Source organism: Aethalodelphis obliquidens, unplaced genomic scaffold (genome assembly GCF_003676395.1).
Source record: "Aethalodelphis obliquidens isolate GAN/ISIS:26980383/991018 unplaced genomic scaffold, ASM367639v1 scaffold137, whole genome shotgun sequence".
Taxonomy (NCBI): Eukaryota; Metazoa; Chordata; class Mammalia; order Artiodactyla; family Delphinidae; genus Aethalodelphis; species Aethalodelphis obliquidens.
In genome coordinates this window covers 409,890-698,247 of record NW_020838081.1, presented here as the reverse complement: position 1 = coordinate 698,247, position 288,358 = coordinate 409,890, and the positions used below count along the sequence as shown (strand labels likewise).

The 288,358-nt window shown below is 42.4% G+C and overlaps 3 protein-coding genes and 2 non-coding genes across 38 annotated transcripts in view; 4 read left to right on the top strand and 1 right to left on the bottom strand.

The window, feature by feature from the left end:
• ADGRG2 (adhesion G protein-coupled receptor G2) overlaps positions 1-8,030 on the top strand; it is a 183,372-nt gene extending 175,342 nt beyond the window's left edge. For all 20 annotated transcript variants that reach the window (XM_027099715.1, XM_027099697.1, XM_027099695.1 and 17 more), the window contains 3 exons: positions 1,700-1,801; positions 2,799-2,951; positions 6,270-8,030. In XM_027099715.1, coding sequence (XP_026955516.1) covers positions 1,700-1,801; positions 2,799-2,951; positions 6,270-6,454 — 440 coding nt within the window. In that variant the 3' untranslated portion in view covers positions 6,455-8,030. The remainder of the gene's footprint in view (positions 1-1,699; positions 1,802-2,798; positions 2,952-6,269) is intronic.
• Positions 8,031-12,500: 4,470 nt separating this feature from the next.
• On the top strand, positions 12,501-94,416 carry PHKA2 (phosphorylase kinase regulatory subunit alpha 2). 15 transcript variants are annotated; one of them, XR_003431294.1, is made up of 34 exons: positions 12,502-13,213; positions 41,917-42,075; positions 45,300-45,347; positions 46,279-46,447; positions 48,871-48,953; positions 51,243-51,323; positions 52,443-52,541; positions 54,330-54,476; positions 55,965-56,018; positions 56,643-56,765; positions 60,594-60,689; positions 64,374-64,481; positions 66,525-66,603; positions 69,518-69,652; positions 70,331-70,440; positions 71,597-71,741; positions 71,997-72,075; positions 75,076-75,245; positions 76,015-76,188; positions 80,069-80,157; positions 81,126-81,259; positions 81,495-81,518; positions 81,668-81,824; positions 82,987-83,066; positions 83,161-83,338; positions 83,439-83,568; positions 84,154-84,255; positions 86,795-86,913; positions 87,666-87,695; positions 88,915-88,968; positions 90,746-90,916; positions 92,438-92,491; positions 92,837-92,939; positions 93,146-93,235. XR_003431294.1 is itself a non-coding variant. In XM_027099726.1 (34 exons), exons 1-33 carry the CDS (start codon positions 13,136-13,138, stop codon positions 92,896-92,898), a joined length of 3,546 nt encoding a protein of 1,181 aa, XP_026955527.1. In that variant the 5' UTR covers positions 12,502-13,135; the 3' UTR covers positions 92,899-92,939; positions 93,146-93,235. The 15 variants fall into 15 exon arrangements, 13 of the variants coding, with proteins under 13 accessions (XP_026955527.1, XP_026955528.1, XP_026955526.1 ...); XM_027099726.1 differs by having other exon boundaries at positions 92,438-92,516; XM_027099718.1 differs by lacking the exon at positions 92,837-92,939 and adding an exon at positions 93,802-94,416 and having other exon boundaries at positions 12,504-13,213; positions 76,015-76,173; positions 93,146-93,346.
• Positions 94,417-129,786: 35,370 nt separating this feature from the next.
• PPEF1 (protein phosphatase with EF-hand domain 1) lies at positions 129,787-278,558 on the bottom strand. The gene is made up of 21 exons (XM_027099716.1): positions 278,106-278,558; positions 277,806-277,912; positions 276,861-276,913; positions 275,685-275,724; positions 253,300-253,400; positions 245,662-245,815; positions 215,523-215,650; positions 206,687-206,747; positions 196,691-196,851; positions 187,896-188,010; positions 183,604-183,650; positions 171,944-172,110; positions 169,353-169,389; positions 168,016-168,165; positions 163,439-163,585; positions 155,441-155,626; positions 153,941-154,083; positions 141,755-141,861; positions 133,526-133,689; positions 131,801-131,885; positions 129,787-130,896 (listed from the first exon to the last, which is right to left on the bottom strand). The coding sequence occupies exons 6-21, from the start codon at positions 245,708-245,710 to the stop codon at positions 130,688-130,690; spliced, it is 1,956 nt and encodes a 651-aa protein (XP_026955517.1). The 5' UTR covers positions 245,711-245,815; positions 253,300-253,400; positions 275,685-275,724; positions 276,861-276,913; positions 277,806-277,912; positions 278,106-278,558; the 3' UTR covers positions 129,787-130,687.
• On the top strand, positions 261,464-261,570 carry LOC113616421 (U6 spliceosomal RNA). The gene has a single exon (XR_003431296.1). It is a non-coding gene; the product is annotated as a U6 spliceosomal RNA (small nuclear RNA).
• A 528-nt stretch (positions 278,559-279,086) lies between the features above and the next one.
• On the top strand, positions 279,087-279,159 carry TRNAV-UAC (transfer RNA valine (anticodon UAC)). Its single transcript has one exon. It is a non-coding gene; the product is annotated as a tRNA-Val (tRNA).
• Positions 279,160-288,358: the final 9,199 nt, after the last annotated feature.

The following is a 288,358-nucleotide window of genomic DNA, read 5'->3' as shown; positions in this document are numbered from 1 at the left end:
CCCTAGAATGACTTCTCATTAGAATATGAGTGGACAGAAAGAATGTGTTGTTTCATTTATAAAAGGGAACTAAAGCCTAATTCACAGGGCTTTGGGGTTGATAAAAGGAGAGATGTATACAGGTTCTGATTTGGGCCTTGGGTACCCCCATTTTGATGTCTCCCCTAATGCAACCAAGTGTAGCTGCCCAGGGTGGCAGGTGGACAAAGGTGTGCAGTACTCGAGATATCAGTCTTCAGGCTGGGCACGTGTACCCTACTAGAGGCAAACCTGATATTTTAACATGAAGGTTTTAAAGTAGATAGATTGGGGGCTGGGGGGAGGGAGAACTCAATTCGCCCATTCATTCTGCTAATATTTGTTCGCGTTCAAAGCCTTGGGGAGTGGTAGCGAGGGGGCTGTGTGGGGAGCCCTGCGCCTGCATGCAGTGGGGGGTGGAGGCAGAGCCTGAGGGCCTTTTCCCGTCTGTAGTGTTGTGGCCAGGACACCACTGGAGAATTTCCTTGAGCCTGTCACAGGGAGGCTGGAAGGTAGACAAGGCTATGGCCGCAGTGCCCCAGGCTTCGGGAGGCTGGAAGGTAGACAAGGCTATGGCCGCAGTGCCCCAGGCTTCGCAGGAAGGCCCAGGGAAGGGATATGGCTGTGGACTGGAGAGAAGGAGGGAGGGGTGTGAGACAAAGGAGGAGATGGCATTTGACAGAACTTGGAAATCAATTACGCATATGGAGGGACGGGGAGGTAGGAGCTGTGGACTGAAATTAAAAAAGCACAGGGACTTCCCTGGTGGCCCGGTGGTTAAGACTCTGCACTCCCGATGCAGGGGCCCTGGGTTCAATCCCTGGTCAGGGAACTAGATCCCACCTGCCGCAACTAAGCCCTGGTACAGCCAAATAAATAAATATTAAAAAAAAAAAAAAAAAGCACAATGTGAGAGCTGGGAGTTTCAATTTTCTTTGGGGGAATAGAGTCCGGGAGAGAGCCGCTCAGAAAGCTCTGAAGAACTGCTCCGAAGAGGTAAGGGGGGAGATCAGCATATGTGTGAGTTTGGAGAAGGGGTATGTACAGTCAAGCACACATCTCGGCAGAAGGTTACTGCTTGTCACAAGGCACAGATATCTTAGTTAATGCTTTTAGTGCTTTTCTAAGTGTGGGAAGATGCAAGAAACTGGGTTCCTAAAATTTTCTCCTGAAAATACCTAACCATCCGAAGGCCTTTTCTACCAGTTTTCCCCGAGCACAGAGCGCCTCATGCCTGATCTCCATCCTGAAACCCTTTTAGGGTGTGTTGAATGTCAGTGACTGCAGTGGCTTATGACTCGATCCTTGTAGAGCTGGATGGCCAGCAACATTCTTTAGTTGGCAGAGCCTAGGTCTGAGCTGGCATCCTGGGTAGATGGCTCGTAATTCCAAAGATAGGGAAGGCCAATGACAGGATGTGAGAGGTGAGACAGTGAGTTTAAGTTTGGACATATGGAGTGATATTCTTTTTACAAGTATTTTTTTAATCTTACAAAGAGAGTCCTCCCAGGGTGCCTTTCGAGATTAAACTTTCCCAGGACTTCAGGCTTTATTTTCAATCTGCAAAATTTCATTTTGCCTATGGCTGCCAAAGGTTTTATCTTTTGTGCAGAGTAAGCTCATGACATTCAAGTCTTAGTTTGGAATTCATTGTGTTATGTTTTTCCCCCCCTCCCCATAGGATTTTTCATATTCATCTTTTACTGTGTAGCAAAAGAGAACGTCAGAAAGCAGTGGAGACGGTATCTGTGTTGTGGAAAGTTACGACTGGCTGAAAATTCTGGTACATATTTACCTTACTTTTTCTCCTTCCCTTAAAGCTTGAGGAAAAGATTGTATAAGCTAAGATCCAAAGCAATTAATGCCAAAGGAATATCGGGTCTGGAAATCAATGAATGGAGCCTGCTCAACACAAAATATCCATTGTGAACATTAGGGGAAAAAACCTAGTGAATTAAAAACCAATTACTCACATCTGGGAACTTAGTGAGCAATAGAATTAGTGGCCTGGCTGCTTCCTGAATGAAGCAACAGTGAAATTTTTAGAATTCATTTCCTTTCGAGTGCATGCTTTCCATTTGTCCAAAGAAATTTTTAATATTTACCTCCCTAACTTTTTAAGTCTTGACTCAACCTTTTTTCCACAGGTCCTGGTTGTCAGTGACTTCATTTATTTGTTATTGGGCCAGACTTTATATATAAGCCTTAGCATACATTTGGTTATTTTGAAGTTATTTTCAGCTATGCCCTCCTGGGTTATAGAGCAAATAGCTCATTTTTAAGAAAATAAGAAAAACGAAGTACTCTTTGAAAATCTAAATTCCTTTTGCATAAATATTACCCATGAATACAGACTTTGCAGTATTGCAAAGATCTGGTTGCACAAGATTGGAAAATGGCAGTACCTAGAGTTCCATCATTTGCCTGGATTGAAGAGCCATTAGTCATCACAGCAGGTCGATTTGTGTTCTTGTGAAGACAGTCCTTGGCTCTGAAATATTACCTAATTCAGAGGATATTTATAGACACAATCAAATTAGCTTGGCCTTTAGTTCCCAGAGAACATAGGTTACTTTCAACCAGGCAGTCATTTAAAGGACGAATGTATACAGTCTTAAATGAAAATACATTTTATCACACCAACCTGTGAAATGTGGGATTCTCTGTAAGATCTGGAAGCGAGAGATCAGTTGCTTAGAACGAGTTATGCTGTGACCTGTCTCCTGCATCTGAGTTTCAACATTCTGCCCTGTTTTTCTGTAATGCTTACCCTACTGTAGACTGGAGTAAAACTGCTACTAATGGTTTAAAGAAGCAGACTGTAAACCAAGGAGTCTCGAGCTCTTCAAATTCCTTACAGTCAAACAGTAACTCCACCCAGTCCACCACGCTGCTAGTGAATAATGATTGCTCAGGACTCACGAGCGGAAATGGTACGTTATGTCTCAATATAGTATTTCTCAAGCTAGTGTTTGTTGTATTAAAGCACTTTTATCCTTTAATGGCATTTTTGCTAAGCAAAGTGTATAATTACATGTATGACTAGTGGATCAAAATGTGGTTCTCTTATAAAAGAGAAAGTTTATTAATCCAAGTTCATTCGTTTTAGAGCAGTTTTTTTTTTTAAGATTTAGGGGTTGTTTTTTTTTAAAGATTTAAGTTTTCACGATGGGAATTGATGACGACCTAAAAGTTTTAATGTGGCAAATCCTGACTTAAGTATTGCCCAAAGACTTCAGTCCTATGCTGTTTCTGTGCAAGCAGTACCTAAAATACTCAGTAAGACTATATCAGTTTTTCAGTATATCTATAATTATACACATCTTCAACACTTTTAAACCTTCCTATTTTTTGCTTGTCATGTTTGTTCATTCTTTTCCACAGCGTGGCTGCCTTGTGACAGTGCCCAAATCCCCATGAATATATAAAATACTGGAAGATGAATTGTGACCTGTATTGGTGACTATATATGTCTCCAATATACATACAGATCATTGCTGCTGTGCCTCCTTTACTCATTAATTGTGACATTTCTAGCTAGAACTTCCATTACGTTTTCTTTCTTTCATAAGACTGGGCAGTTCATTACTCATAAAAACTTATCTGTTTCTCTCTTCTTTGGCTTCTTAATATGTCTTTTGCATTTTTATAAAAACTTAAATTCTGCTGGTATACTTTCTCCTTTCCTGGAGAATTTGCCTTTACTTATCATTTTAGAATATTAGTTATTTGCTTGACAAATTCAGATAAATTTGTGAGAAGGTTCATATACTTACCAGATAATTTTCTAGCCTCCCAAAGATGGGAGGTCCTACTGGTTTGTATAGACTTTTAAGATACAAGAGGAGGGACTTCCCTGGTGGCGCAGTGGTTAAGAATTCACCTGCCAATGCCGGGGACACGGGTTCGAGCCCTGGTCCGGGAAGATCCCACATGCCGCGGAGCAACTAAGCCCGTGTGCCACAACTACTGAGCCTGTGCTCTAGAGCCCACGGGCATCGCAATGAAGAGCAGCCCCTGCTCGCCACAACTAGAGAAAGCCCACGTGCAGCAATGGAGACCCAACGCAGCCAAAGATTAATTAATTAATTTAAAAAATTGTTTTTAAATAAATAAAATACAAGAGGAGGTCTCTAAAATCAAGGTTTCTCAACCTCGGCACAGTTAACATTTGGGGCTAGATAACTCTCTGTTGTGGGGCCTGTTCTGTGCATTTGAGAGTGTCTAGCAGCACCCCTGGTCTCCACCCACCAGGTACCAGTAGCAGCCAGCCGCTCACCGCCCCCCCCAGCTGTGACAACTAAAAATGTCTTCCAGTATTGTGGAATGTTCCCTGGGGAATAAGATCGCCCCGCCCCCCAGTTGCTGAGAACCATTGCCTTATCAGATGAGAAACAGTTGCCATGGGGCCTTAGCTCTTTATTGTAGATACCAGAGGGAGAGCTGGGCTCGGTGCCAAGTTGCTATAGCGGGAGTGACTCAGTGCAGGTAAACAGAGTAGAGGCAGTGGCAGTCAAGGCTGATTCATAAGTTAGTGGGAGAAACCGAGTTCAAAGTAGAGAAATCAGAGGTGTGAGCTGAGTCATCAAGATCCCTCAGAATCACAACGTATCAGTCAAACCTACTGGTTTGGATAGAAGTGTTTGGGGCTCTTAAAGCCATATTTTTCCATATTCTAGAAAGAACTCAGAGACGAAGCCTCACTTGCCTAGCCTGCCAATATGTTGCCATCCTTCGGGGAATCAGATTGAATGGAGGCAGCACATTTTGCACAACTGTTTGACGTGGCCGACTTCGCACAGCTATTTTCCATGGCTGACAGTGAGGGTGGGGTACATTTTAGGTCAACAAAATGGCCACGTGTTTAATACCACATAACCTGCACATCAGGATCTGGGATGGATGACAGAAAAAGAAGCTGGAAGTTTAACGGTTTGTTTATTATACCAGGTCAAATTGTTCCTGCACAAGAATGTCCTCGAACCAAAATGCCTAAATCAGAAGAGCAGCCTCGGACAGTCACTTGCCCATCGCTATGCCCAGAGATGGAGCTGTGTTAGCCACATCCGTCACCTAGTGTGTGTGAATACTACCTATTTCAGTTATGCCTTGGAGGCTTGGCTACTAGCAGCCGTGTCACTCAGTACACAGGGCCACAAGCTCACAGTTTGGAAGAGACATCACATGTTGACTCTTTCTCTTCTGAGCCATGTAACCTTAAGCAAAGCACTTACTTTCTGACACCTTAGTTCCATCGTCTGTGAAATGGGGATAATAATAGCACTCATCCCGTAGGGTAGTAAATGAGATAATTCTTATAAAGTTCTCAGCACTGTCATTATTAGTATAATTATGGCAGGAACTAACAGTTGGGCTTATTATTCAGCTTTCTACATTGTCTTCAAATGGTGTAACGGTCAAAAAGATGGTGCCAAGGAGCTAGAGGATCTCAGCAGCTGTGCCCACCCCACCCCCGCCCACACACACACACACACACACACACACACACACACACACACAATTCAGGGCCTGCCTGGGATTGGGGAGGCCCACCTGCTCCCTGGCGTGGACTCTGAGGTTGGACTCTGTTGTTTCCTCCTGGGAATCAGTCTTATCCCGATTTAGTCAGAGGGGCTGGTTTAGTGTATGAGAGATGATTTCTTTTCTTGCCAGGACTGTTGTCACTCTGGGTTTCTCTGGTACAAAGTTTTACTTTATAGGAATCTTAGGGAACTGAGAACCTTGTGAGGGATCTCTGCTAACCTTTGGGAGAGACCAGAATATTACCTTAAGTTAAATTATACATACGCTACTACTTGAAGGCAATATATGTTCAACCAGAGTTAGGAAATGGGCCTTTTAAAATCAAAAACATTGCTTTGCTTCATATTTTGACCGTTTCATTTAAAAAAAGCTGCCATAGAGAGCTGGTTTCTGAATCATTCTCCAATTTGTTTTGCTTACTTTGAGTGGTCTTAGGAAAGGAATGAAAAGTAAATAAAATATGACAATATATCAGACATTTTTTTTTAAAAAGACATGCTCTACATGTGCATACTTAAGAATAAAGTGACGTTTGTTTATTTTGAAAATGCTTGCTATAGGAGCAGTTCCACGTGTAGATGTATTTCTGATGTATCTGTGGGGAGGAAGGTGATCTCCGCGTCCTACTCTTCCGCCATCTTCTCCTGTCCCCTGAAAATGCTTTCTGTGGATACTTTATGACGCTGATTTTGTTTTTCCTCATACAGCGAATGCTTCTACCGAGAAGAATGGTTTTTCTTTCAGTCTTCAGAATGGAGACGTGTGCCTCCATGATTTCACTGGAAAACAGCACATGTTTAATGAGAAAGAAGATTCCTGCAATGGTAAAAACCGTATCGCTCTAAGAAGGACTTCAAAGCGGGGAAGCTTACACTTTATTGAGCAAATGTGATTCCTTTTCCTAAAATCAAAGCATGTTGCTTGACAGTGTGAAAATGTCCAATCTTATTTTTTACACAATGTGAGTTGTATGAAAATCAACTAATTTTATACTCAGCAACTTCTGGAGGAGCATAAGCTAATTGAGCGCAATGGTTGCTATTGGAAGAGGAAACCAAGACTTTATACCATGGTTCTTAGACATTTGTGATTTGGTTTCTCATCCTTCATTTTAAAAGAAGACTGGTTTTAAACAACACACTAAGAATAAGACTCATTTCTAAAAAATCAAAGTAGTTCATTTCCAGCCCCAGTTAAAGATGCTAAGTTATCTTTGATAACATATGAAGCCACTGTTGGCTTCAGCCTGTTGGTGAGTTTCGTCGTGCATGCCTTTGTTGTAAATAAGATAAATTCTAGTGACCCACATGTCAAAAATCTTACTTCTCCATTTTTGGTATTTATTTTCTACTGTGTAAATTTCTTTCTTTGTAGAATCACGGTTGTGCTGTTGTGTCTAATGTGATAATTCAGAAAATCCTTGCTGATTCAGTGACCTCTAAAGCTCCTTTTGGAGATTATATGGGATGTGAAATACAGGAACTTCACTGAAATCAAGAAATAATGACGCCAGCCAGACTGGAAAAATGTAAGCAGGTAGTGCCACAATTAGCTCATATAGTGCCTTGGAGTGAGTTAGAAAAAGGTGCCCCCACTGGGCAGACACAGCCCCATGGGCTCGTGATTTGGCAAACAGAATGAGGGCCATATTTTCGCCCCACTCACCCTCTCGGATGCACCGTTGTTCAGGGTGGCACCTGTACAACCGTACATAGCATCCGATACTGACACCCGTCTCCTGACCTCTTCCCTAATCATCAGATTACGGAAGCTGCACCAAGGTGTTTAGCTGAATACCTTGGTCACCGAGAGGGAAGGAACTGTAATCTAGACCATGTGGTAGAAAAATCATGATGTGGAAGCGATACATACACTGCCACTTCTCAAATCCCCAGAGCCTTTCAGAAAAGGGGAGTAGAGTAGGATTACCTTTTAAAAGAGATGTACATTAAAAAAAAATCATATTGCTGTTCTTTAAAAAGCAACTGCATGGTACTTTGTTGATTGCTATGACTGGTACACTCTGGCCCAGCCAGAGCTTTAATTATTTTTTTTTAAAGAATTGTCTTGATGAGTGTATAGTGACAAGGGGGAGCAGCTATTGGGAACAGTGAACTATCCTGCAATGCTATTGTTTCCATATGTATCAAACCCTGATTGGTCCTAGTCATAGCGAGTCTATCTTGCTTCCTACCTACAACTGCTTGAGCAGTGCCTCAAGTATGTCCTTACTAGGAACATTTCAAAAACCTTTAGTTAGGTCTTTCGCCAAGGTTCCCTTGCATATATTTCAAGTGAATGTTGTATCCCAGACTAACCACAGTAATAACGTAATACACTTCTGTGAGTGCTGATTTGTCTTTGCAATATTTCTTCTCCGATTTATTTAATTGTCTTGTATTTATACGTTAAAATTGACAAAAATGTTAAAATTGCCAAAATAAATTTGCAGTTAAGCCCTTTAAGTTCGAGAACTTTCACAAAAGGAAAACATTTGTGATCTCTTTCCCTGGTGGTGGAGCTTGGAAGCGGTAGGACCACCCTGAGGAAGGCAACTCGACAGTAGCATCCTTTGGCAGGCGGCAGGCACGCTGTGACCGTGAAGTCGGAGCAAGGATTGTCCTGCCTCCCGCGATTGCTTTCTGAGGTCTCTTTTTCATTTTCCTCTTGCTCTTTCAAGATTATCTCTTTAACACACGTTGACATTGGCTCACACAAGCCCCAGATTTGGATCCCCTCCGAGTGTCTGCTTCCTCAGCATCAAACAGTAGGATTTCAAGAAGGTGAGGATCGGAACTGGGGTTTCTGGGGAGCTGATTAGCATATAGGAGCCACAAATGGGGAAAGCTGGCCTCAACTCCACAAGAGGTGTCTGAGCAATCTCTCCTTCCACGATGCTCAGTTGCCTCAAAGATGTTGAGTACTAATTTGATGAGAGAGGTGGTGAGATACTCTAGATTTGGGGGTGAGATATCAGAAACCAAATCTCCCAAAGCAGATTATGTAAACAAAGTGTACACAAAAGGATACACAATGTCTGACAACCTTTAGGTCCTGCCCCCCACCCCTTATTTTTCCTATTGTGTTTTGTGTCTGGCTACAGTCCTTAAGCCAAATTCTCGTCTGTATTTTTACTTCAGACAGATAAGGGGCAGGACAGAGAGAATGTTCCTGAGAAGCACCCTCCTTTGGCTTTCAAATTGGTCCCACAATCTGAGACTCTACTGAAGGAGACAAAGGTGGTGGCAATATGAGGAGGCAAGGAGTATCACAACAGTGGCCAGTAGTTGAAGGAGTATTTTCTCAGAACATTCGAGAATTTTTTTTGTTTCGTTTTGTTTTTCCCCCAAAACACTGCATTCATTAATCCCACAAAGTAACTCTGTTAACTTCAATGAACAGCATCATGATTGTTCTCAGTAAAAAGGGTGAAATGTCTTCATTGGAGATACTGGGTTGTGTCTAACGAGGTCACCTAGGAGGCAGGTTAGTTTGTTGAAGGTCATTTCCACAAAGAGCTAATTTACTGAACAAGCAATTTATCAAATGGACTAGTGCGTTGTCACTTTGTCTCCATAAGAGCATTTTAAGGACTATTGAGTTTTTCTCTGCTTCAGCTCCTCGCTACTGCGGTTGGAGTCTGAAGGACGGACAGGAGAAAGATAAGACTGAGTGGACATAAGAACATCATCTTGAACGGGAAGAATTCTTAGCAGTATATTCTTTTTTCTTTTCACCTTAGTCTCTAGGTACAGCATCAAAAAGTTGGGGTGGGGCTTCCCTGGTGGCGCAGTGGTTGAGAGTCCGCCTGCCGATGCAGGGGACACAGGTTCGCGCCCCGGTCTGGGAAGATCCCACATGCCGCTGAGCGGCTGGGCCCGTGAGCCATGGCCGCTGAGGCTGCGCGTCTGGAGCCTGTGCTCCGCAACGGGAGAGGCCACAACAGCGAGAGGCCCACGTACTGCAAAAAAAAAAAAAGTTGGGGTGGACAAAAATTGAATACATTCTTCCAGAATGTGTTCTTTTAAATATATTTATAGGACTTCCCTGGTGGCGCAGTGGTTGAGAATCCGCCTGTCAATGCAGGGGACACGGGTTCGAGCCCTGGTCCGGGAAGATCCCACATGCCGCGGAGCAACTAAGCCTGTGCGCCACAACTCCCGAGCCTACGCTCCAGAGCCCGCGAGCCACAATTACTGAAGCCCAAGTGCCTAGAGCCCGTGCTCTGCAACAAGAGAAGCCACCACAATGAGAAGCCCGTGCACTGCAATGAAGAGTAGCCCCCGCTTACCACAACTAGAGAAAGCCTGAGCGCGGCGACGAAGACCCAATGCAGTCCAAAATAAATAAATAAATAAAAATAAAATATTTATAGATATATACCTCGCTGTGAAGAAATCTTATGCTCCCTGGCGTTTCTCTCTTTACCTCTCAGTCTCAAACTAGCTGCAGGAAGCTGGAGCAGAGATATATTCAGCATTCTTTAAAATATTGTGATAAAAAACAAAATGATCTCCAGTCAACTAAAATTAAATTGTCATAGAAATTATTTGGCAAATTGGCTATTTTCAGCAAATTAATTCAGAACGGACCCTCTCTTCTGTGTCAAAGATGGCGTGCTTTTCTTTAGAGTCAAAGACCTGAACCCTCCAAGAGAAACATTTGTTGGTTTCCACCTTGGATGGTGACATGTGGCTCCCTGGGAACTTCCTTGGCAGAAGCCCCCCATGGCAGGACAAGGGGCAGACCCTCTGGTTGGGGTCAGAGAAGTTATACATGGTGCTACCTAAGGGTCTAGTTTCAGACTTTCATCTTTATAAAGATCATGAATCAGCTTCAGAAACAACAGCATACCCCATCACATTCCATATCTGATTCTTAACAAACACTTGAGAAATGACTCGGAGATGGGTTTCTATTGGGACACAACCAGAGAACGTTTTCATGGATATAGGGACCAAGATATGGAGGTTTTATATCTCAGGGACATAGAAATCTAAGATATGAGTCTGATTTTCATATAGCAGAGCTTGTAGTCCAGAAAGAATCACTGAAATTTGCTTGGAGATTTAAAAGCTAAAAATGTAATAGCCTTCCTTCTTTTTGGTTTTATTCCTGAATTTCAAACTTATTGAAAAATACAGCTTATATGATAATATACATTAAAGCATAGACCAAAGCCTAAGAATGTAGGCTGGCTATGCACCAAAAGAGGTATATGTGTGTAGCAGAATTTACAAAGAGACCAAGAGACTGAAAATGTTTCTATCCTGGATGGAAATGTCAGGTAATATGTAAAGGTCATCAGTTATTTTCCCCTATGGCTACAAAATGGACCCTTGAAGAAGAACTCACTGTGAACAAAGGCAGTAATGAAAGGAAGCAATAATCCCAGCTTTTAGTTACAGTATATGTGAGAGTTCTGTAAGAGTACATATTCACATTCCAAGAGATTTAATGGTGATAACTTAATGTCTAGTTTTATTTACCCCTAGACCATAGCAAATTTTGCATGGAGGCGCATCACGTGGATTGCTGCATTATTTAAGAGCCAATAGTAAGAAAAAGTGAGATAATGGGTTTGGTGCTTTAGTCGAGTGACACAGATTCATGTTATGGAATTTTGAAAATGAACTTGGTTAAGGATGATACATAGGGGACCCAGCTGAACATGACTTATTTTCTTTCATTCATTCATTCATTCAGTACCAATTGAGCTACAACTACATGCTCAACACTGTACCAGGTAAGGTAGGAGATACCAAAACTGTTTCAATGAGTAACTTACAATCCAGTTAGAAAAACATGCCTCACGTGAAAACAATATGAGCAGTACCTTGTTGTCAAATGATGATGGAACCAGCTGTGATTCATGAAGTACTTTCCTATGAGCCAAGCATGGTGCTGACTGCTTTATATTCACCCTCTTGTTCAAAGCCACCCTAGGAGGTAGGTGCTATTATTATCCCCATTTTACAGATGAGAACATTGAATATCAAACAGCTAAAACATCCCAAAGCTCGCACCACTTGTAAATGGCAGAACTGGAATTTGAACTCAATTTGAACTGACTCCAAGACCTAAGTTCTTACTAAAGAAATTGTTATGGGAATTCAGAGAATGGGGAGGGCTAATAGAGAAGAGCCGAGCAGGCCCTTAAACCAAAGACAAGCTTCAGATAGGCAAGGAGGAGGAGGCCTACTGGGTCAAGCATACAGTAGATGCATGGAGACTAGCAAAGGGCTTGAGTTAAGGATATTAGCTGAGCTGTCCTCTGGAATTAATATGGGACCAGATTTTGGTGGAAAATGAATAGTGGGCAGAAGATTGTAAACACTGTGGGTAATGATAGGCCACCAGAAACTGTAATGTCGAGTTTCAAGTTGCAGGTCTGGAGATGGACTGCAGGCCAGGCTCGGTGAGCTTCTGCCAGGTGACTAGTGGCGAGGCCGCAGGCGCGGGGGGCAGCTGGGGGACCCTGCTCTGCCCCAGTCGCCCCCTCTCCTCTTCCCCCCTGGGCCCCACTACTCTACTTCCGCTCGTGGGCGCAGACGCGCCACGGGCAGAGCTACTATTATGGTCCGCGGAGGGGCGCCCAGGCAGCCGCAGTGGGCGGACCTATTTCTCCCACCTCTGGCGAGGTTGGCAACCCATTCCGGGGCCCTCCCCACGGCCGCTTAGGAAGGCAGCCTTATCCCCCGCCCGGAGTCAGTCCTTTATCTCCGCAGCTGCGAGCTTTCTGCTCCGCGACGGCGGATCTAGGGGCGGTGCTAGAGGGCGGGGCCAGGGATGGGGTTGTAAGCTCATCTCAGGGCTGGGCGGGGCCGCCAGCGACAGAGCGTGTTAGGCGTGTTCTGGGCCTCAGGCCCGGCTCCACGGATTCGGCTCCGCGCCGGGGGCGGGTCCGGGGGCGGGCCCGGGGCGTCCAGATGCCCGCGACGGAAGGACCTATTTCCACAGCCTCCGCTGAGGTCGACGGCCGGCAGGGAGATAAGGGGCTGATAGAGGCAAACGTTCCCGCCCGGAGCCGAGTTCCCCGCTGCTCTCGGGGGCCACCTCGTTTTTCTTCCCCCACTGGCCGCGACTCGGAGGGTTCCGTTCCGCGGCGGGGGCGCGGCCGGGGACTGGGCTGTGAGTCTGCTGCGGCAGGCGGGTCGTGTAGAGTTCGCGGCCGGCCCCGAGGCCGTCTCACGACAGCCCGAAGACAAAAAAGGCTCGGCGGGGGCATCGTCGCCCCACGCCCGGAACCCAGTTCCCCACTTCTCCCGCGGGGCCGCGAGAGACTCGCGAGCGTCGGAAGCGCTACGGACCTGGTCAAGGCGGGGCAGCCGTAGCGCCAGCCCCTTTCTCCTCCTCCGCGCCTTTCAGCAGTAAGAAACTCTAGTTGGCTTGCTTTCCAATCGTAGTTTGGTTCTATCGTTTAAAAAAGTCCCTACCTCGTAACGCCGGGCTCCATCTCGAGAACTGACCGAGGCTGTGAGTGCTTGGGAACCGGGCCCGCTCGGCGGCCGCAGCCCAGGCGTCCCACCGCCTTGTAGCAGGTCGGACGCCGAGGCCCCGGAGCAACGCGGAGATGAGGAGCAGGAGCAATTCCGGGGTCCGCTTAGACGGATACGCGCGGCTGGTGCAGCAGACAATCCTGTGTTACCAGGTAAGGAGGAACCACCCCGAACTGCCATCTCGAGGCACTTATTCTCCTACCCAGCCCCCTCTCGTGTGCTGAGACTTTGCAGTTAAGAGGAAATTTCCTCTTTAAATCCGGTCCTTGCTGGCCGATGGTTACTCCCCACCCCGTCCACTTTACGAGCCAGGGGACCTAAGGGCTGTGCGGCTACACTGCACAGGATTCTTTGACCGCTGTTTGGGATCGAAGATAGAAGGAGCCCCCTGGGTGCCCTGGGTACAAAACGCGTCTTTCTGCATTGACTCTGCTGCTTTTGGATGGAAGGAGGTGTGTGTAGTTTGGACAGAGCACACTGAATGAGGATGGTGAGCTCTGGACTGCGAGGACAGTAGACGGGAGTGAAGAAACTCCTGAGGTGTGCATCCCACTCCGGGGTGTGTGGCGACTGCTGCTATTCTGCCCTTGAATTATCTTGTTAGAGACCCACCTGCGAGGGTCTTAGGGCTTACTCTGGTTGCCATTTTACAGATGAGAAAACTGCAGGCCAGAAAGGTTACTGCAGGTAGCAGGGTTAGACCCAGTGCAGGTCTTCTCCCAAGTTGGAGGGGATCTTCGAAGCTGCCCATGTAGTCTGAGGTATGGAATGTCTCCTGTTTTGTATTACCCGGCTAAAGTTATATCTGGGCCCATCATGTAAGACCACTGGACTATTTTTATTCCTAGTGAAGACAACAGCTATGTTGCTTGCCCTCCATCAACGGCAATTATTTATAGGAGCTCCATGTCAGAGAAGGAAGTGGCCTTCCAGGGTAGAGGCCTGGCCTTCAAGTTGGGAGCCGTGGTCACTCCCAAGCCACTGACCCTTTTCCCTATAGCCAATTTCACAGCCTTGTTTCTTCATTCAGGAGATATTTATTGTGTCCCTATTATGTGCAAGGCACTCTGTCAGGTGCTGGGCCTACAAAGAAGAATAAATACTTGTAGTGCAGTCAGATTTATGCGTAGGGAATAGGTCCAGAGTCCCTTGTCCGAAACTCCTGGGGTCAGATGTGGTTTGCAAGTCAGCAGTGTTTGGACTTTAGGAAGGTAATATACATATGTATTCTCTAGTAACTGCAGTGAAGTCTAGGCAGCACGCTTAATCAAACACATTATTATTTTCCACATTGGAATATGAAGATTCACACTGAGTAGGAAAAGTAAAGACTGAAAGTAGTTTCACGTCAGGTCACCTTTTGCTACCAAACGAGCTTGCTGCAAAATTATGAAAACACTTTAAATTTTCAGAGCATATTGCCTTTTGAGATTGCACATGAAGGACTGTGGTTCTTATTTTGGGAGCTTAGCCCAGTTTGGGGAGCAGGGAGGAGTCCTGGAAGAGACGATGTTCAAGCTAAGAACTGAAGAAGAAGTAGGCAGGCAAGTGGGGGTGATTTTTTTTTTTTTTTTTTGCCTTCCTCTTTGGAATATATTATAATTACTTCTACAAAGTGTTTTAAAAATCCAAGTTGAAAATCCTGGCCCTTCATTACTGTGATGGAAGGGGCTTTAAGGAGAACTGATCAAGCTTGGTTCTTGTGTCACACCTGGGTTTGAATCTCTAGCTCGTCCTTCAACTACAGGTGTAACCGTTTCCCAGCCTCTCTGAGACTATGCCCTTATCTGTAAAATGAGGATATAAACACCTGTGATTACTGCCCAGTATGTTGCCTGCCCCCCGCCCCAGTAGGCAGTTAGCAAATAGTTGAGTGCTGTTGATGGTGTTACGATTTTGATATAGGCCACACATATCCAGGCCACAAGTCCTCGCCTCACCACCCTGGCCCAGGATGCTCTTTTTCCTGAAGGCCTTGATACAGCTACTAATTGCTTTCTGGTCTTTGAACATAATTATGTCTCCTCATGGATTCTGTGAGATCCTTAAGCACAGAGACCTCATCAGTTTCATTCCTTTTGCATCAAGCAGTGCTCCAGGCACATGAAAAGTACCCTTAAGTCCTTGTTGATAAAATATGTTCTGCAGACTCTGAGCCATCCTAATGACCCAGCTATTGATCCAAGCTTACCTTCCCTCAGGAGCAAAAGAACTGTCTTCCCATTAAAGCAAATCTGCAGCATTGGACTTTCCTCTCCAACATTTTAATGATTAAAAAAAAAGTTGCCTGAGCCTTTAGTTGTATTTATTTTGGGGGTAGTTCGTGAGAAGCCCTCATGTTTGCCCTGTTTTTCCCTTCCTGACTGCATAGTCAAGCTTTTCTGGTTAACCAGAACACTCCAAGTACGGTTCTGTTGGAAAATCCCGTGAGTCTGCACATGCAGAATCACTCCTTCCCACTTTCCTCCACCTCGCACCCATCCCGCCGCAACAGCTAGTTTTCACAGTTGTAGAGCCCTAACCCATTTAGGGCCTGGTCATCTTTTCTGAGTGATCTTAGGCAGGTCACCTGTCCACTGTGTAAGAATGAACGAGCAATTTTATGTTATGCATATTTTACCACAATAAAAAATGAATGAGCTGGACTCGAATGAGTGGTTTCTAAAGTTTTTACTGTATTTCCCATCCCCTGTAGATAGGTGCAGATGTTTATGAGGCAGTTTTCATTGTCAACTGGTACAAGGCTGACCTCTTTCTGATTTGTTCGGTTTTTTTTTAAAGTATAGTTGATTTACCATATTAGTTTCAGGTGTATAACTTGGTGATTCAATAGTTTTATAGGTTATATTCCATTGAAAGTTATTATAAAATAAGGGCTATATTTCCCCATGCTGTACAAAATATCCTTGTAGCTTCTTGATTTTATACATAGTAGTTTGTACCTCTTAGTCCCCTCCCCCTATCTTGTCCCTCCCCCCTTCCCTCTCCCCACTGGTAATCACTAATTTGTTCTCCATATCTGTGAGTCTGTTTCTGTTTTGTTATATTTGTTTGTTTGCTTTATTTTTTAGATTCCACATATAGGTGATAAAACACAGTATTTGTCTTTCTCTGTCTGACTTATTTCACTAAGCCTAATACCCTCTAGGTCCATCCATGTTGTTGCAAATGGCAGAATGTCATTCTTTTTTATGGTCGAGTAGTATTCCATTGTATATATACACCACATCTTCTTTATCCATTTATCTGTTGATGGACATTTAGGTTGCTTCCATATCTTGGCTATTGTAAGTAATGCTGCTATGAACATTGGGGTGCATGTATCTTTTCAAATTAGTGTTTTTGTTTTCTTTGGATATATACCCAGGAGTGGAATTGCTGGATCATATGGTAGTTCTGATTTTAGTTTTTTGAGGTCCATACTCTTTTCTGTAGTGGCCGCACCAATTTACATTCCAACCAGCAGTGTGCTAGGGTTCCCTTTTCTCCACATCCTCACCAACATGTTATTTGTGGTCTTTTTGGTGATGGCCGTTCTGACAGGTGTGAGGTGGTATCTCATTGTGGTTTTGATTTGCATTTCTCTGATGATTAGTGATGTTGAGCTTTTTAAGTTGACATCAACTTACATTGATTTCACTTGTTAGAAATCAGTGTTAAATATACCAAACTCGTAATTATTCTTTTGTTAGAGGCAATACTTTGTTCAGATCAGCTAGCATATCAACTAATTCCTTTTCCTGTGTCTGTGAAAGAGAATTTTTTCCATTAGTCATTTGCCAAATGTACTTACTGCTAAATAATAAAGATTGACAAAACCAAAAGCCAGTTTTTTAAAAAGAGTGATAAAAAGGCAATCACAATAGATGTAAAATTTTAAATTAACCAGATAATGGAAATTAATTTTTTAAAAATTTTAAAGATATATGTGATTTATAAGAGACAAACCTAAAACAGAGGATACTGAAAGTTTGAAAGTAATTAGTGAGACAAGATATACTAGGCAAATGCTAACCAAAAATAAGTTGGAGTAATTATATTGATACTAACATCAGACAGATAAGCTTTTGAAATTTAAAAGAATTCTATTAGGGATTAAGAAATGTTATTACTAGATGATAAAAGGATAATTCACCAAAAAAAATAGAGCAGTTTTAAACCCACAGAATACTAACAACATAGCTTCAAAATGTATAAAGAAAAACTTGACTTAATTGTTAACAAATCCATAACCATAGTGGGAGTTTTTAAATACCCTTCTCTCAGATACTAATAAAGCAGAGAAATAATTAGGACATAGAAAATTTGAACACTTCCGTAAGAAACAAACTTGATCAAGTAATACATACGTAGAATTCTGTGCCCAACCAGTAGAAAATACTTATTTGTTTCAACCTTGCAAAGTATATTTTTCAAAAATTGATGACAAATTAGGGTATAAAGGAAACCTCAAAAAATACTGAAGAGTCAACTTTATGCATACCACATTTTTTGACCAAAATGCAAGAAAATTAGCAATAAACAATGACTGCTAACGCCCCCCCCCACCAAATATGTTTGGAATCCTACTAAGCCCACTTCTAAATATATTTAAACAGATAATGGATATGTACGTCATGAATATATACACACACATACATATATATGTACACATATGATGTCATGGATCTAAGAAGAAATTATAATGGAAATTATAAAATATTTAGAACTGAATAAAAACAAAGGCATTCCAAATACCAATTTATGGAATATAGCTAAAGTGGGATGTGAAGAGAAGTTTATATCCTGAAATGTATAAGAAAAGAAGAAAGATTTACAAATTAATGAACTCAAGTTGAGAAGAGGACAACAGAGTATACCCAAGGAAATAGATGAAAGGAAATAATAAAGACAAGACCAACAATTAATGTAATATAAAACAAATAATAAAGATTGACAAAATCAGAAGCTAGTTTTTTAAAAAGACTAATAAAAAGGCAAACTTCTGTCAGGGTTGATGGGGGGATGGGAAAAGGGACAAATAGACAATATTAGGAGAAAATGGAAAAATACTATGAACAATTTTGGGCAGTAAATTTGAAAACGTAAATGACAGTTTTCTAGATAAATGTTACCAGTGTTAAAGCAAGAAAAATTTACATCCTGATTAGACTATAGCCATTAAAGGAAATTGAATGAGTGAAAAACTTCCTAGTCCAAGATGAGTTTATAGACTAGGACCAAGGAACATCTAGAGGTTTATTTATTCATTCATCTTTGAAGGCTAAGGAATTTGGTTTTTATTCTGAGTGGGAAGGGAAGCTGTGAGGGGGCTTTGAGCAGATGAGTGGCATCATCTGAATGATGTTTGAAAAGAATCACTCCACCGGCTGCATGGAATATAAGGTGTCAAGATGCACAACAGGGCGACCAGTTAGGAAGCTTCTGCAATTGGAGCATGATGGCTCAGGCAAGGGTGGTTGTAGTGGAGACAGATAGGAATGGTTGAGTTTGGGGAAAATTTCATAGGTAGAGACAAGTTTTACTGGTGGAGTGAGTATATGATGTATGGAAAAAAGTCAAGAATGACTCCAAGATTTTTGGCTTGAGTAACTGGTAGGATGGAATTGCCTTTTACTGAGATGGGGAAGATTGTGGAGGAGCAAGTTTCTGGGGGAAGATAAGGAGTTTTATTAATTTCGAGGTGACCGTTAGACATCCAAGTGGAAATGGTAAATAGGCAGTTGAATATATGAGTCTAGAAGTCAGGGGAGAGGTTAGGACTGGAGATGAAAATCTTGGAGCTGTTGGTACACGTATATGTAATGAAAGATAATGAGACTGGATGAGATCACAGGAGTGAGTTAAACAGAGAAGAGATGACATTTAAAGAGGAGCTTTCCAAAAATGGAGAGCTCCGGAAGATGAGGAGGGAACACCAAGGGAGACTGAGAAGCAGCAGATGAGGAAGGGGGAAAACCAGCCAAGGGTGGTTGTCGTCCTAGAAGCCAAGTGAGGAAAGTGATTCAAGGAGGAGTATCAGATGGGGGAAAGACTAATAATGGGTCAAAGACAAGTAGCAACAAGACTGAGAAGTGACCATTAGATTTAGCGGTGTGGAAGTTGTTGGTGATCTTGTCATGCAGTTTATGTGAGTATTAGAGGCAGAAATTGGTTGAGGGGAGCTCGAGAAGGGAAGAACAAGAGCTAAAGATCGCGTTGAAACGATTCTTTTGAAGATTCTGCTGTAAAGGAGAGCAGTGGTTGGGTGGAGATGTGAGCTTGAGAGGGGTTTATTTGAGAAATTATATATCTGGTAGAAATGATCCAGTAGATAGGGAAAAACTGATAATGCAAGAGTGAGAGTGGGAATTACTGGAGCAGAGATAGTTTATCCATCAAAACAAGAGGGAAGGCAGGGTACGCGGGCTCAGTGTTCTCTTTTGATTGCTTCTGCTTTCTCAGTGAAACACAAGGCACCGTCATTAGCCGAGAGTGAAGTTGGAGAGGAGTTATCAGAGGTTTGAGGAGAGGGGAGAAGGTTTGAAATTGTCCTTTAGGAGAAGAAGGGAATGGATGGTCCAGGGATTTCTAGCATGATTGTTGGACAGCATTAAGGGTCCTTAATTTCAAGCAAGTTCAACCAGTATGGCTGTGTTTTTTTTTCCAGCTGCGCAGGTGCACCCCCAGCGGTAGGCAAAGAGTCACATTTAACCAGAGCTCGGGTTTTTGCGTGGTGACTACAATGGAGTGAGAGAGGGGCAAGAGATTAACAGATAACCCCTATCTTAAATAAACTGTTTCAGATAAAAGATAAAGAGGGATAACTACCAACTCCTTTTATGTGGCCAATATCCCAAGATACCATAGTCAAACAAGACGTAATGAGAAATATTATTTATGGAGGAAATTCACTTATAAATATTGATGCAAAAATATAAAGTAAATTATTAATAAAATGAAGCCAGCAATGTATTAAAAATACAGCATAATCAAGTAAAGTTTATGTCAGTAACACCAGGAAATTTTCTTTAAGAAAATCTATTAATATAACTTACCATATTAATAAAGGAAAAAAAGCCTTCAACTTTATCTGTAACATTTTATTTCTTTTTTAAAAAAGGAAGGAATTTGTACCGTTCCTTCATGGTGGAATGCTTTCATTTGTTGGATCTGAGTGATGGGTATTGGTTATATTGTTCTCTCTGCTTTCCTGTATGTTCGAGATTTTATTAAGTTGTAAAAATTAAGGCCGTATTAATAAACATAGTCTAGGAGTAACCCAGGAGTCAGCTTGGATTTCTTCTTTTCCCTCATGCCCCACCAAAAAGTGAGAGAATGTCCTAATGAATTAGATCACCAAAATCTCTCTGCGCTCCACCCACTTCTGTCCCTGTCCACTGCCCCCACCCGAGTCCAGGCCACCATCATCTCATGCCTGGACTGCCCCTCTAGCCTCCTGATTAGTTCCTTGCTTCCACTCTTGGCCCCTCATCCCCAGCAGTAAGCAACCTTACATCAGGCACCAGACTACACTGCTCTCCTGCCTACAACTTGCCATGGCTTTCGTCACTCCTAGAATAAAATGCAGAGTTCTATCAAACTTTGCAGTCCAGCTGCAGCCTAGCTCACCAGCTTCTCACGCACCATCAGTGGTGTGCTGGTAAATGCTTAACAGCTGGCTCAGCTGACTTGAAAACGTGACTTTGTCAAGAGCCATACCAGGAGGGAGAAAATGAGAGAAAACCACCCCCAATCTCTCATGCCCAACAGCAAACTCTTGATCTTTCCCAACAAATCTGGGTACCACCACCCATTTGGAGCCCCAAGTCAGCAACCCAGGAGTCTTTTTGGTCCCTTCTTTCTTCCTTTCCCACCTGTATCTATTCCATCACCAAGCTTTGCTGATTCTATCTCCTGAACGTCTCTCGAATCCATCTGCTGCTTCTCCTCTGCTCTACCGTCACCGCCCTCCTTGTCTAAGCTGCCAGCCTTGCTAGTCTCTACCCCGGTACTAGCTTCCCAGCCTGTTTTCTCTCTGCAGCTACTCTCAGTCCCCTCCCGGTATTTCTCCTGACTGCAGCCAAAGTGGTCTTTTCCAAAGCAGGTATGCTCTCCTGCTGCACCCTCACTCTGGGTAACATCTTAACCTCTCTTCCACCCCGGCTCCACCGGGGGAGCCCTCCCTCCCCTCCCTCCTTGATGCCCTCACAGCATGACACACATCCCCTTTGCTGCACGCAACCGAGTTGGAATTTTACATCTATTTGTGTGACTTAAAATGAATGAATTCCCACTAGGCTATAAAGTCCGCTGCACAGGACCAAGGATTTCTTTTTAATTACCATTTTGTCCTTAGCACTTAGTGTCTGGCAGTTGTAGAGATTTTAAAAACAGTTGTTGATTGAATGAATAAATGAATGAATTAAAATGCTTAAACCACATAGTCTCTGTGCTGTAGTATGTGCAGTTAACAAATGACCACCGCTCTTGTTATTATTATTCATCAGACCTCTACCATACAACCATCATTTGGGGATTCTTAGAACCTAATTGTATGTCCATAAAAAGAGACTGGGCCAGAGTTGCTGCAACCTATCCGTTGTCCTTAGTTCAGTTTAATCTAGCAGGAATTTATTTAATAGTCAAGATGGGAATGAGAACAGTTGTGGGCCAGGGCATACACAAGCATTCCCAGCAGCCCTGAGTCCAAAAAGGGCAGAAATGACATTTTTCGTCCGTAGTCAGAAAGGGACTGTCTGACAGATGGTTGTCTGGTCTGTGTGTCGAAGATTCGAGAAAGAGAGCACTTGATAGATAACCTAGTATCAACCCCAGCCCTGCCTTCTGCCATCTCCCACTTCAGTTCTTTTTAGGTGCAGCCAGGAGGGGGGCTTTTGCTGTGCTCTTTTCAGGACAGCCTTTAAATATTTTAGTGCCAGATAAAAACATTAGAGTAATTCAATGAAAAAAGTCCTTGAATCTTCCATTTACAAATAAAGGACCATAATAGACCCGTACGAGGGAAATCTCTCCCAAGTTTCGCAGGGATCTAAAAGGTCATGTAGATCACCTAATCTCCTTTTACAGTTGAAGAATACCAGCCAAGGGAGTTGAGGGGACCTTTTTCAAGGTCATCCGTTTGGTGAGCTGACAGCCCCGTGATAAGTGCTCCGTCTTGTTGGAAACAGGCCAAAGACTAGAGATAAATACTTTAGACATACCAGATTGCTGTGAAATAAAGTTATTCACTAATAGAGTGAAGTAAATATCACATCTGCCTCATAATAGGTAGGGAGAACATAATGTTCATAAAATACATTTAGAGAAGTGTTCCTTAATCAAATGGGTTACAGACCCATTTGAGAATTTGATGATGGGTGAATATCTTATCTTCTCCTGGGAAAAATGCTCACATAAAAGTTCCAGGAGTCTAAGGATCTCCAGCTCCCTGCCCCCACAAAGCCCATCTATGGACTCCCGGAGAGCCCAGAGGCAGAGTGACAGGTGTGATGCCACCATGCTCTGAACCCGAACCTGATGGAATAAAAGTCATTGAAAATATCAAATGGTGACATTTGCAATTTTCCTGTTCAGGTGAAAGGTTACTAGTGTGGCACCCAGTAATCCCTTGATACCTGGGACTTCAGGCGTGGCCAGGAGGATTCTGACAGCCCTACTGAGTTTGAATGTGTTCTATAAGTTTCCACAACACCAGGCTAAGGACTGATACCTCAAGCTAAGGAATTGGCAAGAGAGTCAAAGAATTAAAATCTCCTAAAAGAGTGGTAAAGTCATTTGCACATTTGATTGTAGCTGAGGGGCCCAGAATGGTTTCTGTGAAGTTTGAAAGTTTTAAGATGAGCACTGGGATCTGGAACGAAGCTAGAACAAAGCTAAAATGAAGTGGATGCCTGCAGCGCTTGGCCTCCGACCCAGTTTGTTTCCCTGTAAGCCATCACTCAGTCGTATGAGATGATACAGATGCGTCGGCCCAGGGCAGCTTGCAGCCTGTGCTTTATTTGTGAACCCAGAGGGGGAAATCTAATCGGCAGCAATTTAGAAAAAGACATCATTTGCAAGTGAAAATTGCACACCTGTGATCTCCTTAGGTAAAGCATGAGGCTGTTGCATGTTAGAGCTTAAATTTTCAACAGTATTCTCTGAAAGCTTGAGGTTTACATATCAAATTATGCAAAACCTATCTTTTTTTTTTTTTTTTTTTTTTTTTTTGCGGTGCGCGGGCCTCTCACTGTTGTGGCCTCTCCCATTGCGGAGCACAGGCTCCGGACGCGCAGGCTCAGTGGCCATGGCTCACGGGCCCAGCCGCTCCGCGGCACGTGGGATCTTCCCGGACCGGGGCATGAACCCGTGTCCCCTGCATCGGCAGGCGGACTCTCAACCACTGCACCACCAGGGAAGCCCGAAACCTATCTTTTAAACTAATGGAAAAGGGGCTTCCCTGGTGGCACAGTGGTTAAGAATCCGCCTGCCAGTGCACGGGACATGGGTTCGAGCCCCGGTCCGGGAAGATCCACATGCCGCGGAGCAGCTAAGCCCGTGAGCCACAAATACTGAGCCTGCGCTCTAGAGCCCGCGATCCGCAACTACTGAAGCCCGTGTGCCTACAGCCTGTGCTCTGCAACAAGAGAAGCCACCGCAGTGAGAAGCCCGCACATCGCAACAAAGAGTAGACCCCGCTCGCCGCAACTAGAGAAAGCCCGCGTGCAGCAATGAAGACCCAACGCAGCTAAAAATAAGTAAATAAAATAAATCTATTAAAAAGTAAATAATAAATAAATAATGGAAAAAAGAAGGGTTACTCACACAACCAGTAGTCTCAATTACAGATGCAGTCATTTTAAAACCAATGCTGCTGTCATTCCCACTTTAAAAAACCTCTCCCAAGTCCAAGGCATTGCCCTTCCCCATCTCCTTTAACATTTCAAACAGTTGCTAGAACAAAATTCCCATACAACAAATGAATTTAACCAGTTTTCGGAGTTTTTGTAATAGAAATTCTCACATTCTATTTTTTGCTTTACCAGCACAGGGGCGGTAGGGAACAGGGGGCTGGGGGAGTAATCATGTATTTTCAACATTTATCTTAGTTTCTTTTGGGCATTGCATTTGAATAATTGAACAGTATATTCCTCCCTTGGAACTGAGCAAGTTGGTGGGATGCACTAAGCGATTTTAATCCAAAGGAAAGAGGTCTAAGGGTAGGAGTTAGCCAGAGGCCTCTGACCTCTGTCCCTTGGAGCATAGGAAAAGGAGCTTCAGGAAGGCTTCATGGAGAAGGGAGCATGTGAAGGAGAGGCGTTTGCTGGAGAGCATTACAGGCGGGGAGAAGAGTGTGTGCACAGGCCCAGAAGTGCGAGAGCAGAGCATGTGCAGGAAATACTAATTGGGGTTTTCTGGGGAGCTAAGGAGGGAGCGACGGGTGATGAGGCGGGATGTGAGAGGAAGAGCCAGCACATGATGAGCCTTGTATGGCTACCCAAGGGACTTCGGTTCTATCTTGTAGGGTCGGAGAATTCTGAGCAGGGCAGTGAAGGCTTGAGATTCTAGGTCTTTCAGTGACCTCCCTTTGTGGAGGATGGATTGGAAGGAAAGCAGTACTAGAGGTAGAGAGATCAGTAAGGAGCTATTCCGATTTTCTTTTGGGACGGAGGGAGGGGAAGAAGGAATCTATCCTCTCTGTGCCGTTTTTGGTGGGTAGATGACAGCATCCATCTGTGTGCCCTCCAGGTAGAAACTGAACTGCAAAATGTTAAATTAAGTAGTTTGGTGCTACCATCTAGCTTATGTATTTTACCTTAATATTGCCTCAATCTTAGATTTCTTTAATAGCATCAAATGTTTTTACGGTATCTAGTTCACTGTGGCCAGTTAATAGGCATTTGTAGTTGTATCTGTCAGGATTCTTTCAGATGTAACTGACACAAACCCACCTCAAATGGCCTTTAAGCACAAAAGAGAATTTATTGCTCAAATAACTGAAAATCCCAAGCGACTGGGCTAGGTTCAGGCATGGCTGGATTTAGGAGCTCAAATGACCAAGTATATCTCTTTGTATTACTTGGCCCTGTTTGACTCAGAGTGGGCTTTATTCTCTGGCAGGCTCATCTCAGGTGGTGGCAGAAGTGGTCCCTTGGCAGCTCCAGGTTATAGTCTTTCAGATTGGTGCCCTCTGTAGAAAGCAAGCTTTTCCTATAGTGCCCCTAGAGAAAGTCCTGACTGTGCATGGCTCTCAGTTGGTCCAGCTTGGGTCGTGTGCACATCCCTGAACTGTGCCTAGATTGGCCAGGCTGGGTCACACGTCCTTCCCTGCAGCTGGGGTTGTGGCCAGGGGTCAGGCAGTTATGGGATCAACCCTGCCTCCCCTCCCCAGAACCACTACTGAATCAGAGCAGGGGAAATTATAGGCCATTACCAGAAAAGGGGGGAACAGTTACTGGATAGGCAGAGGCAACAGTGGTTTCCATTAGAATGGGGATGAAGTAAAGGGCCCGAGGGGTCCCGACCCATGGTCTCCAGTCTGCTTCGAACCCTCCTTTTTATACAAAAGGAAACCAAGGGCCAGAGAAGTTAAGTAATTCGCTCAAGATCACATAGCTGATAAGTGGCAGAGCAGATTTGAACCCAGGTGTATCTTACACAGTGTGGGGGCTGTGGCCTTAAACACTGCATTATGTTCCATGCCTCCCTTGAGGAACGGCCTTCAGGGACCTTCTGCACAAATAATACCAGAGACTGAGCTCACATTACCTACAACCCTGTCCATTCTATTTGGAAAATTCTAAATATTAGGAAGCTCTTACGTTGAGTTGAAATCTGACTTGAGTTGAATAGCCAAAAAAATCAAATCCCTCTTTCAGAGGACAACCTTTCAGCAATTTGAAGATGCTAACTTGCTCTCCCTTAAACCTTCTCTAAACACCCTATTCTCCCTTCATGAGCTGTGGCTCTCAGCCTCTTCATAGCCCTGACCAACCTCTGGGTATGTTCCAGGTAGGGAATATCCCTTTTCAAACATGGTGTTTGGCAGTGACAGTATGCCAGGTGTGCTCTGCCAGGCTGGCAGTTCAGTGAGACGCTCATTTCCCTTGTTCTGAAAACTCTACTTCCATTAACATAGCCTTGATTTTTTGGTATCCACTCACATGCTGTTCGTAGGTCGTTCGTTGTTAAAACTTGCAGGCAGTGTTGTATAGTTGAAATTTCTTGTACCTAAATACTGGGGCAAGATGTGGCTGGGTCAAAGGGTAGCTGCTGGGATGGGGGAGTGGGGGGGTGATTTGGAAAAAAGAGAAGAGGTTCTGTTTAAAGAGTTGTTGGGGCCCTGGGAGTGGGAGTGTATGTGTAAAGGGAGCTGAGTCATCTCAAATGTGTGGGAATGATTGCTACTAAAATTAGTTAAGCAGACATTTATTGAACACGTAAGCCCAATAAATAAATTCTTGTTGAATTGTATCTAGTTTTGTTTCCACCTGTTTTCTAAGTCCTTAAGTGTTCTGCTGTTCTGGGTCAGCATCCACTTTGCAGCCCTTACCTGCCCCTCCTCTCACATGCACACGCCTTCTTAGGAGCAGTGGATGCCACCTTTTCAACATCGCTGCTCTCTTCTGTTGTTAATCCTCCCCATCCCCTGATTGCTCTCAGTATCATCTTGGTATTGCCACCAACCAAGAAGATTGTATAAGTGTTGTTTCTTGAGCGTATATGACGAAGACCTGAGCTTTTATTATCTTTATTTTTCAGGTTGATAATTTTAACATTGAATATATGTTTTTAAACTACATACCCACCACCCTAGGGAGCCATGTACACTGTCTTCTTCGGTCATCTTGTACCACTGTACCGTTACCCTCAGTGAAATTCACTGCCCTAACTTCTGCCTCCTTAAACTTCACCTCTGTCCTTTGAGTTTACTATTCTCCGTTTCACCCATCTCATCTCTGAATCTAGGGATAAGCCATTTCCTATGCTTGAAGCAGCTCCCCTGTTTTACCCACTTTTCTACTTATAAAGCAAAAATGAGGATTTACCACCTGTTTGAATCATTCCCAAGATTCATGCTTCTTCAGAGTTTCCTAAAGAAAGACTACAGTTCTATGAATTTTAAAACATGTATAGAGTCACGTAACCACCACCATAATCAAAATACAAAGCAGTTCCTTCGACTAAAAAATCTCCCTCCTGCTACCTCTTTATAGTCACACATTCCACCCAACCCTAATCTCTAGAAACCGCTGATTTGTTCTGTGTCACTATAGTTTTGTCTTTTCAAGATTGTCATGTAAGTGGAATCATATGGTATGTAACCTTTGAGAGTGGCTTCTTTCACTTAGTATAATGCCCCCGAGATTCATCCAAGCTGTCGTGTGTATCAGTAGTTTGTTCTTTTTCATTGCCGAGTAGTATTCATTATATGGACATATCACAGTGTGTTTATCCATTCACCCGTTGAAGGAAATTTGAGTTATTTACAGTTTCTGGCAGTTATGGATCGAGCTGCTTTAAACATGCATGTAGAGGTTTGCATTTCTCTAGGGTAAATACTTAGGAGCAGGTTTGCTGGGTCATAGGGTAAGTGTCTGTTTAACTTCATTAGAAATCGCCAAACTCTTTTCTAGAATGGCAGCACTATTTTGCATTCCCACCAACAGTGTATGAGGATTCAAGTGGCTCTATGCCCCTGTTAACGCTTAGTATTGACATTAGTTTTTCTATACTTTAAATTTTCATTTATTTACTTATTTATTGAAGTATACTTGATTTACAATGTTGTGTTTCTGGTGTACAGCAAAGTGACTCAGTTATATATATACATATTCTTTTTCATATTCTTTTCCATTATGGTTTATTACAGGATATTGAATATAGTTCCCTGTGCTATACAGTAGGACCTTGTTGTTTATCTATTATATATATAGTAGTTTGTATCTGCTCATTCCAAACTCCTAATTTATCCCTCCCCACCTCCTTTTCCCTCTGGTAACCATAAGTTTATTTTCTATGTCTGTGAGTCTGTTTCTCTTTTGTAAATAAGTTCATTTGTATCATATTTTAGATTCCACATGCAAGTGATATATGGTATTTGTCTTTCTCTTCTGACTTACTTAGTATGATAATCTCTAAGTCCATCCATGTTGCTGCATATGGCATTATTTCATTATTTTTTATGGGAGAGTAGTATTCCATTGTCTGTGTATACACACACACACACACACACACACACACACACACACACACAAACACACACACATATATATATCACCCATCTTCTTTATCCATTCATCTGTTGATGGACATTTAGGTTGCTTCCATGTCTTGGCTATTGTAAGTAGTGCTGCTGTGAACATTGGGGTGAATGTATCTTTTCAAATTACAGTTTTCTCCAGATATCTGCCCAGGAGTGGGATTGCTGGATCACACGGTAGCTGTCTTTCTAGTTTTTTAAGGAACCTCCATACTGTTTTCCATAGTGGCTGTACCAGTTTACATTCCCACCAACAGTGTAGGACGGTTCCCTTTTCTCCGTACCCTCTCTGGCATTTGTTATTTGTAGACTTTGATGATGGCCATTCTGACTGGTATGAGGTGATACCTCATTGTAGTTTTGATTTTTTTTTAATTAATTTATTTTTGGCTGTGTTGGGTCTTCATTGCTGTGCTCAGGCGTTCTCTAGCTGCACTGAGTAGGAGCTACTCTTCGTGACAGTGTGTGAGCTTCTTGTTGCAGTGGGTTCTCTTGTTGCGAGCACAGGCTCTAGGAACGCAGGCTTCAGTAGTTGTGGCTCGTGGGCTGTAGAGCGCAGGCTCAGTTGTTGTGGCACACGGGCTTAGTTGCTCTGCGTCATGTGGGGTCTTCCCAGACCAGGGCTCAAACCTGTGTCCCCTGCATTGGCAGGCGGATTCTTAACCACTGTGCCACCAGGGAAGTCCCTAGTTTTGATTTTAATAATTAGCAATGTTGAGTATCTTTTCATGTGTCTGTTGGCTATCTGTATGTCTTCTTTGGAGAAATGCCTCTTTAGGTCTTCTGCCCATTTTTTGATTGGGTTGTTTGTTTTTTTGTTATTGAGTTGTATGAGCTGTTTGTATATTTTAGAAATTAAGCCCTTGTCAGTTGCATCATTTGCAAATATTTTCTCCCATTCCGTAGGTTGTCTTTTCATTTTGTTTATGGTTTCCTTTGCTGTGCAAAAGCTTGTAAGTTTGATTTGGTTCCATTTGTTATATTTGCTTTTATTTCTCTTGTCTTGGGAGACTGATCTAAGAAAACATTCTTACATTTATGTCAGAGAATGTTTTGCCTGTGTTCTTTTCTAGGATTTTTATGGTGTCATGTTTTATATTTAAGTCTTTAAGCCATTTTGAGTTTATTTTTGTGTATGGTGTGAGGGAGTGTTCTAACTTCATTGATTTATATGTGACTGTCCAGCTTGCCCAGCACCACTCGCTGACGAGATTGTCTTTTCTCCATTGTATATTCTTCCCTCCTTTGCTGAAGATTAATTGATCATAGGTGTGTGGATTTATTTCTGGGCTCTCTATTCTGTTTCATTGATCCATATGTCTGTTTTTGTGCCAAGTACCATGTTGTTTTGATTACTGTAGCTTTGTAGTATAGTCTGAAATCAGGGTGGGTTATACCTCCAGCTTTGTTCTTTTTCCTCAGGCTTATTTTGGCAATTCTAGGTCTTTTGTAGTTCCACATAAATTTTAGGATTATTTGTTCTAGTTCTGTGAAAAAGGTCATGGATAATTTGATAGTGATCGCATTTAATCTGTAGATTGCTTTGGGGAGTATGGCCATTTTAACAATATTCTTCCAATCCAGGAGCATGGGATATCTTTCCATTTCTTTGAATCATCTGTAATTTCCTTAATCAATGTTTTATAGTTCTCAGCACATAAGTCTTTCACCTCCTTGGTCAGGTTTATTCCTAGATATTTTTTATTTTTATTATTATTTTGCGGTACGCGGGCCTCTCACTGCTGTGGCCTCTCCCGCTGCGGAGCACAGGCTCCGGATGCGCAGGCTCAGCGGCCATGGCCCACAGGCCCAGCCGCTCCACGGCATGTGGGATCCTCCTGGACCAGGGCACGAACCTGCGTCTTCTGCATCAGCAGGCGGACTCTAAACCACTGCGCCACCAGGGAAGCCCCCTAGATATTTTTTTTATGTGATTTTAAAAGGGGTTGTTTTTTACTTTGCCTTTCTGATATTTCATTGTTTGTGTAAAGAAATGCAAAAGATTTCTGTTTGTTAATCTTGTATCCTGCTACCTTGCTGAATTCGTTTATTAGTTCTACTAGTTTTTGTGTGGAGTCTTAAGGGTTTTCTGTATATAGTATCATGTTATCTGCATATAATGACAGTTTTACCTCTTCCCTTCCAATTTGGATACCTTTTATTTCTTTTTCTTGTCTGACTGCTGTGGCTAGGACTTCCAATACTATGTTGAAGAGAAGTGAGAGTGGGCATCCTTCTCTTGTTCCAGATTTTAGTGGGAAGGCTTTCAGGTTTTCACCATTGAGTCTTATGTTGGCTGTGGATTTGTCATAAATAGCTTTTATTATGTTGAGATATGTTCCCTCTATACCCACTTCGGTAAGAGTTTTTAACATGAATAGATGTTGAATTTTATCAAATGCTTTTTTTGCATCTGTTGAAATGATCATGTGGTTTGGCACTATTTTTTTATTTTAGCCATTTCAATAGGTAGGTAGTGCTATCTCACAGTGGTTTTAATTTGCATTTCCTTAATAGCTAATGATGTTGGCCTTTTAAAAAAATTTTTATTTATCTATTTTTGGCTGCGTTGGGTCTTCATTGCTGCACACGGGCTTTCTCTGTGGCGAGCAGGGGCTGCTCTTCATTGCAGTGCACGTGCTTCTTGTTGCAGTGGCTTCTCTTGTTGTGGAGCACGGGCTCTAGGCACGCGGGCTTCAGTAGTTGTGGTTCACAGGCCCTAGAGTGCGGGCTCAGTAGTTGTGGCGCACTGGCTTAGTTGCTCCATGGCATGTGGGATCTTCCTGGACTAGGGCTCGAACTCGTGTCCCCTGCATTGGCAGACAGATTCTTAACCAATGTGCCAACAGGGAAGCCCTTTTCAAGTTTTTTTTCAACCAATTTTTAAATAAGTTGTTTTCTTACTGTTGAGTTTTGAGAGTTCTTTCCATATGCTGGATACAATTCCCTTGTTGAACATGTGACTTGCAAATAGTTTCTCCCAGTCTATAGCTTGTCTTTTTATCTCTTAAGTGTCTTTCACAGAGAAAAAGGTTTTAATTTTGATAAAGTCCAGTTTATCGATTTTTCTTCTATGGATGGTGCTTTTGGTGTCATGGCTAATTTTGCCTAATTTTAAGTCATGAAGATTTTTCTTCTATGTTTTCTTTCTTTTTAAAATTATTTTATTTATCTATATTTGGCTGCCTTGGGTCGTCGTTGCTGTGTGCAGGCTTTCTCTAGTTGTGGCGAGCGGGGGCTGCTCATTGTTGTGATGTGCGGGCTTCTCATTGCGGTGGCTTCTCTTTGTTGCAGAGCACAGGCTCTAGGCACGTGGCCTGCAGTAGTTGTGGCACGTGGGCTCAGTAGTTGTGGCTCGCGGGCCCTAGAGCACGGGCTCAGTAGTTGTGCCGCATGGGCTTAGTTGCTCTGTGGCATGTGGGATCTTCCCAGACCAGGGCTCAAACCTGTATCCCCTGCGTTGGCAGGCAGATTCTTAACAACTGCGCCACCAGGGAAGTCCCATCTTCTATGTTTTCTTACAGAAGTTTTATAGGTTTACATTTTACATTTAGATCTCTGATCCATTTTGAGTTAACGTTGTGTAAGATGTGGGATTTAGATTCAGATTCATTTTCTTGCATATGGATGTTCATTTGTTCCAATACCATTTATTAAAAAGACTGTTCTTTCTCCCTTTGTGTTTAGACCTTTGTCAAAGGTCAATTTGTCATATGTGTGTGGATCTACTTCTGGTCTCTATTCTTTTCTAGGCCCTATGTCTGTATCCCTTTTCCTCTTGTTAGGTGCACACACATTTAGGATTATTATATCTTCATAGGAACTGACCCTTTCATTATTATGTAACATCTCTCTGTATCCCTGGTCGTTTTCTTTGCTGTGAAGTCTACTTTGTCTGATGTTAATATCTCAATTCGTTTCCCCTCTTCTCCCTATGCTGAAGAGTAGGATTTCAGTTTATTACTTTAACAATTTTTTTATAAGCCCCAAAGCAAAAGGCAAGTAATTCATCACCATTTTAATCTCTGAGCACTTTAGATTCAGTAATGATTCGGCTGTGGAGGCGGCAGGTGGGGGTGTTTCCCAGCCCATCACAGCTAGCAGGTGACGTCACCATGACAGCATAGTTGTTCACAATTATTCATATAATAATTGTTCACATAGAGGGCAGACAGCAGAAGCAAGAAGAACTACAATTCTGCAGCCTGTGGAAGGAAAACCACATTCACGGAAAGAGAGACAAAATGAAAAGGCAGAGGACTTTGTACCAGATGAGGGAACAAGATAAACCCCAGAAAAACAACTAAATGAAGTGGTGATAGGCAACCTTCCAGAAAAAGAATTCAGAATAATGATAGTGAAGATGACCCAGGACCTTGGAAAAAGAATGGAGGCAAAGATGGAGAAGATGCAAGAAATGTTTAACAGAGACCTAGAAGAATTAAAGAACAAACACCTGGAAGAATTAAAGAACAAACAAACAGAGATGAACAGTACAGTAACTGAAATGAAAAATACACTAGAAGGAATCAATACCAGAATAACTGAGGCAGAAGAACGGATAAGTGACCTGGAAGACAAAATGGTGGAGTTCACTGCTGCGGAACAGAATAAAGAAAAAAGAATGAAAAGAAATGAAGACAGCCTAAGAGACATCTGGGACAACATTAAATGCAACAACATTCGCATTAAAGGGGTCCCAGAAGGAGAAGAGACAGAGGAAGGACCCGAGAAAATATTTGAAGAGATTGCAGTCAAAAACTTCCCTAATATGGGAAAGGAAATAGCCACCCAAGTCCAGGAAGCACAGAGAGTCCCAGGCAGGATAAACCCAAGGGAAACACACCAAGACATATAGTAATCAAATAGACAAAAATTAAAGACAAAGAAAAATCATTGAAATCATAAGGGGAACACGACATAACATATAAGGGAACTCCTATAAGGTTAACAGCTGATTTCTCAGCAGAAACTCTACAAGCCAGAAGGGAGTAGCATTATATATTTAAAGTGATGAAAGGGAAGAACCTACAACCAAGATTACTCTACCCGGCAAGGACCTCATTCAGATTCGACAGAGAAATCAAAAGCTTTACGGACAAGCAAAAGCGAAGAGAATTCAGCACCACCAAACAAGCTCTACAACAAATGCTAAAGGAACTTCACTAAGTGGGAAACACAAGAGAATAATAGGGCCTACAAAAAGAAACCCATAACAATTAAGAAAATGGTTATAGGAACATACATATCGATAATTACCTTAAACGTGAATGGATTAAATGCTCCAACCAAAAGACACATGCTCGCTGAATGGATACAAAAACAATATATATATTATATATATATATAGTGTATATATATATATATAAAATATATATATATACATATATATGTATATACGTATATACAATATATATATGGTATATATATATTGTATATACATATATGTGTATATATATATATACCATATATATGTTGTCTACAAGAGACCCACTTCAGACCTAGGGACACACACAGACTGAAAGTGAGGGGATGGAAACAGATATTCCATGCAAATGGAAATCAAAAGAAAGCTGGAGTAGCTATACTCATATCAGACAAAATAGACTTTAAAATAAAGAATGCTACAAGAGACAAGGAAGGACACTACATCATGATCAAGGGATCAATCCAAGAAGAAGATATAACAATTATATATGCACCCAACATAGGAGCACCTCAATACATAAGGCAACTGCTAACACCTGTAAAACAGGAAATCGACAGTAACACAATAATGGTGGGGGACTTTAACACCTCACTTACACCAATGGACAGATCATCCAGACAGAAAATTAATAAGGAAACAGAAGCTTTTAATGACACAAGAGACCAGATAGATTTAATTGATATTTATAGGACATTCCATCCCAAAACAGCACGTTACACTTTCTTCTCAAGTGTGCACAGAACATTCTCCAGGATAGATCACATCTTGGGTCACAAATCAAGCCTCAGTAAATTTAAGAAAATTGAAATCATATCAAGTACCTTTTCTGACCACAATGCTATGAGATTAGAAATCAATTACAAGGAAAAAAGCATAAATAACACAAACACATGGAGGCTAAACAATACATTACTAAACAAGCAAGAGATCACTGAAGAAATCAGAGGAAATCAAAAAATACCTACAGACAGATTACAACGAAAACACGACGATCCAAAACCTATGGCATGCAGCAAAAGCAGTTCTACGAGGGAAGTTTATAGCAATACCAGCCTACCTCAAGAAACAAGAAAAGTCTCAAATAAACAATCTAACCTTCCACCTAAAGGAACTAGAGAAAGAAGAAGAAACAAAACCCAAAATTAGTAGAAGGAAAGATATCATAAAGATCAGAGCAGAAATAAATGAAATAGAAACAAAGGAAACAATAGCAAGGATCAATAAAACTAAAACCTGGTTCTTTGAGAAGATAAACAAAATTGATAAACCTTTAGCCAGACTCATCAAGACAAAGAAGGAGAGGACTCAACTCAATAAAATTAGAAAAGAAAAAGGAGAAGTTGCAGCGGACACCACAGAAACACAAAGCATCATAAGAGACTACTACAAGCAACTCTATGCCAATAAAACGGACAACCTGGAAGAAATGGACAAATTCTTAGAAAGGTATAACCTTCCAAGGCTGAACCAGGAAGAAATAGAAAATATGAACAGACCAATCACAAGTAATGAAATTGAAACTGTGATTAAAAATCTTCCAACAAACAAAAGTCCAGGCCCAGATGGCTTCACAGGTGAATTCTATCAAACATTTAGAGAAGAGCTAACACCTGTCCTTCTCAAACTCTTCCAAAAAATTGCGAAGGAAGGAACACTCCCAGACTCCTTCTATGAGGCCACCGTCACCCTGATACCAAAACGAGACAAAGATACAACAAAAAAAGGAAATTATACACCAATATCACTGATGATTGTAGATGCAAAAATCCTCAACAAAATACTAGCAAACAGAATCCAACAACACATTAAAAGGATCATACACCATGGTCAAGTGGGATTTATCCCAGGGATACACAGATTCTTCAGTATATGCAAATCAATACATGTGATACACCATATTAACAAATTTATGAATAAAAACCATATGACCATCTCAATACATGCAGAAAAAGCTTTTGAAAAAATTCAACACCCATGTATGATAGAAACTCTCCAGAAAGTGGACATAGATAGAAACTACCTCAACATAAAAAGGGCATATACAACAAACGCACAGCAAACATCATTCTCAATGGTGAAAAACTGAAAGCATTTCCTCTAAGATCAGGAAGAAGACAAGGATGTCCACTCTCGCCACTCTTATTTAACATAGTTTTGGAAGTCCTAGCCATGGCAATCAGAGAAGAAAAAGAAATAAAAGGAATACAAATTGGAAAAGAAGAAGTAAAACTGTCACTGTTTGCAGATGACATGACACTATACATAGAGAATCCTAAAACTACCACCAGAAAACTACTAGAGCTAATCAATGAATTTGGTAAAGTTGCAGAATACAAAATTTATTTATTTATTTATTATTATTTTTAAAAATTTATTTTTGGCCGCATTGGGTCTTCATTGCTGCACGTGGGCTTTCTCTAGCTGTGGCAAGAGGGGGCTACTCTTCATTGCGGTGTGTGGGCTTCTCATTATGGTGGCTTCTCTTGTTGTGGAGCATGGGCTCTAGGCACGCGGGCTTCAGTAGTTGTGGCTTGTGGGCTTTAGGGCACAGGCTCAGTAGTTGTAGTGCACGGGCTTAGCTGCTCCGTGGCATGTGGGATCTTACCAGACCAGGGTTCGAATCTGTGTCCCCTGCATTGGCAGGCGGATTCTTAACCACTGCGCCACCAGGGAAGCCCTGCAGGATACAAAGTTAATGCACAGAAATCTCTTGCATTCCTATACACTAACAACGAAAGATCAGAAAGAGAAATTAAGGAAACAGTCCCATTCACCATTGCAACAAAAAGAATAAAATACCTAGGAATACACCTACTTAAGGAGGTAAAAGACCTGTACACAGAAAATTGTAAGACACTGATGAAAGAAATCAAAGATGACACAAACAGATGGAGAACTATACCATGTTCTCGGATTGGAAGAATCAATATTGTGAAAATGACTATACTATCCAAAGCAGTCTACAGATTCAATGCAATCCCTATCAAATTACCAGTGGCATTTTTTACAGAACTAGAACAAAAAAGTTTTAAAATTTGTATGGAGACACAAAAGATCCTGAATAGCCAAAGCAGTCTTGAGGGAAAAAAACGGAGCTGGAGGAATCAGACTCCACGACTTCACACTGTACTACAAAGCTACAGTAATCAAGACAGGATGGGACTGGCACAAAAACAGAAATATAGATCAATGCAACAGGATAGAAAGCCCAGAGATAAACCCACGCACCTATGGTCAACTCATCTACGACAAAGGAGGCAAGGATACACAATGGAGAAAAGACTGTCTCTTCAACAAGTGGTGCTGGGAAAACTGGACAGCTACATGTAAAAGAATGAAATTAGAACACTCTCTAACACCATACACAAAAAATAGACTCAAAGTAGATTAGAGACCTAAATGTAAGACCAGACACTTTAAAAGTCTTAGTTGAAAACATAGTAAGAACACTCTGTGACATAAATCATAGCAAGATCTTTTTTGATCCACCTCCTAGAGTAATGGAAATAAAAACAAAAATTAACAAATGGGACCTAATGAAACTTAAAAGCTTTTGAAAAGAAACCTACAAACGACAAAAAGACAACCCTCAGAATGGGAGAAAATATTTGCAAACAAGTCAACAGACAAAGGATTAATCTCCAAAATATATAAACAGCTCATGCAGCTCAATATTAAAAAAACAAACAACCCAATCAAGAAATGGGCAGAAGGCCTAAATAGACATTTCTCCAAAGAAGACATACAGATGGCCAAGAAGCACGTGAAAAGCTGCTCAACATCACTAATTATTAGAGAAATGCCAATCAAAACTACAATGAGGTATCACCTCACACCAGTCAGAATGGCCATCATCAGAAAATCTACAAACGACAAATGCTGGAGAGGGTGTGGAGAAAGGGAACCCTCTTGCACTGTTGGTGGGAATGTAAATTGATACAGCCACTCTGGAGAACAGTATGGAGGTTCCTTAAAGAACTAAAAATAGAATTACCATATGATCCAACAGTCCCACTACTGGGCATGTACCCAGAGAAAACCATAATTCAAAAAGATACATGCACCGCACTGTTCATTGCAGCACTGTTTACAGTAGCCAGGTCATGGAAGCAACCTAAGTGTCCATGTACAGGTGAATGGGTAAAGAAGATGTGGCACATATGTACAGTGGAATATTACTCAGCCATAAAAAGAAACAAAATTGAGTTATTTGTAGTGAGGTGGATGGACCTAGAGTCTGTCATACAGAGTGAAGTCAGTCAGAAAGAAAAACAAATACCGTATGCTATCACATATATATGAAATCAAAAAAATGGTTATGAAGAACCTAGGGGCAGGACAAGAATAAAGATGCAGACGTAGCAAACGGACTTGAGGACACGGGGAGGGGGAAGGGTAAGCTGGGATGAAGTGAGAGAGTGGCATGGACATATATACACTACCAAATGTAGAATAGATAGCTAGTGGGAAGCAGCTGCATAGCACAGGGAGATCAGCTCGGTGCTTGGTGACCACCTAGAGGGGTGGGATAGGGAAGGTCGGAGGGAGGGAGACGCAAAGGAGAGGAGATATGGGGATGTATGTATATGTGTAGCTGATTCATTTTGTTATACAGCAGAAACTAACACACCATTGTAAAGCAATTATACTCCAATAAAGATGTTAAAAAAAAGTACATATATACAATGGAATATTACTCAGCCATAAAATGGAATGAAATTAGGTCATTTGTAGAGAAATGGATGGATCTAGAGACTGGCATACAGAGTGAAGTAAGTCAGAAAGAGAAAAACAAATATTGTATATTAACGCATATATGTGGAACCTAGAAAAATGGTACAGATGAACCCGTTTGCAGGGCAGAAATAGAGACACAGATGTAGAGAAAAAATGTATGGACACCAAGGGGGGAAAATGGCGGGGGTGGTGGTGGTGGTGGGATGAATTGGGAGATTGGCATTGACACGGATACACTAATATGTATAAAATAAACTGTATAAAAAAGTAAATAAAATAAAATTCAGCAATTCAAAAATAAAAAGTATTACTGAAGTGTCTAAGGCAGGTACAGATTTTGTGATGTTGGTCAGCTTTTAATATTCATAACTTGTGATTTCTTTCCTTGGTTTAAATAAATATAATTTTCCTACCTGAAAAGTAATAGTAATAATAATTATTCACATAATGGTTGTTCACAGTTATTTGCTTCTCACTCCTGGGAGAGGCTTCCACATCCTTACCCTGTGGAACTTAGGAATGGCCATGTGACTTGCTTTCAACAATGAGACGTGAGAGGAAGTGATATGTGTCAGTTCTAACCAGCAGCTGTAAGAGGCAGCTCATCGTTCACTGTCTGTCTTCTCCTCTGCCATGAGATGGGCAGTGTTGTGGGCATAAGGCTGTCCCAGTAGCCTGGTTCCTAGATGGAAGGTAACACAGAGCAGAACCACAGCTGAAAAGGGATGGACACAAGACATGGGCGAGAAATATAAGCCACCAAGATTTTAGTGTTGTTATGACAGTATAGGGGCCAAGCCCTGGGCCCAGTCCATTCTAAGCCTTAGGGTCCTACCCTTTTTTCCCATAAACAGGAGCCAGGAAAGGCACTTCCCCTAAATTAGAAATGAACAAATGTTGGAGAGGGGCTGACAAATGACTGGATTTAAAAGAGAAACTGCCCAGCTGTTGGCCCCTTGCCCTTGATGAAGCACGGTTTATGTTAGGCTCATCTGTTCTGGACCTCTTCTTCTACAGTTTAAGGATGTCATTGTCAGTTCCCCTACAGCAGGAGTGCTGAGTCCCAGTGCAGGTCTGTGCTACCTCCTCTAATACTGCATTGGGACACTACCGTTGACTCTTTGTAGCTCTCCTCGTAGCTGCCCCCTCCTCTTCCTATAAGGGCGCTAATCCCCTTCATGAGAGCTCTGCCCACATGACCTGATTATCTCCCAAAGGCCCCACTTTCAAATACTGTCACATTGGGAATTAGATTTCAACGTATGAATTTTGGGGAGACACAGGCTTTCAGTTCATAATAGTAGGTATTCCTTTTGCTGAGTGCAGCAGCACTCTAATTTAACATGGCTTGTGTATGCAGTTTTGAATATGGGAATCCCCTGAAACACCCAGACTGCTTCTCTGTAGTGGAATGAGGCTGAGACAGTTTAGCTCTGGGTGGGGATGAACTAATCCACTTATAGTTAAACCCAAACTAAAGAACCAAAGAGGTGACTTTCAGTTAACAGTGACATTTCATAATCCAAACCACACTTGGCGCTGTGTAAGCAGTCACTGCTGTGTCATTGGAAGGCTGTTTGTCTCAGTGGACTCACGGTTGATGGGTACGCCAGGAAGGGGCTGAGTTCTTTCTGTGCACCTCCTGATGGTTTCCTGCCCTGAGTTTATCCAACAGGACCCAGAACAGATAAAGATGCTTATGCTATACCTTGTTGGTGCATAGTGATTTTTTAAAAAAGAACTCCAATAGTCCACTATTGGAATGACTCACACCGTCCCTCAGCCATTCCTAGACTTCACTTCTGGTTGACTTTAATATCATTGATCTGTAGTTGTTGGCTGTAGAACAGTGTCAATACACTGAATGCTGCTGCCCCTGAAGGCCCATCAGTTGCGTTTTAGATGTTTTTGAAGAGGGCATAGATTAAAGAGGAAGTTAAATATTTAATTCCTTAGGTGGGATCATCTGAAACTATGCCAATATTTTTTTTACCCAGTAACCTTGGCAGTATCACTTTGAAAGTACCCAGCAGCGTTTTTTAATGAGCCCTCTTGTAAATAATTTGGTACCCTTTTGAATAATAATTTAAGCTGGCAGGGTTCTGATTGCTATGATGTATTTTATTAGATACATATTTCTTTGCATAATTTCAGGAAAGTCAACAGAGGCTTTATCTTTATGTGACTCTTTTCCTATCTTATCCATTTTATTTCTAGGCACAGAGTTTATTAAGACTAGATTCTTAAAAAAGTAATAGCTTTATTGAGATATAATTTACTCACCATACAATTCATCTAGCATGTACAATTTAATGGGTTTTAGCATATTCACAGAGTTGTACATCATAACCACAGTCAAGTTTAGAACGTTTTCATCACCCCCAGAAAGGAAAAAACCTGTTAGCAGTCACTCACTCACTCACTCACTCACTCCCTCCCCATTTCCTCCCATCCCACTCCTACCCACAGCCCTAGACAACTACTAATCTACTTTCTATCTCTATAGATTTCCTATTCTGGACATTCTGTACAATTGGAATCATACAGTATGTAGACTTTTGTGACTGACTTCTTAGTGTAATGTTTTCAAGGTTCATCCATGCTGTAGCATGTATTAGTACTTCATTCCTTTTTATTGCTGAATAATATTTCATTGTTCGTATGGATCACATTTTGTTTATCCATTTATCAGTTGATGGACACTTGGGTTGTTTCCTCTTTTGGGCTACTATGAATAATGCTGTGATGAACATTTGTGTACACTTTTTGTGAAGGTCTGGCTTTTTAGTGACTCAGCTGCCCTTTTAAATACTGGTGATACCATAGCTACATAGGAACCCTGATGGCCACCCCCTTTTAAAAATAATTAATTAATTAATTTTTGGCTGCGTTGGGTCTTTGTTGCTTTGCTTGGGCTTTTCTCTAGTTGCGGCGAGCGGGGGCTACTCTTCGTTGCGGTGTGCAGGCTTCTCATTGCGGTGGCTTCTCTTGTTGTGGAGCACGGGCTCTAGGCGCGCAGCCTCAGTAGTTGTGGCTCGCGGGCTCTAGAGCGCATGCTCAGTATTTGTGGCGCACGGGCTTAGTTGCTCCGCAGCACGTGGGATCCTCCCGGACCAGGGATCGAACCCATGCCCCCTGCACTGGCAGGCGGATTCCCAACCACTGTGCCACCAGGGAAGCCCCTGATGGCCCCTTGCTCGGCACCTCCTTTTTAAGGTCGGTGGCTTCCCCGGTCACACAGAGCTAGAGTGGTAGAGTGGGGCCTCTTGCTCCCATGTTCAGTGCTTTACTAAATGGTGTGGAAACACAAAGGGAGAGGAAGATCTAATTGTGTAATGCACATTTGTAAAAGCCTTGAAGGCTTTTTCTGTTTGCTGTTTCTTCTGTTCGTTACTTACAACAGTATGGTCTGGTCTGAAAGCCAAAGAACAAGTACTCACAAGTTAGAAGATCCCTCAGAGATTTTTTTAGTCTAATATCCTCATTATACAGATGAGAAAACCAAAGCCTAGAAAAAGTGATGTCATTTCTCACCCAAGATCACACTGTTGGTGGCAGGGTCTCTTCACTTCTCATCCCGGCCCTCGTGCCCCGATTAGGGTGAGCGTTCATTGCCCAGGAGCTAGGTGAAAGGCCGTGCTGAATCGTTTTGTCTTCTCTGATAGAATCCCGTCACGGGGCTGCTGTCAGCCAGTCACGAGCAGAAGGACGCCTGGGTGCGGGATAACATCTACAGCATCCTGGCTGTGTGGGGCCTGGGCATGGCCTACCGCAAGAATGCTGACCGCGATGAGGACAAAGCCAAGGCCTACGAGTTGGAGCAGGTAAGGCTGACTGGCAGCCGTGGCTTGGCCGCTCAGCACCTTTTCCTTGAACTGAAAAGCCTACAAGGAGGTAGCTGTGTGTGCAAAACAGTCTGGTACAGGCTTCTCCTCCATTTCTGCTATAGTATATTTTGGGGAGGCACTTTGGTGGTCTCAGCCTCTCATGTGTCTCTCCTTTTGCGATTTTTCCCTCCATAAAAAAACAACAAAAAATCGCACTGAATAGACATCCAAATTTCTAACTAGCTACATTTCTCTCACACGTGCTCTGTCAATTTTATACATACTTATATACAAGATGTCATTGTAAACTAATATGATAGTTTTTAAAGAGTCAGCACACCAGAACTACACATTCCAAAGTGTATACTCTTTGGAGTAATCATGTTGAAAGGATATTTATCCAAACATTATTGCCACTGCTTAAAACATGTTTGGAATTTCCTTTAAAAATGCCTTTCAGTTTGAGTCATTCTAAAGCAGTCTTTTTAATTTATAGTCACCCTTTAATTTTGAACCACATTGGTGGTGTCCAATTTTTGTGCCTGTGTTACCATACAGCACAATGAGGACCTTTTATTGTTTTCCAAAATTAGGAACCAGCATACCCACCAAAGCGAAGACTTGCCCATCACTAAGTATGTAAGAAAATAATCTGCCCCTGAGCACAGGAAGTATTTTCAGAGTGTTTTGAGTAATAGCATTGAAGTAAGGAGCATTGATGTATAGAAGTATAGAGCTCTTGGCATGAGAGCGTTTGGGATTTGTCTTTGATTCATCATTTCTCATTGGCTGGCACAGCCAGTGGATTGTCAGGTCCAGGGAGAGTTCTTACGGCCCAACTGGTGATTGTTTATAGCAACCAAAGTGGGCATGAGTGGCGGCAGCCTTGACAGCAGTAGGGAAGCTAAGAGAGGAAGCCTGTCTGTGTGAGCAAGGAAAGGACAGTCTGGATTTGACTAGGCATGCTGAGTATGAGGTAATGAAATCACCCAGTCTTGGAGGTAAGGCAAGAATGGGTAGTATTGAAAATGCACATAGGGACTTCCCTGGTGGCGCAGTGGTTAGGAATCCTCCTGCCAATGCAGGGGACACGGATTTGAGCCCTAGTCTGGGAAGAACCCACATGCCGCAGAGCAACTAAGCCCGTGTGCCACAACTACTGAGCCTGTGCGCTAGGGCCCGTGAGCCACAACTACTGAGCCTGCGTGCCACAACTACTGCAGCCCACGTGCCTAGAGCCTGTGCTCCGCAACAAGAGAAGCCACTGCATTGAGAAGCCTGCACATCACGACAATGAGTAGCCCCCGCTTGCCACAACTAGAGAAAGCCCACACACAGCAACGAAGACCCAATGCAGCCAACAAATAAAATAATTAATTTATTAATTAATTAATTTTAAAAAAGAAAATGCATACAGCAAGCACTGAATGCTCCTCTAAGAACTTGGCTATTACATAAGTGAATCATTCATTTAACAGTGTAATAATTTGACATTCATGTCCTCCAAACTTCCTATCCTCCTCTGACACAAAATCCAAGTAAACCCATGCCTGTCTATTCACACTCACATGCATGCGTGCGCATACACACACACACACACATACACACACACACACACACACACACACACACACACTACCTCTCCTCTAAGCAATTTCTGATCTGGGTTAGAGTAGACTAGATTTGCCTATCTGTGACTGACAATAGAGAGGCACAAATAGGCCACATTGTTTGATTTGTTGAGTGTGGTTAATAACTAAAGAAGACATCTCCCTTGATTATGGAAAATAACACAGGATCTTCCAATGATCCTCAACAGGGACACTATTGCATTTGGGGCTTAGGCAGTACAGTTGTTATTGTGTGAGACTGTCCCATGAGTTGCAGGACATATAGTGTCCTTAGTCCTTACTCACTAAATGGCTGTAGCTCCCACCCCCATCATGGTGACAATAAAAATGCCTCCACCCCACATTTCCAGATGCTCCCCCATCCCCAGGGATGGTAATGTCACCACCAGTTGGGAACCACTGTGCTTCTTCACAATGGAAAATAACTTTTCTTTATTTGAGGGGAAGTCGATTGGCAAATGTTTACACTGCACACCATAGGAAATGTTAATTATAACTGTTAATTATATCTTTTAATTATGAGGTAATATTTTCTGCATCAAAAGAGTTTATGACATAAAGTGAGATTATACTCTAGACTCCTAGGATTTTAGAGATGGAAGAATCTGAAGGGTGATCCATTTCAGACTTTGGCAATTAACTTTCGTGGCCCTTCACTATGCCTTCCCCTGCAAACCATGTGCATTCTGTAAGAGAGGAGACGCTGAAGGCCCTGGGTGGGAACTTCTTTCAGCCAGGCTACTTTGACCTAAAAATATCCCATTCTCCAGCCACTTGTGAAGTAGTTATATAGAGTTTTTAATAGGACATATTAAGACCAGTCTTTCAGTGGGCCTGAATTGTGGAGCAAGTGGGAGGCAACACAATGTATTGACTAGGAGCTCAAACTCTGGAGTCAGAGGACCTGGGCCCTGTCCTTGCTCCCCATCCTGCCAGCGGAGAGACTTGAGCAATGTTGCTTCATCAGCCTCAGGTTCCTCATCTATAAAGTGGGGAAATAATAACACCCACCTCATAAGGGTGTTGCAAGAATTAGTGGGAATCCAGGTAAAGTGTTTTGTACAATACCAGGACAGAACGTCTGATTATCATAGTGATATTGATATTATCTATAATAATAATACATATTATTAAGAAACGTTGGCGGCTACTTGCATTTTGTAAGAACTTTACTCGGTGGTCCAGTAATGGTGTCACAAATGGCTATTTTGGCAAAGCATCATTATTTTGGGGCAGGCATGGTGGTGGACTTAATTCATCCTTAGTATAACAAAAATAAATTACTAAGAATTGTGATATAAAGCTCCAGGGTACTAGGCTTATAAAAATTGTCTTGCTAAAAGCAGGAGTCACTGGATTTCAGTGCCAGGAGGTACCATCTGGTCCAGCTCCTTTATCTGAGATAAGTCACTTTGTCAAGAATTTCTTTGTGATGCAGTGGATAGAAATAACCCAAACAATCAGAATGCATGTATATGCCTTCTCGGGAAAGGCTCCAGGCAGCACTGGCTTACCAGCCATGTGGTCAGGAGGTTGTTTTCATGGAGCAGGGAAGCTGGCCTTATTACTGATTCCATTTTATGTCCGTAGAACGTGGTGAAACTGATGCGGGGTCTTCTCCAGTGCATGATGAGACAGGTAAGTGGAAAACGACAGATGTATTTTTGGGTCATCTGAGTGCGCACTTCATATTCATGGTGACAACTAACACTCTTAAAGTGTTCTGAACTTTTCTTCTCAAGATGAAGAGAAATTGAAAATATTTTGCTTACTTTCTCCTTTTAAAATTATCTTCAATAATTTTATTATGCTATAGAACCAGAGTCAAAGAATACTTTCTCAGAATCTCTTTTCAAGAGTTAACTTGTGTAAAAGGAGAATGTGCCCTTTTTTTTTTTTAACAGGGAAGAAAACGTTGTTTTTAAAAGCCACTCCTAGAAAGCCATGTACTGTTGTTTATTCTGTTGAGTTTATAAAAGGGTTTCTTTTGAGTTGAAATGCTTGAGTTTTTAAAACTTGACATTGATATTATTGATATTTTCAGTGAGGGGTAAATAAAACAATTTGTTGAGCATGTACTGTATACAGAACATCATACTAGGATCTACACAGATCCCAAGATAAATATGATACAGTCCCGACCCTTAATCGGCACGTGCCTCATTAGTCTTCAAAGACGACATTGCTCTTTCCCTTTCAACATAAGGAAACAAGATTGGAAATTTAAAGAGGAAGAGGAGGTTCCTCTCCCTCCCCTCCTCCCTCCCTCTCATTGAGTTCCTACTGTGTGTCACAGCTCATGCTGGAGATATCAGACAAGGAAACCCTGCGGCTTGACCCCTCAGCCCTGCAGAACTTGTTAAAATGGCGCTGGGTTCAGACATTTCTGGTGATGGGCAGGAAGAGTCCCCCGCACAGCCTCTCTGTGTGGTGCTCACTAGTGAACATCCATCCCCTGCCTTCCATCCCACTGGCTCCCAGAGGTAACAGATAAAAGGTCTAGATCCAAGAGATTGACCTTTGCCAGCCATGAACCCCTTAGCTGCGAGCAGCCGACTTGCTTTCTCAGGTGAATAAAGTGGAGAGGTTCAAGCACACTCAGAGTACCAAGGACAGCCTGCATGCCAAGTACGACACCGCCACCTGCAGCACCGTCGTGGGCGACGACCAGTGGGGCCACCTCCAGGTGGATGCCACCTCCCTCTTTCTCCTGTTTCTGGCCCAGATGACTGCCTCCGGTGAGCCAGGGCTGATTGACCTCATTGTACTGGGAGTGACCATCCAGAAGGGGGCGGGGAGGGGCAGGCATTGATCAGTATTCAAAATAAGCTATTTCTGTAAAGAAAAAGCATGCTTCTTTTTGCGTTGCATTATGTGCGCTACTCTGTGGCTCTGTTGACAGTCAGCCTCCTGAACCCTTGCAGAACGAGGGCTGTTGCACCAGCTCTGTCAGCATCTCACTGGTTGATCCCAAAGCTTCCTTGCTGTCTCTGTCGCCTAATTATTGGACCAACCTAGATCAGATCTACGTTCAGCAGTTCAAATATCTGCAGACGGTGTCATGCTCCGTTTTAGAGTTTTCTTCTCCCGGAGTAGCAGGCCCTTCAGCTCTTCCTCTCACTACCCTGTCACCCTCTTTAGACACACCCTCGTTTATCCAAATTATAAACAAACAAAATAATTTCTAGAAGTCAGCAGTTTGCCCAGAGTTGTCTTTCAGTCCATAGCACCCATGCTGTGAGTGGGCCAAAAACTCCTGGGTGGTGAGCATCGTTCTCGTTGAAGCCCAAGCTGTTGGCTTTCATGGAGGCCTGGACACCAGGCCTCCCGAGCTCCAAGCTGCTGCCCCGCTCTGTGTACCAAATAGCCTCAAGTTAGGTCACTTAGCTGCTGTGTCTCAGAGTTCTTATCTCCAGTCCCCTAAATTCACGCTCCTGAGTTAGAGGCTTCCCATTTATTTCAGGCTGCAAATGTGAAACTCTAAAAGTAGGAGAAGTCAGTAAATAATACTGTTATGGCTTCGTGAATAAACCAGGCACTTTAAAAAATATGTTTTGGTTATGAAAGTTAACGTGAGCTCACTGTAGATATTTTGGAAAATATAATGAAATACATAGAAAAAAATCTCACTGCCAACTTTCATTCGAATGTGTCTCCTCCAAGTTTTTTTTCCTATGCATTTTAAAAACATATTTAAGGTCATACTATATGCATAAATATAGTCTTTTTATTACATAGCATTATAACTTAACCATTTGCCCCTTGATATTACAAGCTGTTTATAAACATAATTTTAATGACTTTATCAGTGGATATTCCATAATTAGTTTGACTATTCCTTTATTCTTTTTTTTTTTGCTATTATAACTATGTTGCAGTACCAACTTTGACCCCCATCTCTATTTGCTTCCTTCCCTTAGTTAGATATCATTCAAAGGCTACTCATACTTATTGCTAAATTGTTTTCAGAGCAGTTTACTAGTTAAACTTCCCCCAGTGATGTTAAGGGTGCATATCTTACCATACCCATACCAGCTTCAAGAATTCATACTTTAAAAATACATGTTGGGGGCTTCCCTGGTGGCGCAGTGGTTAAGGATCCGCCTGCTGATGCAGGGGACACGGGTTCGAGCCCTGGTCCGGGAAGATCCCACATGCCGCAGAGCAACTAAGCCCGTGCGCCACAACTACTGAGCCTGCTCTCTAGGGCCCGCGAGCCACAGCAGCTGAGCCCATGTACCTAGAGCCCATGCTCCGCAGCAAGAGAAGCCACCGCAACGAGAAGCCCGTGCACCGCAACAAAGGGTAGCCCCCGCTCACTGCAACTAGAGAAAGCCCACATGCAGCAACAAAGATCCAGCTCAGCCATAAATAAATAAATTAATTAATTTTAAAAAATAAAAATACATGTTGGAACTCTGCTCAGTATTCTGTAATAACCTAAATGGGAAAAGAATTTGAAAAAGAATAGATAGGTGTATATGTATAACTGAATCACTTTGCTGTATACCTGAAACTAACACAACATTGTTAATCAACTATACTCCAATATAAAATAAAAATTTAAAAAATCCAACAGGAGAACCAAAAAAAAAAATAAAACATGTATTTGTCATAACCAGTTATACATTCAAAGACCCAAGCCAAAAACCAGCTCTCCTGGCCACTGCCTGCTTTAACACGTTGATGCAGCCGCCTGGGCAGATGCATGAGGTGAAAAGCCATCTCCTGTAGTTGAGGGCTCCACTTTCCCCATCTGCCATTGGGGAAAAGTACCCGCCCTTTGGCTCACTCAAAGATAAGACAGTGGTTGCTCTGGGCTAAAATGCTTGCTTTGTGGAATCTTCTCTGCACAAATGCAACACATACCCGAAAGCCCCACATCTTCTCTTTCGATCCTTTCTACTCCTAGGCACACACACAAAAGTGGAGCCATTCTTTCCTTCCTCCCTTCCCTCCCCCCATCCTTCCTTCCTTCCTTCCGAGATTAGACATTAACTGTTACAGTTTACTTCATACTTAATTTTTGATGCCCTAGTAAGAAAAATGAAAATGAGGGTAAAAGGATTTATTTCCTAGTGTAATATTTGTAATTTGTAATTGGCAGCTCTCTCTTCACAACGTAATTCCGTTAACTCCATTGTTTGTTTTTCTTTACTAGGCTTACGTATTATTTTCACTCTTGACGAGGTGGCCTTCATACAGAATCTTGTTTTTTATATAGAAGCTGCATATAAAGTCGCTGTAAGTGTCAAACCCAGTGTTTTTTTTTTTCAGGTGTCCCAGTGTCAAAAATAATAAAAATCATACAGCTCTTTGAGGGCCAGGCTGTTTGGGGCTGACCAGAAGTTAGCAAGATTAGAGCTATAAGATTACGTCACCTCTGCACACAAAGTGCACGTTTCTGTCCAGGAGCTCAGTTGGGGAGCTTCTGTTTTTGGAATGTGCCATATGCTCTCTTTGAATCCATCACGCTTATTTTAAATAAGACTCTAAAATGTCCTGTGGCACGTCCACAGGCCAGCCTGAATCAGGATGAAGGGCAACACCGCAGGAGCTGCGGTGCCGTGGGGATCACCCCAGGCAGCCCACAGGTAGGAGGCTGGAGCCAGATGTGTGCCCTGGGCCAGGTGTGTGCGGGTGTAAATATGTAGAAACTCAGTTTCTCCAGGCTTTTGTCTGCTACAGAGAGGGGAGCCTGACACTTGTAGAGAACAGCTAAACTGCAAAGCTGAGCATAAGAGCAGTAAGGAAGGGGTAGAGTTTGTTTTTTTCCTAAAAAGCCATTAAAGCAAGGATCAGCAAACTTTTTCTGTAAAGGGCCAGAGAGTAAATTTTTTCAGCTCTGCAGTCTCTGTTGCTGCTACTCAACTCTGCCATTGTACCACAAAAGCAGCCATAGGCAACTCGTGAACTCGTGAACGTGGCTGTGTCCCAAATAGACTTTATTTACAAAAAACAGGTGGCAAACTGTTTTGGTCCAAGGGCCGTAGTTTGCTGACCCCAGGTCTAAAGTGGCGATTCTCAACCACGGGCAGTCTTCCCCTCCCAGGGGACATTTGGCAGTGTCTGGAGACGTTTTTGGCTGTCACTCTGGGGAGAGTGCTACTGACATCCAGTGGGTAGAGGCCAGCGATTCTGCTGAACATACTAAGTGCACAGGACAGCTCCACACGGCAGAGAATGATCAAGTTCCAAATGTCAGTGGTGCTGAGGTTGACAAACCCTGGTCTAAAGAAACTTGGGAAGTCTTTGTGGCAAGGGCGGGACTTTAGCTGGACCTTGGTGGATGAGTAGGGTTTGGATTGGCAGAAGGGAGGGAAAAGGGTGTGGGAGTAGCAGGAACAATAACAGGCAGGAACAGGCTGTGAGCATGGGAACAGCTTGGGGAAAGGGGTGCAGAGTGAAGGAGTATTCTTAGGGTGAAAGCTGAGTACTTAAGAATAGTAGAAAGTAAAGTCAGCTTGTGGACGTGCAGGAGGTGGGGCTGGATAATAGAGGTATGGCCATGCAGAGAGAGAGATTTGAACGTGATCCACTAGGGAATAAACAGGTCGTCATTTTAGACTCTTCTGCTGGAGAGTGAGCTGATCAAAGCAGTTTTGAAGGATGAGTCAGTCCCTTGGCTCCAAGGTTGGAGTGAGGACGGGTTGGAGCGGAAAGGCCCAGCTGTGAGGAGTCCTGAAGGGAAGGGGTCCTGGGGCTCAGCAACAAGGCCTGCTTGGCAGGGAAGAGTCTGAAGTCACTCTCGTGTGTCTAAGTCTAAAATTTCTCACTTTGAAAATGTTCATCTTTCTCTGTAATAATAAATGCCAGAATTTTGGCATTGGTCCTGTTCTTCTTGGGTTGCAGCCTTTCAGTAGTGCATATAGCATTATTTCAAAACGGTATCCAGTGCTTGGGTTTCTTCAGTGAAAATATCAACTATAAAAGTTAGGTATGCATGTATCAAGTCCTCTATGTGGACGGGCTGTTCTAAGCCAGTTCCTATTAATTTGTTTCAAAATACCAGGAAAGTCCAGTATTCTGAGCCTCAGTTTTGACTTTGGCTTCTGTTAGTTGCTGAGCACTTTTTTCCCAAGAGGTAATGTTAAAGGCAGGTATTAAATTATTTTAAGTGGTTTGGTTGGCTTCACCTAGTTATAACCCATTTGTTAAAGTTTCTTTATTCCATCTTACAATTTAATACAAGTTCAAACATATTAGATAAGTAAAGGGCAGCCTTTTATTTTAAGATAAAATGTTCTGGTCTCTACAAATCAAGAGTTTCTTACAAATTACTAACTTTAGAAATAAGAAAATTGAGAGTGTCTTTGTATGCATTTTTGTTCCACTTGAGTATTTACTTCCAAAAGTCTACCCAGAGGTCAAATGAACTGAAATCGAGAAAGAACACAGCTCGAATATGTAAAGCCATGAATTTAGTAGCCTTCGAGAAGAGATATTCATGTTTCTTCATGCCTGCAGTGACGTGAACGAATCATTTTTCCATAGCACTTTTCATATACCTCTTTTTCCCTTTTTCTCCCGCAGGATTATGGAATGTGGGAACGTGGAGATAAGACCAATCAGGGCATTCCAGAACTGAATGCAAGCTCTGTAGGAATGGCCAAGGTGACAGTCTCGTCCTGTTTGTTCTTCCTTCTGTGCGTCTGTAACTGCTTTGGTTTGGTTCTCATCGTTAGGGGTTTGGATTTGATCTGATAAGCATATTTTTCAAAAGTCAGCAAGTATGGAATTCAAGTGGCACATGTACCCCAGCCAACTGAAATTATAGGTAAAAAAATGTAGGTTTCTTACACCGAAATCTGCGTGTACCTGAAAATAAGTGCATTCCCTCCTTACTATCCATTGTTATCACCCACACATCTAAGCTCTTGCTGTTGTCGAAGAAGCTGGATGTGTGACGTCCAGTCTTCTTTTCTGGGTCATAAAGGGGCTGAAGAATATGACCACTTTGTAGGACAGGGCTCACAAGTTTAAAAGTCTACAGGGTCAGGTCAGGCGAGTAATATAAACAAGTGAAGCCGGCCAGATAGAAAAATATCAGGGGGTACTGAGGACGCTGCAAACTTTCTCTGTAGGTATTCTAATTCAAAAATCATTTAAAAACTTCCTCAGGCCAAACAAGACATGCCTGTAGGGCAGATTCAGCCCACTGGCCACCAGTTGACATGTCTTGCCCTAGACATTTAGCACGCCTCCTCCCTCCCCTCTGCCTCAAGACTGAAGCATAATTTTAGACAGAATAAAGACTCCAGAACTAGAATTCTTAAAGCAACAATAAATTTGCTCTGTTAAGGTCAACTGACAGAAAACATACTTAATACTAAAAAAAGTTAATATTTTTGAGTGCCAAATATGCTAATGTTAGAAGTCAACCGCTAAAATAGGTGAAAGAAAAGCCGCCCATGAATTTAGCCCTCCACCCCTTACACACACAAAGCTGTGTTGTTAATGTTTCATTATTGGGTAGAATAGTAATTTCATTTTGGGAAATGGTTTTCTGTTTTCTCTTTCTTGTTCCTGCAGTGAGCAGCAAAACACAGGAAAGCTCTTATCCACTGAAAATAAGGATAGAACACGAGTATAAGACACTTTAGTGGATTTTAAAGATTTGTTTTACCACGTTTGGGAAAACATATATGCTAGATTGCTTAATGAAAAAGGGGTGCCAGATGTGGGAGTGTATGTGTACTAGCAAGAAAAAGTAATTCATACCTGTGCTTGTAGGCAGCCCTAGAGGCAATTGACGAACTGGACCTTTTTGGAGCCCATGGAGGTCGCAAGTCCGTGATCCACGTTCTGCCCGATGAGGTCGAACACTGCCAGGTAATGGCTCAAGGCTCTCACGTTCCAGAGAGTAGGGAAGGAGACTCATGAAGTGGAAGACTTGGGCTCCAGTTCAGATCCTCACCTTCCTAGCTTGATGGGACTTGGCTTCTTTGAGTTTCAGTTCCCTCATCCATAAAATGGGCATACTGGGACCTTCTCCTCCTGCTGCACAAGGTGGTCACAAGGATCAAGAGTAAATCAACTTAGTTTGTCAGAGTACTTTGTAAACCAGAAAGTACTGTGCAAACATAAGACACAGTGATGATGTTGTATATGGAGTCAATAATCAAGGCAGCCTTGTTTCGTTGGAGGCAAAATCGGTTTTATGTTTTTTGAGCATGTAGGTGGTTTTCTCTCAGGTTTATTTCATGAGGTCCCCAAATTGGATGACTAGCAGGCAGGAGTTCACTTGGGGAGGGAGTGGGAATGGGCAGAATGGATGGTGGAGGAGAGATGATATGGGAGAAATGGCAAATTAGTAAAATCTCCCTGAAATACCCGTCAGAGAAAGGTGTGATTTGATGCAGATTAGGGGACTCCATTTAGCAGACAGTAGGTCACCAGTTGCTGACACATCAGCAAACTCTTATTTAGTGAGGGCTTACCGCATGCCAGGTACTGTGCTAGGGCTGTGGGAGTGAGATATATAAAAACCTGTAAGCAGAGCGCTTCCGGTGGGAGTGTGTGTTTCAGGCAGAGAGCCGAGGGAGAGTGACTAGTTAAAGAACTGGGCTTGGGGGTCATTTGGCTATAGAAAATGAAGCTTTGTTCTGAAGCTGAAGGGCTCCCCCCCATATTTAACTCCTTCTAGCTCTTTCCATTTCCCTCCATGATATAGTCCTTAATGGGGAGTCTGCTATTTCTTTGGGTGTGGTTTAATAAAGTCAAGCTGGTATGCATCTTAATAGATGTGTAGTCCCTAGTAGAGATTGCATGAGCTCTGTAGCCAGCTGGACCTGGGTTAGAATCCTAGCTCTGTCGCAGACTGGCTGCATGCATTTAGGCATGAGTCTCTGTGTCTCAGAGTCCTCACGTGTGAATTGGACATAGTTCTCGAATTCCTTCATATAGAAGATTTAATAAGCTTATGTTTGCAGGGGTCTAGTCCCATGTCTATACATGTTAGATCTCAGTGTTAGCTCTCTTCCCTTCCCAAACTTTTCTTTATAATTTCACCTTCCTTTAGTTTACAGTACCTAATCCAACCACCTTATAATTGAGGCCATATTATAGTGCCACTAAGTAACCCATTCTTTCTAGGACTAAACTAATTCTGTTTTGACTAAACCATTTTGCCTGTTCATGTGGTCTTTTGAATTTGACTCCTTTAAGTAGTTCCTGGGTCACCCAGTCCAACTGGTCACATTCCACAGAAGCCAGACATTTCTTTGGCCTGGTCCCATATGTGTGTTCTTCTCTGTCTCTTATCTTCACAGCCAGGACACGCTAGCCTACTGACAAGGTAGTCCTTAGTCCCTTCCCTGCATGTCCTAAAGGCCCAGCGAAGTCAACAGAAGGCACGAAAGGAAGGGGGACAAACAGTTCTCAGCATGGGCTCCAGGCGTACTACTGCTCTCCCCAGACCCCTTTTCTCCTGCAAGGAGCAGGAAGCATTGGCTGGGTAGGCGAGGTCGCCCAGCAGGGGCCATGTTGGTAGGAAAAAGCTCTGCTCAAAATTGGCAAACTCATTCAAATGTTCCCTTGGGGTAAAGTCGTCGTTTCTAGATATTGTATGTAACTATTAGTGCTTCCGAGGTTAAAGCCACCTGTTTGTTTTTCGTTCAGTCTATTCTGTTCTCCATGCTGCCAAGAGCATCGACATCTAAAGAGATTGATGCTGGACTTCTTTCCATTATTTCTTTCCCGGCCTTTGCAGTGGAAGATGTGAACCTTGTGAATGTGACCAAAAATGAAATTATTTCCAAGCTCCAGGTAAGTATTGGTCACACTGGTGCCCTTCTGCCCTGTGTTAAGTGCCCCTTTCAGACAGTGACGTGGAGCAGCTCACCCAGGCCTCGGTTCTCCATGAGATCAGTTGCTCAGTATCTAAGTCGACTCATGATTGAGGTTTCCAAAGCTGAGTCTGGATAAGTCTTGGAGTGATCAGTGCCTTGGTTCTCTTTCTAAGTAGCAGAGCTTCAATTCAAGCTGGCACCTTTAAACCCCAATTCGTATCACTCCCGTACTTCTAAGGCAGAGCTTCTTAACCCTTTAGAGATCCCAGACAGACTCTTTTAAGAATCTCTTGAAAGGTAAAGTCCCCGCCAGAAAAAAATGTACATGTCCCAATATCCTGAAACTTTACACACAATTTCTGGGGACTTGGAGATCCCAAAGTTAAATTGAGGTTAAAAAAAATCCCCGCTCCAGGGTGAAATGCAGCAACTATGACACATGACACCAAACTGAGAAGGTTACGCAGTACTCCAGCCAACTGAAGTTACCAGTAAAATGATTGAAGAATGTAAGTTCCCTAAACTGAAATCTGCATTTGATGATCCTACTTAGATTCGGTGAAAAATGCTTTTAGCCTTTGGAAACAAAGGGGTAAAGGGTCTCCAACCATATCCCCCAAAGAAGGCACTGTCTCAGTTAGGGGCCAGTGGAGAAAACAGAACCTCTTTAATTTGTGGAGGTAGGCAGGGAATTAATGTAGGGAATGAAGCGTTTCAAGGGGAGCAGTTCAAGACCGGGCCTCCCAGGATGCCCCAAACACTACAGGGCTGGCCACTAGGAGCGTGCCTGCCTCCATGGCCAGTGCTAGAGCAGTGCCACTTACTTAAGAAATTGGGCAGTGGACACCCAAAACTGCGATCCAGGGATTAGGGAGGCAGATTCAGAGAGCACTGCCACTGTCCTTCTTTCCTGACCCCCAAGAAGCTGGAGAGGAACACTGGAGCCTGCAGCAGGAAAACCAGCAGCGATGGCCCGAAGCCACAGGGAGCCCTGCCACCTCCCTCACCTACTTCTTGCCAGGTGCAGGCTTCTTTGCATCCGGAGCCTAACTGCGAGGAGTCTGGAATGTCCTGTGGCTTTCCAGTCTTTCCAGTAGAAGCAGTCCAGTCAATCCACGTATCTGCCTTGGTGGCTTCTCCAAGCAGTAAGGGCCCCTTTGCATCTTTGCACGATACAGCAAATCAGAATGAAAGGATGGTCATTCAGTGAACTACCGGTAATTAATCTCTCAGCCCTGACTGCCACTCTAATGGAAGGTTTTGGCATTCCCTTCCAAGCACTGATCAAACCTGAATTTACTTTGCTTATTACTTAAAAATAAGTTTTTGTACTGATAGCAAAGAGCATTTGGTACCCATTTTGTTACTAAAAGATTCATGGGAAAGGGGGTGAAGGGCTGACTTGAATCAAAGAGGCAAAGAAATTCTGTTTCATCAAATGCATCTTTTTTCTTTATCTTCTTAGGGGCGTTATGGATGCTGTCGCTTCCTTCGAGATGGTTATAAAACCCCAAGAGAGGTTGTATTTAAAGATTGTTTCTTCTGATTCCTTAACTGCTTCATATCTAAGTTGCCACTGTGGTGTTCTCCCTCTGTTGATTATAAAATTTACATGTTGGAATATAAAACTTACATGTTGGAATATTGGAAGCAAGTCTTAATTTTGGAGTCAGCAAGCTGGAGTTAGGCAATAGAATAGTAAGATCATCTGGAGGACAGCAAGCTGGTGGTTTAAAACCAGCTTTTAGACAAGGACAAACAGTTCTGTGGCTCACACGTGTTTTTAAAAGGCTACCTGTGGCCTCCTTGGGTTCCTTTGCCATAGTGACTGATATAATGATATCAATAAAACAGATAGTCTGCCCGGCACTGTGAGAGGCAAATTGCTATTTATTTGTTATAGAGATATAGTAAGCTTTAAATAATAAACTACCCAGGAGTGTCGTGTACATTTGATTTACTTTTCTGAAATGTTACCATGGAAAACTGCCAAAAATAGCATCTCCCCATTATAGCAGAATCCTAATTATGCCAGCCTCAAAGCTGCATTGAATCAGAAAGCAGGGGACACCCATTGAGGTACAATGGTATTATGTATGTAATCTGACATTACCTTTTAGAGGGTTTACCTGTTTGGTTCCAGGACCCAAACCGATTGCATTATGACCCTGCTGAACTCAAGCTCTTTGAAAACATTGAATGTGAATGGCCTGTGTTCTGGACTTATTTCATAATAGATGGGGTCTTCAACGGTGATGCTGTTCAGGTGAGAAAATGCTGGGTGTTGTGTTGGTAATCAGCATTTTCATTCCACTGGTGTGCTGATTATTATTAGAACATAGGGTTATGCAGGAATTCAGGGCACTGTGTCAGTTATCTGTCACTGCTTAACAAACTTTCCTAAAACTTAGTGAATTAAAACAACAGCTATTTTGTTTGCTTATTATTCTGCAATTTGGGCAAGGCTCAGCAGGGACAGGTTTTCTCTGCTTCACCTAGTGTCACCTGGGATGGGTCAGTGGGGCTGGAGGATCTATATCCGAGATGGCCTCCCTCACATGGTTGGCAGCTTGTTGGCCCAGACCTTGGTTCTCCACGTAGCTAGCTTGAGCTTCTTACAGTATTGCAGTCTCTGGACAGTTAAGCTTTTTACATGGTGGTCATCTTCTCCCAGAATGCGAAAGCAGAAGCCGCCAAGCTTTCTTAAGGTTTAGGCCTGGAACTGGCAAAGTGTCACATCTGTTGCATTCTGTTGTTTAAGGGCTGTTGTTGCCAAACCAGGTTTGTTTTGCCAGAGAGCAGCAAGCAAGCCAAAACGCTGAGATGCCGAGGTTTGCAGCAAACAGAGGGTTTATTCGCAAGGCAGCCATGCAAGGAGAAAGTCTCAGGTCTACCTGAGCGAAGGCAAGGGGCTCGGTGTATTTATGGGATAAAGAATAAAGCAGCAGGGCGGTCTGAGGCTGGGGAAAGGTGATTGGGAAAAGGTGCAGTAATTGTCATTCTGCCCAAGTGTAACTAGGCTACAGGGTTCTGCATGTTCCAAAATGGAGGTGCTTAGCATGCTCTGAGGGTGGAGTTTTCAGCCCTCTGATGCCGAAAGGTCAGGGGACACTTGGGCATGCCCAATTGGAGGGTCAGTGGTCCTAACCAGTCTTAACCAGCTCAGTTGGAACCAGACACAGCTGACTCCAAGTTCCTAGACAACAACTCGGGCAAACATCTTATTATTCAGGCAAAGTGCTGCTTGGAGGACTTGCAAGTCTTAAAAGGACTTTGATTAGTGAAGGCAGGTTACAGGTAAAATGGATTTGACTAATGATTACGCTTGGTTTCAGTCCCCCCTATCTTTTTTTTTTTTTTTTTTTTTTGCGGTACGCGGGCCTTTCACTGTCGTGGCCTCTCCCGTTGCGGAGCACAGGCTCCGGACGCGCAGGCCCAGCGGCCGTGGCTCACGGGCCCAGCCGCTCCGCGGCGTGTGGGATCTTTCCGGACCGGGGCACGAACCCGCGTCCCCTGCATCGGCAGGCGGACTCTCAACCACTGCGCCACCAGGGAAGCCCCCCCCCATCTTTTGATCATTCCTCCATCTTAAGGGAAGAAGAGAGATTACCACTCTGGATACTTCCTGCCGATAAGGGGCATAGACCCACCTAGGGCTTGTGAAATGAAACTGTTTAGCCCTCATTTGAAAATATTCGCTTGTTCCCAGTTTCAAGTTAACATTTTGATCCCAATAAACAAATACCACCTATGTGCCAGCTGTCAAGGCATCCATAGGCCCAAGATGGGTAAACCATAGACAGAGATGTAGCCTGAGGGGGCACATAGAATGCCACACATTGTTAAAACTTAGGCTCTTATTTTTAGGGATTTTATATAGGATAAGGCAGGGATAAAGTGTCTTACCTTTTTCCATATTGGAGTGTCTTGATCATTATCAGTTTGGCTGAAACAATTAGATATTAAATATGGAAGGGACACAGGCTGGGAAAAGTAAGTATGGTTTCTATAATATCCTGGCCATGTAGAACCTTGACAAGGGTAGATGCCAGGGTCATTTTTTTTTTTTTTAATCTGAGGACACAAGGAGAGGACCAAATTTCGACTTAGGATAAAACAGGTGACAGGAAATTCTCTGTTGATTAGCCTAACCCAATATGTTACATCTGAGGGCCTTTTATCGTAAGTCATTCAAGGGGAGGGCCCTCCATAAAGGCTGGAGGACTAGGAGGCGGGGGTCGTCGGGGGCCACCAAACAGTCTTCCACACACAGGTTTTGTTGTTGCTGCTGTTCTTTTCAGACCAGCAGTGCTTTTGCCATCCTTAAGGGTACTCTTAGCTAATGTCTCCCAGCCTCGCTTCCTGCTGTTTCTCCACACCATTGCCAGTGATCTTATTAAGAAAGAGACTATGCTACTGCTTTGCTTAGAAGCTTTGAATGGCTTCCTGACTGCTTTTGGGATGAGGTACAAGCTCTTCACACGTTTTGTAGGATCCCATAAGATCGGGCCCTCGTTTTCACCAGTGTACCCCCAATTTCTTGTTAACTTATTTCCTTTCTTGAGTTCTGTAATCCAAGCACATGGAAACTTTTTCAGTCCTTTGAGCAGGCCATGCTGTCTCTCCCCTTCTCTCAAATGCCCTTTCAACCCCCAACTTCCCCTCCCTCCTTCACGTGATTCGTTTTAAGTGTCTCTTCTTTCAGAAAGCCTAAAAGCTGGGTCAGGTGCCCCTTTTATATGCCCCACGGTTCTTATAACAGCTTGGCACCTGTAACAGTATTTCCCACTTAGTTGTCAAAGGACCCTGGTAGAGGTGGTCTCTCTCCAGTTCACTGGTGTATGCCCCACGCCTAGTACATAGTAAGTACTCAGTGAATATTTGTTAATGCAGCATTCATTTGTTCAGACAGATTTCTTTAGCATTTGCTGCCGTGCATACTTTGGTGAGCAGAACAGACCTGTCCTCATGAAGTTTACGGGGCTGACAAACTCAAACACTGCTGTTTTTTTAATCTGTTCAGATCTCATGTTCTGGGGTAGGATATGCAATCTAAGATTCGTTTTAGTTTTTGAAAGCTGCTTCTATTGAGGAATGCAGAGGTGTTTCAGAAGCGGCAGTAAATTTCAAATATTAATGTTCCCTCTTTGTTGATTCTCACTCTTATGCTTCAGTGATTATCTCGGTTCTTAACGTTTTCTGTCTTTTTATCCCAAGACTGAAAGATCTCAAAAAGATTGAGTTGGAATTTCAATTATGAACAAGCTTGAAAATTATCAGAAACAACAACAACAACAAAAAAGCTAAGGAGACAGAAAAGCCTGTTTAGTACCTTATTTTGTAGGTCTCACAGAATTTACTTCTCTTAGCCCCCTGTGCTGTCTCTTCCAGTTGCTGCCCAGTCACATTTTAAAGTGATGCACCCTGTCGTGCTTTGCTGTCCATAAATTTCAAACGAAGAGAAAATGAGATCTGGAAGGCATTTGACTGGGCTCTCCAAAGATGAAATGTGTCAAATAGCTGGGTGGCTGTTAAGGGTTTTTTTCTCTCTATTTCCCTTTTCATGTGTAGGGTTTTATTGGTGCCTTTTTAATTTAATAGAAATGTTTACATCAACAGCTTTTACTGAGTAGCACATCCTAAAAATTGGGGTACATGGATCATAGTACCTACACTTCCTTTTCTTCACATCTTATTCGTTCAGCAAATATTTCGTGAGCAATAAATGTTTGAACGGAGGGCTTCTTCAGTGGAAAACTACCAACAGGTGGAAATGAATGCACTGCTTAAGATCTGGCCTCCACTCCATAAAGCTTATAGTCTAGCTGGTGAGACAAAGTTTAAATATGTGAGAAGTTAAGAGTGAAGTATTTAAATCACGAATTAAAGACAACACATAAAAGGCTAGTCGCATTTAGTTCCTCCTAACATTTGCTGTCAGCAAGAGTCCAGGTTCCTCCTGCAGTCCTTGAGCTGAAGGTATTTGTGCATTTCTTAGCCTTGTGTCCTACTTCTGATCTGTTTGTTGCCAAGAGAGCTGTTTTTCTGTGTTGCACTGCTGTTTCCTACCGTGGGGGATGGGGCTATTTTCCAGGTCCAAGAATACCGAGAGGCCCTGGAGGGAATATTAATCAGAGGCAAGAACGGGATCCACCTGATGCCTGAACTCTACGCCGTGCCGCCTAACAAGGTAAGCAGGTGCTGCTTATCTAATACAGAGTGAGATGGTGCTTGGCATTTGGGTATTTTTCATTCCCCCTTCAGACCTAACCCTTTTTCTCCAGGAGAAGTGGTTTCTAAAGCCTTCAGTAGTGCTCCTGTTTATCACAGGAGTTACGGCTTTGGAGCCATGCTTGACCTGGCTGGTGCCCAAGGGAGGCGTTAGTTGAGGACCTTCAGAGGATACTTGTCCTTCTCCGAGCCCAAGGCCACACAGGCCCTAAAAAGCACAAAACACTATTAGGCACCATGTTCTCACACATTTCCACGGAAGAAGAAACCAGACAGAATCTCCCTGGGAGAGGGGGAGGTGCACAGGCATACCTGGCTTTACTGCAACTTCGCAGATAACTGCGGTTTTTTTTTAAACAAATTGAAGTTTGTGGCAACCTTTAATTGAGTTCTTCCAATAGCATTTGCTCACTTCGTGTCTCTGTCACGTTTTGGTAATTCTTACAACGTTTCAGACTTTTTCATTATTACTATATTTGTTATGCTGACGTGTGATCAGTAATCTTTAATGTTACTACTGCTGAACTTGATGAAGGTTCAGATGATGGTTAGTATTTTTTAGCAACAAAATATGTTTAAATTAAGATACATACAGTTCTTTTAGACAAAATGCTATTTCACACTTAGTAGATTACAGTATAGTGTGAACATAACTTTTATATGCAATGGGAAACCAAAAAATTTGCGTGACTCCCTTTATATTCATTTTATTGCAGTGGTCTGGACCCAAGGTGTGCCTGTGTAGGGTAGCTGAGAATCTCTTCCTTTGAGTCAAGCAGTTCCTGAGCTAGAGCTTGAGTAATCACTTAGAAACCATTCTATATCATGAAGAGGGAAACTGGCCAGTTCCAAGAAGATGCCCAAAGATCGTTTTTTCTATCCACTTTGCTAGCTTGGGTCATGATGGACCTATATATCTTAATGGGAAGATTTCCCCATACATATCTCATGTTTAGCAGAAAAGAATTCTCGATTCAAGGCTATTTCTCTTTTGAATGTTCCTGTTGCTTCAAAGCTTCATTATTGCACTTTGGGGAGGAAGAGACTTCAGAGAGCAGTGTCCTTCCCCTGGTTGACAGGGCCTGCACTAGAGCGTAACCCTGCTGTCACACAGCAGCTTGGGTCTACGAGTTTGTGGTTGAATCAGGCCCATGAGCACATGGTCAGGGGACTGGCAAAGGCCTTTGAAATTATCTGCCTCAGTTCAGAGAGGCAGAGCTCAGACAGCACTGGGCTCTGCCTGGAACCAGACCCCAGGTTCAGGGCCTCCTCACAACCCCACGCTGCCTCCTAATGGGTGGTGCATTTCCAGGGGATGGACAGTCCCTCACTGTAGAGATCAGGCCATGGAGCCTGCAGGGGCTGTTTTCTTTCTAACTGTTAGAAACCTAGGTTTCCTGCAAATGTATTCATTTTACTATGTGTGATGTGTATGTGGTGGTGGTGGGGGGGGCTGACAGTGGGGGCTGGGTACTTCCTAGCAACTGCGTGTTCAGGTTGCCCCTTTTCCAGTATTGAGGCACTTGACAAAACAAAGTTGGTAATGGGCCGTAATTTGGAACCTGAAAGCATAGCAAGGGAAAATAAATAGCTTCAGGGGTATTTTGCCTATTTTATGATAGAGAATAACCATCTATCCATGTTCTACTAAAAGGCATATTTCCTGACTGTAGTAACTGCTAGGTGTTATAAGCTCTCCTTTTCTTCCTGGTGAACAGTTCTGGCTACGTGTTGTAAAGGGTTACTCTGCAACTTTTCTCTTCTGATCTCTACACTGACCTTTGGGCTTGTACTTGTCATTTCAGTATCCTCCTTTATCTAGTGTGTTTACACATCAGCTAGGCACCGATTTTGAACATTCTTTTATTTTGAGCACAGTTTGTATCTGTGCCGGTTCTGGATGACAGCTGGGAAGGTTCACCCGTCACATCTTAGTAACATGCAGAGACCACCACAGACAGGGCTGCCCCGACCCATATGGCACCTTTGTGCAAATTAGAAAAAGAGCCTCACCCTTGGAGTGGCCACAGCTCTGGGCCAAGGCGCCATCCAGCCTGACTTTCAGCGTCACTCACTTCCTCAGGTGGACAGGCTTTTGCAGGGCGCCACCACCCACGGGGCCTCCATTGGACAGCTCGAGACTAACGCAAGCGTACCCAGCAGACTTGCTTGGAGCAGCTGCTCCGGGCTGGGCAGCAGGCTAGGTACTGGGGTACAGAGGGGTCATGACGCTGGCTCTGCCTCTGCGAACTTGCAGGCTAGGGGGGTCGCAGGAGCGAATCCATGGGATGGAGGGCAGACAGAGGACCGCCGGCGGCAAAGGCTTGGTGCATTGGAGGACCTGCAAGCAGATTGGAAGGACTGAGGTGGAGAGGGGGAGACACATACCTCCACGGGGAGGCAGGAGCCAGCAATGGGTGGGAGGAGGGCAGAGCCAAGCTGTCTTTTGACCCAGATATCTTGTCTACCTTCTGTTCTTTGCATCGACTATTTCCCATTCCAGATCTATGTAATCTTTCTTAACAGTACTTACATTTCAAAAAGTTTTAATGTACAATCTGACTGTAAAAGTAATTCTGCATACTGCAAAACATACAAGATTCTATAGAAAGAAAATATTTCTCCCGAATCTTACTTCCCAAATATAACCACAGTGATGTTTTGGAGAATCTCCCTCCACGTATTATCCTATTTGATTATTTGATTACTGGTAACATTTAATTCTGTTCCGTTTATGAGCTTAAGTTTTTCTCAGTTTACTACAGAAAAATTTTTTAAATTTACTGCATGTATTAACAACATCACTGATTAATTCACAAGCAGAGAATGGCTCGTCTCATGATGTGATTTTCCCCTTTGGAGAAAGATGTGTTTCCTATTTCCTTCAATTGGCTTATGTTTTCTGGAGAAGAAAGTGGTCACTAACATTCCCCCAACCAACGAACGTTGTAATGACCCAAAACCCAAAGGTCAGCATGGAGTTTACAACAGAAAATTGCAGCCTTTTACAACACGTAGCCAGCACTGTCCATCAGAAAGAGAACTGTAGCTTATTTTGATGAGTCAAAAGCCCCCAATGGATTCAGCTTTTTGAGTCCCTGATGGAAAATTAGTGATCTAATAATACAGTTGTTTTTCCTCAATAAATAGCGCCACCTTCTGGTAATTTTCTTGCATCTGCACACTGAGTTTATGAACCCCTGAGGAGAGCAAGATAGAAACCTGACTCAGCATCCAGGACTACACTGCCATGGCTGTTGGCTGATGTTTTAGATCATTGTACCCATAATGCAACCAAATATAAGTATGAGCTGTGACATTTCTTGTTGCCCAGAGCTGTGCTCAAAGACAGCAGGCCCAGTTTCCAGTGCCTATCTCTCAGCCTTTTGCCATCAGTGTGCTTGCGGGAAGAGCACTGGCTGGAACCAGGCCTGGGTTTGAGTTCCACCTCTGCTGCTTTTAGCCACGTGGCCCCCCGCGCAAGGGCCTCAGCCTCCATGGCCTCCTTATCCCAGCTCTCGCATAGAATTGGTTTGGAGGATCAAATGAGTGGCATTTTGTAAATCCTCCGTGCGCTCCCCATGTAGTGACGTTGGCCATTTTCTCCTCTGACATTCTGACTTCGGGTTTTCCTCTCTGCCAGGTAGATGAAGAGTATAAGAATCCTCACACGGTGGACAGAGTTCCTCTGGGGAAGCTGCCCCATCTGTGGGGTCAGTCCTTGTACATCCTCAGCTCCCTGTTGGCAGAGGTAAGGGACTTGGGGGCTTCACAGACTGGAAACCATCTGATTGGAAGTTCAGGGGACCCTGGAAGAACACAGGGGCTCTCTGCTCCATGTGGCTATGAATATCTTTGGCATCTTTTTTTTTTTAAGATTACATTCTTTTTAAATTTTTTTTAAGATTTTTTTTAATGTGGACCATTTTTAAAGTCTTTATTGAATTTGTTACAATATTGCTTCTGTTTTTTTGTTTTTTGTTTTTATGTTTTGGTTTTTTGGCCGCGAGGCATGTGGGATCTTAGCTCCCCGACCAGGGATGGAACCCACACCCCCTGCACTGGAAGGTGAAGTCCCAACCACTGGACCGCCAGGGAAGTCACCCGTCTTTGGCATCTTCATGGCTTTCAGGTCAACTGGTTGGGGTTGACTCTGAGGCTTGAGACCTAGGCTTGTGTCCGTATTTATAATAAACCGTTTTGGGCTTAGCTGCAAGCCAAGCACTCTCTGTCCCTCCCCCAGCGCCCCTTCCCACCAGCATTCCTGGTCTGTGGCTAGAACCTGGTTGAGTTGATGGTCGGTAGGAGGGCCGGAAACTTCTCAGCCAGGATCAGCACATGTATGAAAGATGCAGGGTTTGGGGGACTACTCCACACGGTCTTAGGTGCAGGAAGCAGGAGGACTCTGACGCTCCAGTGCTCTCTCCAGGAAGGGGCAGCGGGCTGGTTCTTCTGTAGTGGATTTTGTGTCGGCCGCTCCCTCAGCCAGTAGCACCGCCACACAGAAGGTCTGCTGCCTCTGACTCATTCCTCCTTGTTAAGCATTTTCTTGCCTCCAGGTTTAAGTTTTTAAAATACAAATGCTTTTGTGCCAGCTAAAAATGAATCCCCCTCCCCAGTCCTAAGTGTGAGTGATTTTTATCGGATGGCTCATCTTTCCTGGGAGGATCCTGCCCAGCTGAGTGCTTTGGACCCCTGGGGAGGGGTGGGGGCGGTGGGGGGCGGGGGAGCCAGGGGAGCAATGGGTTGGATGTCACTGGAGTTCCTGGTGGGTGAAAGGAAGACCCAAGTGAAGCTATCACAGTGCAAGTGGCCCTTAGGTGCTGAGATGGAGCAGTTGCTTCATGGATATGATCATCTCCGCAGTTTCATGGACATGTTCTTGCGGGTGGAGACTGTGTCTTATACTTTTGTCTTTATGAGTAGGGAAGCACATATATCTCCTTTGGAAAGCCAGCCCTGCCTCTGACTAGCTCTTTAACCTCGGGCAGGTCTCTTAATCTCCCTGGGCCTCGGTTTCCTTATCTTTATTATTATTTTTTTTTAATGTTGTACAGCTTTATTTAAATATAGGTTTTTTTTTTCACGTTTCCTCATCTTTAAAGTAAAGAGTTTGGGCTTTATCATCTCTGCAATATGGTGCAGCTCTGATTTCTGTATCAGTGACATGGGAAACAAACTTGCTTTTGTTTCCTCCTCCCAATGTAAAGGCCCTCATCTAGGCCCAGCATTAGGTCCAACTTCTCCTCAGAACTCCCAGAACACCTTGATCCCTTCTCTTAAGGTTCCCATCATTTATAGAAAATATGAGGAGATCCACATTCAAAAAGCACTCTGCCAGCAGGCAGGGGAGTTTTGTGTTTCAGGACAGTCAACTCTGGGCCAAGTCCTTACCCTAAGGACATTGCCTCGGTTTCCCCACCTGTAAGATGTGCGAATGGTAGTGCCTCCCTGTTAGGAGGCCTGTGTGACAGTGCATGTACAGGGCTCAGCACGGTACCTGGCGCGGGGTAAGGGCTCAGGAAGCATGAGTTACCCTCGTTCTTTTCACTCACACAAGTTTGGCGTCTCTGACTAGCCCTGGAGAGCTGGGTGCCAAAAACGCAATACATTGATCAGTGCCATCTAAATGGTATACTGTAGTTCAGAGAAAATAAGCATTTGCCTTGAAAAATGATAAAGGAATAAAACACTGAAGATTTTGAGCCCCCAAATATTTTATTTTCAAACTTAGGTTTAAGGTGAAATTTCAGTTAATCAGTATTTCATAGTGTTAATGCTCCTCTTTTCCTAGGGATTCCTTGCCACTGGTGAAATTGATCCCTTAAATAGAAGATTTTCCACTTCCGTCAAACCTGATGTCGTAGTACAAGGTTTGTGAGCATGTTTACTATTCATATTTAACTTTGTAAAACCAATGTTATTTTTAAAGCGAAGTGTTCTATGTAATTTTTAAAAATCTGCATGTGTATATATTTTAGCATGTATTAGTTCTGTGAAATGTGTTCTGTAACTCAGCTGCTTCCAATCACAGTTACTTTCTACAAAGCAGTTGTTTCTTGAATCTAAACCTTGATTGCAACTGGGGCACAAGTGATTCATTGAGCATCATTTTTCATAACTGCTCTTCTTTAAAAAGTAGAACGTGACCTTGTTGAAAACTCAAAACCCAAATGAGGGTTCACTCGTTCCTCCCTTGGAGGTCTGACTTCTTTCCAGAGCTGCAGGCCCATGTTTTCACCTCCCTCCACCCATCTCCCCTCCTCTCCAGCCGGCACCTCTTCCGCAGAAGTGCAAGGCCAGCCTGGGCTACTGCTGCGGCACTGGCTCTGACTAGCCATGTGACTTCACCTCTGTGTGCCTCGGGCTCTCCTGACCGGTGCTCTCTCACAGGGTGGTCTTGAGAGGAATTGAGATCCACAGGGAAAGCCCTCAGTGCAGGGCCAGGCCTAGAATGCTCCCTGCTGGCTGATTCCTCTCCCTACTTCCCCTCCTAGGAAGGACTCCCCAGGAGCTCACAAACCTCATAGAGTGACTTATATACCAGCTAAGTATCATAGCGTGTCGTGACTACGCCTTGTGTCCTCTAGAGGACACTGTACATTTCTTAAGGACGAGGGCCTTATCATTTTTGTAGCTTCTATGTTGATTGATACACACGCATTCAATACATTAAAAACAATTATTGAGCAAATGAAGGGCAACCCTCTCTGTGGCCACGGATGCATTTGGCTATGCCTGTCCGTGATACAGCAGAGGTCGTGCAGGTCATCACCCAGTCGATACTGTGCCCCAGGCCCACCGAGAGACGCACCCAACCATCACAACATTCCGATCAGGTAGAAAGTGTGACGATCATGATTATCATCCCCCTCTTACACATGAGGCTAAGGGGTTAACTTACTCAGGGACCCACGGCTGACAGCTGGAGGTGCAAACCCAGCTCTGACCTCCAGGTGGCGTGATCCAGCCTGACCCCACAGTCTCTGCCCGTCACCAGAGCACATGCTGCTAAGTGATCCCTTAAGTCCACAAGGCCGCTCTTCCAGTTGCGGGCTGGGGTGCATCGATGGATCCTGAGCACCACTTTTTTTTTTTTTTTTTAAATGCAATAGAAGAAAACAGAGTAGAAAATATCAGAGGCTGTGGTCTGGAGGAAGGAGAAGTGCAGTTTCAGAAACTTCTCTGCGTGCATCTCTCTCAGATCACCAGGCTCACAGGTCTTGGTCAAGCCACTCGTCTGAAAGAGTCACCTCTACAGAGTGACCGCCTTGTGGCTCTGATACGTGGAGATCTCTGCACGGTGTTGTAATCTTCCAAGGAGACGGGTGTTAAGGGAAGCTGCTCGCCCAGTCCTGCATGGCTGATGTTCCCATGCTGGGGCCTGGGGGGTTAGCTTCCAGTCCCTGCTCAGCTACAGCTGGCCAGTCGAGCAGCAAGGCTTCCCCTCAGGGCCTTGCTGTGAAGCTCAGATGAGATCATGAATATTAAAATACTTTGAAACAGCATCATGTGCTATGTAAATATAAGGAGGTGACATTCAGGTCTCAGTGGCATTTATATGTATCATACGTTCAGCTGCCACCAGCCTGAGGGTACAGTGGTTGGGCTCAGGGAGCTACCTTAACAGTAACCGAGTCTTTCCTCTGGCCTGAGCACCGCCCCGAGCCCCTGCAGCTCCTGCCAGGCTCAGCTGCAGGTGGACACAGCACCAGCCGCTCTCTCTGTGGCCAGAACTCCCTTTCTCCAGTTCCCTCCCCAGGACTCCTTCCTTTTGCCAAAGCACTGTCCCTTCTCTTTTTTTTTTTTTTTTTTTTTTTGCGGTACGCGGGCCTCTCACTGTTGTGGCTTCTCCGCAACGGGAGCAGAGGCTCCGGACGCGCAGGCTCAGCGGCCATGGCTCACGGGCCCAGCCGCTCCGCGGCATGTGGGATCTTCCCGGACCGGGGCACGAACCCGCGTCCCCTGCATTGGCAGGCGAACTCTCAACCGCTGCGCCACCAGGGAAGCCCTGTCCCTTCTCTTAAAAGCCAGCAGTACTGGTACAGCAGGTATGGGGGGGTCTGAGCCCACCTCCGGCCCCCACATCCCAGGCATCCCAGAGCCTTGCCTGCTAGAGAGCCAGATGCCCAGCCTCATTCACTGGAGATGGGGCTCAGGCCGGCCCACTGGGTGCGTGGCCCAGCTCTGGGGTGGCTCTTCCCTACTAGCGGGGGGCCCTGTGCTGTGTTTCCCAGTGGGCCAGGCTGCCCCACTACCACCAGCCCACTGGTAGGCCCACTTTTCCTTCTCTCCAGAGCATAAAATCTCCTCCTCCCTCCCCCTTGGTCAGAGCATCCCCTGCTGCACACACCACTATATTGCTCTTCTGTCTTTGAGAGCAGAGGCACGGACTTCTTCTGGTATCCCCTTTGCAAAGCTGTTTCCACTCCTGACCCCATGTGAAAAGAACACAAGACAGGTTTCGAATAAATGCAGACCCACAGGGAAGCAAGACGTCATTTGAGATGGGTAATTCAGCTTGGGACCTGTTGAAGACCACTTCTAGAAGTCCCAGACTGCCTTGCACATTGAAGGCACTCGATAAATATGCACTGTGGGTGTTGAGGGGAGGCAAGGCCAGAGCGAACCAGGAAGAGCGACAGGACAAGCGCTCTCCCTTTCAAAAGCACCCAGCACGTGGAGAGCATGCTGTCACAGGCCAGAGAGGAGAGGAGACAGCAGCACACATCCGTGTGAGGGGACGAGGGCCGCCGTCTCATGCAGGTGCTATGTTCTTGTTCACAGTGACTGTTCTGGCAGAAAACAAGCACATTAAGGAGTTGCTGAGGAAACATGGGGTGAGCTTGCAGAGTATTGCCGACATTCATCCAATCCGAGTCCAGCCAGGCCGGATTCTTAGTCACATATATGCCAAGCTTGGTAGGTTTGGGGAAATAGCAGGGCATTTTTGGCGAGGGGGCATCTCGGTTCTAGGTTTGGGGTCTGGGGGAGACTGTGATATGTGTAAATTCAAAGGAATTGGGCAAAGCACTAAAGTAGGTGGTTTGACAGCTTCCACGTGAAGAGGAATGGCCACCAAGCACGTTCCTCTCATGCCTGTTCAGGAGATGTCACCACACGTAGCAGTGTGATTCATCAGCTCTGTTGTAAAAGAAGGAGCCACCTTTGAAATTTCACAATTGGAACAGTCATTTGTGTCTTGGTGATGTTTCTAAATTTTATCTGTGGTCTAAGAAAATGCCCATTTACCCATTAAAATGGGAGATGGGTTCTCTTTACTTTTTCTAAAATCTGACTTTGTTTAGGATCATGGTTCAATACTAAATAAATAAAAAGTGAACATTAATAAAGTCCTTTTAATAATTTTATTCCATATAGATGTGGCACCGGGTGCTGTTCTTCTATATGCATGAAAAGAAGGGGGTGGGATTTGTTTTTAATTCATCCTTGTCCCAAAGAAGGATAACAGTATTAGAAAAACCAAACCTCAAAGTGAGTTGTTTAACATATAAATAAGCCCAGTCTTAGCCAGAATCACGTGGATTAGATGTCACTGTATTTGCTCTAGCTCGAATTGCTCTTTTATTTTCTAAATAGGACGGAATAAGAATATGAAATTGAGTGGGCGACCATATCGGCACATCGGAGTCCTTGGAACATCTAAATTATATGTGATTAGGAACCAAATCTTTACTTTCACACCCCAGGTGAGAAGAGCAGGCCAGTAACAAACCAACAAGCATGTTTATTAAGCTGTCTTTTCTGTCTGGGGAGGTACTTTGAATGTGCGTGCATGTATTCAAACAGAGACATAAGATGACACCCAGTACCTAATACAATTCTTTACTCGTGGTAGGTGCTCAATAAATGCGGCTTGAATCGAATTGAGCGTGCCCTCACTTCCAGTATGAAATTCATACCACTTTACAAATTCGCTAGTGACATGCCACTTGACTCGCAGCCCTTGTGCCCTAATTGCAATAGTCCTTAACCCTTGCTTGGGCTGTTAGCAGGTCCTCTGTCAGCAGAATCCCACATGGGAAGTCTGATTTCTTAGGTCCCAACCCCCTTGACAGGATCCTGAATATACAGATTATGGAACCTTTCTTCAGAGTTTTTGTTTCCAAAGGAAACTAGTCCTGTGGAATGCAAACGAAGCGTTTTTCATCCATTTGGGCAGCTAGAAAGGCCAACTGAGGGATCACTTTGTCAACATGGGGCATAGCCGCCCAGCTGTCTGGGGACGTAGTTGGACTGTAGGGTCATGGGTCAGTAGCCTCAAGTTGCTCTTTTTCACCCAGCCTGTGCTGCTTGCTTAAATCTTGTGAGTTATTTCCCTTCGTAACAAATTTTAGACCAGAACTGAGCGTGCACTGGTCCAGAGGCCAGGACGACAGTGATTTTCATCAACATCAGGCAACAGTGCCTTTAGTTCACATTAACCAGGCCATGAATCAGGTAAACACAGTCTCCACGTCTCACCTGCTCTCAGTGGCCCCACTAGGAAAACATCACCGAGCCCAGCAGCCCTGGACAGTGTAGGAATTGAGGAGTTATTGATTTACCTTCAGGGACAGCGGTATTGGGGCAGGTCCTTAAATCCCCATCCAAGGAGCTGTAAATAGATCTCGTTGTGCAAGTTTCCCTTCTGCGCTAGCACTAACGTAGCTCTGGCTCCTGGGCAGGCGACAGATCGATTTGTCTGATCGCGAGGAGAGCCCCATCATGGGGGCGGATTACAGCCAGGGTTGAGCCTCTTCTCTGGAAACAAAATGCAAGGATTAGTGCTGCCGTGAATGACAGCTGGGGTTATGTCGAGGGAGATGAAGGACAGCCTTGAACCTGGCCTCTTCTGACTTGCAGTTCACTGACCAGCATCACTTCTACCTGGCCCTGGACAATGAGATGATTGTGGAGATGCTGAGGATCGAGCTAGCCTACCTGTGCACCTGCTGGCGGATGACGGGCAGACCCACGCTCACCTTCCCCATCACCCATACCATGCTCAGTAACTCCATGAACTTGATCTGCTTGACTCATGTCCCACTGGTGGTTTGGACCCTTTTCAAAATGTTTAAAATGCGTCCCATGGACAGAGCTAAGTACTGAAGGGGGTTCTTAGCAGTTAGATTTCTTAGGTCGGGAATCTTCGGCGCCATACATATTTTAATTAGATTTTGTTGATGAAAACGTTTCAGTGCATAACGAAACAAAGTATTCCCAGATTAAGTAAACTAATTGATCTTTTTTTTTTTTTTTTAAGCAAACGATGGCTCAGATATTCATTCTGCTGTTCTTTCTACAATTCGAAAACTAGAGGATGGATATTTTGGAGGAGCTAGGTAATTTGTGATTTTTTTAAAAAGCAAAAGTAGCGTTGACCTTTCTTAAAGTCTTTTGCTGCCCTTCGCCCATTTTTCGTATCTTGCCGAACATAGAAGCGTGGAGCTTTAGAGTAAAAAGGGAGTTAAAACATCTAATCCAGTCACCCATGTGAAACTGGAATCATCTCTAAGCATCAGTTGGTGGGTGTTTGTGAAGCTTTTATGGACGCCAGGAGGCCTGGGGCCTAGAGAGATGAACATATCAAGTCTCTCCGAAGTGGCACTCTCGGAATGCATGTATGGGATGCTGTGTCTGTTTCTACTCAAAGGCTAGAAAACACCCAGGGCCTAGGATCTGGCCGGTGCTCAATAATCAAATCACTCCTGGAATTGACTTGAGTGTGCTAACGCCGTAAGAATAATTCACAGAACTTTACAAATTCCTTCGTGGCCCTCAGAGCAGAGCACCTGAATGGGCCTCCCTAGACCACTGTCCCCTCATCCTCCGTGGAACGACGCCCATTCCGATTTGCAGGCCCACAGTCCAACCGGTGCTCCCAGCTATTACAGTGAAGCACCTTGAGGGATAGGGGGCTCACCTCCCATGGAAACCCCTTTTTTTTTTGTACCCCATGACTGTCACAAGGCAGAAGATTTCTCAGTAGCATCTATGCCCTGATCTCTGTGAATCTCCTGGAATATGCCAGAAGGGCCCCAGGATAACCTCACCACGCAGCTGGTCCGAGTAATGTGTGGCCTTTGCCGAGCTTGGGGAGGCTGCCGTTTGGGTCCTGATGGAGTGCCAGTTGCTAAAAGTGTTTGGGAGTTGAAGTCAGCCCTTCTTGTCACATCCTCCCACACCAGGGACCCTGCTGCCACAGTAATTTTTTTAAATTATAAAATACACATAAAAATTGCCATCTTAACCGTTTTCAAGTGTACAGTTCGGTTGCGTTAAGTATATTCACGTAGTTTGCAACCAATCTCTAGAACTCTTTTCATCTTGTAAAACTGAAACTCCCCCCACCCCTGCCCCTGGCAACTACAGTCTGCTTTCTGTCTCCAGGTGTCTCGTCTCAGTGGACTTATCCAGTATTTGTTTTTTTGTGTGACTGGCTTATTTCACTTAGGCTGATGTCCTCAGGGTTGAGTCACTGGATTTCTAAGCACTGGGTTTGGCACCTCTGCTCACCAAGCTCGCTGCGGGTTTTGCTGTAGACTCGAAGTGGCCCTCGCTCCAAGCTTCTCCTGGCCTCTCTCATGAGTGTCAGCGAGGCCATCCCCAGCATTCTGCTATCTAGCTCCCAGGGCTGGCGCCATAACTGCAGTTGGCATCTGCTTTCGTACATTTCATATCCAGCTTGGATAAGTTACCACCTGGCATATGGCGTCATAACCGAGAGACAATACTATACGCCCATAATTAACTGTTTTCCAAAATGAATTCTTTAACTGAAATCTAATCATTGTCAAAAGGATACCGTGTGCAGTTAGTTGAGCACTTGCAGTGTGTTCTTTGTGGCTTTGCACCTGTTGTCTCATGTTGTCTTCACTTTGTCGTGCAGGCTGTATTCCTATTTTATGGGCAAGGATCTGTAGGCTCAGAGAGCCAGGGGCACAAGATGAGTAGGTGCAGAAGCTCTGTGTGAATCCAGAAACGGGGCTGTAACCACCATACTGAGCTGGATGAGGGCTTACAGGAATCAGGAGGGCCTCCTGGTTACAGAGTATGGCAAACAATCCAGAGAACCATGGAAAGAAACAGGAATGCCTAGGCTCCATCAGCTGCCCTTCCTACTTAGTTCTTCATAATTAACGCTGAATGTCATTTTGTCTCTTTTTTAGGTCTGAGGGTATTTAAAAAACTGAACTCGCTCTACATGCCAGACTCCACCCTCTGCACCCACCTGGGGTCGCTTGCCGTCAGAGGGTTTAGCCTTTCCGCCTTTGACCTGATTCCTTTCAACTTCATCAGAGAGGAACTGGTCCCTGGCTCCACCTCATCTCCTACTGTTTCCAACCGCAGGGCAAAACAATCCTTAGAACTGACCCCAGGGCTCTAGGGGGAAAGTTTTACTTGATTTAAGGGAAGGCTTTTCTCTCCCTCAGGCAATGTCTCTTGACAGTGTACTTGCCGGCGGAAGCTCAGGCACCTGTGAGTTCATCTGAGCTGCGTGCTTCTGTTTACTCTCCTCAAACTAAGCCATTTAAACACGTCATAATCTGATGCTGGTAGCTCTGAGGCATCCTACACTTTTCTGCCTCCAGATCTAACACTTTAAGAAGCACATAGTGCCCGCTTTCTTTCTGTACAGTGGACATCCCACTTGCCCCCCGAACCTGGGGGTGAATCAGGTTCAGGGAGCAAGAACTCGGAGGCTGCTGCCTTTGTAGCAGAATCCCATACTGCCAAACCCAGCTCCCAGTTTTCGGTGGAACTTTTCCCAGCCTGATAATAGGGCCCCTCTGGGCCACTGTCTCTATCCGGGGATGGCCCGGCCATCACATTCTTTCTAGAGAGAACTTTGGCTCTGAGACGTGCCTCTCCCAACATTTCCCCTCCCCCTCCCCCGGGCCTTGTGTGGCTGAGTGATAGGGACTCATAAAAGGTAGCACGAGGGCACCCAAAGAATCGTTGCTTGTGGTTTTGTCCTGGTCCAGTTGTTTTAGGGCGAAAAATACCCGAGGGTTGGTTCTGTTTAAAAGTGGTTCGCTCAATATGTTTTGTAAAACTTTGGTTGGTTCAATAAAATAGATTTCTATTTGTGTTGGGTTTGGGGATAGGAAATCAGCATGATGCATTTTGGCTTTCAATATGCTGTGTGCTTCTACTTCATACTTGCTATTGAATTTTCATTTTCATTTCTTGGCTGACTGCTTGTATGGGGCAGTCTGCAGAGTGACGTGCTTACTGATTCTGGCAGAAGTGCCACCTGGTTATTGAAAAGTGTCTCGATGATTCATAGTGGAAGTTTGTCCACATCCACCTATATCTCTAACATAGTGTTTCCTTGGCAGAGTAAAATTAGGGAGCCTTTCGGAATTTCTCACCACCTCTTTCTACACGTATCTGACCTTCCTGGATCCAGACTGTGATGAGAAGTTGTTTGACGATACCAGTGAAGGGAGCTTCAGTCCTGATAGTGATTCAGATTTGGGAGGATATTTCGAAGACAACTATAATCAAGGTACGGCTTGGAATGCCTTTGCAGGTGTCCCTGAATTTATTTAAACCTTGGCATTGTGATAAAATTGCCCTAAAACTCAAGCACAGAAAATGATTTGTAATTAACATGACAAAAGAGTCTTTGGAAACTTTCACGTATTAAAATGCCACTTTAATAAACCTAAACTGTGAAAGTGGGGCTTTTTTAAACCTAGAGGGACAAAGAGTTTCAGGAATGTGGACTTTTCACGAAATATAAAGAAAGAAACACACTGCTTGAATTTTCAAAGAAATGGTAGAATGATCTTGGTTTGACTGGATATAAGTGATGAAGTCCTTTGTGTATAACATTTCTCAAACTGAGGAAGGTTTTGGGTTGGAGTGACCTGTTTTTCACTTTTAGATAGTACTTGGGATTGCGGCTGGGGATTCCATAATGCTTAGCTCACTCATGACAAATTAAAACCAAAAGATCAGATGTTGGCTGCTGGCCCTCTCATTGTCTACATATTCAGCTCATCTTGGGATGATGTGATGTAAACACTATTTGGACCTGTATTTTCTTTTTCTAGGATGAAGTTTTTCCAAACAATAACTCTATGAATACATGCATTATCTATGTAAATCTCTTTACTTTCCAGGGGTAGAGTGGAGGTCAAATATCTATATCAAAATGTTGTCTTTCACTAAATCTACTCAGCACTTCATGCTACACGTAATCACTATTATGCATTTAGGTTATTTCTGCAGCTTGTTTTCACTGGCTCTTTTTCTTACCTGTGTAATTATAGAAAGCCAGGATGAACTTGACCAGTATATCAACCACCTCCTGCAAAGCACATCCTCGAAGTGCTATCTGCCACCTCTTTGTAAGAAGACAGAGGACAGCCATGTTTTCAGTGCCATCTACTCCACTCGGGATATACTTTCCGTGATGGCAAAAGCAAAGGGTTTGGAAATTCCATGTACATTATTAACTCTTTTCTGCCTGTTAAAATAACTTCTTTTATCAAAGTAATGCATGAGCATAATGTAAAAGTCGAAGAATCCTAAACGACAACAAAATGCAGCTGTTTCCTGCCTCACCTCTCCCCTCCTCACTGCCCCCAGTCCTTCTACTTAGAGGCAACCACTTTCAACTCTTAGTTGTTTCTCCTGGTATTTACATATTTCTAAATAATGTGTCTGTAGTGCTGTCTTTGATGCATCGATTTTATTCAGTATCTGTTGACTTTTTCTTGTGCAGGTGAGGAATTCAGCTGTGTTAAATCACCACTCCTCTGCTTCACTTCCCCTAACCTATCCATGCAGTTGTATTAAGGTTTAGTTAAATCAGTACTCACTATTTCTGTCATTGTATGTATGCAAATATTATTCCCAACTCAGTATAATAATATACTACATTATCATTTTTCCTCTTCGTTTTTTCTAAAGTTAACAGTTGCCCTATCTTTTAGTTTGCTTCGCTTCCTTTCTACACCTTCCAATGGCCTCGCAATACAAATTTCCACAAGGTGAATCATGTATGAATCTCACGGTTCCACTGCTTTTCTTAGAGTCCAAAAGTTTCCTCCCATCTGGCTGATTGCACTCTAAGCCTCTTGCATACCTGGCATCCTGGGTCTTTTCTTTACGATAATCCTTGGAATCTCCTTTGCTTGTCTCTGCAGTTGGGTTCCCTGTTTCTTGATTCTGGCATGTTCCCCTTTCTCAATTTATTCCTTTGGTGGAATACATTCTAGAACAGTTTCAGTAGGTTTTAAGAAATGGTGCAATGGAAGAGGGCACAGTAATGACAGCCCTTAACTTGCTTGTTTCTGGAGTTCACTGCCCCTTTTGGCCTGGCCACCCTCCACGTCCAGGATGTAGATCTTATCCTGGGATGTTCCTTCATCATCATCTGGGAGACTTCCTTGTCTCCTTTGTTAGCTCTCCTGTTTTCTGTATCTCAACTTTTCCTCTTTCTTAGCTTACTATCTTATTTTGGTGGAGGACATCCAGTAGTTTCCTAGGAAACAGTTCATGGTGGGTAAAATTGTTGAGACCTTTCAAGTCTGAAAATATCTACAAATTCTCCGTTTGAGAGTTAGGCTGGGTATAGCATTCTAGATTGAAAATAAATTTTCCTTAAGAATTTTGAAAGCATCTCTTCATTGTCTTCTAGCTATCAGTGTTGCTTCTGAGAAATCGGAACCCATCCTGATTTCTTTTTTTTTTTTTTTTGCGGTACACGGGCCTCTCACTGTTGTGGCCTCTCCCGTTGCGGAGCACAGGCTCCGGACGCGCAGGCTCAGCGGCCATGGCTCACAGGCCCAGCCACTCCGCGGCATGTGGGATCTTCCCGGACCGGGGCACGAACCCGTGTTCCCCTGCATCGGCAGGCGGACTCTCAACCACTGTGCCACCAGGGAAGCCCCATTCTGATTTTTGATCCTTGAAATATAAACTGTTATTCTCTTTCCAAGTTTGTAGGATTTTCTCTCAGGTTCTGAAATTTCAATGATGTGCTTTGTTCTGGGTGTATTTTCATCCACTGTGTTGGCTACTCAGTGGGCCTTCTCTATCTTGAAATTTATGGTTTTCAGTCCTGTAAAGTTTTTCTGAAAAATTCCTTGACTCATTTCCTTCCCTACATTTTCTCTGTCCTCTCTTTCTGGTACTTTATGATTCCAGTGTTGACCTCCTGAAGAAGTCTTTATCGTTTCTCTCCTGTCTTCCATTTCTCTGTCTTTTGATCTGTTCTGAGGGCAATTGCTTCAACTTTTTGTTCCACCTGCTCAGTTGAGTTTTTCCACTTTTGCTGTCATGTTTTAAATCTTTGTTCTCTGAATTGTATCTGTTCTTGTTTCATGAATGCAATATAATTCTTATTACTCTAAGAATTAATGGCAGGGCTTTTTGTTTTTGTTTTTACATTTTCTTCTCCCTAAATGGTTTCCATTTCCCCCAAGTCAATTGTTCCTGTTTGTATTGGTTTCTGTCTTCCAGAGTAGAGTCTTTCCTCCAGTGCTGGGTGTTCCTTGGTTAACTGCTCATGCATATAAGAATCTCCAAGCCTGTACCTGTAAATGGGGCCTGTTGGGTTTATGGGTGAAGGCAGGGCAGATTTCCCAGAGATGTTCTGCGATCTCCTTTGCAATCTCCTTTCTAACCTGTAAGGGTCTGATTGCCTCGAGCTATACAGTCATTTATTCCCCCAAGGAATGTACCCACACCTTCAGACATGTGGGTCAGCATCCCCTCCAGAGACACACATACCACCCCTTTTTTACCCTCTTCGGAGAGACCTTCTAGCCTTCTATCAGGGTGAGCAAGGCAGTTGCCAAGCTGTGTGGAGTTGCACAAGGCATCTAGGGAGCTCACTGCCTCTCACACACCTTCTTCTCCATCTTCCTTCTTATGGTTACCCTCTCTGGACGCCCAAGGTCTAGAGGTCCATGGAGCAGCAAGCTCCTTAGACTTCTGAGGATTCTCTGTTAGAAATCTGACTGGTTCTTGGTTTTCCCCACTGCAGTCTTGGGTTTGGTTGCCTTGTGTCCACTAAATGTTTTCATCCTTCAGCTTTCCCACTTCCAAAATGTTACTATTGTCTTCTCTCCTGCTTCCCTATTCTTTAGGATTTGCCTTTTTAAGAATTATTATTTTTTGTAGTGTTAGTGGGGGTTTAAGAGAAACTAAAACTTATGTTTAATCCACTAGTGTTACCTGAAGGTCTATGAATGCCTTCTATTTATTTATTTTAAAATTTATTTATTTTTAATTTTTGGCTGTGTTGGGTCTTTGTTGCTGTGTACGTGCTTTCTCTAGTTGCGGCAAGCAGGGGCTACTCTTCATTGCGGTGCGTGGGCTTCTCATTGTGGTGGCTTCTCTTGTTGCAGAGCATGGGCTCTAGGCACGTGGGCTTCAGTAGTTGCAGCACGCAGGCTCAGTAGTTGTGGCTCGTGGGCCGTAGAGCGCAGGCTCAGTAGTTGTGGTGCACGGGCTTAGCTGCTCCGCGGCATGTGGGATCTTCCCGGAACAGGGCTTGAACCCATGTCCCCTGCATTGGCAGGTGGATTCTTAACCACTGTGCCACCAGGGAAGCCCTATAAATGCCTTTTAAATATACCTCATCTTTACCTGGAAAGCTTCCTATTTTCCCAAGGTGATATGACATACCCTGGCAGACAGAGATGGCTTAATGAATAAATACTGATAACATCTAAAGGTGGTTAAAAGGGGAATTCCCTGATGGTCCAGTGGTTAGGACTCGGTGCTTTCACTGCTGGGGCCCAGGTTCAGTCCCTGGTCAGGGAACTAATAAGATCCTGCAAGCTGCACAGCGCAGCCCCAAAAATTAATTAATTAATTAGGTGGTTAAAAAAACAGAAGCGCTAACACCCAGCAGTGGCAAAGTGAAACACACAGTGGACAGGAAGCTGGTACACCTCGATTATGAGAAGGCCAGTGACCTTGGGCAAATGACAAGGTCATTGGACAAACCTTGGACAAACCCTCTCTGGTTCTCAGTTTCCACATTTGAAAGAAAAAGAAGCTGGACTCAATCATTTCTAAGTCTCCTTCCAGTCCTAGATGCTATGTAGTTTTCCCTGAATTCTAAGAGAGAAAAGTGGAATTCAGCTCCTTAAAGCAAGATCTGTGTGTGTCCTGCTCATTTCTTATTTCCAGAGTTAGCACATGATGTGGCCACATGAAAAATTCTTTTTGAAATCAGTGAAACTAAGTAAGTAATCATTTCTTACTTGGTTTGTACTGAATAGGGAGTAGCCACCGTACCTCTTAAAAGAAGTATTTTATCCTTCCTCCTGCTCCGAAGAGCTTTCTCTTTATTCGTTTGTTTTCTAGTTGTTCCCATGGCTTTGCCGACTAAAGTCCTAAGTGCCCACCGTAAATCGCTGAATCTTGTTGACTGTCCTCAGCCACTCCTAAAAAAGGTAAAGTATTTAGAATCACTTTTTCAAAAAGTGTGATGTTCTTTGGTGCTGGTGTAGCCCCAAGAACTCTTTTAAATGGTTGAACTCAAAGGAGCCCATTTCTTGGTATCCAGAACTTTCAGGATTAGAAGTTCTGGGTTCTGGTTTGTGTCAGTATGCACACTGAATTTGATGCAAACCTTTATATTTTGCGTGTAGGAGATGGCCACTGACATTCTGCCTACTCATCAGAATCTGTGTCACATTAGAGGAAATGAGCTAGCTCGCTACCAGCCCCGTCCTAGCTGTGCCAGCCAGCCAAAGCCGGGCTACTTGTGGAGCAGGGCACAAAACCAGAAAAAGATTCCTCTGCAGAATAAAATCCCAGGGTGTTCCCCACTAGTTCCCATAATTTGTTATTTTATCCAAAGTTCCCTTTGATTTTATCAGAAAGATTCAGCGTCTGTTGGAGACTATTTTAACCTAACCACAATTTTAGGTTGTTTAAAACTCACATATTTTTTGTGTGTGTTTTGCCTTCAAAAAACATTTTATTGAAGTTTAACATATATAGAGAAAAGTATATAAAATATAAGTATAGAGCTCAATGAATTATCACTGAGCCAACAGACCCGTGTGCGTAACAAGCGCCCTTTGTGTCCCTCCCGGTCGCTTCCTCCCCCTCCACTCGAAAGGTAACTGCTGGCATGAATTCTAACACCAGGGGTTGGTTTTGCCTGTTTTTGACCTTTACATAAATAAAATTTACACATATTTTAACCTGTTCAGTTCAGTCCCCTGCAAACATCCACTAACACAATGATTCACCGATCAGAAATATAAACAAAAAGCCCCAAAAGATACAATGAAAACCTGTAGCATAGCACAGCAGCAGAGTTCCAAGACCGGGTTGGTGTGTCACTTCCTGGTCTTCTGGAAGTTGGCATGCTCAGCCCCCCTCCCCTGCTTTCTGGCTTTTGTATGGACAGGCCCCGGAAGATGACTTCCAGTTTCCCAGAGATGACCACGGCAACATAGACTGTGAGAAGCTGGCTGAGCAGCTGAAAGACTGTTCAAACCTACAGGACCAAGCGGACATTCTGTACATTCTGTATGTAATAAAGTAAGTGGGTGGTCTTCACTAGGTTGAGCTTTCTCTCTTCTCCTTGCTCTTTGTCCTAGGCTTCTTGGCCTTCCAACAAGCCACATCATGGTCATAGTCACCCAAGCTACCCAGACTCACCGTGAACAGACTCCCATCCCCTTCTCTACCTACTAGTGTTGCCCTCCCAAGATGAGAAGGCTGGGTGAGGCCAGGATCTCATCATTTCCTGATGTTAGGCTTCTGTTTCAAATAGACAGAAGACGACGCAGCCCTCTCGGTGAGACTCAAAGGCACTGGGAAGCCCCCAGGCACTTGGCAGAATGCGTGGTGATTCATTCCCCTCCCTGCCAAGTGAGCTCTATTGTAAGAGAATCTGGCCTTGAAACGTTCTGGGCCATACTTCTGGGGTTTTCCATGTCTTGACAGGGGTCCCAGCTGGGACACAAATCTCTCTGGACAGCACGGGGTCACTGTTCACAACCTCCTCAGTGAGCTCTATGGAAAAGCCGGCTTGAACCAGGAGTGGGGTCTGATCCGCTACATCTCTGGCCTACTCAAGAAGAAAGTGGAAGTCCTGGCTGAGGTCAGAACCACCATGCACGTGAAGGGTGTCTGTTTGTCTTCTCTAGCCCGGTGCCGTCTTCCTATTAGGAAAGCTGGAGGCAAGCACCTTCATTTGTAAAGGAAACACGTTGTTTATTATACAGACAGAGCTGGGCCTTCTGTCCTGACCTCCCACTGCTCTTGGAAGACAGGCAGAGGAAATGAAATTCAAGTTGATTAGTTTTGTTACTCCTTAGCTGCAGAAAAGGGTTTACCAAGAAATGAAATGAAAATGCTCTGTGGCCCGGCACCCTCTTAAACAGAGCTCTCTTATTTCTGCACATCTGCCATACAATCATCATCAGTATTTTAACCCCAAGGCCCTGCAAAATCCAGAACTGCTTTCTATGACATTCAGGTTCTTTTTTTTCCCCATTCATTCATTCATTTATTTATTTTATGGCTGCATTGGGTCTTCATTGCTGCACATGGGCTCTCTCCAGTTGCGGCGAGCGGGGGCTACTCTTCATTGTGGTGCGCGGGCTTCTCATTGCGGTGGCTTCTCTTGTTGCAGAGCATGGGCTCTAGGCACGCAGGCTTCAGTAGTTATGGCGCGTGGGCTCAGTAGGTGTGGCTCACGAGCTCTAGAGCGCAGGCTCAGTAGTTGTGGCGCATGGGCTTAGTTGCTCCGTGGCATGTGGGATCTTCCCGGCCCAGGGCTCGAACCCGTGTCCCCTGCATTGGCAGGCGGATTCTTAACCACTGCGCCACTAGGGAAGTCCCCAAGTTCACTGTTTTAGTAAGGTGATGGTATTTATTATATGTGAATAATGGGGAAACTGGCAACTTAGGACTATAATATGGTCATTAACTCTTAACATCAGTATTTTAGGACTCATAGCAACTCATCCTCCTTATGGAATATCAGGGAATCCAGTGTGTTTGCTACAGGGGGTGAGCATAAAATACCCACTAATAGGCCCTGCAGAGCCAGGCCTGGGACCACATTTTGGGGACAAAAAGATCACGGGGACCCAACTCTGGCTGGGTTGCTCAGTCTGGGGTCTGTGTATGAATTTTCAAATAAATAGCAGCATGGGTCATAAAGTTTGTAAAGGTAAATTTATGATCTTATTGGCAGTGATCCTTCCCCACCGGCTTTGCTAATCTTCCTCCCCCTCCCCCTTTTCCTAAATGTGTAGGCCTGCACGGACCTGCTGTCACACCAGAAGCAGCTCACGGTGGGCCTGCCGCCAGAACCCCGGGAGAAGACCATCTCTGCGTAAGTTTTCAACCTGGGGCCTCAGGTTTGGGGGCGGTACCTGGGGGGAAAACATCAGTGCTGTCCACCATTCAGGAAGAGAGTCTTTTTATAGACACTGTCACTCGAGCACTTCCAGCAGGAAAATGAGGATATTCCATAGAGGACTAGGAGGCATCTTTCGTGGTGTTTGTGTCCTGATGCTCCTTCCTAGGCCTCTTCCCCCCGAGGAGCTCACAGAACTCATCTACGAAGCCAGCGGGCAGGACATCAGCATCGCCGTGCTCACACAGGTCAGCTGGCCACGGAGGGGCAGGGCTGTCTCGGGGCAGCAGGGGCTTCTCCGCCACCAGCCAGTCTCTGAAGCCCTGTCTCCACGTCTGTCTGTGTCAGGAGATTGTGGTTTACCTGGCGATGTATGTCAGGGCACAGCCCAGCCTCTTCGTGGAGATGCTCAGACTCCGGATTGGACTCATCATTCAGGTGATGGCCACGGAGCTGGCGCGGAGCCTGAACTGTTCAGGTGCGATTCTCACGCGCGGCTCCAACAGCTCCTGCACCCACCCGCCCCTGGGGAGCCCTGCTCAAGTATTCTGGAACCAGGGCTTCTGAGCCTTTGGGTGGGCTCACGGCTTCACCAGATTCTCTCGTTTAGATGTAACTTCCGCCAAACCAACCAGCACAGGGTGTTGAATTTCATAGGTTAGGGAAAATGAGGTACTAGAATCTTCTGCTCTGCTCCTGACATCTGAGTTCCTCACTGTTTCTCCTTGTGGTAAGATGTCACCCCCCATTTCATAAAACCTCTGCTGGGAGAAATCCTACCAATTTAAATATGTAAATCAACTGCAAGGTGCATTCCAACATTGGGGGTTATTACAGTGAGAAAAATTATGCGTCTGAGTTAAGAAAATATACAACTTAAATAGCAGCATTTAGAATCACCAAGGATCGGTACCTTTCAGTCCTGAAGCAGTAGAGAGGTGATCCTGAGCAGGGAGACCTCCCACAGTACCCTTTGTCTCCACCACCACCCCACGCCCACGCCACTCTACCTTCCCCTGCCACCAGGCCTGTGTCGGGACACTTACACGATGTTTGTTTTTAGGAGAAGAAGCTTCTGAAAGTTTGATGAACCTCAGCCCTTTCGATATGAAAAATCTCCTACACCATATTTTAAGTGGAAAGGAGTTTGGTGTTGAAAGAAGCGGTAAGTAAATGCCCATCTTACTGAGGGGAGGGGGTCAGAGAGGGCTGGACTGACGTGTCCAGCGTGGCCTGGAACTGCTTCATTTCTATACAGATCAACACCAGTAATCGCGATTCGGGACATAATGTTTGGGTAGCAGGTTCCTACTTCACTGAGATGGACAGAGTTCTAGGTTTAAGGTTGTGACTTGTAGGGCTTTGTGACCCCTCGTCGGCTGGCTGGGAGAGCTGCGGTCCCATGTGGGCGTGGTGCACACCCTGGCCTGCGGCCTCCCTCCTTCTGCAGTTGGTCCAGGCACTGTCACTTGTGCACAGGGGTTAGGAGCAGGTGAGGTGACCAAGGTGTCAGCATGCAAGGGCTGTCTTTTCCCAGCACCTGAGGGCCCCACCTTTAGTGTGGGTTGGTTTTCAGTTAGACCCCCATCACCCTTCATGGGCCCAGATAAAAGCCCTCTGCAGCCTCACAGCACCTTCTTGCTGAGTGAGTTTGCCTCGTCCCCTTCTTGCTCTCTCTCACTTTTTATCTGTACCGGAACCCTGTTTACAGTGCTAGGAAATATAATCGCCCAAGTCCTGGTGGAATTCTGTTCTCAAATGCTCCCTAATTATAATTGAAGCAATTATCATTTACCCTCCTCATAATAAGGTGAAATGATTTGCAGACACATTTGTGAATTTGTTTCATCAAGCCAAAGAAATGCAGTGTGGGCTGTCATTCTTTTTATTTAATAAGGACATTGGGTACTTCGGATCTTTTCTTTAGAGTGGGCACCAGCAGGCAACCAAACTGGCATCGTGCGATCAGGTGTGTTTTGGTGGGTTTTCTCCTTTCCTGAGGAATGGTCAAGATCCTTTTCCAAAAGTAATTTTCAGTTCTTTCAAATGCACAGTCCTTGAAATGTAAATATGTAAGATTAATATTTAATGTGTTCTGCTCATCAAAATAATATATGTGGTTTGACACAGATAATTACTAAAAATTGTTATTAAACAGAGTAATGTCACTTGAAACCATAAATATGTCTAATTGCAAGCAAGGCCAGAAGAGGTCCTGTCTTTTTGCGTACAGCATCATTTGTTAATTGTCCTTTGTAATTGTTCAATTTTTATAAATCAGGAAACTCAAATAGTCTTAGAATTTTTATTACATCCTGAGATGTCGGAGATGAGTATTTTCAGCTAATGCCCACTCTATACAGGCCCCACTGTAGCTTCCCAGACCCCTTTGGGTTCCGTTTTCCACTCTCCCAGTGTCCCTCCTCCCTCTCTGGCTAATCGTCGTGTCTCCTTTGTGGGTCCTCCCTCTGTGCTGTCCTTTGGCTCCTTATTTGTCTCTACTCCTCTGGGCAGTGCCCTACTCCCATGGCTTCGGGGGTGGGGTGGGTGGGAAGGCAGGGCACGCAGAGGATGCTGCCCGAGGAAATGACCTTAGAGTCGGGCCTTCAGAAGGAGAGGACGCACCTGGCAGAGGGGAGCAGGCAGGCCAGGAGGGAGCCGCCTGTGCAATGCCCAGTGCTGAGTGGCTGGCCTGGAGGGGACAGCTAAGAGCGGCGGGTGGGCTCAAGTCGGTAGGGCTTTGTGTGCCCCTGTGAGGCTTTAACCTGAAGAAGGATTCGAGGTGGACAGTGACATGGTCACACGTGCCTTTAAGAATGATCGTTGTGAGCACACCGTGGAGAACCGGTTAGTGGGGGCAGGGCGGGCAGCAGAGTGGAGCCAGGTGACGGATCCTCCCTGCCCCTTCTGTGTGTCTTCGCCACCTCCAGCCTTTGGTCGGCTTGTTCTCCCAGGACTTCCCTCTCCGGCCCCAAGGCTGGACCTTAATTAGGTGGTCTCAGTTTTCTGCAAGGAAGGGGGTGCATTTGGAGAAGTAAAAAATTATTTTAAAAAACATATCCAAATCATTGAAGGGTTTCCTGGCCACTCAGTGTTTTCTGCATGCTGCTTAAGTGATGTTCACTCTGTCACTCATCCACACAAACACATATTGAGCCTGTGCTGTGTAGCAGGCGCTGCCCCAGGTGCTGGAAACAGAGCGCTGGCCAGGGCAGACACGGCCACCTCTAATGGAGTGCATGGTCGAGTGGGAGAGAGAGACGCGGATAAAAATAAGCACATGCGGGCTTCCCTGGTGGCGCAGTGGTTAAGAATCCACCTGCCAATGCAGGGGACACGGGTTCGAGCCCTGGCCCGGGAAGATCCCACATGCCGCAGAGAAACTAAGCCCGTGCGCCACAACTACTGAGCCTGCGCTCTAGACCCCGTGAGCCACAGCTTCTGAAGGCTGCGCGCCTAGAGCCCGTGCTCTGCAACAAGAGAAGCCACTGCAATGAGAAGCCTGTGCACCGCAACGAAGAGTAGAGTAGCCCCCGCTCACCACAACCAGAGAAAAGCCCACGCGCAACAACAAAGACCCACCGCAGCCAAAAACAAAATAAATAAAATAAAATAATTAATTAAAAAAATAAGCACATGCATGCATTCCTCTCAGGGTGGACAAAATATCGTTTCTAAGAACGATGTGTGTGTTTCCTCTCCAGTGCGGCCTATCCATTCCTCCACATCCAGCCCTGCCATCTCCATCCATGAGGTGGGACATACTGGAGTCACCAAAACCGAGAGGAGTGGCATCAACAGGCTGAGGAGTGAGATGAAACAGGTAAGAAGAGCTCTCGGTGCCAGGAAAGAAGTGGTTTTCCTATCTGGGCTCAAGTCAGAAAGTGATAGAAACCCAAGGCATGCAGGGTACAGCCTGCTTTGTAAAGGACGTGCCATCCCTTCTGTCCTGGAATCTGAACACACCCTGTGCCCAGACATCCCAGAGCCACTCACGTGCACCCACCACATGCTCATCCTTAACGTTAAGGTGTTATGCGAGCATTCTGGAAAATACCCTTCCCCTTGTTTGCCTGTTGCCCGAGAACTAGTCATTCAAATGGATCACAGCCATTTAAAAAGTAGAGTCGCGCAAAAGGTAACTGAATCATCTCTCCATCAAATGTGTCCTTCAGGTGAAACAGAGACACCTTTATTTTCCACCATCCACAGGTGTCTCTTTTGTGCTCACCTTTATTTAATTCACAGTAAGTTCCTTCTCAACTGATCCCACAGGACCGCAAGTCAACAGCCTTTCAGTCCTAATGTGCCGGTTACTGTGGTAGGACTTGACAGTGATCTACAGTAGGAAATAGTTTCTTTCCTTCTGACTGTGACCTGCAGTGAGAGACACACTCGGATTTTCTTCTCCATTTCAAATGATGACTCAGTAGATTGAGTCTGTGAGGCACTGAGGGTCACACCCTGCAGCTGGAGCAACACTTCCTTGGACAATCTAGAGGGTGATAGAAGTAGTAAGGCATCCTTGATTTGAAACTGGTTTTTGTTTATCTTCTGATGTATTTTTACTTTCAGATGACTAGGCGATTTAGTGCTGATGAACAGGTGAAACATCTTTGTCTTGTTTCCTCCTTTACTGTGCTTCATGTTCTTTCTGGCTTGAATGGGGAAAGCAAGGCTGTGAGTACAGAGAGTCTGAGTGGGTGGAGAACGGTTCTGCCCGTCCAACATGCTTGGGTGGAGGGGACTCTGCAGGCTGTGGGAGGCAGCCCTGGGGACAGGCAGAGCACTGGACTTGAAAGCAGGAGAAATGACCTTGCCCTGCGCCTTTAAACAAATCCATGTATCAAACTTGGATTTTACAGGAGGCTATGTGAAAGGGATGGTCCCGGGTTCTGCCTCCGCAGGAGTTTCTGTTCAAAAAAAGGGAAGAAATAGGGACAAATAGATTGTGGTCATTGATTATAGCAGTAGAAAGAATACTGCTACTTCCTGTCCCTAGATTGCCTGGGGGAATTTAACCCTGGAAGGAAAAGAAAATGTAAGGACACTGTTCTTTTATGTCACCCTTGTGACATACTTCCTTTGCCTCCTCCATCCAGAAGATCAGAGCCCCTTTCCTAATGATTTAATGTCTCTGTGAGAGAGCTCAGAGGAGTCACATACTGACACGCGGATTCTCTGTGTTGTCCCAGGGAAAAACGTCCATGCTGTCTCATTCGAATTTATGCTCTTTCCAAGTAAGGAACAGATTTTCCAAACATCTTCCTTTGCCCACCACTAGGTGGCACTGTCCCTCTTGTTACCTACATCCCGATGGCCGCTGACTGTGGCTGAATATGGGTGGTTCCTTCCGTCTCCATTTAGTGCCGTCCTTACATATTACGGGGACAAAATGATCACCTTTTTTCTTTGCTGGGTTTAGATTCCGTTAGCCAGCACAAGTTTTGTATCTGGCCACTTATATCAAAGAAGTATATTATCCTCTTTCCAAAATTAACATAAAAGATTAGCATTTCATGGCTGGGAGTTTGGAAAATAAGTCGTGTGCTAACCTGATGGGGCACCCTCCACACCTGACTAGATATGGGAACACTCCGCACTCAGAGAAGGCATCTCCCGGGACCTCTATTGCGCGAGCCCAGAGCTCTGCCCGCTGCTCTGCAGGCCATCTGCCTGGGGGGGTGAGTGAGAACTTGTGGCCACCCGCATCCTCTGCCTCTTCCTTCCTTGGCTGTTTCTGAGGCTGTTCTATGTTCCTTCTCTCTGCGTGCATCCTTTGGTGTCATTGCACATGACTGAGTGGACTCTCTTTGTTTTGTAGCTCTTTTCTGTGAGCCAGGCCCCATCCGGCAGCGCACACTCCTCCAAGTCTGTGGTAAACAGTGTGTCCCAGCCATTGTCCCCTTCGCCACCTCCTTCTCGTTTATGGTGTCTGAATCCTCTCGTTGCCCTTCTCGTGCTCCCACCACCTCCCTCACTTCCGAAGATGTGAACAGGTTTAAGTGTTTCCACTTGACTATGATTATGAGTAGAGGCTAGAAAGAAAGCCGAGAACCTGTGGAACTGAGCTCTGTTTTTCCATCTTGAGCTCTCTGCTTATGCTCCTCGGTGGGGTATGACTGAGGAGCACTTTTCTCACCAATTCCCAGGAGCTTCTGGAACTTTCGAGGCAGTGGTTATGTGCCTTTCCGTTGAGTCACGGGAGTGAACCACTGCCAGCACGTGCTGATTGGCACTTTGTACGCAGAATGCCCCCCCGCTTGGCTTGAGGCCGCAGCTGAGATGGAAGGCTAGGAAGTGTTCTCATTGCAGAGGCGAGTCTGAATCCTCCTTGCGAAACTAGAGGCAGAAAACCAGCTGAGTCATTGATGAGCGTGGCTGTAATTACTTTTATTTGTATCTAATTGTTGCCGTATTTAAATGGCAGTAATGAGCCCAATGGAATAACCCAGCCTAACAGCCTTTTCAAAATAACATCCGATGAAGTCTCAATGCGCTCCAAGAAGACCCCTGCCCTGCTGGCCTGCTTGACATTGGGATTGCATTTTAAACCTTTAAATTTGACGTTGCACACTGAGAAACGAAAGTGCCAGGTAGTCCAGAACAGAGATAATGTGTAAGGATGAAGGTTATCCCTTCCCCGACCCAGAGGCCAAGGGGTGAGAATCCATCCACGGGAAGAAAGCAGGTGTGAGCTTTGCCGCAGGGAGGCCACCGCTGAGGGAACCGCTTTCAGGCCTGGTCTCAGGCCCCACTGGGAGCCTCTCAGAGCTGCCTCCGCAGTCGTGGGCGGGCCTGTGGCTCCCGAGGCAGAAGCAAAACTGCTGGCCCTGCCCCAGCGCTTCCCTCGTGGAGGCCGGAATAAATCCAGCCTCGGGGAGGAGGTGGGAAGGAGGTGATACCCCTCCTGCCTCAGCAAAGGCTCCTGGCTCGGAGGTGGTCATCGCCCCAAATTAGGATAAAGTGCCGTGCTGAGAACAGGCAAAGTAGGAAGCGATTGAAAAGGAAGGTGGAAATACCATAGCCCCTGAGGCCCCGCCACAAACGTGGGTTCCAGCCTTCCCTCCTTCCAGGGCTCCAGAGCCTTGCCCTGCGCTGTGTTGTGTTCTCGTGGCAGCTGCACTGCAGGGGAGTGACCACCGCTCTCCGCGGCACCACAGGAGGAAAGTGGTCACTGTGGCGTTGGTCTCGGTGGGCTGCGGCGCCCGAGGAGTCACCTCCTCCAGGTCCGAGACCTCCCCAAGCCCTCCAGCAGCAGTGCCTGCCGACCCCACGGCCGGGCGTGCTCCCAGGGTTTCCCGCATCTGCACTCGGGGTGCGCACCTGTGCCCCACTGCTCAGATGAGGCTGAGCGTGCTCGCGGCAAGTCAGAGACTGGAGCAGCCGATGTGGAGTCGGGATTCGCAGCCCCCCCAGAGCCCACCCCCTGACCTGCTCGGCCTCTCCGCTGGGTCAGGGGCTTCTTATGCTGTACTTCCTCTTGGGGGCTGGGAAGAGTGCACGGAAGGAGCTTAGTAAACGAACCGGGGCAGGAAGGAGTGAATCCAGCTGGTGGTGTTGACTGGTTTACGGAGCCGCCCTCTCGGTGACCAGCACTGCCAGGGGGTGCCGGCTGTGAGGCTTCTGAAGGCCGCACCTTTTCTGTCTTGCAGAGGTCCAGCACCCCATCCTCACCCACGGGCACGTCATCGTCAGACTCAGGTGGGCATCACATCGGCTGGGGGGAGCAGCAGGGCCAGTGGCTGCGCAGGAGAAGGCTGGACGGGGCCATCAACAGAGTCCCCGTGGGATTTTACCAGAAGGTGTGGCAGATCCTTCAGAAGGTGAGCTTGGCCACTGTGCTGCATTCCATAGGCACTGGTGCTGAGGCGTGCTGGCACCTACAGGTAGCAGGCGGCTGCAGAACAGGCGCATAAGCCCCAACCTTAGGTAGCTCACGGCCTAGAGCAGGGTTTCTCCCCCCTCGGCACCATTGACATTCGGGGCTGGGTAATTCTCACTTCCGGGGCTGCCCTGTGCATTGTGGGATGTTAAGCGACATCCCTGGTCTCTACCCGCTAGATGCTGGTAGCACCCCCCCCCCCAGTGTGACAACCAAAATGTCCCCAGACATTGCCGAGTGTCCTCCGGGAGGCAAATTGCCACTGGTTGAGAAACACTGGCTGGAAACCCAACAAGATAGATAAGGTGGCAGCCCAGGTTGTGGGGGGCCACCTTTGACGTAATTTAGGAACGCAGAAAAGTCGGAAGGTAGGCAAGAACCAGAGAAGGCAGGGAAAGCTCTGGATGAAACGCCGTAACCCGGCTGACCCAGAACAGCCGCAGGAGCCACGCCCCTTGGTCCCTGCCCCCGCCTCCTGTCTCGCTCCCTCATCAGCCTCAGAGCGTCCCGGTGTCTCCCTGGGCCCCACCAGAGGGACTGTCTGCCTCCATTAGAAGCTTCTGTGCAAACCAAGAACCACAGGCAGGACCGAGTTTTTCCCTAAACTACTTTTGTTAGCTCATTTCACAGTAGAAGAGGCGAGGAGAGAAGAGGCATCCCTAAGACCCCGTACTGCAGCCCCTTTCGGCTGCGTTATGTCCCCTGTGAGGTCCTCCTCGTGGAGCTGGGCATGGAGAGGTCAGAGGGGTCCCTGTCCTCACAGCTGAACTCCGGTCCCCACGTGGGGGCAGGGCCCGAAGAGGCCTCTTGTCAGGAGGAAGGAGCGTTTGCTGCCGCTGCATCCTCAGCCCACCTGGGACGGAGGCGGTGCAGCTGCTGTCTCCAGGGCACAGGGAGTCAGGAGGCAGCCTGTGAGCCCAGAACTGTTCCTGGGGCCGGGCTTCCACCGGCTTCATACCAAGATGCTTTTATTATGAAAAAGCAGCATTTTGTATTGAGCCAGCGCTGGTTATTTATATACACGGGTGTGCGTGTGCGTGCATGTGCTCTAGTCTTTTGTGATTGGTGCTTATTATAGAAATCTCAAAAATAGATGCCTGCAAAGGCATAGAAGTATCACTTCGCCAGCAGGAAACATGCACATCTCCCTTTATCTGGCACCAAAGGGGGCCTCTCAGCCGCCAGGGCCGGGTTGCCAAGTGAAACTCGGAGCTCCCACAGAGGAGGACCCGGCAGCTCCCTGGGGCGTTGTTCGGGTGAGATCTGAACGATGCCTGCTGGTTCCATCGAAAAACACAGCCTGTGGGCAGTGAGAACAAGCCCTCTAAAAATAACTCCGACAGTCTGGCGTGTGCCAGTCCTCGTGCTGGCTTCCAGGGCAGAGCGACTTGAGCGTGTGCGCGCCGTTTTTAATCACGTTCTGGAATCTGACTGAAATGTGAAATGCGTGTTCTGCCTCCAGTGTCACGGTCTGTCCATCGACGGTTATGTGCTCCCATCCTCGACGACGCGAGAGGTAGGATGGGAAAAACCCAAACGCCGTGAGTTTTCACTAAGTGCTTTATTTCTTGGACTCTGACCACTCGCCCTTCTTTCAAGCTTGTTACATACAGGGCATTTGTAGATCCGATCTTTCTAGACACTTAACCCTCAAGTTTTGCAAAGTTTTTTTCCCCACATTTGTTGCATCATCTTTTCTCTTTCCCCTCAGAAAGAGTATGTCTGGACTGTCGACATCTTTAGATTTGTTTCTGAAAACTCTCTTAAGAGAAGAGCAAAGTTGCTCGCCATGCTTATGGGACCCACGGCAGGGAACAGTCGTCTTCCCTGGTTTCATTCTTTTAAAAAATTGACCTTTTAGTTTTTACACCACCCAAGGCACCATGCTGTGCACCACAAGGAATAATGAAGAAAGAGAAATAAGAAACGGCCCTGCCCCTGGAAGTCGCAGTCCAGCGGGATAGGTGACTAATGCTAGGACCAGGCTGACTGATGCCCAGGGCAGAGCTCTCAGCTTCCTGCCCCAGAGGATTCCTGTGGGCAGAAGTAGCAAAGTGGCCGGAGAGGAGGCAGCGTTTACGCTGAGCCACTGGGTGCTGTGGGCAGCGTGGGTGACAGGACTGTGTCTGTGCTCGCTTCACTCGTGACCCCCTGCTGGTCCCTTTGGCAGATGACCCCACAGGAGATCAAGTTTGCTGTCCACGTTGAGTCGGTGCTGAACCGAGTGCCGCAGCCTGAGTACCGGCAGCTGCTGGTGGAGGCCATCATGGTGCTGACGCTGCTCTCGGACACGGAGATGAACAGCATTGGGGGCATCATCCATGTGGACCAGATCGTGCACACGGCCAACCAGCTGTTCCTGCAGGACCAGGTGGGTGTGCCCAGAGCCAAGGTGGGGACGCGGCAGTGCAGCCGGCTTGGCTGGCATTTATCTCTGTCGAGGCTGGAGATCCTGTGACCAACAGGAAATATTCTTGAACAAAGATAATGTCATCACAGATGGTGGGAAAATGTCAACCATTTGGTTTGAAAATGGCACAGTGGCCACTGGGAGATCTAAAGACCTTTGGAGATGGACAGGCCCATTTCAGCATAGGTTCTAGTGCCAGCACCAGCCTCGCGACATGTCTGGCCCCAAGTAAACCAGCCACTTAGCCTGCACCAAAGTCGAGCTAGAAGAAGCCGTCCTCCCATCCTAGAATCAGTGATGTGCTGCCAACTCGGGCGGGTGGGGACACGGTGCCCAGAGCAGAGGCCATCTGTCCCCCCGTTGGGCCGGTAGCGCCAGCTCTGCTCACGTGTTGCCTCTGCCCTTTCCTGCTGCAGATGTCGATCGGTGCCACGGACACGCTGGAGAAGGACCAAGCCACGGGCATTTGCCACTTCTTTTACGACAGTGCTCCCAGCGGGGCTTACGGGACAATGACCTACCTAACGAAGGCGGTGGCTTCTCACCTGCAGGAATTGCTGCCCAATTCAGGCTGCCACATGCAGTAGGGCCTCGGCGCTCTGAGCCCAAGATCCCCTGTGCTGTCACAAAAGCATTTCCCATCAGCAGCCCTGGCAGGGAGGAGGTGGCAGTAACACACCTGAAAGCAGTATACGTCCAAGCCGCAGAATCCTGTGCCCGCCCCCGAGGAGCGCCCTGGGATCATCTTCTTACATTCATTTTGCTGGGAAGTTTGTCACAGCATCTGGTCTCCTGGAGTCTGAGGAGGTATCGGAAGTTGGTCTCCTCTTGTGAGTGCAGAGTGAAGTGAGAAGGCAGCTTAAACTGGCTTTCGCAGAGTTGCCGAACAGGCTCAGTGAGCTGGTGATACATCTTCCAGATGAAAAGATCCTTCCAGCAGCTGCGGACCTTGACCAGGGGCACATCTTAACGGTACAGTCTGTCTGTGGGTCAAAATGTGTAGCAAATAGAACAACTCATTGTGCAGAGGTTTGGTTGTCTCGTGCCTTGCTTTCCTCCTTGGCTTGTTGCTGTCTTACTGGCAGCTACCTTTGCGTGACGGTTCTCCTTCACCAACATTTAGAAAATTGCTCCCACTTGACTTTGGCTCATGGTCTTCAAGGATTTTATCTTGGCCACCTGTGAGTTAGGGATTTCTCCTGCCTTATGAAAATATCCCACATCATCTTCCAGAATCTAACCAAAAAGAAGCAAGGCAGAGGAGAAGCCAGCCCTTCTTCTAGCTGGGCCAACTGTTGTTTTGGGGCTGGCATGGGCAGGGAGTCCCTCTGGAAGGCCTGTGCCCCCGCCCCCTCGTGGGGTGGCGGCCGGCAGGGAGCGGCACGCCCACCGTGTTCTGGGGGAGCCACGTGCTGAGTCTGCAGCACCAGACGCCACAGAAGTGCGTGCCGTGCTCCCTCTTCAATGCTTCCCTCTGCGGCAGGGCCAGGCTGGGGCCTCAAGCCTTTCTCACAGCAGCACTTTTGCCTTAAGGCTCTCAGGTGGGGTGTAGCTGGAGGCCTTGCTTGCAGAGGCGTGAGGACAAATCCTGATGGGGCAAGGCCTCGCCAGTCTTTCCTTGCCAAGGTCCTGATGGATGGAGTTTCTCTCCAGGTGTCTTACGGGGATGGGGGGGTGGGCATGACACACAACAGGGAAAACCGTTTCTGTGGATAATGGACTCTGAAGGACAGTCACCTGGTGGCCTCGTGGTGCGCTCTGGCTGGTTGAGGGTGACGGCTTAGATTGGTGATGACTCTGCCTCTGAAATGGAAACTTGGCCATTGGATCTTTGCGTGGAAGTTTGCGTGAAGGTGGAGAAAGCCGATGCTCAGGCTGCTTTGAGAGGACAGCAAGGTGCCCAGTGCCCCCCAGAGTCAGGATGCGGCACTGACCAGTATTCTTGAAGCAGAGGAAAGGCAGGGAGGGTTCCTGCTAAAGAGCCTCGCTTCAGTCCAAGCCAAACACTTTGTAGTTGCCCCTGGGGGAGAGAGTCTGGAACACGAGTCTTGGCTCACTTACCCGCTCGGTGGTGCACAGGCGCTGTCTACACGGGACATCAGTGCCTTGGCTTCATATTTGTTTGAAACCATAATATTTTCCTTGCTGAGGTACAGAGTAGTTACATAAAGAAAAGTGCCCAGGGGCTTCCCTGGTGGCGCAGTGGTTGAGAGTCCGCCTGCCGATGCAGGGGACACGGGTTTGTGCCCCGGTCCGGGAAGATCCCACGTGCCGCGGAGCGGCTGGGCCCGTGAGCCATGGCCGCTGAGCCTGCGGGTCCGGAGCCGGTGCTCCGCAACGGGAGAGGCCACAGCAGTGAGAGGCCCGTGTACCGCTAAAGAAAAAAAAAAGAACAGTGCCCAAAATCTCTCTCAATTTCTGCTCCAGTGGACTCCCACATCCCCTCCCCTTCCTATTACTGTCGGTATGTCAAACCTTTCTCCTCAGATTACTAGATGGTTCCTTCTGTCATTCATCGGCACGTGTGAGATGCTCTGTCTGTGACTCGGTGCTCAAGGCCCTCAGCCTGCGCAGGAAAGCCAGTGTGAACAGATGACCAGGCTTTAGCGTGGTGGGGGGGGTGTGAGGGAGCTGGACGAGGGCTGGGCTGGGAAGGTAGGGACGGCCCAGAGCCCTGCCATCAGCATGGCAGATCCCGGAGACAGTGTGGGTGGCCTGGCGCCGTGCCCCGAGCCCCCCGCAGTGCCCGGAGCCTTCCTGTTTGTGCCCCGTCTTCCCTTGGAAGCCAGTTTGCTCTCATTTGCCTCGGCGGGTCCAGGGGGGTCACAGCCACCCACGTTTCATAGTCGCGTTTTCATGGCCTTTATTTCTGGTGTCTTTAAGACATGCTTGACATAAACAAGACTCATGTCATTCACCAGATAGACTCCCTGGTGGATCATTTCAAACACAGATAATGTAAGAAAGGTACAAGCCGCTAAAGGCCCGGTTGCTTCTTGGGCAAAGGCTCGAGAAGAGTTACAGCCCTCCAGAATGAGCCAGGTGCTAATTTAGAACGATCACCTGCCTGTGGATGACGCGCAAAGTCGCAGATGCTGTGTTTGGGCTCAACAACCGAGACGCGGGCGGCCAGGAGAGCCATAATAAGCAATTCAACCGAGCCTTCGATTCACTCTTTTGAAACCTCTTTGAAATGAAATCCTGAAATAGTACCACATTTCCACAGGCACCAAGCTGTCAGCTTCAAAGAAGAACAGCCTTCTGAGGCTTGATCCCTTTCACGAGCAGCTGAGGCCCACACCACCAAGAAGAGGAACAGATGTTCGAGGGGGATGGGAGAGGCGTGTCCTGCCACCATCCTGGCCTCTGTGGATGGGCCCGGGTTTCCATACCAGGAGCCCCTGGCACCTTGGGGCTGGGCAGCAACGAAGACCCCACAGAGCCAAAAATAATAAATAAATACATGCATACATTTTATAGGAAAAAAGAAGAACTTGAATGTTATAGAAAGCAGTTCTGGATTTTGCAGGGCCTTGGGGTTAAAATACTGATGATGATTGTATGGCAGATGTGCAGAAATAAGAGAGCTCTGTTTAAGAGGGTGCCGGGCCACAGAGCATTTTCATTTCATTTCTTGGTAAACCCTTTTCTGCAGCTAAGGAGTAACAAAACTCATCAACTTGAATTCCAGTCACAGGAAGCCAGATATGCCCAGTAGCAACCCAGGCTGGGCTGGGGGAGCCGGGAGGCTGTCCGGTCAAGCCAGCATCTCCCCAGTGGACATCAGTCCGGAGGTCAGAGCCTCTGCAACTCCCCTGAGGTGCGGCGAATAAAAGGAGAGATCGTTACGCAATAGCTGCCTGGATAGAGAGGATATAAATGCTCCTTATGTAAAAAAAGAAAGAAAAAAGACCAGAAGATCAGGAGGCAAGAGAAACAAGTTCATCAGTTGATGGATGCCATTTATTTCTGGACAAGAAGACAGGTGGCTCGGCCTCCCTTGATGTAAATTACAGCAGAGTATCTCTCAGTTCTGTTGACTTGCGCGGGAGTCTGGCAAATCGCTTTTGTCTTCCCTGCTTCCTTGTCAAAAGGTACAAAAGCCTCCCACCCCCTCCCTTGGCGCCATCATCTTTCAAGGTGACTCTTATGCTTTTGAAGTCCCTGCCATCTGTTCTGTACAGCTCTGCACTTCGCATGTTCCCAGAATGCCTTCTGTTCTCCCGGACTTGGCCACTGATAACTCTGCTTGTGAGGGGAAGGTAAAGACACACTGCCACCTTCTTAGAGCCCAGTGTGCCCTTGTTCCCTCAAAGCCATTTAGGAGAAGCCGTATCCTTAAGTTACCAAGAGAACTCTCTGAGGAACAAGACCCCTGAAACCGCAAGAGAGACTAATTCTCAAACCCAATGCACACAGTGTTTGATAGTTTGGGAGAGGGAAAAATTCCATCAGAAAACAACTGTGTATGTTTTTAAGGAACATATGTGCAATTTTGGCAAAAATGCCTTCTTAGAAGGACTGGCATCATCGTAACCATTGAACTCTGAAGTCACGTGATTCCTCCCTCTGTCTTGTTGCAGTATGTCAGCTATTCTGAAAAATGAATTGCTCAAGAAGGCACTTACTGGGGGCCTATTACAGTATTACCCAGGCGTCACTCTGCCCACAGAATACGGACCAGCGTGGCGGGATGAAGAAACGCCTGTCGTTTGAGAACACCTCTAAGGAGGCACGTTGTCCAGCGTCCCATGGAAGCATTCCTAGCACCGCTCCACCAGGACAGCCATGCGTCGGCCCTCAATCCTGAGTGTTTTTGACCTGTCTCAGCGGGGTGGCCGCCAGATGCCTCCAGCTGGTGGGCTAAGGGTGTGGCCCCGAGCTACTTCTGAAATGGGCACGGGGCAATGGTTACGCCTTCCAGTTTTCCTTTTTGAAAGACCTTTCCAGATACAAGCCCAGGATAGACTTGCCAAGGAGAATTCATAGTCACTGGCTCTATTCTCTCACGGCCTCTGTGTCACCCTTCACCACTGTGTTAGTTGCAAATTACAGACAGCAACTCTAGCTGGGTAGGAAACACGTTTCTTAAAGGATATTGGATAAGTCACATGATCACTAGACTTGGTGACTCCCCAGCCAAGAACAAGGCCCCAGGTCACCGGGCTCCCGCCCTGGAGCTTACACCACAGATGCCCCCAACGCTGACCAATGTCACGAGGACCACCGCCTCCTCTCTTTCAGAAACTATTTTAAATGTAGAGGCTGCCACCTGTCAACAGAGTAGGTTTCATACAGTCACTAGCCGTCAAGTCAGACTCCGGCAGGTGTGTTCCATCAGCTGGGGCGGGGCTGTCAGCTGAGAGGGAAGTTGGAAAAGCCAGCATCTGAGACTTCCTCCTCCTCGAGTGGCGGCGGGGCCAGCTTCATAACATGGGGGACCACCCCCCCAGACCCAGGAAGGGCGTTCCGATGCTGAGCATCTAAAACTAAGCGTCCACTACAGCCAGGACCCTTGGCTTGTATTCCTCTGTCCAGAGACGCAGGACATGTGCTCTCCTGGGGTCTGCCCTTTGGCGAGGCTTGGTCAGTGGGAGTGAAGAGGGTGTGCACAGCAGGCGGCCAGTGCCCCCTCTGGGCTCAAGCTGGACCAATCACAGCTTCTCTCTGCCTGTAGAAATGTTTCTAAGTCATAGGGGCTGGGTCGCTGCTGCTACCCGGACTGCACATCAGACCACCTCCTGCCACTCAGCTTCCAAGGAGCTGTTGCAAAGCTACCGGCATACCAGCCCAGCCCTGGTAGCCTTTTCCTGGACCCTCTGAGTGACAGCCCATCTGGGACAAGACGCAAATGATTGTCTCATCTTTCCTTCTAAGTCTTTAGCCAGCTGGGGGATTTAAAAATAAAGAGTTGGAACTGATTCGAAGTGTAAGCCTGTGTCCTGACAGTGTGAATAAATTCCCCCAGCTGTCACCGAGGTTCCATCCCTGAATTCTCACAAGCGTCCGAGCCACTGTCTCCTGAGCTCCAGAGAGCCCAGCCGCGGAGGCGAGTCGGCCTCTGGCGCTCCCCTCCCTCCCTCCCTCCCTCCGTGGCAGCTCCCCCGAAGTGCTCTCCCCCTCATTAACCACAGAGCTCCATCTGGAGTGAAAAACGGCCCAGCAGGCGCCGAGGCGGTCTCTGTGCCGGAGATGAAGCCGGGCTTGGCGGCCCCGGCGGTGCAGAGCACTGGAGCCTGAGTTGACCTTGCAGCCCGAGTCTCCAGAAAGGTCTCTGGGCTTTTCATCCCCTAAAGCAGCGAGCTGACATGTGCTACGGTGATCACACACACACACACGCTTCTGTCCCCAGGTCCCCTGAGACCAGAGATGGCTTTTGTGCCGTCAGCACACATTTCTGCGGCTGGCGCTGTGCTCAGCAGGCTGGGACACAGCAGCGCACGCCTACTAAAGGCAAGGGACAAAATAAGCAGGTCAACCGTGGGAGGGGGATCAAATCAAGAGCCCAGAGCAAAGGGTCCACTCCGAGCACGGGGCCAGTGGGGAATCTGCAGAGTAAACTCACCAGCCCTCCACCAGGACCACTCTGTTTTCTCGACAGTGACGACACAGGAAGAAGAAAGGGCAGCCCCAAACCCTCCCCTGGGTGCGATGGGCCTCCCTCCCCGAGCAGGTCACGGATGAGTAAGATACCCACCTGCAAAACATTCTGGGTGACGGGGCAGGAGCTTCTCAAGAATGTACTGGACCTCGGCCTATAGCTGTCCGAACCCAGCGCGGGGGAGGGGGGTGGGGGGTGGGGTGCAGGGGAGGGCACGGGGCCAAGCCCATCTCCCTGTCTCCATGTAACTCGGCCAAGAGGGCTGAGAAGCCAACCCCCAAGTCCTCCTTCCTCTCCTGGCCCAGATCGTAAACGAATGAGCAATTAGATACATAATGTGTTGGGATGACAAGAGGCTGGACAAGATTAAAGCAGACAAAGAGGGCAGGGAGGCCTGGGGGCAGCAGGGACTGTCATATGGGATGAGTAGACAAGACTCCTGATAAGGCAGGATTTGATCAGAGACCTGGAGGAAGTGAGGGCCTGAACTTAGGGGAAACTAGGGGAAAATGCGCCAGATCGAGGGAACAACCAGTGCAAAGGCCCCGAGGCAGGAATGCACCTAACATGTCTTTGGAACAGGAAGGAGGCCAGAGGGTGCAGACTGCTACCATCAAGGGGAGGAGTGTAGACCTTGGCTTTTGTCCCAAATCACTGGGGGGTTTGGGACAGAGGAATGCCAACCCTTCCAGAGATCGGCTCCACAGGGACGCAGGGGCAGAGGAGAGAAGGGTTCATTTCGCAGCAGGTTTGGAGAGACTGTGTCTCTGGGAGGGTGAGACGAAAGGGGCAAGTGCCCAAGGTGATTTAACTTCCTTCCACCCCACTTGAGAAGCAGACAAGCTCCTCCTGGAGCTGGAAAATGGAGGTGATCGAATGACTGAATGACAGAGGAAAACTATTCCTGTTCCCTTCCTCAACCCTCCTCTCCCTCTCAGGCCTAAAACCCCGTGTCGTCCTTAGATCATTTTCAAGCAAACATACACACGCGTGCGCCCAGCCATCGGCCGGCCACCGCCTGCCACACTTCCTGTGCCGGGGCTACAAGTCCTGTGCAGAGCAAGGGGCCGCAAAGGGAACAGTGGCTGCACTTGGTCCCCAGGGCTCCGCCCAGGCTTGCAGTCTCCTGCTGTCCCCACCCCTGAAGAAGTTTCTCCCCGTCCCCAACCCAGGGGACATCAGACCTCTTCTCTGCCATCCACAAGAGCCCAGCTGCCTTTCAAGTCGGGCCTCAGAAAGCACGAGGAAGAATGGGGTGGCTGAGGCCTTCTAGGCTCTAAAGGCTTCACATTCTGCAAGCCATTCAAAGGCTGCTTCCTCTGCACTTTAAATAGCTGCGCTGTGCTGAGTTTTAAATTTGACACATTTCTTTTTCTGAAGCTAAAAAAGGCACAATGGAGAAAGCAAGCAAGCAAGAAATGTAGTGAGTCATCGGGAGGAAGAGAGCTGCTCCCGCTTGGAGGCCGTGGTCAGGGGAATGGTGGTGGGAATAGGTGAGGCCAACAGGATTGGCTCTGAGTCCTCTCGGGAATAGGCGAGACTCTGGCGGGTCTTAACAGCTGGTAAGCCCCAGGTATGTTGGAAAGATAGAGGAAGGCGGCAGACATTTAAACTGAACATCTGGTCGAGTAGCACATCCCTCAGACATTGGAAAAGAACACACTTTCACCCCCGTACATTTGCTTAGTTAGATGACCATTCTTAGCACCAGGATTTTACAGATGGGGAAACGGAGGCTCAAAAGGCTTGTGAATTTCATAAATTCTCCTGCGTTAGATCAGGACTAAAGCCTGTGTTTCAAGACTCCATGTTTACCTAGATCTGGGCAAAGAATATTGCATTTCATTTACAAATTTACCTCAGAAGACAGCCTCTCATTTTCTTGGATTACACAAGACTTGGACGGCAGATACGGAGACAGCTATTGCAGGGGATGCATTCCAGCCTACTTAAGAACCAGACGCGCCGTACAGGCAGGCGCCAGGCCTCGGGTGGGCACAGAGCTCGGGGCTAGACTAACAGTGCTCCGAGCGTGGCCCTCAGCCGGCCCCTAGGTGGCCCTTAGCTCCCCAGCTAAAGCCGGGAGGCCATGTCCTGCTCCACTTTCTCTAAGGGTCCATTTCAATTTAGAAGAAATGTGGTTAGTGCTTTGGAAACTGCAAAGCTCTTAACCAGAGTGTCTGTTTTAATGTGGGCCCTGCCACCCTAGAGACCTTGACCAGATGGTGAGCCTCTGACAAAATTGGAAGCAAGGCAGAGGCAGCGGCTGCCTTAAGGCATCGAACCTGGCTTTGACCGCTTCCGGGGCCCCCAGCCCTTTCTCCCTCAGGCACTCTGGGGTCAGCCGGGCAAGCAGTCAGATCCCCACATTGCTGCTGGGAGCTGGGCACCCTTGGATTGTACATAGTCTCTAGGTGCCTCAGTTTTCTCCTCTGTGAGATGGGATGGGGATTATATAAACCGTCCTCACTGGAGGTTCCAGAGATTAACAGGATACTGTGTGTAATAATCATCATAATAATGTATATATACTAATGTCACGATAACGCGTGTAAGCCACTGGCACGTGGCAAAGGCTAAGTAGACAGCGGCTGTAGTCACCTTCCCCCACGGCACCGCCCACCTAGGTCTGCAGACTCCAATCCCCATGGGAGGCAGCCCAGGTGCTTTTGAATGTGGGCTGTGGATCTAGACAGGCTGCTTTTTAGCTGCATACCCGTGGACAGCAAGTCCTTCCTCTGAGCCGCGTTTCCTCGTTTGTCAAGAGGGGATAATCAGAACTCTCCATTTAAGGATTTGGAGGACGATTAAAAATTAGATAATGGGAGTAAAAAATTGTTTAAAAGAAGGTCCATCAGTACTGCAACCTGGCAAAGCTTGGGTTAAGCCCAATTCAGGTGCTAGTTACACTCTAGAGAGGCCAAGGTCACTGCCCTCTTCTCTGCCCTGAGCAGGGCTCTCTGCTGTGGACCAAGGACAAAGCAGGGCAGACAGAGGCAGGGGATGGCACTTTGGGGAGAAGGAGCAAAGAGTTTCAAAGCCCTATCTTCATCTTCAACCTCTGAATTCCTTCTTCCTCTTGGAACTTGTCACCAAGGGCCTGGCGTGACAAGAGAGGGCTGGAGCCTCCTCCCTTCCTTGGGAGAAGTATTGCTGCTCTCGGAGAAGAGAGCATCTGGGATGGGCGCAGGCCAGGCAGCAGCTGAGGGGCAGAGCCAGGGAGCCAGCAGGACATGGCGTTGCTTTGCTGAGACCACAAGAGCTGCCTTGCTTGGGAATGGTTCAGAGCACCGCCCCTGAGCTGGTGCCTGCCTGCCTGGGGTCCAACTCCGCTGTGAAGTGGGGCCTGTGATAGCACCTCCATCTCATATGATTGTTACAAGGATTAAATGTATTCATTCTTAAGGTGCTTGGATATCACTTGGTACCACAGTAAGTGCTAAGTAAATGTTTGTTTGAATTTTTTTGAAAAAATTAGATAGAATAAAACTCCTGGAACCTAGCAAACATTCAATGAATTCCTGTTTAAAAACAGCCCCCAAATGCCTTCTCTCCCCGACTGTCCTCACTCCAGCCAGTCTTCTGTTTCCTCTGAGAGACTCATGTTGCTGAAGTATTAGAGGAAAGAAACCTTGATGGTCATTGGCCATTCCCAGCCTTTTCAGGGGTGTTTGCCTTTCATAAGTCATGTTTTAGCCTCAGTGAAAGCAATAACTTGTGGAATCTCAGCCTCTGAGCTAGACAGTATGATGGGGAGCTAAAGGGGAAAGGAGATGGGACAGTAAAAGGCCCTCAACCCCCTCCCGTCATGTTTTTTGCTTAAGTATGGGATGGCACTGCCCGAGGCCATGGCGGGGGGGCACACGTGCTCTGAAGACCTGTCTCTTCCCAGAACTCTAAGAGGCAGGATGATACTAGTGGATAGATTCTTCAGTCATCTCTCAGGATACTTTCAGCTGTACATCACAGGCTACCCAGCTATCAGCGGCTTAAGCAATAAACATAATCATCATCTCATTTAACAAGGAGTCTGGAGCCAGGAGGTTGCAGGGTTGGTTCAGTGGCTCAGTAATGTCATGAATGATCCATACACTTCCCATCTTCCTTCTCTATCATCCTCAGAATGTGTTGTTTCCTTCTCTCATGGTTGCAAGACAGCTGCCACAGCACCAAGCATCACACACTTAAAAGACAACCAGAAAGGGAGGGACTCTTCTTGAGTCTCTCTCTCTCCCTCTTTCTCCCTCAACCCATTCCAGGCAGGGAAATCTTCCCCAGAAACACTCTAATAGATTTTCCCATAATTCTGATTGGCCAGAACTGAGTCACATGCCTGTTTTAGACTAATCATTGGCAAAGACAATAAGGATTAACAGGAGAGCTTTAGAGCTACCATAGTTTTGAATATACAACTATTTGTGGCCCTGGGGGAAGGAGCCACCTTCTGAGACATCACCTGTCAAATACCTGACACAAAGTTGGGGTCCTATTAACAAGGAAGGGGAGGGATGGCTGCTGGATGGGCAACCTGGAGCTTATCCTGAACACTTAACCCCCTGGGTCATTGTCTTGGCCTCTTTCATGTTTCTTGAAATTTCCTGTGCCTTGTCCAGGGCCCTTTGCAGCTGTAGGAAAGGTGTTGCTCACTAAATACTTCGGGCGCTTCTACTTGTTGCCATAACTGTAACCACCTCCCCCTGCCTTCCGACCTTCCTACATGGTGGATTAAAGCAGAGAAACATAGACAAGATGAGACAAGCCACAATGTAGGTGAAGGTGTTAGAAAAAAGCTACAAGAGAATCATGATTAAATGTTCCAGACTCACCAGTTAAAAGACAAATGTCAGCAAATTAGGTTAATATGGAGAGATATGTACTGCTTATAAGCATACAGACATGAAAGGTTGAAAGGAAAAGGATGAAAGAGGACATGTCAGGCAAATGTTAACCAAAAGAGAGCTGGTATCACTGTGTTCATGTCAGGTAAAATAGACTTCAGGACAGAAAGCAGTATTAAGGATGAAAAAGGTGACTATGTGATGATAAAAAAGCAAATTCACCAAGAAGAGATTTCCATTTTAAACATATATGTACCCAACAAAATAACTCCAAAATATATGAAGGAACCATTGATAGAACTACAAGAAGAAACCAATGAATCCATCTTCCTAGTGAGAGATTTCAACATATATCTTGACTACTAACAAGTTAGGCAGAACAAAATATCATCAAGGACGTAGAAGACCTGAATGACACAATTAACCTTGATCGAATGGACAGATAGACAAGTCAACGCAACATTTTGAGAATACACTCTGGGTTCTCCATGCACACGTGTAACAGTAAAATTTTGATTATATACTAAGCCATAAAGAAAAAAATTTTTTTACAAAGAGCAAAGCTGGAGGAATCACACTCCCTGACTTAAGACTATACTCAAAACTACAGTCATCAAAACAGTATGATACTGGCACAAAAACGGACACATAGGTCAATGGAACAGAATAGAAAGCCCAGAAATAAACCTATACACCTATAGTCGATTAATCTAGGACAAAGGAGGCAAGAATATACAGTGCAGAAAAGACAGTCTCTTCAAAAAGTGGTGTTGGGAAAACTGGACAGCATCATGTAAAAGAAAGAAATTCGAACATTTTCTCACACCATGTACAAAAATGCACTCAAAGTGTATTAAAGACCTAAATGTAAGACCAGAAACCATAAAACTCCTAGAAGAAAACAGAGAACACTCTGACATAAATTGTTTCAGTATCTTTTTGGATCTGTCTCCTAAGGCAAAAGAAACAAAAGCAAAAACAAATAAATGGGACATAATTAAACTTAAAAGCTTTTGCACAGCAAGTGAAACCATCAACAAAATAAGACAACCTACTGAATGAGAGAAAACATTTGCAAATGATATGACCAGTAAGAGGTTAATATCCAAAATATATAAACAGCTCATACAACTGAATATCAGAAAAACAACCCAATCAAAAAATGGGCAGAAGGTCTGAATAGACATTTTTCCAAGGAAGACATACAGGTGCCAAAAGGCACATGAAAAGATGCTCAGCATCCCTCATCATCAGAGAAATAGAAATCAAAACCACAATGAGATATCACTTCACACCTGTGAGAATGGCCATCATCAAAAAGAACACAAATACAGGGAACTCTACTCAATACTCTGTAATAACCTATATGGGAAAAGAATCTGAAAAAGAATAGATATATGTATATGTATAACTGAATCACTTTGCCATATACCTGAAACTAACACAACATCGTAAATCAACTATACTCCAATATAAAATTAAAAATTAAAAAAAACCACACAAATAACAAATGTTGGTGAGGATATGGAGAAAAGGGACCCCTGGTACACTGTTGATGGACAGGTTAAGTTGGTGCAGCCACTGTGGAAAACAGTATAGATGTTCCTCAAAATAACTAAAAATAGAACCACCCTATGATCCTGGTCATGTGGTCCCCACCCCATCCCATGCCCCATCCCACTCCTAGGTATATATCCAAAGAAAATGAAACATTAATTCAAAAAGATACATGTACCCCAACGTTCACAGAAGCATTATTTACAATTGCCAAGATATGGAAGCAACCTAAGTGTCCGTCAACAGATGAATGGATAAGAAGGTGTGGTATATGTATACACAATGGAATACTTCTCAGCCACAAAAAGAATGAAATTCTGCCGTTTGCAACAACATGGATGGACATAGAGAGCATTATGCTCAGTGAAATAAGTCAGACAGAGACAAATACTCTGTTATCACTTATATATGGAATCTAAAAAATAAAATGTATATTAAAAAAAAACCAAACAGACTCACAACTATAGAGAAGAAATTAGTGGTTACTAGTGGGGAGAGGGAAGGGGGAGGGACAGATGGGGTAAGGAATTAAGAGGCACCAACTACTACATATAAAAATAAATAAGGGCTTCCCTGGTGGCGCAGTGGTTGAGAGTCCGCCTGCCAATGCAGGGGGCGCGGGTTCGTGCCCCGGTCCGGGAAGATCCCACATGCCGCGGAGCGGCTGCGCCTGTGAGCCATGGCCGCTGAGCCTGCGCGTCCGGAGCCTGTGCACCGCGACGGGAGAGGCCACAGCGGTGAGAGGCCCGCGTACCGCACAAAAAAAATAAAAAAATAAAAAAATAAAATAAATAAGCTACAGGGATATACTGTACAGCACAGGAAATATAGCCAATATTTTATAATAACTATAAATGGACTATATTCTATAAAAGTATTGAATCACTATGTTGCACACCTGAAACTAATATTGTAAATCAAGTATACTTCAATAAAGAAAGAAATAAGCAGACCACAATCCTTGACCTTTAAAAATGTAAATAACCCCGAGACATTTACAAATGTTTTAAAAATTGCTAAGTAACTCACAGGCTAAAGAGGAATTCACATGAAACTTTTTAAAATCTCCAGAGGTGAATGAAAATGAAACTGGTGCATATCAAATCTTGTGACATACAGAAAAAACAATGCTTTGAGCGAAATTTATAACCTTCAATACTTGTATTAGAAAAGTTGACAACCTCAAGATTGATGAGCTAGGTTTCCACTTTAAGAAATTAGAGAAGGAACAACAAAGATAATAAAATAAGCACAGATCATTGAAATAGAAAACAATGATACAAAAGAGATCAACAAAGCCTAAGGTGACCTTTTTAGGAAAAGTAACAAAATAGGTAAACCTTCATCAAGTTTGCTCAAGAAAACAGAAGAAACAAAAAGTATTATGAATGAAAAGGGGGACATGACTACAGAAGAACTAGATGTTAATAAAAAGATAATAAAAGAATACTAGCAAATTCAACAATATGGCAGCAATTTTCAAAGTGAGACAAGAAGTGTCAGTGATGCTTGTGGCACACTATTCATGACAGCAAATGCCTGCAAGGGCTTCACCTGTCTGCGGGCGGGAATATCTTCACCTGGCCAGATTTTCTGAGGGATTCAGAAAGAATGAAGCACTGTGAGATGCAACAACATGGATGAATCTTAGCAATATAGCAGGATGATCAAAAAGATTACAAACAGCATAACACCCTTCTTATAAAATTAAACACACACACACATCCTAGGAACATATACAGATGCATATGAAACCACAGAAAAGCAAGGGAGAGAAGAACAAGGCACACAGCCTTCTTTAACAAGGTTCTGTTGGCTGGTGAGACAGGCATGAGATGGGGTAAGGACCATGTGACCAGGCTGAAGTTAGTGTCAGGGTTCTGACTTTTGTTTGGGGTAGTGGGTTTGCATGTGCTTATTGTTAAAAGTAGCAAGCTAAGGATTTCCCTGGTGGCGCAGTGGTTAAGAATGCGCCTGCCAATGCAGGGGACACGGGTTCGAGCCCTCGTCCGGGAAGATCCCACATGCCGTGGAGTACTAAGCCCGTGCGCCACAACTACTGAGCCTGCGTGCCACAACTACTGAATCCTGCGTGCCTAGAGCCCGTGCTCCACAACAAGAGAAGCCACCACAATGAGAGGCCCACACACCGCAACAAAGAGTAGCCCCCGCTCGCCGCAACTAGAGAAAGCCGTGCACAGCAATGAAGACCCAAGGCAGCCAAAAATAAATAAATTTATTTAAAAAATTAAAATAGCGAGCTAAATAACTAAATAAATAGGAGCAGGCCATGCTGGACCAGTGATGAAGAGTAGGTTGAGTGGAGAAGAGAAAGAGGCAGAAAAGCTATTCAGTTGGCAATCGTCATCATTATTCTTCCCCACAATCTAGGGGACAGACAGAGCTAACACAGCTGAGCGGGGGTCTTCGCCTGGGCCACTGCTGTGGGTCTGCTTCTTAGCTTCCCCCAGCTCAGCCCCGGCAGCTGACACCTCTCGTGCCATGTGGAGGAGACAGGGAGACAGGGAAAGTGAGCCGCTGTAGGGTGGAACTTAGAACAGCTGAGGTCAGCTCTTCATTCTGACAGGAACCAGCAACCGTTGAGGATTATGTCTTGACCCTCCCTGATACAAAACTAACCAAAGAGGAGAGGATTGCTGAGATGGCACGGTTAGCCTGAAGGCAAAAGGACCAGGTGATAGGCCACAGAGACCTTGGAAACATCATTCAGGTGTCTCTCAAACTCAAGGGCCACTGGCTGCTGCAGGTGCCTGAGGGTGGCGGGTTATGACCTCCTAGAGAGGGTCTCCATCAACCTAGGGCAATTCAGGGGAAAGTAGTGCAGCTGTGAGTACTTAGTGATGGAGGGGGAGGGCTGCACCGCTGAGTGGGATGTGGGCGGCCACTGCAGCTTGCCTCTGCCTCGTGTGCCAGGCGCTCGGCTGCATTCTCTTTCACCTGTGCCATCGTGGCCGCACTTACTCTCATTCTGCAGGAGAAACAGAAGCTCCAAATACTCAAGTCATTTTTTCCCCCAGCGTTTCAGAGCCCCTTCTGCTCCTGGCAGAAGGACAGACGGGCAGAAGTTGTGTGACTTCAAAGGCCAGGTAGGGTTGCTAAAGTCAGCAAATAAAAGCACAGAATGGCCAGTTAAATTTGAACTCCATGTAAACAGAGTCAATTTTTAGTTCACGCATGTCCCGGCTAATATCTGGGACATGCTTATACTAAAAAACTGTTTGTCATCTGGAATTCAAATTTAACTGGGTGCCCTGTATTTTGTCTGGCAACCCTGAAGCCCGCGGTATCAGGCCGCCCTCTGCCACCATTGGTGACTCAAGAAACAGAGGCCAGGTGGTGTGAATTACGCAGAATGCCAGGCAGTGGAGGCAAATGCACCATGTGCAGCTGAAATGCACACTAATGCTTTCCCGCTTTGCAGGGGAGGGGAGCTACTGGTTTTGTCTGCGATCAAGGATGTAACTGTGGGCTCATCCCCACATGTGTGAAGCGATCCCCTTCCAACGCAGAAGCTCCGGCGCCTGCACGAGCCAGCCGGGAGGCAGCCTCGGTTTCCCTCCACCTCGGCGCGAGGGAGCCCTGACTAAATGCTGTTTCTCCCCCTCCATCCATCACTCCAGACACTCCCGCTCCGATGCTCGTGCATCGCAACTCCAGCCTCTGCACAAAGGGGAAGCCCGAGACGCAGACACCGCACAAAGCTTTGCGGGCTTGGTGGAGGAGGCGCCCTCCTTGCCCACGTCCCCTAGAGAGCCGCCCGCCGCGCCTGATGTAACCAATGGCACCCGCGGCAAACCATTTCCAGTGCCCTCTGCCACTCCCCCCCAGAGGCATTTCAGCTTGTGGAGCACCACGGTAGGGAGGGATGGGGTGTGCTCCGGAGGCTCACCGAGGCAGCCGCGAAGCAAGGCTAAAATTAAATCAGACTGAACATATTGTTCGCGGAAACCTTAGCAGAGCATGAGTCATGGTGGTGAAGTGCATCACACAGCCTCAGAATTCCCATTTTTATTAGGTTTATTTGGGGTCTTTATGCTTTGGCTCAGGATCCCTTGCTCCTCTTCCCTCCCCTGCCCCGCACTGATTCTCCCTCTTTGGGGGAAAGCCTCAAGCCTATGGTGGCTAAGGGTCCAGCTGGGCAGCCAGGAAGCAGAGCAGGGTGGGCGCCTGGCGGGTACCAAGGGAATCAGCTCACCAGCTCCAGAGGTGGATGCCCCGGGGCCACCAGGAAAGAAAAGGTGGGGAAATCTGGCCATTTCGACGAATGCTAGCATCTCAATTTTTTTTTTTTTTAAGTGAAATTCGGTGAGAGGCAAGAGGTTGAAACTCCAGGTTAAAATGAACTTGCCAGGTTCTTGTGCAGTTTTTGGTTAACTCAGCCTCCAGACAGCGCAGCCCAGTGAGCACACACACGCTCACTGCCTCACAGCCGTCTCCACAGACCACTTACCAGCTGCATGACCCGGGGCAACTGGCTTCATCCCTCTGTGTCCATGAAATAGGAGTGATGATAATAATATTTACCTCTAGGGTGGCTGCGACGATTACTGAGTTAATATGCGTGAAGTACTTAGCACTTGGCTCAGAGGAAATGCTAACGTGTGAGCTTTCATCACCATCACCGCCACCACGCCCCCCAGCAGCGGACCCTCGGTGGCACTGCCGGGCGCTGGGGGGGCAGGGCCACACGTGCTTTACACACAGCCACAGGCCAGAGACCTGGCAGAGGCAGGATTCACAGGCTGTGGGAGCCACAGGGCCTTCCCCTGCAACCTGTCCGGTCAAGTTGGTTGCAGGTGGGGAAATGCATGTCACGCACGTTAGCAACCCAGTGCGGCAGAGTCATCTTCTGACTCCCCATCCAGTGCTCTTCCATGTGTTCCCTGAGGGGCCCTGCTGCACTGACACAACTGGAGAGGGAAGCAGGTTTCACACCTTGGGAGACTTGCAGTGCAGGCAGGTGAAGAGGGACCACCTGCCACTTTGAGCCACACCAGGCTGTGTAGGCAGAGTCCCCACAACCACGAGGCAACCACCCTCACCACTCAGCACACGTTCAGGCTACAGCAAGTTCCAACATTGTCACCTCATTTGGACCCTCACACCAAACGCAGGGGGCTAGTGGCGGGGGGAGCGGGTGCCCCGCTCTGACTGTGGATTCCCTGGGAGCTTTTGAATGAAGAGTTATTTCATCTACTCAGACCCAACATGTAAGTGGCCTCAGGGATCCCCAACTTTTTCCAATGGGGGTCTTTTTACTATCACCCCATGTTCCCTATGCTTTGAAAGATTTTATCTACCATGCTGCAAGTAATAAGTTAATTTTTTCTTCTGTAATTTATTAATTGGAGACCAACATAATGGCCAAATGAAGTTTCTGTGCAAGGGATAAATGCTGTGCCCAAGATGAGGAGCTGGGATTCCTGCCAAAAGCAAAGAAACGTGACATTTTTATTGGCCCAAGATGACTTATCAGAGCTCCATGAACAGTCTCTGGAAGGCTTTATAAAATGACAACATCTCATGGACTCCTGTTAAGATGACTGCCCTCCCAAGAGGTCCAGACACCCCAGGAGGAGAGCCGTGTGCTCTGATGCCAGCATGGCAGTCTAAGCCCCCCAGGATAATGGCTGGGTAAGGACCCAAGGAGGCAGCAGTGTGGAAGAGGAAGGGACCTAATTGCTGATGCTGGGAACAGGGCCTCGAGCCTATGCCCAAGGCAGAGACTACCCACTCTGATAACTTGGGGCCCTCTTCCCTTGGTGACAGCCCCCAAAGCCACAGGGGCCCCCAGAATGGCACCTTTCTAGACCTCTAGACACAGAGCCCAAAGCTCTGCCCCTGTCCTAAGATGCTCAGAGTCTAAGGGAGTGCCTCTCTAGTGGTAAAAGACTCATTCTAGAAGGGCAGGAAATCCAGGGCCTTCCTAAGGGTCCTCCTGCAGTACACAGCCAACAGGCCTGCAGTTCTAGCCATACCAAGCCTGTGGAGCCACGCTTCCCACCTGAGATGCTCAGTTCCCGCTCATTAGACATGAACATACCTCACAGATGTACCCCAAGAGAGAGGGACAGACCCTGACCCTAAGCTGACTTGAGCATGAGCCATGTTTATTTAGTTACAAATTCTTGGCTTTGTTCTAAATCTCTGGTATTGTGGAAAGACCACTTGGACTAGAGTCAAAGGGACATCATTTTGATTTTCAATTCCATGAATTTATCTCTGCTCCTTTGTCACTTCAAACTCTGTGAAAGGCTTAAAAATAAAACAAAACCTATACAACTTTAGGTTCCATTAGAAGTCGATTTACTCATAGTAGGTATCAATAAGAAGGAAAATGTTTGTTTGTTTGCTTGTTTTTGCGGTACACGGGCCTCTCACTGTTGTGAGAGGCAGGCAGACTCTCAACCACTGCGCCACCAGGGAAGCCCAATAAGGGGGAAAATGTAATGAATGGCAACTTAAACTAGAAAAAATGAATAAAACAACAATTTAATAAATAAACACAGAGCAAGATGAGTAAAGTTAAATTGAGTCTATCGGTCAATTCAGCAAAGTTGATTAAACTGAATTCACCCAATAAAATACAAAGACTGTCAAAGTTAAAAATAAAAATCCAGGGGCTTCCCTGGTGGCACAGTGGTTGGGGGTCTGCCTGCCGATGCAGGGGACACGGGTTCGTGCCCCGGTCCGGGAGGATCCCACATGCCGTGGAGCGGCTGGGCCCGTGAGCCATGGCCACTGAGCCTGCATGTCCGGAGCCTGTGCTCCGCAACGGGAGAGGCCACAAGAGTGAGAGGCCCACGTACCGCAAAAAATAATAATAATAATAAAAATTTTAAAAAAAATCCAGGTGTATGCTGCTTAGAGGAAAAACAAACTGACAAAGACCGAAAATAAGATGCCAAAAAGATATCAGAAAAAATGCCAACAAGAAGAAAGCAGGCTTTCCACCGTCCTTTTACCTCCCTGCTCACCAGCCCCATGCACTTAAAAAGAAGGTCATTGGAGCACACAGTGGAAAAGTGCCTATCTACAACCCAAGGACCCAAGGCTGCGCCGTGCACTTGAGGGATCTCAGTTCCCCAACCAAGGACTCAATCTGGGTCACAGGACTGAAAGCCCGGAATCCTAACCACTAGGCCACCAGGGAACTCCCACTTAATTTCTTGTCTTGAAAGCTCTTAAATTTTAGTAACAATTTCCATGAGTAAGAGAGTAATAAATCACGAGATTGGTTCAAGATGGCAGAGTAGACGGACATGCTCTCACTCCCTCTTGAGAGAACACCAGAATCACAACTAACTGCTGAACAATCATCGACAGGAAGACACTAGAACTCACTGAAAAAGATACCCCACATCCAAAGACAAAGGAGAAGCCACAATGAGATAGTATGAGGGGTGCTATCACAATAAGATCAAATCCCATAACTGCTGGGTGGGTGACTCACAAACTGGAGAACATTTATACCACAGAAGTCCACCCACTGGAGTGAAGGTTCTGAGCCCCACGTCAGACTTCACAATCAGCAGCTCTGGCAATGGGAGGAGGAATTCCTAGAGAATCAGACTTGGAAGGCTAGCGGGATTTGATTGCAGGACTTCGACAGGACTGGGGGAAACAGAAACCCCATTCTTGGAAGGCACACACAAAGTAGTGTGCGCATCGGGACCCAAGGGAAGGAGCAGTGACCCCATAGGAGACTGAACCAGACCTACCTGCTAGTGTTGGAGGGTCTCCTGCAGAGGTGTGGGGTGGCTGTGTCTCACCCTGAGAACAAGGACACTGGCAGCAGGAGTCCTGGGAAGTACTCCTTGGCGTGAGCCCTCCAAGAGTCCGCCCTTAGCCCCACCAAAGAGCCGGGGTAGGCTCCAGTGTTGGGTCGCCTCAGGCCAAACAACCAACAGGGAGGGAAACCAGCACCATCCATCAGCAGACAGGCGGATTAAAGTTTTACTGAGCTCTGCCCACCAAAGCAACAGCCAGCTCTACCCATCACCAGTCCCTCCCACCAGGAAACCTGCACAAGCCTCTTAGATAGCCTCACCCACCAGAGGGCAGACAGCAGAAGCAAGAAGAACTACAATCCTGCAGCCTGTGGAACAAAAACCATGTTCACAGAAAGATAGACAAGATGAAAAGGCAGAGGGCTATGTACCAGATGAAGCAACAAGACAAAACCCCAGAAAAACAACTAAATGAAGTGGAGATAGGCAACCTTCCAGAAAAAGAATTCAGAATAATGATAGTGAAGATGATCCAGGACCTCGGGAAAAAAATGGAGGCAAAGAGTGAGAAGATGCAAGAAATGTTTAACAAAGACCTAGAAGTATTACAGAACAAACAAACAGAGATGAACGATACAATAACTGAAATGAAAACTACACTAGAAGGAATCAATAGCAGAATAACTGAGGCAGAAGAACGGATAAGTGACTTGGAAGACAGAATGGTGGAATTCACTGCTGAGGAACAGAATAAAGAAAACAGAATGAAAAGAAATGAGGACAGCCTAAGAGACATCTGGGACAACATTAAATGCAACAACATTTGCATTATAGGGGTCCCAGAAGGCGAAGAGAGAGAGAGAAAGGACCAGAAAAAATATTTGAAGAGATTATAGTCAAAAACTTCCCTAACATGGGAAAGGAAATAGCCACCCAAGTCCAGGAAGCGCAGAGAGTCCCATACAGGATAAACCCAAGGAGAAACACGCCGAGACACATAGTAATCAAACTGGCAAAAATTAAAGACAAAGAAAAATGACTGAAAGCAGCAAGGGAAAAACAACAAATAACATACAAGGGAACTCCCATAAGGTTAACAGCTGATCTCTCAGCAGAAACTCTACAAGCCAGAAGGGAGTGGCATGATATACATAAAGTGATGAAAGGGAAGAACCTACAACCAAGATTACTCTACCCAGCAAGGATCTCATTCAGATTTCATGGAGAAATCAAAAGCTTTACAGACAAGCAAAAGCAAGGAGAATTCAGCACCACCAAACCAGCTCTACAACAAATGCTAAAGGAACTTCACTAAGTGGGAAACACAAGAGAAGAAACGGACCTACAAAAACAAACCCCAAACAATTAAGAAAATGGTCATAGGAACACACATATCCATAATTACCTTAAATGTGAATGGATTAAATGCTCCAACCAAAGGACACAGGCTTGCTGAATGGATACAAAAACAAGACCCATATATATGCTGTCTACAAGAGACCCACTTAAGACCTAGGGACACATTCAGACTGAAAGTGAGGGGATGGAAAAAGATATTCCATGCAAATGGAAATCAAAAGAAAGCTGGAGTAGCAATACTCATATCAGATAAAATAGACTTTAAAATAAAGAATGTTACAAGAGACAAGGAAGGACACTATGTAATGATCAAGGGATCAATCCAAGAAAAAGATATAACAATTATAAATATGTATGCGTCCAACATAGGAGCACCTCAATGCATAAGGCAAATGCTAACAGCTGTAAAAGAGGAAATCGACAGTAACACAGTAATAGTGGGGGACTTTAACACCTCACACCAATGGACAGATCAACCAAACAGAAAATTAATAAGGAAACACAAGCTTTAAATGACACAATAGACCAGATGGATTTAATTGATATATATAGGACATTCCATCCAAAAAGAGCAGATTACACTTTCTTCTCAAGTGCGCATGGAACATTCTCCAGGATAGATCACATCTTGAGTCACAAATCAAGCCTCAATAAATTTAAGAAAACTGACATCATATCAAGCATCTTTTCTGACCACAACGTTATGAGATTAGAAATGAATTACCAGGAAAAAACCATAAGAAACACAAACACATGGAGGCTAAAAACAATACGTTACTAAATAATCAAGAGATCACTGAAGAAATCAAAGAGGAAATCAAAAAATACCTAGAGACAAATGACAATGAAAACACGACAATCCAAAACCTATGGGATGCAGCAAAAGCAGTGCTAAGAGGGAAGTTTATAGCTATACAAGCCTACCTCAAGAAACAAGAAAAATCTCAAATAAACAATCTAACCGTACACCTATAGGAACTAGAGAAAGAAGAACAAAACAAACTTAGCAGAAGGAAAGAAATCACAAAGATTAGAGCAGAAATAAATGAAATAGAAACAAAGGAAACAAAAGCAAAGATCAGTAAAACTAAAAGCTGGTTCTTTGAGAAGATAAGCAAAATTGATAAACCATTGGCCAGACTCATCAAGAAAAAGAGGGAGAGGACTCAAATCAATAAAATTACAAATGAAAAAGGAGAAGTTACAACAGACACCACAGAAATACAAAGCACCCTAAGAGACTACTACAAGCAACTCTATGCCAATAAAATGGACAACCTGAAAGAAATGGACAAATTCTTAGAAAGGTATAACCTTCCAAGACTGAACCAGGAAGAAATACAAAATATGACCAGACCAATCACAAGTAATGAAATTGAAACTGTGATTAAAGATCTTCCAAAAAACAGAAGTCCAGGCCCAGAGCGCTTCACATGTGAATCCTATCAAACACTTAGAGAAGCGCTAACACCCATCCTTCTCAAACTCATCCAAAACTGCAGAGGAAGGAACACTCCCAAACTCATTCTATGAGGCCACCCTCACCCTGATACCCAAACCAGACAAAGATACTAAAAAAAAAGAAAATTACAGACCAATATCACTGATGAATATAGATGCAAAAATCCTCAACAAAATACTAGCAAACAGAATCCAACAACACATTAAAAGGATCATACACCATGATCAAGTGGGATTTATCCCAGGGATGCAAGGATTCTTCAATATACGCAAATCAATCAAAGTGATATACCATATTAACAAATTGAAGAATAAAAACCATATGATCATCTCAACAGACGGAGAAAAAGCTTCTGACAAAATTCAACACCCGTTTATGATAAAAACTCTCCAGAAGGTGGGTATAGAGGAAACCTGCCTCAATATAATAGAGGCCATATACGACAAACCCACAGCAAACATCATTCTCAATGGTGAAAAACAGAGCATTTCCTCAATTGGAAAAGAAGAAGTAAAACTGTCACTGTCTGCAGATGACATGATACTATACATAGAGAATCCTAAAAATGCCACCAGAAAACTACTAGAGCTAATCAATGAATTTGGTAAAGTTGCAGGATACAAAATTAATGCACAGAAATCTCTTACATTCCTATACCCTAATGATGAAAAATCTGAAAGAGAAATTAAGCAAACACTCCCATTTACCATTGCAACAAAAAGAATAAAATACCGAGGAATAAACCTGCCTAGGGAGACAAAAGACCTATATGCAGAAAACTATAAGACACTGATGAAAGAAATTAAAGATGATACCAACAGATGGAGAGATATACCATGTTCTTATATTGGAAGAATCAATATTGTGAAAATGACTACACTACCCAAAGCAATCTACAGATTGAATGCAATCCCTATCAAATTACCAATGGCATTTTCTCCAGGAGTAGAACAAAAAATCTTAAAATTTGTATGGAGACACAAAAGACCCAGAGTAGCCAAAGCAGAGTTGAGGGAAAAAAAACAGAGCTGGAGGAATCAGACTCCCTGACTTCAGACTATATGACAAAGCTACAGTAATCAAGACAATATGGTACTGGGACAAAATCAGAAATATAGATCACTGGAACAGGATAGAAAGCCCAGAGATACATACATGCCCATACATCTATGGTTAACTAATCTATGACAAAGGAGGCAAGGATATACAATGGAGAAAAGTCTCTTCAATAAGTGGTGCTGGGAAAACTGGACAGTTATATGTAAAAGGATGAAATTAGAACACTCCCTAACACTATACACAAAAATAAACTCAAAATGGATTTGAGACCTAAATGTAAGACTGGATACTATAAAACTCTTAGAGGAAAACAAAGCAAGAACACTCTTTGACATAAATCACAGCAAGATCTTTTTTGATCCACCTCCTAGAGTAATGGAAATAAAAACAAAAATAAACAAATGGGACCTAATGAAACTTAAAAGCTTTTGCAAAGCAAAGGAAACTAGAAACACGACGAAAAGACAACCCTCAGAATGGGAGAAAATACTTGCAAACAAATAAATGGACAAAGGATTAATCTCCAAAATATATAAACAGCTCATGCAGCTCAAAATTAAAGAAACAAACAACGCAATACGAAAATGGGCAGAAGACCTAAATAGACATTTCTCCAAAGAGGATGGCCAAAAAGCACATGAAAAGCTGCTCAGCATCACTAGTTATTAGAAAAATGGAAATCAAAACTACAATGAGGTATCACCTCACACCAGTTAGAATGGGCATCATCAGAAAATCTACAAACAACAAATGCTGGAGAGGGTGTGGAGAAAAGGGAACCCTCTTGCACTGTTGGTGGGAAGGTAAATTGATACAGCCACTATGGAGAACAGTATGGAGGTTGCTTAAACAACTAAAAATAGAATTACCATATGACCCAGCAATCCCACTACTGGGCATATACCCAGAGAAAACCATAATTCAAAAAGACACATGCACCCCAATGTTCATTGTGGCACTATTTACAATAGCCAAGACATGGAAGAAACCTTAATGCCCACTGACAGACGAATGGATAAAGAAGATGTGGTACATATATACAGTGGAATATTACTCAGCCATAAAAAGGAACGAAATTGAGTCATTTGTAGAGACGTGGATGAATCAAGAGACTGTCATACAGAGTGAAGTAAGTCAGAAAGAGAAAAACAAATATTGCATATTAACACATATACACAGAACCTAGAAAAATGGTACAGATGAACTGGTTTGCAGGGCAGAAATAGAGACACAGATGTAAAGAACAAATGTGTGGACACCAAGGGGGGAAAGTGGCGGGGGGGTGGTGGTGGTGGGATGAATTGGGAGATTGGGATTGACATGGATACACTGATGTGTATAAAATGGATGACTAATAAGAACCCGCTGTATAAAAAAAATAAAATAAAATTCAAAAAAAAAGAAGAAAGGAGGATGAGAATGCCCCCATGCAGCAACAAAGACCCAACCCAGACAAAAAAGAAAGAAAAAAAAAGGAGAAGAAAACAGGAATACCAGAGGTAAGGAGAAAATTAAGGCTCAAACACTAAACAGGATCAAAAAGGAACACTGTGTATGATAAAAATACACAATTAAGAACATATCATCTTTAGGGCTTCCCTGGTCGCACAGTGGTTAAGAATCCACCTGCCAATGCAGGGGACATGGGTGCGAGCCCTGGTCTGGGAAAATCCCACATGCCACGGAGCAACTAAGACCATGCACCACACCTACTGAGCCTGTGCTCTACAGCCCACGAGCCACAACTACTGAGCCTGCATGCCACTGAAGCCCATGCACCTAGAGCCAGTGCTCCGCAACAAGAGAAGCCACCGCAACGAGAAGCCCACACACTGCAACGAGCCCCTGCTCACCACAACTAGAGAAAGCCCACGTGCAGCAACAAACACCCAACGCAGCCAAAAATAAAAAAAAATTTTTTAAAGAACATATTGTCTTTATAAACTTATGTGCATTAAATAACATAGATGCTAAAATCACAAGGCAAAGAAACCAAACTACATAAATGCAAATAGAATAAAAATGCAGTGTTAGTGGGATGCTTCAATTCACCTCTTTCAGAACTATATACATCTAATAAGGAAAAAGTTAGTAGAAGCATAGATGAAATGATTGCTGCAACTACTAAACTGGGGTAACAAATACATAGAGAGCCTGGCATTCTTCAAATGGAAAAATACATTTTGTTTGTATGTACATGAAACATTTACAGAAATAGGTCAGGGACATGGCGATGAAGAAAATCTTACTAAATCTGTAAGAAATAATGAAAGAGTGACATTTAAAACTATGAACTATTTTAAATGTGGAAAGAAACATTCCACTAGAAACCCCTTAAAGAGGAAATTAAAAGGGGAATTACTGCCTAGAAACTAATGAAAAAGGGAACATTTCATACTGAAACTTACAGGACACAGTGAAAGCAGGGCTTAGAGGAAAATTTATTGCCTTAAATATCTTCATTGTTTTATTTAAAATTATTTATTTATTTATTTTTGGCTGCATTAGCTCTTCGTTGCTGTGCACTGGCTTTTTTCTAGTTGTAGCGAGCAGGGGCTGCTCTTCCTTGCGGTGCGCGGGCTCCTCACTGCAGTGGCTTCTCTTGTTGCGGAGCACGGGCTCTAGGCACGCGGGCTTCAGTAGCTGCAGCACGCAGGCTCAGTAGTTGTGGCTCACAGGCTGTAGAGCACAGGCTCAGTAGTTGTGGCACGTGGGCTTAGTTGCTCTACAGCATGTGGGATCTTCCTGGACCAAGGCTCGAATTCCTGTCCCCTGCATTGGCAGGTGGATTCTTAACCACTGCACTACCAGGGAAGCCCCTTCATTTTTTAAAATGTCTAGAAATGAAAGACCTATACGAATCTTAAAAAAATTAGAAAAAGAACAGCAAAATAATGAACAGAAATTAGAAGAGAATATTAGTACAAGTAAAAGCTCTAACAGTGAACAAATACCCCTCCCCCAAAATAGTTCAAAGGAAAAATAAATGCAAAAGCTGGAACTTACAAAAGACAAGCAATAGTGTCTTGCAAGCCCCCTTGCAAGGCAGATCAAGGGAAAAAGAAAGCAGCAGAAGTTCACAAGAGGAGGAATAAGAAAGATAACAAAAACACAGATTTAGTAGAAATTAAAAGAACTATAAGAAACAGTATCTTTCTATTTTATTAATTTTTAATAAATATTTTTTATTTTAATAACTTTATTTTTTCTTTCTTTCTTTCTTTCTCCCTTTTATTCTGAGCCGTGTGGATGACAGGCTCTTGGTGCTCCAGCCGGGCGTCAGGCCTGTGCCTCTGAGGTGGGAGAGTCGAGTTCAGGACACTGGTCCACCAGAGACTTCCCAGCTGCACGCAATATCAAACAGCGAAAATCTCCCAGAGGTCTCCATCCCAATGCCAAGACCCAGCTCCACTAAACGACCAGCAAGCTACAGTGCTGGACACCGTATGCCAAACAACTAGCAAGACAGGAACACAACCCCACCCATTAGCAGAGACGCTACCGAAAATCATAAGGTCAGAGACACCCCAAAACACACCACCGGACGTGGTCCCGCCCACCAAAAACACAAGATCCAGCCTCACCCACCAGAACACAGGCACTAGTCCCCTCCACCAGGAAGCCTACACAACCCACTGAACCAACCTTAGCCACTGGGGACAGACACCAAAAACAACGGGAACTACGAGAGTGGTAGTGTGGACATATATACAGTACCAAATGTAAAACAGATAGCTAGTGGGAAGCAGCCACATAGCACAGGGAGAGCAGCTCAGTGCTTTGTGTCCACCTAGAGGGGTGGGATAAGGAGGGTGGGAGGGAGACGCAAGAGGGAAGAGATATGGGGATATATGTATATGTACAGCTGATTCACTTTGTTATATTTATAAAGCAGAAACTAACAACAACAACAAAAAGATGGTCAGCCATGGAACACAAGTGTCTAGGGGTCCAGACTTCAGAATATGAAAAACCATGTTATGTCTTGCCCATAGCATATTATAACAAAATGGGACCTAGTGGTTTTTTAACTTATCAGCTTCTTTATTTATAAGCTGGGGATGATAAAAACGCCCATGTTATGACATTAGAAACCTTACGAGTCATTGACATAAAAAATACAGTAAGTCATAAAAACAAAAAACAACAGCAACAAGTAAATGTGAACAATATACAGGAAATGGATGATTCCTTCGCAAAACTGAAGCCACCAAAATAGACCAACCTATCAAGATCATTTGCCGTGGACGAGACTGAAAAGGAGAGTAGCTGTCCACCATGAAAAAGGCACCAAGACCACCTAAGCCCACAGCTGAATTTTATCTAACCTTTTGTGGACTAATGAGTCTGATGCTCTTTGCACCTGCTTCTCTCAAACTGAATGTGTACACAAGTGATGTGGGGCTCTTGTCAAAATGCCGATTTGGATCCATCAGGTCTGAGATGGGCCCAAGACTCTGCATTTCTAACCAGTTCCCAGGGGAGGCGGATGCTGTTGGTTCATGGACCCCACTTTGAGTAGCAAGGATTTAACTATTTCAGGCAGTAGGAAGAAAGATATAAGGTTCTCCAGTTCCCCACAAGGCCAGCATAACTTATATACCAAAACCAGACAAAGCTCATTTCAACAATAACAAATTCTCAACCTCAATTTCATTTATAAATATAGAGGCAAAGACTAAAAAAATAGTAGGAAATAGACTCAGATATGAAATTAAAAATTAGAAAGTGCTTCAATATGAAGAAACCTAGCAATATGAGTCTTTTTTTAAATTAAATTTTTTTTAAAATTTATTTTTGGCTGCATTGGGTCTTTGTTGCTGCTCGCGGGCTTTCTCTAGTTGCCGCGAGTGGGAGCTACTCTTTGTTGCGGTGCCCAGGCTTCTCGTCGCAGAGCACGAGCTTTAGGAGCACGGGCTTCAGTAGTTATGGCTTGCGGGCTCTAGAGCGCAGGCTCAGTAGTTGTGGCACACGGGCTTAGTTGCTCCGTGGCATGTGGGATCTTCCCGGACCAGGGCTTGAACCCATGTCCCCTGCATTGGCAGGCAGATTCCTAACCATTGCGCCACCAGGGAAGCCCACAATATGAGTCTTTATATCAAAAAACTAAGAGAAAATATAAGCATATTAATAGATGCTAAAATCAGCCATTCCTAATTAAAACTTTAAGGAAAATAGGAATAGATGGAAACTAAGGATATTCATCAAAAACCAACAAAAATTATTTTAAATGTCAAAACACTAAAAATATTTAATTAAAATCATGGAGGAGACAGGGATGCACACTAACACCATTATTATTTAACACTGCTTTAAGGCCGTAGTAGTTCTCAACCCCGCATGCCTATAAGAATCATCTGGAAAGCTTTCCAAAATATATACCAATTCAATCTCTGACCATAGGGGCCTGGCACTAGAAATTTTTTTAAAAGTTTTCTGGCTGATGTTAATGCAACCTGGGGTAAGAACCACTGTCTTAGAGATGTCATCAAATGCAACATGTAAAGAAAATAAGACAGGTATAATCTTTGGGAAAGAAGTGGAGGGTTGCCAGACAAAATACGGAACACCCAGTTAAATTTGAATTTCAAATGAACAATGAATACATTTTTAGGATAAGTATGTCCCATGCAATATATATTTCCAGACAGTCTTATTCTAAAAATTTATTGTTTATCTGAAATTCATATCTAACTGGGCATTCTGTATTTTTGTTTCCTATCTCTGGTAGCCTTGAAAGAAGATATATAAATTAGATCTGTCTGCTCATACTATAACTGCCTACCCTGAAAACCCAAGAAACACTATTAAAAAACTTTTAAAATTAATAACAATATTTGGTAAGAAGGCTGGATATCAGATATATTACAATAGAATTTTTTACTCTAACAATAACTACCTAGAAATGCAAATGGGGTTAAGTTTTTCATTTATAATAGTGGCCCAAAATGATAAAATATTTAGGAAGAAATTTAATATGAGAAACATAGACCCATAAAAGGAAACTTAAAATATTCTATTAAAAGAGAAAACAGGGACTTCCCCGATGGCCCAGTGGTTAAGACTCTGCCTTCCACTGCAGGGGGCACGGGTTCGATCCCTGGTCAGGGATGCCTCATGGTGTAGCCGGGAAAAAAAAAAACTATTAAAAAAAAAAAGCAGGATGGCTGAATAAAGGGTGATCCTTCATAGCACTAAATTATAATAGCCATTAAAAAGAATTAATGGACAAAAACATTCCTGGCAGCACTGTCCATAATAACCCCAAAGCCTATCAGTAGAATGGATAAATTCTGGTATATTCACACAATAGGATATTATACAGTAACCAGAATGAACAAACTATAACTACATACATTACGAATGTCACAAATATATCATTAAAAAGGAGTATGGGGCTTCCCTGGTGGCGCAGTGGTTGAGAGTCCGCCTGCCAATGCAGGGGACACGGGTTTGTGTCCCGGTCCGGGAGGATCCCACATGCCGCGGAGCGGCTGGGCCCGTGAGCCATGGCCGCTGAGCCTGCGCGTCCGGAGCCTGTGCTCCGCAACGGGAGAGGCCACAACAGTGAGAAGCCCACGTACCGCAAAAAAAAAAAAAAAAAAAAAAAAAAAAAGGAATAAGTACTGAATGGTTTCCATTTGTATAAAGCATAAAACAGGCTTAAAAGAAAATCTATGCTGTTACAAGTCAGGATGATGGTTACCGCCAGGTTGGGGTAGAGGGGGGTGTATGGAAGGAGGCATGAGGGGGATTCTGGGACACTGGTAATGTTGTTTCTTGATCTGGGTGCTGGTTACATAGGTGTATTCATTGTGGAAATTCACCAAGCAGTACACTCATGATTTGTACATTAAAAAAAAGAAAAAGAATTACAGTTTACAGGGATCTCAACTAGGTATTGTTGGTTGAGAAAAGCAGAATGCAGAAAATTATGTATACTAAAATACCATTTTTATAGAGCATATAACAATAAACCACCTTGATTATGTAGTACTGTATATGTAAATATATGTGTATATGAGGACATATTTAGCTCTATATAGGTCTATATGGGACAGATAAAAATATGGAAGAGGCCATATAGGAAGTTAACATGACTTCCCTAGGTGAGGGCCATGCTTATGTTGGGGGAGGAAAGGTAGAAGAAAAAAAAGTGTGCCCCTGGCTTTTAAAGATTGTATAATATGGTCCCATTTATGTTAAAAGAAACAGTAAAGAAGAAAATTATTTAGAAATAAGTTCTAACAAAGTTTAAAAATTGAGACCCAGTAAATGACACATGTTGCATAATTCAAGCCCCATGTCATATTATGAACACTGTCCAGGTAAAAATACGAAGTCTCAAGATTATGAACAAACAGCAGTGGATACAAAAAGTCTATTTCTCAGCTTTTAGCAATATGGTGGACTCAGACAACCTGAACATTCTTTTACTATAATCACCTGTAAGTACTGAGTAAAATGTAACATAATTACATTTAAATGTACAGCTAAGGTCACGAAAAATAAAAGCAAATCCCCAGGTGCCAAAAACAAAGAGGGAAGTGAAAAAGCACAGGGGTAAGTGCTTGAGCTACTAGCGGGTATTTGTCTCTAGAACCTATAGGGGTTTGGTGTTAATTCCCACACAGGGGTAGCAAATGAAGCTTCGGGCTTTGGGAGGTAGGGAATTGGAACTGAGAACTTTATATAAAGCCAAGACCCTCAGAAGACTATTCTGTTTATGAAAGGATTTAAAAACAAGACAGACCACAGGACACAGGGCTTTGGGTGGGAGAAAAAAAAGAAAAGCTCTCCGAGAATTCAAAACCACAGGACCTCAATTCACATCACTTTTACTCTACCCACATAGTGCAGAAACTGCAGACGAAAAAGTAATGCAAGATTTATTCCTCAAGCAGTGATACTCCTGACACACGAAGCAGAAGCAAACAAAAAACTTCTCTGAAGAGATGCTCCCACAACCCAAATACCACGGGATTTTCACAGAAAAAAATATAAGCCCTGCTAATAATGAGTTCACAATAAAAAATGTCAAAGCCCCTGAGTGAACAGTCCAACCTGTTCAAGTCTGCACATACAAGAAACATCCATTTCTACCCCCAGGAGCTCCAAATACAGAGAGAGAAACAGAAAGAGATTATAAAAGAAATACACAGGGCTTCCCTGGTGGCGCAGTGGTTGAGAGTCCGCCTGCCGATGCAGGGGACACGGGTTCGTGCCCCGGTCCGGGAGGATCCCGCATGCCGCGGAGCGGCTGGGCCCGTGAGCCGTGGCCGCTGAGCCTGCGCTCCGCAGCGGGAGAGGCCACAGCAGTGAGAGGCCCGCGTACCGCAAAAAAAAAAAAAAAAAAGAAATACACATAAAATGACTGAAGACTAGAAAGGAAGCAATCAGATCTTATGAATAGAACTAAACCCTATGAAATTACGAACTTTTAGGGAATATACGGAACTTTTAGAGAATATAATTGATTCTCATTATTTGCAGTAGTTATGTTCTATATAATCGCTATATAATGAATTAGTGAATACTGAAGCATCGCTCCTTTGTGAAATACAGGGTTTGGTCCTTGCGAGCCTATGGTCACAACATTTCAATCGGCTGATCAATAACATAACCTTGTTTTATGTGTGCTTCTGTTTAAAGACAACTCATTTAATATATATTGTTGATTCATTAACACTGAACTCACAGCAGCACTGTAACTCAGGCCTGAGTGAACCTTACCTAATACACATATTTTCTTCTTAAGGCACCTCACAGCCTTCTTGCATTTAGGAACACTAGATAGTACTTCAGCACTACACATGGGGCTATTTTAGACACCGAGATCGCCAACAAAAAAGCATAAAAATGCAAAAAACAAGGCACTAAATACACCTCAAAAAGGTCACTTGTTTACAGTATGAGAGCAGACACAAGAAGGCAGAACGTCGCCTTGTCCCACCACAGCTGGGAATGTGTACAACTCAAAATAAACTCACTCCTTTGCACATGACCACCGTAAATATTCATTTTGGGTTACACATAAATTTTAGAGAGTAGGTGAATTTGCAAATACAAAATCCACAAATAAGGATCCACTGTATCTTTACGGTATTTCCAGAGTTGGAAAGGATATTTTTGTTTTTAGACAAGATGCAAAAAGCACAAATTATAAAGGAAAAGACTGATAAATTGAAATAAAATAAATTGAAATTTAAAACTTAGTTGAAAACATATGTCAGAAAGGAAGTGAAAAATCAAGTCACAGAGGGATAAGATACCTGCTTCCCGGGAGATCAGCTCGGTGCTTTGGTGCTTTGTGACCGCCTGGAGGGGTGGGATAGGGAGGGAGACCCAAGAGGGAAGAGATATGGGAACATATGTATATGTATAACTGATTCACTTTGTTATAAAGCAGAAACTAACACACCATTGTAAAGCAATTATACCCCAATAAAGATGTTTAAAAAAAAAAAGATATCTGCTTCCCAAATCAAGAACAGAGAATTCGTACCAAGAAGCGTTTTAAAGTTCCTAGACATCAGTAAGAAAAAGACAAATAGCTATTAGAAAAATGAGCAAAGGATAAGAATAAGCATTTTCTTAGAAAACAGACTGACCAACAAACTAATGAAAAGATGCTCAATCTCATTTGCAATTAAGAAATATAAATTAAAAATGGTATTTCACAACTCTATACATATAAATTTTTAAAATATATACATATACGTATATATACATACTTTGTAAAACTGAAGTGTGGTTAAGTACAACTCGTGTCAGGCATAAGTTTACAACATTAAATGATAATCTTTAGTAAAATCAAAGGACATTTTTAGGTAAAATTTCCAACAAAGGCATATAATTAATTGCAGGGATTAGAAACCCAAGGGAGAAAATGAGAGTTGCAGGAGGAAGCCCGAGAATAAATAACCAAATGACATTCAGGAAGCAACAAAAAAAGACTCATCTGGTTGTGCCAGAGATTGGACGTTTCTTAAAACAACTATTCCGGGATGAGCAGTGGATTTTCACGTGAGATAACGCAGCAGAAGCTCTGCACACATCAGCTTATACACATTCAGAGCACACGTTTTTTAAGATTCTGTTTTTCCAGAACCACTCTCAGTACCAAATTCTGTATCAATCAGGGTTCAACCAGAGGCCAAGCCAGTAGGAGATATATATACGTGTGCGTGTGTGTGTGCGTGTGTGTGTATCAACAGTTGAAGTGGCTTGTGCAAATGTGGGAGCTGGCTAAGCAGGCTCCGTAAGGCTGCTGACACCATACCTGATTCCGGAGCTCGAAGTCCACAGGGCAGGCAGTCGGGGAAGATCCGGAGCAGGCTCAAACCCACAGGCACAAGCTGGCACCCCACAAGAACGGACTAAAGCCTGAGGCCTTGGCGACCTGAAAAAGCCAGGGCCCTTCATCATGGCGGTCAGCACGCACACTGGACCCGAGAAAGCTCATCATGGCGCTAAACACACACACCTGGCCGGAGAATCGCATCATGGCGCTAAACACACACACCTGGCCCGAGAATCGCATCATGGCGCTAAACACACACACCTGGCCCGGGCGGCCATCACGGAGCTAAACACACACAGTGGTCCCGGGAATCGGAGCAGCTAACAGGGGAGCCAGGGGACTGTAGAGCAATTGCAGGCCTAGCTGCTGCTTCACACCCACAAGGTGAATCGGCAGCTCAGCAAGAGCGTGTGGGAGCTACACGATGGTTGCCGCTTCTCTTTGCCTTCCAACTCTCTCAGGAATCTCCACTGTGGCCCACCTTAACCAGAAACATACAAGAAGGGGAATTCTGAGAAATGTAGTTCAGCCTAGCCAAACCGACACATTCTTTAATGGTTATGTGTCTCTTTAGCCCCTCCTATTGTTCTTGAGTTAGCATTAGTAAATTATATTTTTCCCCAGGAAAATTATGCACAATGACCAGAAAATGTAGCATCTTTGTTAACTGATTGCTTAGTATTTGAGATATGTTTTGTGGTCTAATACATGATCAGTTTTTATAAATGTTCCATAAGCGCTTGGAAATGTGTATTCTCTGAAACTGATGCAGAGTATACATATACATGCATGATCAGGTGGATTAACTGGGTTGTCCAATTTTCTATACACAAGTTTTTTATTTACGTGCTCAATTACTGACAGAGGTATATTAAAAATCTCCCTCTATCAATTTCTCCTATTAGTTATGTCAACTTTTGCACTATCAATTGTAAAGCTCTAATTTTTTAGATGCATATCAGTTTATAAACTATTACATCTTCCTGGTGAATCATTCCTTTTAGCATTCAGTAATGACCTTTTTATACCTAATGATATTATTCTTTGCCTTAAAGTCTATACTGTCCAAAGTTAATATTGCTATGATTTTAATTAAGCTCTCTTTTTTCCTAACCTTGGGGTTTCTTTTTTAATTTTATTTATTTTTGGCTGTGTTGGGTCTTCATTGCTGCAGACAGGCTTTCTCTAGTTGTGGTGAGCAGGGGCTACTCTCTGTTGCAGTGCACGGGCTTCTCATTGTGGCGGCTTCTCTTGTGGAGCATGGGCTCTAGGCGCGCAGGCTTCAGTAGTTGCAGCACACAGGCTTCAGTAGTTGTGGCGCACAGGCTCAGTAGTTGTGGCTAGCGGGCTCTAGAGCACAGGCTCAGTAGTTGTGGCACACGGGCTTATGTGCTCCGTGGCACGTGGGATCTTCTTGGACCAGGGATCGAACCTGTGTCCCCTGCACTGGCAGGCAGATTCTTAACCACTGAGCCACCAGGGAAGTCCCCCCTGCCCCTGGGGTTTCTTTTACTTACTTGCCAGCTCAGCTATGCATTTTTAAAAGATATTTGTTATATGTGATCCATTATTTCTGGTGTGTGTAGCAGGATATCTAACCTGGCATATTCATAGATCTTAAAGTTCTCAAACTTCAAGAAGAAAATGAAACATATACTCACCTTCAAACAGAAATCTCTTATTATGTTTGATAGGCCATCAGAATGGCAGAATAAATTGCACAACGTATGCATCACCAAGGCCCCATCTTACCAGTGAAGGTGTCAAACCATATTAACTATAGGGCTCAGTCTGAATGTACTCACTTTCTATCTCCAACAGACAAGAAAAAAATACGCTTTTTCAAACAATACACTCCCACAGCTTCCCCCGCAGATTCTGATATGGCCCCCATCCCTGAAGGTGGTTCCCTCACAGCTGAAAATCACTGGTATATGATATCTCCAAAGAAGATTACAGTTTAAAGATGGAAATATTTTTAATAGTTTGGTATTCCTCCTCCCATCCCTCAACCACTCACAGATGTTGAACTTTCCTCTGGTATTCTATGGGTTCTTTTCAATATGTTTACAAACTGCTCAGGTCTCCTGGTTAGGTGGCATCCAAGAGACCAACACTAGGCTCAAATCCAGTTACTACCTGGCAGTGTGTGAGTCCCGCCACTGGAGCCAAATCCTATCAGCTGACATTTAACCTAGTCTTACCAATAGCAGTTTACTAGGGACTTCCAATACCCACATTATACATCTGCTCATGGTGTGAATTGGGGTCTACTTTTCTCTACTACTCACTATGAACTTCAAGGGTCGTGGCAAAGATTGTGTCAGTGATTTGGGCCAACTGTTTACAAGGAGAGAAAGCCCTAATTCTTGTTAAGCAACCTTGGTGTCTGATTTACTCAACTTGTCAAATTTATGCACTACATAGAAAGCCTTTAAAAACTCATTAAAATCAATGCTTCCATCTTTGTTTAAGTCCATCCTTTCGGTGAGCTCATCTAACTGGGAATCATCAACACAGACACGGTAGTGACTTTTGAAAAGTTTCCATATGCTACGAAATTCTTCCATGGAGATCAGGCCTAAAAGAATATAGGAGAAGGTCATGAGTGTTCATTTTAAGACCCACCTTAGAGAGGGGTGGGGAAAGCCATACTGACTGAATAGTCCCAATTAGCAGCTCACTAACATGCCTGACCATCGAGACACTGAAGGAAATGGAAAAGTAAGATTGTAAATATAAGAAACAATATGTCACTTTCAACTACCAAGTGATCCTGAGATTATTCTTCTAAAGCTGGAATGAGTGAACAGTGAAGGAATGGGGCGGGGGAGATTGTAGATGTGGTACTATATGTAGGATAGAAATTACAAGATCTAAAACCTAAGGGAGAGGGACATGGAAGGAGGGCAGAGGAGAGCTACATCAAAGCAGAGGGAGAATTAACCCTGGGACTCAAAAAGAGGATTGCAGACAGTGGCTCTGCCATTTTCTATAGGCAGTAATTTACTTTTGTGTTTTGATTATTGGTTTTTTGGTATTCAATGGTCTCTGCAGTTGGGGATTATCTGATGATTTTTTTTTAAGTTTGAAAATAAATAACTGCACATCAAAGCTAAGCAGAAAATGAGTTCTTAGTCCCCCAAACAGAATCAGAACTCTAGGAATGATTTTTATTGCCAGGAATAAGTACAATTTTTAAATGGACAGTGAATTATCTTTTCATCTGTGCTGGTGATTTATAAAAGGAGCTATTCTTGTCTGACTAATGGATATATAAGCCTATACTATATGGACTCGAATAGAGAGTCTGTGGCCAAACTAAAAAACACAATAATATTAAACATGAGTTTGTCCCTACCCCCCACCCCTGAGTTAAATCAAGTTTGGATGAAGAATGCAATAGATGAAAACAGAATTCTGGTTTAAAAAAACAGACTAGCCTTTGCTTTCTATTGCTACTGAACCAATCAAAGTGAACCTACCTGAGTGATTAGAGTCAATGACATTAAAGATGATTTGCAGGTCAGATCGGTATCTGTACACTGTTTCAATCAGAGTAGACTGAACCTAAAATAAAGACTGTCTAAGTGTTAAGACATATAGAATTTATAACAGGTTAATTTTAGTAAAAGTAACAAACACACAACATGGTCACCAATTCGAAGTATGTGATTTAGATAGAAATTTGAGAAGGCAGGCCTTCCTTGGAGGCCCAACCCTCTTAAATCAGATAAAAGACCATGCTCTTGCGTTCTGTAGCGCCTGCAGTCTCTGTTCCTTAGGGGACGGGCCAAAGCGAATCTGTGTGCCAGGCTCTGCACTGACAGCTTCTATGGATTATTTAATTCAGTCCTCAATGTAGTGGAATAACTGAGGACATGGAAAAGAGACGTGACCCATGAGCCCCCCCCGCCAGCAAACCGGGGGCATGCGAATAAGCCAGAACTGCAAACAGTCCTGGATGCTTTGAGCCCCCCCCACCCTACCCCCCGGCAAACCGGGGGCCTGCGAAGAAGCATTGAGTGCTTTGGGCACTGATCCATGAGGTGTCCTCAGTCTAATCAGAGTGGTGGGAACACAAGGAAACGTCCTTGTGCTACTTCAGTATAATCAGAATAATGGGAACACAAGGAAATGTCCTTGTGCTGCTTTTGCGCTCAAGGCCGAAGCACGGCATGTCTTCAAGAAAGCCCATTGTTGCTTGTATAATCAATAAAAGCATATGTTTCTGCTTTGGCATTTCTGGAATGTTAAGAAAACAAGTCTTGAAATGAAAACATAGATAATGCTTAAATAAAAGCTACCACCTGAGCGAGCGGCAGCCCTCTACTGCTGTGCCTTGGCACAATTCATCCCGTGTGATGAGCTTACTTTCGGCCCTGTCATAAGAAAACTGCAACACCTCAACAATAGCCCCAAGGAACAGAACTATTATTATGCCCATTTTACAGGCTGGAAGACAGAGAGGTAAAGTAAGTTTCCCAAGGTTCACATAGCTGGTAAGTGGGATTTGAATCTTGGCCTAAAGCCAAGGCCTAGGAGCTTAGCCACCATGGTAAAATGTCTCTCAAGTGAAGCCAAAAGCCTCCTTTCTCTGGATATTTTAGTTTCCCACGTGCAGTTTTACTTCCCTTTTCCTGCTCAACTTCTCAACTCTCCTGCAAACAATCACCCCAGTTCTAGTTCCCATCAACTCACTTTCAGCCCAATATTATAACTAATTGCTGATGAGTTGTTAACTAATAAGTACTGGGGGTCTGACAACTCTCCCTGGGGTATTCCCATTTTAATAAGAAATTCTAAATTTTAAAATTCTTTAAGGTATAAGATGTCATATCAGTAAGTCTATACTTACTGACAGTTAATAGGAGTATGTTGAGTATTTTAAAGAGTATTATATGAAAGAATAGATGTCATATATGCCCTTCTGGTGGACAGCACTTAAGAGAAGAATCACATATGTGACAGATTTGCTTGCAGAAGCCTTTTCTTCTTTTTTCTTTTTGCCTATCCTTAGAACACACAAACTTCCTGAACAGATCACAATGTATCTGGAAGATCCCCCTTAGGTCTTTCCTAAGAGTGCCACGCCCACCCATTAGACGATTCCACTCCCAACTTTTCAAAGAACTAAGGAACTCTTAAAAGTCGTGCAAAGGCTGTTTTGACGCCAGCCAGGTTTTAGCCGGGGGCTGTGTTTCACTTACCTCTTTCACAGGTTTCTGAATGTGGATATCCTGGAAGCTGGACATGTAGTCAATATTTCCATCTTTGTCTGTGGTTACCAGATGTGAACTCAGGGATCTCCATGGCAAGTTCAGCCCCAAAATGTTCTCCATGGAAAAAGCCCACTGGCCCACAGAAAGTTTTCCTAACGACAACAGCAACAAAGCCCATATAATTGGTTGAGAATTTGATAAAAAATGCAACCTCATCAATGGAGCAAGCAGACAGCCTTGGTTTTGAGGCCTGGGTGCCTCTGCTCCCCTTTATGATCTGTCCTACCAGACCCCCCGACTCTGAGGGAAGAATAACCTTTGGGGTGCTGCAAATCTTTCCTTTACTGTTATGGGTAAGCAATCAGAATTTGGGTATACTATATTTTTTCCCTTTTTTTTTTTTTTTTTTTGTGGTACGCGGGCCTCTTACTGCTGTGGCCTCTCTCGTTGCGGAGCACAGCCTCCGGACGCGTAGGCTCAGCGGCCATGGCTCATGGGCCCAGCCGCTCCGCGGCATGTGGGATCTTCCCGGACTGGGTCACGAACCCGTGTCCCCTGCATCGGCAGGCGGACCCTCAACCACTGCGCCACCAGGGAAGCCCTGCTTTTCTTATTAACAAAGTAAGGTATGTTTATAATAGAAGATTTGAAAACACAAAAGGATATAAAGGATAAAAGATTACTTTTATTTTTAACATTTGGGCATATTGTTCATGTCTCATTTTCCCAGGTAATATCCTTTCATCCCCTAAAATTATATGTAGTTTTTTGAAATATAAATACCTTTATTTTTTCTGATTATTAAAGATATGTTCTTCCATGTATATAAACATGTATATATAAATGTATATATATTTTACCTTTCTTAAAGCCAAATATACTTTATACCATGTTTTACATACGTGTATTACATATGGCAACACACACACATAACAAACATATATATTCTAGCCTGATTTTTCACTTACAATAAATCATGGACATGCATCTACGTTAATAAACATAGATCTACATCATTCTTTTAACGGCTGTGAAACTATTCCATTATTTTCTTAGGATCATTCCTAGAAGTGGAATTGCTGGATCAAAGGGTATGTACATTTTTAAGCCTTTTGATATATATCGCCAAACTGCTGTCAAGAAAGAGTAGCCAGGGGGCTTCCCTGGTGGCGCAGTGGTTAAGAATCCGCCTGCCAATGCAGGGGACACGGGTTTGAGCCCTGGTCCGGGAAGATCCCACATGCGGTGGAGCAACTAAGCCCGTGCGCCACAACTACTGAGCCTGCACTCGAGTCCGCATGCCACAACTACTGAGCCCGCGTGCCACAACTACTGAAGCCCGCACACCTAGACCCCGTGCTCCGCAACAAGAGAAGCCACCACAGTGAGAAGCCCGTGCACCACAATGAAGAGTAGCCCCCACTTGAGGCAACTAAAGAAAGCCCACGTGCAGCAACGAAGACCTAATGCAGCCATAAATAAACAAAGAAACAAACAAATAAATAAATTTATTAAAAAGCAAAAAAGAGAAAGGAAGAGTAGCCAGGGACTTCCCTGGTGGTGCAGTGATTAAGAATCCGCCTGCCAATGCAGGGGACAGGGGTTCGAGCCCTGGTCCAGGAAGATCCCACATGCCGTGGAGCAACTAAGCACGTGTGCCACAACTACTGAGGCTGCACGCCACAACTACTGAAGCCCACGCACTTAAAACCCATGCTCCACAACTTCTGCACAGCAAAAAACCAACACCAAAATGAAAAGGCAACCTACAGAATGGGAAAAACTTTTGCAAACCATATATCTGAAGAATGGTTAGTTTTCAAAATATATAAAGAATGCCTACAACTCAATAGCAAAAAAATTTTTTTAATAAAAAATATTCAGGGACTTCCCTGGTGGCACAGTGGTTAAGAATCTGCCTGCCAATGCAGGGGACATGGGTTCGATCCCTAGTCCAGGAGGATCCCACATGCCGCGGAGCAACTAAGCCCATGCGCCACAACTACTGAGCCTGCGCTCCAAAGCCCACGAGCCACAACTACTGAAGCCCGTGCACCTAGTCCGCACGCTCCACAACAAGAGAAGCCACCACAATGGGAAGCCCACGCACTGCAAGGAAGAGTAGCCCCTGCTTGCCACAACTAGAGAAAGCCTGCATGCAGCAACGAAGACCCAACACAGCCAAAAATAAATTAATTTTTAAAAAAAAGAGTAGCCATTTTACATTCCCACCAAGACGACTCCCCAAACACTTACCTGCTAAGGACATAATTCTTTTTTTTTTTTAATTGAAGTTTAACGCATACAGAAAAGTTCACAAAACAAATACAGAACTCAGTGAATTATCACAAAGGAGTTTCTTATGCAACCACCACCAAGGACAAGAAATACAACATTGCCAATATCCAAAAGCCCCCTCTGTGGACCCTCATAATTACTATCACCTCCCACTTTCCCAAGGAGAGTCACTATATTGATTTCTAACACTATAATTTACTTTTTGCCTTTTTTGATCTATATATAAACAGAATCATAAAGTAAATATTTTGGGAGGAATCTTACTTCCTTTGCTCAACACTAAGTTCATGAGATTCAGCCATGTTCCATTTAGTTGTAGTGTCTTCATTTTCATTGATGTATAGTATTCCACATATTCAAAATTTATATACCCATTCTATTGTTGGTGGACACTGGATTATCTACAGTTTGGTGCTATTACAAACAGTGCTGCTAAGAACATTCTGTACATGTCCCTTTGGTGCATTAAACCTATAGCTCAATTTGGGGAGAATTTATATCTTGACAACTTTGGCCCTTGAACACAGTAATACCCACCCATGTATTTCAGTTCTTTTTTATTTCTTTTAATAATATTTTAGAAATCTCACACATCAATCATTTGGTTTCCTTCTCGGTACTTGATTATCTATTGTGAATGGTATCTTTTAAGATTTTCATTATCTAAAAGTTAATGGCTGCCTATACCAGTTATCAATTTACTTCCACCCACTTAAAAATCTACCTTTCTTCGCCGTGTTTTGTGATATTGGAGCTGAACCCTGTAAATATTTCTCCTTTGGCACCTGGCATAATGCTAGGCTTTGTCAGCAGAGGGTGCAGGAAGAATGCTCTAAGACACAGCAGAAGAAACGGCTCTGGTGTACTTTGCTTCTTGCTTCTACAGCATAGCATGGCTGCTAGGTGTGTGGGAAATGCAGTGGCACCCACTCTCTAGTGAACTTCATGGACACCGCAGTGGGTGGTTCCCTTGCCAGCAGTGTGTGGGAGACACAGTGGTGCATAGCCCAAAGAGAGTTTTGATGGCACCACAGTGGGTGGCTCCATTCTCTTCCTAGCCCACTAGCTACAGGCCAACTCTGACCTGAGACACCTCAGTGAACTTTCACCCCATCCAGCAGGCCAGAGTGACACCCTCTCCAATGAGGTCTGAATCTTAGCCTTGGTTGGAAGTAGGGGCCTCTTCCAAGTTTGTTCCTTCCTTGGATACTCTCTCTCAGCCTTAGAGACAGTAGTTGTTCCCTACACTTTCTGTTCTTGCATTCTTTAGAGTTCTCTTTTATTCCTACTAGTAATTAATCACCTTTTACTAGTTTATAATTCTTTATATTTTTTCCTTGTTCAAATTACTGATGTGGTTTCTTTCTCCTGAATAGACTCTGACTGATACACTAGTATATGGAAGTGCAATCAATTTCTGTTTATTGACCTTGAGGTTCTACAACTTGCTAAATTCACTTATTAATTCTAACAGTTTTTCTGTGGATTTATTTGGCATGTTGTCTATGCACAGTGACATTTTATTTCTTCTTTCTAAGCCTTATCATTTTATTTAACTTGCCTTATTGTACTGGCTAGCATCCCTAGTACAAAGTTGAACAGAGTCTTGAGAGGGGGCCTCTTATTGGTTTCCTACTGCTGCTCTAACAAATTACCATAGAGTTAGTGGCTTAAAATAACACATATTTATTCTCTTACAGTTCTGGAGGTTAGAAGTACAAAATCAGTTTCACTGGGTCAAAGTCAAGTGTCAGCAGGGCTGGTTCCTTCTGGAGGCTCTGAAGGGAGAATCTCTTTCCTTGCCTTTTTCAGCTTCTAATGGCTGCCTATATTCCTTGGCTTGGGGCACCTTCCTCCATTTTCAAAAGGCATTATTTCAATATCTGCTTCCATCATCACATCACATTCTCCTCTGATTCTGACTCTTCCTATGTCCCTCTTATAAAGACCATTGTGATTACACCAGACCCACCTAGATAATGCAGGATAATCTCCTCAGGTCAAGATCTTTAACTTAATCACATCTGCAAAGTCCCTTTTGCCAAATAAGGTAACAGTCACAGATTCTGGGGATTAGAATGTGGATATATTATGGGAAGGGACATTATTCAGCCTGCTACAGCATCCTTCCCTCATTCCCAAACTTTGAAGGAAAGGTTTCAATATGTCTCCATTAAGTATGGTATTTTCTATAGGCTTTGGTAGATATCCTTGATGAGATTAAGGAAGTTTACTTCCATCTTTAGTTTTCTAAATGTTTTCTAAACCCATGAAACCAGGGCGAAATACATGAAACAATTTTTTTCTTGAGAGAATTATATTACCTCTCTAAGTTTTGTTAAGTGGTGAATTACACTGATTGATTTTCAAATGCTAAAACAACCTAGAATTCCTAGTGTTCCTAGAATAAACTAAACTCTGTTCTGATACACTAACCTTTTGCTATTATTTCATTATTTCTTCCAGGATTTTTTTCATCTAAATGTATGAGTGATATTAGCTTTTAATTTTCCTTTTCCATAATGTTCTTGTTAGGTTTTGGTATCAAGGTTATGCTGACCTCCTAAAATCATCTTGAAAGTGTTCCCTTGAGAATTCCCTGGTGGTCCAGTGGTCAGGACTCCGTGCTTTCACTGCCAAGGGCACGGGTTTGATCCCTGGTCTGGGAACCCTCAAACCATGTGGCACAGCCAAAAAAAAAAAGAAAGTGTTCCCTCTATTTCTATTGTCTGGAAGAGTTTCTGTAACACTGGTTTCATTTCTTTCTTAAAATATTAAATATGCATACTGTAATGGCTAATGAAGCTATATGAGCTCAGAGCTTTCTATGTGGAAAGTTTCAAAATTTCAGATCCAATTTCTTTAATAGTTATAGGATTGTTCAGATTTTCTATTTCTTTTTGTGTCAGTTTTTATAAGTGTATGTGTACATATATATTTTAAGAATGTGTCCATTTAATCTAAAGTTTCCATTTATTAGCACAAGAATTTCCATAATATATCTTATGATCTTTTTAATATCTGTAAAGTCTGTAGTAATGTCCCCCCTTTCAATTCTGGCATCAGTTATTTGGTCTCTCTTTCTTTCTCTCCTTATGAGGGTTATATCAACATTTTCTTCAAAGAACCACTTTTTGTTACTTTGTTGATCACAGTTTCATCTTTTAAAATATATACATTGAAGGATATCAATGCCTCTCTAATTTGCATCCCATAAGTTCTGATATGTTGTATTTTCATTACTCAATTTCAGCATTCTAACTTCCACTGTGATTTCTTCTTTGATCCAAGGGTTATTTAGAAGTGTATTTCTCATTTCCAAGCCCAAGGGGATTTTCTAGCTACCTTATGTAATTGAGTTGTAGCTCAATTCACTATGTCGGAGAATTTATTCTATATGTTTCCAATACAAAATTTGTTGAGATTTACTTTATGTTCCATTTAATGGTCAATTTTTGTAAATGTTCCATTTGTGCTTGACAGCAATGTATATTCTGCAATGTTGGATGCAGAGTTCTATATATTAAATATGTCTTTTAGGGAACGTTAGCTAATCTTTTTGTCTGTTTATACTTTCGGTTCCTGTGAGAGAGGAGTGTTAAAATCTCCCACTATGATGGTAGGTTTTTCTACTTCTACTTGTTCGGTGCATTTTTGTTTTACATATATTTGAAGGAGGCTATATTAATAGGTGCATACACATTTAGAATGGATTTAGTTGGGAAACTGAATATTTTATCATAAAGTGTCCCTTTATTTTTCTAGTAATGTATATCTCCTTGAAGTCTACTTTGTCTGATATTAATACAGCTGTTCCCACTTTGTTTTTGTTAGTGTTTTCATGTTGTATCTTTTCGTAAATTTTATTTTCAATGTTTTGTACAGATTTTCCCTGACGTAAAATGCAGTTACATCCCAATAAACCTATCATAAGTTTAAGATATTGTGAGTAAAAAATGCATTTAATATTTACATCTAACCTACTGAACAGCATAGCTTAGCCTAGCCTACCTTAAATGTGCTCAGAACACTTACATTAGCCTATAGTTGGGCAAAATCATCTAACACAAAACCTATTTTATAGTAAAGTGTCGAATATCTCATGTAATTTATTGAATACTGTACTGAAAGTGAAAAACAGAATGGCTGTATGGGTATGGAATGGTTCTAAGTGTATTGGTTGTTTACCCTTGTGATCTTGTGGCTGACTGGGAGCTGTGGCTCAATGCTACTACCCAGCATCATGAGAGAGCATTGTACCACATATTGCTAGCCTGGGAAAAGATCAAAATTCGAAGTATGGTTTCTACTCAATGCATATGGCTTTCACACCATTTTAAAGTTGAAAAATTGTAAGTTGGACCACCATAAATTGGGGACCACCTATATATATGACTCTACTGTCTACTGGCTTCTGTTGCAACTGTTGAGAAGTCTGATGTCACTCTAATTGTTGTCTCTGTAGCACCGTGTGTTTCCTCTGCTTGCTTTTAAGATTTCCTCTTCACTGTTGGTGCTGTGCAGTTTCACCACAAGTGTGTGTAGGCGTGAATTTAATTTTATTTACCCTATTTGAGAATCACTGTTCCTCTTTATCTGTGAATTTGAGTCTTTCAACAGTATTGGAAAAGTCTCAGCCGTCATCATGTCAAATATATTCTCTCTTACATTCTCTCCTCCTGGGACCCTGATTAGATGTATGTTACACATTTGATTCTTAATCTTTCTAATTCTTTTTTTTTTTTGCGGTACACGGCCTCTCACTGCTGTGGCCCCTCCCGCTGCGGAGCACAGGCTCCGGACGCGCAGGCCCAGTGGCCATGGCCCATGGGCCCAGCCGCTCTGCGGCACGTGGGATCCTCACGGACCGGGGCACAAACCCGTGTCCCCTGCATCGGCAGGCGGACTCTCAACCACTGCGCCACCAGGGAAGCCCTCTAATTCTTTTTTAAGCAATGTCTAATCTTCTGTTAAACCCACTTACTATGTTTTCTTAATGAGTTTTTATATCTATATAAAATAAAAATGGTTCTTCTTTAAATCATTTTCAAATGCGTATTTGTGATTCCATCTTTCATTTCTTTAAACATTTTCTTTGTCAGTAATTTTTTATTTTGTATTTGATAATTCCAATATATGATGTCCTTGGGAAACTAATCTGTTGCTTATTGTTTCTGCTGACTCTCCCTCGTGGTAGCTTGTCCCCTTGTTTGTTTGGTGATCTTCGGTTGTGACCTCACATTAGTTGATCTTAATCTCTGGATATACTAGTGGCCCACATTAGGGACACTTCCCATGAAGATGGATTTGCATTTGCTTGCCAGGAGTTGGGGGCACTACAGACCTAGGACTACTTTAGTCACTTTGAGGATCTAGGCTTAATGTTGTCAGTCTCAAATTCAGCTTATCCATCTTTCTACTATCCTATGGTTTAGTCTCAGGATTGACTGCTACACCAATATTAGTATTTGCCCCCAGGACAACGTAGCCTTTTGTGCTTGCTTGCTGCTCCATGTTCCAACATGTGGTTTTAAAAATCCTTTAATGGGGAGAGGAAATGCAGCCTAGAGATTTATCTTAATTACTGTGAGGCTGGTAAATGCATTAAACTAATGTATCCTCTAGAATCTAGCTGTTTCTAAACAGGAGGACCTTCCAGAGTGTCTAGTCAAACATACTACCAGAAGAGGAGTCTAATTCTGGGTTGTTGTTGTTTTTTTTAAGTTGAAAGAAGCTTACTGAAAAGGAGGAATATGCTTTTGTCCAAGCATATAATGGATTATATTTCATTTTTATCTCTATCATTCCTTGCTGGTAAAAGTAGAAAACTGAAATCTTAAGGAAACAATGAAAATGAAAACTAATTTGTATGTAACCTGGTATGTTAAGAAATGGTAAGCATTACGTAATTTTTTTTACCTGATTTACTGCTGTCTTGAAGTTGGAAAACACGAATGAGGTCAGTTTTTTGTGAAATCATTCTCTCTTTTAACATCCTGATGGCTCTACTTTCAACAGCATTCATCCTATGTTAAGAAAATAATTATTAGGTGAAAGTTACATAAGTCATCCTGTTCTGTTTCATTTTAATATGATTTGTTGCCACTCATCAGTTTCTACATTAAATGAACTGTCTAACTTAACAAATAGCATATTACTAGGTGGTGAATGTGTTTATATGTATGTGTGTGTGAAATTTTAAAAGGATTATCACCGGTATTTTCTTTTTGATTTCAAAGATTCACATGAGGGCTTCCCTGGTGGCGCAGTGGTTGAGAGTCCGCCTGCCGATGCAGGGGATACGGGTTCGTGCCCCGGTCCGGGAAGATCCCACATGCCGCAGAGCGGCTGTGCCCGTGAGCCATGGCCGCTGAGCCTGCGCGTCCGGAGCCTGTGCTCCGCAATGGGAGAGGCCGCAACAGTGAGAGGCCCGCATACCGCAAAAAAAAAAAAAACCAAAAATAAAACAAAGATTCACATGAACAATTAGTGTACGAGAATATCCAAGACAAGAAGGAAAACAAAGAGGGACTTGCTATAGCAGATGTTGAAATTTACCTTAAAGTTACTTAAACAAAACAGCAGGTATTGACACAAGAGAAGACAGATACATACATGAATAGAATAGAATTTTCATAAATATAGTGAACTATAATATATATGGGAACAATATATATGACAAAGGAGGTATTAAAATTCAGTAGAAAAGGACGATTTTTAAAAATAGTGCTAGCACAATTAATGTCTGGATGTTAAACTTCTACCTCAGACCATTTACAAAAATCAATTCAAAATAAAGGAGGAACAGAGGAACAAAGTAGTCATGAGTCACCCCCAAAAAGCAAAATGGCAGATGTAAATCCAACCATATCAATAATAACATCGTATTTGAATGGATTAAATAAATAAAAAAGCAGAGATTATGAGACTGAATTTAAAAAATAAGATCCAACTATATGTTGTCTACAGGAGACACACTTTAGTTTCAAAGATACAAAGAGTTTGAAAGGAAAAAGTATACCATGCAAACAGCAATCAGAAGAGAGTTAGAGTGGCCATACTAATAGGAGACAAAATAGACTTTAAGACAAAAGCTATTACTAGAGAAAAAGAGGGATATTTTATAATGATAAAAGAACCAATCAGTCAAGAAGATGAAATAATTATAAAACATATATGAAACTAACAACAGAGCCCAAAGCTACATGAAACAAAAACTGACAGAATTGAGGGGGCAAATAGACAATTCAATAATAACAGTTGGGGACTTCAGTACTCTACTTTCAATAACAGATAGAACAACTGGGCAGAAAATCAAAAAGGATATAAAAGACTTGAACAGCACTATAAACCAATTGGATCTAACAGATTTTTATAAAACACTTCACCCAACATCAGCAGAATATATATTCTTCTAAAGCGTATATGGAATATTCTCCACAATAAGACCCCATGTTAGGCCATAACATAAGTCTCAATAGATTTAAAATTATTAAAACCATACAAAGTATCTTTCCTGACTACAAATAAATAAATAAATTAGAGATTAATAACAAAGAAATTGGGAAAATCACCATGTAAGGAAATTAAGCAATACAATCCTAAATAACCAATGGGTCAAAGAAGAAATCACAACAGAAATAGAAAATACTTTAAGATGAATGAAACTGTAAATACAACATGCAAAAACATATGAGATGCAATTAAAGAACTGCTTAGAGGAAAATATATATCCATAAATACCTATATTAAAAAAGAAAGATATCAAATCAATAGCATAATGTCTATCTTCAAAAGCTAGAAAAAAAAAGATTCAACTAAAATCCAAAGCAAATACATGGATGGAAATAATTAAAAAAAGAGGAGAAATACATGAAATAGAGAAATAAAAAACAATAGAGAAAATCAACAAAACCAAAAATTGGTTCCTCGAAAAGATCAATAAAATTGACAAACTTTTAGCTAGACTGGCTAAGGAAAAAAAAAAGACCCAAATTTCTAAAATCAAATGATTTTAGAAAGAGGGGTCATCACATTTGACCTTATAGAAATAAAAAGTATAAGGGAATACTATGAACAATTGTACACCAACAAATAAGATAACGGACAAATTCCTATAAAGATACAAATTACCAAAACTGGCTAGGAAGAAATAGAAAACTGAACATACCTGGAACAAGGAACAAGACTGAATAAGTAATCAAACAACTTCTCACAAAAAAAAGCTCAGGGCCAGATGGCTTCACTGGTGAATTCTACCAAACATTTAAAGAATTAATACCAATCATTCACAAACTCTTCCAAAAAATAGAAAAGGTGGGAATACTACCCATCTTATTATATAAAGCCAGTATTACCATGATACCAAAACCAAAGATCACAAGAAAACTACAGACCAATAACTCTTATGAATATAGATGGAAAATACTAGCAAACTGCATCTAGCAATATATAAAAAGGACCATATACCATTAATAAGTGGGATGTATCCCAAGAATGCAAGGTTTGTTTAACATCTCAAATTAATCAATGTAACACATCATATTAATAGAATAAAGGACAAAATCCACATGATCATCTCAATACATTCAGAAAAAGTATTTGACAAAATCCAACACTCTTCATGATAAAAACAGTCAACAAACTAGGCATGGAAGGGAACATCCTCAACCTGATAAGGGGCATCTACAAAAAACACATAGCTAATATACATAATGCTGAAAGAGTGAATATGTCCCTCTTAAGATCAGGAAGAAGACAAGGGTATCTGCTCTCACCACTTCTATTCAATATTGGTTTGGAGGTTCTAGCCAGGCAGTTAAGCAAGAAAAGAAAGTAAAAGGCATCCAGATTGGAAAGGAAGAAGTAAAACTATCCGCATTCACAGATAATATGATCTTGTATATAGAAAATCCCATAGATTCCACTAAAAACTATTAGAACTTTGTACAGCAACTATACTTCAATAAAAAAGATAAATTAAAAAAACTATTAGAACTAATAAAGAAGTTCATTAAGATTGCACAACATACAAAAATCAACTGTATTTCTATACATTATAAATGAATAATCCAAAAATGTAATTAAGAAAACAATCCCAGCTCTCACTCCCTCTTGTGAGAACACCAGAATCACAACTAGCTGCTGAACAATCATAGACAGGAAGACACTGGAACTCACCAAAAAAGATACCCCGCATCCAAAGACAAAGGAGAAGCCACAAAGAGACAGTAGGAGGGGCGCAATCACGGTAAAATCAAATCCCATAACTGCCGGGTGGGTGATTCGCAGACTGGAGAACACTTATATCACAGAAGTCCACCCACTGGAGTGAAGGTTCTGAGACCCACGTCAGGCTTCCCAACCTGGGGGTCAGGCAACGGAAGGAGGAATTCCTAGAGAACCAGACTTTGAGGCCTAGTGGGATGTGACTGCAGGACTTTGACAGGACTGGGGGAAACAGAGACCCCATTCTTGGAGGGCACATACTAAGTAGTCTGTGCATCGGGACCCAGGGGAAGGAGCAGTGACCCCAGGGGAGACTGAACCAGACCTACCTGCTAGTGTTGGAGGGTCTCCTGCAGAGGCAGGGGGGTGGCTGTGGCTCACCGTGGGGACAAGGACACTGGCAGCAGAAGTTCTGGGAGGGACTCCTTGGCGTGAGCCCTCCCAGAGTCCGCCATTAGCCCCACCAAAGAGCCCAGGTAGACTCCAGTGTTGGGGTGCCTCAGGCCAAACAACCAACAGGGAGGGAACCCAGCCCCACCCATCAGCAGTCAGGTGGATTAAAGTTTTACTGAGCTCTGCCCACCAGAGCAACAGTCAGCTCTACCCACCACCAGTCCCTCCCATCAGGAAGCTTGCACAGCCTCTTAGATAGCCTCACCCACCAGAGGGCAGACAGCAGAAGCAAGAAGAACTACAGTCCTGCAGCCTGTGAAACAAAAACCACATTCACGGAAAGACAGACAAGATGAAAAGGCAGAGGGCTATGTACCACATGAAGGAACAAGATAAAACCCCAGAAAAACAACTAAATGAAGTGGAGATAGGCAACCTTCCAGAAAAAGAACTCAGAATAATGATAGTGAAGATGATCCAGGACCTCGGAAAAAGAATGGAGGCAAAGATTGAGAAGATGCAAGAAATGTTTAACAAAGACCTAGAAGAATTCAAGAACAAACAAACAGAGATGAACAATACAATAACTGAAATGAAAACTACACTTGAAGGAATCAATAGCAGAATAACTGAGGCAGAAGAACGGATAAGTGACCTGGAAGACAGAATGGTGGAGTTCACTGCTGCGGAACAGACTAAAGAAAAAGAACGAAAAGAAATGAAGACAGCCTAAGAGACCTCTGGGACAACAGTAAAGGCAACAACATTCGCATTATAGGGGTCCCAGAAGGCAAAGAGAGAGAGAAAGGACCACAGAAAATTGTTGAAGAGATTATAGTCGAAAACTTCCCTAACATGGGAAAGGAAATAGCCACCCAAGTCCAGGAAGCACAGCAAGTCCCATACAGGATAAACTCAAGGAGAAACACACCGAGACACATAGTAATCAAATTGGCAAAAATTAAAGAGAAAGAAAAATGATTGAAAGCAGCAAGGGAAAAATGACAAATAACATACAAGGGAACTCCCATAAGGTTAACAGCTGATTTCTCAGCAGAAACTCTACAAGCCAGAAGAGAGTGGCATGATATACTTAAAGTGATGAAAGGGAAGAACCTACAACCAAGATTACTCTACCGGGCAAGGACCTCATTCAGATTTGATGGAGAAATCAAAAGCTTTACAGACAAGCAAAAGCGAAGAGAATTCAGCACCACCAAACCGGCTCTACAACAAATGCTAAAGGAACTTCTCTAAGTGGGAAACACAAGAGAAGAAAAGGACCTACAAAAACAAACCCCAAACAATTAAGAAAATGGTCATAGGAACATACATATCCATAATTACCTTAAACGAGAGTGGATTAAATGCTCCAACCAAAAGACACAGGCTTGCTGAATGGATACAAAAACAAGACCCATATATATGCTGTCTACAAGAGACCCACTTCAGACCTAGGGACACATACAGACTGAAAGTGAGGGGATGGAAAAAGATATTCCATGCAAATGGAAATCAAAAGAAAGCTGGAGTAGCAACACTCATATCAGATAAAATAGACTAACATAAAGAATGTTACAAGAGACAAGGAAGGACACTACATCATGATAAAGGGACCAATCCAAGAAGAAGATATAACAATTATAAATATATATGCACCCAACATAGGAGCACCTCAATACATAAGGCAAATGCTAACAGCTGTAAAAGAGGAAATCAACAGTAACACAATAATAGTGGAGGACTTTAACACCTCACTTACACCAGTGGAAAGACCATCCAAACAGAAAATAAATAAGGAAACACAAGCTCTAAATGACACCGTAGGCCAGATAGATTTAACTGATATTTATTTATAGGACATTCCATCCAAAAACAGCAGATAACACTTTCTTCTCCAGTGCACATGGAACATTCTCCATGATAGATCACACGTCGGGTCACAAATCAAGCCTCAGTAAATTTAAGAAAATTGAAATCATATCAAGCATCTTTTCTGACCACAACACTATGAGACTAGAAATCAATTACAGGGAAAAAAAGTAAAAAACAAAAACACATGGAGGCTAAAAAATACGTTACTAAATAACCAAGAGATCACTGAAGAAATCAAAGAGGAAGTCAGAAAATACCTAGAGACAAATGACAATGAAAACATGACAATGCAAAACCTATGGGATGCAGCAAAACCAGTGCTAAGAGGGAAGTTTATAGATATACAAGCCTACCTCCAGAAACAAGAAAAATCTCAAATAAACAATCTAACCTTACACCTAAAGGAACTAGAGAAAGAAGAACAAACAAAATCAAAGTTAGCAGAAGGAAAGAAATAAAGATCAGACCAGAAATAAATGAAATAGAAACAAAGAAAACAGTAGCAAGCATCAATAAAACTAAAAGCTGGTTCTTTGAGAAGATAAGCAAAATTGATAAACTATTAGCAAGACTCAACAAGAAAAAGAGGGAGAGGGCTCAAATCAATAAAATTAGAAATGAAAAAGGAGAAGCTACAACAGACACCACAGAAATACAAAGCATCCTAAGAGACTACTACAAGCAACTCTATGCCAAAAAAATGGACAACCTGGAAGAAATGGACAAATTCTTAGAAAGGTATAACCTTCCAAGACTGAACCAGGAAGATATACAAAATATGAACAGACCAATCACAAGTAATGAAACTGATTAAAGATCTTCCAAAAAACAAAAGTCCAGGCCCAGATGGCTTCACAGGTGAATCCTATCAAACATTTAGAGAAGCGCTAACACCCATCCTTCTCAAACTCATCCAAAACTGCAGAGGAAGGAACACTCCCAAACTCATTCTATGAGGCCACCATCACCCTGATACCAAAACCAGACAAAGATACTACAAAAAAGGAAAATTACAGACCAATATCACTGATGAATATAGATGCAAAAATTCTCAACAAAATACTAGCAAACAGAATCCAACAACTCATTAAAAGGATCATACACCATGATCAAGTGGCATTTATCCCAGGGATGCAAGGATTCTTCAATATACGCAAATCAATCAAAGTGATATACCATATTAACAAACTGAAGAATAAAAACCATATGATCATCTCAATAGATGCAGAAAAAGCTATTGACAAAATTCAACACCCATTTATGATAAAAACTCTTCAGAAAGTGGGCATAGAGGGAACCTGCCTCAACATAATAGAGGCCATGTATGACAAACCCACAGCAAACATCATTCTCAATGGTGAAAAACTGAAAGCATTTCCTCTAAGATCAGGAACAAGACAAGGATGTCCACTCTCACCACTATTATTCAACATAGTTTTGGAAGTCCTAGCCACGGCAATCAGAGAAGAAAAAGAAATAAAAGGAATACAAATTGGAAAAGAAGAAGTAAAACTGTCACTGTCTGCAGATGACATGATACTATACATAGAGAATCCTAAAGATGCCACCAGAAAACTACTAGAGCTAATCAATGCATTTGGTAAAGTTGCAGGATACAAAATTAATGCACAGAAATCTCTGGCATTCCTATACACTAATGATGAAAAATCTGAAAGAGAAATTCAGGAAACACTCTCATTTACCATTGCAACAGAAAGAATAAAATACCGAGGAATAAACCTACCTAGGGAGACGAAGACCTATATGCAGAAAACTATAAGACACTGATGAAAGAAATTAAAGATGGTACCAACAGATGGAGAGATATACCATGTTCTTATATTGGAAGAATCAACGGACAAAGGATTAATCTCCAAAATATATAAACAGCTCATGCAGCTCAAAATTAAAGAAACAAACAACCCAATCCAAAAATGGGCAGAAGACCTAAATAGACATTTCTCCAAAGAAGACATACAGATGGCCAGGAAGCACATGAAAAGCTTCTCAACATCACTAATTATTAGAGAAATGCAAATTGAAACTACAATGAGGTATCACCTCACACCAGTGAGAATGGGCATCATCAGAAAATCTAAAAACAAATGCTGGAGAGGGTGTGGAGAAAAGGGAACCCTCTTGCACTGTTGGTGGGAATGTAAACTGATACAGCCACTATGGAGAACAGTACGGAGGTTCTTTAAAAAACTAAAAATAGAATTACCATATGACCCAGCAATCCCACTACTAGACATATACCCAGAGAAAACCATAATTCAAAAAGACACATGCGGGCTTCCCTGGTGGCGCAGTGGTTAAGAATCCACCTGCCAATGCAGGGGACATGGGTTCGAGCCCTGGTCCGGGAAGATCCCACATGCCGCGGAGCAACAAGCCCGTGTGCCACAACTGCTGAGCCTGTGCTCTAGAGCCTGTGAGCCACAACTATTGAGCCCATGTGCTACAACTACTGAAGCCTGTGTGCCTGGAACCCACGCCCCACAGCAAGGGAAGCCACCGCAGTGAGAAGCCTGCGCACCACAATGAAGAGTAGCCCCCGCTCGCCTCAACTAGAGAAAGCCCTCACACAGCAATGAAGACCCAACACAGCCAAAAAAAAGAATAAATAAAATAAATTAAAAAAAAAAAAAAGACACATGCACCCCAATGTCTATTGCAGCACTATTTACAATAGCCAGGTCATGGAAGCAACCTAAATGCCCATTGACAGACAAATGGTTAAAGAAGATGTGGTACATATAAACAATGGAATATTACTCAGTCATAAAAAGGAACGAAATTGAGTCATTTGTTGAGACGTGGATGGATCTAGAGACTGTCATACAGAGTGAAGTAAGTCAGAAAGAGAAAAACAAATATCGTATATTAATGCATGTACGTGGAACCTAGAAAAATGGTACAGATGAACTGGTTTGCAGGGCAGAAGTTGAGACACAGATGTAGAGAACAAACGTATGGACACCAAGGGCAGAAAGCCGCTGGCGGGTGGGGATGGTGGTGTGATGAATTGGGCAATTGGGAATGACATGTATACACTGATGTGTATAAAATTGATGACTAACAAGAACCTGCTGTATAAAAAAATAAATAAAATTAAATTTAAAAATTAAAAAAACAATCCCACTTACTACAGCACCAAAAAGAATAAAACACTTAGAAATGAATTTAACAAAGGAAGTCCAAGACTTGCACACTGAGAAGCACAAAATATTTTTCAAGGAAATTAAAGAAGATCAAAATAAATAGAACAATATGGACTGGAATATTTAATATTGTTAAAATGGCAATAGCCCGAAATTGATATTACATATTCAAAATAATCCCTATCAAAATCCCAGTGGGCATTTTTGCATAAGTTGACAAGCTGATTCTAAAATCACATGGAAAACAATCTTAAAAAAGAAGACTCAAATTCAACTCACCTTTCCCAATTTCAAAGTTACCAAAAAGCTACAGTAATCAAGACAGCGTGTTACTCACATTATGATAGTCATATAGGTCAATGGAGTACAATTTAAAGTTCAGAAATAAACCCATACCTTTATGGTCAATTGATTTTTGACAACTGTGCCAAGACAGTCAAATAGAGGAAGGATAGTCTTTCCCACTGATGTTGCTGGGAAAATTGAATATCCACATTTTAAAGAATAAGGTTGGACCCTTATCTCACACTATACACAAAAATTAACTCAAAATGGATCAGATATCCAAATATAAGAACTTAATCTATAAAAATAATCTATAAAATTCTCAGAAGAAAACATAGGAATAAAGCCTCATGACTTTGACTTAGGCAGTTGGTTCTTAGATACCTCATCACAAGCAGAAAACAGAAAAAGCAGAAAAAAAAGATATATTGGATTTCATCAAAATTAAAAACTTTTGTGCTGCAAATAATAACATCAAGAAAGTGAAAAGACATCCCATAGAATGGAAGAGACTATTTGCAAATCATATATCTAATAAGTGACATGAATATAGGATATATGAATAACTCTTACAATGCAATAATAAAAAGAGTAGTAACTCAATTAAAAATGGAAAAAGGATCTGAAAGAGACATTTCACTAAAGAAGATATACAAATGCCCAAAAAGAACATGAAAAGATCCTCAAAGTCATTGGTCATGAGGGAAATGTAAATCAAAACCAAGAGTTCCTACCTCACATCCACTAAGATGGCTATAATCAAAAAGACAGATCATAACAAGGGTTGTCAAGGATGTGGAGAAATTGGAATCTTCATACATTGCTGGTGGGAATGTAAAATTGTGCATCCCCTTGGGAAAAAAGCTTGCAAGTTCCTCAAAATGTTAAACATAACCATTACTATATAAGCCAGCAATTCCACTTTCATGTATATACCCAAGAGAAATGAAAACAAATGTATACACAAAACCCTGTCCACCAACGTTCAAAACAACATTATTCATAGTAGCCAAAAAGTGGAAACAACCCACATTTCTATTAGCTGATAAATGGACAAAGAAAATGAGGTCTATTGATACAATGGAATGTTATTCAGCCATTAAAAGGACTGAAGTACTGATACATGTTACAACATGAATGAACCTCAAAAGCACTGTGCTAAGAAAAAGAAGCTAGTCACAAAAGACCACATATTGTGTAATCCTATTTACATGACATTTCCAGAATAGGCAAATCTATAGGGACAGAAAGTAGATTAGTGGTTAACTAGAGTTGTGATGGGGGGGGCGGTGGCCAGGGATGGGGAGGCGATAATGATGAGTGACTACTAATGGATACAAGTTTTCTTTTTAGGATGGAACAAATGTTCAAAAATTAGTTTATGGTGATGTTACACAACTCTGTAAATATACCAAATATCATTGAATTGTATACTTTAATTTGGTAAACTTTCAACAAAGCTGTTAAAATAAATTAAAAATATATATGTAATATATATATATATGTAATATATATATATGTGTGTGTGTGTATAAAATTTATGTGGAGACATTTTTCTACTGAAGGGGAAAATCCAAAAGTTATAATGAAATTATAAAATGTGATTTCATAGAATAAAGTAAAATCAAGACACCAACAAAATATATGCGTCATGCCCATAAAAATCCTCCATCCCTTCTATGCAAACAATTCCTAAAAATTTATCAGAAAATGACAAACAGCCCAATATAAAATAGGGGAATACTATAAACAGGAAATTCAAAGAAAAGAAAATGCAATGTTCAAAAATATAAGATGGGTAAACTCAGCTGTCTAAAATATGCTAATTAAAACAATGAGATTTATCATTTTTATCCATCAGCTTGGCAAAAATTAAGAAGAGTAATAACTTATGAGACTAATGAGGATGTGGAGAAATTAATATGTTGTTTTCCAGATTGTTAATTGTTACAACTCTTTTGGAGTATCTAGCAAAATTTTAAACATTATAAATCGTATATTTTGAAATCTTATGTAAAAAAAAAGCACTAAAAACTTATGGATATGTGTATACATATATGTACACACAGACAGACACACACACACACACACACACACACAGAGGAATGTTTGTTATAGTATTGCTTTTAAGTACAAAACCCTAGAACCAATCTGGATGGCCATCAGTTGAATACGATTTAGCTATCCATAATTGTTATGGTATACATATACTACAGAATATTATGCATCTATCAAAAAGAATGAGTTAGGTCTATATGTATGAACTTGGAGTAATGTTCACGATATAATCTTTAGGGAAAGAGTCAGTTGCAGAATAGACCGTGCAGTGTGATTCTATCTTTGTTTAAAAAAAAAAAGTATGTATGTTGTTTACTGCCTTTCTCCTCCCACAGGGATATGCTTTGATGAGGGAAAAGACTTTTGCCTATTTTGTTTATTTCAATATCATCTGCGCCTAGAACAGTGTCTGACACATAGTAGGTGCTCAACATTTTTTTAATTCAATGAATGAGTAATTGCTTGTCTATTTTTGTAGTAGCAAGGAGAAGAGGGTGGAAGGATCCTCTCTAGGCTATTAATTTCAGTTGCCTCTGAGGAAAAGAATTACTGAGAAGTACTGGGAGGGAAGATCATTAACATTTGCTTTATACATCTTTGTTTTGTCTCACTTGTTAACAATAAACATATTCATTCTATAATACAAAAAATATTAAAAAGATAATGTCAAAGGGAGGAATGGGAGATAAGCTATGAATGCCATCACACAGAGACACATACTCAACTCAGTCATATACACTTCTGGGTAGAGAAGAGCCAAAGAGGCAAGAACAGACTGGGCTGTCTGGGGGCAGAGAAGGCTGGAGGTTACAGGAGTGGGTGGGTGCAGAGACTTTCTTTTCCTTATGTTCAATTAGGGACTGTTTGTGGATGCTGATGGCTTTATCCATCTAAAGAGATGCATACATTGAAAATTGCTGCTCTTGGTTTCAAATATGAGCGCATTCACCACTTGGCTTCTGGAATTACTTCCATTTTGTTTATACTAATGAGTAATGAGTAAGTCATTTTCTTCACTCCCATGGCTGCTCTTAGTCACTCTGGACTGGTTCTACTTGGTCACTAGTACCAGAGCTCAAAAATCTCCTTAGAGTATACATACCTTTGGTAAAGAGGCCTCAAGCATGTTGCCCTAGTTACTTGGTACTGGAAAAATCGGGGGGGCGTACCAGAACTCACTCTGATGTAAGCTCCTCGATTGCTACCTTCTTCATAATAATTAGATGCAGAAAATACAGTAATAACCTGGTTAAAGAGAGTGTGAGGTTCACATAGAGTTAGTTCTCAAAAGGTCCTTCAATAAAGTCAGAAACAGCTCAATTCTTAAAAAGCAAAAATCAAAGTTCAAAATCCATACAAATCATCCAAGTCTGATGGGATTTCCTGTGATTCCATTGAAGAGAAACAAGGCTTTGAAATCACTGTCTCCAGGAGTACGAACTTCTAGCCACTCATCCCCACAGTGCAATCTTGTGTACAATTTCAGTTCCATATCTTACAATCCTCCTTAATGCTCAGTTCTGTAAATTCTAATTTTCCAAGGGGGTAAAGCCTTTATTTTCTTTCCTTGTGCTATTTGAGCATTCAAAATAAAACTTGTCTAGTATCACAGTCCTTTTCTTTTGTCTGTAGCTGACTGATTTAGAGGGTTCAGGGCCCCCCACAAAACCAGTGCTTTAAGGTCAGAGAAATAGTGGCTAGATAAGGGACCATGGCCACTCTGTTGGGAAGGAACCAACCTTGGGGGCGTGGGGGAGGATGGGGAGCCTTGGGAGGGTAATACTTGTCAGTGACAGGAAAGCTGGTTTAGGCCCAGTCCTGCCCTAATGGGCAGGTCACTTCAGACAAACCACTGCTACTTTCTCCCCGTTTTCTTATTACAAATAAACCCTAAATAATACTTGCCTTACCATTTCGCAATGTCAGTATGAGCCTCCAATGAACTAAAAGAGTTAGGAAAAGTAAAAGTGTTGAAACAGAAGGAAAGGCCATGCAATTTGGTATTCCTTTTTAATTATTGCTGTTCACTAGGAGAAAAGGGGGCATCCCAGGACAACCTGGGACCAGAAACCAGCTCCTCAGGCCTCGCCTCTCTAGCCTATCAGACACCACTGAAGAAGCACAACGCATTCCATTTTAGTGGCTGCAGCGAAACTGCCCACAGAGAGGGACTTGCTAGAGCTCACCTACTCAGTGAATAGAAGAGAAGTATGTTTTGTGGTTCTGCTCTGCACAGGGAAAGTGCAAAAGGTGAAAGAGAGCAAACTGGATTCACTGCTGCCTTTCTGTGCTCAGTGACGATAAGTACATTCTTAACCCCACTACTGGAGATTTGCCTTGCGATTAGCACAGAACAAAGCCTTTCTGTGTGTGTACTTAGTGCCATGTGTCAGAGTTTCTATCTCTGGGATTAGGGAGGATCGGAGAAATAAACCAAATATCTCTTAGGGTGAGGGACAGTGATCTACCAAAGCATGCAGTTCTGTTTTGGGTCTAGGGAAGACATTTTCCCGTGGGCTTCGAGGTCAGACACATCCTGTGAAGAAAGACTAGGCTTAGGGGAAGGATGTCTGTGATGATGTCACCAACACTGTTAGCTTACCTTCCCATCATGGCAAATTTCATACCCTTCGGGCTTACATTCATGAGACCTAATGAGCATCTTCAACTGGTATTTATTAAGAATCTTGGAGGTAATGTCTGGTCCAAAATAGCAGCCCCCTCCTCGACCTGTATTTGGGTAACAGCCTCTTTTGCCTCTCGGATCACTCCACAGAATGTCGATAACCTTGGAACAACAAATCAGATTAGGCTGCCACTTACAACTGAGAGTTTATCTTTCTAGATTCCAACTTCTTTTCCAGAAATATTATCCCAAGTTATCCCAAAGTCTCACTATTTCTCATTCCTCCTTCAAAACTGTTTCACACTCATCTCCTCCATGAATCTTTTCCAGAATAATTTGAATGCCCATAGCCACCACAATCCCTTTCTACCCATCCCCAATAACCAATGTAGCAATACTTAGTAACCATGAAGGATCAGCCCTTGGGCTTTTTCTTTTTTTTTAATTCCATCGCAATTGCTTCACAATTGCTTAACCTACAGGGTCTTTTCTCTTAAAAAGAACTTCACTGCCATGTTCAAAGGAGAAAGTAGCTCCCCACAGTGAACATACAGGCACTTGGTGTTTTTAATATGTTCAAAGAGATAAGGTAAGTCTCCCAGCTATGGTGTTGGCCCTGGTTTTTGTCCTGTTGAGTACATAGCATGATAAAGCCTTTTCCCCATCACAAATATAGGCAACTGTTCACCCAAGAATACCTTGTAAAGCATCTCCTTCACTTTTTGCCCTCCTTGATAAGCACATTCTCAGCTTCAGGAGTACACTTAGCCATTGACTGGTTTTCCACAAGTATGTTATTAGCATAACATTTCCTTGTGGGGATGAAAGAGGCAAGTGCAGCCTGCATGATGCTCACGACTGAAGACCCAAGTTTCTAATAATTTTTTCATAAAAAATTGGGGGCTCCCTGTTTGTAGCTCTGATCTACATATAATGTTTCTTTATTCAAACATCTCCTATGGGAGCTTCAGCAGTAGTGTGAAAAACTAGCTTTGTAGTTAAAGCTATGCAACCTTGAGAAAAGTCTTTGGGTCTTACTTTCTTTAAAATCAGAGATTTGGGCCAGATGGCTTGTGAAGTATCTGAAAGTTCTAACAGACTTCATTTTCTAATTTTTCATAGTCTAATAGACTGTATTTTCCACATGTTTCTTTGAAGGGCATGAAGAAGCATGTATTTTAAGTTGTGCAGTTATTCTAGTGGGTCCAAATCAGATCTTAAAAAGACCAGAAATGGTTGTCCCACTAAACCTGACTGTACACCCATTTATAGGTCTGGTATTGAAGGGGAGCTAGAAATAAGTGAGGGGAAAGACAGTGAGGTGGAGAGAACAGAACTGGTAGGAGAACTTCTCTGGAATGCTAAGCACCTCATCAGAACTGGAGACACTGTGCACCAGGCACATTCCGGACACTTGCAGATGATTGATTTTTTTGATGATTGACTGAAGTGAGAATTAAAACCACCTAAGAAGATGCAGATCAGGATTCTCCTTTCTCCCCCACTGAATTCCAACACTGGCACAACCCTACCCTACAAATAAATATAATGGAACCCATTTACTTTGCTGGTGATTATGATGAAAATAACACTTGCATTTGAAACTGAGCCATATCTGAATCTTACACCATGAATTCATGTCTGGGAGACATGATCTGACCTTTAGTATAATGAAGGAGAAAACATGGAACACGAGGAGGCGTGTTTTATAAGGAGGAGATTAACTTTTAAATTCCTACATAAGATGCAAGTCATTTACAGCCAAAATTACCCCAGGAAAACCTTCTAAATTACTCTTAAAGCATAGTATACATGATTTTGTATATAAAACCCTATACAGACATATGGATGTGTGAATATTTTATATATGTGATAATGTAGAACATATGATAAATTATATGAAACTAAAATTTTATACTTTTTTCTCCTTTTTGCCATATGTATATAGTTGAAATTTACATAAGTTAAATGTACATATGATGGGACCCTGTTAAACTAGAATAAGCACTGGCCATGGAGTTAGCTCTTCAAGTGTCACCTATGTCACCATGGAACCTATTCGGGCCTTAGCTGACTCCTCAGTGAAATGAGGAAGATATAGCTAACATTCATTTTTCTTTGGTTCAAGGTCATAAGGGGTCATAAGGGGTATCAATTTTATAGAAGGGAGCTTCTTCAGAACCATCCATTCAATGAGTTCTGCATTTCTTTTCTCTGCCCAGAATTCATTCATTCATAAACTTTACAGAGACTGTGACGACAATATAGATTTAATTCTGAGGCTCACAAACAAAAAATGCTATAAAAGTCACTTTGTTGGTGAAACAAATTCCTCAGCAGAGACAATCTCTTTCCTCTCAACAACATCCTATCCACTGAAATGCAAGGGCCTTTGGGAGTACATGAAAGAATAAGTATTTACAACATTCCTTCCTGAAAATTTTCAAACCAAAGATTGGAAAGGTTTTTACTGAATGACAACTTTTGTATGACCTGGTCAACAAAAATCTATTTGTGTCTCAGCCTTTACACCTCCTAAATCCAAAATAAATCCTGCAAGTGTCCCATGCTTGCCTACAGTTTTAAGTAATCCAGTTTTCAAAAGTATGCTTTTGGGGAGAGATAATAGCTCTGAAAGATGTATCTAAACGCTTCTCTTCTAAGACACTAACACTGTAGATTCACTTTTGTATTTTCCCTTAGTTATGTGTCCTCCTTCCAGCTTTTGAATATGTCGTCTTAAAAGCTGTGCTCAGTCCAAACCTTCCAGCCAAGTACCTAGATGGCTTTAGATACCTACTCCTTGCCTACCCATCGCCTCATTGGATGAGGGGAGACTAGAGTAGTTCATTACTTTCTTGAGATCTCCCATCACTTTTTTTTTTTTTTTTTTTTTTTTGCGGTACACAGGCTCCTCACTGTTGTGGCCTCTCCCGTTGCGGAGCACAGGCTCCGGACGCGCAGGCTCAGGGGCCATGACTCACGGGCCCAGCCGCTCCGCGGCACGTGGGATCCTCCCGGACCGGGGCACGAACCCGTGTCCCCTGCATCGGCAGGCGGACTCTCAACTACTGCGCCAACAGGGAAGCCCTCTCCTATCACTCTTAAATCATCTTTCCCTTCAGAAAAAGAGCATGGGCATTAAAGTCAGACCTGGGATCAAATCCTGCTCTATCTTTCAGTGACTAGCCAAGTGACTACAAAAAAGCCATTTCACTCTTGGGAGCCTTCTCAATGAAGCTGACTACCCTATTTAAAATTGCACCTCTGTCCCCTACCTCCAGTTCTCTGTTTCCCCTAACCTTGTTCTAGTTTTAATTTTTTCCATAGAACTTCTCACTTAACATAGTTACTTGGTATTGTTATATAATTATATATGTAATATTATATAAATAACTTCATATATACATATTATTTAGCTCCTCCCCCTAAAACATAAACTCCATGAGGGAATATATCTTAGGTCACTTACTTTCTCAAAAGCTTAGAACAGTGCCTGACACATAGTAGATACTCAATAAATTTTACTTGTTAAGTGGATTAAGAGAAGGGAGTCACTCAGGACATAAATAATTAAAATTATTTTTTAAACCTTTCTGGTCTCTTTGTTGTTTCAAGTCTGTCCTGAAAGAAGAGGTCACGCTTGTCTCTATACGATGACTCAGCTATGAATACATACATCCCCCACATCTCAGGGAATATAAGATAAAATTTAAATTACAGCACTCTGCCAAGAATCATGCACTTCCATGAGTATGGAACAAATAGCCTACGATCTTTACTGCAACACAGCTCACAGATATTAAGAAATAAAGTAATTGTGAAATCTGTTTTTATCTGGAAATTTCAACTCTAGCTAACTAAAGTGTGCATGTCCATGATATACCAGGAAATGAGGAAAGAAAATTAAAGGTACAACTGAAATTATTAAAATATTGGGAATGAGATTCTGGTCAATTTTACCCTGTGTCAGCTCCAGTCATGTACACTGAGTCTGTAAGATGCCTCATCTACATTGTTGGGGTGAGGGGAGGTTCTATTACAGAATAATGACCACCAGTTTCCTTCCTCCCACTTCTTAAGGCTCCATCTCTCTACAATTCTAACTCATCCAAGCTTCCAGACTCCCTGATTTTCTTCTTGTGCAACTCCAATCTTTCTGGCATCATCCTTTTTATTCACTATAACCTTTGGTCTTTGGAATTTAGATATCAAAATTTAAGAAGGCATCTTTTCCTACTTGCTATAGGATGCCTCTTATACTTCTTTGATTTCTAAATACTTTGAATGCACAAGCCAGTGATTAATTCTATTTCTCTCTTATTACCTCTTCCTCTCTCTCTCTATCCTCCCGCCTCTCTTTCTCCTCATTGATTAGGGATTATTTTATACCAGAAATCACATTTTAGGGACTTCCCTGGCAGTCCAGTGGTTAAGACTCCATGCTCAGGGTGTAGCTCGGGGTGTAGACTTAACCAAACTAGTCCAGGGAAGCCACTAAACAAATAAATGAGCAAGAAAGCAAATAATAACAAGCCCTAGAGGAGCATGGAAATAATTAGAGTTACTGTATTACCTAAAATATCCAGTTTTCAACAAAAAATTACAAGACATGCAAACACACACACACACACACACACACACACACACACACACGCACACACACAGGGGAAAATAAGCAGACAATTGAAATTGCCTTTGAGGGGATTAGAAGTTGACTTAGCAGACAAGGATTTCAAACCAATTATTATAAATATTCTATTAAAACACAGCTATATATATATAACACTTCACTGAATAAGAACAGAATACATTTTCTTCTCAAGAGCACATGGAGCATTTTCCAAGATAGACCATATGCTAGAGCATTAAAAAAAAAGCCTCAATAAGTTTTAAAAGGATTTTAATCATGCTAAGTATGGTCTCCAACCACAAGTAAATTCAAGCAGAAATAATTAAGAGAAGGAAATATGGGAAATGCACAAATATACAGAAATTAAACAACATATTCCTAAAAAACATATAGGTTAAAGAAGAAATCACCAGAGAAATTAGAAAATACTTTGAGATGATTGAAAACTAAAGCACAATACAGCAAAACTTACAAGATGGAGCTAAAGCAGTACTTAAGGGAAACTTACAGCTTCATTAGCAAAGGAAAAAGAGTTCAAATCAGTGATACTACCTCTCACCTTAGGAAACTAGAAAAAGAAGAGCAAAATAAATCTAAATCAGAAGGAAGGAAATAATAAAGATTAGAGCAGAAATAAGTGAAGGAGAGAATAAAAAACAATAGAGAAAAGTCAATAAACCCAAAAGTTGATTCTTTGAAAAGACCAATAAAATTGACAAACCTTAGCGAGACCGACCAAGAAAAAAAGAGACTCAAATTACTAAAATCAGAAATGAAAGAGGAGACATCACTACCAACCTTGCAGATATTAAAAAAAAATTTTTAATATATATATATATTTCACATATATGTATATATTACAAACAACTTTAGGCCAACAAATTAGATAAATTAGATGAAATGGACAAATTTCAAGGAAGATACAAGCTATCAAGGATACCAAGATACAAACTACTCAAGAAGAAGTAGAAAATCTGAATAGAACTATAGCAAGAAAGAAGACTGAATTAGTAATTTTTAAACTGCCTACAAAGAAAAAAGCCTCGAAAAGTATCAAAGTGAAGCCAGCAACATACAAAATGGATTATACACCATGACCAAGTTGGATTTATCCCAGAAATGTAAGGTTGGTTTAACGTCTGAAATCAACCAATGTAATACACCACATTAGTAGAATAAAGGACAAACAATACATGATCGTCCTAATAGATACTGAAAAGCACTGACAAAGTCCAACACTCTTTCATAGTAAAAACACTCAAGAAAGTAGGCACAGAAGAGAAATTCCTCAATCTGATGAAGGGTAGGTAATATACGGACAAACAGCTAATATACTTAATGGGAAAGACTGAATGCTTCCCCCTAATATTAGGAATTAGACAATGATGTCTACTCTCACCACTTCTATTTTTCAACACTGTACTAGAGGTTCTAGACAGGGCAATGAAGCAAGAAAAAGAAATAAAAGGGGCTTCCTTGGTGGCGCAGTGGTTGAGAGTCCGCCTGCCGACGCAGGGGACACGGGTTCGTGCCCCGGTCCAGGAAGATCCCACGTGCCGCGGGGTGGCTGGGCCCGTGAGCCATGGCCGCTGAGCCTGAGCATCCGGAGCCTGTGTTCCGCAACGGGAGAGGCCACAACAGTGAGAGGCCCGAGTACCACAAAAAAAAAAAAAAAAAAAAAAAAGAAGAAATCAAAGACTGCTTGATTGGAAAGGAAGAAGCAAAACTATCTTTATTCACAGATAACATGCTCTTGTTTATACAAAGTCCCAAGGAATCCACTAAAAACCATTAGAATGAACAAACAAGTTTATCAAGGTTCACAACATGAGCTCAGTATACAAAAGTCAATGTATACCAGAAATGAACAATCCAAAATGCAATTAAGAAAACAATTCTATTTACAATAGCATCAAAAATATTTGGGAATAAACTAGGAATAACTTTAACAAGTGCCTCACTGTACGTGATTACAAAACACTGCTGAAATTAAAGATCTAAACAAATGGAAAGACATCCCACCTTCATGAAATTAAAGATATAATATTGTTAAGATTGCAATAGTAACTAAATTGATCCACGGATTCAAGGCAATGCCTACCAAAATCCCAGCTCTTTTTTGGTAGAAATTGGCAAGCTGATTCTAAAGTTCATATGGAAATTCAAGGGACCCAGAATAATCAAAATAATCTTGAAAAAGAAGAATAAAGGTGGAGAACTCACACTTCCCCGTTTCAAAACTTTCTACAAAGTTATAGTAATCAAAACTGTGTAGTAATGATAAAAAGATAGACATATAGATCATGGAATAGAATTAAGAGTCTAGAAATAAACCTTCATATTTACAGTCAATTGATTTTTCGGAAGGGTGTCAAGAAAATTCAAGGAGAGGAAGTCTTTTTAACAAATGGTGCTGCGATAATTGGATATCCACATGCAATAAAATCAATTTGGACACCTACCTCACACCATACACAAAAATTAACTCAAAATGGATTAGACACCTAGACGTAAGAACTAGAACTATAAAACTCTCAGAGGAAAACATAGAAATAAATCTTTATGATTTGGGGTTAGGCGATGGCTTCTTAGATACAACACCAAAGGCACAAAGCAAAAGCACTTCTTCTACTGTGACTGAGTAAAAGGAGCCACAGACAAAAGATCACATACTGTATGAATCCATTTCTATAATATGTCCAGAATAGAGAAATCTATTAAGACCAAAAGGAGATTAGTGGTGGGACTTCCCTGGTGGCGCAGTGGATAGAACTCCGTGCTCCCAGTGCAGGGGGCCCGGGTTTGGTCCCTGGTCAGGGGACTAGATCCCACATGCATGTTGCAACTAAGAGTCCGCATGCCACAACTAAAAAGACTGTTGGCTGCAACTAAGGGGCCCATGTGCCACAACTAAGGAGCCCGCCTGATGCAACTAAGACCTGGCACAACCAAATAAATAATTTTTTTTTTTAAAAAAAAAGGAGATTAGTGGTGGTCTAAGCGTGCAGGGATGGTGGTCGGGGGTGGGGAGAGAATGGGAAGTGACTGGTAATAGGTATGTCAAGTACCTTTTTCAGGTATGAAAATGTTCTAAAATTAGATTGTGGGGATAGTTGTACAACATTGTGAATATACCAAACCCAATGAATTATATACTTTAAATACCATTTAAATATGGTATTTGAATTATATTTCAATTAAGCTATTAAAAATATAGTAATGAATTTAGAGAGAAGGATATGATCTGCTTAGAAAGGTAAGTCACTTTTTGTATATTATTAGAACAACATCATCTATGCTGCATCTTCACTGCCACTTTAGTGAACAGTTTGATTACTTACCTGTTCCCATTCATGCTTTGTTAATTGTTCAGAAAGGGATCCATTTGTTCTGATTCCCCGAGCTGTAATGGTTGTACCTACTTTATTTCCCTTCTCAGTAGCATGGTCTCCATCTATTGGAATTGGTGGCATCAGCACAGATTTCAACTACAAAACAAATTTATGCTTTAGCCAAACCCTATGCTCAGGGTGCTGCATGTAGAAGCTTCAGCACTAGTTGCTATTCTGTCTATATTGTTGTGCCTTGACCCAATGGAAAACACATGGTCCCCTTTTCCATCTCACCTACCTCATGGTCCCCTTTTCCATCTCACCTACCTCCTTCATCTTATTGATCAACTGATCTCTAAAAGTGGGGCTGTTATGTTCTGTTTGTACATTTTTCAAAAAGAGATACTGTCCTAAGGGAAAGTTTCCCGTTAGAGTTTCTAAAAGACCCCAGAGGCACAGATATCAGTAGAGATATGTTCTGTGGCGTCCTGACAGGAAAAAGAAGATGCTAAGGGAAAACTAGTCTCCCTCTGAGCCTTTATCTATACATGGGGCTAAGAGAGAGAACTAACAGGCCTAGAGTTCAGAAACACCTCAAGAGGATGGTTGCTTTTCCTTTTGCTGTGTTTTCCAGGAGAAATGAGAGAAAGTACATCTGTGCCTAGGAAAGTGCACAAAGGGGACATAAGTTGAAAACTTCGGAAGCCCTTCAACTTAAATGCACTGGGTTCTCAGTCAGACCTGCAAGCAATTGATTACATTCTCTAATCCTAGTAACGAAGGCAATGTATTTCTTTGGAAATAAAATATCTCTCTGATAGTACATCAATTACTATAATCCCTTCTACATTCCCTTACATAACTTGAGACTGTAATTTTATACTTGTTTCTTTGCAGTACCATACCTTTATACAAAACAATTGGAAATAATACTTCTGTTACATTGGTGACCTTAGTTCAGTGATGGACAATTCTCTGTGGTAGACACTTAAGCTTCTTCTATAAACTAGGGTGTATATAAAGTCTTACCTTTGTTTTTCAAAAATAAAATTGAACCTTATTCTGAGGTCCTGTCTCATTGAGATGGTTGGAGTTCAATTTCAGCTATTATTAGTGAGTTCACAGCCTACCCTCCCTGTCTCCCCACCAGCAAATGTCGCCAGGTCTTAGGCAGAGCATAATATTCTGGGAGGACACTCTGGACGTGGCTCCACACAACTCACTTCTGATAAGGTCATCAGGCAGGGCAAAACCACATGGTCTCTTAAGTACATGTGGCTCCACCGTTTTCAAGGCCACTTGGGATCAGGATACTTTGTTCAGCCCCTGCTAAGGTACCACATCATCATTCTCTCCTGGGGGTCCTACTAGCCATCCCTTCTCACAACCCCTGCCAGGGAGTTTGAAAAATACTAAACCAGAGTCTTAGTGTTATAGAGTCTTCCTTCTCTGTCCCTCTGCATTCACCCTCCTCCCCAACCTGCCGACCTTACAAAATACCTTTAATGAACCTAGAATGGAGGTTGTCATCAGGTTCCCCCAACCCTACCCCTCTCCTATTAACAATTATACCATAACAGCAGGTATCAACAGGAAGCATGGTCACCCCTACACTTGGAGGGTCCAAACAGATGGGCAAGTGGGGGTTATAAAACTGAACTTGAAAACCTGTTTTTGTATCTCATCTGGTAGAGTTTCACACAACAAGCACGTGCTACCAGTTCAACTTCACTCTAGGCAGGGTAGACAAAAAATACACAAGTCAAATTTCTACCTTTAAAGCCAGTCTTTTCAGTAGGTGGAACAATGATCCCCAAAGGGGGTGAAATTTGAGGTACCCTGGTAAAATTCCTGGCCCCAAAATTTCTCCCCAGGGTCTGTCTTGGTGACTGAAATTCAAACCTTAGTTTTAAGTATCAGGAAAAAGAAGAGAGAGTTGCAGAATAGAGTTATGTTCAAAGCTTACTCTATGCCATTTTCTTCATCTAGGAAATTATATTTAATCCTCCCAACAATTCAATACAGTAGGTATTTTTAGCTTCAATGTATAATACATGTGGAAACTGAGGCTTAGAAATCGTTGGCAGCTTGCCCAGTCACCCAGCCAGGAAGTGGCAGAAGCAGGATGTAATGGATGTAATGCTAGCTACATCTGTCTGATATCAGAGCTCCATGGTGTTTGCTAGGTTAAGGTGGCTCTCAATTTAGGGTCTCCACAGAGACAGTAATGGGCATTCCAGACACATGCTCTTAATATCTCAAATAGCCCTAGAGAGGCCAGGCTTCTCAGGCTAACCTCAGGAAAGGAAAAATTTTCAATCTGATCATTTGGTACTGGCTGCCATGGCTGATTAGCGCTGTTGTCACAGGGCAAGTGGTGGTGGACTGTTGCATTCCTGCCATGTGCTTGCCGATATTTGACTGACAGAAACATCATGTTCCCTTGCTCCTGGCTAGAATCATATCCACTCATTATGTTAACAGTGACTACCCCATGTTGATTGAAACGTCTTATTGACTTGACTGTTTGCTGATATTATAAGAAAGGTGACTTAAACTAGGTACCTTAAAATTTACTGCAACTGGGATACTTTTGAGAGTAAAGGGATGTGCTATTAATAACTACACCAAGACAACAGGTGTAAACCAGGAAGTATGGTCATCACTGGGTGAGGCTGGGGACTGGGGTATGTAAAGTCACCACAGAATCAGGAAAGGGTTGTAAAAAGATTTTTTTCCAGTTTTATCTTACACTTGCCCTACTTTGGTCTTAAACCTCTTAGGAGATATTCAACAAACATTAATTAATACTTAACTACATCTTGGTGCTGGGGTTGTATCAGTGAACTAGAGAAGCAGGGGAGGATGGTAAACAAACAGTACTACAACTGCTTATTTAATTTTGGTAACTTTTATGAAGGATATGTACAAGGGGCTTGAAAGCACACAGAAGGGGACCTGATCTAGTGTGGAGGTCATGGATGGCTTTCCAGAGGAGGGGTGTATATTTAAGCTGAAATTAAAAGGATGAGAAGGAGTTAGCAACAATATTATCATTCATATGTGTATAAAGGCATAAGGGCTCTAAAAACTCAAGGTGGGACTTCCCTGGTGGTCCAGTGGTTAAGAATCTGTTTTGCAATGCAGGCGACGCCAGTTCGATCCCTGGTCGGGGAACTAAGATCTCACGTGCTGCGGGGCAACTAAGCTCACGCGCCACAACTACAGAGCCCACATGCCGCAACTACAAAGCCCACGCACTCCGGAGCCCGCGTGCCACAGCTAAGACCCGACGCAGCCAAAAATAAATATTTAAAAAAAAAACTCAAGGTGAACAGGAATCACATTTCTGTCCATATCAAATTAAATTCTAGCTCTAGACCCCACTTGCTTAGATTGGTTGGAAGTCGATTATCAGTCCTGAGGAGTAAGGGTTTAGGTTTCTCACTAGGACCGTACAAGATCACCTGGCTCCAGAGCTGCCACTGGTCCTCATGCCCACCTGGCACCCCGTCTACCCCCTAGTCTGGGAGTGTTGGCTGGGCTCTGGTACAGGCGGAAGACGATTGCAGTCACTCTGCAAGGCCCAGCCAAAGACGCTGTTCACTACGGCTGGGAGCTTCACAGGCCCCCCACACCCACTACCCTCAGAGTGTCAATACATATTCCTGCTCTGCTTCTGCTGTATTGAATATGATTGCTTAAGTTGAAATATTAAAATATTCCCCCCCAGATTACCCTGAGCCATTTGGAATATATAAGGGAAATCATACCAATTCAGAAATAAATTGCTGTATGATTCCATTTCTATGAGGCACCTAGAGCAGTCAAATTCATAGAGACAGAAGACAGAATGCCAAGGGCTGGGGAAGGTAGAATGGGGAGTCTGTTTAATGGGTAGAGTTTCAGTCTGGGAAGATGAAAAGTTTTAGAAATGGATGGTGGTGTCAGTAGTGATGGTTGCAGAACAATGTGAAAGTACTTAATGTCACTGAACTATACACTTAAAAATGGTTAAAGTGGTAAATTTTATGTTTTGTATATTTTACCACAACTTTAATTAATTAAGTAGAAATTTTAACTTTTCAAAAATCAGGATTTTTCACTTTTAGAAACTATACGAAATGCCGATATTTCCTCATTTTTCCACTTTCACCATGAATTTTTTTTTTTTTTTTTTGCGGTACGCGGGCCTCTCACTGTTGTGGCCTCTCCCATTGCGGAGCACAGGCTCCAGACGCGCAGGCTCAGCGGCCATGGCTCACGGACCCAGCCTCTCCGCGGCATGTGGGATCTTCCCGGACCGGGGCACGAACCCGTGTCCCCTGCATCGGCAGGCGGACTCTCAACCACTGTGCCACCAGGGAAGCCCTCACCATGAATTTTTAACAATGCATTTTCCATATATAGAAGTTATCCATTTAGTTCCTTATCATGCAATCATAGATTTTCTTAAAATTTGTACTAATCTTTTCAGAGTTACAGCAACCACTAAAACACGAATCAATACAAAATAATAAATGAAGGGAGGTACGTATCCCTTTATAAATCTCTGAGACAACATTCATGCAAACACTGCTTCTTACTTTGTTTCTTTCTATACGGTGGAGTAAATTCAAGTCTGTGGACTCTGATATCCCTCCATGTATGACCAGGATTTCATTGTCAATGATTGTACCAATTGGGAGCCAGGTATAGATGTCTTCCAAGACTTGTAAGATCTTTTTCCCATGTAGCTGTAAGTAAGAGCTTGAGTAAGTTTGTTTTTTTCTGATAGTTCAAGTTTATTGAATAGTCCCAACATATGGACAAAACCCCACAGTTTTCATGCCACCCAAAGAAGGTCAGGATGGAATCACTAACCAACAAGCATGCATTAATCATGTCTTTTTGGTCTGTATTTTTGATACTTTGACATTTTGGTGCCTTGCTGACCCTTGAGAAGAGACTGCCCCTCCCAGGGCTAGTTAATTCCTAGAGATAGTAAAGGACTTGCCTTTTGTATGTAAGTGAGGCTACCTTTCATATGCAAACCAAACTATCCAGAGCCTATCCTCCCAATTAGTCCTTTATGGAATTCTCACACCCAGGGTCACTATTGTCAGCTCCAGTCACCCCAGGGCCAGATACCAGACAACCTGGGACAAGCCCTAAGCCCCAGAGCCTGCTAAAACTATTCAAACTAGCCAATCCTAAACCTGTTTACAATGCCTCACCCATTTCTTCCCAAGGAAACCACAATAAAGGCTTTTGTCCATGTCAAGGAAACCACAATAAAGGCTCTTGTCCATGTTTGCCCTCATTCCCTCCCCCTCTGACTGACCCCCGGAGTGCTTCCCCATGTGGCCGCAGGGTGTGCTGTGCCATGCCTCCAGTTTCTAAGGAACTATGAGTAAAAACCTTTTCCTTCATGACAGTCATTTCCAGGTCTGCACATTTTACCATACCTGAGTAGAACAAATCCCAGGTACCTTTAAAACAATGGAATATGTTTGTATCTATGCTAAAACTTGCACAGAAGTCACAATGAAAAAGCTTGTGTCTAGAAAGAAAAACAGGTCTTCACTATGGCCAGGGCTTCCTTTTTTTTTTTTTTGCGGTATGAGGGCCTCTCACTGCTGTGGCCTCTCCCGTTGCGGAGCACAGGCTCCGGACGCGCAGGCTTAGCAGCCATGGCTCATGGGCCCAGCCGCTCCACGGCATGTGGGATCTTCCCGGACCGGGGCACGAACCCGTGTCCCCTGCATTGGCAGGCGGACTCTCAACCACTGCGCCACCAGGGAAGCCCCAGGGCTTCCTTTTGTGCTTTTATATTATTGGCATGAATTCTGACTAGTTCTCCCCTCACCCTTCTTGAAGCTTTCTTTTTTTTTAACTTCTATGTATAAACAGCAAAGAAAATGCAAAAAACAAAGAGCCTTACCTTATATTTATGCAAAACTTCGTTTGTGAAGCCATACCTGAAAAAAAACAATGGGATTTCAACGCTTTCATTGAATGTTGAGAACTCCTATTTACATGAGTCAAGTCATGCAAAAAAGGGAGCCCTTGCCATCTCGCTACCACAAGTATCAAGAACTCAAGAAACTAGACTTTATTTGGAATGATTACTTATCCAAGACTTCGGTAGGCACGATGGGAAAGAAGAAAAGCAGCAGATGACATTGTCCCTATCCTCAAGGAGCTTCGGGAAAAGAAGATAAATTTTCATGAAACAATTACACGACAACTTAAGAAATACATGGTATGCACAGGTGTGTAAGTACTGTAAGTATTCAGAGATGTGTGCTGTGGCCACTGGGGGAGAGTGTGTGGGAAAATGCTTTTCATTTAGATAGAATTTCTCAGACATCCTATATTTTATAGTAAATGAATGATCAGGGGGCAAAAAGACTGAATAAAGACAAAGAAAAGCCTAGAAGATAACAAGTTGGCTCTTTATACTCTCTCATAAAGTTCATGTAATGGTATTGAGGGTTTTAATAGAAAGTGTCAGGAATTTTAATGCCTGAATAGCAGTCACTAAGGGAGAATTAATGATGAAAACTTTTTTTCAATTACTTTCCTTGCCTTAGGATAATAATATATACCTTTAACACCTTTAACACGGTGAAGTCAGAACACAGCACACTCACTCCAGGTTTCCATGCAAATCATATCATGTGAAGCTTCTACAGGGTAACGTTATGTTTTCCAAGATGAACTCAGCCCTGCCTACTCAACAGCACCTCGAATCAGCTTACCCCAAACTGAACTCATCCTTCTCCCTCACCCCAACTTTCTCCACTTATCATGTTCCTAATAACAGTGATCTTGCAAATTCAAGCTAGGAACCTGGAGATCATCCCTAATTCTCTCTCCTTTCAAGTCCCCCATATCACGTTACCAAGCCTTAAATCATTGCCTAAACTTCCTCCTGAATATATCTACTGCTTTGGGTCTCCATCTTTACCACACAAGTCTAAGTGAGACTCCATCATCTATCTCTTCAACTACTTCCTAATTGGCCTCCCCATATCAATTCTTGTCCCTCTCCAAACTAATCTTCCTGCTGCATTTTAAAACACAAATTGTATAATACTCTTCAATGATTTTCTCTTGTCCTCAGGAGAAAGCCCAAATTTCTTTGCAATCATTTCTTACGTCTCCAGCCCTATCAGGTACCATCCTGTCCTTCAGTCTTTGTTCCTCCCATCCTGAACTTCTTTCAAGTCTAAAAAGTCCTTTCTCAAGTTCTGCATAAGTTGTCTCCTCACTGTGGAACAGTTTCTCATCCCCCCTGCCACGGTCCTCTCTTGATCGCCTAATTCATCCTCCAGGTCTCAGGCTAATGCCGTACTTCTATGGGAGAACCTTCCAATCACCCCTCAGACAGATTGGATCCCCCACTTTACAAACTCATCACACTTGAAAAACCTGCTCAACTCGTGTCTTCCCTGTTAGATGTAAACTCCAGTAGGGCAGGGGCCATGTCTCTTTCACTAACCATTGTAGGCACTAGATAAATACAGTTGACTAGCTAAATAAATGGAAGGATAAATGGCATGCCCAAATAAACAGATTGAGCTTTATTATATATAATGGGTCTCTGAAAGTAGCCTTGAGATTTTGGGTTTTTTTTTTTCTTCATAATCTTATCATTTGCTTCCATACTTGAGGATTAGAATTGAAACTGTGTTCAGGCCAAGCGCCAAAACTGCCCCAAAGACAAAACTAATCAGCTGCTGAGCTTTGATCTAGGCACCCAAAAGCCCAGGACCATAGCATGAAACATGCCATGCCTTCTACTTCCCTAGAGCAAACTGGATTCTGTTTTTCATAAAACAAGAAACAAGAAAAACAAAAGGAGAAGGAGAGGAAGAAAAAGAGGAAGGGAAAGGGGAAGGGGAAGAGGAGGAGGAGGAGGAAAGAAGAGAAAGGAGAACATTTGTCACTTACTGAGCCTTTCAGCAAAAATTGGTAAACCATTTAACCAATCTTTATTCCCCAAAACTCCAGTGAGTCAGATAGTTGAAACGCTATGTTACAGCTGTTCTCAAATATGTTTATGAACAACTATGCCAAAAGCAATCACCGTGTCATAAAAAATATACACATCAGTGAAAAACACAGTACTAGTTTCTGAGACAACATGTGATGCAAGCCAAAAGAGTAGCAAGAGAATGAGTCCATCTAAACCTGCTCATACAACCTACCACACCTCCAAACCTGGCCTAACACGTCTACTCGGCACACAATTTGGCTTGTGAAGGCTGGGCACGGGAAGAAGGAAACATAATAGAAGGGCGAAGGAAGAACGGGAAGAAAAGATAGGAAGGGAACTTTAGAGCAATTTATACTCACTCACACAGCAGAAGATTGGGGGAGGTAAATCGCTGTAAGAATTGAGCTCTTCCTTGAGATTCTCCTCATCCCTGCTTCTCTACACTCACCTCTCACTCTCCGCTAGGAGCTAAACATGGCAGCATTTTCCAGAACAGGAAACAAAAGAGGAAATCCACAGGCCTAGGTTACCTCATATTCATCATAAAATCTTCATGGTTGCCTCTGTTCAGGTGCAGGTCATTGGGGTAGACCAGAAAACTCACAAACAGGATCATTAGGATCTCCATGGAATTTTTTCCTCGATCCACAAAATCACCATTAAAAACATATGGGTTGCTCACTGAGGGGAGACCATTCTGTGGAAGGAAGAAGGAGAAAAACAAGCAGTTAAAAGAATGTACTTTTAAAAGTAACGCTTTGTACTTAATGTCCATGTGGATGTGGAGAAAAGAGGCTGAATTAGTTCTTCCACTGGGAAAAATCTGCTCACTCACTCAAGCCAGTTTCACTTTCCAGGGCAGGCATCTCCTGCAAGGGACCTTGGAAGTGAAGGATTAGCTTGGGACAGGAAGACTCCAGGGGGATGGGGATTGCTCATTCTACTCACCACCACCTACTATGAGTTTTCTCTGAAAGAACCTGATATTTGTCCTATTAAAAATGGTTATTCTCGGGCTTCCCTGGTGGTGCAGTGGTTAAGAATCCGCCTGCCAATTCAGGGGACACGGGTTCGATCACTGGTCCGGGAAGATCCCACATGCCGCGGAGCAACTAAGCCCGTGTGCCACAACTACTGAGCCTGCGTTCTACAGCCCGTGAGCCACAACTACTGAGCCTGCGTGCCACAACTACTGAAGCCCACACACCTAGAGCCTGTGCTCTGCAGCAAGAGAAGCCATGGCAATGAGAAGCCCGCGCACCACAACGAAGAGTAGCCCCCGCTCACCGCAACTAGAGAAAGCCCGTGTGCAGTGAAAAAAGACCCAACACAGCCAAAAATAAATAAATAAAATTAATTAATTAATTTAAAAAACAAACAAAAATTAAATAAAATAAACAAAATAAAATAAAATAAAAATGGTTACTCTCATCTCTTCCTTAGGTAGAAGAGGGAAACTTCTACCCAAGGAAGAACACTAAACTAAGAGCCAAATGTCGTTCATTCTAAGGGACCCTTATTTAACTTCTCTGGGCTGTGATTCTCTCAATTTGAAAAAAGGGAATGACACTATATTCTCCACACACACCCCCACCCCAGAGCAAACGAGAGAACGGGTATGAAAGCACTCAGGAAAGTGTAAGGTACTGCCCAACTGTGAGCAGGGCTAACACACCATCAGTACACTCTGATACGATCACACCAGGTGTTACAGGCATGTGTTTTGACTTCTCACTGACCAGGGCCATATTTGTTGTTAAATATTTTGATTACCACTCCTGAGTATGAGATAATACTTTAAGATACAGTGTTAGCACAAAAAAGGACTGGGATCAGGACAAAGGTCTGGTCTTTATAGCAGCTATTCGCTCGTTTACTTCTGTACTACTAAACTCTAAGATAAAACACGTCATGCCTGGTAGGGAAATGGTTGAGTGCATTTCTATTGCATAGTAAGATAAATTCAAATGTTTAAAAAATACATTACAAAGAGAAAATTTTAAGTACTCATACATCCTAATATATGTCCTCCTTCAAAAAAGTTACCTTCAAGAAATAATGCACGTATTCTAGTTATATTAATCTTTCTCAAATGATTTTCAAATTCCTTTTTTGTTAGATTTCAAATTACATAAGAAAATCTTATTACTTTATACTCACCACCTAGTATTTATATACATTTAAAAATTTTCATATCAATATGATAGAAATAGTTGAAAAAATATAATACAAGTTGTAGCAAGTAACTTAGGGATTCCAGAAATCATTATGCAATGAAACATGTCCTGAAGGCAACTGGAAACAAACAAGCAAGTAGTGGTGTAGTGTTCTGGGCCAGAAGACTTATTCTCTAATTCAGCTCCACTTTTACTCATGTGCCTGTCCTTGGGCAAGTTATTTGATCTTTATGAACTCTAGTTTCCTCATCTGTTAAATGAGAATGATAACTTCCATACTTATCACACAGGGCTACTTCGGAACTAAAATGAGACTGTGTGTATAAAATTTCATGAAAACCATAAAGCACCATACAAATTAAGAGATTCATTTTATTATGGCCTCCAAGTTATTTCTATTTTTAAGATCCCATTATTTTATATTTTCTTATACATTAACTCACATAACCTTATTCACACTGGGCTTAGATAGTGTGAGCCAGTTATAAAAATATAGGCTATTGGTCATCAAAACGTAAAGAAAAGGGGAATGATTCTGCATCTCTGATACACTTCCTTCCCTCAGCCTTCAGCTGGCTGGGATGAGTAAGCTGGAGAAGTCTGAGAGGTGCTGAAGGCTATAGGTTCTATTGGGATGTCCAAGACTGAAGGGGGCTCAAGGAGCAGCAGCAGAGAGCCATGGAAGAACTAGGTCTGAGAGGACATGTGGACTCCTTGATTAAGGGGAGACCCTGCCTCAGAGCATGTGTGTGGTCTTGCTTGGGAGAGAGGGATCTGGATCTTACCAGAAAAAGTATAGGAGAACTTCTTTTACATCTCTGAAGCTAAAAGAATACTAATACTTGTATTTAGAGACACCTAGGAACATAGAGACTTCCTCTCACACTCTTGATGCAAGAGTAGAAAGTGTTGTGCCTCCAACTATGGAGAGGTTTAACCTAGCTTAAGCAGAAAATTAAAAATGGAAATAACCTAGTACTTAAGGGGATCCAGTAACCAGAGAGAGGCAGACCAATCAGATCTGCCAAAGTATGATCCCCTAATGAGACAAGACCGCTGGAGGAGACAGAGGACACTTTTTTTTTTTAAGAGTACCATGAAATAAAGAACAAAAAGTTAATAATTCTTGGCATGAAAAATATGCTATTCAAATTTAAAATAGCATAGATTGGCACTAACTAAAAGAAGGAATGGTTGAAAAATACATTACTGACCTGAAAGAGCAAGCAGATAAAAAATCTCTCACACAGAGCAAAAGGCAAAATGATGGAAATCATGAGGAATGAGTAAGAGATTAGAGTTCAGAGCCAAGAGAACTAATGTGCCAATAATAAGCATTCCAGAATCAGGAAAAAGGAACAGATGGAGAAGAGGCAATAATTACATAAATAAGAGAGGGAATTTTCTATGGTTAAAAAGAGACTTCAGCCTGAAGTTTGAAAGAGCTCATGATTTCTATGCTCAATGAACATGTATTGATTGCTTGTTATGTACTAGATACAGTTTTAGGGTGTTAGAAACACAGAAGTAAACAATACAAAGTCCCTGCATTCAAGCAGCTTGCATTTAGAGAATCTAACACCCACATGCCCCATAGAGGAAAATACTCAAGACAATATTCTAACCAAATAATAGCAGTAACAATAAAAAGTCCTTAAGCCAGGGAAAGACTAAGAGGAAAGAATACAGATGTGAACAATGAACCTTGCAATATATAATTAAATATAAATCAATAGCAATAATATGGAAATTGTGTTTAAGTACAAAGCAAGGATTCAAGAAATAGAAGAGACATACTATGAAGGAAATCTAATAATGGTCAAGAAATAAAAATATGGCATGAACAATAGCTAAGGATTTGCAGGAGAGCTGAAGGGAGAAAAGTAAAATTCTCTACAAATCTCATCTGAATGGGAGATGTACATGGAAAATGTGAAAACAAATATATTTGTCTTACTGGAGGAGAGAGAGGCTAATGGTGGAGGAATAAAGTTATAGCTATTTGAGAAGTATACATACATACATCATTTATTAGAAATGTCAGGAATGGGAAGACAATGACTAATGAATGGAAAAGCACAGTAAAAGTGCCAAAGAAAACAATAATTTTAAAAACTTCACCAAAACAGCAAAAAGAAAGGAAAAAAGGATGAAACCAAGAGAAATAAATAGTAAACAAAGTAAAATAGAAGGACATTTTTCAAAAATATGTGTTGTTATACTAAATGTGAGTGGGTTAAATTCTACCATTAACATACCAAGACTACCAGACTACATTAAAACACAAAACTCAGGTATGTATAGTTTGTGAGAAATACACATGAAAAAAATAAAGGGAGACTGAAAACAAGGTAACTACAACAAAGAAAAAGCAAAAATGCAAATATTAATATTAGATAGAGTGGAATTTTTAACATTAAAAGTGCTAAACATGATGATAAAGCAACATTATATCATAATAACAGGCACTTTATAAAGAAGATACAATTCATAAACTTGTATTCAATAAACAAAAGAACAAGTTTTTGCTTTGTATATTTAGCTACTATAAATGCAAGAAGATTTTTTTAAAAATACAAACATAGTAAATCATTCAGATCAAATTATTGGTTTAAAATAATGTCCACAAATTATTTGACACTCCCTTTAAAAGGTGAAGTCTAATTTACCATTCCTTGAATGTGGGTTGGACTTAGTGATTTACTTTTAAGAAAGGAATAAGAAAAAGCAGAAGTGATGGTGTGCAACTTTGGAGACTAAGTCATAAAAGATACTGCAGCCTCCTATCTGATCTCTCTCGGATCACTCACTCTGGGGAAAGCTAGCTGATATGTCATGAGAACATTCAGGTACCCTGTGGAGAGGCCCATGTGGCTGTTTTGTCAACAGCCAGCAAGGAACTTAAATGCTGTGCCATGTGAGTCAGCAATCTTGGAAATGGGTCTGCCAACCCCAGTCAACCTTACAAATGACTGCAGCCCTGGCCAATAGCTTGACTGCTAGCTCATGAGAGACCTTAAGCCAGAACCACCCAGCTAAACTGCACTCAAATTTCTGAACCATAGAAACTGTGAGATACTAAATGTTTGCAGTTTTAAGCCACTAAGTACTGGGGTAATTTATTACAAAGAAATATACAGTATACATATTTAGAAAGATATAGATGGAAAAAACTGAATATACAGTTTACCCTTGAACTGCAAGGGTCCACTTATATGCAGATATTTTTCAATAGTAAATACTGCAGTACTTGAGAACCTGCTGTATAGCACAGGGAACGCCACTGCGCTGTACAGTAGAAACTAACACAACACTGTAAAACAACTATACCCCAATAAAAAATAAATAAATAAATTTCATTATATAATAGGTAAAAAAAAAAACACTACAGTACTACATGGTCCATGGTTGGTTGAATCTGTGGACACAGAGGAACTGCGGATGAAGAGGGCCAACAATAAGTTATTCGTGGATTAACTCTTGCATTGTTCAAGGGTCAACTGTATAACTAATGAACTTAATAGATAGATATATGAAGAACTTTGCATCCTATGAATAGAGAATACAATTAATTTTTCATTTGTCCACAGAGGCTTCATGAGAATCAATCATATACTTGATTTCAAAGAAATCCTTAACAAATTCAAAATAAGAAACATTTCATAGAACACATTCTCATATCATAATCCAATAAAATCTGAAGTAAATAAAAATATGATTCAAAAAATTCCAGCTTCTTGAATTAAGATCCTTGGAAATTAAAAATTGTAGTCTTAATAACCATTGGATCAAAGAGGAAATTAATAGCAATATTATAAGTTCAACAGAAGGCTCAGTTAAAACTAAAATTAGAAAAGATGCATTGCCTGAAATGCCTTCATTATTAAAGAAGATGCACGTGAAAGACTGTATTCATCTTAAGACATTAGAAAAATAAAACCAATCAAATAAAGATAAAAGCTGAAATTAATGAAATGGAAAACAAAAAAATGAAAGTTATATAATCCAAAGGGTGATTCTTTGAAAGAACAAATTGATAAAATTGATGATAAAACTCACCATGAGCCTGATTGAGGATAAGTGAAAAAAGAGAATAAATGTAAGATTAAAGATTGGAAAAAAGACAAAGATATACAGAAGTAAATTTTAAAACTATATATATATATAGAGAGAGAGAGAGACAGAGAGAGAGAGAGAGACAGAGAGAGAGACAGAGGAGAGAGAGAGAACATAATATTGGCATCTGTGGCAATGTACTTTGACAATCTAGAGAAATGGAGGATTTTCTTGAAAATTAGAAGCTACCAAAACTGATTCAAAAGAAGTAGAAAACTTCGAAAGTGCATTGGTTGCATGTTGCTTTATAGCAGAGCTCTATCTCAATTTTTAAGAGCAAATAGTTTTAATGTTACTTAAACCAGCGATTCCCATCCTTGGCTGCACATTAAAATCACATGGAGACTCCTAGGTGTCCATCAGAATCTCTGGGAGTGGGACTCAGGTATCAGTAGGTTTTTTTCCCCATTTTCTTGGGTGATTACAATGTATAGCCAAGTTTGAGAACAAGGGATTTAAGTTCCAAACCATAGAAAATGATGTACATCTCTCCAATTTATTTCATAAGATCAATAAAACCTTAATATCAAAATTTGAGAAAAGCAACAGTCAAAATTTGAGAAAATATGTAAACATATTTTCCACTGGAATGACCAATTTTCTGGTAGTAGAACTCATCCCCAGTTAAACCAAACTTTATAAGTATTTCACCTCTACTATGAGCAACGAATACCGAATTTCTTTAGTCAAACCTAATTTTAAGCCCCTAATAGTAAGGGTCAGCTAAGCCATCCACCTTACATGGCATGCTTGACACCCAATAAGTTTTAACCTTTTCAAAAAATCACACGACTTCAAAAGATTGATTTGTGATAATGAAGCTCGTTCAATAGAAAATGTTACTGTCTGTGAAAGTGATTCTAAAAGGAGTCCTAAATATATACTGAACTTCTGTAAGTGTTGAGCCTCTGAAGGCAAAGGCAAGACTTACTTGGATGTATAAGAACTGCATTGTTGAGCCAGGACTAGTTGTATTACTCTATATAGTCTGAGTTCAAATACGTTTTAGTCTTAGAATAATAAGAGAATTGGAAAACAGATAAAAAGAATAGCTAAGTCTCCTGGGACATGGGTCTCTAGGATATTTAGGCTTCTAGCTACGCTACTGAGATTTCTCTGGATTTTCTTCAAAGAAGCAAACACTGCTGCTGAGGGAACCCATCCTTCACTCAGTTCCAGTAAATCAAACTCTCTGGCTTATTCTGCAGCTGATATACAACAAACCATCTATGACATGGTGATCAAGGTGACAAATACAGAAAACCTGGGGTAACTACAACTCTGAACAGCATTAGATGACCTTCAGGGGGAAAAAAATAGCAGATCACAATTAATTAACTTGAGTAGAGATAAGGAGACCTATTTCCCACTGAAGTATTTTACATAAGACATCTAGAAGTTATCACAATTTTGGGGGGGCATTTTCCCGAGGCACATCAAACAATAACCTCTGGACCTCAACTCCACATAATTTTAATTTTTATTTCTTTTGCAAACTCTATTTTAGAGATCTGTTCTGATTATAACACACTGCCTTAATCTCAAAAGGTAAAGAATTGACTACTGTGGCAGTGGGAAGCATATCAGCAATAGAGAAAAAAGAAAATATTTAATGACCTTCACAGCCGGAAAATTTGGGGCATAGGGCGTGGGGTGGAGGATAGTGGAGAAGAGAGAAAGAAAAGGAAAACAAGGCTGCGTGGCTTCCATGGACAGCATCAGTATGACACCCATAGGGGTGAGAGGTAATTAGCTTCTCTCTGTCCATGTGCAGCTCTTTTTCAACTGTAGGAGGTTTCCACACACAGCATCAATTTAACAAACTAACTTGCCAATACTTGGTCTAAAATTTCAAGCTTTCTCGTCAATGAGGAAAAGGATCTGAATGAAGTATTCCAAACTGGTCACTCTAATTAAGCAAGAGTGGCTGATTAAAATTAACCTTTTCAGAAAATAAAGTCTAAAAATATGACCTAACTAATGCCATGTAAATTGCTTCACTTGCTGATATGTGAAGCCATATAGAGTTGGGATGCCCTTTTAGGAAAGGTGTGCCATGGTTAACCGTGTGGAACCCAGAGGAAAGAATTCCCTTCAAATCCAGATAGGACTGTGAGCTGAAACTGTCTAGCTTAGTCTTAAGGTGCTAAATGATAGAATTTGTAAGGACAACCAAATATTAAAGAAACCAAAAATGTCAAAACAATCAAAAACGATCACTGGTACGGATTCCATCATTTATTGCAGCACACCACAAAAAGGGTGTGGGAATAAAATCTTTTCTGATCCTTCAGAACTTTCCTTCATGATTTAGGCACTTATCAAATTACTAAAACTCTTTGAAGGGATTGTCTTAAATGTCACCTCCTCCAGGAAGTCTCCCACGACTTAGACGCCCCTCCAATGTGCTCCCTTGGAAACTTGTTTACCCCAGTTATAACATGTCTCACCCTGAACTGTCTTGTCTTTTCATTAGGTGACCTACCCCACTAAACTGTGATATCTTTGGGGCCAAAAACAGTTCCATACTCTTTCATCGCTGGGCTCTCAATCTCCACTTCCTGAACACCGTCATTGGTTAACACTCAAAATATTTCTTGCTTTCATGTGAATGCTATAATTTCACCTTTAGTCCTTTTTATAGTACTTCTTACCACCCACCTCCTCCTGTTCAATCTTTACATTAGCACTTTCCAGTTTTATATATTCCATTTAGTTTTGCCAATGGAATTAAAGAAACATTCTCTTTTTGCATCTATCTACTCCAGAGTCCTTTCCCTGATCGCACCTTAATATCTTCAACTACCTCTTGAAAAATTTTCTAATTGCCTAGGAAGTCACTTTTCCCATTTAATTTACTCAACTATTTTCCCTTTTTTGTATTTTCCAAGACCTCTAGAAAAATAATTACCAGATTTTCTGTTGTGGCTATTCCCCACATACCTCCACCCCCTCCTCCTTCCTCAGATTGTAATTGTCAAAAATAGCAGGACTGTACTTCTGAACATTTATATGGTGTTATGTAGACTTAAATCTCATTCCTCAAACTGCATAAATAAACTCCCTTTTGCCTTCAACTCATTCAGAAAGACTTCCCTCTGGAAATCTGGGCCTCCCTTCGGGATGGTGCCAGACTCCTGACTCCTGCAGCCCTCTGGAAGGAAAGGACCCACTCTTCACAGGATGGAGACCTCAGGGTCAGGAGTTGGGGTGGGTCCACTTGCTCTTTAGAGCCACCAACAGACTAACACTTTGCCAGCCTCTCCTCCTTCTAGGCCCATGAGCTCTAACTAAACGTCCTTCCTCTGCATCTCATCTCTCAGTCCTGTGGCCAACCCACTTAACACACCTGCTTTCCACTTGCTTGACCTCCTCATCCCTAATATTCTCTTTCACTCACTTCAGCCACCCACATGCTGGATTCCACCTTGGACTCATTCATCCCCTAGGACTACTCCCCTTGCAACTTCCCAGCCATCCTGCTTCCTGGGCCTCCTGCCCTGACCTCAGAGAGCATGGCAATCCTTCATTCCACCCATTTCTCCCAGTTGGTTGCCATCCTGGCCTCTTCCTTCCCTGCCCAGACTGGATTCCGTAGCTGATCTCCAGAATTGCCCTATTTACCAGAACCCTCAGTTCCCTGCCGGCAAACCTTTGGCTGGACTTCCTGACACCAACTCACTACCTGGATGGCCTTCTATTTCTCCTGACCCCACTCTCTGGCTACCAGGCCCTAGACCTTTGCTTAGGCCTCCTGCAGTCTCAACTGAACCTCTTCCTAAGTGCTGGCTCCATTCATCCACTCCTGGTTTGGCTTCCTCCATTCCCTTCCAAGCTCCCATTCTGAATGAATGAAATGAAAACCTTGTATTTCTATTATAATTTAGTACTTTAAAAAATGCTTTTGGATATTTATGTTATCTTATTCACAAGACAACCTCTTATGGGGTGGAAGCTCAAGAATACTGCAGCCAAAGAAGAACTAAATAGACATTTATCCAAAAGACAAACAGATGGCCAAAAGGCACAAGAAAAGATGCTCAACATCGCTAATTATTAGAGAAGTGCAAGTCAAAACTACAATGAGGTATCACCTCACACCAGTCAGAATGGCCATCATCAAAAAGCCTACAAATAATAAATGCTGGAGAGGGTGTGGAGAAAAGGGAACCCTCCTACACTGTTGGTGGGAATGTAAATTAGTGTAAATCAGCCACTATGGAGAACAGTATGGAGGTTCCTTAAAAAGTTAAAAATAGGGACTTCCCAGGTGGCACAGTGGTTAAGAATCCGCCTGCCAATGCAGGGGACATGGGTTTGAGCCCTGCTCTGGGAAGATCCCACATGCCACAGAGCAACGAAGCCCATGCACCACAACTACTGAAGTCCACGTGCCTAGAACCCGTGCTCCGTAACAAGAGAAGCCACCGCAATGAGAAGTCCGCACACTGCAATGAAGAGTAGCCCCCGCTCGCCACAACTAGAGAAAGCCTGCGCGCAGCAACGGAGACCCAACACAGCCAAAAAAAAAAAAGGTTAAAAATATGGTAACCATATGATCCAGCAATCCCACTCCTGGGCATATATCCGAAAAAGACAAAAACTCTAATTTGAAAAGATATGTGCACCCCAATGTTCATAGCATCACTATTCACAATAGCCAACATATGGAAGTAACCTAAGTGTCCACCGACAGATGAATGGATAAAGAAGATGTGGTATATATATATATATATATATATATATATATATATATATATATATACACAATTGAATATTACTCAGCCATAAAAAAAAGAAATAATGCCATTTGCAGCAATATGGATGGACCTAGAGATTATCATACTAAGTGAAGTAAGTCAGAAAGAGAAAGACAAATACCATATGATATCACTTATATGTGGAATCTAAAAAATAATACAAATGAACTTATTTACAAAACAGAGCCAGACTCACAGACATAGAAAACAAAATTATGGTTACCAAAGGGGAAAGTGGGGGGAGAGATAAGTTAGGAGTATGGGATCAACAGATACACACTACTATATATAAAATAGGTAAATAAAAAGGATTTACTGTATAGCATAGTTTCAGGTGTAAAGGAAAGTGATTTGGATATCCAAATCACTTTCCTGTATACCTGAAACTAACACAATATTGTAAATCAACTATATGTCAATACTATTTAAAAAAAGAGGGCTTCCCTGGTGGCGCAGTGGTTGGGGGTCCGCCTGCCGATGCAGGGGACACGGGTTCGTGCCCCGGTCCGGGAAGATCCCACATGCCGCGGAGTGGCTGGGCCCGTGAGCCATGGCCGCTGAGTCTGCGCGTCTGGAGCCTGTGCTCCGCAACGGGAGAGGCCACAACAGTGAGAGGCCCGCGTACCGAAAAAAAAAAAGAAAACCCAACCAACAAAGAGGAGTCATAGCACTGGAAGAGCAGCTGAGCCTGGCAATGATGACTCAGGGTGGAGAAGAGAAGAGCAGTTTGGAACTTGCTATGGGGGACTACTTTCATGCATCATTAGTGCACAATGGAGAAGAAGACTGCTGTGGCATGCTCACTTCTGAACCAAATAACAATAAAATAAAACAGACTGTTTCCCTCCCCTTCCTCTGCCATCTAGACATTTTCCATATAATAAAGAACATAAATACAATCAGGTACAAATCCTAATGGATCTACAGATAACAATAATATTAAACAAAGGCCCAAATTAAATCTTTAAAATTTTTTTGTGAAACGTGTGAAAAAACCAAATCTTTCAACTTCTTGGATAAAAACTGTCCTATTATATCTGTATTTGTACCTATCCCTAATAAAACTAATATTGTTATTTGTCCTAGGACTGCCTTCCCCCAACAAAAATATAAATATTTAGCAAAATAATCATTTACCTTATAGTAGATCAAAAAAAGATCATCCAGTTTCCCATGCAAATCACCTGGAAATGAAATGAAAAATCGCTATTCAGTAGGAACAAGAATTTAAAAACTGAAAAGACAAAAACTCTAATTTGAAAAGCTACGTAACAGAATTTAAAAACTGAAATACTACTGATATACTCCAAGCGTTTTCAGGACATCGGGTTTTTACCCTATGATGATATTAATTCAACAGACAATTTGTTTCCATAGCACTCTATGGAAACTTTGTCCCCTTTCCTATAGGGGACAGCATCCAATGTGGCAATTACCTATTCACTCCTGCCATTTATGGGCCTCCCTTCGGGATGGGCCTCTGTGCCAAGTGCTCTGTGCCACTCTCTGCCAAGTGCTAGACTAAGGGTTTACGTGAATTGTCTTGTTCAATCCTTACAACCACTCTATGAGATGGGTATTGTTTTCATCAGACTCATTTTACGAATGAAGCTCGGAGTAGTTAAGTAACTTATGCAAAGTTGCCCAGCTACCAAGTAGCAGAGCTGGAATTCAAACTCAACTTTATCTCTCTTCAAAAGTGAAGCTCTGGGCTTCCCTGGTGGCACAGCGGTTGAGAGTCCGCCTGCCGATGCAGGGGACACGGGTTCGTGCCCCAGTCCAGGAGGATCCCACGTGCCGCAGAGCGGCTGGGCCCGTGAGCCGTGGCCACTGGGCGTGCGCGTCCGGAGCCTGTGCTCCGCAACGGGAGAGGCCACAACAGTGAGAGGTCCGCGTACCACAAAAAAAACACATACAAAAAAAATTGAAGCTCTTAGTGATTGTTCTGTACTACCTACACTGTAATCTCTAGGAGAACAGCAGTATCATCTATATTGGCATTAAACCTCAAATGCCTCCCATAGTACCTGCTGCGTAGTAGGCACTCAATAATTAAGTTTAATTGCTAAATGCAAAGGTTTTTAAAGCCACATTTTCAAAAATATGCTCCAGCAGTAGCATCTGAAACTTAAAAATTTTGAGTAGATAGTTGACATTCTCTTGATGAGACTATTAGAGAAAACAAAAATGAAAGCATGGCTTTATAAAACTCAGCCAACTGAGGGAAAACATATAAATAGATGAAGCCATTAATTTAAAAACAAGAGTAAATATGTGAGTATTCAAAAGCCCTATTTGGATAACTATTTCTAGGTAAATATTTGACTTTCATAACCTCTGATCATAAGTTTTTATTCCTTGTATCCAACTTAATTACCAAATATAATTTAATTCAGGAATACTTTTCCTCAGTTTGCTTAAAATGCTACAACCAAACTTAACCAAATATATGCAAGAAATGACTGCAGTTATAATGGGAATAATAAAATTAAAATCCTACATCACCAGCACTTATTTATAAAATGACTACAATATTAAGAGCATATTAATACTACCATATACTTAAATCTCATTGCTCTCACTCCAAATCTAAGGAAATAAAAATGGAAGGACTTTACTTATCAGTTAAATATATATTTTTAATTATTTTGTTTTCCTAATTTTCTTCAGGATACTCCAATAAAGATGGTTTAAAAAAAAAAAAAACAACTTCAGCTAAGAAAATATGAGCTCATTCACTCAGCAGCTACATTATGCTGCTTTAAAGGAGAGGCACCAACGTACACCATTGAGAATAAAGGTGCCTTTCGGGCTGACACAGCAGAGGCCTGTATATGTTTGCCAAATCTGTGTGTGGTTAGTGCTTCTGAGGCCACATCAGAAAAATATGAGTTCTGATGGCAGGGAGGAATTTCTGAGAGGGAGACAAGCATAATAATAAAAATGCTGTGAGTCAGGTATTCTGTAGAATTTGTTTAATTGGGAGCTTTAGAATATCTGCAATGCCTTAATGGACAAAGTATTTCACTTCATATCAGTAAAACAAGCTACTATTAGCAGCTTTGGTTCCAGTTAAAAAAAAAAGCAAAAAACAAAAAACCCCAAAGATTTGGGTGGTCAGAACTGTTGCAGCTGGTATGCTAATAAATGAATTGGTTTCAGCATATTAAGAGTTGAGGCTATACAAATATTTTTATTTTCATTTTTTTCATAAGCTGCCTTATTATTTTTTAATTAATTAATTAGGCTGCTCCAGGTCTTAGCTGCAGCACGTGGGATCTTCGTTGCCGCGTGTGGGATCTTCCTTGCAGCATGCAGGGTCTCTAGTTGCGGCATGCGAACTCTTAGTTGAGGCATGTGGGACCTAGTTCCCTGACCAGGGATCAAACCTGGGCCCCTGCATTGGGAGCACTTAGCCACTGGACCACCAGGGAACTCCCTAAAAATATTTTTAACTTCTAGTTGGACAGCAAGAGATAAAACTCAATGTATCATGGAAAGGCAGCCACAGAAAGATATTTCCACTGCACACAAAAACCTAAGTGCATAACTGGTTATCATTTATAACATAAACTAAAACACCTACTATATTTCATGCACGTTGAGAAATGTGTAGCATGTTTAGATGTGCATGTAAAAAAATGCATCTGGAAATTAAAATAATGGTAAAGGTTCACCATAATTTCTCCCCCTTTCCTAATACTGTCTTAAACAGAGGATGTTTATGAAAATATGGCCCTGATTTTAAATTTTATTTTAAATGATGACCAAATTTTTCTAAGTTCAATGGGGCTATTAAAGACAGAAAATAATAATTCCTATGCTATGGGAACCTATGGGCCTTGGTTTTTCCTTCTATCAATGGTGCTACATGGAAGAAGTCTGGAAATAAATGCCCTGCCAAGATGTGAGTATCTTTAAAATAATGGAACTGTCCAATCAATCCATTCCCTAGTCCTTGTCTCATGATGGAAAATGAAACATCAGTCAGAGCAGTGCATGATGGGAGTTGGGATAGCAGATACGGAGTTGGCTCTAACCTGGGATGCAGAAGATCTGATTTTTAATTCTGACTCTGCCACTAACCAGCTGAGTAAGCTGAGGTGGAGAGAGGGGGACAAGTTACTACATAGAAATGCATGGAAGGCAATACACTTTTCTCTCTGGGCCTCAATTTCATCCGTAAGAGCAAGGGATAGACTAGATGGTCTCTGTAAGAACCACTCAGTTCTTACACTGCATGATTCCAGGACTTACATGCCCTCTAATTAATTCATGTCTTCTTCCAGATCCTTTTATGCAAAGCTAAGTCTCCAATGGCAACTGGAGGTATACTGGAAACATATGGGAGCAGATCACACTCCCTGTTTGGCCTATTATATACACTCTGAGAGCAAACCTCGCCTTGGCTCCAGAGGCTTCATGGGTTGGCATCGCTTCCTGAGCCTCATGACCCAAAATTCTTTATCTCCATGAAAAGTAAGTGCTGATGAGGCCTTGAATAAAAGGTCCCCACTGCTGAGATGCATCATCTGGAAGGCAGAGATGTGGTGGCCTGATTTGGCTGGAATTGAACCATTAAGGACTCTTCAAAAGCCTGAGTCAGGACATGTCAAGGAGCATGTACTGCTACATCGAGTCCCTGTCACCACTATCAGATGCTAGAATGGAAATAGTTTAATTAGATTGTCAAATCCATTCTACCTGCCAGAGTAAAAGAAACATGGGCTAAAAATTGATTTGGAAAATAACAATCACTGTTTTGTAACCTAAAGGCTTAATTAGAAGTTAAGGGAATTGCTGTTCCTTCCACGCACTCCATTCTCAGACAGTTGCAAGCACGCTGAGCACCAACTGTGTTGAATTTCAATGTGTACTGCTTCTTGAAGCAATATCCTGTCAGACTGGCCTATATGATAACAAAATCTCAGCTCTTGTTATTTAGAAGAACAAGGAACAGATTTCTGGGACATTCCCACTCTTCTAAAAGCTGCAGAGACCAGTTGGAAAAATCTAAAACAGCAGCCGAGGGCAGAGAAGAATTTAGTCTCCACCCTTCCTTGGGCTTTTCTCTTCCCAGCATAAGTGGCATGCAGAGGCCCACCTAGAAAAAGCTACATTGAACAAAGATAATGAGAGCCAGAGGGAGGGCAAAGAACACTTATTCCACCCATGGGTGATTTTCTGTATTAAAATGCTGCCTGCCTTTATAAAAAGCTATGAGTTCTTTAATTTCTCACATAATTAATTCCTGCCAGCTGGTATGCAAAACAAAGACAAGATAGGAAACAGTACTATCATGATAGAAAACTCTATATTAACACTTTTCCCTTAACACAGTCCAATTTACACAGTTTTCAAGTTAGGCCAATGATGTAGAACCAAGAGGCTCCTAAATATTAATTTGGCAACACTGCTCTGAAACTTACCACAGATTGTTATCTCTTTGGAGGGAGAAGTTTTTATGTGAGTGAAATTCGGCATTTGCTGCAGGAGCTTCTTGGTTTCAAATAGCACCTCTAAGACATAATAAGCATGAAGTATCTGTGAGGGCGAAGGAGAGGAAATAGATATCATGAACTAGGAGAAAAGGCATGAGTGTGTAGAAAGCAATATAGGTGGAACATATGAGCACGTTTCAGGTAGCTGTAGTTCACGACAATCTCTAAATTATTTTTAAATAGATTATCCTAGCACAGTATCTGGCACATAATAAGCCCTCGCTAGAGATGTGTAAGTTGAATGAATGAATGGTTCCTAGGACGTCTATATTCTCATGTTCTTAATTGACATCACCCATTCACAGAACATTTCTTATTATTCTTGGTCCTTAGAGCCCAAGAGAGGTGACAAGAAAAAAAGGAGACTCCCTTGCCCTAAGGAAATGTGCAGGCAAAAAAGTAAAGAAAAGAGAAGGAGGGAAAAGAGAGAGAAGTAGAAAGGAAGAGAGAAGCAGAGAGAGATTGTTCAAGAGGAGCTGCTTTGCATTTGCTTGTGACCTCCTGCCCCGGGGCTGGGAATTAGATGGGGGTGCTGGGTTAGGAGGTCTCACAAGGTAGCCGGACAGGCCCCAAGGGACTCCTGAGCCAGGTGTCCTAGGTGTGGCTCAATATTTGGTGCACAGACATGAGTTTACAGGACAGCAAGCACACTTATATACAAGTGTAAGTATACAACATATTGCCAATTCAAATAAACCATTCAGATTAGCTCCTATTATGACTATTCATCCCTTGATCTCCTTCAGTTACAGTGTTGATGACAGCATTGTTTTGGACAGATTTACTGGGTTTTCTCTTCCAGGCTTTTCTGTTTATTTGTTTTTAAATACAGTGTGTTGTTCTCCCTTTTTTTAAATTATGAACTATTCCAAATACATAATTCAAAAAGTGATGTAGCTGATACAAATTTAACAGATGCTAACACCACTTTCTAGTCAGGAGTGTCTGCGCCTGTACTGTCCAATGCAGTAGACACTGGTCACATGGGGCTATTGACCACTTGAAATGGGGTCAAAATTGAGATGTCATGTAAGCACAAAATACGCATTGGATTTTAAAGACAGTATGAAAAAAAAGTTAAACATCTCATAAAAAACTTTTAATATGATTACATATTAAAATGATAATTTTATATGTTGGAGTAAATAAAATACATTATTAAAATTAATTTCACTTGTTTCTTTTTGCCTTTATAATGTTGACTACTGGAAGATTTTAAATTATGTATGTGGATCACATTATATTCCTATTGGACAGCACTGGTTTAGATTATTGGAGGCTGAGAGAGAGGTCATATCTACATATTGTTCAGATAACGCTTTGGGCATGGGATTCAGGACAGAGGAACACTTTGGAACAATCCTATCTCGTGGTGTCCTGAAATTTCCATTTCCACTTCCTATTAAAATAATGAAATTATTTTCCATTTCCACTTCCTATTAAAATTATTTAATCATGAAATTCTCCAAACTTATTTTTTTAAAAAAAAACCAGGAAGCAGGATTGGAAGCAATGTGAGAATTAGGAGGAAAGAGAAGGTCCCCTGGATGTTAATTAGTGGGGAGCAACCCACATTTCCTGTCTCTCCAAACCTAATGGATTGCTAAGGATTTTCCCCACAAAAGCATTCTAAATCGGTGAGTCAAATCTTTAGCCAGATTTTAAAGGAACAGGCAAAACACTCTGATAGCATGATTTATTTTAATTTCCATATTTAACTTATTGATTCCCAAAACTGGCTTCAGTGTTACCTTAAGTTGCCACTGTAGACTTTCTGGACCATTTGTAGTGCTAATCAGAGTAATTACTGTCTGAAAAGGCAGTTGTTTTATTAAGTTAAATTAACAAATAATCATTGAGGATATATTGCAACAACAGAAAATCCCTATTATGAAAATGTTTTTTCTGGGTCCTTTTTCAATTGGTTAAAATCACTTTGGTATTATTAGTCCCTACAAAGCCAGTCTACTTCTCTTTAAGTAGCATTATAATCGTGTTTATAGCAATATTAAATACTCAAAAGAGTTAACTCAGAAGTTGATTTCTATGTTTACAAATATATTCAGATTAAATGGCAACTTGAATAAAATACTCATATTCTTTTAAAGGCACTGAGGGAGGAAAATATTACTTTGAAAGGATTTTCTTTTTAAAACAGTAACTAGTTTTTAAATGAAAAAAAACCCCACATTTCTAAAGTTGAAATAAAAATTTAAACAGCAAAAAGGAGTATAATAATGAAAAGCAATTTTCCTTCTTCCCCAGACTTCAGTCTCCCTTCCCTATTCCCCAAAACAGCCACTGTTAAGAGTATCTTGAGTATCTTTCCAAAAAATATTCTATGCACTTGCAAGCATATAAAAATCAATATAACCAGGCTTCCCTGGTTGCACAGTGGTTAGGAATCCACCTGCCAATGCAGGGGACACGGGTTCAAGCCCTGGTCCGGGAAGATCCCACATGCCGTGGAGCAACAAAGCCCGTGTGCCACAACTACTGAGTCTGTGCTCTAGAGCCCGCGAGCCACAACTACTGAAGCCTGCACGCCACAACTACTGAAGCCCTCGCGCCCAGAGCCCATGCTCCGCAACAAGAGAAGCCACTGCAATGAGAAGCCCGCGCACCGCAACGAAGAGTAACCCCTACTTGCCGCAACTAGAGGAAGCCCGCACGCAGCAACGAAGACCCAACGCAGCCAAAAATAATAAATAAATAAAATAAATCTTTTAAAAAATCAATATAACCACATATGAATATGCAAACACACGTATAAGTACATAATCCCTTAAATAAAATGTGGTATATTCACACAAAGGAATATTATTCGACCAAAAATAGGAATGAGGTACTGACTGATACATGCTACAACATGAATGAACCTTGAAAACATTATACCAAGCAGAAGCCACCAGACACAAAAGGCACATATTATATGATTCTATTTATATAAAATGCACAGATTAGGCAAATCTGTAGAGACAGAAAGTAAACTAGTGGTTGCCAGGGGCTAGGGAGAAGAGGGAATGAGGTACAGGGTTTTGTTTTGAGGATGATAAAAATGTTCTGGAATTAGTGGTGATGGTTGCACCACATTGTGAATATACTAAAAACCAATGAATCATACACTTTATTTAAAATGGTTAAAACAATCAATTTTATGTGATATGAATTTTATCTCAATTTTTAAAAATCAAAATATATAATGCTTATTAATTTTGTTAACAAATGGGAGCACATTGTACACTATGTTGAACCTTTTATTCTTCCCTTAGCATCATATATTTTTCATTTTTATAAAATCAAAATTGTCTATCTTTTCTATTATAGCTCCTTGAATTTTTGCCATAGCTTTTCTGTCCTTGAGCATATTAAGCATATTTATTTTCAACTCTGAGTCTGATAATGCCATTATCGAAAAACTCTATAGGTTTGTTTCCATTGTTTGCTGTTTGCCTCAGTTTTCTTTTGTGAATCTTGCATCCTCCTGTGCCTGGTTAACATTTATGTTAAGTTCTGGATACTGTATATGAAAACTTGAAGAAATCATTTAAGGCCCTATTTTCTTACAGAGAGGGTTGAAATTTTCTCTTGGCAGGTGGCTAGGAGCACTAGCTGTCTAGGATGATATCAATTCAATTTCAGGAATTAGATGATTCAAAATTTTGCGTCAGTCCCTACAGAGCCAGTACTTCTCATTCACTCTTACTCCTAGGGTACACCCTTAAGGTCCTAACCTGAGAATGAGGGTTCTGGGGTGATGTCAGAAAATAATGAAGTAGGTAGTTCCAAGATCCCATCCCTCCGCAGAAACACTGAAAAATCAAGCCAAAAAACCAGATCAAACAAACAAAAAACCCTGTCCGACCCAACTTTGTCAGAACTCTGGAAGATAGTCAAAGCTCACAGCAACCAATGCTGAATTAAGAAAGAGGCAACTTAAAAATGGCACAGTGCAAGCAGAAAGGAAAGGCTAAGATGGATTTGTAAACAGCCAGGCTAAGCAGTAAAGGAGTGTACCAACACAGAGCCAATCTGCAAAGACTAGATTTTCCCTGCTTCCCTTTCCTTCCCCTCTGTTCCCTTCCCTTCTTTCTTTCCCTCTCCCTCTTTCTTCCCCCTCCCTCTTTCTTTCCCTCTTTCCTCCTCCCTCCCTCCTCCTCCCTTCCCCCCCCTCTTTCTTTCTTTCTTTCTTAATGGCTCTTGGTGTTCAAGGAAATCTCTGTCGAAACACTAGGTGAACACAGCCTAAAAGAAAAGAAACTTTGGAAACCTCACACCCAACTAGACCTAAGAGACATCTATAGACGACTCCACCCAAAACAGCAGACTACACATTTTTTTACAAGTGCACATGGAACATTCTCTAGGATAGACCAGATGTTAGGCTACAAAACAAGCCTCAATACATTCTAAAAGACTGGAATCATACAAAGTATCTTCTCTGACCACAATGGAATGAAACTAGAAATCAATAACAGAAGGAAAACTGGAAAGTTCACAAATATGTGGAAATTAAACAACATACTCTTGAATATGTTGAAGAAATCACGAGGGAAATTAGAAAATACTTTGAGATGAACAAAAATTAAAACACAACATACCAAAACTTATGGGATACAGTAAAAGCAATGCTCAATGAGCAATGTATGGCTGTAAATGCCTACATTAAGAAAGAAGAAAGATCTCGAATGAAAAGCCTGACTTAATGCTTAACACATTATTGACCAGAGACACATTAATACGTCTTTTGTTATCTGAACATCATTGACCAGAGACATATCAATACGTTTTTAGAGAGTGATACAATTAACATCACCATGCAAAGTTGTTAGAGCTTAAAACTGATCAAGCGTTCATCATATAACTTATGATTGTCATTATCATTCACATTTTGCTCCATTAGGTTTTTGCTCCAACCTTGTGTATATCATAAACGTAAAATTTTCAAAAATGACACATTGTGAAATTTTGAGTGAAGAAGAACTGTTCCGTGAATTTTATGCAGAAACTTTCTCTGACTGTCCAAGCAACATATATACTAGTGTCCAGAAGATGACAGTTCTTCAGAATATAGTTCTGATTCAGACGATGTGAATACAAGACCAACAAAAAGACAAAAAACCTTAGTGATTGATTTTGATACGGAAAGTGAAAATGAAACCCGTGGTGCTGGAGAATGCTCCTTTGCTTCTACAGAAGAGTGGATAGAAGACAACATTTCACAAAAATTAGAAGACTTTACAGGTGTGTCAGATATAACTACTGAATGTAATAACCTGCAAAGTGTTAGTGAAATAACAGAATTGACTTTCTGGCCAGCCAAAATAAAAATCGCCAGCCACAGGCATTAGTTTCTACAAAAATCCCCCCATCAGTAATGAGTTAAGGAGCTAGAAAAAGAAGAGCAAATTAAACGGAAAGCCAGCAGAAGGAAGAAGATAGGGATTAGAGTGCAGATAAATGAAATAGAGAACAGAAAACCAATAGAATCAACAAAAACAAAAGTTGGTTCTTTGAAAAGAGCTACAAAATTGACAAAATTTTACCTAGACTGGCCAAGAAAAAAAAGAGAGAAAGTGCAAATAACTATAATCAGAAATGAAAATGGGGCCATTATCACTGACCTCAAAGAAATAAAAAGAATTATAAGAGAATATTACGAACAACTGTATACTAACAAATTAGATAACTTAGATGAAATGGACAAATTCCTGGAAACACACACATTATCAAAACACTCAAGAAGAAATAGAAAATCTGAACAGATCTAGAACACATAGAGATTGAATCACTAATCACAAACTTCCTAACAAAGAAAAGTGCAAGACCAGACAGCTTCACTGGTGAACTCTATGAAACGTTTAAAGAAGTAACACCAATCCTTCTCAAACTCTTCTAAAAAATAGAAGAGAAGGAAGCAATTCCTAACTCATTTCATGAGGACAGTATTACCTTGATATCAAAGCCAGATAAAGACACCACACAAAAAGAAAATACAGACCAGTATCCCTTACAAATAAAATGCAAAAATCCTTGACAAGATACCAGCAAACCAAATCCAACAGAATTTCTAAAGAATTATATACCATAACCAAGTGGGATTTATTCCAGGAATATAAGAGTGGTTCAACATAAGAAAACTAACCAATGTAATACACAACATTACTATAATGAAGGGAAAAAAACACACAATCATCTCAACTAATGCAGAAAAAGTATTTGACAAATTCCAACACCTTTTCATGATAAAGCCACTCAGAAAACTAGGAATAGATGGACACTTCCTCAACTTGATAAACAGCATTTATTAAAAACAAAACAAAACAAAACCATAACTAACATCAAACTCAATGGTGAAAAGATTAAAAGCTTTCTCCCTAAGATCAGGAACAAGAAAAGCATGTCCACTCTCACCACTGCTATTCAACATTATACTGGAAATCCTAGCCAGAGCAGTTAGGCAAGAAAAAGAAATAAAAGGCATCTAAACCAGAAACGAAGAAGTAAAACTCTATTCACAGATGATGTGATCCTGTATATAGAATATCCAAAAGAATACACACACACACACACACACACACACACACACACACACACACACACATATTACAGCTAATAAATGAATTCACCAAAGTTGCAGAGTAAAAGATCAACCCACAAAAATCAGTTGTGTTTCTATACACCAGCAATGAACAGTTCAAAAGGGAATTAAGAAAGCAATTCGTTTTATAATAGCAACCAAAAGAATAAAATACCTAGGAATAAATTTAAGGTAGTGAAAGACTTGTACACTGAAAAGTATAAAATTATAAAGCATAGCTGAAGGAAATTAAAGAAGACCCAAATAAATGGAAAAACATCCCATGTTCATGGATTAGAAGACTTAATATTGTCAAGAAGACAATACTACCCAAAGCAATCTACAGATTCAGTGCAACCCCTACCAAAATCTCAGTGGGCTTTTTTGCATAAATGGAAAAGTCAATCTTCAAATTCACTGCAAGGGACCCTAAATGCCAAAACAATATTGAAAAAGAATAACAAAGTCAAAGGATTGACACTTCCTGATTTCAAAACTTACCACAAAGCTACAGTAATCAAGACAATGTGGTACTGGCATAAGGATAGACACACACACCAATGGAAAAGAACTGGAAGTCCAGAAATAAATCCAGACAGCTATGGCCTATTAATTTTTTACAAAGGAACCAAAACCATTCAATGGGGAAAGAACAGATTCTTCAACAAAAGGTATAGGGACAACTGCATATCCACATGCAAAGAATGAAGTTGGACCCATACTTCATACCATATAGAGATGTTAACTGAAAACGGCTCATAGAGCTAAATGTCAGAGCTAAAACTATAAAATTCTTAAAAGAAAACATAGGGGTAAACCTTCATGACCTTGGATTTAGCAATGGATTCTTAGATATGATGCCAAAACACAAGCAACGAAAGAAAAAAGGAGATAAATTGGACGTCATCAAAATTAGAAACTTTTGTGACTCAAAAGACATTATTAAGAAAGTGACAAGACAACCTACAGAATGGGAGAAAATATTTGCAAATTGTATACCTGATAAGGGACTTGTATCCAGAATATATAAAGAACCCTTACAACTCAATAGTAAAAAGACAAATAACCTGATTTTAAAATGGGCAAAGGATCTGAATAGACATTTCTCCAAAGAATGTGTACAAATGGCCAGTAAGCATGAAAAGATGCTCAACATCTTAGCCATTAGGGAAATGCATATGAGAACCACAATTAGATACCACTTTACACACAACTAGGATAGCTATAATAAAATTAAAAATTTTTTTAAAACATAAAATAACAAATGTTGGCAAAAAATGTGGAGAAACTGGAACCCTCACCTATTACTAGTGGTAATGTAAAATGGTGCAGCCACTGTGGAAAACAATTTAGCAGTTCCTCAAAATGTTAAACATTGAGTCACCATATGACTCAGCAATTCCACTCCTAGATATAGAAACAACAGAATTGAAAACATATGTTCATATAAAAACTTACACATAAATGTTCATGGCAGCATTGCTCATAATAGCCAAAAGGTAGAAAAAATCCAAATGTTCATCCACTGATGAATGGATAAAAATGTGGTATACTCATATAATAGAATATTAGTCAGCCATAAAAATAAAGGAGTGATGAAATATACTATGGCATGAATGAATCTTAAAAACATTATGCTACGGGAAATAAGCCACATACAAAAGGAAACATATTACATGACTCCGTTTGTACAAAATATCCAGAAGAGACAAATCCACAGAGACAGAAAGTAGAACAGTGGTTGCCAGGAGTGGGGGAGGAGGGAATGGTAATGGGTACGGCACTTCTTCTGGGGGTGAAGAAAATGTTCTGGAATTAGATATTAGTGATTGTTACACAATCTTGTGAATGTACTAAAAAGCACTGAATCAATCGTACACTTTAAAATGGTGAATTTTATAGTATGTGAATTAAACCTCAGAAAAAGAACAAGGAAATACTGTAAGCCTATAGATAGAGAGGAGGTTTCTGTGCACCTGAGGAGACTTGTATTTAATGGGTTAAGCAGAGCAGAGGGTAGCTCTCACTTAATGTGAAGTTTTTTCCCAAGGGAATGCATTTCTGCTGTAGTATTTTCATCTATTCATTCAACAGATAGCACATGTTATGTACAAGAATCAGGACAGTATCTGCTTCTACTTGCCTGTTGTTGCTTGAAGGCCTCAATCAGTAAATCAATATCAGTAAAAGTGAGAGGAAATTGCAGTCGAGGACCACAGTAGGAGTCTGGGACGTCTATCAACACCCAATAGTCCTGTCTATCCTTGTCCTGGATGTTGCTGTCAAAAAGGTGAGTTACTAATTCTGGAAATGGAAAGACAGAAAAGGGGGGAAAAAATCTACATTCCCATACTTAAAATGCAATAAATAACTTCTTGAATACCTAGCCCATGTAAGGCACTGTGCTAAGTGTTATGAATACCAAGATAACCCACACATAACCATGAGGAATGATTTGTTCTGAGATCAGTAGGTACATTCACATGAAGCATCATTATCCCTTCCCAGGTGGACATTTTACCAAAGCAGTGAGTTCATCAGCGGGAAGGAGAGGGAGGAGCACAGGGAAAACTGGTCAATCAAGGTATTTTGATGCTCTGAAGCTCTAACTCTACATTTTTTTTTGCCCACTCTAATATCTCAGATTTTTACTAATAGGGCTAGAAACATAACAATACATTGTATTTGGTTCAAATATCTGTGGCTATTCAGAATCTACAGAAAATTAAATGGCAACATTTAACTTTTCCCTGTTAGACACTTCAAATTCTACTTACGTAATTGATTTGTTTCTCTTGTCACATAAAAACCAATTTTCTGACATGATTTTCTTTTTCTTCTTGGTAACAAACCATAGGCAGAAATTCCCAAAGGACCTCTCTCTCGAAGAGATATTTCTGTGTAACGGATTACCTGCACTGCCCATTTCAGTAGGTGCTGAGACCCAGGATCTCTTTCTTGCTAGACTGCCTATGAAACAGTCAGCCCAAGAAAAGAAATCTGGCCAATTCAGGTGGAGAAAGATGAAAAGTGATACGGTAGATTGACTGCAAAAGTACCCCCAATTCTCTACTCCACCCTCTAGTCATGCTCTTTTTAATGTGATTTTGCAGCCACTCTCATCAAGAGTCTCCTTCCCCAGACCTTGAAGCTGGGTTGGGTTTGTGACTTGAGTTGGACTAAAGAATATGGTGGCAGTGTTATGTACCAGTTCCAAGCCGGCCTCAGGAGGCCTTGTATGCTTCCATGCTCTCTCTTTTGAAACTGTGCCACTACCACAAATCCCAGGCTAGTCTACTGAAAGCTCCAAGACCATGTGGAGCAGAGCTGAGTCACCCAAGCCACGGCCATCCTAGATCAGCCACGCGCCAGCAGACCTGTAAACACGAGGGAACTCCAACCAAGACCCAAAAAACTGCCAAATCAAGTCTACCAAGATCAGCAGAAGTGCTCAGCTGATCTGTACACTTGTGAGCAAAAAGAAATGTTTATTACATGCTACTGAGCTATTATAGTTGTTTAATACACAGTATTATTGCAGTAACAGATAACTGATAGAGAGGACAATGACATACTCTTCAGCTCATTAATACTGAATTGCTACTAAGCTCATTAATTAGAAGTTCTCTAGGGCTTCCCTGGTGGCACAGTGGTTGAGAATCCGCCTGCCAATGCAGGGGACACGGGTTGAAGCCCTGCCTGGTCTGGGAAGATCCCACATGCCACGGAGCAACTAAGCCTGTGTGCCACAACTACTGAGCCCACGTGCCACAACTACTGAAACCCGCACGCCTAGAGCCCGTGCTCCGCAACGAGAAGCCACTGCAATGAGAAGACTGCACACCACAACGAAGAGTAGCCCCCGCTCACCGCAACTAGAGAAAGCCCGCATGCAGCAACAAAAACCCAATGCAGCCAAAAATAAATAAATAAATGAATAAGAAGTTCTCTATAGGTTTGGAAGGTATGATGTTAGCAGATGTAGATACAATACGTTGTTTTTCATTATTCAGTTATGCTGAGAGATTACAATTAAAAATTAAACTTGAAATTTTTTTCTAAAGTCATAATATTTGGTAATTTTAAATGTTTTCTAAATTATTGTGTACTCCAATATTTTTTTGTGGTAATTGACGATGTTTTATAAGAAGTTAAATTTAGGAGTAATAATGTCTGTCTTCAGTGTGGTCCAGCAGAGGTTATTTTTCTCATTTGGATTTGGTTTGAGATTTGAGAAAACTTAATTATTTCATTTTATGTTTGAAAACTAGAAATGCAGAGCATCTTGGTAAATTTTATCTCAGGTTCATTTTGCAGGCAGAAAAGCCAAAATATTCTACTTGACTATCTTAATGATCATTTCAACTTGGTAGTCTTTCTTAGAATAGCATCTTACTCCAAAAAAACACCTTTCTTCTTCCCAGCTTTACTTACTGAAAAATCAGGCTCCTCTTGGGAAAACAACAACAACAACCAAACAAACAAAACCAAAAACAACCTCAGCAGTTTCACTATACCATCTTTTTTTTTTTAACATCTTTATTGGAGTATAATTGCTTTCCAATGGTGTGTTAGTTTCTGCTTTATAACAAAGTGAATCAGCTATACATATACATATATCCCCACATCCCTTCCCTCTTGCGTCTCCCTCCCATCCTCCCTATCCCACCCCTCTAGGTGGTCACAAAACATCGAGCTGATCTCCCTGTGCTATGCGGCTGCTTCCCACTAGCTATCGGTTTTACATTTGGTAGTGTACCTATGTCCATGCCACTCTCTCACTTTGTCCCAGCTTACCCTTCCCTCTCCCCATATGCTCAAGTCCATTCTCTAGTAGGTCTGCATCTTTATTCCCGCACTATATCATCTTATAACTACCTTACTGAGAAATCCCAACTGGTGAGGTATAAACAAGAACTGATTTTCTTTTCCCGATCATTGCCTTCACCAATGTTCTGTCAACTTTCCCTTTCTCATCAGCTAACTGACACATCAAGTCAATTCCACCAGTTCTGGTTATTAAAACTCAGTCTTGTTATTTAAGACCATAATAAAAATATTGCTTTTCTTCTTAAAAAAAAAAGTTCAGTCTGGCCCTTCCTTTCATACATTTGATGACCCTCATTTCTTATAAGTTCAGTGATAAATATATGAAAAAGCACCATTTCCCTAAACCAATTTTTTTTTTTTTTTTTGGCCTTGCTCTGCAGCTTGCAGGATCTTAATTCCCCAACCAGGGATTGAACCTGGGCCCCCTGCAGTGGAAGCACAGAGTACTAACCACTGGGCCACCAGGGAATCCCCTAAACCAATTCTTTTTTTTTTTTTTTAATTTAGTTTTGCCTGCATTGGGTCTTCGTTGCTGTGCACGGGCTTTCTCTAGTTGCAGCAAGCAGGGGCTACTCTTTGTTGCGGTGTGCCGGCTTCTCATTGCTGCGGAGCACGGGCTCTAGGCACCTGGGCCTCAGTAGTTGTGGCACGTGGGCTCAGTAGTTGTGGCTCGTGGGCTCTAGAGCGCAGGCTCAGTCGTTGTGGCGCACGGGCTTAGATGCTCCGCGGCATGTGGGATCTTCCCGGACCAGGACTCAAACCTGTGTCCCCTGCATTGACAGGCGAATTCTTAACCACTGTGCCACCAGGGAAGCCCCCTAAACCATTCTTAATCAAAACTACTCAATATGAAATATCAATAAACATCAAATCATAATCCTTCTGCTGGTTTTTATCCACATAAAAAAGAATAACATAGATTTTCTTCCTAACGTGGGTAGCTAACGTGCATCATATGTGAAAACAATCAAAAGCGTTAACATCTCAAATGCAAGTACTGTCCTTGTGGGCTGTAACTATTATAACTAATAATAATAATTTAATGAATGCCAGCAATAAGAATATTTGTGCAACATGTGATTAGAATTAATCCATACCTATTTGGTTTACAATTCTGTCAACATGAATCTACAGTAATTAAATATAATAAAATCTTGACTTATAACTGAATGATGCCTTAACAAGTTGTTCTAAAGAAAATACCTCAAAAATACCCCCTACACACAATCTTCTTTTGCCCAGTACAGACTCAAAATCTGGACTAGGAAAAATCTAAAGCCCATAATTAAAAAAAAAAAAACGATTTCTGCCTCTACCACCTGCATATGTCACTTTGAATACAGGCTCCAGACGTTGCTGGAAAAAGAAAAGCACAAACTGAACCATGTTTATAGTTATTTCATTTCTCAATTATGAATCTGGATTAAAATCATGAGTGTTCATACAATAAGTTCAATAGATGCCAAGATGAAAGTTTGTAAAATTCAACACCTGTTCTTGATTTTTTTAAAAACTCAGAAAACTAGGAATGGAAGGATACCTCCTTAACGTATTTTTTAAAATTTAAATCAACGGTAATGGTTTTTCCATTAAATCATTAACAAAACGAGGATGCCCACTTTCACTGTTTCATTTTAACACTGTTCTGTATCTCCAGCAAATATAATAAAACATGAAGCCAAAATAAGAGCAGTGACTCTTGCATAGAAAGATATAAAAATAAAGTTACTTGTGACCAGTGTGATTAAATATCTACACTCAAGGAAATCAACTGAAAAACTCCCGGAATTGATAGGAAAATTAAAATAATACAGCGGTTAATCTCACTGGTTTGAATCACAGCTTCACCACTGATAAGATGAATAACCTTGGGAGGTTACCTTATAAGCCTCAGTATTCTCATCCACAAAAGGGGGATGAGAATACTAATTCCACTGGTTTGTCATGAAAACTAAATGAAATGATATATTTAAAGCACTTAAAAGACATGGCACATGGCATTTAATAAATATGAGTAGTAATAATAATTATTATTATTATTTAATGTTACTGTTCAATAGCATCACAATACAAAATAAACAGACATAAACCAAACGCTTCACTAAATACTACCAATAATCATTAGGGAGATATAGGGGGGGAGATATCTTATTCACCATAGCAACAAAAAATATAAAATACGTGGCTTGATAGGACATTTTGATTGATCTGGGAAGCAGAAAGAAAAGTCAAAACAACACTTCCACTCACTCCATCCCACTCCCCACTTCCACCAGACTCTGTTTAAACCTGTTGCTATGTATATAGCAGCTTTGGCTTTCTACCTGTGGGAGGAGGCTGATGTGAAAAATCAGACTGGGGAATGGATGTGCAGCATCTCCCCATCAAGTCCTATGAATTGGCTTTGAGCAAGCAGTAGGACATGTAGGTCATCTCTCATCTTTGGAACACCCAGAATGTCTCAGCATACTCTGTGCCTCAGAGTTAAAACCATTAATCTGGCCCTGGTATCTGGAAATGTTAAGTGACCTTCCAGTCCCTAAATATACCCTGCTTAGGGGTCATAGCACTTCTGCCAAACAGGCCTAGGTAGAGGTTGTCTGGAACTCTCCCACCAAAAAGGGCCATCAGAAAGCAACTTACAGTAATGTACAGTATGGTGACTCTAGTCAATAATACTCTATTATATATTGAAAGTTGCTAAGAGAGTACATTTTAAAAGCTCTCACCACACACACACAAAATTGTAACTATGTGAATGGATGCATGTGTTAACTAACATTGTGGTAATCATTTTGCAATATACGCATATAAGAAATCATTATACTGTACACCTTAAACTTATATAATGTTATATGTTAACTATATTTTAATAAAGCTGGAAAAAATTTTGAAAGTGAAATCAACATACAGCAATAATCTGTAAATCTCTTTTTCTGATACATATAATAACTAAATCAGTATGATTCTAGGACCCTATAATAGAGAGATGTATAAGATAACAGACAGCCCGGAAATATGCCCTATTACACATTTTTAAATGAATATATTATGAAGGAGGCACTACAAAACATGGTGAAAAGATACATTATGAAATAAATGGCATGGGGAAAATTTGGTTAACTACTTGGACATTTTCTTCGTAGGTGTGTTTTTTAATTATTCTCAACCACTAGGCATCAAATTTTCCTTTTTTAGTTTAATATCAAAAATTCAAAATTTATGAAATGTTAAAACTTTTAGAAGTCAAATCATAAAAAATCTAGAAAAATAGCCATGGTAATCCACATTTTAAATATTTCAGGGCCTTCTAAGTTTAAAAGCCAAGGATTCACAAAGAAAAAGATATTTAGACTTGAAAAGAAAGATAATTTAAATAATTAATGGATGAAAATTTCCTAAACCTGACAAAAATATCAACTTAGATATAACAGAAGCTCAGCAAACCCCACACAGGATAAATAAAAATGAAACCTCATCAAGGCATATTATGGTTGAATGCTATTTTCCAATGTCACTTAGGTTATTTTGTCTCTTCCCCACCTCCTTTGGGTGATGGTTATTCATTTGTAATACAATTAAGTTCATTTGTCACAGTGTGTATTCTACTTGGGAATCACATTCTCTCTCTCTTCCTATTTTTAATTAATTATTATTATTTTTTTTAGGGATGTGAAACATTATCATGGTTCTAAGAGTCAGAACTACAAAAAGGTATTCTCAGAGATGTGTCACTTTCCCCTCATCTCTCCTACCCAAACCCCATTCTCCCCATTCTTTCTGCCCTGCTCCCACCCATCCCTCCATTTCCTGTAGGTAAATAATGTCATTAGTTTCTGATTTACCCTGTAGGTTTCTCCTGTATTTATTTTTGCACAAATGAGCACACATAGACACACACACATGCGTGAACCCTCTTATCAGGCAAGGGTTTCTTAAGCAGGATACAGAAAGCACTAACCATAAAAGAAAAAACTTGTACTACATTAAAATGAAGAATGTCTACTCACGGGCTTCCCTGGTGGCGCAGTGGTTGAGAGTCTGCCTGCCGATGCAGGGGACGCGGGTTCATGCCCCAGTCTGGGAAGATCCCACATGCCGCAGAGCGGCTGGGCCCTTGAGCCATGGCCGCTGGGCCTGCGCCTCTGGAGCCTGTGCTCCGCAATGGCAGAGGCCACAACAGTGAGAGGCCCGCGTACCGCAAAAAAAAAAAAAAAGAATGTCTACTCACCAAAAGACATCATTTAAAGATTAAATACTAGGGGGATAGATAAAAGCCAAAGACTAGGAACAGATATTTGCAATAAATTTATCTAACAAAGATTCACATTCTCATATTTAGAATACCTACAGAACTCTTAGAAATTGGTAAGAAAAAGGCAGATACCCAATAGAAAAATGGGCAAAAGACCTGAACAGGCACTTTGCCATATGGGATGTCCACGTGACTGCTAAACATTCAAACAGGTGAGCAACTTCTCTGCTCACCAGGGGAATGCAAATTAAAGCAGAAATGTGATACTACTACATACTCACCAGAATGAATAAAATGAAAAGGACTGATAATTTCAAGTGTTGGCAAAGATACTGAACAATTGGAACTCTCATACACTGTTGGCAGTATAACTTGGTACAACAATTTTGTAAAACTGTTTATCAGTACCTAGTAAAGCTAACCATATGCATGCCCTATAACTCCAAACTTCCTTTCCTGGGTTGTGGTACATCTTCATAATAATGGTCCCCAACGAATCATGTCTCCTTGTATTCATATCCCTTTACAAGATAATGCTGCTGCTACTGCTCCCTGCAAGAGATGGATCTTTCCTAACCCCTTTGAATCTGCACCTAGCCTTGTGACTTGCTTTGACCAATAGGATATGGCAGAACTGATTTTGTGTGAGTTCCAGAGCAAAGGCCTAAAGAGGCCTTGTGGCTTCTGCCTTTGCCCTCTTGGGATCTAGCTGCCATGTAAAGAAGTCCAGGATATCCTGTTGGACAGAGAGGCTGCATGAGGAGAACTGAGGTACCCAAGTTCACAGCCCACACCAAAGTCCCAAACATGTAAGAAAACCATTTGGACCTCCCTCTCCAGCCCAGCTAAGTTGAGTGAGCCCAACTGACAGCACGTACAACAAAGACAAGCCATCCCCACTGAGCCCTTCAAATGCCTGACCCACAGAATCACAAGCAATAAAATGGTTGTTGTTTTAAAGCACTAAATTTTGGGGTGGTTTATTATACAGCAATAGATAACTGAAAATGAGCATATAGCAAAAGAAAAGAATATATATGTTCACTAAAAAGGACAAGTACAAGAATGTGCATAGTAGTACCATTTAAATTACCAAAACTGAAAACAACTCAAATGTCCATAACAATAGAATGGATAAACTTTGGTATATTCATAAAATTAAATATTATTCAGCAATAAGAATGACCAAATGGATGACTCTCACAAATATAAAGTTGAGTAAAAGAAGCAAAACTGTATGTTTTCATTTATACAGAGAAGTTCAAAAACAAGCAAAACTAAACTAGGAGGTAGAAGTCAGGAAAGTAGTGAGGAGGGTGCAGGGATTGGGTAGTGAGTGGCGGAGAACAGGAGGGGGCTTCTGTGGCTATGATAATGTTTTATTTCTTGTTCTGGGTGCATGTTACAAGGCTGAGTTTACTCTGAGAAAATTTATTAAGTCATATACTTATCATTTGTGTACTTTCCTATAATTTGTATACTTTTCTTCCAGAAAAGTTTACATAAGAATTTTAAACCACTGTCTCCTTCTCTGATAAAAATTTTAAAATATTTTTAAATCACTTGTATAATTTTTTTAAGCAGATTTTTAAAAATATAGAGCCTAAGTAAATATCTTTGCACTGGAACCCAGCCATCTGTGGCTATGAATATCCATAAGTGATTCTGATGCATAGCTCAGATTAAAATATTAGGTCATTAGCAGAAAGAGGGCTGTTTCATTTCATTATTATTATATTTCCTCTCAGAAATATTTTTGCCAAAGAACATGAAGCACAAACAACTGTCTTCAAATTGTAATTAGCTAAAAGAAAAAAAATGGCAAAATACCTACTTCCCACCCACTCCCCACTCCTCAGGTTTGGCTATTCCACCTTTCAGAAACCTTCTACAGATCATTAAATGCTTTAATTAGTTTCACACATATGTACTTAGCTCAGAGCATACCATTAAAACACCCTTCTTTCACCACTTTGAAGGATGCTCACTAGATTAAAAGATGCTTTAGATGCCATACACATTTTTAACTAGAGCAAAAATAGTTGGCCCAAATTAAAGAAAAATGAGCTTCTAAGTCAAGTGCCTACCTTGAAGATAACAACAGGCAGATCTTAATTTGCAGAGAAATACATGACTTGTGAATAACTATAATTTTTTTTTTTTTGGCTGTGCCGAGTGGCATGTGAGATCTTAGTTCCCTGACCAGGGACTGAAGCCATGCCCCCTGCAGTGGAAGCACTGAGTCCTAACCACTGGACCGCCAGGGAAGTTCCTCAATAACTATCATTTTAAAATCATTTTGAATCACACCTATATTGTCTGTATCTGAAATGATTTATTCAGTCATTTCAGAATGACTAAATAAATGATAGATAAATACACAGCCTGACAGACAGCTAGCTAGCTATGCAGAAAACAGAGACATGATGGTGCCAACTGTGTTTAATCCCCCACCCAGATCTGTTTCATGAAATAGTCAAGATATTTTGATCTCTCAGCACAAAAGTTCTGTAGATTAAAAATAAGATCCTCTTTACTAAGCTACTATTGTACATTAGTAGGTTGTGGTTCAGAGAAGGTATTCAACATACTAATGTAAAATGAAATCTAATTCAGTTTATTTATTTATTTTTTGCGGTACGCGGGCCTCTCACTGCTGTGGCCTCTCCCGTTGTGGAGCACAGGCTCCGGACGCGCAGACTCAGCGGCCATGGCTCACAGGCCCAGCCGCTCTGCGGCACGTGGGATCCTCCCGGACCGGGGCGCGAACCTGCGTCCCCTGCATCAGCAGGCGGACTCTCAACCACTGCGCCACCACGGCAGCCCTAATTCAGTTTTTTGAAAATGAAAAAATTAAATGGTCAATTAGTTAACAGCAATCAAGGATGGAAAAAGCCAGTTAAACTGTTTTCACCAGTTGCTTGGTGTCACACAGACAAGACAGATGGGCATCTTTTTAATTTCTTAGTGTTCTCTCATCTTCAGTTTACATTCCTTGATGAGACAATTCAATATTTAATGACTCCTTTTCAAAAGACTAAACTTTTTACTTACCTGGATCTTCCTCAAGTAGACGTGTATAGTTTTCCAACATGAAGGAGAAGAAGTTCGATAGCTGGACAAAATAAAAATACATTGATCAATTAATGAATCCCAAACAGGTACTGTTGGTATTCCACGCAAGTCCCCTTTACTCCTCTGAAGGTTCTCATCTCCCAGCTGCCATAGATGGTAATGGGTATCGCTTCTACCTGCCCGCCTCCTCCCCAGGATTGCCCTTGGCAGATGGGCAGCAGCTCCCCCAGAGTCGCTTAGGATATCAGATACCCCTCCCTCCTGGGGGGATGCCCATTGAAAAAGACTAACTGAAGCAAGAGTATCACAGCCCAGACCCCCACCTCTCTTGCCACTGGGTGGGACAAACTGACGCATTTCACACTTCAGAGCTCCCAGTGGGATCAGGCTGAGGTCAGACTTCTCCAGAAAACATATTTTTGCCTAGCTTCTTCCCTGTCCTATCTTGCTTTCCTCACTCCCTTATAGGTTTCTCCTGAGAATACTCTCTCAGGAAGTCACTTGTACCAGAAGCCCCTATCTCAGACTCTGCTTCTAGGAAACCCACTTAAGACAGCTGCTAGATTTTTTTCATTATGATCTCTTCTATTTCTTTCGGTGGTGAGAATAAGGGATATTCTTAAATGCCAAATATATTTGGTAAATGAAGGAAGGAAGGGAGGGAGGAAGGGAAAGATGGAAATCTACCAGTATTCCAACCATCACCTAGATACTGCCTCTATGCCCACCAATTATCTGCAAAGACCTGCATGTATACAGGACAAATAACTTCCAAGCCCTGTCTCCCGTGAAGAGTGAACACTAAGGAACCTTATCAATCTGGCAGTAGATCTGGCAGTTGAGGGAAGGAAGACCTTCCATACAAATATATCAAAATCTATGATTTTAACGCTGTTGATGGATTTGTCAACTAAGAGTCAACAGAAATCACAATGAGATACCACTTCACACACACTAGGATGACTATCATCAAAAAAGACAAATAATAACAAATGTTGGCAAAGATGTGGCAAAATTAAAGCCATCATACACTGCTGGTGGGAATGCAAAATGGTACAGCTGCTTTGGAAAACAGTTTAGCAATTACTCAAAAAGTTAAACACAGACTTACTCGATGACCCAGCAATTCCACTCCTAGGTATATACCCAAGAGAACTGAACAAATATGTTCACAGAAAAACTTGCACACAATTATTCATAGCAGCATTATTCATAACAGCCAAAAAAGTGGAAGCAACCCAAATGAGTTATCCACTGAGGAAAGGATAAACAAAATGTGCTATATCTATACAATGGAATAATATTCAAAAATAAAGAGGAATGAACTATTGACACATGCTACAACATGGATGAACCTTGAAGACAATATGCTAAATGAAAGAAGCCAGTCACAAAGGATCGCATATTGTGTGATTCCGTTTATTTGAAATGGCCAGAACAGTCAAATCCATAAAGACAAAAGCAGATTAGTAGTTGCCAGGGGCTGGGCAGAGGGCGGGAATGGGGAGTGAGTGCTAATCAGTATAGAGGTGATTTTTTTCCTTCTTTGGTTGGGGGGTGATGAAAATGTTCTAAAATATATCGTGGTGATGATTGCACAACTTTGTGAATAAACAAAAGGCCATTGAATTTTCTACTTCATTATTCTTTTTTGAATTTTATTTTATTTTTTATACAGCAGGTTCTTATTAGTCATCAATTTTATAAACATCAGTGTATACATGTCAATCCCAATCGCCCACTTCATACCACCACCACCCCGAGGCCTTCCCCCCTTGGTGTCCATACGTTTGTTCTCTACATCTGAATCTCAATTTCTGCCCTGCAAAATGGTTCATCTGTACCATTTTTCTAGGTTCCACATATATGCGTTAATATATGATATTTGTTTTTCTCTTTCTGACTTACTTCACTCTGTATGACAGTCTCTAGATCCATCCACGTCTCAACAAACGACCCAATTTCGTTCCTTTTTATGGCTGAGTAATATTCCATTGTATATATGTACCACTACTTCTTTATCCATTTGTCTGTCGATGGGCATTTAGGTTGCTTCCGTGACCTGGCTATTGTAAATAGTGCTGCAATGAACACTGGGGTGCATGTGTCTTTTTGAATTATGGTTTTCTCTGGGTATATGCCCAGTAGTGGGATTGCTGGATCATATGGTAATTCTATTTTTACTTTTTTAAGGAACTTCCATACTGTTCTCCATAGGGGCTACATAGGTTGACAATGCCACCAACAGCGCAAGACAGTTCCCTTTTCTCCACACCCTCTCCAGCATTTGTTGTTTGTAGATTTTCTGATGATGCCCATTCTAACTGGTGTGAGGTGATACCTCATTGTAGTTTCGATAGGCATTTCTCTAATAATTAGTGAGGTTGAGCAGCTTTTCATGTGCTTCTTGGCCATCTGTATGTCTTCTTTGGAGAAATGTCTATTTAGGTCTTCTGCCCATTTTCGGATTGCGTTGTTTGTTTCTTTAATTTTGAGCTACATGAGCTGTTTATATATTTTGGAGATTAATCCTTTGGCCACTGATTCATTTGCAAATATTTTCTCCCATTCTGAGGGTTGTCTTTTTGTCTTGTTTATGGTTTCCTTTGCTGTGCAAAAGCTTTGAAGTTTCATTAGGTCCCATTTGTTTATTTTTGTTTTTATTTCCATTACTCTAGGAGGTGGATCAAAAAAGATCTTGCTGTGATTTATGTCAAACAGTGTTCTTCCTATGTTTTCCTCAAAGAGTTTTATAGTGTCCGGTCTTACATTTAGGTCTCAAATCCATTTTGAGTTTTTTTTGTGTGTATAGTGTTAGGGAGTGCTCTAATTTCATCCTTTTACATATAGCTGTCCAGTTTTCCCAGCACCACTTATTGAAGAGACTGTCTTTTCTCCATTGTATATCCTTGTCTCCTTTGTCATAGATTAGTTGACCATAGATGCGTGGGTTTACCTCTGGGCCTTCTATCTTCTTCCATTGATCTATGTTTCTGTTTTTGTGCCAGTACCATATTGTCTTCATTACTGTAGCTTTATAGTATAGTCTGAAGTCAGGGAGTCTGATTCCTCCAGCTCCATTTTTCTCCCTCAAGACTGCTTTGGCTATTTGGGGCCTTTTGTGTCTCCATACAAATTTTAAGATTTTTTGTTCTAGTTCCGTAAAAAATGCCATTGGTAATTCGATAGGGATTGCATTGAATCGCTAGGTAGCTTTGGGTAGTATAGTCATTTCCACAATATTGATTCTTCTAATCCAAGAACATGGTATATCTCTCCATCTGTTGGTATCATTTTTAATTTCTTTTATCAGTGTCTTATAGTTTTCTGCATACAGGTCTTTTGTCTCCCTAGGAAAGTTTATTCCTAGGCATTTTATTCTTTTTGTTGCAGTGGTAAATGGGAGTGTTTCCTTAATTTCCCTTTCAGATTTTTCATCATTAGTGTATAGGAATGCCAGAGATTTCTGTGCATTAATTTTGTATCCTGCAACTTTACCAAATGCATTGATTAGCTCTAGTAGTTTTCTGGTGGCATCTTTAGGATTCTCTATGTATAGTATCATGTCATCTGCAGTGACAGTTTTACTTCTTCTTTTCCAATTTGTATTCCTTTTATTTCTTCTTCTTCTCTGATTGCTGTGGCTAGGACTTCCAAAACTATGTTGAATAATAGTGGTGAGAGTGGACATTCTTGTCTTGTTCCTGATCTTAGAGGAAATGCTTTCAGTTTTTCACCATTGAGAATGATGTTTCCTGTGGGTTTGTCATATATGCCCTTTATTATGTTGAGGTAAGTTCCCTCTATGCCCACTTTCTGGAGAGTTTTTGTCATAAATGAGTGTTGCATTTTGTCAAAAGCTTTTTCTGCATGTATTGAGACGGTCATATGGTTTTTATTCTTCTATTTGTTAATAGGGTGTATCACATTGATTGATTTGCATATATTGAAGAATCCTTGCATCCCTGGGATACATTCCACTTGATCATGGTATATGATCCTTTTAATGTGTTGTTGGATTCTGTTTGCCAGTATTTTGTTGAGGATTTTTACATCTATATTCATCAGTGATATTGGTCAGTAATTTTCTTTTGTTGTAGTCTCTTTGTCTGGTTTTGGTATCAGGGTGAGGGTGGCCTCATAGAATGAGTTTGGGAGTGTTCCTTCCCCTGAAATTTCTTGGAAGAGTTTGAGAAGGATGGTGTTACATCTTCTCTAAATGTTTGATAGAATTCACCTGTGAAGCCATCTGGTCCTGGACTTTTGTTTGTTGGAAGATTTTTTTTTTTGGCAGTACGCGGGCCTCTCACTGTTCTGGCCTCTCCCATTGCGGAGCACAGGCTTGGGACGCGCAGGCTCAGCAGCCATGGCTCATGGGCCCAGCCGCTCCGCGGCATGTGGGATCCTCCCGGACCAGAGCACGAACCCGTATCCCCTGCATCGGCAGGCAGACTCTCAACCACTGCACCACCAGGGAAGCCCCGTTGGAAGATTTTTAATCACAGTTTCAATTTCATTACTTGTGATTGGTCTGTTTATATTTTCTATTTCTTCCTGGTTCAGTCTTGGAAGGTTATACCTTTCTAAGAATTTGTCCGTTTCTTCCAGGTTGTCCATTTTATTGGCATACAGTTGCTGGTAGTAGTCTCTTAGGATGCTTTGTATTTCTGTGGTGTCTGTTGTAACTTCTCCTTTTTCATTTCTAATTTTATTGATTTGAGCCCTCTCCCTCTTTTTCTTGATGAATCTTGCTAATAGTTTACCAATTTTGCTTATCTTCTCAAAGAACCAGATTTTAGTTTTATTGATGCTTGCTACTGTTTTCTTTGTTTCTATTTCATTTATTTCTGGTCTGATCTTTATGATTTCTTTCCTTCTGTTAACTTTGGGTTTTGTTTGTTCTTCTTTCTCTAGTTCCTTTAGGTGTAAGGTTAGATTGTTTATTTGAGATTTTTCTTGTTTCTTGAGGTAGGCTTGTATAGCTATAAACTTCCCTCTTAAAACTGCTTTTGCTGCATCCCACAGGTTTTGGATTGTTGTGTTTTCATTGTCATTTGTCTCTAGGTATTTTTTGATTTCCTCTTTGATTTCTTCAGTGATCTCTTGGTTATTTAGTAATGTAGTGTTTAGTCTCCACGTGTCTGTGTTTTTTACGTTTTTCCCTTGTAAATCATTTCTAATCTCATAGCGTTGTGGTCAGAAAAGATTCTTGGTATGATTTGAATTTTCTTAAATTTACTGAGGCTTGATTTGAGACCCAAGATGGGATCTATCCTGGGGAATGTTCCGTGCGCACTTGAGAAGAACATGTAATCCCCTGTTTTTAGATGGAATGTCCTATAAATATCAATTAAATCTATCTGGTCTATTGTTTCATTTAAAGCTTCTGTTTTCTTATTTATTTCCATTTTGGATGATCTGTCCATTGGTGTAAGTGAGGTATTAAAAGTCCCCTACTATTATTGTGTTACTGTCCATTTCCTCTTTTATAGCTGTTAGCAGTTGCCTTATGTATTGAGGTGCTCCTATGTTGGGTGCATATATAGTTTTAATTGTTATATCTTCTTCTTGGATTGATCCCTTGATCATGATGTAGTGTCCTTCCTTGTCTCTTATAACATTCTTTATTTTAAAGTCAGTTTTATCTGATATGAGTATTGCTACTCCAGCTTTCTTTTGATTTCCATTTGCATGGAATATCTTTTTCCATCCTCTCACTTTCAGTCTGTATGTGTCCCTAAGTCTGAAGTGGGTCTCTTATAGACAGCATATATATGGGTCTTGTTTTTGTATCCATTCAGTAAGCCTGTGTCTTTTGGTTGGAGTGTTTAATCCATTCACGTTTAAGGTAATTATGGATATGTATGTTCCTATGACCATTTTCTTAATTGTTTGGGGTTTGTTTTTGTAGGTCCTTTTCTTCTCTTGTGTTTCCCACTTAGAGAAGTTCCTTTAGCATTTGTTGTAGAGCTGTTTTGGTGGTGCTGAATTCTCCTCGCTTTTGCTTGTCTGTAAAGCTATTGATTTCTCCATCGAATCTGAATGAGATCCTTGCTGGGTAGAGTAATCTTGCTTGTAGGTTCTTCCCTTTCATCATGTTAAGAATATCATGCCACTCCCTTCTGGCTTGTAGAGTTTCTGCTGAGAGATCAGCTGTTAACCTTATGGGAGTTCCCTTGTATGTTATTTGTCATTTTTCCCTTGCTGCTTTCAATAATTTTTCTTTGTCTTTAATTTTTGCCAATTTGATTACTATGTGTCTCGGCGTGTTTCTCCTTGGGTTTATCCTGTATGGGACTCTCTGCACTTCCTGGACTTGGGTGGCTATTTCTTCTCCCATGTTAGGGAAGTTTTCGACTATAATCTCTTCAAATATTTTCTCTGGTCCTTTCTCTCTCTCTTCGCCTTCTGGGACCCCTATAATGTGAATGTTGTTGCCTTTAATGTTGTCCCAGAGGTCTCTTAGGCAGTCTTCATTTCTTTTCATTCTTTTTTCTTTATTCTGTTCTGCAGCAGTGAAATCCACCATTCTGTTTTCCAGGTCACTTATCCGTTCTTCTGCCTCAGTTATTCTGGTATTGATTCCTTCTAGTGTAGTTTTCATTTCAGTTATTGTATTGTTCATCTCCGTTTGTTTGTTCTTTAATTCTTCTAGGTCTTGGTTAAACATTTCTTGCATCTTCTCAATCTTTGCCTCCATTCTTTTTCCAAGGTCCTGGGTCATCTTCACTATCATTATTCTGAATTCTTTTTCTGGAAGGTTGCCTATCTCCACTTCATTTAGTTGTTTTTCTGGGGTTTTATCTTGTTCCTTCATCTGGTACTTAGCCCTCTATCTTTTCATCTTGTCTTTCTGTGAAAGGAACTGCAGGACTGTAGTTCTTCTTGCTTCTGCTGTCTGCCCTCTGGTGGGTGAGGCTATCTAAGAGGCTTGTGCAAGCTTCCTGATGGGAGGGACTGGTGGTGGGTAGAGCTGACTGTTGCTCTGGTGGGTATAGCTCAGTAAAACTTTAATCCGCTTGTCTGCTGATGGGTGGGGCTGGGTTCCCTCCCTGTTGGTTGTTTGGCCTACGGCAACCCAACACTGGAGCCTACCTGGGCTCTTTGGTGTGGCTAATGGTGGACTCTGGGAGGGCTCATGCCAAGGAGTACTTCCCAGAACTTCTGCTGCCAGTGTCCTTGTCCCCACAGTGAGCCACAGCCACCCCCCGCCTCTGCAGGAGACCCTCCAACACTAGCAGGTATGTCTGGTTCAGGCTCCTATGTGGTCACTGCTCCTTCCCTTGGGTCCCACTGCACACACTACTTTCTGTGTGCCCTCCAAGAGTGGAGTCTCTGTTTCCCCCAGTCCTGTCGAAGTCCTGCAGTCAAATCCCACGAGCCTTCAAAGTCTGATTCTCTAGGAATTCCTCCTCCTGTTGCCAGACCCCCAGGTTGGGAAGCCTGACGTGGGGCTCAGAACCTTCACCCCAGTTGGTGGACCTCTGTGGTATAAGTGTTCTCCAGTCTGTGAGTCACCCACCCAGCAGTTATGGGATTACATTTCGCTGTGATTGCGCCCCTCCTACCGTCTCATTGTGGCTTCTCCTTTGTCTTTGGATGTGGGGTAGCTTTTTCGGTGAGTTCCAGTGTCTTCCTGTCAATGATTGTCCAGCAGCTACTTGTGATTCTGGTGTTCTCACAAGAGGGAGTGAGAGCATGTCCTTCTACTCCACTATCTTGGTTCAGGCTCGAATTTTCTACTTTAAATGGGTGAATTGTATCCCAATAAATTTGTTATTAAAGAAGACTCAATATTTAAAGAATGTACTGATACTGGAATGTCTGTGTACAAAGCATATCAATTTGAGAGCTCACCCTCCCTTTGTCTCCATCACTATATTCTACAGTACTTAAAAGGACAGTCAATGCTGTGAACTGCTAAAGGAATACCTGACTGAATCACACTATATAAGTTTTATAGCTACCAAGAATAAATTCAGCAATTTCTTTAATTCTTTTTGAAATTTTAATTATTTTAAATATTTATTATTTTATTTATTATTTTTATTTTAATTATGTTTATTATGTGCTAAATTTATAAATATATGATTGTTGAAAACTACAAATGATACAGAATGAAAATGCGAAGTCCCCTTCTACCCACTTCCACCCACCAACCATGCTTCTCCCCAGAAATAACCAGAGTAAATACTTTCTGTATATCTTTTTCCAGACTTTTACAGTATGCTTCATTTTCTTTCGCATATATGGGATAAAACTTCATATTGTTCTACAAGTTGATTTTTTCATTAACAAATACGTTATACCAGATCTTTCCAAGATCTTTTTATTGTTAAAAGTACTTTTTTTCTATTAAAAAGCATTAAAGCTGGATTTACATACCGCTTTTGCAAGCTTGACAAAGTCCTTCCTCACCCATTTATATTTTCTTCTAGAATGTTCATATGTTTGCTCCCTGCTCCCAGGAAATTCTTCTATTTATTTAACTCCTTAAAGTAATTTTTTTACTTCATAAAGTAACAACTTTACTATTAGGGCACATACCAGAAAAACAGAATAAGACCATTTTTTACTAGTTAACTAGACATCTGGCAGCCCTCTTAAAAATATGAACTTCAGAACTGAAAAACACCATCCTCTTCCCAAATCATACTCTCTCAGTAGCTAGTTCCAAAACAATGTCACTATATCTTCTATAAAAGTCTTTCACCAAGGTTCTTCAGCTTAAAATGCACTCAAACTTTCATTCTTTCAATAAAAGGGGTAAAGGGAAGCATTTTACCAAAATAAGAGACAAGCTTGCAAAACAGACCTCCAATTGGCCTTGTTCATCAGCATATTCGATGGACTGGAAGATGGTGAGGGCATAGCGTTGTCTGGTCTTCAGCTGAGCACTATGACCTCGGTACCAGTTCTGGATGACCAATGCGGCTTTTAGTGCTGCAGACCCACAGGATACGAAAGGGAAAGAAAAACAGTTACTGTGGAGCTATGGGGGGAAGGTAAGTGCTTCAGAAAAAATCAGTCCACCTGGATTCCTAGGTTCTAAGAACATAAAAACTACAGACAACGAGATGTTCCTTTATGTTTTTGTACAATGTCCTCAAGTCTCAAATACTCAGGAATAATGATGACCCAGCCATCAAGAGTAGCATTTTTGGAGCCTGAATTTGAATCCCAACTCTGCTGACTACCGTCTATGTGATTTTGGGAAAGTTATTAGAACTCTCAAAGCTTCAGTTTCCTCGTCTGGCACTATTTGAAGTCTATGTACACCCTATGAAGTAGCAATTCCATTCTTCATTATATACCCCGAAGCAATTCTCACACAGTCCATAAAGGAGACATACGGGGATACAATGCTTCTTTGTTGGCAGCCGTAGGGAGTTTGACACCAATGCAACCTGGCTTTCCACTGCTAGGAAGGAGAAGATGTGACTGTGGTGAGTGTACACCATGGAATATTATGCCACAACTGGAAGCGATATATAGCGACGTGGATGGGTCTTCAAAATAGTGCTTCAGTTAGAACAGTTATCAAAAAGTTAGAGACAGAATGGAATATAACATGATACCATTTTATATAAATTTAAAATACACGCACACGAAATCGCAATATACGTTTCGTAAGAATATACAGAAAGGAAAAGATACTAAAAATAAGAGATTGGTTATTTGTGGGGGGTGGGTGAATGAATGAGCATAGAGTATATGGTTAAAAGGGAATAAACTAATGAACTAACTACCATAAGAAAGGGCCTTGCGCAGACCAATGATGACAATGTACAACATACTGAGAAGTATGATTCACTCCACCTTCTCCACCTGCGATTCAACTGATAAAAGACAGATGGATAAATGAACACACCTCCCTCCTTCACAGAGTTACTATGAGGATGAAATGAGATACTACAGGTGAAGAGTTTAGGCCAGTGCCCAGTGTAAAGCATTTACTAAATAAATGGCAACTATAGTGACAAGTATTGTGTTGTTTGTGGATTATTCAGGCACACTGACTCTTCTGGGGCTGGGAGCCTTTGAACCATCCTATAGCTTCATAGTTTTGAAGAAAGAAATCAGGTGAGAGAGAATGAGATTTAAAATATAGTCTCTTACGCCTTTCTCAACTTTTACAGTGACGAGTAATCAACACCAGCTGGCTCCTTTTATTCATGCTATAATTTTTCCCAGTTAGCCCATAAGAATCAAGAGTTAACTCTAACAAGAACAATTTGAGTTCTGAAGCAGCAATCCAGCCTCTCGGCTTAGTACTGCTGTGGTATAACAAGTACACACTATCCATCTGAGGGTGTGTGTTTATGAGCTTCTCCAAGGCTGTTGGGTTCCAGAGACTCTTGTTTCATTATTCAGCTCTCAGAAAACCCCAGGAAATAGGCGTAAGGTCAAGTACCGTTATCTTTATAGGGAAAAACCACAGGGAGAAGAAATCAAGTGACGTTCAATATCACTAAGTGAATAATTCCATGTCTGAAATCTCAAGTGTTCTCACCATATCATCATGCGGAGCCCAGCTTCACCTGAAAGGTCTGTTCTGTGGGACAGTCACTGTCATGACCAACCAAGCCTCAGCTCAGGGGCTCTGTTCACCAAGCACAACGGAACTGTTCCAGGGCTGAACACTTACTGAGGGCCAGGCAGTGGACTCATCTCTGCAGTCAGTCCTCGCCATACTGTGAAGCTGGGAGAGACTAACTTACTTAAGTGCACTTAGCCAGTAAGTTGAAATGGACAGCAAGGAATTGCACCCACCTCTCAACCTCTTAACCTCCATAGAGCTATTGATCTTTTTCTGTGCCTCACTTTCTACGTCCGCACAATGACGTAGTGGAATAAATGATCACTAAAGTCTCTTCTATTTAGTATTAGCAACACCAAAAAAAAAAATCAAGCTTAGTGTTATTTCTATAATTAACAGTAAAACAAAGTAGCTACCATACGTTAATGGTCTACTACAAGACATTTAGTCCCCACAAGTATTATCATCTCCATGTTACACATAAGGAAACTTCAGGTTCAGAGAGGCTAGCAACTTCTAGTACCCTCAAAGACTTCCTAATTATATATAATATTTCATTAAAAAATTCACAAACTAGTGTGAACAAACAGGTAACCACCTCAGAACCCAAGAGCCAGGAGCAGAAGAGCCATGCCAACCAGGACGCACAGGGCTCACTTCCTTAGAGTCCACAGTCTTGGCTCAAATGTTGCCTTCTCCGTGAGGCCTTTCCTGAACACCCCTTGTAAAATGGCACCCATCCCCCATTGCCTATCTCCTTCTTTCCCTCCACAGCACTTGTCACCATCTGATATAGCATATATTTTACTCATTTGTTACTGTCTGTCTCCTTTCACTAGAATGTAATCTCCATAAAGGCTGGGATTTTGGTCCATTGGGTTAGCTGCTGTGTACCCTGAGTCTGGAACAGTCCCTGGAACATAGTAGATGCTTGATAAATATTTGTTGAATGAATGAATGAGTGAAATTACTGTTTAGTTAAAACTTCCTGTCTTGCGTTTCTCTTCATGCTAATTGCTGAATCTTATGTTTGGTTTTGTTTTTTAAATAGGAGTTTATTTGACAGTCCTTTAAATAAGAAGTTTTATATTCAAAACGGTAAGGCATTTAAAGACTCTGCTTTTGAAATTCTGCTATCAGAGGCCTCCTGAGGAGGCAACAGGATGAGTGAATATTTAATGTAACTTTAAGGGGCCTGATATCCAAGCAGGAAGAGCGACACAAGTGTGATAGAACTGATTAAAATGAATTCAAATGAACTGGAAAGAGAATGAACCATCTAGTGGCAAAAGGCTTTAAACAAGGAGGAAAAGCATCTATTACCTCAGCTGTTCAAAGCACGATGAGAATAGGGTATGCCTCAACTCTGGGACCACAGTTTTCACTGTTGCTTTTGTTTACAGATATCTGCCATCTGCTAGAGTATGTTTCTGTCCCAGCGAGACTTTCAACTTCACTGGAAAAACAGCTCAAAGCACATGCCCAGCAGACATGAGATGGTCACAAAGCCTGCTTCTTGAGCAGCAAGGCAGGGACCCTCTGAGGCTCGCTCCTCCAGAAACTCTGACATCCCTGCAGAGCAAGGGTACAACATAGGATCCTTGCCCCTGGAAAGTATTTTTCTCAAACAAGAGGGAAACGAGAGGAAAGCATGAGGTCCAGCCTCCAAAACAATGACAGATATTTTAAACAAAACTATCACTTTCCCAAATGACAGATCATAGTTTTATCATTCTTGGAAACATATGGCCTTCCAGTCAGAGAAGGGCAAGAAATAGAGGTCATTACTTTGACTTTTTATTTACCCACATACTCGCCCACCCACCAACCCATCCACATGGGATAATAAAAATAAGTTCTGAATTTGTAATCTGGAGACTTCCGTTTTGGTCCTAACTCAACCAGGTGCCAACTGTGTAACCTCAGGCAAATTGCTTAACCTCTCTGGTCCTCGGTTTCTCATATGAACAATGATAACTTGGGATTATGTGACCTCTAAGATTCTTTCCAATTATAAAATACTCTAATTCATCCCTCTATTTTTTTAATGCCCCAGCTGCAGCCTACCTAGCCTGTAGCAAAGCTGAAAATAACCATTAAAGGACAAAATAGGATGTGTAAATATGAACACTCAAATCAGAAGCTTCTGGATACAAAAGACAAATTCTAAAGGCTACTCAAAAAAAAAAAAATCTGAATTATCCTTGTAGAAAAAATCCAAGTCAATTCATTAATATCCTTGGCTTTCCCATCAAGGAACCGTAGCCAAAGTTTGCTAGCAATTGGTCTAGGAACAAACATTTCACCTATTACTTCTCCTTTAAATGGCCTAAAACATGATTACTGTGTATATTCTGTTAACTGGTACAAGTGATAGCCAATAGAAGATGGGGAGAAACGGATGGGGAAGGAAGTGAAGACAAGAGGGGGTGGGGATACAGAGACACATGGGAAGGGTCTAAAGTCCAGAGGTTTCAATGAAAATTGAGAGGTCAGAGAATGGGATAATGATCATAAAGATCGCAGAGGTGGAGCTGATCCAGGAGGCCACAGGGGCCAGGAAATGGGAATGAGCAGCTGAAGTGGAGCAGGTGAACGACTGTTCTAAAACAATCATTATCGTGAAAATACAAATTTTTAATAATTATTATTGTATGAGAAATTTATCTATGTAAAAGATTTACTATCATTTTAAATCATTAAAATATTTTCTTGCAGGAAGTATGTTCTATTCAACAATTCAGTAACGACCTTTAATCCTCACTCAGAAAGAAAAATTAAATATCTTGACTACAATTCTGTTTTATGTCTCCCTTGTTATTAATTAGTAATCTGAGTTATACTGCCACACTCATTCACCCAAGATCAAATATAATGAGCATTAAATTTTTGTCTTTTGCAGCTGCTAAAAAGATAATGCAGTATAAAGCCATGATCATATAGAAAAGTGTTCTGATTACGGGAAATACGGGCATACCTTGGAGATATTTCAGGTTAGGTTTCAGACCACCACAACAAAATGAATAACGCAATAAAGAGTCACATGAATTTTTTTGTTTCCCAGTGCATATAAAAGCTATGTTTATACTATATTGTAGCCTACTAAGTGTGCAATAGCATTATGTCTAAAAAAATGTACATACCTTAATTAAAAAATACTTCATTGCTAAAAAAATGTCAAAACAATCACAATAGTAACATCAAAGATCGCTGATCACAGACCATCATAACAAATATAATAAAATGAAAAAGTTGAAAATACTGTGAGAATTACCAAAATGTGACACAGAGACACAAAGTGAGCAAATGCTGTTGGAAAAACGGTGCCAACAGGGTTGCCACAAACCTTCAATTTGTAAAAAATACAATATCTGTGAAGCACAATAAAGCAAAGTGCAATAAAACAAGGCAACTGGGGCTGAGGTACTGCTCTTCCTTACACTGAATCGATGCGCCTGTCTGTAACAGGATTTTCTAATAATTAACAGGATCCAACTATAAGGCTGGCTTCTTTGTAAATTATCTAGTCAAGGCTGGAATCTGGTAAAAAAATAAAGAGGTGGGACTTCATATCCTTTCAGCAGTACTTTCTACCTTCTAAAGGCTCACGATTCTACAGTAGATATCTAAATAGTCCATGTCAGAGTCTCATAATACCTGACATTTCTAAAGCAGAGGTGGATCAATCACAAAGCAAATAGAGAAAAAGATGAAGATGAATTTAATTGGTATAAAGAACAGAAAGGATGCTTGGCTTTTTGTTTGCCTGTTTCATGTAGGCAATAAATGTGTCTGTAGTATCAATCCTATATAAACCTCAAGGCCAACACATTATCATATTAAAAAGTGAGTAATTAACTGAAAATTGTTATTGAGAGGGATCATGATTTCAGATGAAGAAAGCAGTCTCCTTTTACAAAGAAAAGTACTTGTTTAAAATGATTCCCAATTGATGCCAACAAACTAGGGATTATAGTATATGATGTGGGCTGAAAATAAAGATATGGCAGTTTGGGCATACTGATGATAATTAAAGCCATGGGAGTAAAGTCACCCAAGGAGAGCATTAGAGCGACAAAATAAGAGGGCCAAGAGGAACCCCAATATTTTAAAGTTGGGAGAAAACAGAGCCCTCATAAACAGTTAAAACAGAGACATAAAAGGAAACCACGAGAAGATGCTGTCACTGAAGCTAAGGGCCATGAGTATTTTAAGACGGGAGTGTACAGGAGTGCCAGGTGCCGCCAGGAAGTCAAGCAAAGTAAGTACTGAAAATGCTCCATGGGATTTCAAGGTCATTCAAGAACTTGTCTAAATCATATTCCACAGGATGAGGTAAATGAGAAGGTAGGAGACAGCAGTGTGAACACACCCTTCAGGAGCAAGCTCTCTGAAAGGGAGGAGAAAGAGCAGAGTGACTGGAGGGGACAAGAGGGCTAGGGAAAGCTCTTCTTCCAAAGGGAAGGAAAACACAGTTACAAAGGGCAATTATGCACAACTGGGAAATTATGAATATGAACTATATGCTAGAGAATATTACTCTATTAGTTTTAATTTTTTCAGTGTAATATAGGATTGTAGTTATGGAAGAGAATATCCCTTTTTTTAGGACATTAATGCTAAAGTATATAGAGGTTAATATATAATGTCTGCAACTTACCAATACTTTCAAATAGAGAGGGAAATGGAGCTGGAGAGAAAGAAGGAAGAGAGAGCGAGAGAAAGAGAGGGAGAGAGAATGGTAAAGTTAACGTGAATCTAGGTAAAGTGCATGGGGTATTCATTGTATTATTCTTACATCTTCTCTGAAGGTTTGCAATTTTTAAAAATAAGATGTTGGGGGGCTTCCCTGGTGGCGCAGTGGTTGAGAGTCCGCCTGCCGATGCAGGGGACACGGGTTCGTGCCCCGGTCCGGGAAGATCCCACATGCCACGGAGCGGCTGGGCCCCGTGAGCCATGGCCGCTGAGCCTCCGCGTCCGGAGCCTGTGCTCCGCAACGGGAGAGGCCACAGCAGTGAGAGGCCCACATACTGCAAAAAATAAAAATAAAAAAAAAAAATAAGATGTTGGGGGGAAAACAAAGCAGAATGGTCAAACCTCCGACTCAAAAAAAAAAAAAAAAAGGAAAAAAGAGGAAAGGCACTAGAACCTGTTAAAATGTTAATGAAGTATCAGCTAAGGGAGTGAGGGGGGAGGCAGAAGGGGAAGAGCAATGCCCCTCACTCCTACACATGCACCTGCAGCTACAGAGAACAGTCATAGTCCTTTGAGTGACAAGAACTTTAAAGAACATCTTATCTGATGTCCCATTTCACTGAAGAGGAAAATGAAGGAGGTCCCAGCTCACAGGGATTTCTGCTAGACTACACAGTGCCAGTAAAGACTGATGGCAATTATAACCAAGAATCCTCCAACACAATAACAAGAAGGATGGCAAGGGCTCCTCTAAATTTTCTTTCAGAAAATTCTTTAGAGAACAACAAAGATAAAGGAAACGGTGGTGTTCATAGTTTTTCCATGAAAGTCCCAAATTTAAATATGCAGCATTGTAAAGGAGTTAACACTAGGAAGGAGGAGGCTGGGGGTGACGGGAGGGGATCCCTCGGGCAGTTATGAATGGTTTGATTATTAGATTTTTTAAACAGCTAGGTTAACTAGATGTTATTCCAAGAATTAAAGAAATATTTTGTTTTGTTAGAAAAGAGACAACAGGCCCAAAATGGAGTCACTTGTGCTAAGCTCCATGTCAGTAAACCGAGACTTAATACATAACCTAATTGTATTTTCCAGCCTCTCTTAGGAATGTAATCTTAACCAGTCTAGAATTTCCTGGCCAGCACTAGTGAGGTAATCAACCTGAAAGACCCTTGTCTTCCCACAAAGGAAGGTGACGTTGCCTGAAATATTCCTTTCTTTCCGTTTATGACTTCCCTATCTTACCCCTTTCTGCCTTTAAAAACCTCTCCTTTCCTGCAGCTTTTTGAAGCTCCTTTCTGTTTTCTGGATGGGATGCTGCCCCATTCATGAATCACTGAATACAGCCAATTAGATCTTCAAACTTACTCCGTTGAATTTTGTTTTTTTAACAGATTTGGTGCCAGCACCAGGAGGACTGAAGGAGACTTCTGATGTCTTCAGCTAAAATGAGAAACAAAGGTGTGGTACCCGTGAACACTTCTGATTTCTCTTTCTCACCATTTCTGAGGGCTGTGGGTAATTTCCTCTCAATTCTGAGCTCTGCTCTCTTTGCAGGAAGCTCCTGATCTAACTGGCTTTCCAGTACACATTACCCCTTTTGGGAAACCCAGTGCAGTCCACAGTCTTCATTTTGGGGGTCTGCTGGTTCACTCCTTTCCCCAGTTCCATTTTGGGAATTGCTGGTGGTGCACACAGTGCCTTCTCCTAGCCAGTCCACAGTAACATCTCTTGGTTACCGCTGGTGTGTTGAAGTACATGTTTGTCTTGTTTTGTGTAGATAAAGGCTACTGGTAATGGGAATCTTAGAAGCCAAAAAAAAGCTGCAAAAATTGATGGACACAAGTCTAGCACTTTGAAAGCTGTTAGAGCGCTTGCCACCTAACTCTAAAAGACTCCTGTGTTAGAATAAGGTGGCCACTGAATGGGTCAGATTGACACTAGGTTGCCGACCAACCTCAAGAAAATTTCTGTGCAACAAGGTACACTGTAAAACACCACACAATCTTCAACCCAGCAGCATATCTGTCTTAGCTATTAGTTTGGCTCTGAGAGACTCAAAGGTTTAGCTAAAAATAAATTAATAATAATAATAATAACTGGAATCATTAAGTTCTAAGGAGTTAAGTGTGCCACATTCTGACACATATGCTTATTTTATGTCTAAAAACTGTGATCCAGGGCTTCCCCGGTGGCACAGTGGTTAAGAAGCCGCCTGCCAATGCAAGAGACATGGGTTCAAGCCCTGGTCCAGGAAGATCCCACATGCCTTGGAGCAACTAAGCCCATGCGCCACAGCTACTGAGCCTGCACTGTAGAGCCCATGAGCCACAATTACTGAGCCCACGTGCCACAGCTGCTGAAGCCCACACACCTAGAGCCCCTGCTCCGCAACAAGGGAAGCCACCTCAATGAGAAGCCCACACACTGCAACAAAGAGTAGTCCCCACACGCCACAACTAGAGAAATCCCGTGTGCAGCAACGAAGACCCAACGCAGCCAAAAATAAATTAATTAATTAATTAAAAAAATTTTAAAAATCAAGACCAAGAAACTGTGATCGAGGAAGTTATAAATACCTACAAAAATGACAAAATCTTACTAAAAACAGTCTAGAATTAGACAAGATCATTGCTTTGTATCCTGGGAACTTAGCTTGATAACCATCAGGTTAGGGGCCCCAAAATATGGCCAACAGAAAAGTGGGTTGTACTCCATTTGCACCTAAATATGGCTGGACAGAAATGTGGATTGAAATTCATTTGCTCTAAGGATCTTACCAAACTGCTACTGGCCCTCAGGGAAACTACAACAGCCTTTAAGAGGAACATTACAATTAGAAAAGATCATTTAAGAAGTGCAGATGAGAGCTCTACCCACCACCAGTCCCTCCCATCAGACAACTTCCACAAGCCTCTTAGATAGCCTCATCCACCAGAGGGCAGACAGCAGAAGCAAGAAGAACTACAATCCTGCAGCCTGTGGAACAAAAACCACATTCACAGAAAGACAGACAAGATGACAGCCTGTGAAATAAAAAGCACATTCACAGAAAGATAGACAAGATGAAAAGGCTATGTACCAGATGAAGGAACAAGATAAAACCCCAGAAAAACAACTAAATGCAATGGAGATAGGCACCTTCGAGAAAAAGAATTCAGAATAATGATAGTGAAGATGATCCAGGACCTAGGGAAAAGAATGGAGGCAAGGATGAAGAAGATGCAAGAAATGTTACCAAACCTCTAGAAGAATTCAAGAACAAACAAACAGAGATGAACAATACAATAACTGAAATGAAAACTACACTAGAAGGAATCAATAGCACAATAACTGAGGCAAAGAACAGATAAGTGACTTGGAAGACAGAATGGTGGAATTCACTACTGCAGAACAGAATAAAGAAAAAAGAATAAAAAGAAATGAAGACAGCCTAAGAGACCTCTGGGACAACATTAAAGGCAACAACATTCACATTATAGGGGTCCCAGAAGGACAAGAGAGAGATAAAGGACCAGAGAAAATATTTGAAGAGATTATAGTCGAAAACTTCCCTAACATGGGAAAGGAAATAGCCACCCAAGTCCAGGAAGCGCAGAGAGTCCCATACAGGATAAACACAAGGAGAAACACGCCGAGACACATAGTAATCAAATAGGCAAAAATTAAAGACAAAGAAAAATTATTGAAAGCAGCAAGGGAAAAACAACAAATAACATACAAGGGAACTCCCATAAGGTTAACAGCTGATCTCTCAGCAGAAACTCTACAAGCCAGAAGGGAGTGGCATGATATACTTAACGTGATGAAAGGGAAGAACCTACAACCAAGATTACTCTACCCAGCAAAGATCTCATTCAGATTTGATGGAGAAATCAAAAGCTTTACAGACAAGCAAAAGCTAAGAGAATTCAGCACCACCAAACAAGCTCTACAACACATGCTAAAGGAACTTCTCTAAGTGGGAAACACAAGAGAAGAAAAGGACCTACAAAAACAAACCCCAAACAATTAAGAAAATGGTCATAGGAACATACATATCGATAATTACCTTAAACGTGAGTGGATTAAATGCTCCAACCAAAGGACACAGGCTTGCTGAATGGATACAAAAACAAGACCCATATATATGCTGTCTACAAGAGACCCACTTCAGACCTAGGGACACATACAGACTGAAAGTGAGGGGATGGAAAAAGATATTCCATGCAAATGGAAATCAGAAGAAAGCTGGAGTAGCAATACTCCTATCAGATAAAATAGACTTTAAAATAAAGAATGTTACAAGAGACAAAGAAGGACACTACATAATGATTAAAGGGATCAATCCAAGAAGAAGATATAACAATTATAAATATATATGCACCCAACACAGGAGCACCTCAATACATAAGGCAACTGCTAACAGCTCTAAAAGAGGAAATCGACAGTAACACAATAATAGTGGGGTCTTCAACACCTCACTTACACCAATGGACAGATCATCCAAACAGAAAAATAATAAGGAAACACAAGCTTTAAATGACACAATAGACCAGATAGATTTAATTGATATTTATAGGACATTCCATCCCAAAACAGTAGATTACACGTTCTTCTCAAGTGTGCACGGAACATTCCCCAGGATAGATCACATCTTGGGTCGCAAATCAAGCCTCAGTAAATTTAAGAAAATTGAAATCATATCAAGCATCTTTTCTGACCACAACACTATGAGATTAGAAATGAATTACAGAGAAAAAAACGTAAAAAACACAAACACATGGAGGCTAAAAAATACATTACTAAATTACCAAGAGATCACTGAAGAAATCAAAGAGGAAATCAAAAAATACCTAGAGACAAATGACAATGAAAACACGACAATCCAAAACCTATGGGATGCAGGAAAAGCAGTTTTTGTTTTTTTGGTTTTTTTGTTTTTTGCGGTATGCGGGCCTCTCACTGTTGTGGCCTCTCCCGTTGCGGAGTACAGGCTCCGGACGCGCAGGCCCAGTGGCCATGGCTCATGGGCCCAGTCGCTCTGCGGCATCTTCCTGGACCAGGGCACGAACCCGTGTCCCCTGCAACAGCAGGCGGACTCTCAATCACTGCACCACCAGGGAAGCCCAGGAAAAGCAGTTTTAAGAGGGAAGTTTATAGCTATACAAGCCTACCTCAAGAAACAAGAAAATCTCAAATAAACAATCTAACCTTACACCTAAAGGAACTAGAGAAAGAAGAACAAACAAAACCCAAAGTTAACAGAAGGAAAGAAATCATAAAGATCGGAGCAGAAATAAATGAAATAGAAACAAAGAAAACAACACCAAACATCAAAAAAACTAAAAGCTGGTTCTCTGAGAAGATAAAATTGATAAATCATTAGCCAGACTCATCAAGAAAAAGAGGGAGAGGGCTCAAATCAATAAAATTAGAAATGAAAAAGGAGAAGTTACAACAGACACCGCAGAAATACAAAGCATCCTAAGAGACTACTCCAAGCAACCCTATGCCAATAAAATGGACAACCTGGAAGAAATGGACAAATTCTTAGAAAGGTATAACCTTCCAAGACTGAACCAGGAAGAAACAGAAAATATGAACAGACCAATCACAAGTAATGAAATTGAAACTGTGATTAAAAATCTTCCAACAAACAAAAATCCAGGACCAGATGGCTTCACAGGTGAATTCTATCAAACATTTAGAGAAGAGCTAACACCCATCCTTCTCAAACTCTTCCAAAAACTGCAGAGGAAGGAACACTCCCCAACTCATTCTCTTTTTTTTTAAATAAATTTATTTATTTGGCTTTGTTAGGTCTTCGTTGTTGTGTGTGGGCTTTCTCTAGTTGCGGCTAGCAAGGGCTACTCTTTTTTTTTTTTTTTTTTTTTGAAGTACGCAGGCCTCTCACTGTTGTGGCCTCTCCTGTTGCAGAGCACAGGCTCCGGACGCGCAGGCTCAGCGGCCATAGCTCAAGGGCCCAGCCGCTCCGCGGCATGTGGGATCTTCCCGGAGCGGGGCACGAACCCGCATCCCCTGCATCGGCAGGCGGACTCTCAACCACTGCGCCACCAGGGAAGCCCAGGGCTACTCTTCGTTGAGGTGCGCGGGCTTCTCCTTGTGATGCCGTCTCTTGTTGCAGAGCATGGGCTCCAGGCACGCAGGCTCAGTAGTTGTGGCACACGGGCTTATTTGCTCCGTGGCATGTGGGATCTTCCCAGACCAGGGCTTGTACCTGTGTCCCCTGCAATGACAGGCAGATTCTTAACCACTGCGCTACCAGGGACGCCCGTCCCAACTCATTGTATGAGGCCACCATCACCCTGATACCAAAACCAGACAAAGATACTACAAAAAAAGAAAATCACAGACCAATATCACTGATGAATATAGATGCAAAAATCCTCCCTACCTAGGGAGACAAAAGACCTGTATGCAGAAAACTATAAGACACTGATGAAAGAAATTAAAGATGATACCAACAGATGGAGAGATATACCATGTTCTTTGATTGGAAGAATCAATATTGTCAAAATGACTATAGTGCCCAAAGCAATCTACAGATTCAATGCAATTCCTATCAAATTACCAATGGCATTTTTTACAGAACTAGAACAAAAAATCTTAAAATTTGTATGGAGACACAAAAGACCTCGATTAGCCAAAGCAGTCTTGAGGGAGAAAAACAGAGCTGGAGGAATCAGACTCCCTGACTTCAGACTATATTACAAAGATACAGTAATCAATACAGTATGGTACTGGCACAAAAACAGAAATATAGATCAATGGAACAGAATAGAAAGCCCAGAGACAAGCTCACGCACCTATGGTCAACTAATCTATGACAAAGGAGGCAAGGATACACTATGGAGAAAAGACAGTCTCTTCAACAAGTGGTGCTGGGAAAACTGGACAGCTACATGTAAAAGAATGAAATTAGAACACTCCCTAACACCATACACAAAAATAAACTCAAAATGGATTAGAGACCTAAATGTAAGAGCGGACACTACAAAACTCTTAACTGAAAACATAGTGAGAACACTCTTTGACATAAATCACAGCAAGATCTTTTTTGATCCACCTCCTAGAGAATGGAAATAAAAACAAAAGTAAACATATGGGACGTAATGAAACTTAAAAGCTTTTGAAAAGAAACCTACAAACAAGACAAAAAGACAACCGTCAGAATGGGAGAAAATATTTGCAAACAAGTCAACGGACAAAGGATTAATCTCCAAAATATATAAACAGCTCAGGCAGCTCAGTATTAAAAAATCAAACAACCCAATCCAAAAATGGGCAGTTCTCCAAAGCAGACATACAGATGGCCAAGAAGCACATGAAAAGCTGCGCAACATCACTATGAGAAAAATGCAAATCAAAACTACAATGAGGTATCAACTCACTCCGGTTAGAATGGGCATCATCAGAAAATCTACAAACAACAAATGCTGGAGAGGGTGTAGAGAAAAGGGAACCCTCTTGCACTGTTGGTGGAATATAAATTGATACAGCCACTATGGAGAACAGTATGGAGGTTCCTTTAAGAACTAAAAATAGAATTACCATATGATCCAGCAATCCCACTACTGGGCATATACCCAGAGAAAACCATAATTCAAAAAGACACATGCACCCCAGTGTTCACTGCAGCACTATTTACAATAGCCAGGTCATGGAAGCGACCTAAATGCCCATCGACAGAAGAATGGATAAAGAAGATGTGGTACATGGGCTTCCCTGGTGGCGCAGTGGTTGAGAGTCCGCCTGCTGATGCAGGGGACACAGGTTCGTGCCCCGGTCCAGAAGATCCCACGTGCCGCGGAGCGCATGGGCCCGTAAGCCATGGCTGCTGAGCCTGCATGTCCAGAGCCTGTGCTCCGCAACAGGAGAGGCCACAACAGTGAGAGGCCCGTGTACTGCAAAAAAAAAAAAAAGAAGATTTGGTACATATATACGATGGACTATTACTCAGCCATAAAAAGGAATGAATTTGGGTCATTTGTAGAGACGTGGATGGATCTAGAGACTGTCATACAGAGTGAAGTAAGTCAGAAAGAGAAAAACAAATATTGTATATTAACGCATATATGTGGAGCCTAGAAAATGGTACAGATGAATCGGTTTGCAGAGCAGAAATTGAGATACAGAAGTAGAGGTAAAACGTATGGACACCAAGGGGGGAAAGCCGCGGGGGGTGGGGGGGTGGGATGAATTGGGAGATTGGGATTGACATGGATACACTGATGTGTATAAAATGGATGACTGATAAGGAAAAAAAAAATGAAGTTCAGTTGAAAGTAGGGTTCCCAAATTAAACAAACTGAATGGGACATCTATTTTAATTGGTACGTAGAACCTTCCAAAAGGCTTCAGGACCCCAGAATAGCTTCATTGAAAAATTCATTGAAAAAGTCTAATGAAAAATTAAAGACACAAGAGGTACCTAAAACAAAAGATTGCAAGACAGACGCAACTTTTACTACTCGCCTCTATCGTCCTTTATTTGAGTACTCATTCTAGTAATCCTCAGTCTAAATTGTCTTTCCTAAAGAGACTACCAGACCATAAATGAAAGTCTGCCAAGTTATAGGCCTTACATATACCCCCATATCTACCCTTGAAGGAGGGCCCCCATATGGACCCCTCTCAGAGTTGATGAGACTCTGAGGGCCTTTATGGTAAACTGCTATGTTATCCCCTTAAGCAGCTAAGGGAAACTAAAATTAAATTAATGAAAAACCTTGACATCTGGTAGATACTGGAGCTACACCCTCTACTTTAAACCCCCCTCAGAGCCTGCAAATGGGATCCTGGGAAAACTGGCAGAAGCCAGCTAAGGGTGAGAATTCTTACCAGAGTCAGCTCTCCCAGATCTCTGTCTGTAGTACCCAAAAAGAGAAGAAAATAAAACAGTTTTTGCACCTTCTTTGGGGATGCCTCTTAAGTGCAAGGGGTTGTTCATTACTACCAGAAATATTTACTGCTTGTCCCAACTGAAAACTGACAAGATATTTAAAAGGATTTTTTTTTAAGTAGCTCTGTGGTCAAAAGTTGGTCAGAAACTGGAAGATGATATTCAGAGTCTGATAGGAATATTTCTTTTAGGTGTCCTCCACTAAACCAAAATGAAACTATGCACCCAGAAGGAAAGAAAAACCTTCTAAAGCCTTTGTGAAAGAATTTACCAAAATCTTCCAAAGGAAAACAGCTCTAAGTCCAGAACATAGAAATTTTTTTTTTTTTGCGGTACGCGGGCCTCTCACCGTTGTGGCCTCTCCCATTGTAGAGCACAGGCTCCGGACGCACAGGCTCAGCGGCCATGGCTCACGGGCCCAGCCGCTCCGCGGCATGTGGGATCTTCCCGGACCAGGGCACGAACCAGTGTCCCCTGCATCGGCAGGCGGACTCTCAACCACTGCGCCACCAGGGAAGCCCCGGAACATAGAAATCTTTTAATTTCCATCTTGGTTAGAAATCTTGTCCCTGATATATATATATATATGAAAAAGCAAATTAAGAATAATGTAGAATGTAGCTGAATAGGAGGATCAATCTATGAGGTCATTTAGGCTGCAACCCAATTCTTTGGGGAATTGAGAGCAACTATCCTTATCTTACAAATCTTTGCAAAACTAGAAATATAGCTCCAGAGGCAGTTCACAGTCCACCTATTCCTTTTACCAATCCCCAAATCTCTCCTATTTATCTCAAAAAGCTTGTAAGTATTGTAAACAATCTGGCCTTAGGAAACCAAAGTACTCCTCAGAGGAACTCGTATTCTTTTTCTGTACCTTTGAGATACAAATGTTCTACAGACTTCAGGGAGGTAATTCTTATCAGAATGTAAAGGAAAGGGGAAATGGTCCTTTGAAACCTAGGCAAATAAAAAATCTTTTAAGTGTCTTCCCCCAAAATATTAGTAAAAAATGCTTTAGCCATCGGAGCAGATAACCTTAACTTGTTCCATCTACCAGAAAAACAACTTAGATTCATTCAACTTATTTTACAACTAGTCAATTACTGTACCTGATTCATGGCAGTAATTTTAAAACAGAAGCTATAAGGTCCCTGTTTGCAACTGTCTATTTATGTGTGTCTATGTATGTATTGTAGATGTATGGTATTTTCTACCTTCAGAGGGTACTGCCAAAATTAATTTGTAAAAGAGCTCTATTTAATTGGCTCAAAGAAATTAAGCACTTATATAAATTAAGTGAAATCAATAAATTGAATAGATGTAAATGGAATAAAAGTTTTTAGGTGAACTTTTTAAACGGTTTCTCCAAATCTTTTTGGTAACCTGAAAACTTAAAGTTTTGCCAATTAAGTTAAATTAAATGATGGACAGTCAACGAATAGACAGATCATTTCCAAATAAGATAGAATACTGAAATATTAATTATTGAACATAGATTTATCCACTTTGGGCTTCCTTTTACAGGGAAACTAAAGATATTTGGGTCTCCTAGTAAACATGGTTTCTGCCATGCTGAGAAATTTACTAAGAGAAAATTTAATTATAAAAAGTATAAAAAATTATAAAAAGTATTTATAAATTTGCCAAGCCATATAATGCTAAAATAAAAAGAAAGTTCATAATTGACCTAAAGCATAAATAAATAATCTATTTTTAAAAAAAGTAATACTAAGCCTTTATGTTGTAATTGTACAGGTATATGTTATAAGTGTTCCAGAAACTATATGCAACTCCTAAAGTCTGATATGTATGTCCTGGTATAATGTTATCATCATAATTCCAGTTATCATTTTACAATATTGAGTGTCACAGAAATAACCAATTTCCTTGCTAATTCTATTATAATAAACTCTCATCAGAACTCTAACAATGGGCATTTTTTTTAAGTTTTCTGTCATTTATAGACAATTATTGTTTTAACTCAGATGCTTTTGCAAAAATGTTGCTGCAAAAGTGCCTCATCTTCAAGGAGATTCATGGAAAGGACTCCAGCAAACACAAGTTTCTGATAACTTTAAGATCATAAACTGAACTGGATAAGAATTTCTAGAACTAATGGAAAAAAACTGGATTAAAGCAGAACAAGAATTAATAATATGGGACTGAATGAACTGAAAAGGGTGATTATAATTTTTATTCCTTCTTGCTTGAAGCACTACTGGTTCTTTAATGTTTTGTTTTTCCAGATTTGAAGAAACTTTTTCTCTTAAGCTATCTATGACTTACAACAATTTGGTAAAGTATACTTTTGTAAACAAAGATGAAACATTTACTTTTTCTCCCTACCTGATCCCTCCAGAATTTGGAAACTCTTGAATATTCTTTTTATGGCAAATTAGTTAGTTATTTACATAAGTCCAATGAGAATCTGTTCTCCTTGCAACAGGACACAATTGGAAACACCGGTTATATTACCAAAACTTTAACTGGAATGTTATATTTGAGAGAGATGTACATAGACTCAGATATGACCAGACAGCTTTAAAGAACTAAGGTTGACTTTATGGAGCCAATAAAGCCCCTTGGAAAAATCGACCTGGTACCTTACTACAAGGTTCTAGCAAAGCAGTCTTAAAAAGAACTCATATGGTCAAGCACTACGCTTGCTACACCTATGTAAATAATCAGGCCAAGTATAACGCAAATAAATTAGTTTTACGGTGATTATCTTTGTTTTTTTAAAAATGGAGGTAGTTATAAAGATTATGTTTGCATCTTTGTAGATATTAGATTCTAATCCTGATAATTGTCTTTGAGATTTTGTTAAATACCTGTAAATTAGACCAGATCCTGAATTCTTCTAGTTTCCTCAAATACCTGGCTATAACTCACCAAACGAATGTTTCCAATTTTCTCCTACCCTTCTGATTTGGAATCACTAAGAACAAAGACTGCCCTTGAATCTCCTTGGAATGGACTATACCAGGTCTTCCTCACTACCCAGACGGCAGCCAAACTTTAGGAACTTGAACCTTGGGGACACATCTCACAGCTGAAGAAGGCTCCACCGGACATCTGGCCCTGCACAAATGGTAGAGACCTCCAAACCAAATCGACGAAGAAGAGAAGTAGCTGACATCAATGTGGACTGCTTCCTCCCAAGATGCTGGATCAAGACTTCATACTTTAAACATGAAACGCTTGCTTCTTCTCTTTCTTTCCTTTACCCTGGCATTGGCCTTGGAAAGGTAACACCATCACCTCTATCTCCCAGCCCATTGCTAAGGGGGGGTAACTTTTCACTGCTAGATTTGTCATTATCAAAAAAACTGATCTGTTCATTTATAGTATTACCTTAGTGGGAGTGCTTTGTGCCCTGACAGGATTTATCTTTGTCTGTGGTGATTATCATTCTCCTTGGGCCTATGAATACCTAGATGGCTGGCGCATAACTCGGCAATGCCTCTTCGGTTACCTAACTGTGCCCCTAACTGTCCACAGAGACACCTCATTGGTCAACTCTCCTGAATTTGCACTGTCAAGTTAGAAAGAACCTACCAGGAGGCTTTCATGATTCAGGATTTGCTTTCTTTGGCAGGTGCCTACTGCCCTGGTTAGAAGTAAATGCAAAGGAGCCTATGATCAGGAACCTCTCCTTAACTCTTGAAGATACTGCAGAATCTGTTGATAAAGCAATAGCTGCTCAGTGAAAATCCTTAGACTCTCTGGCCCAAGTTGTTTTTGATCATTGGATAACCCTAGATTATCTTTTAGCTTTGCAAGGAGGTGTCTGCTGTGGCCAACACCACCTGTTGCACCTGGATTAACATTTCTGGGGAAGTTGAAACTCAGCTACATACGATCACTGAACAAGTCACTTAAAAAGGTGACTCCTTCAATAGGGTCTTTCTTTGACTTATTTGATTTTGATTGGTTTGGGTCCTGGGGACCACAGCTTCGAAGTACACTCCAAACACTGGGAATTATCCTGCTTATCATAATCATAGTAGTCTCCCTGCTACACTGTATTCTCTCAAAAGTTTTTTTTTAATAAGATTTAATTTTATTTGTTTTTGACTATGTTGGGTCTTTGTTGCTGTGCACGGACTTTCTCTAGTTGTGGCGAGCAGAGGCTATTCTTCGTTGCGGTGCACAGGCTTCTCGTTGCAGTGGCTTCTCTTGTTGCAGAACACGGGCTCTAGCTCTAGAGCGCAGGCTCAGTAGTTGTGGCACATGGGCTTAGTTGCTCTGCGGCATGTGGGAACCTTCCCGGACCGGGGGTTGAACCCGTGTCCCCTGCATTGGCAGGCGGGTTCTTATCCACTGCGCCACCAGGGAAGTCCCCTCTCAAAAGCTTTAAATGCGTGATTGCAGCCACTCACCACCAAGCAAATGATCTCCCTAACACCGGAACATCAGAAAAGGAATAAAGAGAATGACCAACTTAAAAATTGTGAAACTGAAGTTGTGGCCTGTGTGTATCACAGAGATTAAGCAAATAACATTATGATCTGTGAATAGCACACAAAAGATCAACAAAAATCGTGAGAACTCAGAGCAGTAGCTGGGAGTGGCACTAACATCTTACATTTTTATCATATCTTTCAGGCTGAGAGTCTGATGAAAAAGGGGGCATTGTTAAAAAAGAAACAACAGGCCCAAAATGGAGTTACTTGTGCTAAGCTCCATGTCATCAAACTGAGACTTAATACCTAACCTAATTGCAGTTTCAGCCTCTCCTAGGAATGTAATCTTATCCAGTGGGGAATTTCCTGGCCAGCACTAGTGAGGTACTCAACCTGATAGACCCCTGTCTTCCCCCAAAGGAAGATGAACTTGCCTGAAATATTCCATTCTTTTCATTTTTGACTTCCTTGTCCCACTCCCTTTCTGCCTTTAAAAACCTCTCCTTTTCTGCAGCTTTTTGGAGCTCCTTTCTATTTTTTAGATGGAATGCTGCCTGATTCAGGAATCATTCAATAAAGTCAATTAGATCTTCAAATTTGCTATGTTGAATTTTATTTTTTAACAGATTGCTGCTTAGTATTTTTAAATTTTTAAGCAAAAATACAGAACAAATATTTTTTAGAAGAACAATGTCCATTAGAGAAAATTTCCATTTGTCATAGCTTAAAGAATCAAACTTCAAAACCAAAAATGCTAGGTAGCCTTTGCAGCACTGAGAGAAAATGAATAAATGCATTTCTAAGTGGTCTCAAGGGAAAAAATAAAAGAAAATATAGTGTTCTCAACGTGGTCTACAAGAAAAAAAAGGCAACAGATTATTAATTCAAAACCCATCAGTATAAAATTTTAAGTGTAAAGTGAAGTTCAGAAGAAGGAAACTGCAATGTTCAATTTCTGGGTGTTGGATAAATTCCAATTTTACAAGTCAGGGCAGCATATCAAAAGGAGCATGAACTCTGGAAACTGTCAAAGCTGGTTCCAATTCAGGTTCAGCCATCAACTAGTACATGACTTTGGGCAGCTCTCTAAGTCTCGATTTCTTCACGTGGAAAAAGAAATTAATTAAAGCTTCCTCCAAGAGTTTTGGCAAGAAATAGAAATAATAAATGTAGTAGGCACTCAATAAATGATAGCTGTTATTACTCTCTTCCCTATTGCATATCACAAAAGAATCAAAAAATAACAACAATAATAATACAACAACAATGCTACTTCTCTACATGGAAGGGGGATAGCCCATAAGAAAGGGATAGTCTCAATTTTATATGCAGGCTACTCTTTCTCAAAAATGCCATGATACTCCAGAGGCAGAGAACTGTGCTGGGGCTGAATGACCAACGTAGGGAAAAACCCTTCACACTAGTCAGAAGTAAGCTCTAGGCCTGGCTCTGCCACTTACTAGCCATGTGTTCTTAAGCAAATCACTTTGCCTTTCAAAGCCTCAGTTTCCTTTTCTGCAATTTGAGAACAACCCTTCACAGGTTGTGAAGATCAAATGTATGTGAAAGGACTTGTCCAACTATAAAAGCACTATGCAAATAAAAGGTACTTTACATAAGTACATTTAATTAAAGCGAGTTTCCAAGAACAGCAACTTTGGAAGGCACGATAAAAGCATGTAATGATTGACGGCAAAAAACACTGTAGTCAGAACACTTTGGGTTCAAATCCCAACTCCGGCAATTGTTAGTTATATAACCTTGATAAGTGCTTACCTTACTGAGCACAAGCTTCTTCATCAGTACAAAAAGCTATAACACTTTACTCAGGTGTATTGTAAGGATTAAGTAAAATATATGTAGCACACTCTTTGGAATACAGTTAGTAATAAGGAAATAATAACTATTATTTTCTATCAAGACCTTTCAAAACATTCACAGCCCTTGACACAGAAATTTCATGTCTAATCACTTGAATATGGGAATAATCCAAAATAAGGAAAAATATTTACATGAAGAAATTCTTCAATGTGTTGTTTATATTAGTAAAAAAAAAAGTCCAATATTAGAGGAATAATTAACTATATTATGGCCTATCCACTAATGAAACATTTAGTAATGGCTAAAATGATGTTTACAAAACATTTATAACAACTTGAGAAGTGTTTACATAACAATGTCTTAGTGCCAAAAGCGAGGCTACAAAAAAATTATCATTTAGGGTGATCAAAAATATACACTAAAAAAATACATATATACTATACCAAAAAAAACTGGGTAGTAGACTGATGAGTAATTATTAATTATTTCCAACTGCTTTTCTATATCTTACAATATTCTGAATGAGAAAAACTTTTTATGGTAAATGTAAGTAAACACAGTATATCAGTTTTCAGCAGATTTATTATTATGAAATTATAATAAACATTGATTGATATATTCAACAAGAGATAATGGAAGAATAAAAAGAATAAGGGAATACTCTGAACAAGTATGTGCTAATAAATAATTTAGATGAAATGAACCCATTCTTAAAAGGACACAAACTACTGAAAATGACTGAAGAATAGAAAATCTGAATAGACCTATAACAAGTAAAGAGTAGAATAAGTAATCAAAAAACTACCCACAAAGAAAGGCCCATGCCCAGATGGCTTCACTGACAAATTCTACCAAACAGTTAAAGAATTAATCCCAATTCTTCACAAACTTTTCTAAAGTATGGAAGAGATGGAATACTTTCCAACTCATTTTTTAAGGCTACTACTACCCTGATATCAAATCTAGACAAAGACATCACAGGAAAAGAAAAATAGAGACCAACATCTCTTTTGAATACAGATGTAAAAATCTGAAACAAAATACTACCAAACTGAATCCAGTAACATATAAAAAGGATTACATAGAGAGCTTCCAGGTTGGTGAACTCATGGTGGCTTGGAGAGGGCACAGAAGCTCGCACCCTTCCTGTAGTCTTGCCTAAGCATGTTTTCTCATAAACTGCTTCCCACCGGCCACAAAGCTCAGACCACCTGCCAGCACTGGGAGGAGGCTGGTGTCCATCCGCCATGATGCCTCAATGTGCACCTTTGGCCACTTGCTCACTCGAAGAAGTTCAAAGGTGCATGACTATGTGATCACCCAGCACAGGGATCAATGTCAATCACACCTCACTATGACCACTGAGGAATTCAAGGGAAAAAAAGCTCACAGAAACATCAGATAACCTTGGCCACAACATCAACTCATGAAACGATACGAAGTTTTCCTGTGGTGTTCTCCTAAGATGATGGTAACAATGTTGTGTCAAGGATGAAAGAAGCTACACTCTATAATAAGAGCTCTATACATAACATATACGATCAGAATACAAAAGTGTCAAGGATACGCTATTTTCTGAAATCAGTTTCCATTTCTGATCATCTATCTGTTAACCTAAACTAGGAATCATCTAAGATAAAGTCTGTCCCTCACAACATTCAAAAGTCTAATGTAGGAGAGGAATCAGATGGCAGAATAGAAGGATATGGAGCTCACTTCCTCTCACAAACACATCAAAAATCCATCTTCCTGTGGAACAATTCTCAAAGAATACCTACTGAACGCTGGCAGAAGATATCAAGACACCCAAAATTACAAGAAAAGTCTCCACGTAACCAGGAAGACCCCTCAATGCTTTTATCTGGATTCATGTTTAAAATGGGAGAGATTTCGTCCTTCATATTCCCCTGTAAATTCTCAGCATGGAACAGAGACTCCAGTGCCTGCTATGTTCTCAGTATTTCTGGCAGAATGAATGAATGAAACCATCATACATATTACTTCATGTTATATAAAACCACATTTATCGTTCAGAGCATTTGTGCTTTCTCAGTATTTTCATGCATCATCAATATAGGTGTATTATATTCAGGAATAAGTAAAACAGTGCTTGTTTAAAAAAATAGAGTTTAGGGACTTCCCTGGTGGTGCAATGGATAAGACTCCGTGCTCCCGATGCAGGGGGCCCGGGTTCGATCCCTGGTCAGGGAACTAGATCCCACATGCATGCCACAACTAAGAGTTTGAATGCCACAACTAAGGAGCCAGTGAGCTGCAACTAAGGAGCCCATGTGCCGCAACTAAGGAGCCAGCAAGCCGCAACTAAGGAGGCTGCCTGCCACAACTAAGGAGCCCACCTGCCACAACTAAGACCCCGTGCAACCAAATAAATAATTTTTAAAAAATAGAGTTTAGGGGATTAAGAGGTACAAATTATTATGTATAAAATAAGCTACAAGGGGCTTCCCTGGTGGCACAGTGGTTGGGAGTCTGCCTGTTGATGCAGGGGAAATGGGTTCGTGCCCCGGTCCGGGAGGATACCGCTTGCCGTGGAGCGGCTGGGCCCGTGGGCCATGGCCGCTGAGCCTGCGCGTCCGGAGCTTGTGCTCCGCGGCGGGAGAGGCCACAGCGGTGAGAGGCCCGCGTAACGCAGAAAAAAAAAAAAAGCCACAAGGATGTATTGTATAACATGGGGAATATAGCCCATATTTTATAATAACTATAAATGGAGTATAACCTTTAAAAATTGTGAATCACTATATTATTTACCTGAAACTTATATAATATTATACATCAACTATACTTCAACTAAAGAGAAAAAAATAGAGTTTATAAAGGTAATGCATGCAAGACCTCTTCAATAGAACCAGGTGGCAACTGCAAACAGAAAAAAAAAAAGAATTATATACCATGATCAAGTGGGATTTATGCCAGGAATACAGAGTTGGTTCAATATCTGAAATTCAATTAATGTACAGTACATCATAGAATAAAGAACAAAAACTACATGATCATCTCAATACATGCAGACAAGGCATTTGACAAAATTAAATACCACTTTTTAATTTAAAAAAACAATCAATAAACTAGTATTAGGAATGAACTTCCTCAACCTGATAAAGAGCATCCACAAAAAAGTCACAGCTAATATCACACTTAAAGGTGAAAGACTGAATGCCTTCCCCCTAAGATTAAGAACAAGACAAGGAAGCCTACTCTTGCTTTTCTATTTAACAGTGACTGAGACTGTAGCCAGGATAGTCAGGCAATAAAGTGAAATCAAAGGCACAGAATAGAAAGGAGGAAGCAAAACTTCCTCTATTTGCAGATGACATGATTTATAAATAGAAAATCCTAAGGGATCCACTAAAAATCAATTAGAGCTAATAAATGAGTTTAGCAAAGTCTCAGGATACAAGATCAATCAATATACAAAAATCAATTGTTTTTCTGTACACTTGCAATGAACAACCCCAAAATGAAATTAAAATGACAATTCCATTTATAATAGCATCAAAAAGAATAAAACACTTGGGCTAGATTTAACAAAAGAAGAGTAAAACTTAAACTCTGAACACTACAAAACATTGCTGAAAGAAATTAAAGACCTCAATAAATGGAAAGCTATCCTGTGTTCATGAATCAGATGATTTAACTGTTAAGATGACAATACTTCCCAAACTGATCTACCAATTCAACGTAATCCACATCAACATTCCAGCTGGTTTCTTTTGAGAAACTGATCCTAAAATTCATATAGAAATGCAAGGGACCCAGAAAGCCAAAACAATCTTGAAAAAGAGAAACAAAGTTGAAGGATTCACACCTCCAATTTCAAAACTTTCTACAAAATCTACAGTAAGCAAGACAGTGTGGTACTGGCATAAGGATGGACATATAGATCAATGGAACAGAACTCAGAGTCCAGAAATAAACCCTGACATTTATGGTCAATTGATTTTTAAAAAATAAATAAATTTATTTATTTATTTATTTTTGGCTGGGTTGGGTCTCTGCTGCTGTGTGCGGGCTTTCTCTAGTTGCGGCAAGCGGGGGCTACTCTTCGTTGTGGTGCACAGGCTTCTCATTGCAGTGGCTTTTCCTGATGCACAGCACAGGCTCTAGGCACGTGGGCTTCAGTAATTATGGCTCGCGGGCTCTAGAGCGCAGGCTCGGTAGTTGTGGCACACGGGCTTTGTTGCTCCGCAGCATGTGGGATCTTCCCGGACCAGGGATTGAACCCGTGTCCCCTGCATTGGCAGGCAGATTCTTAACCACTGCGCCAGCAGGGAAGCCCTGGTCAATTGATTTTTGACAAGAGCGCCAAGATCATTCAATGGGGAAAGAATAGTCTTTTCAACAAATGGTGCTGGGACAACTAGATATTCACATGCAAAGGATAAATTTGTATCCCTACCTCATACCATATATGAAAATTAACTCAAAATTGATCAAGAACTAAATGTAAGACCTAAAAATACAAAATTCTTAGAAGAAAACATAAGCACAAATAATCTTGACTTTGGCCCAAAAGCACAAGCAACCAAAGAAAAAATAAATTGGACTTCATCAAAATTAAAACCTTTGTGCTTCAAAGAACATCATCAAGAAAATGAGAAGAAGGCTTCCCTGGTGGCATGGTGGTTGGGAGTCTGCCTGCCGATGCAGGGGACACGGGTTCGTGCCCCGGTCCGGGAAGATCCCACGTGCCGCGGAGCAGCTGGGCCCACGAGCCATGGCCGCTGGGCCTGCGCGTCCGGAGCCTGTGCTCCGCAACGGGAGAGGCCACAACAGTGAGAGGCCCGCGTACCACAAAAAAAAAAAAAAGAAAGAAAAAAAAGAAAATGAGAAGACAACCCACTGAATGGGAGAAAATATTTGCAAATCATACATTTGATAAGGAGCTTGTAACTAGAACATTTTAAAAACTCTTACAAAAAAATATAAAAATAAATAACTCAATTAAAAAATTAGCAAATGGGACTTCCCTGGTGGTGCAGTGGTTAAGAATCTGCCTGCCAATGCAGGGGACATGGGTTCGAGCCCTGGTCCGGGAAGATCCCACATGCCGCGGAGCAACTAAGCCCGTGTGCCACAAGTACTGAGCCTGCACTCTAGAGCCCGCAAGCCACAACTACTGAGCCCATGTGCTGCAACTACTGAAGCCCGCACGCCTAGAGCCCATGCTCTGCCACAAGAGAAGCCACCACAATGAGAAGCCCCCACACCACAACAAAGAGTAGCCCCTGCTCGCCACAACTAGAGAAAGCCCGTGCACAGCAATGAAGACCCAACACAGCCAAAAAAACCACATCAAATGATCTGAATGGTTATTTCCCCAAAGAAGATCTACAAATGTCTAATGAACACATGAAAAGATCCTCAACATCATTAGTCATTAGGGACATTCAAATAAAAACCCTAATGAGATACCACTCCATACCCACTAGGATGGGTATAATCAAAAGGACGGACAATAACAAGTGTTGCTGAGGATGTGGAGAAATAAGAACCCTCATACTTTCCTGGTGGGAATATAAAATGGTGCAGCGACTTGGGAAAACAGTTTAGAAGTTCCTCAAAATGTTAAACATTGAGCTACCATATGACCCAGCAATTCTACTCATAAGTCTATAGCCAAGAGAACTGAAAACATGTTTTATATAATAACTTTTACGTGAATGTTCATAGTAGCATTGCTCACTATAGCGAAAAAATAGAAACAATCCAAATGCCCATCAACTGATGATTGGATGAATACAATGTAACATATTCATACAATGGAATATTATTCAGCATTAAAAAGGAATGAAGTTCTGATTCATGATACAACATGGATGAACTTTGAAATACAACACTGAATAAAAGAAGTCAGACACGAAAGACTCCATATTGTCTGATTACATTTATATGAAATGTCCAGAACAGCCCAAACATATAGAGACAAAAGGAGATTTGTGATTACCTAGGGCTGTGGAGGTATAGGGTAGGAGAGTAACTGCTAATGGTTTGGGGGGCGGGGGATGAAAATGTTCTAAAACTGACTGTGGTGATGATTGTACGGCTCTATGAATATACCAAAAATTCACTGAAGTTTACACTTTAAACTGGTGAATTGTGTAGTATGTGAATAATAAAGCTGCTATTATTAAAAAGTGATCCAGGAAAACAGTTTGGCATTTCCTCAAAATGTTAACCACAAAACTACCATATGACCCTGAAATTCCTACTACTAGGTATATACCCCAAAGAATTGAAAACAGGGCCTCAAATAAGTACACGTACACTCATGTGCATAGCAACACTATTCACAATAGCCAAAAAGGTGGAAAAAACCCAGATGTCCATCAAATGAATGGACTAAAAAATGAGATATATTCATACGATGAAATATTATCCAGCCTTAAAAATGAATGAAGTACTGATACATGCTACAACACGGATGAACCTCAAAAACATTATGCTAAGTAAAAGAAGCCAGACAAAAGGGTCACATCGAGTATGATTCTATTTACATGACATGTCCAGAACAGGTAAATGCATAGAAAAAGAATACAGATGGGTGGTTGCCAGGTGCTGGGGGAAGAGGAAATAGGGAGAAACTGCTTAATAAATAAGGGACTTTACTTTGGAGTGATGGAAATGTTCAAGAACGAGATAGAAGTGGTGGTTACACAACTTTGTGTAAATGGCACTTAACTGTTCCTTTTAAGATGGTTAATTTTGGGCTTCCCTGGTGGCACAGTGGTTAAGGATCTGTTTGCCAATGCAGGACACAAGGGTTCAAGCCCTGGTCCAGGAAGATCCCACATGCCTTGGAGCAACTAAGCCCATGCGCCACAACTACTGAGCCTACGCTCTAGAGCCCGTGAGCCACAACTACTGAGCCCACGTGCCACAACTACTGAAGCTCGTGTGCCTAGAGCACATGCTCTGCAACAAGAGAAGCCACTGCAATAAGAAGACAGTGCACCACAACGAAGAGTAGCTCCCGCACGCCGCAACTAAAGAAAGACCGCGCAGCTACGAAGACCCAGCACAGCCAAAAATAAATAAATTTATTTTTAAAAAGATGGTTAATTTTGTGTTACATGAATTTCACCTCAATAAATTATTTAAAAGAAACAGCAATCCAAAAATTGAAGTTAATGTTCCCATTTGCATGCAACATTTTTAAAGCTGAAAAGTATTTCAAAAAGAGAGAATTTATGTTTACATTTTTATGTTTTGTTTTGTTTTGTTTTTGCGGTATGTGGGCCTCTCACTGTTGTGGCCTCTCCTGTTGCGGAGCACAGGCTCTGGACGCGCAGGCTCAACTGCCACGGCTCACGGGCCCAGCTGCTCCACGGCATGTGGGATCTTCCCGGACCGGGGCACGAACCCGTGTCCCCTGCATCGGCAAGCGGACTCTCAACCACTGCGCCACCAGGGAAGCCCTACGTTTTTTTTAACCTAAGAAATTTGGCTAAATTTTTAAAACTCTGGGTCATCTTAGATATAAAAAGAGAATAACACTCTTTACTCTCATAATAAATTACTACCATGGAATTAGTTCAGTTGGAGCTTTTGAAAGATTTATTTCATGACATGCTTACAGATCTGAAAGAGTTAGTGCATCTCCTGTTGCCCCACTGTCAGAGATTAACTTGCTAACTCACTGGCACAAGTCAGCTGGGAGGGAGACCAACATGTGATTCCCAAAGGAAAACATTCCACACTAATTAGAATAGAATACTCTGTATCCTAAACTCCGCATCTTAAGCCTGAGTAAACTGCTAAAACCAAGATGTGGAACAGAAATTGGGAAAATTATCTATAACCTAGATAACAAAGGCATGGAGTTTAAGAGCAACTTATTCACACAAGCACCGCAGCTTGTTTGTTTCTGGTTTAATTTGTATGTGGAGACTATGTCCGTTAAACACTCAAGTGAGTTTCAAATAGATTCTAGTATCTATGAGAAAGAACATCAGTACAAAATAAACAAAGGAAATACTGAAGCCTCTAATTACATGGGGGTAGTGGGGGGCACATCATCTATTCAGAAACAACACACTTTTCAGGAAGCAGATAATCTAGCATTTCTCAAATTCTACGTAGAATATTCTAAAAACATGAAGCAAATCTCATGAAGTTCTGTATTGAATAGCTATAAAAAATCTGATCGAGTTATAAAATCTAATAAAAATTCAATGATGCTACCAAATGTCACATAGGTATGGATAGAGCTATTTATAAACGTACTGAATAAACAGATATAAATTTACAGAGAGGCTTTCTTGTTCCCTGCCACTGAGTTTTAAATTGAGATTTTATATTGGTACATTTTCAACTGAAATCAAATCAAACATAAAATATCTCTCAGATAACACTTTATGGCACATCATATATTCAAAGCTACATCTTCCTAAAGGTAGTTTCCAACGTTATCCCAATTTAACCTTCAGTTCAAGTGATGATGCCTCGTGCAAAATCACTCTGGGCAGCTTGAGAACTGTGTGCGTAAATGAGAAAGGGGCAGAGGGTGAACCCAGCTCACTCTCCCCTTTTGATCCAGGAAGACAGGCGCACTCCTAGCACTCACCTTTCTCAGATTTCTTGTCTTTCATTGAAGATGACGTGCCACAGCCCATGTCTTGTAAATCATGAATCAACTTCTCACTCTAAAACAGGGTGAAAAGTGCTTCCCTGTACTCTGCGAGGAGCCCCTCCTGACTGATCCACTTCGGTCACCGATCCTGATGAGGAGGACACACAAGGGAGGGAGGAAAGCGGCCGTTAACAAGGTGTCTAAGGGCTGCTCAGCAGGATTCATTTTACGCTTCTTCTCAACTGCTTTCATCATATGATATGGAAAGTGATCAGACATAGTCTAATCCTGGTTTATTTTCCAAAACACAGAAGCAGCAACAGAGCAGCTGTACATTGCTTTTCTGCAACACATAAATTACATTTTCCCCGTGTCTAGGTCAGATCAATACTCTATAAAATAAAGCATTAAAATGAAAAGAAAAATGGAAATGTAAGATCATACAATTTTCTAATTGAAATATAGGGAATGGGATATGAAAGGATCTGACATAATTTAACTGTTTTGCTTTTAAGCTCAAAATAGTTAAATCTATCTGGGCTTTTAAAAACACAAATTGGAGAATGGCTATGAGACAACAACAACATATTTATACAACTATGCCAAAATTCAAATCAAAATGAGTTCTTTGACACTATTTCTCAGAATCAGTCAGGGCACTTATTTAAAAAAAAAAAAAAAAAAAGGAGGCTTCAAGGCCTCCCCAGAAACTAAAGCATCAGAATCCAGGAAGTTCCCTTTTCAAACAAGCTCTCCAGGCATTTCTGAGGCCCCTCCAAAGTCTGCCCTTGCACTCACCAGGCCTTCCGATGGCTCAGCTGAGACTGTTACATTGGATCTTCCACAATCACTCCATGGGAGTTTTCAACAAAATTCCTTTCTGTAGTAATCCCACCTCATGCCTTTTTAGGGTGATGTTTCCTTTATTTCGTGATACTCCAAACCAGCCTGTGCTAATCTATTTGCATTTCTTGATAGTAACAAAGTCAAAGAACAACTGACTTGGGACTCTGCCAGGCATGCCTATTTTTCCGTTAGTACTACACTAAACGCTGCAAGATTGCGACTCAATGAAAGAAAGGGGCAAAACAAAATGAGCAAAATATCTGAATTATGGAAATATTTTTAAAACGACAATAACCTTAATAAACAGATATTCTGATCAGAGCTAGGCTTGATTCTATTATGTATTGAATTAATTAACCCTCCTAAACTTTGGGTTATTTCCAAATTTGAGAGGCATTTCTTACATATCTCTCTTATCTACATCAGGCATAAAAAATGTTAACAGGGTCAGCTCCAAGGGCAGAAAACCCTTGTGGCATTCCACTCCAGACCAATCTCTAGGGTTACTACAGACCCATTACATTCACACTCTCCTACTCCTTCAGTTAGGTGGTAAATTTACCCATCGTAAGCATCCACTTCCTTATCTATGAGACGTCCTGGTAAATTTCGCTAACTATTTTAATGAAATTAAGATATATAATTTGACACCTTGACATTCCAGGCTAGCCAGCAGCAGCAGAAGAAAAAGAGGAGGAGGAGGAAGAGAAGAAGGAAGGAAGGAGGGAGGAAGAAAGGAAGGAAGGAAGGAAATCAGTTTGCCATTACTTTTAATAACAGAATTACAGACGTTTAAAGGTGGTAGACTTTTAGAATTACCCAGAATTTACACAAAGTGCAAGAAAACCAAGCCCCTTGTCTAAAGTCATATAGACAAACTGGCTGTCAAACTCTGTTGCATATTAGCATCACCTGGGGAGCTTTTAAAACTCCCAATGCTCAGACGGCACCTCACCAAATTAGTCTCTGGGGATTTAAAACATAGTGATGCCTGGGTCCCATCCCCAGAGATTCTGAGGTAATTGGTATTGAGTGGGGTTTGGGCATCAGGGGCGTTAAAAGCTCCCCAGGTGATTTTAATGTGCAGCAAAGTTTGCCATTCTCTACTGCAGACAATGTCCTAGGGAACCCATAGTGATGCCTAGTGATCATCACATTTTCCTCTAAATGCTTTGACTCCATCTGTTTGGAACAGAATTTTTCCAGAGGTCATGTCAGGCTTATAAGGCAGTGGCTTCTGGCATCTACTCTTTGCTTGTTTTTGAAATTGGGGCACTATTTACTCATCACCTCTGCTCTCTCCATTCTCAGACATTTCTCAAAGGTTATCTGCAGTGCCTATGAGAACACGTCTGCTGGGTTCTTCCTCACCCTTTGAAGTAGTTCATTTGGTCCCGGTGAGTTTCTCCAAGTGCCTAGATCCATGCTCTCCCATATGAGTACCACAAAACTTACCAGGGGAGATTATTTTAAAATGCAGACTCCCAGGCTTTACTGCCAATACTTGGATTCAAGCAGTCCAAGGGGGCCTGGGAATGTGCAATTAAAAGTGCACCCTTCATGGGACTTCGACACAAGCACTCCCCATATCTCAGTTTGAGAAAAACTGCTCTCCATATCTCCCTTGGGCTTTGCTTCCATCTTTATGCTATTTTTTTCTACCCCTTTTTATGAATACATAAGAGTTAGGCATTGAGTAGGCAACACTGATGCTACGATAGGAAGTGATATATTTCAAACTCAATTTTTTTTTCCAGAAAAAAAAAGCAATCTCTTTCCAAAGGCATTTGGTTCTCAGCCACTCCTCAGTCAATTCATTACACAACAAACAGAAGTCCATATAAAAGATTCACTAGGAACTAAAAAGCATCAAACTTGAATATATTTCTGCTAGACTGTAAGCTCCATGGGTACCTTTGTTTCTAAATACTCTTTGAATCTCTGGCACCTACACAGTGCATTTCACATAGCAGGTGCTTGATAAATGCCAAATGAATGAATGAATAAGGGAATGCATATTTCTAAGCCAGGGTCCTTTAAAAAATTAATGCTAGAAGTAATTATTAGTCCATCATTTCGTGCACAGATACATGCTATTTGATTACACAAAAGCCTTTTATTAAACCAGAAAATGGGTAGTACTTATATATTCATTTTTAAAGAAAAACTTTAAATCATGATAGAAAGAAATGAGCATTGTTCTAGAATTCTTGGGTTATTAGAAAAAAATAATTTGCTATTAGAATTTTTACATTATTAAATAATAATAATTTAATTTCCTTAGGTAACAGGTAAAACAAAACAAAAGAGTCAGCTCATTTTAATTCTCACCAAAACAAGAGCTGGTTAAGGCCGGTGCCACTTACTACTCCCATACACTACCCAACCTAGACTGCAATCACCCACTTAAAGGCTGAGAGGGACGCACGTTTGTAAGCAGTGTATGTCCCTTTGAGGACAACCCTGGGTGGTGCAAAGCTGATAAAAATGATTTGGGAATTTTCCATTATTTGGGACAAGCTAAGCTTCTTCCACTCCCTGCCCTCTGTCAGCATCAGATAAACAGTGTGCTAAAGAGGTCTCTGAAGAAATGATTTCCCTAGTGCCTGAAAGGAGTTCTCCAGCTCAAGAGGTGGGTAGTCTCTGCAGCATTCACAAAGACCCAAGGATGCCGTAGTCAGTGACATAAACCACTTAAAAGGTGGATCTTGGCAAATAACAGCTTGAAACTTGCTCAGTGCTGCTGCCCCTACCAATATATACCGAGGGTGGTTTTAAAGCATAAACGTAAAATAGTGACTCATCCTTGGCACACTTATAATCTGCAAAAGGAAAGTCTTCCAAGGCTTCTGCTAAAAGGTTTTCACTGTGCGTGGCGGGGGGTGGGTGGGGGTGCGGGGGAGGGTAGAGTGGGGGAGAACTGTTTGACGTTGTTTAGTTCTTTTCATCTTAACCACTATTCATTTCCCAAGGTGAAAATACAAGGAAAGAACAAAAGATGGCCCTTGGAGCCAACCCAACCTTGGTCTCCAAGCACCCTCCAAGTGCTAGCCCAGCCTCCCCAAGTTGTTCTTATTCATTCTTGATTTTCTTTCAAAGTGCATCTCTATTGAACGTCCACACCTTGGCTCAGCCACCTTGACCTTGATTCTGCTCCGCCTCTGGCATTCTAGATGTGACTTGTATGGTTTCCCATGCTAGAAGCTCAGCTTTTCCTACAGATGCTGACTTTTTTGAGAAATCTGTACTCCAGCTTGGCCCCAAGAAACCCAAATCCAGAACCCATAGTCATTTAACTGGCACCATACCCCAGCCCCCAGAGTGGGAGGTGAGCAGATCTAATTCTTCCCCCTTGGACTGTGAGACACAAGCATGGAGGACAGATGCGTCTTCAGGCTTACTCTGCGGCATTCTCTTTGGCATTCATTGAAACAGAGGTTCTACAGCCTGATGTCTGTGGACTAAAGATAATGAAGGGGCATAGAGCCGGGTAGAGGAGTCCCTGGCAGACTGCTCTAGATAGGCCCCTTCCACCACTACTCTTCCAGTAGAACACTGTAGCATTTGCTCCTGTGTGGGGTCTTAAATGAATAAAGGGAGTTCTGTAAGATGGAGCTGGTGATTATTCCTGGGTCCATGAAAGGGTAAGAAAAAGGAGGAAACGATACTGACCACCAGAATGTATCTGAGGGTGTGTGTTCTATCAGACAGGATTGCAATCAGGAGGCAGCTAGGCCTAGTGCCAGGTTTTCCAAAGTGTGTTTGTGGAAGAGGAGTTCTATGTGGTTTATGATTCTAGAAATAAGACCCCTCCAACAAGTAAAAGTCCCACCATCAAATAAGTTCAGGAGAAGTAGGATTAAACAGGTTCCTTTACTGCAGAACTCTTCAGAGCTTTCTGGATGTTAATATGCATCTCTAATATGAATCTAACTGCCTAATGCTGGCCCAATGGACACTGGAGTTTAGAAGTCAGACGAACCAGAGTTTAAATTCTTCTCAGATAGTCATTAATTCCTCTGCACCTCAGTTTTCTCATAAGAAAATAGGGATAATAACACCTACCTTACAGACTTGTATCAAAGGCTAATGAGAAGATCAATGGTGGAAAAAACCAACTGGAACAAAGAGCAATTCTTCTTAGCTGATGAGTTAGGAGGAGCCATGCACGGGTGGTACCCACTGTGGTTGACGTGTTGAAACAAAACGTGTTTGCTCACATCTCTTCCTTCAGAATGCACTGTCCGGGACCTCCCAGAGGTTAAATCCCACAGGTGTCTGTCTGCTGGTTCTGGGATAATTATAGACTCACAGAGAAAAGGACTCTTTTCCCCTGAGACCGCTAAGATCTGAGAAAACGCTTTACCAGTAATAATAATAACAGCTAAAGTCACTACTATTTATTAAGGGACTATTTACCCAGCACAGTGGGTACTTTATATTTCTACTATTCCAGTTAATCTTCACAGCAACTTTCAAGGGGAAAGTTGTTCACTCCCGTATTAGAGATGCAGAAACTAAGACTAAGAAATTAAATATCAGACTCCATGGCACAGCCGAACAGTGGCAGAACTAAAGACCCATTCTGTTTCATGCTTAAAGAACAAAAATGTCTGTCCACCAAAAAGTTAGCTGTGCCTTGGTTTCAGGATCCAATTTGATCAATCTACAGAAGCACTAAATCACTAAAGAGAATTCTTGAACATTGCAAGGAATTCTGTTTCCATTTCTTACAGATAGATGGAAATCCTGTGGTCCTCTGCACCAACAAGAGGGTAAGGGAGCTAAAGGAAGATTTCTGAACATGAAGTTGTATAGTGGGCAATGACCCATGAGGGGCCTGGAAGGGTTTCTCAAAGTATCCCCTCCCTCATTTTCTAGCTCTCACCCAAGTGACCAGAGAGTTTTCCCAAGTATGGAGTTCATCTGAAACAGGCTACAACCCTTCAGAATGCAAAGTCACTTGTATACCTTTTTAAGCTTGTAGGGCGCGGTCAGCTAACTGCCACGCAGCAGGAAGCTGAAGTAAGCTGAATCATCCTTCCTGTGGCCACTGCGCTTGCGCTAAGTATACTAATGAGGTTTTAAAGTAGCGACCTATCCGATGCTGGCTCACAAGTCGCACCATCGGCGAAAGCCAATCACAGAGCGACACATGTTCTTAATCCCTATATAAGCAGACTGCTATAGGATTGCGGGGTCTTCCATCTTTTCTTTAACCAAGCTGTGCTCCAATAAAGTGTGATACGAGAAGAATCTTGCGTGTGGCGACTCGTCATTCTGCTGGTCGGAGGCGGCTCGCCGCATTTGGTGCCGAAACCCGGGAACTTCGCGCCCTGCATGGAGGACCGATTCAGAACTCGACACACGGAGTGAACCGTCGGATCAAGATCCGATCTGGGTGCCATCAAGACTGACGAGAATTGTTGAAGAAAACTTCAGAGAAGATGCTGAGCTGGATGTTCCTGATGATTCTTCCCTTGCTTAGGGCAGAGAATATGACGTTCTGGGGAATTAGCCGGACCTGGCCAGTTCCCATGCCGGTTCACTCTCAGAGCAGAGTTCTTCCAATATTTTATTCCATTAGTTGTGAAATGAATACGGCCTGTACCCAGCCATTGAATTATGACTGGGCACCGTATAATGCCAGTGATTTTATTTTGAATCGAAGTCTTTGTATTAGTTGGAATTCCACAAAGGATTGAGTGCAGAGATTGGAGAATTCCTAAAGGGAAACTGGTCTCAAGAAGCTGAACGGATGATATTTAAGCAAAAGATTCAGATTATGCAACTGAATGCTACCAAGCTGGAACCTGTTACCTTTGGAGATTTTACCTCTTGGCTCTCTTCTGCCTTTTCCTTCTTTAAAGAGTGGGTAGGGGTGGGGATCTTTGGGCTCTGCTGTATATTTGGGATTATAATATGTCTCTGGTTGGTCTGTCGCATGCGCGTCAGGGCACATCGAGATAAGGTCCTACTCACTCAAGCACTTTTGGCTGTTAGTGAAGGTGATTCTCCCGCAGCCTGGATCTCCGTCCTAAACAATTCGAATGGATTGCCCTTGCACGGAGAGGCCCTGTTGCCATTGCACCTCTATAGGGAATCAAAACTTATTCTGAGTCAGCCTTTGCACCCTGCAGCCCTTGTTGGCATTGCACGCAGGAAGGTGTCTCAGACATGCCAACGGAAGGCTGCCCTCGAACAGTGAGCACATCATGAGGTGAACACTTGTACGGGCTACATTCTGCTTGGTGATTCTAGTAAATAAAAAAGGGGGAGATGTAGGGCGCGGTCAGCTAACTGCCACGCAGCAGGAAGCTGAAGTAAGCTGAATCATCCTTCCTGTGGCCACTGCGCTTGCGCTAAGTATACTAATGAGGTTTTAAAGTAGCGACCTATCCGATGCTGGCTCACAAGTCGCACCATCGGCGAAAGCCAATCACAGAGCGACACATGTTCTTAATCCCTATATAAGCAGACTGCTATAGGATTGCGGGGTCTTCCTTCCATCTTTTCTTTAACCAAGCTGTGCTCCAATAAAGTGTGATACGAGAAGAATCTTGCGTGTGGCGACTCGTCATTCTGCTGGTCGGAGGCGGCTCGCCGCATAAGCTGATGACAACTGATTTGTAATCAGCATATTTGAGAAAAGTCATTCTGAGAAATTGCAAAGCAATAAAATAAACTTCAAGTAGAACACATTTCCTGTTCCACTGCTACACAATGTATGTTTATAATGTAGACTTCTGCTTGCCCAAAATACCTAAGAACAAACAAACATATTACCTGTTTCTTCTGCTTGGCCGATGCAGAGGTTTATCCTCACCCCAGGTGTTGCAAGAAAAACAAAATCAGAAAAAAAACTTCTCTGTGAAGGATGCAGAGATCTGAAAGGAAAGAGGTACAATTCCAGCTCTCTCTGGAGCATCCCCCTACACATACTTCTCACACACACACACACACACACACACACACACACACACACACACACACACGCTCCATACATCTCACATTTCTGCAGCTCTCTGCAGGGAGAGCTCTTGTTTAAACAAATCAAAAAACAAATACAGGGACTTCCCTGGTGGCGCAGTGGTTCAGAGTCCGCCTGCCAATGCAGGGGACACGGGTTCGAGCCCTGGTCCTGGAAGATCCCACATGCCGTGGAGCAACTAAGCCCGTGCTCCACAACTACTGAGCCTGCACTCTAGAGCCCACAAGCCACAACTACTGAGCCCGTGTGCCACAACTACTGAAGCCCGCCTGCCACAACTACTGAAGCCTGTGCGCCTAGAGCCCGTGCTCTGCAATAAGAGAAGCCACCGTGATGAGAAGCCCGCAGACTGCAACAAAGAGTAGTCCCTGCTCGCCACAACTAGAGAAAGCCCACGGGCAGCAACGAAGACCCAATGCAGCCAAAAATAAACAAATAAATAAATTAAAACTAAAACAAAAACACATGCATACACACAAAGAAATAACTCGAACAGACTTTGCCTTTCAGCCTGGAAGGTGAACCCAGAGCCGTAGATCCAGGAGAGGCTGGGCTGGCCTGTGAGCCGCAGCTGTCTGCCCCAACCCTGCCCTGTTCCCAGTGAAGAGATAAAGGGATGCACTCAAGTAATGCGCTGTGGTCACATGACTGCTTCCAAGGGGACCAGGCCACTGTTTGCATAAACAATCTGATCAGTACAAAATACAAAATAAATTTTGGTAAATAAGGGCAGAAAAGCACTTAGTAGCTGACTCTTTAGGTCAACTGAGGATCATTTTTAGGAAACATTATAGTAACCTGGGCACGATTAAGAAAAGGAAGTGGGGGCTTCCCTGGTGGCGCAGTGGTTGAGAGTCCGCCTGCCGATGCAGGGGACACGGGTTCGTGCCCCGGTCCGGGAAGATCCCACATGCCACGGAGCGGCTGGGCCTGTGAGCCATGGCCGCTGAGCCTGCGCGTCCAGAGCCTGTGCTCTGCGACGGGAGAGGCCACAACAGTGAGAGGCCCGCATACCGCAAGAAAAATAAAAAAAGGAAGTGGGAACAATAAACATTACTCCTTAGGATTTGAAAAGGCATGGGTTTAAGACAGTAACCTTTGGGTGCCATACTGCAAATTCATTTCTATGACATTTTTATTCTTCCAGTTATTCAATTAGCTGCTTGTTGAAGAACGTGAAATGGAGTCCCCCTAACACTGAGTTCCTCTGTGGAGTTTATGATTAAACTCTCTATCCCAAACTTTATTCCCTTTCTTGCCCTGCACCTGTTCCCCTCAAGTTGAGGAGTACCAAAGAAAAGGGAGGATTGAAACTGAGCAGGACCCTGCAGGGGCCCTCCCAGGTACAAAAGCCCCTCCATGTCCCGTTTCTTGTTTGTAGAGAAAGGCTTTAGTCTCCTAGGCTTCTCTGAGTTCCAAAGAGCAGACGCAAGCAGTTAACGATGAGGACAACAGTCACAGGACTCCTAGCTCCTCCTGAAAGGATACAGATAATCTGATGCATATCTCTGAGTTGTTCGGCAGAAACTAAGACCCCTCACCCAGTGGAGGATGGTGACTCCCTGCTGACCACAGGTATGTAGACACCACACTGGCTGGAAGCAGAAGGTTGAGATTCCTGAAATACCACCCTGCTACCTCACCACCAACCAATCAGAGGAAGCTCCACAAGCTGGTCATGCATCCTATGACCCTCTCCCCAACACTGTCTTTAAAAACCCTTGCCTGAAAGCCATCAGGGAGTCCAGGTCTTTCGAGCATAAGCTGCCCGTTCTCCTTGCGTGGCACCCTGCAATAAACCCTTACTTTGCTACAAACACCCGCTGTCAGAGTTTGGCTTTCTGCGCCACGGGCACACGAGCCCTTGCTTGGTAAAAAAAAATATCTGTGAGAGGGAGATTCACCTCCCATCATCAGCAAAACGGAAAAGGAAAGTTGACCTGTGATTTTGCTGAGTTTGAGAAGGAAGACGAGGAAGACATGACGGAAAAACTGAAGTGCCAGTGTCAGTACTGGATGTCACCAGCCTCAGTTCTGCTGTCCTTTGAGGCTATCCAGAGGCGAGTGATCTTGTTCCTAGAGTCTCATGCTGACTGCAGCTGCGCCAACAGCAATATTCCTCCCAAACTCTTCCTAACTGGTTACACAGAGTATGTATTTTTGAGCTTACTGGCCTTAGGCATCGTGAGCTAGGATTTAAAGGTCTCCAGCCATAATCATTTCATAACCCCACCCAAGCTGGTCTTTAGTCAATTCCTTTCTGCAATTGAGAACCACAGGAGATCCAGTAAAGTGGTTACCTAGCTTACTATTTAATCTAATGGAGTCACTTTAAAAATAACTGGAAAGGCAGTTCTGGGCTTCTGTACTCCTATTAGCATATTAAATATTGTCAGAGGGCCTCATTATGAGGTAATACAAATGTATAGGTTTCCATGGCAGGGACTCCAAGATTAGAACCTGATGTGAGGCTGCCATACACACTGTAAATGAGAATATAATTACCCAGGCTCCCCCAAAATAGTGGACAATGTCACTATATGGCTGGGTTTCCAGCCAAAGGCCTATTCAATCCACGTGATTAAATGATGGCTACGTCTAGATACAGTTGTTCAAATGTCACCTCCTCTGCGTGAAGCCTTTCCTGAATCGCCAAAGGGGACTTAGTCATTCTGTCTTCTGGCTCTCAAAGCCATGTGTGTGTCCAATTATAGAACCTTCCAAAGTGTGCTGTAATTTGTCCTTTTACATGTGAAATCCTGAAGGAAAAGGATCCATTTCATTCCTCTTGGCATCTCCAGCTCCAAATGCATAAGAGGTACTGAAGGGGAGCAGGTTTTGCCACCCAAAATATGCCACTTTGGCATGAGAATTATTTTGAGCTAAAGGCAATCAAAAACCCAACAGATTCAGGAAAAGTTCTTTACCTCCCCCTCAACTGCCTAAATTTACATTGGAAAGGGGCCCTGTACCAGGAAAAGAACTATTACCAGAGATACCTTTTTACCTAACAAACTTATCTGCATTACAGGGCAACCTCTATTTTCCAAACCTCTCCTCTGCCTTCCTGCGAATGGCTTTCCTTTTCTTTGTATCCCCAGTCCCCCACCCTTTTCCTTAGCTCAGGACGTTATATAAGCTCCAATTATCTGGCTACCTTTTGAGTCTTCATATCTTTATGGGATTCCCATGTGTACATAATTAATTTGTTTTTCTCCTGTTAATCTGTCTTATATCAATTTAACCATTAGACTAGCCAAAGAACCTAGAAGGGAAGAAGGGAAAATTTTTCTGCCCCTACAGTACTCACTAAATATTTGTTTAATCATGGAAAGAACTCATGATTTAGGCGGTTATTTTAACAGCCAGTCTCTGGACCATGAATTGGATTGGCTGTGACCTTTATGTGATTTGGCTAAAATTTAGAATTTGCTTAAAATGAAGAACTTCACCATATTTTTCCACTGTATGAAGAACACTAAAATGTTACTTTGAGCACCACAAAGAGTCCTGTAGCCAGCTTCCAATTGTTAAATGAACCAGCATTGATGTATGGGAACAAATCACAATAATGATAATATTTATTGAGCACTTACCATATTCTAGGCACTTGTTAATTTTAAAGGTGTTAATCTTATTTAATTCACACACCATCCTATAAGGTATATACTATTATTATCCCTAATTACGCATTAGGAACTATAGCCCGAAGTCAAACAGCAAGCGAGTGGCAGAGTTGGGATTTGAACTCAGGCACTTTGACTCTAGAACCTCTACTTATGATCATTACACTACACTGCTTCAGTCAGCCCCTTGTGTGTCTGCAAAATGAAGCTTCCAGCCTCTTTGCAGATGTTCTCTGACTTTCCTTCAGCTAGGCAGGGCTATGTTCTCCCTGCCTGAAAAAAGAAAAAATGATGGGCAAAATACCATTAACTCACTCAAAAACAGATTTATACCCCCAACAGGCAAGTTGGGTCAATTTATCTGTCAATGGGCACATCATCGTATGAAAACAGCCAATAGGAAAGGTGAGAGTTCAATTTCCCCCTTGGAAAAGGCCATAGAAATATCAAATCATCCTGAACTAAGATGCACTGGGCTCTTCTACTCAATTCGACACATTTTTATTGAGCTCCCTCTATGTGGCAGGCACTGTGCTGAGAAGCAAGGACATAAATGGTGAACAAAATGGATATGATTAGGTGAGGTAAACACATAGGTAAATAAGAAATCAAAATAAAATGACAAATAAAAAGTAACTCCCCTATTGGAATATAAGCTCCAGGAATCTAAAACAGTGCCAGGTGCATAATTGATATTTATTACATGAATAAATGAAAGCAATATGGTATGACAAAGTCTCTAACAGGACAGGTATGAGGCACAGAGAAAGAGCCCTACCCCAGAAAGGGCGATGAAGCAAGGCTTTCTAGAAGAAGTGATGCACTGAGACCTGATGACTTCACAGCCAGAAGTTAGGAGTTAACCAGAAGAAAAGAGAGTGTTCTTGTAGATACGTACTTAACAAGAATGTGAAATGGGAGACGTGAAACAAAAATCAGAATGAAGTGAGTCCCTAATTATAATGCTGCAATTAGACTTATAAGCAGATAGAGAAAACTGTCCATCTGCTGTGTTTGAAAAATGGTGGCCTCTCCACCTCTGAAGGCTGGACTTACTCTTTCTTGGCTGTCTTGGTGGTCTCTCCTTCCTTTCTCACTTCCCCACTCCGCTACTGGGTTTGCCTTCACCTTCCAAATAAACTTGGTCTCAAATGCCTGTCTCAGGGTCAGCTTCTGAGGGAACCCAAACCAGGATGCTCAGTTAGTCTATGGTAGTAGCAAGCTATAGAGGAACAGAGAAGACTGGTTTCCTCACGAGGAAGAAACTGGGCATTGCAGGCAAACCTCTACTATTTCACAAGCTTCCTGAAGCTGGCCACAGTTCCAACTTCTACCAAGGAAAAGTCATTCTAATAGGCAGCTCCTATAATTGGTCATGACACACCCTGGGGAATATACTAGAATCTAGGCAAAGCAGCTGGACTTGGGAATAGACTGAGAAAAGAAATGACGTGTGCAGATCTATTTGGTGCTGAGTACTTCAGGTGTCTGCCCACTCATGGCCCTGATAGCGCCAAAGTGGGGAGCTCAGATGGGGCTGGCCTCCCAGCTCTGACAACTCTCAGCTAGCCCTCTGGTGCTGGGGCTGTTACCAAACTCAGGTTCAGCTGCCTGCTTGAAAGCCAGTACTCGAGAGATGAGTGTTGGTTGGAAAGGAAAGGCTGCTTTATTCAGGAGGCCGGCAACCTGGGGAGAAGGTGGACTAGTGTCCAAAAACCAATTCTGAAGATTCTGTTCAACCATGAAAGTTTTTAAAGGGAGAATCATTTGGGGAGGGTGGTCAGAGTCTTCCTTATCTTCCAATGTGTTCAGACTTTATTCTGATTGGTTGGTGGTGAGGTAACAGGGCAGAGTTCCTGGGAGCTTGTGCTCAGCCTGAAGTTACCATCCTCCACCTGGGGGGGGGGCCTTAGTTCCCTGCAGAAGAACTCAAAGGTATTGTTAGTGTATTACTCGAGGAGGCACCACGACCCTGGCTGCACTGTTGTTTCTTGACTGCTCCTTCCCTGTTTCTGCATTCCCTCCCTTCCCTGATTAGCAACTGTTTGAATCTGCCCTTTGGAACTCCAGGAAGGTCAAGGAGGCTGAATGAAGCCTATTTCGTACAAACAAGAAACAGGGGACCCAGCTTTCTAGCACCTAGCAGTCTCCAAACTGAGGTACCTGCCCCACAGAAAATACACAGGTATGTTGGACAATAGAAAGCAAAATATTAGAACTCATATTTTCTTATTCTTTCTGAATTTTCTATTTTCCTCTATGTTTGGTAATGTAATCAAAATATGAGTTCAGTAGTATTAGTTGTAAATAAATAAATATAACTGTATCAGAAGTCCATTCTCAAAAAGCTTTCACTGCGACAGGTTCATGATCAAAAACATTTGAAGAACCTTGATTTAAAGAGCCTGATTCCTGGAGCTTCCCTGGTGGTGCAGTGGTTGAGAGTCCGCCTGCCGATGCAGGGGACACGGGTTCGTGCCCCAGTCCGGGAAGATCCCACATGGCCGCGGAGCGGCTGGGCCCGTGAGCCATGGCTGCTGAGCCGGGGCGTCCGGAGCCTGTGCTCCGCAACGGGAAAGACCAAAGAGGGGGAGGCCCCCAGGACCCGCCAAAAAAAAAAAAAAAAAAAAAAAGAGCCTGCTTCCTTTTGAAGAGAGGGAAGGAATACTAAGTAGTTTTACATTTTCATAAAGAGAAAGGATCAAGCATATTTCCAGGGATGAGTTCTGGGTACTGAAAAACCACAGTAAGTAGGAGAAAAGCGAGGCCATATTTGGCAAGTCATTAGAAAGTTATTAAAATAAATCAAAGGTGGGTTATAAGTCACTATCAGGTGAAAGGAATTCATAAAGGCCAGGGCTGGGCAGATCTGTCTATTGGGGTCACCTGGTCAGCAGCCACAACGACAAGCTGAAATAGCTGTCCTGTGTTGAAGTTTATAAATTCATCATTGAAAGGCTCCATCTTGGGTACAAAAGTTGAGCTTTCCATGGTTGTGACTTAATAAATACAAGATTAGTAGATACCAGAATTTAAATTTTGACCACTGATCATCTAACCCTAGCTATGTCCTAGATGGCTTGAGTTTAAAACAAAGCAAAACAAAACAAACAAAAAAACTCCTTACATTAACCTTGAATGTTCATAAATCAAATGAAAAGTCTTCAGAGAGAGTAAGAGGGAATAAGGACACTCTACTCACTCTACCCTGTCTCTCCCATGGAATGAAGCTATAAAACCTGGACAGAGGGCTTCCCTGGTGGCGCACTGGTTAAGCATCCTCCTGCCAATGCAGGGGACACGGGTTCGAACCCTGGTCCGGGAAGATCCCACATGCCACGGAGCAACTAAGCCGCTGCACCACAACTACTGAGCCTGCGCTCTAGAGCCCGCGAGCCGCAACAACTGAAGCCCGCGTGCCTGCAACAAGAGAAGCCACCGCAATGAGAAGCCCGCGCACCGCAACGAAGAGTAGCCCCCGCTGGCCGCAACTAGAGAAAGCCCGCGCACAGCAATGAAAACCCAACACAGCCAAAAATAAATAAATAAAATAAATAAATTTATCTTTTAAAAAACCCAAAACCTGGACAGAATCCATGGACCAGCTATTTGAAGACTGGCAAATTCCAAGATGGCTCCTAATGATCCCTGCCTCCTGGTGTTCGTGCCTTTGTGTAATCTACTCCCTTTCAGTATAAGGCTTGACCTAGTGACTGCCTTCTAATCAACAGAATATGGCAAATGTGTTGGCCTGTCACTTCCGTGACTTATGAAAGACTGTGCCTTTCTGTCTTGCTAGCAGACTCTCTCTATGGCCTTCACAACTCGTGCGCTTTTGATGAGGTAAGCTGCCGTGTTGGAGAGGCCCACATGACACAGGACTGAGGGAAGTCTCTGGCCAAAAGCCAGGAAGGAACTGAGGCCGTCAGTCAGACCTCAAGGAACTGAATCTTGCCAACAACCACGTGAGCTTGGAAGCAGATCCTTCCCCAATTAAGCCTTAAGATGACTGCAGCCCAGCCAACACCTTGATTGTAGCAGCTTGTGAGAGATCCTGAAGTAGAGGGCCCATGTAAGCTTTGTCCAGATTCATGACCCACAGAAGCTGTGAGATCACAAATGAGCGTTTTAAGCCTCTAAGTTTTTTGTAATTTGTTATACAGCAATAAATAAGTAACACAAGGACTCTAGAAAGTAAAAACCAGAAGGCATACTGAGGAAGATCAGAGTTTGAAGTACCACCACGCTGGTCGTGAGTTGACCATTTTTTCCCCTCCAATTCCCCCAGACAGGATTCAAGGAAGCAGAAATTAAAATCAGAAGCACAGTGAGAGTGCTTGCTTCGTCAGCACATATACTAAAACTGGAACGATACAGAGAAGATTAGCATGGCCCCTGAGCAAGGATGACATGCAAATTCGTGAAGCGTTCCATATTTTTCAATGTTCATTGCATCTCTATGTACAATAGCCAGGACATGGAAGCAACCTAAGTGTCCATCAACAGATGAATGGATAAGCAGATGTGGCACATATATACAATGGAATATTACTCAGCCATAAAAAGAAACAAAATTGAGTTATTTGTAGTGAGGTGGATGGACCTAGAGTCTGTCATACAGAGTGAAGTACGTCAGAAAGAGAAAAACAAATACCGTATGCTAACACATATATATGGAATTTAAGAAAAAAAAATGTCATGAAAAACCTAGGGGTAAAACAGGAATAAAGACAGAGACCTACTAGAGAATGGACTTGAGGATATGGGGAGAGGGAAGGATAAGCTGGGACGAAGTGAGAGAGTGGCATGGACTTACATACACTACCAAATGTAAAATAGATAGCTTGTTGGAAGCAGCCACATAGCACAGGGAGATCAGCTCGGTGCTTTGTGACCACCTAGAGGGGTGGGATAGGGAGGGTGGGAGGGAGGGAGACGAAAGAGGGAGGAGATATGGGGATATATGTATATGTATAGCTGATTCACTTTGTCATAAAGCAGAAACTAACACACCATTGTAAAGCAATTATACTCCAATAAAGATGTTAAAAAAAGCACAGTGAGCTAACACTGCACACCTATTAGATTTTTTAAAAATCCTAATAATATCCAGTGCTGGCTAGGATATGGAGCAACTAGAACTCTTATACTTTGCTGGTGGGAATGCAAAATGGTGCAGCCACTCTGAAAAAAATAGTTTGGTAGTTTTTCATACAGTTGAACATGCATATGGCACTTGCCATATGACATAGCAATCCTACCCATCGTGGATATTTACTCCAAAGGAATGAAAGCTTATATTCATACAAAAACCTGTACACAGGTTCATATGGTCAAATACCGAAAACAGCCCAAATGTTCTTCAGTGGGTGAATGGATACACAAACTGTGGGACATCCATACAATGGAATGTTATTTACCAATAAAAAGGAACAAACTACTGATACACACAAGCTGGATGAATCTCAAAGGCATTATGCTGAAAGAAGCCAGGCTTAAAACGTTGAGTACACTTATATGACATTCTCGAAAAGACAAAACTGTAGTAATGGAGAACTGATTAATGGTTGCCAAGGGTTATGGGGTGGGGGGGGGGGATATGACTACAAAGGAATAGCAAGAGGGAGTTTTGGAGGCGATGTTCTGTATCCTGATTATGGTGGTGGTAACACTAATCTACCCACGTGTTAAAATTCACAGAACTGTACAGCAAGTCGGTTTTACTGTACACTAATTTAAAAATAAATTTTTTAAAAAACTTCAGAGCTGGCTCTGGCTTAGCACCTTTGGGTCTGTAGATATTAAAGTCCCCATGGGCTGACTCTGATTGCCAAGGGCCTTCTCAAAGCACAGCCAGAAGCAGTGTCTGCTGCTGTAAACTACGAGCACTACGGAAAACACTTGCCTTTCCCTCTGACTTCACTTTTAGCTCTCTATACATGGGCAAAACTCAAAAAACAGAGATCCCAGTGAGAAAACGCACCCCATCCATCCTTTACTTAACAGATACTTACTGAGCAAGTTCTAGCTACGAGGCAGGGATACAACAATGAATACATTCTGATTCATTTCCCTACCAGGTTCACAGTGCAATGAGGGACACGGGCCCGTCCACAAATAATTTCAAGACAGGAGGTGTAGGTACAGAGATATGCCGTGTGCTGTTGGAGCCCAGAAGGATATGAGCCCTACCAGGGCAAGTCAGGTAATGCTTCCTAGAGCATACAAAGTGGAGAAAGGCATTCCAGGGCACTCGGAAGCAGGTTACATTTGAGTAATGTTTCCTGAGACTAGGGGATAGAGGGTGTATAGAGCAGGGGATGGGGATGTGAACCTGAGGAGGCAGATTGGTGCCAAGTGTGACTGTTCTTGAAAATCGCAGCAAAGAAGTCATACTTTAATCTGTCAGTTAGGGATTGCAATTTCAAATGCTTACATAGGCTGGAGTGCATAATATAAATGAATAAAGCAGCCTAGGTGGAAATGATGGGACATTCTAGAGAGTTCTTGTCTAAATGAGGCAGCTGCTACTTACCAGTAGCTCCCTCTTAGGCTGTCATCCAGAAATCCTGGCCCACTGTTACCCAGTGTAATTTTTCAAGAGAAACTGACATACTTTTATGTAAAATCTCCCTATTTTTAAATGTCAGTATGAGTATACGTCTACAAATTATAAGATGCCATCGATTACAAGGTGTATTATTATTTTATGTACGAATAAGAAAGAAAAAAGCCACCCATCAAACTATGACACTCCATCGATTTTAAGGCACGTTCCAATTTCAGAGGTGCTAAAATGTGAAAAAATGTGCATCTTAGAATCAATGAAATGCAGTAATTCTCATTTTCTCAAAACACTGTATAGACTCCGGGTTGAGGCTGCCAGATTGCAAACTCTGTTTAAGTGAAGGGGAGCCTAAGAGTAATCTGATTAGATTCACACTTTAGGAAGATCACCCTGAAGGTCAGATGTGATGACCTGGGAAAAAGCCAGCCAGAGAAAGACCAATGAGGAAGCTCCTGCAAGGATCCAGGAGATCGATGATAAGTGCTGAATTAAAGCGGTGGCAGTGGAGATCAGGGGCCAAATGTGAAAGCCTTTTTCTTTTTAATGTGAAAAGTCTTTTAGGTAATAAGTCCCACAGGTCCCAGACTGGGTATAGGTAGCAAGGGGGACAGAGGCATCCAGAATGATTCCAAGGTTCCTAGTTTGGAATACCAGATGGATTCATCACTTCTTCAACAATGCTCACTGGGTGCCAGGCACTGCACTGGGCCCTGGGGGTACAACGGTGGATAAGACAGACATGGTCCCTGCTCTCTCGTCATTTACCGTCTAGTGAGTGACGCCATTAATTGCGGTAGAGGGCTACCGGGTATGGGGTAGGACGCGAAGGGGGACAGGCGTGTTTATGGTGGAGAAAAATAACGCGTTAAAAGGTCATATAGCCAGTAGAAGCTCCTTTTAAAGCCCAGAAAATAAATCAGGTCTGCAGATTCTGATTAAAGAGGTCATCAGGTTACCGATAACAGTTAAAGTGATTAGAGAAGATAAAACAGGCTGGGAGAGCTTGTAAAGTCACAAGGCTTTAGGGGCAAAATCAGAAGCCCGGAGGAATAGAGACATTTAAACGGAATGAGGAGGAAGGAGCAAACAAAGGAGACTAAAAAAGCAACAGTGCAGAAAGGAAGAGGCCCAGGAGAGAGGGTTATCTGTAAACCAAGGGAGACATATTATCATATAATCCAATATGCCTTTATCTATAATTACTGCACAGAGTAATTTACCTTGGCAATGTACAATTCAGATTTTCAGAGTTTATGGGTATTTTGCATGAATTCCAAATAGGCTTATCAGAACTGCTTCTTATTTAGAGAGTTGTGATATTTTTAAATATTGCCACAATCTGTTCGTTTAGCTTGCATGTGCTTGCGTTTTGCAGGCGCCTCAGTTTGACATCTAGCATGAGTCAATGGCAGAGCAATGTAACTCCTTCTTTTTTTTCCTTCTGCAGGAGCTATAATCTGTCATTCCAAGACAAATGTAAAACAAAGAACACACATTTATGCAATTCCCTCTGATGTCAAAGCACTGTGAATTGGGCAAAACTGACCTAGGCACAGACAGCAGAGTCCCTTTGCAAGATCATCACGAGGGCCTTGGCCCAGAGCTCTGTAACAGGTGAGCCTGTGATATGATAAGATACTCTGGTCCTCTGGACTTGTTCAGAAAGGTCCTTCATTTTATGGGAGAGGAAACCAGGCCCAAAGAGGTTAAGCAGCCTCCCCAACATCATAGTTGTACAACTTGGTGGCCAGTACTCTTTCTATTACATCAAGGTGATCCAATTCCACCCTATAAAGATAGCTCCAGGGATTTCCCTGGCGGTCCAGTGGTTAAGACTCTGAGCTCCCAATGCAGGAGGCACAGGTTTGATCCCTGGTTGGGGAACTAAGATCCCGCATGCTGCACGGTGTGACCAAAATAATAATAACAAATAAATACCTTTCTAAAAGATAGCTCCAATGCAATATATGTTAAAGTATGACAAACTCCATACACAAAACATTAACTCTACTAGAGTTGGCCAAACAACTAGACAGAGGAAGGTTAACTTTTAAACATCTAGTTCCATGTCTACCCAGATCTCATTCAATTTATCTGCTACTTTAAGAGTTTTTATCCTTCCCTCTAAGTTTTACCAGTTCCACACAGGTTGAAGGAAAACAGACTCCTAGATTTTCACTTTGCTGGTTGCTGAATTAGCAACCATCGTCACGCTTGTAGATTTACTTGAAGAGGATTCCTCAGGCTCATCTGGAATTTTCCAGAGGTAGATTCTAGAATTATTCTTTAATAGGTTGCCTTGGCAACCCCACAGTGATGGAGGCAGGTATCACAGTACCTGCCACCAGAATGTGAACAACACAACCTGGATGAGAGAACCACTTCCTGCTTACTGGGAAGGCAGGTTCCAGGTTCTTCAAGCTTTCTTTTTGCCAACCGTTGCCTCCCTTTCAACCATTTTTGTTTTTATGAACACAGACAACAACAGTTGGTTTCTTAGAGGAATGTTGAAACTATTACCTAAAGCAAGGCCGAGGAAAGATCCATGGCTTTCTTTTCAAAACACTTGCCAGTATTGCCTCAGATGACTAAGAGTTTATGGTGAAGACTGTGGAAAAGGTTTTAGTTTAAGAATACTTATTCTTGGGAATTCCCTGGCGGTCCAGTGGTAAGACTCGGAACTTTCACTTCCATGGGCCCGTGTTCGATCCCTGGTTGGGGAACTAAGATCCCACAAGCCGCAGAGGCGCGGCCAAAAACAAAACAAAACAAAAACTTATTCTTGTCTTGGTTTTATTCATACATTCATTCAACAAATATTTGTTGAGCATCTACTGTGTGCAAGGCACTGTTCTAGACCCTGGGGATACACTACCAACAGAACTGACAAGGTTGGTCCCTTCCCTCATGAAGTTTATAGCCTTGTGGGGGAAGTAAACATTAATCAAATAATCATAAAAATAAATGTGAAATTGCAAAGGAGAAGTACATGGATTATAAGAGTGAGTCAGGAGGTCAAGCAAAGGCTTCTGAAGATAACATTATTTTATTTTATTTTATTTTATTTGGCCACACAGCATAGCAGGTGGGATCTTAGTTCCCCGACCAGGGATCGAACCCATGTCCCCTGCATTGGGAGTGTGGAGTCTTAACCACTGGACCGCCAGGGAAGTCCCTGAAGTCGATCTTTAAACTGACATCGGAAAGACAAATACTGATTACTTAGTTGAAAGTGCTGATAGGGGAATGGAGTCAAGCATACACTTGAATTAAGGTTCAGTGACCTGGAGTACATAACTGGACTCCATGATTTGGGGACTTTCAAAGGAGAATCTAGGGTTTAATATAGGTCTTAGTTTACTAAAGCTGAAGTTAGCATCTTCACCAATATCCCAAAGAGGGCACAATCTGTGAGTGTCATTTACATAAAACTCTCTAAAACAGTGCTTCTCAGACTCTGATGTGCTTATAGATAACCTGGGGATCCTGTTAAAACACAGACTCCTGGGCCCAGCCCCTGGAGGTTCTGATTCAGTAGGTCTGGAGTAGGGCTCATGAATCTGTATTTCTAATTAATTCCCAAGTGATGGTAAAGCATACTTTGAGAGGCACTGCCTCATAACACAGTATGATATTTGTTTAAATCTCTATTTCTTTTTCAACCCACTCTTTCATGACTTTTAAAGTCAAATTATATTCTACAATGCTTTTGTGATTTTTACGGTCAATTCAGTAGTATCACCGGAACAAGAGAGTGTTGTGATGCATAGATCAAACAATGCCATAGCTAAAGATTCCAAATATTTGGAAAGAATGAGAGAAATAACAATTACAAGCAAACTGAGGTATCAGTAATGTACTAAAACTTCACTAATTTACCCCAGTGAGGTGGACTGTTAATTCTTATTTTGTAATAAGTCTGATTTACAAAGTGGTTTTAAGGAATGTAATACAAATTAACCTGATGTAACTAAGGACAGGCAATTCCTATATGTTTAATGACTTTTACTTTAACAGGTAGATAAGAGCTATTTGTAATGAATACTCTCACATTTTGAATGAAGCTCTGGATTTTACATTACATGAGATAAGAATAACCTCCCCGCTCCGTCTCTGTTTCTCACTACTAAACACAATTCCTGCTGATACGCCATGATCCTGTTGGTATGGCTACATGAAAAGGACACTAGGAAAACCAGTTGGTGAGAGATCCAAGATTTCTCTGCACTGTTTTTCTTGAGAAGGTTGTGAAGTTAATATAGGGTCTGGAGCAAACTACTGTCATTTTTAAAAATAAAAAATGAAGTCTCTGTGCGTGGAAGAATAGGAGGATTAGGAAAGGGGACCAGGAGTAAGTTTTTGTAATTCTGAGTAAACATCAGCTCTGCCACTTACAAGGTGGGCACCTTAGGTAACTTTTATTACTTCTCTGGGCCTCAGTCTTCTCATTTTTAATATAGGGATAATAATATTTAAATGGAATAATCTAAGTGGAAAATTCTTCATAAACTATAAAGTGCTAAACAGATATTAGCTACCATTTCTAGGAGAGGCCTACATTTCCTGAGTGGTTACACATCCTGGAGAAGAAATGTGGTCTGACCGGTGGGTTGGGGTATGTCTGGGAGCATCAGAGAATTCGGTTTCAGAGTCAGATCTAGCTCCACCACTTAACAGCTGTGTGTGAGCTTGGGAAAATTACATGACCTCTCTGTGCCTGTTCTTAAAAACCAGGATAGTAATAGCGCCACCCACACTGCGTTGACGTAAGGAATAAATGGGTTCATAGATATTGTGGCAGCCACTGCTAGTTGCCTAGCCAGTATCTATTCTCCTTTCTTCCTTACCAATAAAGTCCCAATTTTATTCTAGGTGGCAATGGACTCAGCCACCGAAACTTGATTTGCTAGGATCCCTCGCAGTTAGGGGTGGTCATGTGACTCTGTTCTGGCCAATACGACATAAGCTGAAATCTACTGGCTGAGGCTTCCAGAAAAGCCATTTTTCTGATAAAAAAGACAAGACAGCTGTCATGAACCCTTTCCTTTTTGCCCTTCCCCCACTGTGCCTGGAACCATGACATAATGCCTGGAGGAGGAGCAGCCCTCTTGAGTGCATTAGGAACAGAGGCTCATGCTGAGAATGATATTGCAAAAAGACTAAAGGATGGGACACAGAGCCTGGGACACAGATGACGATGTGAAGTTGCTTCTTTCCTAACTTCATATCACATGAGATAAAAGGCAACCCCTCTGTGTTAAGTCCCTGTTATTTCATCATTTACCTCATCACACGCAGCCAAACATTCTCTAAGCGATACACTCGTAAAGCAGTTTGAGTGATGCCTGGCTTACAGTTAGTATTCAGTAAATGTTATTATTTGCCCAGCATTTTGCTGCCTAACCAGGTGGCCGACAAGTATTCCCCTCCATCCCTTGCAATAGTACCCCAATTTTCCTTTATGAGATCAACCCTCTCCCTATTCTAAGCCCTGTGGTTTGCATGGGATTGACACCACCCTCCACTCTAAGTGTGAGACTTCACTGGCTTAATTGAATCAGCATGAGCCCACTTCCCAAGCAACAGTGACTGCCCAGGGCTGGGCACATAACACAGGCCTAGGCAGCTCGCACATCCTCTTCTCCTGGCAAAAGGGAGTGTTCAGGTGGGCATGTAACTAAAGACAGGCAATATGAGTAATCTCTGGGCTCCTATTCTATTTAATCAAATCTACAGTCAAGGACAATAAAAAATTCATATCCAAATCGCCTTTCCCAAAGAAAAGAAACAGCAATAAAATCTACCATTTGCAATTGTGTGAATTCATTCAAATTTCTCTTCCAAAAGAAAAAAAACCCAGCCGGCTGAAACTGTTTTGTTTTTGTTTTTTGTAAACACGTCCAGGAGAACTCCTTTAAGAACAGATGTGCATCTGGGTTTTAGAATGAACGTTGGACCCAGAGGCAGACACTGGAAACGTATGACTAATATTGAAATAATATTCACAGACAGTTGTCATGGCAGCCTGCTCATTCTGCACAAAATAGAACCCACTGCATTTTAACAAGATCTAGCAAAGGAAAGCTGCTAGCCTGCAGACAGCCTCTAACTGAGTTAAACAACCTATTAATTGGTTTTGGTTTTATTATTATATATAGCCTTCAGACTATACCCTAACTGTATCCAAAAAAATCACAAACACTTAAAATCACTAATACAAACACATAAGATGATCTTTGTTTAACACCTCCACCACTCTTGAAATCTTCCCATCAGACTAGGAGGAAAGCTTAGAGGCAAGGCCCATTGTGTGCACAGCTGAATCCACTTAAATCTAAAGACAGTAAGTTTGGTGGAAGTAGAGTGAAATTTCATTTCCCTCACCAATTAGCATTGGCTGGATGCCACTATCTGGCACCCCCTCTTAAGTGGGGTTCTGTAGGAGTGGGGAGGAGCCAAATTGTTCTGTGCTCAATTACATAGTCCCAGGGGAGTGACTTTAGAAACTGGAGGCATCTCAAGTCATATAAATAATGGAGGGGGAGACAAAGTATTTACAGCTGATCTGTTTCTCCCTTGAGCGGCTGTCAAATCTAAGCTCATTGAATGTGACTGCAGGTGATTTTGTAGATTATATATAGCTGGTGTTGAGGGGAATACTACAAGAGGCCATCTTTCCCTTTAGACAGGCTTTCGCATATCACCCTGCCCCTCTGCCTGCTCTTTTGAGTTTCTTATTTAAGAAAGAAGAGACAGGGTCTGATTAAAATTCAGTAACATCCAAAGTTAGGAAAAACCACATCAAGCCATTATCATCCATTAATATCTTGGAATAAATCAGTCCTTTGGGTTAATTAATGTTCTTCAAACTCCTTGAGATGGGGCCATGTCATACACTTAAAAAAACAAAACAAAAAATTCCCACACTACCAAACACTGAGCTCCTAGACATGTTGCAGGTATGTGACAATAAACAACTTCAATCAAGGGACTGGGACACTGAGGAGCAGTCCCTCAGTAGCTGGTGGGCAGATTAAAGACATTGCCAAAATGGTATAGGAGAGAAATGTGGAAATACTGAATCAGTAGTGATTGTATTTTCCCTCAAATAACTGAAACTCCCACTAAACAGTAGCATTAAAGATTAGGGATTTTACTTTTCACATATAACGAGGAATCTGGAAGTAGTAAATTTGGGGCTGGGACCCAGGTAACTTCCTTCTTTCTGCTGAGCAATGTAGCTTTCTTCTTCCTGACTGTCAACTCATGGTCACAAAATGGCTGCTCTCCCTCCAGCATCACATTTGCGTTCTGAGGAGAAAGTGAAGCTAAGGGCAAAATGGGGCATACCAGCTGAGTCTACCTCCTTTTAAAGAAATGGTTTTGTAAACCCAACTACTTCCATACAAGTCATTGGCCAGAACTGTGTCACACAGTCTCTTCTAGCTGTAAGCGAACCTGGGAAATCAAACTGTTTTAACTGGACACATTGCTGAGTCAAACAAAATCAGGCAGTGCAGTGTAGAGGTTAAATACAGCCTATAGAGCCAGATGGCCTGGGTGTTAAAACCCCACTCCTTTATTTACTACCTGTGTGACTTAGTTACCTAATTATTCTGTGCTTTGGTTTTCTCATCTGTAAACTAAGCATAGTAACAGTACCTTTCTCACAGGGTTCTTGTGAGGATTAAATGAGTTAATATGAGTAAAGAGTCTGAATAGTCTCTAATACATAGCAAGCATTATACAAATGTTTACTCTTATTTTTATTACTGACAAAAAGAAGAATGGATATTGAATAAGCAACTAGCAGTATCTGCCACAGTTGTGTTGCCCACTCTGTAACCTCAACCGTCCTGGTTACTGTAATACGTGGGAACAAGTGCCCTGCTGCATCTGAGAACTGATGGCTGCCCAGGACGCCGGAAAACCAAAGCCCTGACCTGCCAAAGCGGCGATTCCCATGACCATCAGCCTCTTTCCGCATTTCCTGGGAACTGAGAGCAACAAAACTTCCCAGTGTCTGAGCCAGGGAAGCAATGCCAGCCACTGCGGTGATGCCCAACATTTTAGATATGAACCATCAGGACTCCTTCAGTTGCAAGAGTCAGTAAACCCGACTCCCACTGGTCTAAGCAAAACCGGAAATGCACCCTTCAAATAGCTAAAGAGCCAACAAGTATACTTAAGGTCTGACTTGGTCGAGGCCTTAAATGATAGCACCTGGTCGCTCTTTCTCAGCTCTAATCCCTCGCTGTTGGCTCCATTCTCAGGCTTCAGGCAGGCAGCCGATGTCCTTCAGACTTGTGGTCACCCACACTATCTTCTCAACATCCTCCCTATGTTTTGGTAATTCCCCACATCTGAGTCCTCGAAGGAGAAACAAGGAATTTGATTTTCCAGCCTCTCTCATAGCAGGAGCACAGGTATGTGACCTAGGCTCTGCGAGACCTAAATTTAGAAAAGGGCAACACAAGGAGTCAAGGGGTTATGAAAGCCATCCTCTCCCAAAGTTAGTGGCAGAAGGGTCCAGTTTGCAGATACAGCAGTGATAGAGACTCTGGGCCCCATCACTGGCTTGCATTGCTAACTCTGTATTCAGAAGGGGCAGCGGTGGGCAGGCATCTTTGATGGTGCAGCCCCGCAGTGAGATTTAGACATTATTCCTGGCTTTGGAATCTCCAAAGCCTTCTCGGAGAGCCTGTGGGCCACTGTATATCCTTTAATAAACGCATTTTCTTCTCAAACTAGTAGGAGTGTTGAATCAGCTTAGGTGATATTATACCCCAAATCTTAGTTTATACTTATCAAGGTTTATTTTTCACTGCTGTTCCTGCGCAGGTTGGCTGCAGTTCTGTAACATGTGGTCTTCCCTGTAAGACTCAGGCCAACCTCTCTCTGGGGCACTGCTGTGCTCATAACAAAGGGGAAACATCAAAGCTGCACCCTGCAAGCTGGCTCTTCACACCTGTGCTTGGAAGCGAGGCACATCGCTTCCGCCCACACCCAACTGGCAAAAGTCAGTCACCCGGTCAAGACTATCAGTGGGGCAACTGTGTAAAAATCCCATGTAGGGAACAGCAGTAAATATTTTGGGCAAGAAGGTTCTGCTGTGGGCAACTCAGAGCCCCGTCTGATACAATGCAATAATCAGATGGCAGCAGAACCTCCAGCCTCTGGATTAGCTCACGTTGAGTCCAGGGTGAACACGGAAATGTCTCTTCTCAGGAATTCACACAAAAGGCCCAGGATTAGCTTTGATTGGGACTGACCTGGCGTGAGTCATTCCCCAACCCTGAACAGATCCATTCAAGACATATTCATTGAGCGGTTACTATGTACTAGGCGCTACTTAGGTTCTGTGGAATACAGCAGTGAACAAAACCAAAACCATGCCTCATGGAACTTTCATTCTAGTTGAGAATGATAGGGGACAGACAATATCTAGAAATAAGTAAATATCTAGAAAATTACATAGTGATAAGCACTGTAGAGAAAAACAAAGCAGGAAAGGGGGATACTGAGTTTCCAGGGTGAAGGGGAAAGGAAAATAGCAATTTTTAAATAGGGCAGTCAGGAAAGGCCTCACTGAGAAGATATCTGGGCAAATACCTGAGCAAGATGAGACAGCAAGCAATGGGGCGACCTAGGGAAAGAGCAGTAAAGGCTGCGAGAACAGCAGGTGCAAAGGCCCTGAGGCAGAAGAGTCCTACTGTGTTTGAAGAACAGCAAGCAGGCAGGTGTGGTCCTGTAAAAGCAATGTAATAGGATATATGATCAGAGAGGTAATAAGTGGAAGATCAGATCATGTAGGGCCTTGCAAGCCACTGTAAGGCTGTGGCTTTCTTTCTAGTTAAGGTGGGGAGCTACTGAAGGGTTTTGAGCAGAAGTGACACAATCTAACTTAGGTCCTAAAAGGATCACTCTGGCTACTGTGTGGAGAACAGTCTGTAGGCAGAAAACGGCAGAAGCCAGGAGGCCAGAATATGAGGTTCTTGGCAATGATCCAGACAAAAAGTGATGGTGGCTTTGATTAGTATGGTAGCAGGGCAGATGGTAGAAAGTGATTAGATTCTAGATAGATCTTGAAGGTGTAGCCAATAGGATTCGCTAGTGAGATTAGATTTGAAGTGTGAGGGGAAAAAAAGAATCAAGTATGATTTCTTCCATTTTTTTCTACGTTTTAGGCCTAAATAACTGGAAAGATGAGGTTGCCCTTATCTGAGACAAGGAAGACTGAGAAAGGAGAGGGGATGGAGATCGGGAGTTTAGACACAGACAGAATAGGATTGAGATACCTATTAGACATTTAAATGGACATGTATAGTAGGTAGATTTGGAGTTTGGGGTAAAAGTCTGGACTAGAGATATAAATTTGGAATTCATCTAGGTTACAGACCATATTTAAAGCCATTAGATTAAATGAGGTCACCAGAGTGGTGAGAATGAATAGAAAAGTCCATGAACTGAGACCTGTGGAACACCCATGTTCAGAGGTCAAAGAGATGAGATCCAGCAAAGGTGACTGAGAAGGGGTGACTGGCGAGGTAGGAAGCAAAACTCAGGCGAGGGTGGCATCCTAAAAGCTGGCATCCTAAAAAGTGGCATCCTAAAAGCAAAACTCAGGCGAGGGTGCTTCCAAGAGGAGCAGAGGAACTGGAGAGAGCACCTAAAGACATATTTTCTAAGAGTTTTGCTATAAAGGAGAGCAGAGAAATGGAAGTAGTTGAGGCAGCAATGAGATTAAGAGATTATTTTTTAGTGATGAGAAAAAAATTATAGTATGGGACTTCCCTGGTGGCGCAGTGGTTAAGACTCCGAGCTCCCAACGCTGGGGGCCTGGGTTCAATCCCTGGTTGGGGAACTAGATCCCACGTGCATGCCGCAACTAAGAGTTCACATGCCACAACTAAGGAGCTGGCAAGCCACAACTAAGGAGCCCACCAGTCGCACCTAAGACCCAGTGCAACCAAATAAATAATAAATAAAAATTTCTAAAAAATTACAGCATGTTTGTATGCTGATGGGAATGATCCAATAGAGGAGGTAAATAAAGATGCAGGAGAGGGACTTCCCTGGTGGTACGGTGGTTAAGGATCTGCCTGCCAATGCAGGGGACACAGGTTCGAGCCCTGGTCCAGGAAGACATGCCACGGAGCAACTAAGCCTGTATGCCACAACTACTGAGCCTGTGCTCTAGAGCCCGCAAGCCACAACTATGGAACCTCAGTGCCACAACTGCAGAAACTCAGTGCCACAACTAATGAAGCCTGCGTGCCTAGAGCCCATGCTCTGCAACAAAGAGAAGCCACCAAATGAGAAGCCCGCGCACCACAACGAAGAGTAGCCCCCACTCGCCACAACTAGAGAAAGCCCACGTGCAGCAATGAAGACCCAATGCAGCCAAAAATTTAAAGAATTTTTTTAAATAAAATAAAATTTTAAAAAATAATAGTAATAAATAAATAAATAAAGATGCAGGAGAAAGAGGGGAGTTGTTGCAGGGCTTTCCTTGAGTAGGCAAGCGCAGGTGGAGGGCTGGGTGTCGACAGGAACTCAGACAAGTCATCTAGGGCAGGAGTTCTTAACCATGGCACGATTGACATTTGGTGCCCAGTTATTTCTTGTGGTGGGTGGCTGTTCTGTGCACTGCAGAACGTTTCACTACATCCCTGGTCTCTACGCACTAGATGCCAGTAGCACACTAACCCCGACAGCCCAGAGCGTCTCCAGACATCGGCTGATAGCCCCCAAGATTTTGCCCCCTCCGCCAGGGAACATTTTGGGTTCTCACAACTCGGGGAATGGTGCTATGGGCGTCTAGTGAGTAGAGGCCAGGGATGCTGTGCAACATCCAACAATACACAGGACAGCCCCCCACGACAGAGTTACCCGGTCCCAAATGGCAACAGGGCTGTGGTAGGAAATCCCCAGTCTAGATCTAGGAGGGCACAGATGCAGGCAGGTGAGCAGATGTGGGGCTTACCTGTGGAAGTTCTCTTCAGGCTGCTTGCATTTTTTTTTCACTGAAATAAGGAAGCAAGGTCATCAGCTGTAGGTGAGGTTGGGGAAGGAGGTACAGGAAGTTTAGGGAGAGAAGACATGAACCTGTCCTCTAGGTGAGGTGGAAAATGAACGGACAGGGAAAGTAGACATGATTCTGGGCCGCATTAAGAACACACTTGAGGTACTTACTCAAGAATTTAATGTGAAACCAGTAGGCCTGAAGGTGTGTTCCTCCTGGGGCCATATTCAGAGGCGGAGAGGGGAAACAGTTGGATTTAACAGACTGGTTTTGCCAACAAGTACAAGCAACAAAGGGGCAAAGGAGTGATAAAAATGACCACAGAACTTGAACTGGGTAAAAAGACTGAGGGATGTAATTAACTATTAAAAGGTAGGTGGGCAAAAAGTAACGAACACCCATTCCAACAGGCTAGTTTCAAATGTTCTGATGAGCCGTAAAAGGGGAAAAATAAGGTGAACTCTGCCATACTAAGGTAACCACTCACTTTCCTTAGTAAATACTTGAATATACACTGAAAGACAAAGTACAATCATTTCTAAATGAAGTCAGCTCAATGGAGCTTCCTAAGTCAGCTCGGTGTTTGGGGCCATGGTTTCCTTGGCTGACGAAAGCCAAACCATCAGTGAAGGAAGCCGTCAGTGAAGGAAGCTGTCAGTGAGGAAACCATCAGTGAAGCCAAACGCTGGGGAAGCCACACTAAACACCTGAGAGATCAGAGGGCTCAAAAAGTTTGAAGTGACTTCTAGTCTTTATTTGCTAGTTCGTTTATTTCTCTGGTAGTTGTTCAGATGATTATGGGCAGACCCGGGGGTCACAGGCCTCACAAATCTGACTGAACAGGCTAAAGTGCCAGGGGAAACTGTGGCCAGCTGCAGCACAAGCCATGATGCTGGTGGTATCAAAGTGAAAGTCATCAACAGCGGTTCACGACAGGCTCTTACTTCTGGCTTTTAGGGATTTCATTTAAAAATTACAAAAGACAAAAAAGGTATCCACTTCCTCACTGGCATGCATACAAAATATTATAAGACACCAATGGCACTCTTATGGGAACATTTAGCCTCTATGAACGCGGGCCTCCCCAAATCACTTAGATATCAGAAAACTGAGTATGAGCCCAGCCCCGCCACTCACCAGCAGAATGGTCTCGGCAAGACATTCGAACTCTTCGGCTTCAACTTCTTCAGCTGAAAAATGGAGATAGTAATACTTACCATGGCTACCTCATAGGAATGTATGTGAAAGTGCTTTGTAAACCATATTGCACTTTACTAGCAACACAGATTGTGAATACAACTTGAAGGCAGCAGGAGTGGAACAAAAGTCTCCCTCCTTTTTGCTAAAGGCAGAATCCTGTGTTGCGTGCATCAGAGGTGTACCAGCCTCTTTTCTTTGTGTGGGAACCCGGCCAAAGCTTGCACGTGGCGAACCCACCCTTATAGCAAGGGCAGACAGAAAGCTCGAGGAAGGGCAAAGTATTCCCTAGAGACAAACCAAAACACGACTAGTGAGTGTAATTTTAGGCCCAATTCTTGACAGCCTCGTTTTGAACTGACAAGGGTTTGGCAACGGGTTAAATATACTGATCACTGGGCATGATGGGAGTCATTATAGCTCACTGACTAGCAGGAAACATGGAGTTTTCATGAATTCATCCTCTGGCTAGTGGCTGTCCACTCATGGTCATCTCATGGCTCACAACCTAAGCGTCAAGTGTTCAAGAGGCCTCTCGAAACGTATCAACAAAAAGGCATTCTGGAAGGGGTCCATGATGAACACTACAGGGAGCTAACTAGGATATAGGAAACCTGGTACTAAAGAACCTAAGCCAGCTTGCCTCTGTTTCTGTGGAAAAATTTACATGGCAGATAAGTGCCTCCATTTTCCCAACCCGGAAAGTAGAGATAACATTTAGACCCAGACGGGAAAGGGGGTGTCTAGTCCAGCCCATGCATTTCACAAAGGGGGATACAGAGGCTTGGAAAGTGAACTGATGTTCAAGAGTACACAGCTAGTGAGTAGCCAAGGCAGCGCTAGAATCCTGACCACCACCCCCAGATTAGTGCACCTTCCACCCACCTGTTTCTCCCAGGGGCCTTCCCAGGAAGACAGGAGTTGGCCGAAGGGGTTGCTTCATACAATCAGTATCACTTCTCCATCATTCTGCCAGCCTCAAAGTCAGACGCCTGGGAAAAGGACAGCCGCAGCCTTCAGCCACTCCAACTCACCACTGAAAGAGCCGCCCCCGACCCACCCAAATGGTTTCAAGTGCGTTTTCAAGCTTGAGGATGGCGAGCAATCCCAGGATGGTGACGAAGATCCATCCAGAAGCACTGGGGAGGGCAAACGGCACCGACAATGGAAACCAAGAAACGATACCATACAGGCGGCCTTCGTAATGGAGGGTCGCAGCACCTTATCGGGACCACAGTCCTGGAAGCACAGGGGCAGGCTCATGGGCTGCACTCTCACGGGCCCGCGCTGCGTTTAATGCTCTGCTGTCATGGTTGTGGAATTGTCAATAACTTATGATCAAGGAACCTGATATTTTCATTTTGCATTGGGCCCCTCAAATCTTGTGGCCGGTCCTGCTTCCCCCTCCCCGCGCCAGCCAAAGAGACGGCCTGTTTACACCGGCCTCCTCACCCCTCCCCTACCCCAGACAAATAAGATCAAACAAAAGCCCTGTAATTTTTAGCCCCTCTGGGGCTTCCGGAAGGGGAAGAATGTTGTGGAAAAGGTCAGGGAAGCATTAAGAGCCTGTAGCCTCGGGGAAGAGGCAGAGTGACCAGCTGCCTTTTCCAACCCTGGCAAAATAAAGGCCAATATAAAAGGGAGCCCCCAGCCGTCCCCCCCAGCCCCGCGCTGCCTGAATCTTCGGCTCCTTGTGGTGCTCCTGTGCGCCCTGCTCCGGACTCAAGGCTTCCAATGCTGCCGGAAGCGGCTCAGTGTGCCCGGGGGAAAGTGGGGAAGTGCGGGTCCCTCAGGCTGAGGGGAGCTGTCAAAAGGGGCCGCGCCCCGGGCACTGTCCCCTTCCGCCCACCGGGCCGACCTCGCCGACGCCCGGGCTGCGGGAAAGTTTGGGGAAGGGTGACTAGCGGGGCGACGCTCTGGCCAGGAGGGTAACCCCTCGCCCCGGCCTCCCCGTGGTCGCAGGGGCGACGAGGCCGGCGGGGAGGAAGGACGAACTACCCAGACGCCGGAGCCGGAGCCCGCCACCTGGCCGCGAACACCAAATCTCACAGGCGGCGCGGGGCCACGGCGGGGGCGGAGTTACGGCGGATGGGCGGGGTTTCAGCCGAGGAGCCGGTTCTCATGTGACACTATGAATAAAGTAATGATAAAAGGGAGGTGCGAGGGGGTTCCATAGTGTAGTGGTTATCACGTCTGCTTTACACGCAGAAGGTCCTGGGTTCGAGCCCCAGTGGAACCAAAGTAGCACGGTTGATTTTTCACTCTTTAAAGAAGAGAAGTGCTTTTCTTTCTCCCATTAATTTTTTTTTTAATCTTTATTTGTCTACTTTTTGGAATGTTTTTATCGCAGAAGCGTAATGACAGATAGCCACTCCTCCCATCCCTGCCGCCCTCGCCCGACCTAGGAAACAGCATAAGTGGGGGCCTGGCCGTGTTGTAGTCCCGAGGGCGACCCCGCCCCGCCAGGGCCCTACCCCGACCGCTCCTTCGGTGCTCCGGGGCGACCTCGGGAACTCCGGCGCTCGTGGGAACCAAGATCACCCAGCACGGCCCCTTCCTTACAAACCAGGGCAGGCCGGCCCTCCAAAGCCTCCAAGTAAACTATGGCAGTACAGCGGTGCTTTGACTGCAGTTAAATTATTAAAGGTTTATTATTAATTTTTTCAGTAAACTCTAAAATACAGAGCAGAGAAAACAGTAGTTCTTTTCTTTCTAGTACTGCAGTAGGGTTTGTTAAAGAGACCTTCGTCTGTTTAATGAAGAATCCATACATAGTATAGAATAAGCGTCAGGCTTGTGAACACCCCCAAAATGCTGATTGAATGAGTAAACTTTAGTTCCTTTTTGTTCCTCTGTATTAGTTCATTACAGCTTCGCTTTGGGGGGTTATTATCTTTTCAATATTGACCTTTTTCATCTTTGACAACAGGAGTGAAGTAAAGGTCTCTGGGACCCTGGGGGATTGAGGTGAAAAAGGTCAAGAACTAAAGTGGTGGCCAAGAACTAAAGAGGGAAGCGGATTAATGTACAGCACGGTGATTACAGTTAACAATATTGTATACTTGAAATTTGCTAAGAGAGTGGATCTTAAATTTTCTCACCAGACACACAAAAAATGGTTACTTTCTGAGACAATGGATGTGTTAACTAACCTTATTGTGGTGATCCTTTTGCAATATATATGTATACGGGAAAAAAAAAAAGGGAAGGGGAAACTCAGTATTTTTCTTTGAGTTTTTCCACATAGTTTTGTTCATACAGTGGGTAAATTTGTATCCTTTTCTAACTCAGGATTATAACACATGATTGTCCTTTTTATTACAATCACTTCATTAACTTTTTTTTTAAACCTTCTTAACTGTTTTTAAGTGTATAGTTCCGAAATGCTAAGTAAAGTCACACTGTTGTGAAAAAGATCTCCAGAACTTTCTTACCTTGGAAAACTGAAGCTCTGTATCCATTAAACAACTCCCCTCCCCACCCCATCAACTTTATTGTTATCGGCTGTATAGTAATAATAATAGCTAATTATGTTAAACACTATTCTAAGTATTTTTTATGTATATCATCCCATTTAAGCCTCAAACTAACTCTATGAAATAGGCATTATTATCACCATCATACAGATGAGAAAACTGAGGCACAGAGACCTTAAGTGACTTTCCCAAGGCTACATAACAACTGGTTGAGCCGGGATTTGCATCCAGTCTGGCTTGGGAATCTGTGCTCTTAACCCTGCCTGCTGTCCTGAATCCCCTATGTAGATTGTTTCCAATTTTGTCTTATTATAAATAACACAGCAATGTAAATCTGCGTGTAACTGACCGCCCCCTCCCAATTTTGTATTTTCCTGAGTGAATAGGTGTAAACATGATGCCAGCTTGCTTTCTGAGAGGGGGAATCCATGTCATTTTCATAGAATTCCAGAATGTTAGTGTTTGTTTGGCAGGAAATTGCTCAAGGTCACCCCCTAGAAAACGATGGCAGAGAAAGGATTAAGACCTGGGTCTTCTGATTCTAGTTTCTATTTTCCTCCACTGCTTCCCTTACATTTAAAGATAGAATAAAGCCAATACCTTCCTTTGCTAAACTGACCTCAGTTGACGTTAGCTTCTCCTCTGAGACTTCTTATTGAGGCAGGTAACTATGTGGGTTAACTTAGCGGGGCTTGGCCAAAGCCCTAAGAAGTAAATGAAATAAGATGCTTAATGAGGCCAGTGCTCAAGTTAAGCTGCTGTTCCTAGGAAAGCTCTCCACTTTGATAAGGAAGAGCAGCAGCTAAGGACGAGGGGAGAATGCCACGCAAGATAGAAGGCTTCTTGCTTTTACTTCTCTTTGGCTCTGAAGGTATGTGCTATCAAACCATTAGCACTCATTAAATACCTAATAATACAACTGACTTAATCATACAGCTGATTAATAGAAATGCAACCAGAATAATTAAAATATTATCAATTAGCAAAGCATGCTAATGAATTAATGTGTTATTAATGAACAACAGTTGTCTTTGTGTGATGCAGTCCTCTTTGTCTCACCACTGGCTTTCTGGTTCCGTGAGGAGCCTTCTGAAGTTCAAAGGATGCTTAAAATGGGACAGAAAGAAGGAAGGGTCTCAAAAATCGTATGAAATAGCTATAAATTGCAACAATTCATAAGAAAGTGCGGTGTATTCTTGAAAGTTTTTGGGAGTCAAAGTTAGAGTGACTATAGAATTTAGTCTTCCAAACCAGGACACTACTGAGAGTGGTGGAGGATGCTATTAATAATTTTGCTGGGACAACAGGTGTGAACCAGGACTGTCCCAGGCAAATCAGGGTGTAAGGTCACCCTAGTTTAAATATGGATTAACATAGCACGCCGAATACAACTGGACACTAATAGAAAGCATAATCCAACTGAGAGTCAGGAATCCCCAAAGACTCAATATACTCAATCATTTTAAAATTTCTAAATATAGCCCTGGCGGGAGTGAAATGCTTAATTACGGAGAAATTGAAGGCAAATCTCTAAAATGTCATCCAATTCAACTTATAAATTCTCTGTCAATCTTTGAAATCATGCTCTTCCATGCCTCTCTCAACTCTTAAGGACCCATCAACTCAGACATTAGAAATTGGTTCTTTGTGGTCACTGTGTATTTATGTGCGTTACAGGAAATAAATAAGGAGGGCAGGAAGGAGGAGACCTCTCCGCTCTGCCAATGACCTGGTAGACAGACATGACAAAACTCACACAGAGTCAGAAGCCCTGGTTTAAATCATTCTCTTCTCTACTCTCTCATTATATTTTATTGGTAGAATACTCACTTTCATGATTACCCAATCTCAAAACTTGTGTTAGTCACATTTCTCAATATTTGGAAAGACCTGTAAAAATATAACCCCAAGGTTATTTTGCAAACCCCCAAGACATATTTCTAAGTAGGGCGGGGGGGGGGGTTGTTGTTTTTCCTTTACTCCGTGCCTCTTCCTCACCAAGAAAATCTAAACAGAACCTTTCAAGGCTTAGATCCCAATACCCTTGGTTCTCAGACATCCACAGGGCTCACCCTCAGACTCCTCTTATTTGTGATTGGCATTGAGATTCATTCATCCATTGATTCATTCAAGAATCCATTGATGTCAGTTCAAGAATCCATTTCTGAGTTCCTGCTATGATAGGCCAAATGCTGTGTAAGAACTTGATACACCTGGCAGATTCTTGTTTTCGCTGTGCCAACTCTAAAATCTTTGTTCCGTGACCCCTAAATGGAAATAAGCCCTAGAAAAGTTATCAGGCCACTTTTCAATTACACCCGCGCAGTCAGGGGATAACAGTAATAAAAGACACGCTGTCAGGAGGCACAGTGCACAGCACTCTTTCCTGTTCTATAGCTTATCAATCTTTGTGCATGGCTGGGGAGCTCCAGAAATTTCCACGAAGAACAGAGAATCCCATCTGTCCTGGTGGAATGGAATGTGGTCCAGCAGGTAGGCTTGAAACACTTAAATTCTCTTACCCACCTAACCCAGGCCCTCCACCCTCACGGGCATCAAAGGAAAGCAGCCACACCAAAATTTGGCTTGGCAACCTAGGTGTGCTCTACCCTGAGCTAGAGGGATACACCAGGAGGCAGAGAAAAAAAGGCAGAATACAACTGCTGCACTTAATCAGTTTACAATCCAGATAGAGAAATAAGGCCAATGCACAGGAGAAAGATGTATGCTGCACAACTGGGAACCTGAAGACAAAGGTTCTTTGTCTAATTTACTCTTTGCTGCTTCTGTTCCACGGCAGCAGTGGATCCTTACTACAGTGAAATAAGGTAAATGGATTGACTCCACTTATGCGTTGGATGAAGGGTCATTGGGGATACACAAATCATCATCGTAAAGCACTACCTCTGTCTCTTAACTGAGGCAGGCTTCTATTTATCTTGCATTGTACATTTCGGATTACATACTGATGATGATTTTTAAAACACCCACCTTACTGAAGTATATTGTTCCACTGCTTGGTCATGGCTATTATATAAAAACAAGCCAAAAAAAAAAAAAATCACCAAGCCTCATCTTACAGGTGAGTGTGTGTCCTTCCTTGCAGGTGTGTCAAGCATCAGGGATAGCAGATTTTTTTTCAAAGTAGCTTTATTGAGATGTAATTTACATACCACTAAATTCACCCATTTAAACGGTGTAATTCAATGGTTTTTAGTGTACTTACAGATTTGTGGAGCACACAATGTAATTTTAGAACACTTTCATCATCCCCCAAAGAAACCAGTAGACATTCAGTACTCACTCCCCACTTCCCCCTCCCCCTAGCCTCTGTCAACCACTGATCTACTTTGTCTCGTATAGATTTGCCTTTTCTGGACATTTCATTTAAACAGACTCATACAACATATGGTCTTTTGTCTTTCATTTAGCATATTTTTTAAAATAAGTTTATTTATTTATTTATTTTTGGCTGCGTTGGGTCTTCGTTGCTGTGCACGGGCTTTCTAGTTGTGGCGAGCAGGAACGACTCTTCGTTGTGGTGCGCAGACTTCTCATTGTGGTGGCTTCTCTTGTTGCGGAGCACAGGCTCTAGAGCGCAGGCTCAGTACTTGTGGCGCACGGGCTTAGCTGCTCCGCGGCATGTGGGATCTTCCTGGACCAGGGATCGAACCCGTGTCCCCTGCATTGGCATGCGCCACCAGGGAAGTCCCTAGCATATATTTTTGACATGCACCTGTGTTGAAGCATGTACAAATAACAGATTTACCCCATGAATATGCCTGTCACCTAAAAGAGTAACACTTTCACACCAGAAGCAATTTCCTTCTTTCTTCTTTGCCAGAGGGACATTATTGCAGCCTACTGTTTTTCTCCTGTGTCTTATTCTTGTTTCTCAAATAGATTGGAAGGTAGTTATAGACAGTTTCTATCATTCATAATTTTATGCTTTTCTCCTCGGCTTCACCTGTTTCCATGGGAAGGAAAACTCTGTATTTAGTGACAGCCAAGCAAACAGACTGAAATAGTCTTCCCTAAGTGTGTCTAATGCGCACTTTGATTCTGGCCTTGCAAGGTACATTTCGAGAAATAGGCATGCTTGAATTTTCTGGCTGCAGTAACAAGCATTTCCCTATGGAGTAGCCCTTTGAGCAAAAGGGCAGAATCGTCCCCTATTGCATAAATCTAAGGCTGGTGAGTGGCAGACGTCGCAGACCCTCTGGTGGAAACCTGTAACCTGCAGGAATCGCGAAGATGATCTGAGTGAGGAGAAAAATAGACAACCATGTAATCGAAATCTTGCCCTTTTTCCTTTAAAGGCTGACCTGTTTTCTTTTGCTCATCCCAACAGTGTTATATTCTGGTATCATAAGACATTGTCGTCAACACGATGTTTGCTTTGGTTCGCCAGCTTTGGGGTGATTAAATCATTTCAGGGATGACAGCAGCCACGTTGCGGCTCCCTTGGTGACAACTTTTCTTGTAAAAGGCTTGTTGTTCCTTCTCTCTCTGCTCATTTCCATAAGATCTGGTGCCTCACAACCCCAGGCTGCCTACAGACAAATGCTTTCTGGGGAGAGGAGTCCGGGAGGGGCAACAACGCCAGAAATCTGATTGAGCACAGGGGGTGGTTCTGAAACCAGGTCTCCCTCTTGGGTCTCTTCCTCTCCACAGGTAGAAACCTCCCCGCCCTTTCCTTTTTGCCTTCTGCTTTGTTTCTGCACAAGTTGGAGCCCCTCTGGGGGCCCACCCATGGACCCAGGTAATGCAAAGGCCCTGAGCGCCGTGGCAATTAGAGGGGCCTCATGTGAACTCTGGGCTTGCTCAGTTGCAGCTGCACAGACCTTCTTCGGTGCCAGGGCACGTCCTCTGGGCCAATTTGATCTGGTTAGTAAGGCCGCTCTGTCAGTGACCCACACACCTCACCTCTGGTCCCCCCAAAAGAGAGTCTTGGCACAGCTGACAAAGCCTTTCTGCTTTTCTGCCATCCCAGCTTCTCTGGAAGATGGGGCAGAGCCGAGTGCCTTCTGCATTAACAGCCCTTAAACCATCTAGATGCCAATTGCTCATCTACTTTGCAGTTCTTGGGGAGCAGCTGTGGGGCTGACACTATGGGTTCATGTACACATTAACTGGCCTTTCCCCTGGGCTCTAGTAGCTTCTACCCAGCTGCCCACTCAACCTCAACACTTGGGTGTCCCGTAGGTCTCTCAAAAGGAACATCTCTACCCCATCCCCCCTAAATCCCTCCTTCCCCTGGAATCTTCTCCTCCCCTAGTAAATGGTAGCTCTATCCTCCCAGGCACTCAGGCCTTGAACCTCTTTTTATTTCACACCCACGTCATCTGTCAGCAAATCCTGTTGGCACTACCTTCCAAAGACAGTCAGAATCCAGCCACTTCTCATCACTTCCACTGCCACCACCCCAGGGCCAAGCCACCATCATCTCTCCCCTAGATGACACGCCAAGCACCGGCCTACCCCGGGGTCTTTACATGCTATTGCGTCTGCCCAGAAGGCTCTGTCCACAGGTATGTCACTTCCTTCAGGTCTTTGCTCCAATATCACCTTCTCAGTGAAACCTTCCCTAAGCCCCAAAGTACCACTCCCTGTCCCTCCACCTCCCTGCTTTTTCTCCATAGCAGTCATCATTATTTTACATATTATATATTTTATTTATACATTCACTACCCCCTCACCCACCCCCCCACATTAGACTCTTAAGTTCTAGGAGGGCAGGTGTTTTTTTTCTGTTTTGTTTACTGGTATTTCCCCAGCACCTAAAGCTAGGCCTAGAATATAGCAGATGCTCAAAGAAAATTAATGAATGAATGCTTTGGGACCAGTCATTATCAGCTATCTTTTATATCAATTTCTCTAATTGCACGGGTGCTTAGATAAACCTGTGGATAAGAAAGAAATAGGATACAAAGGCCAGAGCAAGCGGTGAGTTCTACATGAGGGACAGAAAAAGTCCTCTTCATAGGGAAGGGGATAAGCAGGCAGAAAAGTTGGGAGGGGAAGGCATTTGAGGTCAAGAAATCATATGCACAAAGGCATACAGGCATGAAACAGCCTGGCACATTTGATGAATTATAAGTAATAGAGAGTGCAAAAAATAAATTTGGAGAGGTAGCCAGGAGATACATCACGGCAACCCCTTGAAGGACACATTATTATTATACCCATTTTAGAGATGAGGAAATAGAGAGATGCAGTCATATAACTAATAAATGTCAGAGGTGAAACTGGGGCCATGGTAATGGGGACCCAACAAAGGGTCTGGAGCAAGAAAGTGACACAGTCAGGCATTGGCAGTATGGAGGATGGATGAGGCAAGGTCTCTCTTTAGCAAGGAGAATATCCAGAGGAGAGAGGAAGTGGTAGTGGGGGTGGAGAGGAAAGATGGCTCCCGGTAGACACTGGATGTGGGGGTTTGGGAAAAAGAAGTGACTAGGAGGAGTCCCAGGTTTCTGGATGGGGTAGTAGGTGGATGGTGGAGCCATCAGTAGGCTAAGAAATAGAGAAAAGAGGGGCTTCCCTGGTGGCACAGTGGTTGAGAGTCCACCTGCTGATGCAGGGGACACGGGTTCGTGCCCCGGTCTGGGAAGATCCCACATGCCGTGGAGCGGCTGGGCCTGTGAGCCATGGCCGCTGAGCCTACGTGTCCGGAGGCTGTGCCCCGCAACGGGAGAGGCCACAACAGTGAGAGGCCCGCGTACCAAAAAAAAAAAAAAAAAAAAATAGAGAAAGGAGAACAATATGAGGAAGGATGGAATGAGTTCAGTGTTTAAAATTTTTTTTTTTGCTGAAGTAAAACATACATCCAGAAGAATACAAGTAAGTGTACAGCTCAATGAATTTTTACCACTGAACACACCCAAGTAACCAGCACTCAGATCAAGTAACAGAACTTTGCCAGCTCCCCAGACACCCTCCCTGGGCTTCCTCCTTGCCACTCCCCACCCCAAGTGTGACCACGACCCTAATGTCTAGCGGCATAGATGACTTCTGCCTGCTTGTGTACATTTTAAATGGATTCATGTAGTGTGTCCACTTTATCATCTGACTTTCCACTCAGCATTGTTTGTGAGACGTGGCCATATTGTGGCATGGAGTTGTAGGTCATCCATTTTCATTTCAGTATAGTGTTCCACTGTGTAAATCTACCACTCGTATCCATTCTACTCGTGATGGACATATGAGTGTTTCCAGTTTGGGGTTTTTACAAATACTGTTGTTACAAATAATCTAGTACATGTTTTTCTTTGTTGGAGAACGTATGTATGCACTTCTAGTGGGTAAATACTTAGGAGTGGAATTGCTGGGTCATAGGGCACATATATGTCCAGCCTTTGTATAAATTACCAAAGAGTTTTAAAAATAGGTTAGACCAACTTATACCCCCACCAGCAACATATGAGAGTTCAGGTTTCTTCATGACCTGGTCAGCACTTGGCTGGGTCCAGTTTTAGATAGTGAGAGACATCTACGGGGAGCTATCCAATAAGCCATTCAATGCACATGTCGGGATCTTGGGGGTGGGAGTAGAGGAAGCCGAGCTCTTGAGAGAGGTTAAGAAGGATTATTTAGAGTGGTGGGAGAAGCAGGTGAGTAGTGTGATGGAAGCTAAAGGAAGATGAGAGGAACTGACAGCACCCAACACCACAGCATGAAGATGTAAGGTTAGTGTTGGGACGAGTCCATTGGATGTGAAAGTAAGAAATCGATGGCGGGGTGTGGGGGGGTTAGAGTGGGGGAGGGACAAATTGGAAGATTGGGATTGACACATACACACTATTATATATAAAATAGATAACTAATAAGGACCTACTGTATAGCACAGGGAACTCTACTCAATACTGTGTAGTGGCCTATATGGGAAAATAATCTAAAAAAGAGTGGATATATGTATAACAGATTCATTTTGCTGTACACCTGAAAATAACACAACATTGTAAA

Excerpts from the sequence above, each read along its gene's own strand:
- PHKA2 (XM_027099717.1), top strand. The coding sequence starts at position 13,136 with ATGAGGAGCAGGAGCAATTCCGGGGTCCGCTTAGACGGATACGCGCGG. Across the intron at positions 45,348-46,278 it reads TCCAGTGCATGATGAGACAG|GTGAATAAAGTGGAGAGGTT; the intron begins GTAAGTGGAAAA and ends TTGCTTTCTCAG. Across the intron at positions 48,954-51,242 it reads AAGCTGCATATAAAGTCGCT|GATTATGGAATGTGGGAACG; the intron begins GTAAGTGTCAAA and ends TTTCTCCCGCAG.
- PPEF1 (XM_027099716.1), bottom strand. The coding sequence starts at position 245,710 with ATGGGCTGTGGCACGTCATCTTCAATGAAAGACAAGAAATCTGAGAAA. Across the intron at positions 196,852-206,686 it reads TCTACTTGAGGAAGATCCAG|AATTAGTAACTCACCTTTTT; the intron begins GTAAGTAAAAAG and ends TTCCATTTCCAG. Across the intron at positions 163,586-168,015 it reads ACCGTATAGAAAGAAACAAA|TTGAAATCTGTGCTGATGCC; the intron begins GTAAGAAGCAGT and ends TTTGTTTTGTAG.